The 288,358-nt window shown below is 43.3% G+C and overlaps 1 protein-coding gene across 3 annotated transcripts; it reads right to left on the bottom strand.

The window, feature by feature from the left end:
• Positions 1-26,586: 26,586 nt before the first annotated feature.
• DGKG (diacylglycerol kinase gamma) lies at positions 26,587-175,175 on the bottom strand. Of its 3 annotated transcripts, XM_063092350.1 has the most exons (24): positions 175,109-175,175; positions 160,374-160,450; positions 152,537-152,702; positions 151,900-151,962; positions 143,550-143,720; positions 139,994-140,043; positions 136,909-136,983; positions 136,102-136,224; positions 132,375-132,492; positions 131,810-131,898; positions 128,676-128,792; positions 127,522-127,614; positions 126,087-126,146; positions 123,512-123,591; positions 122,307-122,381; positions 119,817-119,902; positions 115,446-115,535; positions 114,159-114,319; positions 106,726-106,790; positions 80,102-80,192; positions 59,684-59,861; positions 38,785-38,905; positions 36,508-36,568; positions 26,587-26,685 (listed from the first exon to the last, which is right to left on the bottom strand). In XM_063092350.1, the coding sequence occupies exons 1-24, from the start codon at positions 175,173-175,175 to the stop codon at positions 26,587-26,589; spliced, it is 2,376 nt and encodes a 791-aa protein (XP_062948420.1). The 3 variants fall into 3 exon arrangements, with proteins under 3 accessions (XP_062948420.1, XP_062948422.1, XP_062948421.1); XM_063092352.1 differs by lacking the exon at positions 128,676-128,792; XM_063092351.1 differs by lacking the exon at positions 122,307-122,381.
• Between the last annotated feature and the right edge of the window lie 113,183 nt (positions 175,176-288,358).

Here is a 288,358-nt window from a genome sequence, read left to right on the forward strand (position 1 = left end):
AGGCATCTCAATTTTAGCCTATTTTGTGTTTTTTTTTTTTTTAACTTTTTATTGACGTTCAACACAGATACAGGGAAGTACACAAATCATTAGTGTAGAACTCGATGAGTTTTCACAAAGTAAGCACCTCTATGCACTCAGTACCCAGATTAAGAAATAGCACATTACCAGCTCCCTTCCTCATCCCACCAAAAGCCCCCTCCTTCCCCCACCAGACACTAATCCCTCTCCCAAGGTTAGCCACCATCTTAGCTTCTAATATCATAGATCAGTTTTGCCTGCTTTTGTACTTTATATAAATGGAGTTACACAGTACATACTGTTATGTCTGCCTTCTTTTCTTCAATGTTTGGGAGAATTATACATTTTATAGTGTATACTTGTCTTTTGTTCTTTGTCTTTGCTGTATAGTATTCCACTGTATGAAAAAGTACATGTATATATATATATATGTATATATATGTATATATATACACACACACATATATATACATACACACACACATATATATATATATATACGCACACACACACATACACTCACACAGCTGATTTATCCATTTTGCTGTTAATGGACATTTGGGCAGTTTCCAGTTTTAGCTATTACTAATGATGCTGCTACAAATGTTCTAGTGAGACTCTAGCACATGCCTTTTGGTTAACATCATCCAGATTTTATTAAAGATGTAGTCACAAGATTCATTTTAATGTCATTTCTTTGAAAAGTGACAGGGACTCATTACAAAAATTTCAACATTACAGAAAGATGTAGAATGAAAAAATCAAAGCCCCCATATTGCCTCCTAACCTGTGCCCCCATTCTCTAGAATTATGCATTATTAATATTTTCTTACGTATAGTTCTAACCATTTTTCTATGCCTAGACAATTATATCTAAGTATATGCACTCCAGCCTTTAAGAAACACAGATTGGATTTTACTACACTGTATTTCTGTGATGGAGTTTGGATGAGTTGTTCCCTCCAAAACTCATGTGGAAATTTGATCTCCAATGTGGCAGTGTTGGAAACTGATTGAGTCATGGGGGCAGATCCCTCATGAATGGATTAATGCTCTCCCTGGGGGAGGGGGGATTAATGAGTGAGTTCTCCCTCTATTAGTTCCTGCGAGAGCTTGTTGCTTAAAAAGACCCTGGCACTTTCTCTCTCTCTCTTGCTTACTCTCTCGCCATGTGATCTGCTTGTACCCGCCAGCTGCCTGCCACTTTTCCACCATGAGTAGAAGCAGCCTGAGGCCCATGCCAGATGCAGCTGTCCCAGAATCGTAAGCCAAATAAACCTCTTTCCTTTATAAATTACCCAGTCTCAGGTATTTCTGTTATAGCAACACAAAATGGACTAAAAGATTCTGTCCCCTGGCTGCCCCACTATAACACTGTAGAGTCTCAGCAATAAATGAATGAGAGTATTTGGCCATGGGGGATGAATGGTTTTTCTTTCTATCAGATGAGGCTGGCTATCACTTACTAAAGGCCCTTATTAAGGTAAGACACATGGGAGTTTACACAGCAGTAAGTTTTATTTCCACTTCCATAAACACTTGTTGAATTGCTGGTATTCTCAGCTTGGGGCTTGTCTGAGAAGGGCTCACAGTCTTGTGGGAGGTGGGAGAAGGGCACAGGAACAAATAGCTATTATACAATGTTTACAGGTGTCGTAATAGAGGCCTGTAAATGGGTTCTGGGAGTACAAATGAAGGAGCAATGAGTACTTCCTGTGAGGGTCAAGGAAGGATCCTGAGAGAGTTGACATTTGGGCCAGGCTTTGAATGATTGGTTACTAGAACTTTGCTGAGCAGAGCAAAGAGGGAAGGGCACTCACAGACACATGGAGACTTGGCAATAGCTGGCCTGTCCAGAGACTGTCAATTGCTCATGTGTGGCTAAACCGTAGGGTGGTAAGTCCAGGAGGAGACATGACTAAGACGGAACTAGAGTGGGTATTTTGGGGACAGGACATCAAGGGCTCTATACAATCATAAGAGGGGTAGTCATTCACATTCTGAGATCATGGGATACATTACATAGATACTTAAAAACAATCATCCAAAAGATAAAGAAAGACTGCTTCCAACATCATATCGTCCAGGATACCCTCAATTAAAGCATGCATGACATTGTTCATGCATCTGTGTTGACCACAGGACAAATTCCTCTAACAGGGACCCTCTCAGATTTTTGTCTGAATCCCCCAACCCCAAACACAGAACCTAGTACTTTGTAGGTGGTCACCAAAAGATGAATGAATGCATGAACGAACAAGTGATTTCTACTACACAGCAGAACACTGTGCCTGAGAAAAGGGGTGGCTGGGTCACCTCCTCTTTGTGGATTTAGCCTCTGCCTTGCCCACATGGTGGGAGAGGAATGAGGAGTTTGTTAACTTGCATCTGCAATAGCTCAGGGTGTGTACTGAGGAAGTGCTTCATTTCCTTAGCAGCAGAACCTGGGCCCTGGGACATTGCATTTCATCCTGGCCAGATTTGGAATGGCATGGAGCTTGGTGGGACTCTAGAGCCTCATCTCAGCCTTTAGGCACCCAAATGAATTCATACTGTGCCAAAATGCTCAAATCTCCCATTTCCATGTATGAAATCCAAGCCTTGTTCAGAATAGTTTCTGCCTCCTCAGTGGCTCATTCCACCTAGGTCCCCTGCCCTCCTCCCCACAAAGGTGCCTCCTTACGCCCTGGGGCTGGGCAATATTGAACAGCTTGGAAGAACTACTTTCCATTTCTCCTCCACCTGGGAAGATTGGAAGTCTTCAGGTTCAAAAGGAGAATGTCTTCCTCATACCTGGCTTGCCTGGTCCTCATCAGTGTTGCCAGTTTCCCTGGGATAGACCATGGTGCACTGGAGGGTCTTCTCTAGGCAGCCAAGAAAGATCCATGTTCTGAGGCTTTCCTTTCAGCTTGACTATAGAGGATTTTTCTTCATCAGGTAGCATTCTGGGTGGGAAAACTTCACATGACCTTTAACTTGAATCACCTTTGAAATTTTTCCTTACTCTTGTTGTTCCCTGCTCCATCACCTAATTGCTTTGTTTGTTTATCTGGGTTTTCATCTGGACCTTCCCACTAAGGAATGCTCATCTTGAACCTGGAAGCTGACCTCAGGGCCTGCTCTGGCATGGTCTGTCTCCTCACAGTAGAATATAAAAGCTAAATATGGTCTTCCCCTTCCTCGTATGTTAAACTGCCTTCAATGACAAGATGTAATTTTTCATTACAGGATCCATACTTGACCCATTCCAACCCACACATTCCTGACTGGAATTCAGGTAGCATTCATTTACAACTATGTGTACACCTTGTAAATGTAAATGGTAGCTAGGTAATCCATATGACAATATGGTAATAGCTCTATAGACTCATATCTGGAAGATGCTCTTTGTTTATTCAAAGATCTTCAGTGGGTTAAGCTACCTCCCTCAGCTCCCCAGATTTACTGCCTTCTGTCAGAGCTTTTAAATTATACCTGTGCTTCCTTGAGGCACGTGGAGAATGGTGAAGAGAGCATGAACTTGGAGCCAAAGCCTCATCTCATATCTAACTCCATCTTTACTAACTAGGTGACTGTTGCAGGCCATTCTATTTCTCTGCACATCCATCTCCCAACCAAAAGGTGAGCATAATAAGAACTGCCTCACAGAGCTGTTCAGATATTCAGTGGGATAGTGTAGCAGGCGTGGGCAGTGGAACTGGGTTTCCACCATGGCTCTGCAACTTGCTAAGTGGATGAATGTGAGCAAATAATTTAATCTCCGTCAGCCTCAGTTTTATTATTTGTTAAACGGGGATAATAATGCAAACCTTAAGGTTTCCAGGAGGAATAAATAGAATATTTGAAAAGCATCTAGCAGAGAGTCTGGCATAGAGTAGAAATATAATTACATCCTGTTCTCTCCCCTCTTGTCTGTATGAATCCAGCCACGAGGTGCTAACCTTTCATGACCACCACTGACCTTTTCAGTAAGATCTACAATAATATTCTCAGGGATAAATTAAAGAGTTCCCACACTTTCCTTCTCCATGTGATATTTCCTCCATTGTAGTTTTCACTTAAGTGTTTTCTTCTTAACTACTTTTCTCTGATGTCTAGTGTTTCCGTCTTCACTGATTTCTGAAGAAACTAATGGAGTTCTATCAGATCTCAGGACAGACGGGCAGGAAACTTTCATGGAGGATGGGATCTTGCAGAATGCCCAAGTATTCTTTGGCAGAGAAGGGGGTGTGGAGATCATAGGCACAATGGGGTGATAAAGATGCAAATGTGTGTGGGTGCGTAATATATTGGGGGAAGAGAGATGTAAGATATCTGAAGCAATAGCTTGCAAAGTCACTGAGGTGTCCTGGCTCACATCAATCATAATTTTCTTAGTGGAACACCACAATTTAAAAAAAAAAGATGATCACAAAAGAGTGTGGTATATAATTCTATCGCATGAACCAAGAACAATTTTATTAGCAGAAAATGGGAATTTATTTTATGTGTACATATAAAACTGCAACCACGAGCACATGTCTGTGAAATAAACAACCTGTTGAAGGACACGTGATGGGCTTTCCTGAGGCTCTTCCATGATTATTCACCTGAGACTTGTTCCCGTGCTTTGCCATCTGTGGGCTTTCATTGGAGATAGGCAGAGTGCTGGTGCCAAAGGTTTAACAAAAATTGATGGGAAAGACATTGAGAAAATTGTATCTCTGAGCATAATTTGGACAAGGTTCCATTTACTCTATTTTAGTAAAGGAACATTTCTTTCCAACTGATGGAACTTCTGAGGGCCACTGAAGTAGAGCCTGCAGAACAGGAAGGGCTGGGCTGGAAGCTGGGGGTGGGGGTTGGTGGGATGGGGGAGTGACAAGTGGAAGAGGGAAATTTGGGAAAGACAAATCTGAGGGGTGTGAAGAGTGGGTTGAAGAACATCAGAGCAGAGAGGTGAAAGATAACATAGAACCTGGATGAAGAGATGGGGGGATCAGAAAAAGCATTCTTCAGACGTCTTCTTGTCCTGATCCAGGACACTCCCAAGTGCAGAGGAACAGAACTAGGTCCATAGGAAGAATGGGGAAGGCTGTCTGTGGGCTACTGGCACTCTGAGTGCCTCTGAATGATTGGAATCCACCCAGCATGTCCTTCTGCTTCTGCTTTCTGCTGCTGCTAGCTTGGATAGAGGAGGGAGAACAGTTTTAAATTCCTTCAGTGAGTAATTGACTAAGTGCCACACTAGGGGTGGGGGTGACTCTTATATGCTCTTCCCCCTACCCATCTCCCAACCCCAGGATTTCTTCCAGTCCTTCCTGAGGGCTGATCATGAATGGTAGAGATCCATTCAGGCCATGTTGAGCCCAAGTCCATGGTCAACAAGTAACAGAATCCTGCAGGCTGTCACATTTGTTATTTTAAAAGACTTGGTACATCACTTGTACCAGAGTGGGACTGGAAGTAAAAATTGTACTTTCAACTGGCAGGCATGCCTATCTATCATGATACTTAAAATTTTTAAAAAAATTTATGGCCTAATTCCAATCAAAGATGTTTCAGATATTTAATAATCTTACTTTTTTTTTTTTTTTCAGTTTCTCCAAAAATTGTTTGGTTTTGTTAATTTTCTAAATTCAATCTTCTTAATTCACCTAAGCTAGGAGTTTGGTCTTTCAAAAGTTTTAAAAACATTTCAAATTACAAAATTATTATATACCTATTGTGTGTAATTAGGAAAATACAAAAAATGATTAAAAATAAACTAACAAGCATCCCTCATTTTAGAATTAAGTACCATTAACATTTAAACATATTTCTTCCCTGTCTTTTTCTTTGCTGTTCTACATAGTGGAGATTTAAAAAATATATACTTTTGTGTTTTGCCTAGCATTATATCACAGGCACGCCTCCAGGACATTAAACACTTCAGAAACTCCATTTTTAAGTTTTGCCTAATATGCCTTCTGGCTACTACATCATTTAGTTAATTATTAGCCTAATGTTGAATATAGGCTTTTTCCAATTTTTTGAGGTTAAAAACAGCACTTCCATGAACATCTTTGTGTACATCTATTTTACTATAGGTATGACTGTAGGAGATCTGGCCAGACCCTGAAGCCTATTTCAGATGAGGGTTAGAAGTGTCCCCCTGCCCTTGTGAGTGACAGTTGTCAGCCAAAGGGAGGGCTGCACTAGAGACTCTCTGGCTCCTGGCAGAGAGGATAACACAGCACAGGAATGTCGTAAACACATCAGAGAGGTCTTGTGATTCCACTTCGTAAGGGAGGAACCTAAAAGACAGTCCATTTTCAAAGGAAACAGGTTTTCAAAAGGCCTTTTGAGTTGACCAGGTTAGAATTGTGTGGTTTTAAAATTCAATTACACATGTTAAAAAATAGGGGATCAAGTGAGATAGAGAATAGCAGTTACTCTGAGTAATAAACTAGTGGGAATATTATTTGTGACGTTCGTGCAGGATGGCTTTCTCTGTGAAGCAGTACCCTGGGGTCACAGAAGGAACTTTGGGTTCAGCAAAGCAGAATTTTGAGCCTGGCTGGGTCATCCTGGGCAAGTTGATTTGAGAGGCTCAGAGGAATCTCAGAGTCTCCATTTACAAAATGAGGGGGATGATGACACACATATTTCTCACCTGCAGTTTGTTCAGAGCATTCAAAGACCAAGCATCGGTAAATGGCAGCTAAGACTGTACCCTATGGGATGGCTCAGGCTTGTTCTTAATCCAGAATTCCAAATAGCTGTGCCTGACCCCCGAACAGCTCAAGGCAGAAGTCTCGCACTTGCAGACATGGAAAGGAAGGGGAGTCCCGAGTTATACTTTCGAATCCACTGCGGGGATCTTAAGCCATCTCTCTTCCGGCATTTGATAAATGGTTTAATTTGCACACATTGGTTTTCCATAACTGATAGTTCAACACTGTGGGTTTTTTTTGCCCCAGGCTTTAAAAAGGGACAGGGCTGGGCTAAGGGAACCTGAAACATTGCATTCCTGTCGGAAGCTTAAAAACCCTGCAATCAAACCGCAGGCCGTATTCGGAAACAAGTGTATCCAATGACAGCTTATTATGGAAGGTTCTGAACTTCTAAGAATTCCTTAGTAGGAAACAAAATACAAAGATCTCTTTCTAATTTTCTGCAACTAGGATTTTTTTTTTCTTCCTGATTGCTCCAACCTTCTGCCTGTTTGTTAAAGTGTACGCACACGGGATGCCCAGCATGTGAAGCTTAAGTGGGAAGAGGCTAGTTTCAGTGGGCCTGGAAGGTGTTCTGCTTACACATGTCTGGAAGCTGGGCTTCTCCCCATTAGTTAAACATGGACATGGAGTAAAGATTTCTGGTGTGAGTGTTTGTCTGTGTATTTTAAAATCATGCAGATTTGACGCTTCTGAGTCTGTAGAATGGTAGGAGAGAAGTCTGTGATCACCTGTCGGGTCTGGGGTCCTGACAGGCCTACAGCAGGTTTTATTTACAAATGTTGAAGGGGAAACTTGTCATTCAGTCTTCCTTTGCCCCTCTCTCTGGGATAGAAAGAACTACATTTTTCCTACCCCGCCATGGGTATTTTTGCAGTTCTTTGAAGTGCCCTCAGAGATCTAAGCATCAGGCTGAAAGCAGCTCTGTGTATCTTGCAACAGATTAGAACATATTCACATTTTATTTGCTCACAGAACAAATATTTCTCTTGGAATGAGACCGAGGCAGCGGAGCAGGACCAGGCAGGACTAGCCACTAAAAATGGCCCCCAGCCCCCAGGCCAGGTGGCATAGCACCTACATGATTGATTACACATGATTGGTTCTCCTCAGTCACTTCATTGAGGCCCTATAGATACATATGGATTGACTGATGAGTCATTTATTCATTCAGAAATATTTATGAAGCCCCAACCAAGTACCAAGCACTATGCAGATTACAAAAATGAAAAGAGATTCTGTCCTTGGTCAAGTAGGGGAGATAAGAGATGTTTGTATTGTAATGACTCTAATCAACGTGACAAAGATAAGAGTCTTCAGAACTCAAGAGGTAAAGTGTTCTGAAGAGTAGTAATTATTCTGAATGTTGGGTGTATGGGGGCAAGTGTTGAGTGTGTAGTGTGGTTGTGGTGTGTATGTTCCTCTTTGTGTGTACGATGTGTGTGTGGTGTGGGGAGTATGTATGTATATGGGAGTGAATGTGTGTGTATGTAGTAGATGGTGGTTGTGGTGAATATGTGTATGAGGGGGTGGCAGTGATGGTGGTGGGTGGTGTGTGCTTGTGTATATTGGTCATGGTGGTGGTAGAAACAAGGTAGGAAAATCTTGTCAATGAAGATGAGAAGAATAAGACTGGTGGAGTATATGTGTGTGTGTGTGTGGAGGTCTTGGGTGGGGGGTGTGTATGTGTGTGTGTGTGTGTGTTTGTGCACGCATGTGCATTGGTCACAGTGGAGGAGTAGAGGTCACAGAGTAGGAGGAGGGCCCCACAGGCAGAGGAGCTCTGCCAACAAAGGCATGGAAATGGGAAAACTCTAGAGGGTGCAAAGGGAGGAGGTGAGTGGTGGGAAATAAGCTAGGAAGGAGTTTTTAATTTTGACAAATACTTTTCCTATTAAGACAATGGCAATTTTGCACACTTCAGCTGTCCCTCTTCCTAAGGTCATGTGAGGAACTTAGGTTAAAAGAGCATTTTCCTTTTCTGAAGACCAAAGTCCAGGTAGGATGGGGGCCTCCACTCTGGGAAGGGCCATATAACTGAATCTCTGAGTGTTTACTGAGCCCCTTCTTACCTGGGCTGCTGCACTAGGAATGGTACTCAGAGTTTCCAGCCTTCTGAGCTTTCAGAATAGGATAGGTAGATACTACTGGACTTGGGGCAGAGGAGGTTTAAATGCTGTAATCCCCGAGGCAAATGTTAGAATAAAGTGCGATGTGCCTCTACTTAATGGCAACACAAGGGGCTCTCTAGCTTTCTCACAATGCATGGCTGCCCTGGCTAGGTCTGCATCTTGTGGAGCTTTTTAAAGAACAAATAAGGAGGCAGATGGTAGGAGCTGGCTTCCTTTCTCAAATTTTGGTTTGCTTTTCATTTCTTTCCATTTCTAGGTAGGGTCAGAGTTGCCTCATGATTAAACCTTGGCCAGATAAGAATGATTTATTTTCATTTTATTACACAGGGAAAGGAAACCAACATTTACAGGAAGTTTAATGTTTGCAAGATACTGTACTAGTCACATCATCTTCCTGGTTACCTGTGAGGTAAATATTATCATCACTATTCTACAAATAAGGAACTGAGGGCTAAGAGAGGTAGAGCAGCCAGCACAAAACCACGCTAATAACCTCTGGAAGTGAGTCCCCATCGCTGGTCACCCAGCTGAAATTTAAACTCAAGTCTGTTTGGCACCAAAGACCATGCCCTTTTCATAATGCTTCCTGAAGTTTAGGAGGCAGCATGGTATAGAAATGATGGTGGGTTTATCATCGGGTAGGCATAGGTTCAAACCCAAGCTCTCCCTTGTTCTGGTTATGTATGTGTCCTTGTATTCCTTTCTTCCTTGCTCCCTTGTCAAATGTTCATCAAAGTCTTCTTCTATCCATATCAACCACTGAGCTGGGGATCGAGAACATACCTGTTAACTCCACAGTCCCTGCCCTCCCAGGGCACCCAGTCTGGTGGATAATGCAGACCATGACATAAGCGATTACAATGCAGTTTGAGAAGTGCTATGATGGGGAAGCACCAGATGCTGCGGGATCACCTCTAGGTCACCTCTGTCCAGTACGGTAGCCACTAACCACAGGCCACCCTTGTAAGTGTAAAATAAATGCTGAACTTTGAAGACCCAGTACAAAAAAATAATGTTAAGTACCTCACTAATAATTTTTTGTATTGATTGCATGTTGAAATGATAATTTTGGAATATGTTGAATTTAAAACAATTTTATTAAAATTAATTACACCTGTTCCTTTTTACCCTTGCAAGTGGCTACCAGAAAATTGAACTTACACGTGTGGCTCACATTATATTTCTACTAGACAGCACTGCTCCAGAACAATAAAACAAGATGACATCTTAGTGCAATGATCAAAGAACATTTATCCTGTGACCTCCTTAGGAAGGCACACAAGAGATGCTTAACAAGTGGGAGTTTCTCTCCCTCTACACATCATTTAAGTGGCCACTGAAGGGAGGGTTGTTCATTGTGGAACCCTCAGTCCTCTGATACTGTGGAGAAACTATCAGTTGACATGGCTTCAGGGCTTCTTGTTCAGCCCCCTTAAAGATTTCTTAGTCTTTGGGTTCTACATCTTGAGAGGTAGCTTTTGTAATCCTTCTCTGCACGCACCCCTTAAAAAAAACAAAACAAAAAAAACCAAAACAGGGCTGGCAATCAGATGAAATAAATGTTGCTTGTTGCCATGGCTCCTAGCCATTTTTGCTTTTCCTTATTTTAGCAAAAGAAAGTCATATTAAATATCTGAATGAAGTCTGATTTTCAATACCTTCATTGGATTTAAAGGGACAAGAGTCCACTGGAATAATGATAAGGCCTTTTCCACCCACAAAATTCATAGAACTGGGAAGAGTCTTGGGAATTGATTAGTCCCACTCAGATGCCCCCTCCTCAGAAAGTGAGGTGCAGTGAGGCTTAAGGGGCTTGGCTAGGGTAACAGAGCCCACCAAGGTGGGTGTCTCTGATCCCCCCCATTCCACATGCACCTGCCACGCCACACTGCCTGTTCTTTCCTGACATGCTCCTCCCTCCCAAAGCCTTCTCCTGTTCGTACCTCATCCTCTCTGCTGCCTTCTATCTCTGACCTGGTGTCTTCCCTTTCTTGTAACAGGCAACAGAAACAAGAGTCAAAAAGATATAAATAGGTTAAAGGATGGACAGAAATAAGCAAGACCAAGTGGAACAGAAAAAAACAAAACAAAACCCAATTTCAAATAGACACCATTAAATGAAGCCAGAGAGACCTTTCTTAGCTTTAAAAGTGGTTCAAGTAAAAAGGTAACAAGGGTGTGTTCGGAGGAGCATGAATGTGGAATCACAGGTACAGGGCTTGAGGACTGGCTGTTGGCCTTGGGAAAACTTTAGTTTCCTTGTCTTTAATCAACCTCAGTTGTGAGAAGCAAATAAGAGCATGTTTCTGAAAGGACATTGTCACTTTTGAATCATCATACCAATGGTTGTTATTATCATTCATAAGAGGCCAGGAGGTTTTGGTGGCTGTGAGAGCAAGATGTAGAAACAGGGTGATATGGGTGCAAAGAGAGCTAATGTGGTATCCAGAGCAAGGGATGCGGCTCTGCACTTGCCCATCATTTCTGGGGCACTGCACTGTGTTTAGTTCTGGAAATTGCATTTTAACAGGGACTTTGTCAAACAGTTATTGTTCCAGAGAAAGATGCAAGACTAGCTTAGGGTTTGAGAGTCATGACATATAAGGGATGATTTAAGGATCTGGAATATGTTTAGTTTGGAGGAAAAAAACAAAAAAGACAGCTAGAACAAGGTAGCTCTTTCCAAATATCTGAAAGCTGTTCTGCAGAAGAGGGAAGATTTATTCTGTGTGGCTAGTGGCGAAGCCAGGGACCAATGATGGGAGTTAATGGCAGGCAGATTTGGGTGTAATAGGAGCCTATCTAAAGCTCAGAGAGCTGGCCCCAAATAGACTTCCTGGGACGGCAGTGAGCTGGCCATCAGGAGAAGTCTTTAAGCAAAAGTGGCTGTATATGGGACAAGATGCTATATAGGGGAGTCCTGCTCTGGATGAGAGGTTGAACCAGCTCTTCTCTGTGATCCCTCCAATTCTGAGACCACAACTCTCTCCTCTTTTGATCTCTCTGATCTGCTTCCCTCACCATTTCCAGTGCCTTTGTTGATTTTCTACTCCCTCTATGAATGGCTTTCGGGTTTCAGATTCAGAAATATTGCTGTAATAATTGATAGTTTGGTTTAATGGAAAGTTGGAGGGAGGAACGTTTAAAAACAAAGGCAGTTTTGTTACTTCGAAGGGCACACTATAACCTGTTAAATGGGGGAAGAAGCAGGAACATGGTCATATGTCTTAGAGAATCTTGTAAATACTGAGCAAATGAATGGACATTGCTTATTCTTAGCGATTGTTTAAAATGCAAACACAACTGCTAAAGCCTTTTGTTCTTGAACAGGTCAGCATTTTCCTTGTTTACACAATTCTTTTGTTAGCTACAGAGATTCAAGAAAATTCTCACTATAAGAATTCTGTATCACAAACTACTTTCGAGATTCATAATTTAAGTGCTTTGCTGATTTAATTATAGCAAATCCTACACAGAAGATGTTTTCTTGATTTTTTGACTCCAGAAAAGCCATTTTCTTGAGGAAAATATTGTTCATGCATAGTTAGTGTTGCAGTTGAGGGAGTGAGAGGCTGGCGGAATCTCTGCAGTTGAGTGGGCAGCTGAGCTATTTCCAGGATCTTGTTCTGCCCCCAAGTAGTAATTATGCATCTGTCTTACTGTGTCCCACCTCAAACATCCCAACCATCATTTCGGAAACTTCCACCTAGACTCTGAGGCATAAAATAGAACTCAGCAGATCCAGGTGGAAGGAGGAAGGAATGGGTAGGAATGAGTAACATTTTGGTCAGGTTCCCTGAGGTCAGAGAACAACAGCAGGGACATGGAGAAGACTGAGGATTCTGGCATGAGTTTCAGGGTTTTTGGAGCCTGTTGGTCAATTGTGGCAGGAAGAGCCTGCAGAGACAATAGTAATGGTTCTTCAAAGGGCTCTTCAAATCCAGGGGACTGGCCAGTCAGGCCAGCCTGGGCAGGGAGGTGGGAGGCTGAAAAGGCAGCAGAAGCCCGAAGGCAGCTGCAAAGACCCACGGCCATCCTCTGAGCCGCTGTCCCATTGCAGGCCCAGTGCCGAGGCTGCTGTGCTGAGCTCACACCTTCTTGCCTAGCCCCACTTAGGTGACCTTGAACTCTTGGCTCAGGACAGCCTCAGCCTGGAGACCAGGGGTTGGATTTGTTCTCTGGGGGGAAGGATCAGCTAACTTTGGTGTGGAGTCCGTGACACAGAGAAGCACAAAAGGTTTCCCATTCGATCTTTCATTCCATACCTGCTCCTCACCAGGTCTCTTCTGTCTCAGAGTGCTCTTCTATAGGCTCTGGTTTCTGAGTTATTCTGAAGCCCTGACTTATCTCTGTCCTCCTAATGTGGTCCTGCCCTCCCAGCAGAGTATAGTGCAGTGGTTCTCAAACTTCTCTGGGCCCAAAGGTCCATCTATGGCCCCAGCTTAGGAAACATTAGATTTCAGAGGCCCGCCCTCAGAGATCATGATTCAGGAGGCCTGGAGGGATCCAAGAATCTGGAGCCCAGGTGTTTCTTATGTAAGCAGTCCATGGTCATACTTGGAGAAATACTACTTTAGAGCAAAGAACACGATTTTGGGGGTATGAGGGAAACAGGACTGGGTTACTTATTGTGTTACTTGTTGAGCAAATTAATTACCATTTTGGGGCCTTCTGTCTCATAATCTATAAAATGCTCACCAGTTCACAGGGGAGTTTTCAGGTGTACATGAGATGATATACATAAAGTGTTTAGCTGGGGTATGTTCAATAGGGTTTTGACTTCCTCTCCTCTTTCAACACCAGGAAAGTGGCCACAGAGAGTTTCAATGCCTCCCAATCCTGGCATATCAGTGGCACCTTCTGGGCAGTGGGCAATGTGGAAAGGTTATAGAAGAGTCTGGAGGAGCACGCACATCCCCAATACTCCGTGACTTATCAGGCAATTCTGATTTTTCAAACAATGGCATGAAAAGAAACCACCAAGAGGTCAGAGACTGGCCATCTGCTGTCATTTTTATTTGCAGTAAACCACAGAGTCAAGACATACACGTACACAGTGAGTTACAGAACAAGTCCATGGCACCCTATGCAGGCAGACAGGCAGGCTTGAGTGCACCCACTATTACAGAAGGACATACCTACGGGTGGGGGAGGCAGTGGAGGTGGAAGAGTGAGGAGGAAAGGGTCTGGACGCTGGCACCGTACCTCAGTCTTGGCTGGTAAGTCTGGACTTATGGGCCGCAGTTGAGGTGTGTTAGGACCTTTAGCTTCTTCCTTTTTTTCTTTTTTTTTTTGTGACCGGTAAGGGGATCGATCGCAACCCTTGGCTTGGTGTTGCCCGCACCACGCTCAGCCAGTGAGCGCACTGGCCATCCCTATATAGGATCCGAACCCGCTGCGGGAGCGCCGCTGCGCTCCCAGCGCCGCACTCTCCCGAGTGAGCCACGGGGTCGGCCCAGGACCTTTAGCTTCAACCTGTGCCCAGGGTCACCCCCAAACACTGAAGTTTAGCTGAATTCCCTATGTGGGAGCAATGCTTTTCCATCATGGGATGGAATTCTCTCCCAACACACTGGCAATTACAGGTAAGAGAGATTTGAAACACAGAAGTGAAAGTGCTTACGTTTCAGGGTTTGGGTATGTGTGTGCGTGCGTGCACATGTGTACAAGTGGAGGGCTTACTGAAGAGTTTCTTTGTAGTGTTTTCTTTCATGTTGGCTCCCCAATTCAGCTGATTTCTGAGCATGATCAGTTCTCAAGAGGGAAGGAAAGTAGATTCTTGGCTGAAGGGCTAGGAGTAGACCTCCTGGGTCAGCAGGGCTGAGGGAAGCCTTGGGCCTGGTGGGAGACCCATGAGAACAAGGACCCTGCCTCCTCCTAAGGCTGCAGCATTTACCCCAGATGAAGGCAAGATTGCTGAAGTGAGAAGGTCTTTAGAGCCTCCTTGTTTGACAAATAGAGAAAAAGAGCTCCCAGCAGGCTATAGGACATGTCCAAGACCACATGGCTGAGACAGGGCTGTAGCCCACTTCCCATGTTGCTCTTGTTTTCCTAGGCAGGGTTTCATCCTCATCCCATTATGGGACATGGAAGGACCTCTTCCACAGCAGCGTCTATGGAGCATTTGCCAGACTTTCCCAAGGTAGAAGGGTCTTACTTGTTTCTGCAGAGAGATAAAAGCATCCATCAGGGCCACCTCAGTACGTGGATCCTTGGGATTATAATCACTTGACAGCAATGACTCTTTCTCTGAGATACCCACCGAGTGTGGAGGTCAATGGCACAGAGAAGCACAAAAGGTTACTTCTTCCCATTTTATGGAAGAGGACAGCTGGGCTGTAAGCTGGGTCAGCAACTTGCTGTGAAGCCTCTTCTCTCTAGTTGGGTTGCCTGCCTTTTACCATCTGGAGAAGAAAGAAAGAAAATGCTGAAGGTTTTGAAATCTACTTCCTTTTCAGGTGACCTGCACAGCACACTAGACTGCACTGTCTCTATCAAGACTATAGACCACCTTGGCAGGTTAGCACAGATCAAAAGGGTCAACATCTGGAGCATCGGGCCTTGTCCAGGTGTACCCTTGGCTTGCCTCCTACCCAGGAGCCTGGGAAAATGGCTTTAGAGAGGAACTTTGTATATGCTGATGGAGGAACCAATGCAGAATGACTGCCATTCGTATTTCAACTACAATCAACCATGATTTGTTATTCAGCTACAAGCACAGACATTGTGCTATGCTGGCTACCAATTTGGTGTGAAATGTTGGACTCTGTGACATCTTAGGAAGAGACTTTCCAACCTAGGGGGCTATGATTACAGAACTCCCTGCTCAATGGACTTTTCATGTTAATTGAGATAGTCTATTAGAAATTGTGACTCCAGGAGGGTTACACTTGTGGTCTTTTGCTTATTTGTTTTGTTTTTGTTGATTTTATGGAAGCCAAACCCATTTAACTGCCATGGCCTCTAGTCCCTTCTTGTTCCTAATTCTGTTGTTTTTACACGGAAACTAATATACTCCTCCTTGCTGTAAAATGACTGATGAGCACTGGTAGAAGCAGGCCTAGGACATTCAACTAGGTCTTTATGGGTTAAACTTCCTCATAGCTCTATACCCACAAAGGTGCTTTATGTCCATGATGTGACTCAAGAGGCAAGGAGAAAAAGGAGAGTAGTATTGAACAGAGGTGTTTAAGTTAGACACTGAGGTCAATTTTTTATAGGAGAAGTTGTGAGACACTGGAGCACACCCTGAAATTGGGCTCTGGAGTACGTGCTCTGATCTTTCCTGTGCCTTTTAAGCACAGGTTTGCCTGCAGGTAACAGAGAGGGCAGATGTCCCCTTATGACCCCATCTGATCCTCTGATCTGATGTACAAACATTCTAAATATAGAATCATGGTGGGGGGTGGAGTAACGAGAAAACTCATGAGAAAAAAAGAAAGAAGAAAAAGTGGAAGCAGCAGACTCTGGGATGGGTAGAGGTTGAGAAAAGCAGACGTGGTGGGAAAAGATGGAGAAAAAGTAAGAGAACTGCATTAAACATATTAAGAGATTAGGGAACAGTGCCTGGCAAATAGACACTGTTTAAAAGCAAAATATTTATTGGTGAATCAATGAGTTAAATGCACGAATAACCCCATCTATCCCCATTTTACATGTGGGAAAAGTGAGATGTAATATGACTTGTCCAAGACCCCACTGCTAGTCGGTGTCAGGGTAGAAACTGGAGTTGGCCCTGCGAAAGGAGAAGTCCACTGTTGAGCACAGGAACAAGAACTAATTTCCCGTGTGGGTAGGAAGGGCCTCAGGGCACAGCTGTGATGCTCAGGAAGGAGCAGGAGCAGGAGCAGGGGCACAGGCTGATTCTGTCTTCCCTGGCATTGCCTGGGAGCTGCCAGGCCTGGGGTAGCTGAGGCAGCAGAGGGGAGCACTCACTGCAGAGGGCCCCGGGGTCTGCTTGCTCCTGTTCCTTTCCTCAGTGGCAGGAGAAAAATGAAATCCTGACATAAATTGTCCCTTCTCTTCTTGGGACCCATGTAAAATATCTACTGAATTAGGAGGTTGGGCTCATCACCTTTGCTCGCTTCTCTCTCTCCTCACTTCTCTGAGTTTCCTCAGTGCAGTTTCCAAAAGCTTTTCTCCTCCTTCAAGAAGATGGAGTCTGGAAATGGATGGGACTTCCCACCCAGTCAATTGGACACAGGATCAATTTCTTGCAGATGACCTTCCTTTGAGACCATCTGACAGATTTCCATAAATGTCCTCCCATCTATTTTGTCTCTTCCTCTGTCCTAGACCCTGATTGCAAACATCTTAGAATGGACACTTGCACTGGAGTCCTCCGAGACGCCACGGAGGCTTGACCATCAGATCCCATGTGATTTCTCTTGATGCTCCTCTGCGGTGACCCAGCACAGCATGGCCCCACCAGGGACAGCAGGCCAGCGAAGGGGCGGTACCGACCTGAAGGGGCTCAACACGTTCAAGTGAACTTTGTCTTTTGAATTCCTATTTCCCCACGTTTTAATCACTGGGAAGGAGGAGGAAAAAATGTGCTTTCTCCTCCCTACTATAAAATGACTGATGAACAGTGGTACAAGCGGGCCTCTCTGTTCTGAGGAGAGAAAGAAGAGAAAAATCACATTGCCTAGACAGGGCAGACGCAAGTGTGCAGGACCCAGCCCGCCGCCCACCCTCCGTCTCTGGGAAGGCCTGCCAAGAGCTCTTATGTAAGCTCCAGGGAGCTCATGTGTTTTCACACCCATCAGCAGATCCTGCGCTTTGGGGCCAGGGGTTAGGCTGGAGGAGGGAACTTTGAAGAGACTGTGTTCTTCAAAAGAAGAGGGGCTCTGGGAAGAGAACACGTTCCTACGGTGGGGATAATGAAAGCGATTTTCATCTTTGTGCCAGTCAACATAGACTTGCACTCCTTGTGGTATCAATGTCAGGAGATGAAAATGTGCTTGGTCTTAAGAACCCCATGGTATGTGGGAAGGGGTGGTTGGAGGCGGGGGTGTTTAATGAGGCAAAGGTATGTAGACATGCACTTGGGGTAAGGATAAGAAAGCTTTTCCTCCTGATGTGTGGGAAGTCAGATGGTGCCCAGTTAGGTCCACCCTTCACAGGCTGGGATCAGGCCTTGGTTGAGGATCGGGTCTCGGTTTCTAATTGTTGCCACTGCCTATGCTGTGCTTAAATGGGAAGTTCCTTTCATTCATTGACTGAGACAGGGCAGAATATTCTGGAGCCTGTTGTCATTCGTTTTATCTGCTTCCCTTTCATTTTGCAAAATCACTGAGCTGGTAGACTTTTGCAAGCAAACTAACCAACCACCTTGCCCACCATCTTGTCCAGAACATCTGCAGTCAGCCCATCCTGATCCCAGCAGCCAAGCACAGAGCAAGTGGAATGATACCTGCTTTCCTTACACTTTGCCTATTGAAAATTATCTCACCCTGCGTAAGTGAGCCAACGCTTTTCAACCAGGCTTCTCAGATGTTCTCTCGGGGGTTGACACACTTCCCGTTCAGTTCTGCCCTAGCGGAGGGGGACGATCTGTCTCTACGTCTTAGCAGCTTACCCCTCCCCCTCCCCAGCCTAGCTTCATATTCTTCCCGTGATGGGAGCAATAACTGCAACTGTTTTTTATATGAATAAATGAATCGGCAGATAAGATATTCTATTTTTTTCTTGTTTAAAATAATATTGTGCCTAGCCTCTCTGTAACTATCGAAGCTTTAAACAATTTTTATTTCAGAAATAAGAACACACTTTTTTCAGGTGAATTTCTAAACTCCTCTAAGTGTTCTGCATTTTCTCTCTGGCATCATTAGAGCTTATAACACTTCCCAATTTAGTGTCTTTTGAGAATTAAGTTAATGTGCTGTTTACTTTCCTCTTTCCAGATCAATCAGGAATGTTTTGAACACAGCTAAGACCCAAAGAACTTTTTCCCCATGAGTGATTGAGTGATGTCCTGATGAACTTGTATTTGGGCAACAGCTGGATTCAGTCAGTTGAGAAATGATGGAGCTCATATGCAGAATGCCTTGAAATCACCCTCCAGCAATGCGGATGATACACACAACCTTTAAAACTTAAGAAAGGCCCCCCATGATGATGTATGCTTAACTATTCTGGCGTGAGATGTCATGATACCTATAATTTACTGTAAAAAATTTAGCAAAAAAAGATGAAGCAGATATGGCAAAATGTTAGCAATTGTTAAATCTAAGTGATGGGTACGTGGTTGCTCATTATACTCATGGCTCTACTTTTCTGTATGTTTGAACATTTTCACAATAAAAAGAAATTACTTCCAAATGCTCTAATTCCAGGAAGTATAGTTAACTTGTGAGGGATTCAGGGGGTGACAGGGAGTGGATGGGAGCTGGGAATTGCTTAATCCTCTTAGGTTTATTATCATTACCTTAATGCCTGGTAGTAGCAGAGTATGACGACAGCAAACCTCGAAGAGCAATTCAGTGACACCCTCTATCATTAACACCCTCCATGCATGTATGGTTCTCTGAGTTGAAAGATCTAGTTCTCAATCCTTTTACCTCAAGGATGTTGGGGAGAGAGGAAATATTCACCAGGAAGACTTTTCTTGAAGATCATACCATTTTCTGGTAACCAGTTGGTACCAGTTGTCTTAAAAAAAAAATGAAAAGACAAAAAATATATATTTATTAATTACTTCAGAAGTTCTGTCATTTAGCCCCTCAACAGACTTTCTTGGAATCTTCTGGATTGCCATGTATATTGTGGGGTTTTAAAATTCATTTCCTTTTCTATCTTCTAAGGTAAAAAAATTACCATTTTTATTATCCCTCTCTTTGTAATTCTTCCTAAGATTCCATGTTAAAAAGAATTATTGGTAAGGAAAAAAAGTTCAATTTGGTATGCATCACTCTGGAGGCTGTCTTTTTTATCCCAAATTATGATTCACCCAACAGATTTTTAAAAGGACACATCTAATCTCCATTCCACCTTTATTTATCAGTTACTAAATTCTGATGTTTGATTACCTTATTTCTCTTGTCCCGATCTTTATCATGTTCTCTGTGTACCTTTTCATATGATCTTTAATACTGCATGAACACTCTGATCTGGTGTTTATTGTTGGCATTTCTTCTCCGAGAAGTGTCTTAAGAGATAGCCCAGCTGGTGCCTGGGTATGAGGACCTAGGGAGAGGGAGGGGGAGAGAGTGTCCACAGGCCTCCTGCTGCCCAGCTCTGCCCCTCTCCTCGGTGTGGCCCTCCACCCAAACACACGGATGCTGTCTTCCACTCCAGCTCTGGGAGAGGGAGGACAGGGATTTGGTGTCTAGTTTGAGAAAAAAGTAAGTCGGACACAGGGGATTGGTTTTTGTGTAGTAAATCTCAGTCACCATGCTTGAAGCTCAGGGTAATGGCACTGCAGGCACGGATGTGGGCTTTGAAGGCAGATACTGACAGATCTGCATCCTGGATCTGCCAGTATGAGATTTGCTTTGCTTTCTCAGTTGCCTCATTGGTCAACTGGGGAATGATGTAGCCCAACTAACTTCATATTGGACTAGATAATAAATGATAGTTGTTACCTAATAACGATTTCACGAATACCTGGATATTTCTGTTTTACCATTAACTCAACTTTAAGCTTTTTCTTATTTTTTAAGGATTTCTCAGTTCTTTCTTCCTTTTTTGAACTGTAGTGTTTATGCTCATCTCCCTTGCCCAAATCAATCTGCTAAACAATTCAGTTCTCTATCTTTTTTCATCTCATGAATCTGTATCTTATTACCCTGATCTCTTACTGTGTTGTAAATCCACTTCTGTGCTGCCCTTTTATTCTTTGTCAATTCTGACCCGATTTCTAAGAAGTGGATTGCAAATATTTCTGTCATTCAGTCCAAGCTGAATTTCATATTTTCTGAATCATGAAGCTGCCCTCCATGTGACCTAGAAAGCCCTTTGATGATCCATATTTAGCTGTATCCATCACTCAACAGATGTCTGTGTAAAGGCCCCATGAGCTCCCTCTACATCCTGTGGTTTCAAGTTCCTGAGTTGTTAGTTAAAAAGGTTTCATCCTCTGTCCCCCACTCATTCCAGGGTAGAAGGACAGATACCCACTTTAGCTATTCATTCATTTGTTCATTTAATAAATACTTAATCATTATCTACTACATGCTTGGTACTGGGTTAGATGTTATCTTCTTTGCCTTCAAATTGCATTTTCCTAATCTGACCATTTAGAGTAGTCCTCCCTATTTTCCAATTATTCCTATAGAATCTGCATTGAGCATCTTATTAAATGGTTTCTTCTATCTGCAGTGTTTCCTGACCCGTGTAAGACTTGGAGGCTTAGTTGCAAACTCCAATGCCTTGCTATAATGCACCTGCTATTGTATACATAGATTTTAGGACAACATACGTTCATCAGGGCTCTATCTAAGGCAGTTTCATTGGCAGATGAGGCTTCAGGACTCTACTTGTTATACTGCACCATGGACATGAAGAATGAAGCATTAGCAAGGGTAAAATGCCCAGCAAGTTAAGTAGCTAATTTCCAAAATCCCTTGGGTTTTGTGTCCCCAATTTCCCACAGAGATGCCCAGGAGGAAAGATGCTTCTCTGCTTTTTGAGCTCTCTGGATCTTCCCATTAGATAGCATCTCTTGGCATCTGAAAGGCAGCCTGCCATTCTGTTCTCCTGTGGAACACAGATGGTCCAGCCCACGCCTATCACTAATAAGGATCACATGCAGAGCCTCCTTGCTGGAGGCTCCCTTCACCAACCCCAGTGCTCCTTCCCTGTGCTGGCTGGTCACTGCTGACCATAACATTAAAATCCGAGAAGGCTGTTTGCTACTCTCCCACTCACAGAGCTGAACAAAAAACCCAGTAGGTAGGCCCTGGGAAATGAGCCCCATCCAGCTAGAGTGTGAAGACATTGAGGATTAAGGGATGGATGCCAATTTGACTGCAAGGGTGAGATTTTGGGATCCAGCTGTCCATGGATGCTGTGGAGTTTAAATATGAACAAGCACTGGGAGTTCTTCAGTAGAAACATGATTAGATGGCTATAATGAGGTAGAACAGATAGGACATCAATTTGTTAATGCCATGTAATTTCAGTTAGGATGCTAGTAGGATTAGGAACAATTAGATAAGAATGTTAAAGATGCTAAAATATAGCAGGAAAAGTATAGATTTTTATGCCAGGCAGACCTGTGTCAAGTTCTAGTCCTACCATTTGCTATCTGTTGGACAAGGTACTTCACTTTTCTGTGCACTAATTCCTTTATCTATGAAATAAGAACAATGCCCACATCCGAGGCTGTTCTGAGGATTAAAAGGGATAGCACATTAAAAAGACCTTGACATAGTGCCTTGCACCTAGTAAGCGGTGAATGGTAACTGCTTTCTTATCTCCCTTTCCTGTTTTCTCCCTACAGTAGAAAGTTGAAAGATGCACTCCAATGTAACTGTGTTTTTTAGACCTTGTTCTGTTCTCTGGAGCTACACAGATGAAATCTGACCCTTGGCAGCTATCATGTCTTCCCTTTAATTTTTCCCCCTCTTTAAGTCTCTTTCCAGTCCCTTCCCCACTCAGGGGACAGAGTCTAGATTCTTGATTCTTGCTTGAAGAAGTGTAGAGGGGAACAATAAAAATAGACCAACAATCACATAAAAGAGACAGGAAAGAGTGTCTTAAGAATGAAGACTCCTTGTCCTAGAAAAGTACTTTTTGCAATATTATTGCAGAGGATGGTTACTTGCATGTTCCCTCTCCACTGAGGAAAAAAAAAAAAAAAAAGGAAATAGTGGGCTAAAGGCAGTGTTTTCTAATCTATAGATGTTGACTGACAAATAATGGACTCCTTGGTTCTCTGCTGTGAGTTTTCAGAGCAGAGCTTCTCTGTGTACCTCCTAGAAGGTATCTAGTACTTGACCACATAATTGTTTTCTCACAGACCATTTTATGGATACTAATGTTTTGTGAGACACATTTTTAGGAGTGACACATTTTTATGGTTTCAGATATGTGGTGGCGACTGAGATTAGACATTTGAGACAATTTCCTGATAGATTACTGTTGGATCCTGGAATTGATAGACAAGGAAGACTTTGAAGTTTCCTTCCTTAGATCGTTGGTAGATTCTTCCTCCTTCTCTCTCCCTCTCTTCTCCTCCCTTCCTTTAATGTTAGCATTAGGCACCACCTGCCTGGGAGTGTTGAGGTACAAGCCTGTGATATAGGGAATTGGGGAGTCTACATCCCTCCCATCCCCATGGTTCTATTTTTATGGATCCCAGTGTGGTAGTGTTGCATGAAAGGCACAGCCTAGCTGGGACAGGAGGTAACTGAGAGCTTTGGCCAAGAGGAGAGGGGGCTAGAGATGGGAAAAGTTGATGCAATTATTTTTGGCAGGAGTTGGAACCAAAGCAGCAGGAGAGAGTAAGTTTTAAGACTCTCTGGCAAAGTAACTTCCTAATCTGTCACTGAGCATGTGTAAAAAAGTGATTAGTGGGTCTCTATATTTATCATGATTACTCACAAATATGTAATTTACATAATATATACAGCACATTAAGTACTATGTCACCTTATATAATGTGCATATGTATAATGTATATGCATGTTATGTAACGCCAGTCTGGAGGCTCTTCTAGGTTCTGCCAAGTATTTCCTAATTTATTTGGCAATTTTAACGTATCTTTTCCATCTGTGGAAAGAATTCTCTTGAGAGAAGCTGTCTCTGACCTGAATATAATCATCGTACTAAGTCTATCTCCACTCTCAATTCACTGGGGAAATCCCACAAAGACCAAACTATAATGAGATGCATCTCTTAGCCTATCATCCCAGGGACAACACAATGTACTGAAGATTTCCTGTTTTATTGTTTTTATTGTTAGTGGGGTATAAGCATGTAGGCAAGTGGGAACCTGTCTGTAGCATGGTCAGAAACAGAATAAGACAAGAAATAAAGGACTGGGTTCTGCCCTGACTACCTAACTGTGTGGCTTTGAGAAGTCATTCGACCTCATTAAGACTTGTCCTCCTTATTAGGATTGGGATAATATTACTTTCTTTGCTAACCTCAGAAGTTGCTGTGAGGTTCACTATGATGAGGTACTATAATAAGAAACCACAGTCACAGTGTTTAAAGGATGATTTGCAAGGTTAGGTGAAACAACACACAAGACTTACTAAGGTTACCAAATCAGAAATGCAATTCCACTGAAGTTTGTTACACTCTGTGCCCCCAAGGAGGACTTGGGGTATGTCTCTCAAGCAACATTGCAAGTCCTATGCATTCAGGTAGAGTGGGTAGGGGCCAGTCTCTGCACAGCTCTTTTCTGAGACTTGTGAGTCTCTGAGAATCATTTTCACCTGTTGATGGTGCCGCATCTCAACGACCTCAATCTTGGGGATCGGGGCTGAAACACATGCAAGACCTTCTTTAAATGTCTTAGAAACAGTGACCCCAAACCTGAACCTGCCTCAGTTTTAGAATCAAGTGGCTTCCAAGATAGTACCTGTAGTCATTCTGGAGCTTGTTGGTCCTATCACCAAGGATCCCATCATCAAGGATATTCTTCAGGTGGCCTGTTTTTCCCCTTGCCCAGCATGCTGCACTGTTAGGTCGAGCAGGGTAGTCCCAGATCTCAGTCTTAGATGGTCCCACATGACTGCTTCCTTCAGAGTTAGGCTCAATTTGTACACAAAATCTTAACAGCTCATGGCCCCATGCAAGGAAATTAGAGGCAGCTCAGTGGAGCGATGTCAAGTGGGTCCAGGTTTGCTTTTGAGAAATCTCAAGGTGGGGTGGGGGGTGGCCCAAGTGAGCAAAGTGGCCGAGGCAAACGTTGCTTTCTACCAATGAAGCTCTGCACAGACTCGCCCTTCGGAAGGGAGGGGAATGCTGGTACCAGCTGAATGAAGCCCACTGAGCTCTGCTGAACCCCTCTGTCCTGGCTCACAGCACCTTGCAGAAGGTGCTTCACTGTGACTCTCCACTGAGGTCATTCCTGCAGCCATGAGTGTTTCCAAACTATGAGACTCTAATGACCATGCTGAGGTGATATGTGGAGAGTTCAATTTGATGATCTGTCTAGTGTCTTCAACTTTGACCAATTTCTCTCCAGTTCAGGACAGAGAGGACCTCTGGGAACCCTCACAAGGCCTTCATTTTCTCCTGCGGGCTTGTCCATGCTCGTGCTGCACATTCATTCCTCCCTTGCAATGGGGATCCAGGTAGAATCACTTCTCAGTGACCAGAAATTACCGCATTCCAAGATGTGTGAGTTCTTTTCTATTAAATGTCTTCTTAGTTGCACTTACTTTCAAACCACATTAGCCAAGATACCATGGAAAAATCTCTTAAATTCTCTGAGACTCAGTTTCCTTATTGACAAATGGGAGAGTAAATCCTGCCCAGCATATTTTTCATGATTGTTTTAAGATTCAGAAGAGGTGTTTTCAGTCTCTTCATGATAAGGAGCTACTTTCATTTCCCTTAAACCTTATGATCAACACAGGGACATGTATTTTGACAATAAAATGGTGGAGTGGGGGAGTAGGAACCTTCTTTTTCTTTCTACTTTCTGTTCCCATACTACCTATGTTTTTTTCCGATCAGGAAAAGCCCATCAGTAAATAAATATTTATACATATATATAAATATGTATGCTACATATATACACACATGTGTAAGACCATCAGAAGGTCCTTCAGGTCATACTCCAGAAGTGGTAAGTACAAAGAAGCAATAGGGACCAGCCTGAAGGTGTGTCTCGTGGTTTCCCAGCAAAGTCCCTTCCCTCCCATACTCTCTGCCTTTGGGAATAGTCTGTCACCAGGGCTTGGAACTCGAACAGGAAACACACTTTGGCTTGAAAAAGAGAGAAGCTGGGGGTGGTTTTTTCTTCCCTTTTTACACAATATTATGACACCAATTTGAAAAATAAATCCCAGTTTCTCCACTTTCCCTCCCAGGTGTTCACAGAACTAAGAAAATAAATACCACATCTAAGGTGTGCTGCGCAGGCAGCTCTGGGGGCTCTTGGAGCCGTCTCTAAACAAACACAGCCACCAGAAGAAGGCTTTGGGGAAAATCGCAAGTGCCCACTGACAGCGCAGAGAAATGAGTGTGGAAACACAGCTTTCCACAGCCTTTCTGCCTCCTCAGCAAGTTCAGAGAAAAGTTGTCGCTCAAAGGACAACCAAGAAACCAACGTGCGCTTGCGGAGCCCTGCCAAGGATTTTGCTCTGAGAGCTGGAGGCGGTTTTGTCTCTGTACAGAGGGACCTTTGTGCGAGTTCTCTGGAACCAGAGTTCTTTCCTTGGCCACATCCGATCTCACCATAGGCAGGAAACCTGCTCGTTGTGAGTGTCCATAAGGAAACTTGCAGGCCTGGTGGAAAGAAAGGTGGATTTCTCCTTTAGTCTCAGAGAGGTCTACTCCGGGCCTATGGGAACGTGGGGCTTGCTGCATGAGCCAACCACACCCTGGTGGGCCCTAAGTCTATTCAAAATGTTTTATTGGCACTGGCTCTGTTAGGGGCATATTCACTATTGAAATAGATTGTATGGCACGGTAAAGTTTTCTTCCTGAAGGGTAGCTTTACTTCCACTGGTTAGAGAAGAGTGTGTGTGTATGTGTGTGTAAATGTGTGTGTGTGTGAGTGTGTAGTTACAGTTTCTTGTTTTCTTTCTTGTTTTAGTTGGTGTTTGGCACACTGTTTAGTCTTTTGAACGGCTCTTCCTCCTCAGCGAAAAGAAGCTGCCCTTCTGGGGAGGTCCCATCATCATGGGTGCTTGGTTCTTGTGAGTAATTTTAATCTAAAAGCAAACAGGCAGAAATGAATTAGTGGCATGCAAATCTTGGTGGCCTAAGGGAGAGTGAGTTGCAGAGAGAGGAAAGAAAGCCAGCTTTGGGTTGGAAGGAGCCCCATGCAGAAGGACAACTGTCCTTGAACAGCTTAAAAATTGGCATCTTGACCCTGACTGGGCCTGGAGTTTGGCACTGCTGGAAGTGAGGGGCGGAAACACTGGGGAGAGACAGGTGTGAGCTTCCCACGTGGTGATCAGCTGGCACTTGTCCTGTGTCCTTGCTATTCATAGACTCTCAGAATGTCACTGCCAGAGGAGACCTCGGGACCTTCTCATTCAACCCCTCTGTAGGACAGATGAAGGAATGGGAGCCCAAGGCGCCACTAGGCCTTAGATTACCCTAAGATCACACAGAGAGGGCAGAACTGCTAGAGCCCAATTCTTCAGGTTTCTGGCCTCCCTTACTCCTGACCATTCCTGTCCAGGCAGTGCAGAGATGTCAACCAGTTGACCCAGAGGCTTCAGTCTGACATCTGACCAAGCAACATCATGTGGAGAGTTCCCAAGTGAGTCCCTTAGATGTTTCCTCTTTTCTTAGCCTTCCAGGGAAGATCTTACTTTCTTTTAAAATCATTTTTTTTTTTTTTGAATTTTAGGGTTTATAAGTATTTTCTCCTGTAAACTTTAAGTCAATTGGAAGTGAAGGATATGGATGAATTCTCATTTTTGTCTTTCTTCCCAAACTTATTCTCAGGGCATGGCTTCAAAATGCTTAATCCCTATTCGAATGTGGTCTTGTGACACTGCCACTTTAATAACCTACATTATCAGTCTATCGACAATATTTATCAAGTATAACACATTCACAGTAGGAAGATGGTGTGGAAACAGGAAGCACTTAGGATTCAAAGACCTGGGTTTGGGTCCCAGGACTTCTGCTTCTTTGCTGTGAAACTTTGGAAAAATTCATTTAACTTTTAGAGCCAGGGCTTGCTGAACTGTAAAATGAGGATAATAACATTTGTCCTATTTTTCTCACAAAGATCAAAAAATACGTCAGTGAAAGCCCATTGTAAACTATAAAATGGAAAGTAATGATTAGTTAGATACATGTCTTATATTGGAGGAGAAAAAGAAAGATGGACGTCAAAAGAAACAGAATCTATGAGCCCATTCTCATGGTCTTTACCACATTATTGAAAAACGACAGTGTGACCACAGAAGAACTCTAAAAGGGAGAGACCCATCGACAAGTTAAAATTAATGTAGGATCAACCAAAGTGGTGCCAAAAGAAGTTATGTAAGGAATGAGAAGAGAATCATGAAGCAATTAGGGAAGAATTTCAAGATTTGAAGGATAGAAAGGAAATGTGTTGCTGAAAAGAGAAGGAGAAGGCACCGGGTAGAGGAGCCACTTATGAGCAGGCTGAGTGTGGGGTGAAGGATGAGAAATGTGGGCAGGGATGCAGGTGGGGCAGTTGGTGTAGAGCTTTAAAGGGGAGGTGGCAAGACTGCGTTTATGTGAGATAATAAGGAACCATGAGAGATGACCTTTCCAGCTGGAGAATAACGTGATGAAAAAAGAGTCTGAGGGAAATTATTCAACAGCTGCTGTCACGGTGAGCTGGAGTGGAAGCTTCTGGCTAAGAGGGCACTACAGTAAGCCAGCTTTTATATTTATAAGGCTCTAGGAAATGGAAAGAAAAAGATGAAAGCAAAATACATTGTGGATAATTAGCATAGCCTGGTGATGGAAGCTGAAAAGGACCCTTATATTGGCTTTGGTCAGCCTGGAGATCTAGAAGGGGAAAGGTAGTTACCAGAAGAGCAACCTGAGAATACATCAAGTAACATCTTGTGTTGTGTGTCTCATTGTAGGTGTCATGTTTATTCCAGAATTCATGGAAGTGAAGCATAGACTGGAGACTCTGACAGCGCTTATCTGTGGCATGCAATTTAGCATTCTCTGATGATAGTGATTTGTGGCACATTCCCTTGTGGTAAACCTTCCCTCACTCCTGAGCTCATGTGTCCGTTGAGGGGAAGGACTGTAGCTTATTCACCATAGTATTCCCTGAGCCAGTGTGGTGCCCATTCAGAGTACATGTACCGACTAATGAGCACAACCAAGAAGAAAGAGAACACATTCTGGCAGTGGAGAGGGCTATGTTTGGGGCACAGGGTGGCAGCTGGTGCACTACCTACATTTCTCGCTGATGGAGCCCATTTTTTTAGACATAGAAGACCTTAGCTTCTCTTTTTTCTCCCTCTAGCTGAGCAATTTATTTGCTTTTTAGCACCTCCAGGGAAAAGAAGAGGAAGTGAAACTCAAATCCCTTCCCATTTGGTTTTTCAGCAGTTTTGACAAAGGTCTTGATAGGGTAGGAGTTTGGAGCTCCTGGGTAACATGATATTTTGGTCATCTCTGTGAATTCTATTACTACAGATAACTGAGAGAAGTATGAGTTCATATCCTCACTTTGAGTCAAAGAGATGTCAGTCCCTTACCTCCATATTAGGAGGGGCTAGTGGGTAAAATAAAAATCCCATTTTAGGAGATAGTAGGATGTGGCTAAACTATCCTTTCAACCCCTGATAGAAAGAGAGCATCCCACGTGCCTGTAGTTAAAACCCAAACTTCCCTGGTAATTGAGCAGGTCAGGCATTTAACCAAAGTCTCCATGATTTTCTTAAAAACCATTCTTTACACTCACAAAACCTGGCAAGCACTAAGGACAGCAGCCCCATGTTGTCAGTTTTCTGCGCTCATTACAGACAGAATTGGTACAGTAGACTCTTGTGTAATAGTTCAAAATTCACGAAACTACTGCAGCACATAATTTTCTCTTTGATATGTAATAAAATTTTAAACTTCATGAGTACTGGGGCTTGACTTTGTTTGGGGGGCCATTTTCTGGGAATCAACACATTTTTATTACTTCAAGAGAAGCAATATACTGAAAGACTTCTTCCTGAACGTTGTCGTCTCAGGACGAATGATTCAGATCATGCCTACTAAAGTGGTCAATAACTGTAAGTGTGAACCCTCCCCGAATCACTTGGGAAGTGTCCAAGGTCTGCTCTAATTTTACCTGGAGATAAGTATAAAGGTACAAACATGAAAGATCTCAAATAGTCTTAAAAAGTTAAGGAAATATTCCTTAAAAAATATCTTAAAAAGTTAAGGAAACATTCCTGCTTAAAGTGAGGCTAAGGGAGGAGGAGAGGATTTGCATAATCTTTCAGGTCTTAGCTATTTCTGGGTTCTCCAAGATTTTAGCATGTCCTGCTTCATGGGAATGTTTTCTGCTTTCAGAGGTCTTCAAATGTAGTTGGACAATCAGGATTTGCAAGGGGTGGAAAAGTGCGGGATTTATTGGTAAGTCAGAAAATTCGACTATAGTATTGGTTCTCAGTGTGTGGTACCTAGACGAGCAGTTTCAGCATCACCTTGGAACTTGTTAGAAATGAAGATTCGAAGGTATCCAGATCCACTGAATCAGCAAATCGGGGATATGGCCCAGCAATTTGTGTTCTAAAACCCCTCCAGGTTATTCGGATGCATACCCTTGGGACTCACTAGGCTAGATAACTAGGATCACTTTCAACCTTGAGATTCTACTATCTAACTCTGGGAGAAGATTCTGAATTTTGAGGCTCAAATTATGCCATCTAACTGTGATAGTGAAGTATGAGAGATCATCTTATATACATATGTTTCTATGTATAAACAAATAATGCTTGTTTTTAAGAATTTAGAAAACATGGAAAAAAATTAAAAATCACATAGAGGTAATAACTGCTAACTTTTTGGCATATTGCTTTCCATTTGTTTCTATGCTCATATATTAGTAATAAAATTGAAATCAGCTTCTTACTCTGCTGTTTTCATTTAACATTATTTCACAAGCATTTCTGGTGTCATTAAATATTTGTTAGATATGATTTTCAATGGCTGGAAATGATTCCATTTGATGAATCCCACTTAGCTGATTGAATCCCTTCCTTAAATGTTGGGCTTTTAGGTAATTTCCAATTTATTGCCATGAAGGGTAATGTAGAAACTTATATATTCTTATATATCAGTCTCTGTCTGTATTCGAGAATCTGTATTTTACATAGAATAAATTCCTAGAAGTATATAAACAATTTTTAAGGGTGAAAGTAAATGAACTGCATCAATTTATATTAATATTTGTAATGTTTCTTCCTGATACATGGCTCCAGATGCTTTCCAGACTGGCTGTACCAGATTATACTTTTGCCTCACTGCATGAGTGTGCTGGCCGCACCACACCCTTGACAGCAATGAATATTATCTTTAAACAAAGAAATAAAGAAACAAACAAAACTGTGCTAATTGGTAAGTAAAACATGGCATAGCATTCATTTACTGTTGTAACTTAAAAACCTTTCCTTCCTTTTTTTAAACTTGTGATATTATTTCATAGGTTTATTAGTGCATGGCATTTCTTCTATGAACTGCCTGTTCACGATTACATTGATAGTATTTTTTTCCTGCTGTATTCTAAAAGCTGGTTTCTTCATACCTCATAGGAATTAACCTGCTGTTTGAGATAGCTATTGCAAACACCTTGTCCTTGGCCTTTTACATATCTATATTGATTCTTGACTTGTAGAATCTAAAATTGGTTATTAGTCAAATATGTGACTTTTTGTTTAGGAACCCCTGTCCACAGTGTAATTATAATCATCTATGTTTTCCCGTAGCTAGTAACATTTAATTCTTTGAATTGAAGTTGTTTTTTTTGTTTTTTTGTTTTTTGTTTTTGGAATATAGTTTGAGGTAAGAGAGGAAGGTACGTAATGACATACAGACAATTTCTTGGATAGCATATGTTGAACAGTCCATCTCCTTCTAATTAGTTCGTAGTCTTTCTTTTTCTTTCATTAGTTTTTATGTATACTAGGGTTTCTTAGGGCTCTCTTCTGTACTATTGATTTATCTATACAATATTGTGCCAATAACATATTATTCAAATTATTGTGGCTTTATAATTATTTTAATATCTTGTGAGAAGTCCTTTCTTGTAGTTGTTTTATAAAATGCCCTAGAATTATTTTATTTTGTTAAGTTAACAAAGCAAGTGCTTTGGGATTTGGGGATCCTTATTTAGGAACATGGGGTATTTTTGTGTTCAGATCTTTTTTTTATATATTTTTAAGTCTTATATTCATCTTCATCCATTTTCCATAATTCATTGCAGTCTTTTATGTCTTTTGTTGCTGCTATTATGATATTTTAAGTTTTTTCTTTTATATTCTTTGGATTGGTTATTGCTGGTAAATAAGAAAGCTATTAATTTTTGTCTATCTTTTTATAGGGCTTCACTGAAATAATTTATCCAATGAGGGTTCAGTTGATTCTATTAGCTTTTTATATATATAATCATATCATCTGAAAATAATGACAGTTTTTACTCTTTTCCAAATTATTGTTTCTTTTCTGCTTCATGTATATTGCATTGGCTAGAACTTTCAAACAATGTCAGTATACATATCTTGTCCATGATTTGAATGAGAATTCCTCTAGTGTTTTACTATTAAGTAAAATATTAATTACAGGTTTAACATAGATATTTTAAAATATTTTAAAGGAGTAACTTTCTGGTCTTACTTTTCTAGTTTTTATCTTTAAAAATCAGAAATATTGAATGTAATTGAATACTTTTGGGTCATCTATTATATTATTGTGTAATTTTTCTACCTAAACTGATATTAGAAGACTTCATTTTATTCCTCTGATATGCTCTGAGGGATGAATAGTTCTTTTAACATATTGATCAATTATGCCTACTAATACTTTAACTAGAATTTTTATAACATATGCATATTTAAGATTGGTCAGTAGTTTTCTGTTTTCATGTGTAATTTTGGTTAGGTTATAGTATCTGTCTTCATTTTATAAAATGGATTAGGTGGCTTTCTATGTTTGTCTATACTATGCAACAGTTTACCTAAATATTTATTTCCTAATTGTATGGAAGAACTTACCAGCAAGACTATCTGTTTTAAGATAATTTTATATGTAATTTTTTGAAAGCATTTTCCATTTCATTAATGATTACCAGGATTTTCATTCATTTTCTTAAGATGGTCAAGTTTATTAGAATCAAGATGATTATGTATATTGTCTTATAATTAAATAAAGTCTTTGCCACATTCATATTTATATTTTATATTACATTTATTACATATTTTTTAACAGTCTAATACCTGATTTCTGTTTTTCTCTTTAAAAAATTAAGTTTTCAAACATTTGACATGTTTGAAGAATTAGTTCTAGGTTTTCCTGTTTTTTAATTATTTAATTTCTACTTTTATCTTTATTATTTTCTTCCTTCTGCTTCTCCTTTTTTGTATTGTTCTTCTAATCTTGGAATTATTCATTACATTTTTTTCCTTTTTATATGATGGTAGTATATAAAACTTTGAATTTACTCCCAAGTACAGTTTAGACTCTATCTCACAAGTTTTGAACTAGAGCTTTCTATTTAAAGATTTTTTTAGTAGTCAATAATGGTGATTTTGATCACTTTTTGAGTGTACTGTTCTTTAGGATTTTAAAGTTTCCAAGCGACTGGATTTTGTTTGTTTATTCATTTAATCTTCCATTAGTAATTTCTAGTTTTAGTGTGCTTTTTTTTTTTTTTTTTTTTTTTTTTTTGGTGGTTGGCCAGTATGGGGATATGAACCCTTGACCTTGGTGTTATTAACTCTGCACTCTAACCAACTAAACTAACCAGCCAGCCCCTTTTCATTGTTTTTTTGGTCAAAGAAAATGACCTTTATCTTTTATCCTTTTGAGTTTTATAGAGTTTTTTTTTTTTGAAACTAGTTTATGATCTATTTTAGTAAGTTATGAATCCTTGAAAAAATAGGATATTTAATTTTTTATAGGTTATTGAGTTATTTCTTCTAAGCTTTAGTGCATTTATTTTTTGCTACATGACTTCAAAGGTGAAACAAATATTTTAAAGTCTCTCAACAACTGTCCTTCTGTTAACTTCTTATATATCTGTTTTTTCTCAGAATATATATTAATATTGTTTTTCAGTTTTCTACTATTTTTGATTTGGTTATTAAATGTCTAAAATTTTATGACCACTACATCTCATAATTAAGTGTACTTTCATCAAATAAAAAATGACTTTCCTTATCCTGCTTTAAGCTTTTGACATGTTGGAAGGTTAGTTTGCCTAAAATTAATATAATTAATGTTACCATTTCTTACTTTTCATTTCTCTATGCTTGATAAAAAATAAAATAAAAAGATACACATATGCAAACATAGATATGTATGTATCCTTTTGTTTTAGGTGTATCTTCTGTAAGAAGCATATATTTGGATTTTAATTTTTAACCCAATATAAGAGTATTGGTCTTTTAATAGGGGACTTTAACCCATCTGTTTTTAAATCAGTATTGATATATTTATTCTTAACTTCTTTCATCTTACTTCAAAAAAATTTTAAATGTTGGCTTGTTATTTGCTTTCTCTCTCATACTACGTTGATAGGGCTTGTATATTTTCATTTCTCCTGGATTTGAAAGGTGTGATCCTTGTTTTCACTTTCGCTAGTGATTATCTAGCTATTACTGTTTTCTTCTGATTTATATTTTTTAATCATCAAAATAGAGACAATGAGAAAATTAGCATATTTTTATCAATCCTTCAGAAGTGTCTCCCACATGCTTTCAGCCTTTGTTAATATAACCTTAGGTTTGAGATCCAGGTTACTAATGTTTACATTCTATATCTTCTCTTCCGAAGAATGATATTGGCCCTTTGCATTCTGTTGCATAACCATATTTAATGGATTTCTTTTTTCAAAAATTTCATTCTAATTTAACTAGTTTTATTTTTTGCTGAAAGTTCTTTTGTGCTGTGATATCCCATTTTTAAATCTTTAACTTTGAAATGTTTCTTGGTTGGTGTGCATCTTCAAGAAAATATTTCAAGGGGGACATTTGTTTTAAACCTTGCAAGTTTAGTTCTGTCATGAGCTGAATTGTGTCCCCCCAATTCATATGTTGAAGCCTTAACACCAATGTGACTGTATTTGTATAAAAGGCCTTTAAGGAGGTGATTAAGGTTAAATGAGGTCACAATGGTGGGGCCTGATCCTTGAGGACTGGTGTCCTTATAAGAAGAGGAAGAGATAACAGGAGTGAACACACACAGAAGAAAGGCCATGTGAGGACACAGTGAGAAGGTGGCCATCTGCAAGTCAGAAAGAGAGGCCTCACTAGAAACCAACCCTGTCAGTACCTTGATCTTGGGCTTCCAGCCTCCAGAACTGTGAGAAAATAGATTTCTGGTATTTGAGCTACCAGTTTGTGGTATTCTGTTATGGCAGCCCAAGCAGACTAATATATCTTTACATATGGATTTCTGGACTTCATACCATAAAATTATTGGGTCACACATTTTTTCATAGTGAGTTGTAATCTCTGAAGGGTGCCAGGGAGGAGAGGGTGAGAGTGGGAGGAGAGGAAACTATGTGGCTATTTCAAAAACCAGTGCTTGGATTTAGAGGAATGGCAACCTACTTTGCAGATATCACTGAATCAGGTGAAAGAGGGTTTGATTTCTTCCAGCCTTTTTTTTTTTTTTAATAGATAGGAGGCACATGGATAGATTTTTCTCAGCTTAGCTCCTTAAAAATGATAAGCAGTAGGAATTCCCTCCATCATTCCTAATTCCAGCAAGGTGGAAAGCCATTATTAGTTTTTGCTGTAGTGTGTTTTCATCTTTTTCTTAGTCTTCATAAGATTGATGTCAGATCTTGCAGAGAAATTTCTGTCTTTGATAACCTTATAGAAGATGCCATCTCTTCTCAGCAGGCTTGTGAAAACCCTCTCTCTAGTAGAAAACAACCTGATGTTATGAAGGGGTCAAAATAGCAGGTATCTGAATACTCCACTAGAATGAGGAAGCTTAGAAACTCAACTTTTGTCTTTTGAGATTCACATATTTGCAATCGTATTGATGGTATTACTCATATAATATCCCACTAGAGCCCTTGAAAGCCAGGACAATGGTTTCTTTGCACCATGGAATTTCTAGCTGGGTTCCTAACCAAAAACAACCTAAGAGAGAAGGATGCATGGCTCCTATTGTGGTGATTAAATGGAGAGCTAACATAGATATGTTAAGTCAGGGACTGGGGATGCTCCTTCTATTTTGTTTGTTCATTTGTTCAGTCCTTTATTCATCATTCAACACATTTTACTGTGCAACTGTTACAAACCAGGCACTGTACTACGTGCTGGGTGAGAATGCCATACACAAAACAGATAGCCCGTGTGGTGACCCTTTCAGTGGAGTTCTCAGGGCTGTGGAGCACCTGTGGGAAAGTATGTCTATGCACTTTGAGAATTCTCTCCCAGGAGCCCCAGTGGACAGGACAACTGGCTGAAAGTCCTAGCTAAGTGTGCAGATTTGGCCTCCACATAAGGAAGCACTTTCCAACCATTAGACTTGTTCTTTCTGAGGTGGTATGTTCACTGCCACTGGAATGATGCATACTGAAGCTGTCAGGGGTACTGTGGATGAAGTCTCAGAATTTACCATCTAGAACTGTGAGCTCCTTGAAGATGGGTCTAGGTCTCATTGTAACTGGTGCCTCACAGTGTCTGGCACATGGCAGGCATTCGACAAAAGTTTGGCAGGTAAGTGAGCGGATGGATGAATGTAGGAAGAGGGGCTGCACTAGATGGTTTTCCAAGGTCCCTGCAACTCTGAGATTCAGAGATTTCCTATTAAGTCAGGCTTCTCACCCCACCGCGAAGATGGGCAAAACTCACCGTGCAACGGGGCTGCCTCCAGGGCTCTCCATCCACTTGCATTGGTAGCAGCTTGTTAGTCCTGGAACCCCGAAAACCGAGAGAATAGTGAGCTTCTTGGAACTGGAGAATCAGGGTTGTTTCCTCTCAGGGAAAAAGGAGTGGGAAGACCTTATCTACCTGGGGAGCCTGTTAAAAATAGATTTCTGAACCCACTTCAGGAATTCTGATTTGGCAGGTCTGGGGCTGGGCCCAGGGCTCTGTGTTTTAATAATCACTATGGGTGATTCTGTTGCCTTGGTCCTTAGACCCCACTTTGAGAAACACTGCCATGGGTGAGCAGTGAAACACACAGAAGTCTGGGAAACAGTGGCCAACGAGCATGGCTGCACCACTGCTGAGCAGACCCTCCTCAGTCAACCAGCCAGAGGGCCTGCAGTTCATGCCAAAAACTTTACTCTGAAATGGGAAAGGGCCTGGTCTTTATGCTGAGTGAGAGGTTACATCATGTCATGAGGTAATGTCTCCAACTCATACAAGGTATGGCTCAGGTCTGAGTGTGTCTTGTCTTGCACTCAGTCCTAACCATCTCCTCTTTCATCTTGTGAACAACAGCACACTCTGGATTGCATGGACTGTGGACTAGGCTTAGCTGGGAGAGGGGGTCATCTAGGCATATTGTCTGGGGCAGGAGGAGAGGGGAAAGTGTTGCTCTCTTGCTTGGGACATGGCTTTTCTGGCATATGGATTCGTAAAAGGAGAGATATCAAGTCTTCTGACTTCTTCTGTAGAAGAGTTGTGAATTCATGCTACATTTGCTTCAGAAGGAAAAAACAGGCCCTTTGGAGGTCTCTGGTCTGGGTGAATGGGGAACAATTTCCACTGACTGGCTGAGAAGCCCCACCTGAGCTTGGCATCTGCCTTTTTTTTTGAAATTACGAAATGAAAGAGGAAAACTGTGTTTTGATGTGATGATTCTCTGACTAACCCTGAGGATATTTAATAATAAAAACAATAAATCTAATAGTAAAAAACAAATAATAAGAGGAAAGAGTGGCATTTTGGTTCCTGGGGCTGAGAAGAGTATTTGGAAAAAGCCCAGGGGGATAGGACTCCTGGCTCACCCGCTCTGTTCTACCTGGAAATAGATCTACTGAATATGAAGAAAAAGTCCTCCCCATTATGCATGGCTTTTTGATTTCTCAGGGATCAGGATGTTATGTTCTCTGGGGTCTACATAAGTTATGGCTTAGATGAGTTAACAGAATGGACCTATTCAGTATTAGAGTCCCAGAGAAGGGACAGGACTAGAGAGATTAATCTGGAAAACAGGGGCCCTAGCATAACAACAGCTCAGAAAGAAAGGGGAGCAAACCTTTGGGGAATAGAAAAGATAGAGAAGACAAAGAGAAGGAATTAAGAAAGGGGTTAGTGGAATAGAACTTCAGCTAAGAGACATCAGGGAGCCAGCTGTGGGGACCTTTCTGAGGGATGCAGTTTCGTGCCGAGAACAGAATTTCCTCCAATGTACTCTGACGACACTTGCCCAAGAGGCTCTGGGAGAAAAGGGATCTGTGGTTGAATATCTTTGGGAAGCCCTGCATATTGTGGTTCCCTCTAGGAGATCCCCAAGGCATACTAACAGATTTGATCCATAGCAATCAAATGGTAAAAGGAAAGGAATAAAGACTTCTGAAATGATCAGGTGGAGGAAGAATCTGAGACAAAACAGAGGCAACTGAAATCAGACCTCTATTAGATCCCATCTCTTCCAGGAGCCTGCAGTGGCTGACCTGTGTGGTCCATACCCGGAAGGGTTGTCATCCTCTTAGTCAATTATGACAGGTCTGCTGATGTTGATGGGTTATTGTAAAAAGGCTTATAGGAGATAGCATCTCCAAGGCCACTATCCAAGAAAAAGCAGAGTAAGCAGAAAACCTGGTTTTTATCAGAGTGTGTCCTCTGGCATATCTCTAACATTTTAATTTGAAGATATTAAAAAAGGCAAGGAGTTGGACCTCTGGTTCTCTGGATCTCATAATCTTATACTCCTGTTTAGAGAATTTCACCAGGTCATGTTAGGAGAACAGCAAACTGGTTGTGGTGGATCCTCTAGTTGATGTCCTGGACATCCTGTTTGGAAAAGGGTCTACAAAGATGTTCTTTACAAATGTTAACAATCTTCTGTGTCCCACTTTCTCTGCCCTGACATCCAAAGATGGCTTCCTATCTGTCCTCTGCAAGAAGGTTTAGGGAGGGGGGTAGTCTCAGAGGCTGCTGGGCAATGAGGACACGTACCTGATGGTGACAGAGGAGCACTGGGCCAGCCTCCTGCCTGCACTCTTCAGGCCAGTGTAGATCTGCCCCATCTCCATGGCTCCCTCCAGCCCCACCACTTCAAGGAGCTGGTCACCAAGGTCTGCAGAGTGAGACAGCAAAAGCAATGTACATGCATCTCTCTGTTCCTTGGGCTGGCTCTGGCCAGGACTGGTCCTGAGATGGCTGACCCAGATCCATCAGCATCTTTTCATTTAGCACCAAACAGCTTTTCCATACTCACTCTGAATAAGGCCTTTCCTCAAGGGTCAGTAACTACCTTTTCATGAACAGAAGCCCAGTTGTAGTGAAACAAGATTTTGATACAGAACATTAATATTCATTCAGTTAATAAGCTGACATGCTAAGAAGTCCCTTCGAAGGTAAAGTAACTTAAATGATGAACCAGCTATTTCTGAAATAATTTTCAGCCCCCTAGTGCAGCTAAAGACATATTGATTTGGTACTAGCCTAGGAAGGAATGTTGATGAAGGCCATTATCCATAGCTGGATCAAGCCTCTCTTCTCTGAATGTCTAAATAATATCTTGGCCCCACTGATGATGACTGATGGTTAATTAACCTCAAAGTTGGCTTGTGGTAAGCCACTGGTGAGCCAACCTCCCTGGACAACCTCGAGAATATCCGTGACCTCTTTCAGGACACCAGGTGCCTAATCTAAGCCAAGGAAAAGAATATTTAACCTGCACCAGATTATTGTGGGCCCACAGTAGAAAGGGAGGGGCAGAAAATATGAGTCTCAGGCTCAGAATCACACAGAATTGATGGCCCCCCACGGCGGCAGTTGCTTCCATTTCAGAACCTGGAAGAGGTCCTTTTTCTCAGAGTTCGTAAAGCTTGGATTGTGCTTTCCCAAGTTCTTGTGAAAGTAATGGCAGGATTAATGTTTGATGTTGGGCTCAAGACTCACTTTACAACACAATTTTTATTTATTCAAAACAGAATTAAAATAAAAAGGCAGATTTTAAAAAAGCTTCCATTCCTTTGCCTGCCAAGGCAAAAGTACTTTTTTCATAGGTCGTGGCTTTATCACTAACATCCTAATATCCATAAACTAGAAAATTCTGTCTATGTTAATTCCTTTGCTTGTTTAACAGATGGCTTCTGTCTTCTAAAGTGCCTCCTGGTATATTGTAACAGTGTTTGTTGAGATTGGCAAGGAGATATTTGGGTTTGTCTTTACTTTTTTGTTTAGAAGACCAACTATTATTTAAAAAAATTCTCTTGATGGATGTTTTTCTAATGAGGACAGTTAAAGAAAACCATTGGGCTGACCGCAAACGTGTCAACATTGCTAGAGTCAAAATTACTGGTCACTGGCGAACGTCAGCTGCCAACAGATACACAAACTGCCTTAGACTTTCTGTGTCGGGCACATAGTGTTTCTCGTCTACATGGATGCTCCCATTGTCCTTCTCCTGTACTCTTTTCTTCACGTCTGTGAAAAGATACTATCTCCTTAAACTCTCCATTTCATTTGGACTTGCAATAAAAAAGAACTCCAGAAAAGATAATGTTTGTTTTAGGAGAATGCTCCAGGCTCTCTGAAGGAATTTGGACCTAATAAACAGCAAATGTCTAAACCTCTAGTCACTTAATTAGTTCCCTTCTTACCAAAGAGGGTTGAAGAACGATTGGATACTCTTAGCTTACTGTGTCATTTTAATAGAGTCTGTGAAAACAACATGGGCTATGAATGGGGGAGAGAGAGAGAGAGAGAGAGAGAGTGAGAGAGAGAGAGAAAGGAGGAAAAGGAGATGGGGTGGGAGGAGGAGAAGAGAAAGAGGAAGAGGAGGAAGGAGAGAAATTACAGTGTGTCTAGGGGTGAAGAGGGTGGGGGAGTTCTGCTGAGGTAGGAGAGAGGAGGACAAAAGAGGAGCAGAACTTTTTAGAAATTTCTCTAGTGGCGGAGACAGATGTCTTGTAAAATGCTGCTCTTTGTACCAGGCTTTGGTAGCTGATAGTGCTGTGATAATTCAATGTTTTCCCTACTTGAAACATTCTCTGGTGACAAAATGTTCTAAGAAGTAGGGGACTTAATAGACTCAAGTGTTTCAGTTTTACAATGTCTTGGTCTTTTAACAAATTTTCCTGTTGAATGGCTTTAACTCTAAAGTTGTTATCACTTCCCACACATTACCTTGCAGCTTTCACTTCCCACACATTACCTTGCTTCCTGGCTCTGGAAGAGACGTAATGAAGGCTGATCTCATCAGTATGGGCGGGCGGGTGGGTGGGTGAGTTGGGGCTTACACAGATGTGGGACTGAGGAAATATATATATAAATGTAGGGAAAGGGGCTAAAATCTTGGTGTACTTTTTGCCATCGTGCCCTTCAATTTGTGCTCTGAATCTTCCATGGCTTAAAGAGGCTAGGATGACTCCTGACTCCTACCGAAGCGAGACTTCATTGCTCTTCTGCTTCTCCACAATTGCCTAAGTAATTTTTCTTTCGACTTTCTAGAATGTCTACTGAGAAGTCCTGAGGTCAAGAAATCTGTTTAACTTTGTTTCCTAAATTTATCAGACCATAAGACTTTTGTGTGACACTTACAAACAGCCCATGGTACTCTTTGGAACACACTTTGGGAAATTCTGGCATTGGTAGATCCCCTTTTTCTTCTATCATGGAAACAGCGAGACACAAATTAAATTTGGAGTTAAAAATGAAAGAAAGGGGATGGATTGTGAATCAGCATCTAAGCACACAAAATAGTTAGTATACAGAAAACAGAATTAAGGATTGGGACATCTGGTATACCAGGTATCTGTTTTACCTCAAGCACCAAATTCAGAATGGGATTTGGTAATTCATATAATCTCCATATTGTCTTTACACTCTTGAACTCCTTAGTATTTAAGATGGAATGTCTATGCACTTTTGTAAAACAGGAATTCACTCACTCATTCTTCAAGAGCTACTGAGTTACAACCAAGTGCCAGATAGTGGGTTAAGAACTGGGAATACAGAATGTTCTCTTCTTGAAGGACTCTTGGCCAAGAAGGAGAAACAGAGTTGGGTGTAGAAAATGCTGTAATTGAACTACAAGATCAAGGAAGCCCGAGTGACTGATTCTGGCTGGATAAGGTACAGAAGATGTCACAGATATTTAAGGAAGGTCTTGAAGGATGAATGCCAAGGAAATTTGCTGGATTGAGAAGAGGAAGGAGGGAGAACATTCTGGGCACAGGGATGATCTTATGTTGAGTTGAAGAGTCATAGGATGGAGGAAAAAATTAATTTAGTAATAAACCCACTTGGCAATTTCATTGGAACACATAAAAAATATTTTTCCCTAAGGAGAATTACTGTTCAGAGACTTTTTGGCCAGAGCTGGAGGAAGGAGGGTCTCTGGGCCAGGCACAAGCTTGTTGTAGCCACAGAACTCAGCCTTTTAGCACTGCTCTTATTTATTTCTCATTTATGGCAAAATGGAAAAAGGAGAATGTGGAAGCAGAGGAGGAACAGCAAAGACAACAATAGCAGTTCTAATCTTGCCCACTTGGTTCAGCCTCCAGGATGTGGTTTTATAAATGCAAATCTGATCATGTCATCCCCACACCAAAACTCCTCAGTGGCACCAATCATAACACCAAGTGCTGGGGAAGAGAAGATGAAATGTGTACAATTTTTCACACTGATGACATATGAGTCAACTTTTGGGAAAGAATTTGGCCAATTGCAATAAGAGTCTAAAACTGTCATACTGTTTGATCCACTATTCTTTTTTCTTGGTATTGATCATGAGAAATTATTCACAGAACCTAAGTTCATACAAATACGTACATTGTGGCATCATATTTATAATAGCAAAATCTCCACCACCCCCATAATTTCCACCTGTACGGGAATAAATACACGATATGGTATCCATATGATGAAATTTTTGCTTCTATTAAAATATTTACAAAGTTTCAATAACATCAAATGTGTTTACATTATAATGTTAAGTGTGAAGGCAGTGTAAATATACTTACATAGCATGCACTCATCTAGGTAAGAATATGCATAGAAGAAATGGACAAATCCCAGCAGAATCTTGATATTGGTGAGTTCCCAGTAATTAAGATAAAGGTAATCATTATTTTTTTCTTTATGCCTTTCTCGGTGTTTCCTATTTTCTATAAGTATGCATTAATTTTATAACATAAGTCATTTTTAAAAACCTATCAAATGTTTTTCATAGTTATAAAGATGATGATGCCCAAGGTCCTTTCCCCTCTGGCAGGGGGATGCTTCTGCAGGTGTATTTCCTGCCCATGCAGGCTAGGTGCCTGCTTCAGACATGCACATCATGCCGTTCCCTGGACAAACCCTACTGTTTCCCTCCTTTGTGCTCTAAATACAAGTATGCTCTATTCCTGCTTGAAACACCCTCTCCCACATTCATGTATCCATCAAAACTCAGGTCATGTCATCAACTGCAAGAAGCTTCCCTGGACTTCTGTGCCTAGACACTCCCCTTCAAATTCCCCCAGGTATTTATGGTCAAAGAAAGAACATGGGCATTAATGCTACTGGCTGTGGGCAGGAGATGACTGTGGAAATTACTATACTATAGGGTCTAGGTCGAATAGGGAAGGAGATGAGGGACATGATAAAAAGGGGGTAGGCAAGTCAGAGACTAGATAAGTTCTGAGACAGTGGGAGAGAGAGAGTTGGGAAGAGGAGCTGTGAGCAGTGATAGGAGGACAAGTTCCACCTGTGGTCCTGGTGGTAGGTGACTTACGTGGACCGTGGCGATGGGGATTAGAGTCAAGGAAAAATAAGGCTAGGTCAGTGTTTCCTAAACTTTATTGCCTATTAGAATTACCCGGGAGCCTCTAAGAACAGTGATGGCCAGGTTGCACCGTACACGAGTTAAATCAGAACGTGTGGGTGTGGGAGCTAGGCATCAGTATTTGTTTGAAAATATCCCTAGGCGATTCCAAAATGCAGCAGAGTTTGGGAACCAGCAGTCTAGGTTATTGGGCTGATCATCCCAATTAGCCCGTGGTTCCCAAAAAGTGATCTCAGACCAGCCGCCTCAGCATCACCTGGAAACTTGTTAGAAATGCAAATTCTTGGACCCCACCCCACACCTACTGAATCAGACATTCTGGGGGTTGGGCCCAGCAGTCTGTTCTAACAAGCTCTCTGGAAGATTCTGAGGCACACTTGAGTTTGAAAACTTGAGCCTTAGGCAATAAAACTGCCTAAAACATACGCAGGAATTAGAGTGAAGAAGAATGTAAACAAGTTACTTCCTGACTGCTTTGATCTAGAACTTCTTCAGTTGAAAATCAGGAATAATAATATTGACCTGAAAGTGTGGTTATGATTTAAATGGCAGAACTCTATGTGAAAGTGCCTGGCACAGTCAGAGTGGGCACTCAAAATACGTTTCACTTTCCTTTTTCTCCACATTTACCTTGAGAACTCCCAACTAACTGTCCGTCTATCTACCATCTCAGAGCTGTGTACAAGAGTTCCCAAACCATAATATTAGGGCTAAAATTTCTTAAATCATCAATGTTCCTCATATTTTATCCCTCCACGCAGAGGCTGGAAATCCAGGGGAACTTTAGATTAGATGGGCATCCCTCTCAGTCAGTTGCTTTTCCTTTACTCTCTTCCCTGACTCTGCTCTCCCTCCCACTTCTTTTATTTCAACAGCCCCATTTGTTTTTATTTCCTTGGTCCTTCTCACTGTCAGGAGAAGGGGTCAGAGCTCAACACTGACAGGTAAAGGCTAACAGAGGACTCATACCTAAAGGGCACATCTAAGGGCCACTCCTCCCTTCGGACCCTTCAGTAGCTCTGGAAGCCAAAGGAACAATGTCTAAGTTCCTTAGCCAGGTGTGCAAGTATCTCTCTGCTTGGGGAACTCCTGTTTAGTCTCCTGGGATACTTGTTCCTTCTCTTGTGCTCAGGTAATGGATCTCACCCAATGACAATTGTCTCTGTGCCTATCACTCTCCCAATTCCACTGTGAGCTGGACAGGGATGTGTTCTTGTTTTGTTTATCTTTGTATCCCTAGCAACTAACCCAGCCCTTGGCATATAGAAGGCTCCCAATAAATGTTTGCTGAATAAATTGAATAATATAGGTGCTTTAGTGCCAAAGGGTTTGATGGGTTTGGCCTGAAGAAGGAAAAAGATAATGATAAATAATAGTAATAATAATAACTACTTGCCCAGATTGAACTGGGTGACAGGCTTTCTATGAATTAACTCATTAACTTGCATATAACAGACAACGACAACCAGCCTGGTTTTCACCTCTCTCCCTTAACGCATCATTGCTCTGTCCATTCTCATCCCGGCTTCTGGTTCATATTAGTGAAAATCCAATCATTTAAGATGCAAAGGAAACTCTGGATATATGGGTATCCTGATCTGGACTCCTCTATTGCAGTGCCTTTGGGAAGCATGGGAGTTCCTTAGCCTAAAAGAAAGCCTTGCTTCGCTCATTCCCACCCTTGGTCCACCTCCCCTTCCATCAGCATATCAGGGTTCAAGTCTGGGGACTGCAATGGACCAGCCCAGGGAGCCAAGCGACCCTAAAGGAAGGTGCTGAGACCCTCACTGTGTGATGGAGCTGAGAGAGTTTTTAAACCATCCATACCACCATGGTGGCAAGGAAGCCTGCCTCATACCTTAGGGCATCTGTGTAATGTAATAAAAGCTGTGGGCACTGTCCCTTTTGCTAGGTTACAGCAGCACAGGTGAATTGAGATGTTAGGTGTTATTGCTTTGGGCTGGAATCCTATCAGTGCAGTGGGTAACACTGGTCAGCTAAGGCCAACTGTGAGCTCTTTACTGGCAGGGTTATACATTTAATTAGTTAGAAATGCGAAAAGGAATTTGTCATTAACTGTACTTAATAAATGGCCTCTGGTAAACAAATTAGAGTCACAGAGGTAAAGAAAAGAGCTGGGAAACTCTTTACTAAGTTCTTGAGTCTGGGGCTAATAACTTAATGGCTGTATTATTTAGGGCAGGCCGTTTTACCTCTCTGGATCTGTTTTCATATCTCTTTACACATCATCTGCTCGGGCTGCCATAACAAAATACCATTGGCTGGGTGGCTTAAACAGCAGAAATTTTTCTCACAGTTCTGGAGGCTTGAAGTTCATGATCAAGGTGCCAGCAGGGTTTGTTTCCTCTGAAGCCTCTCTCTTTGTCCTGTAGATGGCCTCCCTCTTGCTGCCTCTTCACATGGTCGTCCCTCTGTGCACGTGTGCCCCTGGTGTCTCTGTGTGTGTGTGTGCAAACTTACTCTTCTTTTAAGGACACCAGTCAGACTGGATTAGGGCCCACCCTAAGGGCTTCATTTTAACTTAGTTACCTCTTTAAACATCCTATCTCTAAATGCAGTCATGGTTTGAGGTACTGGGGGTACCTCTCCAACACATGGGGGGTTAGGGGGTTAGTACTTCAAACTACGAATTTTGTGTGTGGGGGATACAATTCAGCCCATAACAGGGCTGATAATAAAACACACTTCACTGAGTTATTTCGAAAACCAAAGAGTATGAAGGTGTTCTACAAACAGCAGTGTCCCTTATCATTGCGTTACCGAGAAGCTGATGTGTGCTGGGGGTATGTGGGACCCTCCTATTCTCCTCAGCAAGAAAGAACACAAGCCCGGTTCTGCTCTGTGGTGGGGCCAGGTTCATTTCCCACAGTCTAGACAGGTGAGTGGCAGCTGGCAGGCCTCTCTGCAGATTCTGTCTGTCAAGGCTATGGCAGGCATTGCCTCCGGCTCTTCTCTTGCCTCCAAATTTCCATGGAGATGGGCCATGTGCCCTTGGCGGCTCAGGCACCCAAAGCCCAACAAAGCCAGGCACTGATCGGCATGTCTAAGCTCCCTGCTGGGACCGGTCTGCGCAGATGAAACACCGCTCCCAGCTAAAGGGCTTCAAAGCCAGCTTAGAAACACCGCAGGCTGAAAATAGCTTGCGGGTGGGGAAATCGAAAGAGCCCCAAAAGACGGTTTCCTGATCTTCTTCAGGGGAGGGGACTTTGGGGTTCCCTGGACACACAAGGGTGAGTAAGGTAGGAAGGCTCCAACTGGCCAAACAGGATTCCCAACCTGGCCTCTCAAAGCACCAGGCCCTCAGGTATCCCAACCACAACCAACCTGAAGAAGAATCTATGACTAATACTTTCCCTAGATATTCTGACCGTGATACAAGGAGGTGGGGCAGAGGGCCCCTTGCTGGGAAACCAAACGGGGAGGAGGGCTCATTCCTTGGCATTCTGTAAGGTCACCACAGAGAACGTATCCCTGAGACAGGTTGTGAAGCAAAGAGCATGAGCTTTGGACAGACCTGGGTCTGAATCCTATTGTTTGGCCACGTACTTCTCACTTGGAGGAAGGCACTTGACTTCTCTGAGTCTGTCCTTTATCTGGAAAAGGTAGATATCAGAACTCACTGGCAGGGTTGTTGTGAGGTTTAGAAGGGTTGTCATCAAGTGCCCCGTACAGATTGGATGGGAGCAGCACACAGAAGGTCCTCAAGATGCAGTTGCTGTTATTGTGATTTTATGTTCCCTTAGAAAGGGACGTTCTCAGGAAGTTCTGTCTTCGCTGCATGGTAAGTGCATGGCCTTCTGTAGATGGTAATTAATGTAACTCAGAGAAAGTAACGGAGGAGGTGGAGGAATGGATGGAGAGGGAGAAGATGGGAGGAGGGAGAAGATGGGGGAGGGGAGAACAGGTAGGAAAAGAAGGAGGAGAAGGGAAGAGGGAGAAAAGCAGAGATACTGTGAAGGGCGGAGATATCGTAACCTTGAGGTTTCAGGGTGTCTGCCACTTCTTCTTTACTCTAAAACAGGGAGGAAGTGCAGCCTTTTATTGAAAGTAAGTTCCTTTCCTTTCCCTATAGCTGTGTGCATGTGTGATCTGATCCCACAACAATCCAGGTTACCTTTTCTTGTTCCTGAGCCAAGCAAGGAGGGAGCAGGCCAGGCTCTGGAGATCTTTACGGTGTGGATTTGACCCCTGCTGGTCTAGCTGGGCACCCCTCCTTTGCACTATGCCCTTTTCACACTGGTTCACAGGTTTCTTCTACTCTCAGGGTCTATAAAGCTCCATCAGGGCATAAAAGCGGCCAGAGGGCATCAAGTGGCCTAAGACTCAGGATAATCCCATTGGGAAGGGGTCAGAAGGAGAAGCAGCCAAGAGCCACCGTTTCCTGAGGAGGGAGAAGCTGAGGAAAAGGGAACGTGTTGGCCTGCAGGTAGGGGCTGGAGGTGTGGTCTCTATTGTGGCCCTGTGTGACCTTGGGCAGGTCACTTCTCTCCACAGGGCCTCAGTTTCCTCTGACTGGGGGTGCAAACTTTCTATGTTAAAGGTTTATTTGAGCTCTTCCATCCAAGATGGATTTCTGGACTGTCTGGGTCAAGAGCAGATTGGCAGCAGTCCTCACCCATCCTCATGCTGTGCAGAAGACAGAACACTGAGTGCAGCCTACATGCAGGCAAGAGAAAGTGCGAGCGGCACACAACGGCCATTGTCGGTTCCTGAAAGCCTGCTTGTGTGGTGGGGCGGGGTGGGAAAAGCATGTCCTCCATTTAGGGCAGCTTTATCTTCTGGAGTCAGCAAGGGCTCTGATGAAGGCACTGTATATTGGGGGAGGGGGCTTCTAAAACCCCTGGGTGTGAGGGTCAGGTGTTTCGCAAGGGGAGAGACAGTGTGCTGGACAGTTGTGTGGTGAGGAATTTCTCAGGAAGAAAGGATCTCCTGGAAATGGCTCTGCAGTGAGGTTCTGACATCATCATGCCACTAAGAAAAACCAAGGGTGAGTGTGTCTGGTAAGGCCTGGGAGGCAGTGGAGCTGCGGGGATCTTGCCCTGGTGGTCTCAGTGAGGACCATTGCTGGGCACAGACTCTAGGCCAGGCTTAGGGCTTTACAAAGATTTTTCTTTCAATCCTTGCGGCAACTCTGTTTGAAACTACTATCCCAACATAGAGACTACTATCTCAACAACAAAAAAAACCCTGTGAGGCTCAGAGAGGTTAAGAAACTCACCTAATATCACACAGCTGGCATGTGGTAAAGCTGGAATTCAAACCAAGGCCTGCCTGACTCAAAAATAAACTCAGATTAAAGGACTCAAGGCATAGACAAAATACCTTGGAATGACAGGGCATCTGAAGACAGGGAGGAGGTGAGCTTGGAGTGGGGTGAACCTCTTTTCAACTCCTGTCAGGGGAGAATTCTTGGCAACATGGTCTTATTAGAAGGAATGCTGAGTTCTTTGGCTTGAAGGTAAAATACTAATTGGTGTATTATCGAGCATTACTTTACCCACTGATCTCAAGAGGCTTCAATCCCAAGTACAATGTATATAATAAAATAAATAAATTAGTAGTGAGATTTTCCAGTTCAACTCAAATCTGATTCTTAAGCATGACATATAGAAGGTACATTGCAGATATCTACACAACCAAACTATTCACCGCTTAAAGGGATGCATACACTACCCATTGACCCCAAAGAAAATCAGAGGAGAGCTGCAACAATTTTTTTGGGTTGTTGGGTCAAGATTGGCCAGAAAGGGAAAGGGGGAGGGTATGGCGGTATGTGTAGAAAAAATTCTGTGTTTGGAATACTAGGACTTGGGTTCTAGTCCCAGATCCACCAAGTGGCCTTGGACAGGTCCATTAACCTCCCTGAGCTTCATTTTTCTATTCTATAAGGTATTTTTCAGGAATGCTGTAGGGGATTAGAATAAGTTGATGAATGTAAAATATTTCCAACATCTAGTGCTAGATTCAAGCAGGTGCTTAACAAATGTGGATGAATTGACCTGGAGACGGGCAGAGATGCAGGTCCCGCCTGAGGCATCCGTGCTGCTAACAGAAGCCTGGTAGTGGGGGAGGCAGGTGGAAGGCTGAGCTTGTGCATGGAAGAAGCAGGGGTCCTGTTGGGTGGTTTGTGGAAAGGGAGGAATCAGCCATGGGCAGTGTCTTCTTTGTCTATCTGCCACTTACTATTGGCTTCTGTCCACTCTTTCTTTGGGCTGCTGACTCCCGATTTGAGGCCTTAGAGTTGTAAGCCTGCATTCTGCAGTAGCCTCTTCATTGATCTCTTTGCTGCCAGTTCCTTTCCCTTTCTTCTAGTCCAAATCGCACATGACTCTCAGATTCTCTTGCTCCTGTCTTAAAAACCTTCATCTTTTTATGATTCAAAGGATTGTATACAAACTCCATGACGTTACTCGAGTCTCTATCTTTCCAGTCTTCTCTTTTGCTACTTCTGTGTGGAGTGACCCAGCCCATGCTCCTCACTCTCACTCACCATCTTTTCAAGTCCTTTCCAGCTCCAAGTACTAGCACACACACCTTCTATCTTGTTCGTTCATTCCTTCATCCATTCATTCATCCATTCATACATGGCACAGTGCTGGGCAGCTGGAATAAGTTCTGAAGGAGAGACCCTCTTTTTCTTGCCTCCCACACTCTTATGATACTCATTGTCTCTGCCACTCCAAGGTGTTTGCCTGTTATGGCAGTATTAACATGATCTACATATATTTCTTATATGTAGATAAGTAGATTGTGAACTGCTTGAGGGCTGGACCACTTCATATTCTTGTGGCATTCTCTATAGCACCTGGGGCACCTTAGGTACTTGGAGGAAGATTTGAGTCCAGGATCCATCATGTGTTATTGGTGTGATTTTGAACCTATCACTTAACCACACTGAGCCTCAGTGTCCTCAGACATAAAATAGATTAAATAATTAAATATGCATAAGTAAGTATTCAATCAATAACAGCCCAATACATATTTGTTGGTTGATTAAGAAGATTAAACACTGCTAAGGACTGAATGTTTGTGTGTCCCCACCCCCCAATTCATATGTTGAAGCCCTATTCCACAATGTGATGGTACTGGGAGGTGGGGTCTTTGGGAGGTAATTAGGTCATGAAGGTGGAGCCCTTATAAATGGGGTTAGTTCCTTTACAAGAAGAGATGTGAGAGAAATGATCTCTCCATGTGAGGATACAGCAATCGGGGTCCATCTACAAACTAAGAACAGGGCCCTCACCAGGAACCAAATCAGCTGGCACCTTGATCTTGGCCTTCCCAGCCTCCAGAACTGTAAGAAAGAAATTTCTGTTGATTAAGTCACCCCGTCTATGGTATTCTGTTATAGCATCCTGAACTAACACTAACACTAAGACAAACACTTCTTACACAAAATAGAAACAGGCCAAGAAGTACTCTAACATTCAGACTGTGTAGAGTACAAACTTTTGCTGTGCACGGGTCTCAGAAGGTGTCCAATATTAAATGGTCTAAGAGCTCCTACAGGGGCATAGGAACTGGTTTGGGAGCCAAGATAAGGCAAGCGGAAGAGGGAAAAATTAAGGCGTGTAGTCCTGCCAAAGAGCCTAGTCTAGAAGTTTCTTCTTCGTGTGAAAACTAAAAGGTTCCTTGGCTCTGTGGTTCTATTCTGAGCAGCAAACCTCCCGAGGCAGGAATTAAGTTGGAGTTCAACTCCACCTTGAACCTGTGTGAGCAAGTTTCCCCTCTGCAGATGCTGAGCAGCCTCCTGAGGCACATTTCCACCTCACCAACCCCTCCCAGGTCTTGGAGAGGGGAGTGTGGGAGAGGAGACACAGCTGGAATTAGAGTCCTAGGACTTGGGCTCTAGTCTCAGATCCACCAATTAGTGTGACCTTGGAACAAGCCAATTAATCTTCCCTCTTGAGCAGGTCAGGTGTGAGACTTGAGAGTCTGCATTTGCGACACACACCCAGGTCATGCCATTGCTCCTGGTACGCGGACCATGTGAGGTTCTAGCACAGGCATTGGCCAACCATGGCTCAAGGGCCAAATCTAGCCTGCTGTTTGTTTTGCAAATAAAGTTTTATTGGAACACAGCCATGCCTATTCATTTATACATTATCTATGGCTGCTTTTAGGCTAAGTGGACAGAGCTGCGTAGTTGCATCAGACTGTATGGTGCCCAAAGCCTAATTATTTTAATAGTTAATATGTGGCCCTTTACAGAAAAAGTTTGCTGACCCCTACTTTAGAGGACTGAGGAACTAAAAGACCTGCACTTCATTCTGGGTTGAGCCACTTCACTGTGCTGGTTCTCACTTTCTTGATCCAGAGGACAAAATGATCTCCAAGTTTCTAAGAGGCCTATGATTCTGGGATTTCAGTACTGCATAGAAAACATCATAGTTTCTATAGAAACAGGCATCTGAGAACCATGTTATGTGGCCTCCATTTGCAAGCCACACAAATATACCTGGCCTCACTCTGCAGAGTCCAACAAAGCATTTCCTGCCAGCTGCCATAAGAGGTCTGTGGAAATAGATCACAGCTACTGCCTGATGCAGACTCATCTGGGAATAGAAAGGGGCCTAAGAGAAGGGAAGAGTGAGGACTGGACGCAGATCACCTGAGTCTAATACAGGCTGCTGCTGGCAGAGGGATCCCGGAACATCACATGCCAGCTTCAGTCACACAGATTCCACTTTGCTGAGACACCAACTCAAAAACAATTCCCTAACTCACTGCTCCATGTGCCCCTGACTCTAGGTACATTTGGTCAATCAATATTAATAAGCCCTTTTGAGGTCTCAGATACTGTGCAGGAGACACAGGGATATAGAAGGGACTATGACATCTGGGGCTCCCTGGGGAGTTCACAGTGTGGCAGGAGAGATACCTTGTAAATAAATAATTATAGGAGAGTTCTCAAGCCAGCTGTGAGGAGCAATGTGTGACTTTGGGTCTCTACCTTGAGCAACAGGAGAGACATTAACAAGGCAGAGAACATGGCGGGGAGTGAGGTGGGGTGGCGCAGGACAGTGGGTTTTAGGGGAGGGGGAGAGCGTGTAAAGAAAAGTCAGGTAATAACCAGTTTGGGGCCTGTTGATTCCAATGTGGGCTGCTTGAAGGATTGAATGAGAAAGCTGTGCTTTTCTATCAAAAGCAAAGTCTCTCTTTAGGCCTGCAAATGTTTAACAGGAGTGACGTGTATGTTGCCATGGTTACTTCTCAGAGCTGAGGGGAGTCCCAGTGCACACACACCCAGCACACCCAGGGCTCTTTAGGAGTCACTCATCTTGCTCTATCTCAGCCTACAGGAGAGAACTTGGCCGGAGAGACTTCTGTTAAATGCATAATTTTGGGGAACATTTTTATTTTTTCTCAACCCAAAAGAGTAGTGTTTGTCTACTGCTCACTCACTGTGACTGTAGGATCTCCACAGAATGGGAACACTGGGAACCTACAACCCTGGACAGCTCCTGAACCCGTACAGCCACCACCAGTTATGGCTTCATGAAAGTGAAAAGAAAATCCCAAGAAACAACGAGTTCCTGTGCTCACAATTATTGCAGTGTCCCAGCTGAGCTCTAATTCCTCATCTGGGAATGCGAATCTGTGAGACGGCTGGATGGTATCCCATTCCCTTGCTTTGGGATTCAGAGCATAGTCCATATAGTTAGTGAAAATCCACACTGGCACAGTGTGCAGGCAGATTGAACCACGTGTGCTTGAGAAGTAGCAGAGCCAGCGGACTTTGCAGAGGGACAGTTTCCCCCTTCCCAGGTAAAGTCTCCACATCTGGGAGGGCAGATCTGATGTCTGTGAACACTGTCTGCTCTGCTCAGTTGGTTTGAATACCAGGCTAGGTGTGCCTGTGAGCTACACATGGGCTGACTCAAAGTGAAAAATCCACCAAGAGAGTTTGCCTGCCTGTCTTTGTTCACCAAGAATTGCAAAAAATACAGTCTTGTCCAGTGAAAGTCTGGGGAGATTTTTTCCTGTTTAGAGTCTTGTCTAGGATACCCTGTTTGCAGTTCAAATGGATTGAATGAGAAATCACTGAAAGAAATGTTGCTTTACTACCAACCAGCCACAGTGGCTCAGGATGGGTAACACAGGCTCAAGGCTGCTGCTAGCTTGAGGCTGAAGGCTGGATTGGGGAGGATGTGAGGCTCAGTGAAGAGTTTGAGAAAATATGTAGGAAGTCTCTGCATTTATATTTCAGGCTGGGACAATGGCCGAGCACCCCAGGACTTTGCTCCTCAACCTCGTGGGGACCGAGTCAGCTTTGTGCCATGCCTTAGTGCTTTGCTTGGATTCCAGACCTGGCACCCTCTACCTTCACCTTGACAGCAAGCTCAGGGGCAATCCCCACCCTGGCAGCACAGCCAAGCTCACTTAAGTACAGTGCCAATAAATAACCCTAGAATGACAGGTTGTTAGCTACAGATAATTTAAAGATAATCTAGACCAAATTCCTGAAGCAGAAGTCAAGAGAGTGAAGTTCTAAATGTCGGCCCTTTCTTGTCATCAACTAAATACCTTCTATTTATCACCTAACAATGATTCTGACCACTATCCAAGCACTCCCCTAGTTCCAGGCACTCTGCTAAGAGCTCTACATGGGTGATCTCATTTAACCCTCAGAACAATGCTGAGGGAGAGACACCATAATTGTTTCTATGTTGTGAAGACTGAAATGGAGGCTTGGAGAGTTCAGTGGCTCATCCAGTGTCACATGGTTGGTGGTGGGAGGGGCTGAGTCTTCTGAATCCTAGTGTAATGGTGAGTCTCTTCTTCTGCACTGACTCAGTTGCAAGTCCAATAAGCTATATTTGAATCACTTATTTGAAAATGGCCAGCACACCTTACTTATCAAATGAGTTTCTGATGGTTCCACAAAACTAAATTCTCAGCCTCACAAATACCCACATACAACTCTTCCTAAGACTATTTTTTTCCCCAAGATTTTTCACTAAGTACCCGTTTCTGTCCTGCTCCAGATTTTACTGCCTACTGTGCTGGCAACCTGAAGGCAAGACTCCTTCCCCTTTCTCCCTCCCTCCACAAGCATATTTATAGAACACACATGAGCCAGGCAGGTGGTAGGCTTTGAAGGGGACACAAAGATGAAGAACACATGCTCCGCATTTTCCAAGTACTGGCAGAGGAAAGGTATGATGGGAATACAGATGCCTGTGACACAGGGCAACACATAATCAGCGTGCTGGCGAGATAGAAGGCAAAATTAAGTGCTCTAGGAATTCAGAGGCTGGGCTTACTTCTGGGGGGGCCGCCAAAAACTCCAGAAAGGAGATGGCCATTGGGTAGGTCTTGCAGGAGTAGCAGAATTTCAACAGTAGATGTGGAGCCTTTTCCTTGGACTAGGTCTAAATGCTTCCTGTTTTCTGAATGCCCGGCTTGTGCAGTACATAGAGTACACTGTCTAACAAATTTTCTAGCTGGACACCAGGCACTTGGGGCTAGGCTAGGAATCATGGGCTTCAGTCTTGGTTCTGATGCTACTGCTGAACATAAATTGTATAAGTCCTGCCTCTTCTCTGGGCCTCTGATTTTCCCCATCTATGAAATAGAAATATGAAGGAGCTGGATATAACCCTGCTCATGGGTTACCAGTTAAGAACACATGTAAAATTATTTGCAAGCCAAAATGAAATATAAATACAAGAGACTATTTCTCACTATTCTTATTCTTGTTACAAAAACTAAAAATAACGAATGCCATGTGCTTCTTATTTATCCAATAGCCTTTTTTTGAGTAACTACTTGGGGCCAGGCTCTGGGGATACAAAGATGAATAACACTCAGGCTCTGTTCTTGGAATCTGAAAGGTCTAGAAAAGGAGACAGTAGGTGCAATTGATAGTATAAGTTTAATGTGCTAGGACAGAGGCTGGGCTAGAGCTTGGCAGGAGCTCTGCACTTTCTCAGTGGTACTTCATGTAGACGGTAATGCTAAAGGCAAGAACTTCAAAATCAGACATCGACTGGCATGTTCCAGGAGAAAATAGAATTAAAGGGGAGGGGAAATTTAAAAAAGAAAAGGTTTGAGTGTATACTATGTTCCAGGCACTTTCACATCCATCGTTTTCATAACAAGCTAGGTGTTATTATGCCTATTTTATAGATGAGGAAGCTGAGACTCAGGGAGGTTGAATAACTTTCCAAGGTTTATAAAACTAGAAAGCAAAAAGTCAAAATTTAAACCCAGGTTATCTAATTGCAAGTCTGGTGCTTTTCTTGGTACCCCTATTAATTTCTCATCAGTCAATGTTTTCATATAATTCATTTTATGCTAATCTTGAATGACCCTCTTACTTGGATTTTTTCTCCCCAGGAGAAAGACTGACCTGTGATATGAGAGATTTGACAGTAACACCTACCACTGACATTTCCTTTTGCACTTCCTGTGATAAACCCCTTTCCTCCTCCTACTCTCTCCTGACTTTGCCTTCTCCTCCAAGCCCAGTGAAGCTGCCAAGGAATAAAGAATCCCAGCAAATGAAGAACCTGCAAGAAAGCTCCCTGCTCTCTCAGCCACTAGCCTATAAATCCTGGGACAAAACTCACTGAAAGAAGGAAGAACTTTGTATATAATTATGTCCAAGAAGGAGTTCGTGTCAGACCAATATCTGATTATGCCTTAATTTTGTGGATCAATATATGATTGTCAGACTTGCTTATTTTACTGCTAAAGAAAACTGAGACCCAAGAAGGTGAAAGGACTTGCTCAAGGTTACACATCAGTGCAAGGCAGAGTCTGGACCAGAGCCTCGGTCTCCTGACTCCCTGGACAATGTTTTTCCACTAAAATAAATTGCCTCTTTAGCTTTTTCCACTAACAACTCAACTTCATGAGATCATAGCCCTTTCAAGAAGAAAGCTCAGTGCTGGTGTCTCTGCAAAAGCCAGAAGCCCAGGGCTCCCTCCTTGGTCTTCACTCTGATCAGCTCATGTCCTCATCTAAAGAACAGGAAGTGTCTTCATTTTTAGCTCTGAAAGTACATTGTGGGGGGTAGGAAAGGGGGATTTGGGGACGAGAGTTTCTGCCTATGATGGTCAAGAGCAATCAGCAGACACTTTACTCTTGCCTGAAGAAGGAGAAGATATAAAGTCAGACATGTAAGGGGAAGACGGAGGTTGTCCTGGAGTCCTAACCAGAACATGACCTCAGCAAGAGCTTCCCCAAGCCCCAGAGTGGGGGTTGAGGGGCAGATTCTGCTCTGCTGATTCTCTTCTCTGTTTTGATAGGGCTGGATGCCAGAGCAGGGACTGAGATGGCAGCACCAGGGCAGGAAAGTTTTCAGGAACTTTATACAACCACCGGTGCTGCCCCCACTCTCTGCTAGCACCCACAACTTCCCTGCCAAGGCAGGAAGGAGGAACACATGATTCAGTTTAATAATTTATGCAAATTGAAAAGTTTACTGTTGAAATAAATGGGACTTAAGAGGACAACAGAGAAATAAAAATTCCTAAGTCCTCTCTTAAAGAATGGGGGTTTGGAGATAATATTTCTTGATGACCTTGTCCTGGAATATAGATGGTCCTCGACTTACAATTTTTTGACTTTATGATGGTGCGAAAGCAATAGGCATCCAGTAGAAACCATACTTCGAATTTTGAGTTTTGATCTTTTCTTGGGCTATTGATACTGTCTCACGATGCTGGGCAGCGGCAGTGAGCTGCAGCTCCCAGTCAGCCACGTGATCATGAGGGTAAACAACAGATGCTGTGCAGTGTACTGTGTTTGCCAGATAATTTTGCCCAACTGTAGGTTAATGTAAGTGTTCTGAGCACGTTTAGGATAGGCTAGGCTAAGCTATGATGTTCACTAGGTTAGGTGTATTAAATACATTTTCGACTTACAGTATTTTCAACTTCCGATGGTTTATCAGGATGAAACCCTATTGTAAGTCAAGGAGCATCTGTATAACAATCTGATTATCTATTAGATGGGTGTGAAATAGGCAAATAACCCCTCCCTTGGACAGCCAGTCAAGTTTTGTCTCCTACTACTGGTGGGATCACAACCTTAGCATTAACAGCCTGGGATATCAAAGCACACAGATCCAGATCCATGGAGTGCTAGGACTGGAAGAGACTATTTGTCTATTTGATATAGACAAAGAGCATTTGTCTATATCAGTGGTTCTCAAACCTGGCTGCCCATCAGAATCATGCGGAGAGCTCATTACAAATTTAGACTCCCGGGAAGCAACCCAGAGATTGATTAGGTAGATCTGGGCTGAGGTCCAGGGATCTTCATTTTCAACAAGCAGGTCTGATTTAAGAACCAATGATCTGGTTCAACACCATCCATCCAACTATCAAAACTTTTACATGAGATGCTGGTTTTATGGCAAAGAAAAATGAAGTGGCAAAAGATAGGTTAGTAGCCCATCCATTCAGCTATCAAAACTTTTACATGAGATGCTGGTTTTAGGGCAAAGCAAACTGAGGTGGCAAAAGATAGGTTAGTAACAGCACTTGGACTAGAAGCTGGTGTCCTGCCTGCTGGTATGGTGCCTTTGCCAATGCCCTTACACATGCCTTCTTTCCCCCAGCTCACCAGCCCACTGAGAAGCTGTAGGGATCATCCAATCCACAGAAGAACCAGCTGCCAGGAGCTTTGACTGAGTCCCTATTGGGATTGCTGGTGGAAATGGCTGGTAAGGGATTGGGGGTGCAGGTAGTTTTAAGGGCACTCTCAGAAAGCTGTGTTTTATATTCTGCTGGGTTAAAATGGAAGGCACAGCTGGCCTCTAAGGCATACTACCCAGTGTTCTAGACAGAAAGGATAGCCAGTTCCTGGAAGCAGCTGCTATGGTAGAGGAACCAGAGTGGTGGAGGCAGAGTGTGTAAGGAGACAACAAGAGAAGAAGATGTCTAGAGGTAATGGGAGGCCAGACCACACGGATTCCTAGGCCATGGTATGATCTTGGGCTTTTACTCTGATCCACTGCAGAGTTTTGAGCAGAGGAGTGTCATGATCTGTCATATTTTCACAGGGGTACTCTGATGCGAGGGTGAGAACGCACTGCATATAGCAGGGTTAGAAGCAGGGAATCCAGTGAGAAGAGTTTGCAGTAATCCAGGGGACAGAGGATGGCAGCCAGACCAAGGTAGTAGCAGTGCTGGGGGTGAGAAGTGGCTGGATCCCAGATTGTTTAAAGTAGAGCTAACAGGTTTTCTGATGGGCTGGGTTTGAGAATGAGAGATAACATGAGGAGGTGAGGGTGTGTCAAATCTTTCGACTTGAGCAATGGGAAAGTTGGAGCTATCATCAACCGAGATGGAGAAGGCAGTGGATGGAGAAGGTTTAGGGCACGGACAGCAGAAGGTCAGTTTTAGACATGTTTGAGATACTGTTAAACAGCAAAGGGAAATGCAGCACAAGACTCACAGGCCTAGAGCTTGTGGGAGGCTGGAGACAGGGTTTGAGGCATCATGGACACCCACGTGGTATTTAAATAGTCTTAGGCTAGATGAGGTCATCAAGGAAGTGAGTACAGACAGGAGAGAAGAGGGTCAAGGACCCTGCCTGGAGACCCTCCAGCATTGGGAGGCCAGAGAGAAAAGACACTGAGAAGGAATGACCAGGAAGGTAGGAGGAAAACCAGGAGCCAGTGGAGTCCTAGAAGCCAAGGGGACAAAGTGTTTCCAGAAAGAGGGAGTGATCAATTGGGTCAAATGCCACTGAAAAGTGCAGCATGATGAGGGTTGAAAACTGACCCCTAGATTTCGGATATTGGAGAACACTGGTAGCCTGACAGGATCAGCGTTTGACTCCTACCTTCATGAAGCACCACAGTTTGACGACTGACTGTCATTTAGGACTCCCTTATTGTGAATTCTGTATTCTCAACTGTGTTGTAAACTTTGCAACATCAGAGATGATGAGTCAGCCTATCCCCAGTGCACCGGGTCCCCGGCAGGCTGCAGAGCCTCACCGAGCCTGCTTAGGTCCTGATACAGTTTGCTAACAGACCTACCTGAATGCCCTTACCTCTAGGACACTGACCTGGAGCAATTATCCTCATGCTTGGCTTACCTTGGACGCAGAATTTCAGTTCCTTGGGGTCAGTGATGCCCTTCCTGCTTTCCCTGATCATAGCCCGGTTCTTCTTGGTTTCTCCCCAGAGATTGGTGCCTCCGTACATGCTGGGGATGTTGAGAATGGCAATGCCTTCAAGGAAGATGTTGCTCAGGTCCACCCCAACCCCGTCGCACTGGGGGAGCAGAGAGAAAAGGCCTTCTGTAAGTGTTCTTAGTGTATCGCAACCCGAGGTGCTATGTGTGTGTTTGTGTGCGTGTGTGTGTGTGCGTGGTAGGGACTTTCTTAAAGGATGTGACATGTCCTCAGCCAGCACCCTGCTGGCCACTGTCAAAAGCTGAATCTTGGGCAGAGTTGCTCAGGCTTAATGCTTTGACCACTGTAGTGGGATGGGGAGCTCCAGTCGTGGCCAGCTCTGGGGAAGACAGTGCAAGGCACCTGGGGGATCATCGTAGGTCTAAAAGTGCATTAGGGATGGTTCTCAAGTCAATTGCAAAACTGTTCTCCAGTCTAACCTCATTATCATCAATTCTGCCCCTTCCTAACCATTGTGAAGATTTAGTGGGACATTGAATCCAGAACCTAACACAGAGCAGATTCTCAACAAATGGCAGAACACTTTCATTTTATCCCTTTTTATTTTATCCACCTTGTGAGAAGTACAAGATATTAAGATTTGTATGGCTTTTAGAATTTGCCTGCCTCCCACATCTGTATTGTAAGTGCAATTCTGGCATGTGCAATTGCTGATGTAGCAAAATTTCCTTATCCAGCCTCTACCACCGGCATCCCCTGCCAGGTACAAAAGGCCAGGAGGTTTGAATTTGCATGTCTCACATATTTATAAAGTCAGCCCTCTTTGGCATAATGCTTACCAACACAGCAAGAAATATATTAGCTCTGATCCTCATTCCCCAGGATTATAGGTAGTTTACTTCATTTACAGAAGAAAAAACTGGACCCAGAGAGGCGAGCTATGTCATCTAAGATTGCACAGCTGATAAATAACAGAGCAGGGATTCAAACTTGGGGATTTCACTACAAAGTCCAAAAATCAAAAGCACACAATAAAAATCTACTGTCCTTGAGGTTACCTACAAATCCAAACTTCCAGAGACTTCTCAACAAAGGAGAAAGAGAAAGGTAGGGCTTGTTGCCCCTCATATTGACTGACCTCCTGATTTATTTGAAGTTCATAATTTATGTTATCATCATCGCCAAACTACAAAATGTTGTTTCCCCAACTACAAATGGAATAAAGTGAGCTTCTTTGGTAACTGGGGACTTATTTCTTCACTGGGAAATTCTGATAATTTGAAAAGTCTCTCAAATGTTGATCCAGATTCTCTCTCCTTCTTGCTCCAACCCCTTGGTCCTATTCTTCCTTCTGAAGCCAGACAGAACGAGCCTTCCTTCTCCATCAGGGACCAGCCCATCAGATACATGCTGATAGTCATCATTATCACTGGGCATCTGTATTAAGCATTGCCATCTGCCACATAAGCTTTTATACACATTTCAATCACTGTCTTCATAATAATCCTATACATTAGTTACTAGGACTACCCTTCTTTACATTTGGGGCAACTGAGGCACAGAGGAGGTTAAGTAACGCACTCAGAGTCACACAATTTACAAGTGGAGGTACACAGATCTGACTGCAGGCAATCAGAGCCTAAGTCTTCACCACTCCTTAATTTCTCCTCCCTCTCACACTGCCGTTTGGTTGTGCCTCCTCTGAGCACTGTCAACTCTCTTAACCTTCTCCTATGGGACTTGGTTTTCAGACCTTTGCTCATCCTGGTTGCCCTGTTTTGCACACTCCAGTTTGTTACCTTCCTACTTGGTAAGGCCCCATCATCTGACAGGACAGGTGGCAACAACACCAGCACTTCCTGGGGCTGGAATTCTATGACAATTGTGCTCTAGAAATGAGATAATGTGCAAAGGCCATATAAGAGCTCAGAACATGTTACCCATTACCATTATCCTTACTGTTAAATACGATCAAAGTTGCACTAGCCCTTTTGTTAGCAGCTGGATGACAGCATCACATCAGTTTGAATGGCTGGTCATCTCAGTCATCCAGACTTTCACCCTATGATCTACTTCCCAGCCAGCTTTTCCCTATCCTGAACTTGTGTAGTTAAAAAAAAAAAAAACTTAGACATGGGGCTTTACATTTATGCTAATTAATTTCATGTGGCTTTCAGCACAAGCCTCCTCCAGTCTGTCAAACTTATTTCGAATCTTCCTTCTGTGATCCTTTATCACACATCTCTCCTATCATTTGGGGGTTAATTCATTAATACACGTGTATAAAGGGCAAAACAATGACCAATCCCTCCCCTTTGTCAGTTTAACACACCAGTCATCATGTATTAACAGCCCCTGGTGTGGCTGCTTTATTGGGGCTGCATTGTCTGGACTGTACTGTCTCCCAGCTAACTTTTCATTGTAAGGTGAAATCCCGGAACTCAGAAATGAGTAGGACCTAAGAGGATGTGCCTCATCTTTCATAAATGAGGCCCAGTGAGGTTGAGAAACTTTGCTGTGGTCATTCATCTTACTAACAGTGGAACTAGATCAGTATCCATGTCTCCAGACCTCAATCCTATGTTCTTTTCACTAAAGCATAAGACATTGTGCTGAGATCAAAACGCATTTCTTAAATGACCATCCTACAACCTCTATCAGAAAAGGAGTAAGAGAACTCATATTAAGTTAATGCCTGTGTGTAAAGGGCATTTACTTGGTTAATCATCTATTCTAGAATCTTGCCAGGGATCAGAATGAAGTGTGTCAGTCTGTGATTTCCAGAATATACCCTTTTCTCATTTTTTGAAAACTGGGACATTTGTCTGTTTGCCTCTCATTGGCCAATTATCCAAAAGAACCTACGCTGTTTTCTGGATTTGTCAAAATGTCCCCCGAAAGACACTATAGGTTCATCCAGCAACTTGGATTCAAATGAGTGTGTGTTTTCCAAGGCCAATTAGTCCTCTGTTGATCTACCTTGGGCTCTGTAGCCACCTTTAACATTTGTTCTTCCATTTTGAGTGTAGGACCACTCTCTCTGAAAAAGATGAAAACTCTTTCAGAATTGCAAAGTCCTACTGAGCTATGGGTTTCCATGTTCTTTTTTGCTTCAAACATCGTCCAACATTCTGCTTGGCCTTCAGTTTGCCTGTAACAGGCTTTCAGGTCTGAGCTGCTTTTGTGTCTTCACACCTGGTTGCTTGCCCGTACCTTGCCTCTGCATGTATGTGTACAGTCCCCTTGAAGCATGGGCTCAACAGACCTATGGTTACTAAAAGTGGGAAGGGGGGAGGGGGAGGGAGGCTAGGGAGAAACTGGGTAAGGGACACAAAGAATGACCATGACTTGTAAGAATGAACATGCTAATAATATTGATTTGATCACCACATATTGTATACAAATACTGATAGTCAACACTGTACCCCCAAAATACGTATAATCAATTATGTTTCAATTAAAAAAAAAGATAGAATAATTTCTGGTGCTTTAGGTCTACTATAGCTAATAGTATTGTATTGTACATTTCAAGATAGCCAGAAAAGAGGATCTTAAATGCTATAAACACATAGAAATGATAAATGTTTAGGTGATAGCCATGCTAACTATTCTGATTGGATCATTATACCATATATTCATGTACTGAAACAATAAACTGTACCCCATAAACATGTACAATAAAAAAAAAAGCATGGGCTCAACCATCTCTGTTGCTGTCACAGTTATTTTAAAACAAAACAAAACAAAACAAACAAACAAACTCCTCTCCCTTTCCTTCTAAATGTGATTAATGACTTGTTAGAAATTTATTTTGAACTGTCTCCCACCTTTCCATCCTTCATACACATATTCCTAATTAGGGATTTAGGCTAGAGTCCCACTAGGTCCAGTTTCCCTTATCCTTATCACTTTTAGATAAAATGATTACTTTCCTTCTTGGCTGCAATCACTTCCACAGCACCTCAATTCATCCATTGTTGGTCAAAACATCCTCCTCCCTTCTGAGAGGTAATAATAATAATATTAGCAGCTCATGCTTGGTGAGAGCCTTTCTGGGCACTGTGTGGGCCCTTCATCTACATCATCTCTTGGGATCCTCATGTGAACACTATGAGGGAGACACCATTGTTACCCCTGACTGATGGGGTCTCATAGGGGTTAAGGCACTTGCTCAGGGCCACATAACTTGCCACTGTACAAGGTGGCAGAGCTAGGATGCAAATCCAGACAGTCAGATGCCAGTTCCTATTCTGAGGATGACTCAGTGAGGTGAATCCGGATTTTTGCTGATGCTAGACTAATAACAAAATTAAACTTCCAGCTGTTGCTTGAATAATTGAAATCTCCCACCACTCCTCTGTCTTGTAGAGTGCCTAGAGCAGTACCTGGCACATCTACGCTGGATTTTACTGTGGGTATATCTTGCCTCTGTGCCAGGTTTGTAAAAAAAGAAAACAACCCCCCCCCCAAAAAAAACAACAAAAACAACAAAAAACCGACCAGCACAGTCACTGGCAAATAATATTCCACAAAGCCACCTACTGCAGTTTTAAGCATATTCTGTCCCACCATCTCTAGCCATAACCAGCTAGGAGTGTTAGCTACTTACTAACTTGTTAAACCGTTAACCTGTCCCTGGAAGAGCAGACAGTCCTCACTCAGCTTTCTGATAGATTGTCCCCTTCCCCCATCATCTCACTGGGTCCTTTGTAGACAGGGCAAACAGAGTAGAAGAGGTTGGAGAAACCAAGGGACTGTTTGACATCCCCACCCTTGGAAAACACCTATCTGGAAAGCGGGAGGCCATGCAATGTCTTGGAAAGATCATACCTGGGCGTGGAGACAAAGAAATATGGGTTTAGATCTTGGCTCTGTCACTTGCCACCTGTGTGATTCTGGGTTGTTTCCTTAACCTCCCTGAGCTTTAAATCGCCATCTGTAAAGTGGGGTATGGGAAAACAACATCTACCTCAAAGGTCTGATTAGTCTCTAGAAGGTAGAAGCACTCCATAATTGTCTGCATTACATTACAGTTTCCGCAACCCCTGTGCCGTGAGGCGTATTTCTTCCTGAAATCACTCCCCTACGATGTGAGGCTTTGTTGGGAGCATTTGAACGGCCTTGCCCGCCCGTGCCTGCATGCCCATTCTGGCGTCCTTGGCCTAGCTAGCCATCATACACTGACTTCCTTCAGAACCCCTGGCCCACTAGGTCTCGGGAGGGGTGGAAGGCTGCCGTGCTGAGTCCGGGAAAGTGGAGCCAAGAGTGGAACACCTTAGGCCTGAATGGAACACCGGCCCGGGGCTGCTCCCCGGCGGGGTCCAGAGAGAAATCCTCTTGCTGTTCCATGACGTCATCCGCTCCCCTCCCCCTGCTCTGGCCCGGGGCGGCTCCCGGGGTGCGGTCCCCGCGCGCACCATTGGCCGTCCCTCCCCTAGGACCGGGCTAGCAGGCTCCCCTCTGAGCCGAGGCTGCGCGGCAGCGGGAGCCAGGTGTTCACAGCCTGGCGTGGGGCTGAAACAGCGCGCACCCGCCCGAAAGCGTGCTCCCGGCGTGCGCCGGCGGCCGGGTGCCCGACGTCGGGCCGAGGGCGGGGGTCGGGGTGCAACGAGGCCAGCCCCGCTCCTGCCCTCGTGGAAGCGGTCCGGGAATGTGCCGGAGCCCGGGCCGGGAGCGCACGCCCTGCCGGCCGGCAGCTGTCCGCAACGTTCTACGTCGGTCCCCTTTACGAAGACAATACCCCCAGTTCTGAGCCCGGGATGGTTAGTTTGGTGGAGAGCCAGTGCGTAGGTAAGCAGAGGCTGGATTGGGGAACCAAAGCGTGTTCTCGTGCAAATGAAACGCACCGGGAATTCATATTCACCCCACCTCCCGCCCTTGATGTCTTGGGTCTCTGTACTCATAATTCTGGGCAGAACCAGGAGCCACCAAGTTCTCCGTCCTCGCCGAGAGAGACAGAGAGCAAAGGAGGTGAGAGAAGGAGGGACTGTCCCGGCTGCACGCCTTTCCGCGCCCCGCCTGCCTGCCTGCCTGCGGCGGTGACCTGGAAAAGGCGGCGGGCGAGGCCTCCTCCATTTCAGCCACGTTGATCCTAGTTCTGAAGGTCCTCCGAGGAGGAGATCCCACAATTTATTTGATGACCCGTTTCCGTTTTTAGCAACTAGGAAATTCTCCCTTCTTCTAACCTCGATTCTCTGTGCCACGGATTAGGTAGATTTTCTCTGGTTTGGAACGCATATTGTTTTCGTAGTCTTGCCACTGGGCTGTGTGCGCTCTCAGGAATGACCTATGCCAGGCCAGATGGGAGGTGGAACCCAGGCCTCACTGGTTTTAGAGGCACTTGTCCCCTTCAGCTTGAAATTTACTCTTTTCTTGGGTATCCTGCCACTGCGTTACCCTGATTCCTCCCTTCCGTCTTCTGTGACTCTTTCTTGGTCTCTTAGAATCTTTTTATTATGGATACTTCTAAACATATAAGAAAGTAGAGAGAATAATAAACCCCCATGCACTTCAAAACTCAGCCTCAGCAATTAGCAGCTTGCAGCTAATCTTGTTTTAACTCTACGCCAGTTCACATTTCCACTTCCATACTGAACTATTTTATAGCAAATTCCTGATATTTTATCCTTTCATCCATAAATACTTGCGTATGTATCTTTAAATAAGGACTAAAAAAAATCACCCCAATACTATTATCACTCTAAAAAAGTAACAATGATTCCTTAATATCAATAAATATCTAGTAATTGTTCAAATTTCAATAGTCTTGTTAAAAAAATAGTTGGTTTGTCTGAAAGGTCTACACATTGCATTTGGTTGATATGGCTCTCAACGTTTCTTTTGATGTATAACTTCCCTGTTCTATTTCTTCCTTGTCTTTATTTGTTAAAGAAATGTATCATTTGTCCTGTAAAGCAGTGCTTCTCAAACTTTAATGTGCGTACGGATCACTTCAGGGTCTTATTAGAATGCAGGTCGAGTGGGGCCTGAAACTGCATTTCTGACATGCTCCCTGGTGATGCTGGTGCTGCAGGTCCATGGACCACACGTTGAGTAGAAAGGCTGTAGTGTTTCCCATTTCTGAGGTGTCTTTTTAACATATTTTCAGTCTACCCTCTGTATTTTCACTAAATTACAACTTTTAGATCTAGAGGCCTGATCAGATTCAGGGTTGGCTTTTTGGCAAAAGTACTTCATTAGTGGGGCTATGTATTTCCTATTGCATCTTATTAGGAAGCACATAATTTGGTTGTCTCTTTTTTTGTGTGATGTTCAGATTGATCAGTGGGTTCAGGTGTGGTCAGCCCAAACCTTCAAATAGAGTTCCTCATCAGCCAATGATGACCTTGCCTAGACTCATTATTACAGTCTTCTAATGGTGGGATAACCTTGAGGACACTGCCTTGGGTTGAATGTCTCCCCAAAACTTAATCCCCACTGTAACTGTTGAGGGTGGGAAATCTATTATGGTAATTGAAAGGTGGGGCCTTGAAGTGGTGATTAGATTGTAGGACCATGCCATAGTGAGTGGATTAAAAATGGTGGTCATGAGCATAGTTTACAGGGCTTTTAAAAGCAAAGTAAGTGAGGAGGTTAGTCTCTCTCTACTTCTGCCGTCTTACAGTGTGATACCCTGCCATCACTTAAGTCACCACCAAAGAAAGCCTTCACCAGATGTATTCCCTGGACTTTGGACTTCCAGCCTCTGAAAGTGTAAGCAATAAATTTTGTTTTCTTTACAAATCATCCAGTTCCATGTATTTTGTTATACGCAACAGAAACGGACTAATACAGACACCTCAGCAACTTCCCTGTACATTTCTTCCAAATCTCTACAGATGTCATTTTCTCCATGAATTCTTTCCTGTCCACTCTCCAGGAAGGATCTCTCTCTCTCCCTTTCTCTCTTCTCTGCATCTGCACTCTCATGGGATCAAAGCCCTAAAGGGTCTTGAAAGGTAACCCAGTTCAATTACCTCATTTTATAGATAAGAAACTAAGGCTAAAGAGATTAAGGGAATGACCCAGTGTTACATGGCTAATTAGAGTCAGCTGATCTGGAGTTAGATCCCTGGTCATTTGGATTGACAACTGAGAAGTCAAGAGGAATTTTGGCTGCTGGATGAGGGCTAAAGCATAATCTTAGAATGGTAAAGCCATATGGAATGTTAGAGATCACTCCTAATTACAGAATGAGAGCAATGAAGCCTGAAGTTGGTAAGTGACCTTCCCAGATTACACAGCTATCTCCTGGGAGAGCCAGGGCTTAACCAGGACTCTAGGGTTAGTAGGGATGGTGGTGATGAGGGAACAGTCAGAATAGCCATGTGGTTGGTGGCACACAGGGCTAGAGAGGGAAGATGGGATCTAAAAGGGTAATAGGATTGAGGGAAAGGTTTTTCATGGATGTTTGAGGCAGAGAAAATGCTCTATGAATACTTGGATGAATGAATAGCAGAGTTAAGAGAGGAAAGAGGAAGTTGGGGATGCTTCGGATGGGAAGTAGAAGGAGTGGAAGAGAAGACGCTGAGGAGAGTGGTGGGACACTGCTCTGGGGAGGCTCCTGGGGTCCTCTCCTTTCCCAGTGAGTGAGAGAACGAGGCAGGGGGATAGCTCTTTTGAAGAGGGAATTAGGGAAAAGCTGCGGCATGTCTAGGTAGAACAATATTTCAGTTAAAGTGGGGAGGAAGAAAGAAGGCTGAGGAAGAGGTGGATGACATCCTGACACACTTGAACAGGGGTTCTGACGGGCCAAGGGGGGACACACAGGAGGTGAGGGTGGCCACCCCGGATGCCTGGGCTCCGCGTCAGAGCCTCAGATAGACACTAAAGGGTAGAGGAGTCGCTGACATACACCTGACCCAAATCCACCCCCCACCTCTTTTTTGAGGGAACAGGACACTGACAGGCATTAACCAAAGAGAAAGTACCAGTAAATCACCCTGTGCAGTCCTGTAGGCCCAGGTAAGGACGTGGGTGGTGGTGTTCATGTACAGTGAGAGGATTTCTGCTTTGCTAGGAGGGGAGGTTCTCTCTGTGAGTTGGCTTGGCAGGTTGGAAGGTAAGTTAGACTACGGGGACCTATTAGGACCCCTTAGAGTTCTCGTTGGTTTGGAAAGAGGAGAGTGGCTGATGAAGAGGGTTAGCCGGGCCCTAGTAAAGGCCAGGTATGGTAGCTGGAGTTGTTCAGTGTACAGCCCACAGAGCTGGGGCCTACTTACTTTTCTTCTGCTGTACACAGTACCTAAATTGCCCATCAGCTTTTTTGTACCTGTTAAGATCCTACCCTTCCAGCTCAAAAGCTATCTCCTCTATGAGGCTTTTCCCAATGTTCTAGCTAGAAAGGGATCTTCCCCTTCTCTGAATTTTTATCACTTTGTCCTCCCCTCTTACATGGAATGTATATTCTGCCACGTATCATGCATATTTGCCTGTCCCCCAGGAGACTTTATGCTCATAGAAGCTGGGGATCATATCTTACACAGCTCTGTGTTCTCCATAGTTCCTGGCACATCTTACCCAGTGTAACTATTTGTGGGGAAATCCTGAAATGGAAACTGAGGTGTTCCTTGAAGAAACCTGACAAGGTTTCCTTCCTTCCAGACGAATTCCCCCAATCTCTGGGTGAATATAGTGACCACATACAGTGGACTGAATGCCCAGGATAGGGAGAGATATGGAAGGTTAATCCAAGTCTGCATGAAGTGGTCTTCTGATCACATCTAAAGGAAATCCATACCCAAATACCTGGTGACAAGAACAGGACACATGAGGCATGTTTTATATGAGAGAGACATTAGGAGACAGAAGACAAAAGCACTCATGCATCCATCAAGGATGATGAGACCCTACTCACTCTGTGCTGGATCCTGGAGGAGCAGAAATGGGACACCGTCCCAGTCCTTAAGGTGCTCACAGCAGGTCAATGCTAGAGGCAGTGGTGTGCTGCTAAATGCTTAATAGCAGGCTCTCCAGGAAAAAAAAGTTGTGTTTCATGGTATAAATACTCCCACTATGGCTACTTTCAACCTACCAATGTGGCATCACCGAAAGGAGAGTTGGGAAGAGATGCACCAGCAAGCAAGCTGGCTCCAGCACACCACCGGCTGGAGGCAACAAGACAGAAAAGGAAGCAGGATCTGCATATCTGCAGGGCCTATGGCCAGAACAGAGAGATTTGGGGGAGTGAAAGAAAAACAGCCTAAAGAAACAGTTCTAGAAGAACTAGAGAGAATGATTCTAGTGTCAATAATCTGAGGTGTCTTGTGAGGGAAGAAAAGATGACAGGTTGAGTAGGCTGATGATGGTGATCAGCATTACTGGAAAGACAGTCCAGTACCATCTGCACATAGAAACTGGCCTGGCATGTAGGGAAGTCTCACAGGACAGCAGCTTCCCTGCATTCAGAGGGGCTGCTATACATTGCTTTAGGAGCTGATGGATGGCTGTGCTGGGCAGTTAGATAATAATACTAATGCACACATATGTCATATGTATACCATTTATTGAGTAACTGTCATGAACCAGGCACATATATTCTATATTTTGTGTTTAACCCTTACAATCTTGCAGTATCAGTATTTATATCCTCATTTTTACAGACGAGGAAACACTGACTCAGTGAAACTAAGGAAGAAATTTCTTTTTCAAATTTATCAATGTTTGTGTAGTCTTCACAAACCTGCAGTTTTCCTGCATGAGATGTAAGCGATGAGATTAAGGAGATCACGTACCTGATGTCTGTTAATCTTGTGCTTTCTTACTATGAGACCACATTTGGGGTATTCTAGGTACAAAGGATTCGATTCTCCATTTTAAGGAGGACGTTGAAAAAGATGGAGTCTATCAAGAGAAGATTAATCAGGAGAGCTATGGGTCTGTAAATCGAGTCATATAAGGAACTGGGGATGTCTAGCTCAGTGAAGATTAATAGGACACAACATGGAGAATACATCTTCTGCCCTGTAAAGGGCAGTCTTGTGGAGGGGTGAGGAGCGTATTCTGTGTGTGCTCAGAGGGTGAACATAGGCCCAATCATTGGGGAATTCAGTCATGCATCTCACAAACACTTATTATGCATCTATTTTGTTCCAAGCATTGTGCTAAGTGCCGACTAGGGAAGGAGATGGCAAGGAATGGGATAAACAATCCCTGTTCAACATCAGGAAGAACTTTCTGAAAGTCAGAGCTGTGTAGCAATGGAACAGGCTTCTTGAAAAGTAGTGAGCTTCCTATCCTTGGAGTATTCAGGAGGAGGCTGGATGCTCACTTAATAATAATGTGCTAGGATGAATCTTTTGTTGAGTGGTAAGTGGTATAAATCTTCTGGTTCAGAGGTTCTGAGTCTATGCTCAGCTTTCCTTTGGCCAGCTAGAGTATGCTGTATTGAAAGTGTCATCATGGCCCCCCACCCCCACCCAGCCTGTCCACACAGCTGCATGCTCTGTGTTCTCTGACAGTGAACCGTGGTGGGCCAGTTAGACTGGAAAGTGGCTGCCATCTGTGACAGGGATGATGGAGCTCTGGCGGGTTTGTGTGGGCTCAAGGAATGCGGCATTGAAGCCATGTACACACAACCTGCTTAAGAACATCCCATGGGCAGAAAATGTTTTCTTCCTCTTTAGCCCGTCTCTGTTGCTGTGCCAGTCAGGCACAATGGCGCCTTTCAGAGGGGCAGCTGGAAGGGGGTGTTGGCAGGCAGGCTGGAAGTAGAACATTGCAGCTAGGGGTGGGGGGGCCCACATTCATTTCCAGGAGTGAGCCTGCACTGGGCGCCAGTTTCCAAAACAAAACTGCTGTTTCTCAGAGCTCATGGCGGTGGGTTGCCTCAGAGTTGGACAGAGGGCAGAGCTGTTTCCTATCCGCTACTCCACCCTCCCCACGTTTTTAAAAAAACTGGTGTGTTAAGGCATCCTTGCTCTGGATGCAGATTAACAGGCTGCTGTCTGTCTGGGAAGCTGAGGCCATCCTGGGGTGGGTGGGGCTTTCTGAGGGATCAAACTTTCCTGCAGATGGGGCAGGGCTGATGGCCATAGGGACTGCAGAGCTCAGGGGCAGGTAGGCTTCTGGGCCAAGAGAGAGGGGTCAGAATGGAGACCCCTTCTTCTATCCTGCAGGGTCACTTCCCTTTACCCCACAGCCGCCCAGCAGCCTCTCTGCCACATGGGCTCTGCCCACTCACTGTCTTAACTCTGTTCGGTGGGAAAGAGGTGGGAGAACCCTGGTATTTCCTGTCCCTGTCCACAGTTGTCCCAGACCCTCTGCTACTTTCAGAGATCCCAGCAACAGCTCTGAGATGGGCGTGGGAGGTCTTCCCACTTGGTGCACAGTTAGAAGAAGGCCTGAGTGCCAGGCTGCAAGCTCTGCCATCCCCCCCTTTGTGTTACATATGGAGCAAAGTGGGTCCCTTTTATTCTGGTGGCTTCCCACACAAAGGTGTGACTTGAGGTCAAGTGGTCATTTCTATTAGTGTTCACACTAATTATGGGATTTTTCACACTTTGGTTCAATTTTACAATCAACAAGTAACTACTGAAGCATTACTTCATTGTAGGCACTGTGCTAGGCCGGGAGGTACAGAATGAATAAGATAAAGTCCTTGCTTCAGAAAGCTGACTGCCTAATAGATATGCCACATCCTGAATGGGAGTCCCTCTATCAACTAAATAGACATGTGTGTTAGGTGGGAGCTGAAGTGTAATGAGAGGCCATCTCCTGCCAGGGGTACCATGGCATTGTGGGGGGCTCGTGGGCCTGGGATCACACATCTAAGTTTGAAACTAATCTGATCTTGGAGTACTTACTTATCTTCAGGAGACTCTGTGTCCTTGTGTAAATAATAGGAATAATACATACCATGCAGAGTTGTTATGAGGATTAAATAAGACAATGGATGAAAGTGCCAGGACAGAGCTTGCCACATGGTAAGTGCTCAGTATGTGGCTGCTATTGCTACTAATATGTTGATCTTAGTGGACTTGAGATATAACATGTATATGTGCACAGTGGTATTTATTCAACACCATGTTAGATTCTGTGCCCTTTCTTAAGGAGTCAGTTCTCCTACCTTCTTAATTCCTTTTCTAGTGAAGACTAGGATCAGCAAGTTTATGACCTCACAGCCTAAGTTAGAAAAGCAAAGGCCTCTCTGGTATAGCCAAAGAGACATATTTGTATATAATATTCTCTGTTTAATAACCCAGTTGTAGAGAATGAAAAGGATTGGAATGTTTGTCTTCCCTTAGGTTCCTGAATCTCACGAATGTGGTGATGAAGATCAGGAATTTTTTTCAATATTCTAAAAAGTCTAAGAGGAATACTGTAATATGTTTTCCACGAAAGGGCTTCACAGTTGTTATTACTTAACAGATGCATTTATTTGGTAGACATTGCTTGGGGGAGATTATTCTTTTACTAAGGGACCTTGTGGTAGAAAAAGTAAGCTCTGTGGCAGAGGTTAGCCGAGAGGATCTTCTGGACACCTGTTGTGGGGAGTGTTCTAACCCAACACACCGATTCATGTGACCCCCCAACCTCAGTCTTTTGAAACTTTCTTGGGCCCCCTCTATCAAACATGCTGCATATCACCCAACTACTTTGTAAAAATGTAGGCATAAGAATTAATCTTTAAAAGTTATTCCCAAGTCTTTGGAAGACACAAAGTATGTATAGCCAGGAGTCGGAAGACAAAAGAAAATCAAAGCAATTCACAAGGAACAAAGGAAATGGAAAAGAGCAGGAAAATAAAAGCATGTGGAGGAATGGAGGCTTGAAGTGAACTTCAGGGGACACATTTGTAGGAAATAAAAAAAGAGGGTCATTTAAGAGAGAGGAAAAGCTATGTGTCAGAAGCTGCAAGCAAACAATGGGATTTTATAAGGGAAAATTGACAGAAACCATTTCTTCTTAGTAAGCTGAATGATTCTAAGCATCAATGAAGGAAAACTGTAGTCAGTGCATGGTTGAAAGAGGTAGAGAGATGGGGACAATGGAGCTGTGTTTAAAAATGGATAAAGATTTAACAAAGCCAAAGAATCACAGAAGTCTGTAGGAGGCCTGATGTTAGAGAAACAAGGGCTGAGATTACTACAGGATTGAAACGAGGCCAGCATTATAACAGTGCTGATCCCTGGTTGGTGATATTGTGGGTTAAATTTCTTTTCTTTTTTGCCCCTGTATATTTTAACATGTTCTAACATGAATTTGGATTATTACTGTAATCAGGGAAAGAGGTTAGCATGCATATTAGGAAGCAGCAGGCAGAAACCAAGGTAGGGGTATCTGGGTCAGCAGAAACCAAGGTAGGGGTATCTGGGGCAGAGAGAACTGGTGGATTGTGGAAGAAGAAACATAAGATGGCAAGAGCCGCCTTGGATGGTCTCATAGTGAGGATGATGCTGGAATAAGGGATCCTCTGGGCTGGATTGAGGAAGGGAATTGTTTAGAAGAAAGATTCTTTCTAAGGACCATTCTAGCCTTCTTTTTGACTCTAGAGTTTGATGCATGATCACGTTGTCCCTTTTATTTTTCAAGAACTCAAAATTCCTTCTAATGCTTTTCTCAAGTTTCCCTTCCGTGTGACTATGTTTCCATTTCATCCACTGTGGCTGGGTGTGTGAGCTGAGCATTTGACCACCTTCCTTATGCCAAGCTCTGAAAGGCTCTACCTGCCTAAGCTGAGAAGAAGGTTCAGATAATGCCAGAAGAGAGCAAGGCATGAAGATCTCTTCCCTTCTAATTTAAGAGTGTGCAATACTGCAGATGTATGCTGAGGCAGAATAAGAGAGTGCCCCCAGTTGGAACTTGACATCTCTGGGTTGGTTCTCTTCTGCCACATACTGGCTAGGTGAACTTGGCCAAGCTACTTAACCTGTAAAGTTCTTGATTTCTCTCTTTTGTAAAATAATGGCATTGGATTGGATTGGAGTAGTTAAAAGTATCTGCCAAATCTTAAAAGTAATGTCTCGTTACTTACGAAGCTTCTTTACACCCACATGGCTGTGCTAAGTGTTAGTTTTAGAATTTAGGATTCTCATAGGTGACACCTGTGTCATAATATGGATTAAATATTGCTAAGCACAGTGCCCAGCATGCTCTCATTTTTTAAATTAAAAAAATTTTTTGAGGTGAAATTCAAATAACATAAAATTAACCACTTTAAAGTGTACAATTCAGTGGCATTTAGTACATTCACTCACACGGTCTTTTAAAAGTGTTAGGATAACACAGTCATTGGGTTGGTTCCATTTTTTTTGTAATAAAGAAATGCTGCACAGCACCTCCATGCTCATCTCATGCCCAAGTGCAGGACATTCTCTGGGTCTAGGTTGAGAAGAACCTGCTGGGTCATACAGTCTATAAATACATTTTCAGTTTTTCATGTATTGCCAAACCACTCTCCAAAGTGGCTTACCACCTATGTTCCCACCGCACTGTCTGAGAGTCCCATTTCTGCTCCTTCTCACCAACAGTGGTGCAGTATTCATAGAGCATTATGGAGTGGTTACGAGTCACGAACCAGCTCTATCAACATTGATGTGGAGAGGTCTCAAGAATGGACTGGTGAGTTAGAAAGGCAAGTGGCAGTGCATGAAGGGATTGTGTGGGATGTCAGTTTTATCTACAATATTTTATTTCTTTGACTGAAAAATACTTGAAGGAAATACTCATAAGACAAAATATTAACGAATATCAATTTTGAGCAAGAGAGAAATGGGCGTATTTGATATAATGTTCTCAAGACTTCTCTGCATTTTTTTCTTAAAAATCCTCAATTAAAAGGGGTAACTGATGTGCAGAGATTCCCAAAATATACTGGATAACAGATTTTTTTGAGCAGCTTCCAGATTTGGACTCACTCTCCCCCATACTGAGGTTCATGTAAGTGGAGCTGGCTAGCCTTCCCTTGTGAACATTGTTTTAAAGATTAAATATCAAGGAATTTTGGAAGTTCTTATTTTTAGCCAGTGAAATGAAACATTTCCACAGAATGTAAAATAAGTGCTCTAGTTGAAGCCTGCCTGGTTTGCTCCACCTGACTATGATCAGTCGGAAAACCTTTGCAAAGCTATTCTGGGCCTGGGCTGGGGGAGGTGATGTACTGGGTACCTGCCTCACCCCACCCCCACCTGTTTTTTCAGGTGAAATCAGGTTAGAATGAACATCAAGGGCCTCTTTGGAAGGGAAGTGATATCAGAACCCCTGAGAGATCACCTTAGACCAGGGATGATGATGGTTGGTGGGGTGGGGGTGTGGGTGACATGCGGCTTCTTAATTAGAGCTGACAGCAATTTATTGCATTTGCAATGTTTTTTTATGTTCCCTTTTTGATAAACATAAAAATCTCATGTCTGCTTTTTATATTATCTGAAATGTCAAAATAAATAAAAAACTGAATAATAAGCAGATTGGATATGTCCCATACCTGGTTGAGAGCCTCTGCTCTAGACTGAGCTTTTCGAGTGCCAATACTACCCCGAAACTCCCAGGTTTCTGGCAAATCTGGATTTGAAGCCTGACCTGTCCACTCATAGGCTGTGGACCTCAGGTGAGCTTCTTACCTTCTGTCGGCTTCTGTCCCCCTTCTCTGGAAAAGTGATTATGATACGTGCCACATAGGGCTGCTTTGCAGATTCTGTGAGGCACTTAACACCATTGCCAGTTATATTTGAAAAACCAAAAAAGCCAAAAAACCAAAAAGCCCTAAAAACTTTAATGCGAAAAATAGCCTTGGAAGGTAGGCCAACCTCCTCTCCTCCCGTTTTACAGATGAGAATCCTGAGACTCAGACATGCAGTTTAGCAAGTTACTTAATCTAAGTGCAGAACAGGGCTAATCCCTGGGCCTTATGAATCTGAGTCAGGACCCTTTCACTGTGCTGGCAACCCTGGTGAAGGGTCTGCAGGTGAACAGTAGGTCTGGAGTCAACCTCTCCCCTGCCTGAGTCATTGGGCCCCCCAAAACAGGGTCCAGAGTGATCTGACACGTGGCTCCAGGACTCCTTGCATCTAGTTTCCTTAGCATTAGTTAAGTGAGCACTATATTAACCGGCTCTTGTATGTTCTGTGGACTATTCTGTCTTGTCAACTGGGCCATAAGCTTTATTTCAGGGACAGGAACAAGTCTTCTATTACTTCTCAACCAGCCACTCGCCTCAGAGAAACAGTCTGTATATCATGTGAGTGGCTTTTAATGGAGACCTTCCCTGTAAAATCTTATTTGAGCTTTAAGCTTTCCCATCTGAATTTTTACCAGAGTGACTAAACAAAGAAGCAAACAGAAGGAAGAAACTAGAGAGACTTCACTATCTGTTCTCCTGAGTTCCTGACAGTTGTGCCCTTTCTCAGGCCATTGAACCTGTCAGTCTCAGTTTTCTCATCCATAAAGTGAGGAAATTAATATTTGCCCTGCATATTCTGTGAATCAAGATAAAATGAGATGCTGTATGGGAAAATCTTTTGAAAACTTTAAGGTGGTTTTCTTCTCTGACCCTCTCTCCAACCGTCTAGCCTGAATCTATTCCTTCCTCAAGTGAGCAGGGGACTGTGTCTTCTGTCCTTTTACAAAGCATTTCTCAGCAGAGCTGCCCAACTGCCTGACCTGGGAGGGAATCAAATGGTCCAATATACGGTAAAGGAGGAAGAAACAGTGAATCCATGCTGAAGAATTTGCTGAGTTTCTAGCACTTGTTAGGTAAATCTTTACTTATTAGGTTCTGAGCTAAACTCACTCTGGAACACCTGGAATCTTCTTTTACATTTCCAGCAATGAAATCTTGATCAAGTTACTTGATGTATCTAAGCCTCATTTAAAAAACGTGATAATACTTGCCTCACTGAGTTGTCACAGCAAATGAGGACGTGTTATGGTAGGCAGACAAAGCATGTGACTTGCTCTCGTCCCTCTCTCCCTTCTGTTTACCCCTGTAAACCTCTGTGCCTCAGTTTGCTTTTCCATAAAATGGGGATAATAGTCCCTGGCCTACTTAGCTCACAGGGTTGTGTGTGACTTTGGGATGAGGGCTATGGCGCGGCTTGAAAATAGTGACATGCAGTATAAATACCTGTATGGAGTTATTCCCAGGCTCATTGACCTTGAGCTGGTGGGCTGTGTGCTGGTCCTCACAGGCCTGGGCTGTTGTGTGCAGCAGCCACACTTGTGAGGTCACTTAACACAGCTTCTCTTACCTGCTCTTCTTGAGGCCCCTGATGCGCTCACATCTACCTGCAGTGCTCTGCAGTCTCCTTATACCTGTCACTCACATGCCTTGCCCCCTGGTCTCTTGCCGTCCCCCTGTGGATCACAACGCACAGGACCATCCACCCACCCTTCTCTGGATGCAGAAATGGTGCCTGTACCAGTCCTGCCGGCTGTCAGAAGCTGCCCATCACATGACACCCTCGCCCCCACCTCTCCAGCCTACCCTCGTGAATAAATACTAAAAAGACTTATTATGGGAAGATAAGGGAGACAGGAAGTGCTTCTGAAAGCTCCCAACAACCCACAGCGTGAACAAGCCGACCCCCTCCAGCGGCCACCAGTGTTTTTAGCAGCAAAGCCACCGGCCCTTTTTATGGTTGAGGAAGATCTGCTGTGTCTTGGACCCACAGGGGACCGTCTGGCACGGCTGGGCCTGGAGCCCGGAGGGCGGCCACAGAGGCAGGGGAGCTGAGCTGCTGTACTCTGGCACAATTTCAAGGCCAGCTGCAGGGAGAACAAGCAGTCGCTGTATGCCTGCAGCTGGCGGTGGTGAGGCCAGGGCTGTGCTCACTTGTGGTGTATTTAAAGAGACCCCATCAGATGATTGTGCCAAAAGGAAAAATGCACATATATCTCTGTTAGCCACACACAGTCCCCCTGCCAAGGCCTCTCCTGCTTCCTCTGCAGCTTCCAGGCAGTGTATTTATGTATTTTCTGGCTCCTCAGCCTCTCCCAAGTAGAGGTGGTCATGGCCACGTACCACCTGGGGACGCAGGCTCCTGGCTCCTGGGCCTCTCTGCCCTCTGACAGAGATGGCCAAGAGTTCAGGGGATTAGCCAGGGACCAGCCCCCAACCCTGGTGTCAGTAACCCAGCAACCTGAGGGTGGGAGAAGCTGGCAGATGAGTCAAATACAGGCGCACAGAGCCTCTGGCTTTGTGTTTTGTCTTTGAAAACTCCCTGCGAGCGAGAGGCGGGCTCCTTCCTTCTGGCAGGCAGTGGCGGGCCTTTCCTGCACTGCTTCAGGCCAAACACTCCGCCTTGGAGGGATGTTCAGGCCCCCCTGGACTGCTGGGGGCACTTAGAGACAAAGCTGGTAGGCGGAGAGGAGCTCTTCCTGGCTAAACTTTCAGGCTGCCTCTCTCACTTGTTTCTGTCTAGCGAGAACAAGACTGCAAGCATGAATCCCATGGGAAGGTGGGGTTGGTGGCTAAGAACTCTGGGCAAGAGAACCCATGGGCCTGATGTCCCACAGAGCCGAGACAGAGTGGGTGTGCCGAGAAGTTTGGGCCTCCAGGTGGCCAGAGACGGAGGAGACGGGCTTGTAGCAGTCAATGAGAGGAGACCAGGAGAGCAGCCCAGCGGAAGTGGGGGTGGGGGTGGTAAGTGGGCAGCTTATCAACCTGGGAAGGGAAGCCGAAGGGCAAACAGTCCAAGGCAGGCTGCTACAAGTGCTGGAGGACTCAGCAAAGTGCAAGTGCACCAACAGGATCGGCTATGTAATTTGTGGGGCCCTGTTCACAATGAAAATGCAGGACTCTTTGTTAAAAAATGACCAAGAATTTCAAGACAGTTGACAAAAGAGCATTAAGCCAAGGGTGCTCTGAGCAAAGGGACCTTTGTGACTGCACAGGTTGCACACCCACAAAGCTGACCCTGGGGACCTATGAGTTGGCTCCTTGAAGCAGCTGTGAAAATTGAGGCAGGGGAGCTGGGAGCTGTCTGATCACCTCTGGCCTCAACCCCCATGCCCCCACCCCTGCTGCTCTGTGGCCACCAGTTCCCAGACTTTTACCAGGCTTGGGACATTGCCTCTACCCCAATAGCAGCCCCACTCCCTGTGCTGGTGGCAACTAATCTTTGCCTCTCTGAAAAGGGGGAATAACAAGGCCATGATGGGAGGAGGGCTAAAGGCCTGAATGCACTGTGGCTCTAGGTCTTCTGGGCTTTTGGGTCCCAGAGCCCTAAGGACTCTCTGCACAGCCCAAGAAAGGCCAGCCCAGCTACTGGAGCCCTCTGAGTGAGGTTGTGGAGGTGTTTGGGAACAAGATGGTGGTACAACATACTGACTACACTCTGTGTCACCTCTTATGGATCCAAGAGGATACATCCTGAGGGTCTGTGGGACAGTCCAGGAGCAGAACCAAGGTCCAGGAAGCCTTCTCCCCACTTTGGAACTTACCTCCAACTCTATGTGGTCGTTGAGTTTTTTGCAGGTGGCTGCAAAGGTCTCTGAGGTGCCAAATTCAAAGTACCACAGCTTGTTCTTCATCCTGGACCATGAAGCAGAGAGATGGCTCAATATTCTGCACTTGAAATGGTCATGTAAAATAGCTATCTTATTTGGACTGGGAGGTCCAAGCCTGCGGCATTCCCCAATCTTACACTTGCAGCACTTGTTAATCAAAGAAAATTTTACCAACTGTTTTTGCTAGGAACTTACAGAAAATCCATTCATTTCTTAGCCATCATGGCAACTCTGGGTGAACTGCCAGCTGTTCTCTGAACTTCCTAGTCAGAGCACGAGAAAGGCCAGCTTGCCTCTGTATTTGCATCAAGGAAAGAGTTCCATTAAAACGTCAACCAGAGGTGGCAAGTGACAGCATGCTCTGGTCACTGTCCTTTCTATTACTCATGCAGAGGGACTTTAAGCAGAGCCCTCTTTTGGGATGGTTAGGGTATGAAAGGAAGATTATCTAGCCTTTTGAGACTTGAGGGATGTGCAGTCTTAGGACAAAGGAGGGGACAGCCACACACTAACCCAAACAAAATATGTGCTGCTTTGCCTGTGCTCTGATTAGGGGAAGGAGAGGTAAGAGAATTTGAGATACAGAGTTGCAGGCAAGTTGGAAAAAAGTGAAAAAGGTGAGTCGTTTGGTAGCAATACTCCCCCTCCCTCTGCCCCAGCTGTGTTTGGTTAGGCCATGACAATCCTTCATTTAGGGGTAGACCTTGTCATGTTTGTCTTCAAAGTAAGAGCTCACCATTTTGAGCTTTAATTTTTTTCAACATTTGCCTTAGGAGGAAAAAAAAAAAAATCAATCACTAGGGTTCCCATTTAGCTGGGGGCTTTGCTAAGTCAGATGGCTGTCCTGACACTTCGTGGTTTTGATCAGATGGTCTCACCAGGAAGTGTTTCTGAAGGTATTCCATTCCTTCCATCCCAACTGTCACCCCATTATCAGGGGCTGGCTAAGAGAAGGGACACCTGTCCAGTTTATAAGCTGACAGATTTTGCTAAGGAAGGATTAACAAAATCACATTCTTCTTGGCACTCAGGAGAGAGGAAGCCACCTTGCATGTTGCTAATCCTCCACCCTCAGATTTGTGGACCAGGGGAAAGGAGCAGTCTCCAGAGGGAAGAGGGCTGGCATTTCTTCCTTGTTTTCATTAGGCCATAGCAGATGACTGTTTGGTATAACAGACACAACTCTTCTCTGCCCTTTCCCGAGTCTCTCTAGACCTTGAAAATGAGACTGTGTTCTTCCATTGTGTGAAGATTTCCAAGATCTAGTTGGTTGGGAAGTAGCCTTTCTGACTCTCAGTATGTATGGGAAAAAATGATAAATGTTGAAGGGTATAAGAGTAAGCAAGATCTAGAGAACTATGCCTCTTGAAAAAAGTCAGAAGAATTGGGTGTACTTTAAGTAGACCAGCACTTCTCACCCAGCATGCCGCGGCACACGTAAGCCTACGTATCAATTTCCTCAGCCTTCAGGGTGGCCAGGTGAGGTCTGGGGTGGGCTAAGCTCCAATGCCACAGCAAGCTTTCTCATCTGTGTTCCCAATGTGCTGAACAGATTTCTTTTTTTATGCATGCCATGTTGTAAAAAAAAAAGTTGGGAAGTTTTGTTCTAGATCACTGGTTTTCTGTATGCCCAATAATGTGCATATATAAATGAACTGGGGATTTTGTTAAAATGCAGATTCTGATTCAGTAGTTCAAGGTTGGGGCCTAAGGTTCCTCATTTTCTAACAAGTTGCTGATGCTGTTAGTCCAGGGATCAAACTTTGAGTCAAGAGGATCTGGAGACTACTCTTTTGGTTCCTAAACTTTAGTATTCGTAAGAATTACCTGGGAAATGTAAAATGTAAAAAACTGCTCCAGAGCTCCAATCTGTAGAGATTCTATGTCACAGTTGTCAGATAGGGCTCAGAATATGCACTTTTGTGTATCCAGGCCATCATTATGCAGATGGTCAGTGGGCAGGACTTTGAGAACATTGTTCTAGATCCCAGTGAAATGAAAATCATGGAAAAGGACAGAACTGGTTAAACCTGAAGAAGAGGATTCCCCAAAGAGGACAGAATAAGGGTCAGTGGCTTCCAGTAGTGAATGATGGCAAAAGACCAAGTAATGGGAAAAACACAGATTGTCATAAATGCCAAGGTTGAGCATTCCTTTCCGGAATCAAGAGCATCTCTGTAGCCAGGAGACTTGCATGGTGATCCCATTTTCAAATATCATTGCTGGTCTGAATCATAACTTTTGAAAGTTATTGCCAGGAGATTTAGAGTTTTAATAAAAATTTCCGGAAGCTACAGCTATTTTTGCCCAGTAGTGGCTCTTTTGATGATCTAATAAGGTTAAGAGGTCATGGTTAGGTCAGTATTGCAGAATGACCGAGAGGATCAAAGCAAATACTCATCCCTTGCTGGCTGTGTAACCTCTGGCAAGGTATTTAATCTTTTTAAGCCTCAGTTTCCTCATCTGTAAAATGGAGATATAATAAGATCTGCTCAAAAGGTAGTTGAGAAGATTAAATAAGATGATAGAAAAGCACTTCACATAGTGCTTCATTCATAGTAGGTTCAACACGAATGTCAACTACTAATTAGCTGTTGTTATCCCTGTGTCCTGAGTTGGCATGCTTGGATAACATTAACAGAGTAAGGCAAAAATGAAAGATCAGATTGTGTAGCTGTAGACATTATATATTTGTATTTTTATGCGCAAGAAAAATATGTGATCATATTTGTTAGATTCAGATGTCTTGACTTTTGGTTGAAAAAAATGTATTCCCCACATATCTAATTTAACAGATTTTTCCAGAGTCATAGACTACACCCTAATCTTTGGTTAATTATCTTGACTGGTCACATGATTGGCAAAGATGTGATGTTGACTGCGAATATGCTTGTGATAAAGTGCATGTTTGGTATGAGACAGAGTATTTATCAATTGAACAAACATTCATTGTGCCAGGGACTAGAGGTGGCGTGCTAGGCACAGTGCCGAACAAAGCTCAGCATTCCACAAGCCAGGCACATGAAAAGCACAGACAAGGTAGCAGACCATCGTGTGGTGGCTAAGCACTGAGCACTAGAGTGTGTAGGAGGAGGGACACTCAATTCTTAGTGGGGTCGGGGCAATTAGAGAAAGCATCCTAGGGGGGCTATGCTAGAGTTGGGTTCAGAAGGAAGTGGAAGGGAAACAGAGAAGGTGGAGGATGAGCATTCCAGGCAGAGGAAGAAGCCCAGGCAATGGGATAGGCAAGAGAGAGCATAGACCTGCTGGAGGGGCACAGAACTCAAGGTGGGGTTTGGTCAGGTAAGGCTGGAGAGGCAGATAGAAGCAAGAATGTGAAGGCTGGGATGCCATGCTTAGGTGTGTGGGCTTTATCTTAAAGTCTGTAGGGAGCCATAGACAATCCCTAAGTGGGGTGAGGGTGCGAGTGGTGGCAGTAGTGATCTGATCAGATTTGTGTTTTTTAAAGATCATTCTGTCCCAGGTGTGGAGAGTAGATTGGGAGGGGAGCTACAGACTGTAGTCTTGGAGAATAGTTTGGACTAGAGTCTTGGAGAATAGTTTCTCCAGGAGAGAATTGGGAAGAGTCTGAACAAAGATAATGACAATAGTGTTGGGGGAAAAGAGTGGCAGTGGGGGAGATTTACAAGTTAACATTTAGGAGGTGGAATTACTGGTTGGTTTAGGAGGCTGGTTGGTTGTGAGAAGTGAGAAACAGTAGTCAAAGTGACACGTGAGTTTTTGTCTTACACAGCATGATAGGTAGCAGGTGCAATTTCCTGAGAGAGGGGCACAGGACATCAATTGTCTAGTGCAGTCTTCTTTGTAACTAAAGGACAGCACTTTTGTTTTTGGCCCATCCATCCATCCATCCATCCATCCATCCATCCATCCATTGAACATTTATTGAGCTCTACTATAGGCCTGGTACTGTAAGGGCCCAGAGATAAGTGATGAGTAGGACAGGCAGGACTCCTGTTCTCATGGAGCTTACATACTTTTAATAGTTTCACCAGGACTCTAACATTCAACCTCTGACCCACAGGAGACTATGTGTTCAAAATCTAAAAGCTTCTATTTCTCCTTGTTTAGCTCAGGCACTTTTTGTTTAGAAGAATGTATTGTATTCCCACAGCCCTTAGGTTTTGCACTCTGCTAAACATTTTACATATACTCTCTCTTTCAATCCTCAGAAGAACCCTAGGAGACAGGTTCTATTGCTACAAATAAGGAAATTCACAGGTTGAAGTGAATTCTTCTCTGCTTCATCTGCCTTTTCCTCCTTTTCCTTTTCTATCACCAGCACAGCACCACCACATCACCTTTCCAAAGCCTTTGGTAAAAGCCAATAGGCACGTGATACCCTACCATTTGAAGTGGGAGAAGCAGCCCCCACTGCCCTTGCCAACCAGACAGCCTGATTGCTAGTGTTCCTCCTTTTTGAAGATGTCTGCCCAGACACTTTACTCTTAGTCCTTGTTGGAGGACTGCTGCTACTGAATGGGGCCTTGGGCTTTTGTCTGTTTCATCTTCTGCTGCACAAGAACACGGCATCTGGAAGCTGAGAGGCTAGAGTTCATGCCTGGCATTGCCACATACCAACTGGGCAAGTTGTTTAAGTTCTTTGAACCTACATATGTTTTTCTACAAAATGGGAATATTATTCTCTACCAACAAAGCTGTGAAGCTTATGTGGCAAATGCAAAGCATCAAGCAGGTGATTAGTGACCAGTAAGTGCTCAGTAACTTCTTCCTTATTGCTAGGAAACACAACCACTGGAAGACTCATTCCCCAATGGCTGCACGGGTAAGGGCAGAACTAGTGTCTGGGGGTCTATCTCAGTGTCCAGTCTTTTTTGAAGAAAATGGAATTAACAATGTTTTAATGACTGCTGGAATGCTTTTTCTGCATCTCTCTTCCTGAGTTTTCTTTGGCATACCATTTCTTTCCCTCTCATAATCACCTTTCTGCTGGAGATGACTAATCCTTAACCAGCTGTTCTGAGGCTGATTTCCAGGTCCTCGAAACTCCTAGGTTCATTGTCAGGCTCTAAACTACCCAGGGGCACCTATTTTTGAGGCAAAACATCCTCACCTGGGTTCCAAGGGGCTCTCAGCTGCATGGAGGAATGGCAAATAACAACAGTGACACCACGGATCAACTCTATTTCTGATTTTCTTAATTTCCCCCTGGTTTATAAGAAAATAACATCGATTGTACACTAGTTAGTTGAATCTTTTCATTTAACAGATGAGGGAAAAAATAAGAGTAATTAAAAAATGTTCTTTTATGTTTGTCAGTAATTTAGGGCTGGAATCAGTCATCATCCTGACAGCTATGAATAGCTTGTTTTCGAGGATGTCCATAAGTAACAGCAAGCTAGCTGCTGGGCATTCGTACCAGCAGAGGCAATGGACTTATTTAGCTCCCTCAACAACCCCGAGCTTCTGGTGGCGCTTTTCTGAGAATCAAGGAAGTTTAAAGAGCAACGGACTTTTGAAGTTGTCAGAACATGAAAACATTTCTTTGGGCTTAGAAGTCTACACAGAGAACACTACAGTTATTTTTAGAAATAGAAGCCCTTGAAGTGAAGGTATTCCGCTTTGTGGTTTGGACTTTGATAATCAGATTCCCTGAGTGGCTCATGACTCAAATAATGAATTAGGCCCTTCTGTGTCAGTGTTAAGTGAAAAAGATGCTCCCCTCACTGTGGTGTTCTGTGTCATGTTGAGGGAGCAGAACGATGTAGAGAAGGCTATGCTGGACCAGCAGGCAGCAGGCCACCTTCCAGCCCAGTCCTCAGACACACTGGCATGTGACACCACAAGAGTCACTTGGGATCTCCAGGCCTTGGTTTCCTCATCTTAAAATGAAGTGCATGGACCAACCGATTTCTAAATTTTCTCCAAGCTCCCTGAACAAGTTAAGGTAACACAATACAAGACAGGACGGGAGGATCTAAGTGCCCCACAACTGCAGCCACATATGAGTGTGGGCCCAAGTGTTGCCAGAGCTGCCATTTTTGGAAAGAGAATCCAGAAATATGTGTTTTGATGTAAAATCTCCTGATTGTTAGAGTTGGCAACTAATTCAACTTTTTAAGAGAACACTGTATAGACCAAAAACTACACACCTGGGAAAACTATACCTAGCCAACAGGCTATTTCTGTACATTAATCATAATTTTCATAAGGTTCCTCTCAATTAAAATATGAAACAAATGATTTTGCTTAATAACCTTTTGGGTTTGCTGGGTTATTGATGGTGTTATTGCTACTACTGAAGATAATAGACTAGTCCCAGGTTATTAAGGTGAATAATAATCTAGCAAATCAAACAGGTATAATAGAAGCACAAAAAGGACAAATGCAACTAGAGCTGAATTATAATTGAATGATGAATGTTAGTAATATTGAGAATACTTTGCCTGTTAACCTTTTATGTTATTTGAATCCCAGTTGCCTTTGGAAGTTTAGTAATTGTGTTAACCAAAGTTTACATCAAGAGTGTTAAAAACAAAACAGAACAAAACAAAACAGAAAAAGCCAAGGCAGAAAAAGCCAAGGCAGGTGGGTTTAGCTCTAAGGCCACAATGTCAAGTCCTATAAGGGGCCTGTGACCGTCACCTCACAGATGCTTGCAGGGGCCATCTGTGTCACCCGCACACCCAGCTGCCCTGGTCTGTCAGAGAGCTTGTCACCATATCTAATCCACCCTGCCTGCTGTCTCCTGTCCTCATTGCTCATTGGAATGGGCACTTGGTGACCCTCAGGCACGGAGCTGTGGATGGAATAATCTTTTCCAAGAGGGGGCAGTGGCCCCTTTGGTTCAAGGGAAAGTGAACACCCGACAGTCAGGAAGGAGGCTTTATAAATAGCTGTTTTTTGTACTCTGAATGTGACTCTTGTGCCTGCTGTTCCTGCCAACAGATTTATGTTGGCTCAGTGTATTTCAGCTTCAAGGGGCAAGGTATTCCCTGGCTTTTTTCCATACTTGAGACAAGACTGGTGTTCATGGCACTCAGAAAACTCTAGGGAGGTGGATGGGAGACCAGGAGGAGAATGAGAAAGAGAGGAGAGCTCAAGCAGGGGCTAAAGAAAAAATAAATAATAAATAAATAAAAGCTGAGAAAGGAGGGAGAAACTTGCGTAGGAAGGATTTTATTGTATAAATATGGAATCCTCTTAATAATCTATGAAGACACTTCTTAAGTCATTTTTATGTGTGAAAAATTACCTGTAAAATCACAGATGACAGATTGTTTGCACTTAAGGATTCCTAGGGGATCACAGGTTCCAAGGAGTCTTCCAAAGTATAAATGGAGCCCAGGAGTTGCTGTCAACATTTCTTAATGTAGAATAGTATTTGTACATTTAATTGTAATAAAGACAGTATAGGCTAACTAGTGGGTTAATTTTTTTTTTTTTTTAAATGGAATGGAATTAAAGCAATTACTTTGGTTACTGCTTGGTAACCAGAGACACTCACTGAATAGCAAATGGATGTTGAATTATAAAAAGGGGGAAATGAATTATTATTTAGAACAGCTTTATGGCTGACAAAAATCCTGTTCCATATGGCACCCGTGGTGAGGGGTGGTGGGGAATGAATAAAAATAGTGCATATTTGATAGTAAAAAGGTGCACGCAGAGCGACTATTCCCTACCAGGTCTGGATGGGGGCTGTCTTCTAAGCCATGGCAACCTTCTCATGGGACGTGTTAGGAAACTGAGATCAGGCCTTGATAATGCAGCTGGGAGGTACGGAGCTGGAATGCGAGCTCCAGCTCCCAACTTCCAGTGCGTATCCCTTGCCCTTCCACTCCCCTTGGTTCCTGTTGCCATGCTCCTGTGGTATCTGCGACAAGGGGAAAAGCCAACCAAAGTCACAAGAGCTAGTGACTGCAGAGCTGTGGGTCATTCTCATTCATGCCCGTGGGCTGGGTTTGCTCACATCTGCTACCCAGGCCACGTGCATGGCCATGAGATCCCAGCTCTGGTTGCTCGGGACCCTGTGACACTCTTTGTCAGAGAGTCAGTGGTCTGGGCCTCCCCGTTGGTCTCCGGTCTCCACTCTTGTCCCAAAGTAACAAAGGACCAAACCCACCAGCCTCATGTTCAGAGCAGCCTCTCCACCACTTCAAGGGTAAGTCTGGGATCCATGTAATCTACTGCCTCTGAACACTGGCCCTTCTCTTCCATGCAACACGGTTTGTTTCTATGGACTACAGACATATTCTCCTTTGATAGGCTCTCAGGAATTCTGTCTGGCACCCAAGAGTATCTCCTCCTAAGGGCAGGACTCCAAGCATGAAGCCTGCCAAAGTCTGAAATAGGATCCTCCTCTACTGCAGCACATGGGGACAAACGTGTGCACATGTAGGTAGGTGCACACAGGCCGCAACAGGAAGGCTTCTTGGAGACTCATGGGCCACTATCACCCAACGTGCTCACAGACACTGCCTCTCTGAGGCCATGGGTCTCTCTGAAGTTCCAGGAGCTGGACCAGAGAACTGCCACAGTGATATGAATGCCACGACTTTGGGGGTGACCCTCAGGATAGAATGCTGGGAGGCGGGAGAGGGCAGCACCATCCTGTCAGGGTTTGCCTCTCCTGAGGGCCTGAGTCTCCAGGTGTTTCTCAGTCAGTATCTATCCTTGCCAGGGGAAATAGCTGCCTTCCCTCATCAAAGAAAAAAGGAAAAGAAGAGGAAAAAAAAAATCTCACAGAGTTTGGCTGCTGCTTAGCAATCCTTTCTCCCTTTGAAGAGTTATTCAGGGAAAGAAAATCCCCCTCAGGCCAATTTGGCTGAGGCTGGAGGGCACTGAATAAGCCGGCTTTCGGCAGCTAACAGAGAGCAAAGTCAAACACTGGGCCAAACAGAAATCCCCCACTTGGAGGCGAAGGGGGCTGGGCAGGGAGGAATGTGTGTGTTCCTATGGTTCTGTAGTGATCACTTAGCTGCGCTTTACTGGCTTTACATATGCATCAGCCCAGTGGGGACAGTTAAGACACAGGTGGGAGAAGATGGCTATTAGAACATATCCCTGAAGGCGCAGAGAAGGCAGCTGCTGGCGGGAATTGAGCCTCTTGCTGAGGAAGGCCACTTCCTGGGTTCTGATCAGCCAAGGCTAAAACGTGGACCTGTCTGAGGGAGCAGAGACTAACCCAGGAAGCAGGTCCACACACCCACCCTACTGCCAGATGACAGATGGGCCCCAGAGAGAGCCAGCAGAGTTCTGCCCCATCTCCCCACCCCCAGCTGCTGGGAACCAGAGGGTCCCCGCATTGGATCCTCACATCCACCTTCTGTGGGTGGTAGTGGGGTGCTAGTTTGTAGATATGTCTGAGACTGTGTTGTTCCTTGGCAAATGCAAAGCTAGAACAGAATGAATTCACAGAGTCTGAGGGGATGCAGGCTGAATGAACCCACTCTCCTCTCTCAGTCCCACAACCAGCCTTTCTGAACATGAGGCCGTGCCTGGTTTATAATAGGTCGGGTTACAAAAGTTCCTTGGTTAAGCCAGTTGTTTGTCACTCTGAGCACATTTCCCCATAGAGACAATGTTATGTTGAAGTTGGGTTCCCAGGCTAACCCACAAAAGCCAATTAACTCATTAGAAACCTAAAATACAATGTCTTGTTTTGGAGGCAGCTTGGTGGAACTGAAGGAGCTCTGGTTAGAAGCCAGAAAGACCTGGGTTCCAGCCACAGTTCAGTCATTTATTTGCTATGTGGCCTTGGGCAGGTCATTTAGTCTGTCTCTTAGTTTCTTCATCTTTGAATTGGGAAAATAATATTATCTACCTTGTAGAGGTGGTTAGGGATATTAATTGAGAGTGTATATATATGGGTCATATGATATATACTCAAATAAAAGCACAATAGAACTCCATTGCCACGTGCAAACCTGGCTTTGTGGCCTCATGGAGTTCCAACTTGAAATACAGACAGCACATCTTTCCTGCTGAATTTGGATTGGGGATCTTTGCTTTCCTCAACTTTCTGGGAAAGATACGTGGAGACTCTTCCACCCTAAAGTCCCTGGTGGTGACCCTGAAGTCTAGGCTGGGATTCTTATTAGGACAGGACTGGAGATGCCAGAGGGAGAGTGAGAGGTAACAGAGGCAGGAAGATAGCAGAGGGCACACACTTAAGTGTGCATCATTTTTCTTTCTTTTGCTATCATAAACTCCAGGATGGTCTGGTTATTTCCTCCTGTGTCCTGCACCTTCCACACTGTCAACCAGTTAGATGCCTCCTGTACAGAGTCAAGTCCAGAGTAAGTAGATCCCTCCTTGTTTCTCTACTTTGCAAATCATGAAATTGTTAGCAAGTCAAGTCAAAAATTCATTAGATGGGGCCAATGCCTGGATAAATACCCCTTTCCCTTTCCTATTCCATCTTCTTCCTGTGCCAGTATTAAAAATCTTAAATAGGAAAGCATCAGCCAGAGCCTCACTCTGCCTGAGAAGACCGCAGTCTATACTGCCAACAAAATCCTTTCTATTTCATCGTTTTGCAAATCTCAGCCATATGCTCTCTACTTTGCTTCCCCTCTGACGTTTGTGACATCTTATACTTGTGTATACATTCCTAAACCAAATCAGCAACTGCAGTTGATGTGAACTTGCTGTCCCCACCTTGCATGGTCCTGTGGTGTGTGTCCCACACCACCGCGTCTCTGTCTGCTATCTCTAAGGCCATGCTCGTCTCCCTTAACCAACAGGACTCGTGCCATTTGCTCCTCTCACTCTGCAGTTGGCAAGCGTGCCCCAGCTGTGGGTGTGGCCCCAATGTTCCTCCCTGCCAGTTCCTCAGGAGAACTGCCTGGCACCACCTCTGCCATGCCTCTTATTTCTAGCTCACACCTGCTGCCCCTCTGTGGGCTGTGATTTTAGAGTTTCATTTGAACATTCTACTTTATCCCCCTTAAATCTCATTTTAAAGCTCTCCCGTTTGGTCTTCAAATCTCTGGCCAAAAATATTCCTCTTGGTTTATGTGACTAGCTTCTGATTCCTTGCCTGAGGCCTCTCCTTCCAGCATTGAAACCAGAATGGTCCAGAAGAACAGTCGTTCTCAGATCAGCTACAGAGCAAGTCTGTGTTCCCCATACATGCCTGTTTCTTCTAAAATGCTGACTCATGGCCTTTGCCCCATGTGCCTTAGTTTCCCACCCAAGACATCAACAGTCAGTAGAGATACTCACCAGGATTCTGTCAGATGTACCTTTGCTGCCATGCCCACAGGCAGACTGGAGAAATAGACTACGGGTTATATGAATACGTGCCCTCCTTTTTGTCTCTAATGCAGGAGTTTTCACCAATGTGAATTCAGCAAAATATTGGTCTCATAAGATGCTCTGGGGTGGGAATATTCTCTGGTCAAGTAAATTTGGGAAACTAAGTACTTTATCTTGCTTTTGTATGGCCTCAGTAGGTTAGAATCCATATTAAAGGCTTTACAATATTATACAGAAAAGAAATATGTTTAACTTGGAAATTTCCATGATTGATAACCTCCCCACCTCCTGCCCCAGTCTTCTTGTGAATTTCCTTTTGCACTTTAACCAATGGAGTGCACTTTAACTAGTGCTACTTAACTTTAATACATGCTGGAAAAAGACAACCTGGGGAGCTACCTCTGCAGGCTCATGATGAGTTGAACCTCATGAATGAGTGTTAGCTGTTCTGTTCTCCCTTCTCCAGAAGGTCCAAATCTATCCTACTTGGGCAGAGCCTCATACTTTTACTTTTTCCCCAAACAGAGATTGGGCATTTCCTCTTTATTTTTATGTTATATCTATTTATTAATCAGACTCTGACTTTGCTTTATATTCTCTTTGACCTCCTGGATACCTTTTCTTTCTGGATCATTTCTTTTATGACATATAGAAGCCCTTCATCAATGCAAACACACTGACCTCTTAAATTTTCCTTGAGCCCATTCATTCTCCTCTTTGGTAGGAGATCAGTTTGCATTTGCACCCTCTACAATAATTTGTACCAAAAATTTGTGACCAAGGTCAAGCAAGAAATATAAATAATTGGCCTCTATTGCATCCCTAAAGTTATATTTTCTGGGGATCAGCGTGACAACTTGGAGATCCAAGGAACTTATGGGGCCTGGAAATGTATTTATTTGGCTTGCACAGTGTTTTTTAAAATTGGAAAATGTTACAGACACACCTGGAGCCCAGCTTCTCTTGAGAAATCAGATCTATTAATACTAGGTTGCTTTTCAACCTGGCAACAATTGGCTGGAGCTGAGTACTGGCTGCTCCCTTTACCCCGGACACACATTCTCCAGTTTGCTAGGGTCCCCCCCCCACTCCCTAAAGCCTCAAATCTACCCACTTCTCTCATTTACATTAACTGCATGGCCTCTGCAGGCATTTGGATTTGTGACCCTTCACACAGACCTTTGTAGTTTTTACCTGGGAATTTTCCAGGAAGCTGTCTCAATAGTGTCGCCCCCACTTTCTTCCCAATCTGATCCTTCTCATCTGAGCTGCTGGTGACTTTGGTCATGAGTCCTAATATGTGTCTGATTGAAGGGCTGGCCAGCTACAGCAGAGTAAGAGCTGAAGCTGTTGGCATTTGTAAAGATCATGAGTACAGAAATAAAATATCCAAACCCACCTCTTCTGGAAAAATATTTTTACTTGCTCTGTGTTTATAAATTAGGGTACAACCTGGTAGGTATAAGAATTATTTCAGAATCATGGAACACTGAGTAATAAGCTTGTCTTCTAACTACTGGTAAAGTAACTTAAACTCATGTTCACCTTTCCCTTGAATTTTCCACTTTGCAAAATGATGATTATTATGAATTTTAACATTACACATCAAGGGACAAATTATCTAGTTAGTATATTATCCACTCTTTCAAATCTCCTCTTTTTTTCTAACCCATTGACTTACTGCTGACCATTTCATTTTTCTTCAGGACATTTATTAATGGCTGTTGGGGTGGGGGAGACCATAAATACAAATCATGAACCACACCATCAGCTCACATCAGAGGGCATCTTGTTGTGTTATCTTTACCCCAACCCTGCACATGACTGCAGAAAGCCTGGGTACGAGTAGTCTCCATCCCTGTCCCCACCCAAGATCAGGGACAAGGTCGTACAGAAGAGGAATGAGAGAACCTGACTAATTCGAATGCTCTGTGTTGACAGCTCCAATGAAAGTTTCACTAAGATTAACAATTTGGGATTTTAATTTATCCGGGACTTTCCCACTACCTCTTACCCTATGATAACCTACAGCTGGAGATGACAGACACACTTTCAGCTCATTGAGTTCAAAGGCAAGGTAGGGTACTTGGCTTGATTGGCACTTTGGAATGCTCTCCAAAAAGGCCCACTTTTAAGATTAAAGGGACTCTCCATTCAACAGAATAGAACACATCTTGTTACTAGACAGTGAGGAATTTCAATCTAAGTGTAGGTTCAATAAACATGAATATTGAGTGATTACGTAAGTCCCTGATGCTTTAGTAATTTGAAGGTATAAGTACATTATTGGAATGAGGAGAGCCCCTCTTTCATTGAAGAGAATTAGACGATTGGGAAAATGCTTTCTTAGTGAAATGTGAAGTGGTAAGACCCCCACTCTCCATTTAAACACTTCTGCAATCTTCAAAGTAGAGATCTAAAGTCTTCAAAGTAGAGATGTGATGACCCCTCTCAGAGGGTTGTTTACAGAGGGGATGCTTATGCTGAGAAGGGGGTTGAAATTTAAAGTTCTGTCTAAAGCTACGATTGTATTCGTTATTATTACAGATAAGAATCATAACACCATGCATTTAACTTAGAGATTCTACAATGTACTCTCATACATGCTGCTGCAAGTGCTCCTTACAAATCCCTGTAGTAATCAATAGCATCCTACCACCACCTGAACAATTTCAAAACCATTTATCTACTCTAATTCTCGTAGCAACTTGTGAGATAGCTGTAATTTCCATTTTACATATCAGAACATTAGGAATCAGAAACATGAGTCACTTTCCCAATGGCACACAGTAAGTCAGAGGCAGGGTCAGGGCTGAAATTCAGCTCTTCTGACGCTGAATGCAGTGAAACCCAGGGATTTGAACCTACAGTTCACATCAGGATGACCTGACAAAACAGAGTTGTAAAGCCATTTGCCCACTTTCTTGAGAGACAATTTGCGTATTTTAATAAAGAGAGTAACTGCATTTCTTGATAAGTACAGGTGAAAGACTGCTTTCAAAATTTTCTTTGGCCAAATAATAAATGCATCAAAACTCTCTTTAGTAAATGTTGATTTAAATAAGGAATTAAAATTAATCACGTGTATCTTTCTTGAGAACATCTATTATCCTTTCACCTGGTCTGTCAATTTCTTCTTAATAAAATGTGTACAAAAGTAAACAGTTTGAAGAAAGTATGTCACAATGAATATCCCCAAATATAAAGATGGATTCAATTGTATCACAAAGATACCCTGTGCAAAAGGACAATAATTCTCCAAAGTTCTAATTAGTAAAAGACAATAGAAGGCTAATAAACTCTGACATTCTTTTTTCTAGAGCTAAAGACAAGCAAGAAAACATGCTAAACTAAATTTAAAAGCCACCCAAGTTGAGCTCTACATAAGCAAATCTGAAATTGTGGTGATGAGAAAAAGAGAATGACACGTGGATTTTTTTCCCCCCAAAATGGATTCCTACTTCTACAATGAAATAGCTTACTTTAAAGTTCAGGGTTTCTAAGAAAACCCTCTGGTTGGTTTCCACAGTTTTTCTAGCTCTAATACATAACAGCTCCCCTAAGTCAGCAGAGCTGGTTCCTCTCATCTCTCTCCTGATACCCCTCTTAACTGCTTGTCCTGTCCTACCTAACACCCTATATTATTGGGACACTTCAGCAAGGCTCAATATTGCAAGGCCCCTGTGTTTCTAGGAGCCCTGAAGTTTTTGGTCTGGAAATACTTTGAAAGGTAAGTCATTCCTTTATTGATCCATTCAGAAACCCCCTACTGACTGAGTACCCTTGCCATTCACTCACCACTTGTAGGATAAAGTGCAAACTCCTGTGCAGACCACCGAGATCTTGCCACAGCTGCCCCACCTGCCTTTCTAGCTCATCTTGGAACCTCTCGCCTCTTCCTAGGAAGTCCCAGGTTCCTTCTCTGCTTGGTGAATTTCTATTTCTCTCTCAAGCTCTCACCCAAGTGTTACCTTCTTTCTGAAGGCTAATCTCTCTTTCTCAGTTGGGTGTCCCCACCACACACTCATTAGTCTAGTCCCCTCATTAAACCAAATCTCACCATATTATATTGTATTTACTGCTTTTCTGAGGGTTTGGGGTTGAATTGTGTCCCCCCCATAACAAAGACATGTTGAAGTCCTAGTTCTCTGCACCTGTCAATGTGCCCTCATTTGGAAATAGCGTCTTTGCCGGTGTAATTCAGATGAGGTTATACTGGATTAGTGTGGGTCCATTCCAGTGACTGGTGTCCTTATACAAAGAGAGAAATTTGGACAGAAAGACACAGAGATGCACAGGGAGAATGCCATCTGATGACGGAAGCAAAGACTCGAGTGACACATCTACAAGCCAAGGAGTGCCAAGGATTGCTGGCAACTGCTAGAAGCAAGGAGAGAGGCGTGGAATACATTCTCTCTCAGAGCCTAGGGAAGGAACAATCCCTGCTGACACCTCGATTTCAGACTTCTAGCCTCCAGAACTGTGAGAGAACAAATTTCTGTTGTTTTAAGCCACCTGGTTGTGGTAATTTGTTCCAGCAGTGCTAGGACACAGGTACAGTTGGTCATAGCTTCGGTATGAGTTTGTGTTCATCTTCCCAGCTAGAAGTAGGGGCTGTGGCAATCCATCGTATCTCTCAGCCCTAGCATGATGCTAACAAGATGCTCAACACATTTTGGCTGGATGAAGAAACACACCCAGCACCACCCTTCTGGTTTTAGTTCCGTGGATCCCGCAGAGGGCCAGACCCTTCTCTGAGTGAGAAAGCTAATGAATGAGCTGGAGAGAGAACAGTTTAGCATCCAAACAATGAAGCCCAGAAGACAAAGAGGACAAATCAGAGTGGGAAAAAATCTGACAGAACTTTGTAGATGGGGGTGCTGGCTGGTGGCTCACTTGGTAGAGCGCAGTGCTGATAATACCAAGGTCAAGATTCCTCTTCCAGCCAGTTGCTAAAAAACAACTTTGTAGAAGGGTGCTAGGAAGAAGTGGAGTGCAGAAGTGCAGGCTGGTCAGGGAGGAAGTGCTCACAATATTTGGGGCTGCATTTTGAAACAGTAGGTGACAATTAGGCCACAGGAGGAACTGTCCTACTAGACTGAGGGTTAAGGACATGAGGGCAGGTGTGTAGGGAAGGGGAGAGGATTGGAGCAAGCAGTGAGAATGTGACTGGTGTTAGAGGAGCAGAATTTTATAAAGGGCCCTGAATGCAATGCAAAGGAGCTTAAATTCTACAAAACGGGATATCAGTGTGGCAGTAGATTCCTGTGTGACAGCAATAGGACAAAAATCATATCTCAGGGAGGCTAATGGGCAGCTCTAGGTAGAGAGGCCTGAGTGGGAAGAGCATCGAGATGGGCCGGGGGAGCTGAGGAAATCCTGAGGATGGGACACCTTGGGCACCAGGTGGGAACTGAGGAGCACAGAAGGTAAGAGGCCTTGCAGGGACACTCCAGTCAGTTGTGTTGTGCGAGGCGGAGGGCTCCTATTTGGTGCCTGGGACCTGGCAGGTGCGATGACCAACCCTGGACTCAGAAAAGATGAAGTGTTTGTCATCCCAAATGAGTGAAACATTCTGTTTTTGGAAACCTTTGCAAGAGATTTCATAACTTCTCCCAATAACTCATTTCAGCCTTTAATATGTCTCCAGGCCAGAGATTCCTCCTCCCATCAAAACAGTGCTTCCTCTAAAAGCACATTTTTTCCCCTCTCATTCTTTGATGAAGAGTAAGGAGGTGTGGCCACTGTATCCTGTTGTGAATCCTTTATAAACTTGAGGCCCATTCCCAATACGTTTTCTGTATCTCTCCAGGAAAAATGGTTTTGGTTTATTTGCAGTTTTCTCATGGATTCTTACTCATCTCTGTGACTCTTCTCAAGTCTCCTTCTTGGGTACTTCTTTGGTCATGGGGCACCAAACGGGCACACAGAGAGGCAAGGAAGTGTAGTGGGGTAAGTAGAGGCTGTGGAGTCCAATAGATCTTGGTTTGAACAGCAGCTCCCCTATTAACTAGCTGCATGGCCTTGAGCAAGTTGCATAATCTCTCTGAGCCCCAATTTTCTCATCTGCAAAATGGATCAATACTACTTATCTTATATTTGGTGAGTTGTGCCAATTAAAAATAATGCATATGAAATTCTTGAAAGCTCTCAAGAAATATTGGATACTATTGTTAGCATGGGTTGGAGCAAGACTGATTATATTGGGAATACCACCTTTCTAAACACTTTAATAAACACCCTCACAGTAATTCGTGCTTAAAAAACTATACCACTGCATAGTTCAGATGGCAACCCTGGCCATCTCTGCTGGTCAGATAAAACACAAACTGGTCCTATCGAGATATAGCAAAACTATGTACAGGCTCTGGAACTGTGATGAGAGAATGAAATCTTTTTTATTTACCCTCCACAAAAGAGGAGCTGCGTAATGTATCCAATAGTTATTTCCATTGCAAAGGGACTTGAGTAATGATATATTTAAAATTCTCATATTGACTGAACAAAATCATTGGGATATTTTTAATTGAAAAAGAATAATAAAACTCCCACTGCAGATAAACTCACTCCAATCAGCTCCTTTCTATCATCTTCCTTTCATAGCCTATAAATGCTGCTGTGTTACTAATGTTTGAAACCAGTGTGTGCAGTGTGATCTCAATTAAATAAATTTGTGCAATGGAAGTACTGAAAGAAAATATGCCATAATGCTGACAGTGTTGATTTCTTGGGGGAGGGGGTGCAATGTGAGTTATTTTTCTCTAACGATTCTGAATAATTTGTATAAAGAAAAAATTACTTCAAAATAGTACATGTAACTTTATAAAAACATATTATCACAAATGTTTTAAGATATGTATATTAAATAAACTGCTGTAAGGCACCAAAGTGGCAATATTGTGTTTCTGAGTGATGGGACTATGAGTGATTGGGTTTTTTCTTACTTTAACTTTTCTGAACTTTCTAAATTATTCATAATGATATTGTAATATACTATGTAATAATACTATACAATGTATTATTAAATTATATAATAATAAATGTATTAATATTTCATTGAGAAAACGTTTTTTATCAAGATAAATAAGAGAAAAAAAATACCATCTCTTTCTACATTGACGACTCATAACCTATGACCAATAGATATACATATGTCCGTGTTAGAGAATCACCAAATCTCAGAGTTTTAAGGGCTTCTGAGTCATCTAACAGGACTATGTAGAATCTGCCTTTATAATAATAAGAATGTTGATGACAATAATCATAGCTACTGTTAACATGCCAGACTCTGCAATAAGTACTTTAACATCATTTCACCAGATCCTCAAAATAATCCCATGAGGTAAGGTACTTGTGGTAGGCAGAATAATATCCTGAAGATGTTCACATTCTAGTCTCTGGAACCTGTGGCTATGTTAGGTTACATGGCGACGGGGAATTCGGGTTGCAGATGAAATTTAAGTTGCCGGTCACTGCCCTTAAAATGTGGAGATAGTCCTGGATGACCTGGGTGGGTCTAATGTAATCACAGGGTCTGTGTAAATGGAAGAGGGAGGCAGAAGAAGGACTGTCAGAGGGAGGAAGACTTGACTGACCATCGCGGGCCTTAAAGATGGAAGGGGGCCAGGGGTCAAGGAACAGGGACAGCTTCCTTTGGAAAAGGCAAGGAAACAGATTCTCCTCTACAGCCTCCAAAAAAGGAATGCAGCCCTGATGACACCTTGATTTGATGCAGCCCAGTGACACCTATTTCAAACTTCTGACCTCCAGAAATTTAATAAATTAGTGTTGTTTTAAGCCATTATGTTTGTGGTAGTTTGTGAGCAACCACAGGAAACTCATAGAGTATCATACCCCAATTTTACAGGTGAGAAGACTGACATTTAGACAGAGCAGTTTGGTCAAGGGCACATATGTGGTTAGTGAGAACTGCTGAATCCAGGTTGTCTGGTAAAAGAACCTGTACTCTCGGACATTTGGCTTCAAAATGATTGTCCAGCACTTGCTTGAACATAAAATGTGAAAACTCACTATCACCAACTTAGGATGGTGGCTCACTGCACTTAGGATGGCTCTAACCGGTAGAATGATGTGCTTTTCTGCGACTCAAATTGGTCTTTCCAGTCACTTTTCCCATTGATTTATCATGTGAAATAACCCAGTTCCTTCTTTGTAAGAAAATTCTTTCAAATCTTTGAGGTTGATAATCACTTCTCCTTCAGTCTTCTTTGGGCGAAACAATCCTGGATTCAGCCTTTCTTTATAGGACATGGTTGAAAGTTCCAGCACCTCTCAACCTGTCCCTCCTGGAGAGCATCCAGACTGTCAACACGCACTTAAGGACCCAGCCAGTTCCTTATTTGAATTTGTGTACTTTGATTTTCTTCCATGAGGTCATCATGCTAACCTTAACCCTTCTGAACTTGATTATATCCTACATCTGGAGCTCTTTGATGGAAACATTTCTAGAAATCAATCAATCAATAAATACTGATAACTTTTAGATTATCTGGCCTAGAGTCTTAAAAACATCGCTGCTTTCAAGTTCCTTCTGATATTATCACAAACTGATTCCACTCTTTGTTGACATGAATAATACTTTTCCTATTCTAGCCTGGCAGGGGTTAGAAGAAAAGGCCTGTTAAGCTACAGGGAGAAAGAGTTCTGGCCAACTGGCAACTTTATAGGGAGCCTTGAGGCCCCATAGGCTGGTCCTGTGTAAGCAGTCTGAGAGGTTGTGCTATCCGTTCCCACACAGACTGGGGAACCAGGAGGAAAACGAAGGAAATGTTAAGAGTCAATGTGACTTCATCATATTATTTAAAATATTGTGAATGTTAGGGCAGAGAGAACCGTGCACAAATATTAATAACTGCCTCCTAAAATCTTTGATCATCCACGCCTTTAGATGATCCATGTGGCTACTTTCTTGTTTCTGCAAATTATCAAGGGCCAACTGTAAACAAATAATCCAGCCAAAAACCCCCTGGACTTCTGCAGTTGCATAATGATGAGTGCCTGGTGAAAAAAACATGAACTCATATTTCGTTTATTTTACTGTCTGTGTCTTTCCCAAGGAGGTGTGGGGAGAGTGGGGGACTAGAACATTTTTGCGGGTTAGTATATAAACATTCAAGTAATTAAGCAAATTGCTCTGTCAGAACTGACTTGAAGAGTCAAAAGTACTTGAACACGAAGCATAAGGTTTGCATTTGCTTTATAAATATCTAGAGGAATAAGAATAAAAATAGAAAATGCCACAGCAACTTCATTTGAAAAATAGTCTTGATATGTTGAGGGAAACAGGTGCAGACAGTATGGGCCTCTGGGTACCTAGAGCAGGTCTCTCTTGCAGTGCTGAGTATTAGATGAGAAGAGCAAAGCCCAATTAGGGGCACAGAACCAAGACCCCATTGGCGAGGACTTTTAACTCTGCTATATTTACTGCTGTTGTACCTTTATGCTTGGGACAAAGATCTGGGCTGTAATCCTGGGCTACCTCACAGCACTCCTGGAAAAAATAACTTAGAGTGGTTTCATTTTGGGATAAAAAAAGAGAAAGCCTTATGCAAATGATGGTGCATTTTATGCCTGTGGCTGCAGAGCCTACCGCAAGTGTTCAAGAGAGGAGGCTCTTTGATTTTCAGACTTGCATGACTTGAACTCCGCTGGTTTCTATCTGGCCTTCCATAGAACATCTCTGTGTTCATCTAAGGTCAGGGGTGGGGGGTGGGGAGTGGGTGGGTGAGGGGAGAGGAGCACCAGTGAGGGAAGTGTGGTCACATATCCCACATCTGACCACCGGGGCTATCCGCCTATCCACCAGTGGTGCACCCCATGGCCCTGGTTGGTGAGCCTAAGCACCCACGGAGCATGGGGCACCTGTCCTGCACCTTTCCCTTACTCACTCATGTCCCATTCCTCCTGGTACCATTTCAGCTAGGTTCTGTGACCCCCTACCTTCACCCTGCCTCTAGCCCGAACTTGGCATTTGGACGTAGAATCTCTACTATTCAGACCCCCAACTTCTCCCTCGTGGATCCTAATGGAGCCAGTGGCAGGAATTTCCTCTATAGCTCTAGTCTTGTAGACTCCAACCCAACCTAATGGTACCGTCCTCCCACTTCTAGGAGAGAGATTTGGACAGACTCGATGTATTACTGCTAGTGTCCTCCAACTTTTAACTGTCCTCCAGCTTTTCAGTTTAAGGGCTATGTCATTGGAGCAAAGATCCTGTGATAGTTGAACCCCACTTGCCGCTCCGTCAAAAAGCCTTTTATTAAGCAATGCTATCCTCATGCTTGTCATTCTACAACATTTAGCAACAAATGTTTACAGAGAACCTACTATGTTCTATGAATTTACCTATTACCTCATTAAATACTTACAGAAACCTCGCAAGATTTTCAAGGGAGGAAGCAAAAGATTAAAAGATTAACTTGCCTAAGGTCACATAGCTAGTAAGTGGCAGAGCCAAGTTTTGATGCCAACTTGGTCTATACCCTGCTGCCTCCTATAAATATCTACTAAGTGCTTAGTTATTTGCAAGATATATTTCCAACCTCTTAAGGACTCAAGCTACATTAGGGCTTCTGGGGAACCCCTCATCAGCTACTCCATGGGCCTGGCTCCAAGAAGGCTAACACTCCAGAGCCTGTTAATTACACAGGGCTTTTGGGAAAGGTGGCCAGCTTCTGGTAGGAATGAAGTGCTGTGGCGGTCTCTTTGAAGGGCCTAACAGGAAATAACTTGCTTCAGCCTCAACTGCTGAGGGACATATTCAAGTGGGTGACACTCTACAGGTTTGGAACAACACATTCCTCAAGTGCTCTGGGTTTCTGACAAACAAAAAAAAAATCCCACAGTTACACTTCTCTTTCTAGACACTCACTGACAGTGACATTGGAATTAGGTAACTTTTATGTATAGATTCCATATATACAAAACCTTTCACAGAGACTTAATCTGGAAACTTCACAGAGGGCTGGTTCTTAGATCTCTGGAAGACTTCAGTGGCAACTTGGCTCCCCCGTTAGTCCTGACTGCTGCCTGTTTAAGGGACTGACGTTCCCTCTCCCTCTCCCCTGGTTGCAGACTCCCCACTCTGTGAGCCCTTGCCAATGTGTCTTCTTTTTATTAATTCCTCTCCCCTTGCCAGGCCCTGCTCATGGCTGTGAGATCTGTGTAACCACACAGTGCTCCACATTTAGGAGGGCTCTGAGCTTAGTTTAGTGCTCTGCTATCACCAATTTGATATTTTTGATAATTTTTGAACAAGGGACCCCCATGTTTTAATCTTGCACTAGGCCACATAAATCATAAAACTAGTCCTGATCCTTGCTGTGGATGTTGAAATTGGGAGAAGACTCACACCATGCAAGATGTGAGGGGGTGGTGTAATTGTGATCCCCTCCTTTGGAACTAAGCAGGCACTTTCCCACAGAGACACTTCATAAGCTGATGACAGCTCCATCCTCCTTAGCCTCAGTTTCTCCGCCTCTCAAATGGGGACAATAGTACTTACCCTTGCATGTTATTGTAAGCATTGAGTGAGATCATGTATAAAGTACATATCAGAGTGTCTGGCATATACCAGGTGTTTGCTAAATGAAATCCATGGGAGATGGCAGGTGCAGCAAACAGAGCTAGGTCAGAAATTGAATCAGCTCTACTGTTTTTTTTTAAAAAAGTATGACCTCAGTTAGATGGCTTAGTTTTTCCCAGCCTCAGTTTCTTTACCTGTAAGATGGGAATGCTAATATTTGTCATATTTTACACAAATACTGATAGCCAACTCTGTACACTACAAATATGTATAATCAATTGTTTCAATAAAAAATAAATTTCTGTATACTATACAACTTCCTGTGTACTATATGACCCATTAAATAAATGTTACCACCTTGTATATTACAATAATTTTATAAAAAGTATTTGAGGATTATTTTTCCTTCTTTGCTAGACCATGAGTTCCTTGAAGGCAGGGACCATGTCTTATTTACCCTTTATCCTAGAGCACTTTTTAACACATTAGAATCTCAGTTGAATTAAATCTCTCTTCTATTCGTTAGGCCAATAAGGAGATGAAAATTTTCATAACATTCCTAAATTAGCAATTAATAATTACCCTAGCAATGAATAGGAAGTATGAGGTGCCAAGAATAGCCCCATCTCTGCCTTTCAAAGCCTGTTTTTACTTGCCCATCACACAGGGCTCATATTCCTGCCTCCTTGGGTCTGGTTCTTGCTCCACTAACAAAGCTATTCCATCAGGGAACATAACTTAGTTTTGTGCAACCAGCCACGTTCCCTGCAACAATGTGTGTAGAGAGGCCCTGGGGGAAGAATTTCCTGAAGCCTCAACAGTTGAGTCATAATTTGATGCCCGGTAGGATTCAAAGAGGCCTCAGAACTTTTAACCATTGGGGGTTATGGGTCCCTTTAAGAACCTTCCGACAGTTATGAACATTCTCTCCAGAAAAATACATTCAATATCCTACCTACAAATTCAAGGTGTTCTCAGAACCCCTGAAGTCCGTGGACCCCAGGTTAAAAATTCTTGTTAGAATAGCTGTGAAAACTGAATCAGCAGTGTGAAAGATTCGAGTTTCCTGATAAGTTCTAGCTCTGACTAGTCACACTCCCTTGTTGAAAACGAAACAATTCTGCTCCTTAGATTTCACCTCCAGGGTATCCCTGGGCAGTAATGGTAAAAGGCTTCCAGCCAAGCAGTGACTAGTCTTTGGAGAACCTAAGTTCAGCCAAGCAAAATGAAGGCTTGTTTGATAATATCGTTTACATTTTCAAATCCTGGGTATCAAGCTTTCTTCCTATCACTTGTGGCCCTTCCTAAGTTTACCGGCTGGTGTAATGGGGTAACCATGGCAACAACCACCTGCCTATTTAAAACCATCTCCAATGCTAAATAAAGACGCCTGAAGAAAATGGCTGCCTGCCTGCTCTCAGTGGACAAATTGGGCACTCCTGGGTATTTTGAACATGGGCAAGCAGGCAGGGTAGAAGTGGCAAGGATCCTAAGTTCTTAATAGTAAGTGTTTGATGACCTTGTGAAAGAGGTATTGTCCCCTATCCCTCTATGTCTTTACTTATTAGGCAAGCACAGGAATTTACTTGCAAATCCATGTGCCTGTCACCCCAGGCGACAGCACTACCTTGACCTCAACCAGGTGAAGGGTGAGGCATGAATCTAACCTTAAAGAGTAGTTAATGAGATCTGGGAAGTGGGAAGGAAAAAGAGTTATATAGATCACAAGGAATTTGTTCATACTTTGCATGGAAATTGTACACTGCAATTTTTTCTGACAGATGTATTTTTCTAATTGCACTTAGCCACATGGGTGATTGGTGATTGCTCTATTTGTGTCATATGTTGACCTGTCTATTGACTTTTTGCAATATGGAGAAATTTCTCCCTCCCTCTGCTTCCTTGATCTCTACAAACTACAGAGGTTTTGCTTCTTTCCCATAAAACCAGCCACATTAAATGGCTCGCTGTTCCCCAAACATGCTGCACTCTCTCACTCCTTTGTATCTTTTCGTACATTTGGTTCCTTTTCTGTGAGTTGCCCTTCTCTTTTTATCAACCTGGAAAATAGTACTTGTTTTCTGTGTCTTGATTCAGGCATCTTTGTTGTTGGAAAACCCTCGATGCCAAGTTCTATGCCTTTACTGTGTGTTCCCATAGGTCACCTCTATTTACATAACACAAATCATTCAGCACATCTGCCTTCAAGGCTGTTTCCACCACTGAGCTGCAATTCCCCTACACAGGTCTATATCCAAGACACCTACAGAACAGTGTCTGGTATGTAAAATATTTTCAAAAGATACTGTTGAATGAATGAATGACCCCCATGGATGTCACAAGCAATATGGCATCTTAGGCACATGTGAATGAGTATGTAATAGGGTGTACTTTTGTAAAAAGAGGACCTTAAAAGTCTGTGGAATGGGTGGAAAAGGAATACATTTTTTTCAAGTTATTGTGTATGTATGCTGGAGTAAAAAAGACTGTGAGAGGATAATCAATTGAATTGTACATTTGTGACTATAGTAGTAAGGGCTGGCAGTACACGTTAATAGCACGTAGCAAGTGTGTATGTTGTGTGTGCAGGACAGCCAGAAGGAATATGCTGTGACAGAACACACATCCTAATAAGGTTAGTTCAGTTGCTATTAGATCTCACAGATCACTCTACCTGAAGCTTAAATAACTTAGTGATGTTCAATTTCTGATCCCTAAAGAGACTTTCTTCTTGGTTAACCTTCCAGGCTGTGGGGTCAGGGCAAAAGGTAGGAAATGAAAACGGCAAGCTCTTTGGGGGTGCTGGGCTCTAAATGAATGTCTTCAGGCAACACTCTAACCTCTGCTTTGAAGAGAATTCTGTGGACTAAATAAAAGTCAATTCCTTCAGGTTCAAAGATCAAGTCCAAGTTATTATCGACCCTCCTCCCCACCTGCCTGAACTTGAGGGTGGGATCCAGTGGTCATGTTGAAATAGTACAACAAAGAGGAAAGAGAAAAAGTGGAAATTAACTAGTGAGAAGAAAAAGAGAAAGAAGGAAGAAGGGAGAAAGGTAATTTAACAATCTTCAGGGGTAGCTATATGCCAGTCACAACTCAGTTCTGGCAAACTCCCTCCTGCAAACAAGTAGGGTTTGGTTTTGTTTGCAAATGACCTGGTTTGCTCTTTGCTTTCATTTGTGAACCTCATATCCAGACTTCACACAGGGTGCCCAGGCTGAGGCTGGGACTTGTTGGGCTCCAGGTCTCCTGCATTTGAGGGGCACTCTACTGCTGCCCTCTGCTGTTCAGGAGGCAGAGGTGACACCCTCTCAGTCTAAGCATCGGAGCTGCCACCTCTTCCCATCCCAGACAGAGAGAAAATGCCCCTTCCAGCCTTCCTGCCCCTCCCCAGCAAAATTTGGAGGGTGGGGTTGGGGATGAAGGAGCTGTACATTTGGAGAAAGCGGCCAAGCCACAGGATGGGATTCTAGTTAGCCAAGAGCAGACATTTCTCCCCCCTACCCCCAAGGGCAGGCACTCCACACCCCGCTTCCTGCTGCCCCCAATCCCTCCCTCTGCAGAGATCCTCTGGGAGCAGACAGTCTACCAGGCTGCAGCAGGTTTCTGACATTTTTTTTTCCTTGGAAATGGAAACCCTCCTTCTGGCAATGTGGCAGGAAAGCTAAGACCCTGGGTGGCCTGGGCCAAGAACATTTCCATGAGAGAGCAGGTGGGAGGCCTCCATCTGGCTGGCCACGCAGAGCAGCCAGGTCTGTAGCCCTCTTACCTGCTGTTGAATTTTTCAGGGTGTTTCTCTCTCATCATGTGGAATCTGTGTGCAATGGAGGCATCCTGAAAGCAAAAGAGATGAAAGCAGATCCCTGGTGAGTGGTCATGACTGTGCAATATGGCAGAGAGGGACACACACAGTCCCACCCTATATCCCCCAACCCTGAGACTCCATGTCACAGCCAAGGACCTGACAGCGGCTCAACACCACATCCGAGGGTAGGAGCTGGTGCCACCAGTATACTTCGAGCCTACACCAGTGGACTCTGGAGCTCTTCCAATTTTCACTCTATCCCTGACTCAGTGAGAAGCAGATAATTTGGGGGTGAAGGGGGAAGCCAGTGCCCTTTGAGGAGAGAGAGGGTGTCTGGGTCTGTGAGTAGTTAGAGAGCTGAAGCCTGTGTGTGGAATTGAGTGTTAAGTCTCTGGAAATGCCTTTCCATATTAACTTTTTTTTTTTTTTAAATACTTTTTATTTTGGAATATTTTCACTCCCGAGAAATTACAAAAATAGTCCAGAGTTTCTATGTCCCTTTCATCCAGCTTCCCCCCATGATAACATCTTACGTAACTGTAGTACATTGTCAAAACCAGGAACCCGACGCTGGTAGATGCTATTTTATATTAACTCTTTTTTTTTTTTGACTGGTAAGGGGGTTGTAACCCTTAGCTTGGTGTTGTTGGCACCACTCTCAGCCAGTGAGTGCACCGGCCATCCCCATATAGGATCCAAACCCTTGGCCTCGGTGCTACCAGCGCTGCACTCTCCCAAGTGAGCCATGGGGCCGGCCCTATATTAACTCTTAATCATCCATATCAGTAGAAATAATTAGTGGAATTGGGTGACATGCTTAGCAGATAACAACAACAACAACAAAAATATTAAACTTCTGACTTCTACTTCTTGATCACTCCACCCAAAGGACTCTCTCCAAGGTGGATAACAATCTCATCACCACATGTTATGGACACTTTGCTGTCCTATTAGCATGTCCTTTTGCTGTACTGTTGGCCACCTATACTTCAGAACTCATGTGTCATGGGTGGCTCCCATGACACGTTCTCCCAGGCTCTCCATCCTTTGACCAGAACTTCTTGGCCCTGAGTCCCCTCTGCATCCTGCACCCCGCACCATGGGCCATCTCATGGGTTATGACGGTTGCTACTAGCATCTAGTTGCTGATGGCTCCACAGTGTGTATCTCTACAACCAACCCTGAGCTTCAAACCTACTGAACTCATCTTTCCTTCTCAAACTTGATCTTCCACCCTGTTAACTGTCTCATTTTCCAGCAGAAGAATGTGTAACGTCCCTTTACTGCTCAGGTCTCATGCCAGCACTTTGGGTGTAGGTACTGGCCTTCAGAAATAAACAGGCTAATTGGGCTGGAGATGCAGGTGACAGAGAAACAAGGGAGTTGATTCAGATTTGTTAACAACAACAACGACAACAACAACAACAACCAAAAAACCGGAAACTCATTTACTGGAATATGTGGCTAAAAGACACCTGAATTCCATACAGTGAATTTTCAGCTAGTGCATATTAATTCCATTTCCTATATGGAAATTTATGAGTGTTGATTTTTTTTTAACATCAGGAGGTATAGTTCAGGGTAGGAGCTTTCTGAGCATGTCTATGTGTGGTGAGCTGCACTTGGCGAAGGAGTAACCCCAGCCAAACACCTGCATTTGAAAAGTGGGATGGCAAGTGAAGAAGACGGGCTTCTTTTGTGATTGGCAAACATTTGTTGCTGAAATAATGCTTGGGAGTTCAGCAGTTAAACTTTAGCTCTTGATATATTTTTTAGTTTAAGACACATCAAGAGTTTGAAGGTCTTCGTGAGGCTCCCTATGATGCACGGTGGGAGTTGTGCAAACCCCAGCGAGGCCTCTGCCTCTGGGCACTATGCAGGCTGCACAGCTTCTCTGAGCTGCAGTGCTTTGTGCTCCTAGACTGCACCACCTCCCTCTGAGAAGGTTTTAGTGAACACTCTCAATAAGCTTCATTGACATTTGTCAAATGCCTCTCTAGAATTCAAGAAAACATTCCATCTCCTTGTGCTCCTTTGAAGCACTGAATTTCTTCTGCCAGAGAAAAAATAAGTAAAAGAAAAAAACAAATCACATGTTGCCTGGCATGGTTTGTCCCTCACCACCCCCTATCCCCAATACTGCTGCTACCATTCCTGGTGCTCGTATTCTATGGGATATGTGTATGTGCCTCTTCTTTCTGTTCACTTCTGATCGTCCTTGGTTTTTCCATAACTAGGTTTTACAAAGCTTCTTTTCACAAAGGCCAGCCTTAATATTATTAGTTAAGCATGTGTTTCCTTATTTGACAATGTAATTCCTTGGTAAGTACACAAAGCAGCAAGGGAGAGATGAGCAGCTCCTTTGCTGTTAGTTCTTGAAAAGGCAATAATAGTAAAGGCTCTGACCATGCTTCTCTACTTGAGGATTAAAAAGAGAGTCAAAATTCACCTTCACTCCCTGAGCTTCTCTGTATTCGGCACTGACCTGGACACATTTACAATCAGTAGTGATTTTATTTAAATTTTAGAAACTAGGGCTACAATAGTCCAAACCTTTCTTGGTGATACTTACAGTAAAATGTGACTTCTGTTCTGAAGGGGTGAGATGGGAATTCCAAAGCCATGGGTGCTATGTTGGCATTTCTGATGGCCTCACTATCCGGGGTCTTTTCTATGAGGTATGGGGTGAAGAGGAGATGACGGGAGGTAGGGTTATGGGGCTACTCTTTCTTGAACTAAGACTCATAGCACATGATTGGACAAAGAATTTTGGGTCCTTTTCAAATATAAGCAGCAGTAATTTGAACTCTGAGATATTGGAATGTCTAGTCCAGTGCTGTCCAATAGAAATATAATGTAAGCCACATATATAATTTAAAATTTTCTAGTAGCCAGATAAAAAAGTAAAAACAAGGAGATAAAATTAATTTTAATAATATATTTTAATTAACCCAATGTGCCCCCAAATTATCATTATAACATGTAACCAATATAAAAATTGCTGAAATATTAAAATTTTTTTTTCATATCACATATTTTTGAAATTTAATGTGTATGTTACACTTACAGCACATCTCAATTTAGATCAGGCCCCATTTCAAGTGCACAATATCCACATCTGGCTAATGGCTACCATATTGGATAATTCAGGTCTAAATCACCTTGGCAACTTATGGAGATAAAAAGACAGAAAGGAGAAAAAAAGACAAATTACTTGAAAAGACAAATTATTTTTCATAACGAAAAATTATGAAAAATTCTGGCAGATTGGGGAATAGAAAAGATTGCAGACCCCTTGTCCAAGTCACTCCTTAGTGGGTCCCATGGTCTTAGTACCTTCATGGCTCTCACAGGTGACAAACAAGAATCTGATGCTCAGGGAATCCAAAAGTTTGCAGGGAAAATGATGCATTATTGACAAATTCCCTAATGGGTAGGAGGCTTATTATTGTGGAAACTGTGGCTGGTGAAATCTAATAACAATCTGTAAGGTGGAAAATGGTGGGTGAACTAGTGTGACGACCGCGGCCTCTCCTTGGCCCCTGGGATCCCCTAGCAACAGAAATAGATTTCATTGAATCAAGGGATTAACTGTTCACCCATCCTGTTAAGGCTCAGTGAAAGCAGAGCCTGTGAGGACTTCAGAGTTGCACATTCCCCAGGAATTATTTTGTTGTCCAAACTTCCTGTCACTGATACCTGGCTATCCTCACATTTCTGCTATTCCAAAAATAAAGAGCAGGGAGGAGGAGGCCAGAGAGTGAGAGAAAACGGCATCCTGAAAGACTATGTCTAAAATCTCTTGCCAGTGGATGTTATCAGATAGAAAGACAGAGGAGGCCAGCTACTTTAACGCTTCATGAGTGGGAAGCTGGCAGAGGGATGATGGGGATGTGGTGGTGATGAGGCCATGTCACTTCCTGGATATGTCAGCGGAGTCTGCCTTATTTATCCCTCCATCTATTAAATGGGTTCTATTGGCACCCGGGGGGCCAAGTACCGTCATCAGGGAAAATTCTGATCCACAGCACCAAGGGGCATAATAGCAGTGGTGACTGTCATCATCTTTATAAATGCAAGGCAGCAGACATTTGATATCAATAAGACATTCCAGGTCCTTCAGTGCCCCATAAGCACGTACAATTACAATGTGCCAATTAACATTAAAAAAAAAAGAGGCAAAGACTCAGCAGCGCTCTCTTTGCCAGAGTCCGACTCTATTTAATCATCATAAGGAAGTAAAGCTGGGTTGGTTTACATACCTACTTCTCCTCTTACAAAGTCTGGGAAGTCAAATAGGGAGCAAGACCTTCTGCAAATGTCAGTCCCAGACTCTGTTAGGATTGTGTGTTGGTTACTTGTTTTCTCAAGAATTTCTCTTTCCAAATTTTAAAGAGCGAGCACACAATCCCTGCAAACATTTTATTGAGAAGAGGCTAAGGGTGCACCAATGAGATAAAAACAGTCCTGGTTCCTCACTCTTCTGCAATATAATATTAAATGTGCGCAAGCTAAAGGTATATGGAAAAAATCATGGGCAAGATATTTTGATGTTCTTCATAATTTAAAAGGTGCATAGATTGGATTATTGTAAGTCAGCCTTGGGCCGATAAATATCTTGACCACTGAGGATGATGGAGAATCTGTTTATATGTGTTTCCTGGGGGAAAATTACCTGGCCTTCCTCCCTCTCTCCCTCCCTTCCTACTTATTTGCAAGAGTAGAGTAAAACCATGATTACTGATCAGTCTTAGCTCTTGGGTTTAGGGCCCACCTCTCTAGTGGAGGGGAGGTGATCTATTCCTGTTTGGGGCATCCATCCACCTGGTCAGCAAATACTAATACCATCTCACATGGGGCGTTGAGTAGAGAGAGACAGGGAGATGTCAGGAACCCGGTTGTTTTTGTCGGCCAGAGCTGTGTGTACTAAGAAAGGGAAGATTTGGGGCTGAAGATTCTGCAGACAGCCGTGGCTGTAACCTGCCATCTAGAAGCTCCCAGGCACTCAGCCAGTCCTGCGTCTCTGCTCTCTCTTCTGGCTGGCGGCTCACAGAAACTGGTTCTCTCCTCCTGCCAACCTCTCCTCTGCTTCACATACTCCAGCTCTGGTTTCTGAGCCTGTGATGAACCACTTCCTCTGACAATTCTACTCTGCTCTAATGGATTGCCTTCACTCACTAGGCCTTGGTCAGGACCATCTGCCTCAGAATTATCTCTGTTAAAAATGCAAATTCCCAAGACCTGGCCCAGACCTACTGAGTCGGAATATGAATCAGAATCTGTTATGGGGATGGAATTTGTATTTCTGATAAGGGGTGCTGGTGATCCATCGCATTCTAAATTTTGAGATCCCTTCCTCAAATGGTGTTGCATGTGGCAGCATGAAGATGGAGGGGCTATAAGAGGCCACATTGCTCAGGGGTCCACGGCTCAGTCAGCTCTAGAGCTCAACACTCTTGATTCTGGGCTCCACCACTCACCAGCTTTGACTTGTTTCTGTGTCGCTTTAAGCTATAGTTCCTTCTTACAAAACACAAATGAATGATGACTATCTCAACCAATAGGGAAACTGGGTCTGGTGTGCAGTAGATATTCAACAAATGTTAGAAAGTTATACTCTGGTTACTATCGGAAAAAGAAACAAGGTTTGCATAGCTGTAATGGTGGGAAGCTCATGCTCCAGGAGTCCCCTGAATCCCAGACCTGTCAGTCCCATCTGATTTGCAGGAGTTCAAGGCTGCACATGCTCCTGTAGAGGAGGTGGAGCCTGAGCAGCTGGTCCAAAAAGGAGAGGGGCCTCTAGCCAGAAGAGGAGGGAGGTGTGTGCATAGGTCACTGGAGGGGGCACCCATAAGAGGTGTAGGGAAGGATGTCCCCCCTGAGGCAGGGGGGCCTCGGGGGATGAACCAGATCAGGGCAAGGAACACCTAAACTTGCCCCCAGTCCACCACCTCCATTCTCTCAGTACCTGATCATGAGTCCAGCAATGCCTCTCTTGTCTCAGTAATAGAAAAAGAGGAGTCAGAAAATGAAGGTGAATCACTTCAACCGAGTCTCTGTTTCCTCACTCATAAAATAGAGATAAAACTCTTCAGTGTAGTAATAAGAATCAAGAAAATATCTATAAATATGGTAAATTTTAAATCCTTCTGTGAATAAAAAGTATTATTATCTTTAATCCTTCCCTCTTTCATGGTTCTCCTTTTAGCTTTCTCATTAAAAAATAAAACCCTTTCCTTAAACTTGCTATCCCCCCAAGCTACCTATCATTTCCCTTCTCTTTCCTTTTTTCTTGTTAAATCATCAAAATTTTCAAAAGAGGCACAGGTAATAGGAATGATGGGGACAAGATACCTGCAGGGTTGCTAAGAGGACTAGGATATATAAAGCCTAGCACAGTGGAGAGTATACAGTAGGTGCTCAATAAATGCTGTGTCTTTGCCGCATCCCCTCCCAAACCCCAGCTCTATTCATAAAAAATGATTGATTCCCCCCGCCCCTCCATCCTGTTCCAAATAGCCTGGGAAGCAGTGCTCACCTCAGTCCTCTGGATCAGAAGCTGAGTTCAGTGAAACAAACTAACTGAGCCACACTAGATGTGCTGGGGCTGAAAGAGGAACGTCACTGTCCTTGCGCCGTGTGTGTGTGTGTGTGTGTGTGTGCGTGTGTGTGAGTGTGCGTGCGTGTGTGTGTGAGTGTGTGTGCGTGTGTGTGCGTGTGTGTGTGTGTGCGCGTGCGTGTGTGTGTGTGTGTGAGTGTGTGTGCGTGTGTGTGTTTGGGGAGGGGGAGACAACCAATCCCTTCAATCTAATGCAGAGAGTGCACTGATGAGTTGGGCATAAAGAGCTGTGGGAGCAACAGAGAGGAGCATGTGCTCAGCCTGAGGGATCAGATGGGAGGAGATGCCCCCAAAGGTTCCTGAAGCACTTGGACTGTGTGGAATGGGGCTGAGAGGAGGGAAGAGACTAGGAGAGAAGGATTTCTGAGTCCTAAGCCTACCAAGCCAGCTTGGGACCCCATGAGCCTCACGTGAGGATCAGAATTCCCATTTCCTGAAGCTCACATGAACATCTCCTCACCTTGCCCCTTGGTTATTTCTTGGTGTTACTTTAACTGCTTCATACTACCCAAAGGGTAAATATGTCCTTTGAAAATTTCCAGTCTTTTCTTGTGTTAGGTAAAATTATAGGTGAAAGAATTTCCTCCATAATCGAGGATGGGAGAAAGCGCAACCAAAGTGTCCACATCTGGGTCACATTCCAGGATGCTGGGCTCAAGTCAGGGCTGGGGGCAGGTAAGACAGGTAAAGAGTAGGGACACAGAGGGGACAATGGAAAACTGGAACACTTCCTGGGCACGTCTCTTCCATGCAGAAGGGCAGTCCCTGACCAACTCACCACACCAATGGAGAAATAGTTGTTCATGATGCTGTACGGGACCTGGTCCCCATTCTCCACCTCCTCTCGGGGGATGACTTCCAGATGCCAGCGGTCCAGCATTACCAACGGGCTCTGCTCGATTTCCTTCAGGATTTTCGTCAAGCTGCCCCCTTCATAACCTGTCGAGGATGGCATTGCATTTGCCACCAGCACAGAAAGGCTAAGTTGTTGCTGATGCACAGGTAGCTGTCAGGACAGGTAACCCCATGGGTATCTGTGACCAGGAGACTCCCCATGTGTTTCCTGAGCCATGGACAAGGTGAGGACAGTAGGGAGTAATTAGAAAGAGGCTAGGGTGACTTGAAAGCTCAAGTAGTGGGGGGTGAGGGTAGGTGCTGACTAAAGGTGGACAGGTGTGGCTGAAGCAAACCCTAGAGAACTGGAGGGCTGGATAGTGGAATGCTGTGCATGGGAGAACAACAGACCCATTCCAGGACTGTGTCATGGGGGAGAATTTTAAGATGGCCCTAGGGTTGCTCCTGCTTGCTCTGTCCCTGCTCACTAACCATGAACCTGTCTCTGAGCCTTGAGCACTGCCCTGACTGGTCTTGAATCACTCTCTGAATTGATCAGCCATCTGGAGTCCCTGCCCCTCTTTTGCCTGCAGACTGATCTGTTCACTCCATGTGCTGAGCTGAACTTCTCCACAATCTGGAGCATGCCCAGCTCCATGGGGACTGCTGCAGTTTGCAAGGTTCTCCTTAGCTCCTGCCCCTTGCTCTGTAAGCTGTTTACTAGTCTGTATTCCCCTTAGAGGAATTTCAAAATAAGGGCCCATGGCCATGAAGGCCTAGTATAATCTGGATGTCCCTAGTGGCTGTAAGTAATTGGTTAGGTGGCAATTCAGTCTGTATTGAGTCCTAATTCAGAAAGCCAGTAATTTGGGGAAAGGGGAATTTTGTACAGGAAACAAATAAGTGAGCCCTGACTGGGATGAATACTGGGGAAGAGACAAATAAATAATGGGTTTTATCCTAAAGCTGACTATGCTCCACTGGGCAGGCTCTAAACTGATGGTTTCAGGAGGCATGAACACAGGGTTTCCAGAGCCTAGAAGAGGAGCTCCTGTTCCACACTGGTGTGAAATGGAGGGCAGGGAAAGGGTCACGGATTAGATACCACTGCAGAGTTTATTACTTAGTGCAATGTGACACATAAAAGGATAAGTTCATCCTCATTTTGTAAAGCATCCCTGTAATCTGGAACATTTGTCTCCAGGCTAGTGCCACAAGCACGCAGACTCACCTCCTCCCCAGCGGAGACAACGTGCAAGGTCATTTCCTGTTCCAAGAGGCAGGACAGCCACTGGTGGATGCTTTGTGAAGCAGGCCTTATCTGCAACCCAGACAGAGGAAGGAAAACCATATGCCATGGGATTACACAATGTTTGAGTTATTTTGTTATCCCTGATCTGATACTTGAACCCCTCCCTAACATTTTTTGTTGGAATACCTCCCATGATGGGTCAGGCACTACTTCCTAAAGCCATTTATTCCATCTGAAGTGTGTGAGCCACTACAAATTGAGCTGAATATGTTAATTTGTTTTTCATATTGAGATAAATTAACCTGTAACTGAAGGCAGGTGCATAGATCAATAAAACAGGTAGGCCGAGGATATTTGGGAATGGTCGGCATTTAGAAAACTGGAGATGCTCACCTGAAGTCATTCAGGTGTAAAAGTTCAAAAGATAACATTGTGTTAAACAAGCAAGACCTCCAGGTGTTATTGGGTACCCACATACCAGTTTGGAGCTTCACCATCTCCCAGAATTGCAAATACACAGGTTCCTAATCTTTTCTCCCCTGATGGTTGTGAAGGAGCATCAGACAGAACCGTCAGAGAAAGCACAGCAGAACATGTTTTCATCTGGCCACAGATCTACAGCAGTGTGTTGGCTGGGCTGGGAAAGCTGAAGAGGGAGGCACAGGTACCCACTGGGCTCTGGGAGGTGTGGTTTTGCATAGACTGTGGTGTGCACGGTGTCGCTAGATATGAGTAGTGCGATTGGGAGAGGGGGAGATGCAGGAATCAGAGGGTGAGGCTCAAGCTGGCTACCCAGGCAAAGCAGGAGCTCACAGATCCCCCAGGTTGTCTGACCTGTGCCCTAAGTGGCTGAGCTCAGGCAAGACCCAGGGCTGTGATTAACACCAAAAGGGCTCAAGTGGAGAACAGAACAATGTAATGGACCTTCTCATTGTCCCCATAGCACGTGGTTCGAGTTTGTGCCTCCCTGCCTTTGCACATGCAGTTCCCTCTTGTCTTGTTATGCTTGCTCCTTCTTCTGTGGTCCCACCTCAGCAGGCCAACCATCCTCACAGTGCTGAGGCTAGAAACCAGAATGTCATCCTAGGTTTCTCCCTCCCCCCTACCCACATCTGTTCACACATCATTTTCTACATGCTCCCTCCTTAATCTCCAAGCAATCTCGTCTCTCCATTCCCATGGTGACACCTGAGTGCAGGTATAATTCCTCTCCACTGGTATTGCTGCCACGACCTCCTCTCTGCACTCTTGGCCTCAGTCTGACCCTCCTAATGCATTCTCCACACTTCCACCAAGGGGGGCCATCCCTGAGCCACAGCCCCACCACCCTGGTCCACTACTGTCACTTCTGTGTGGCTCCCCTTTGCTCCTTAGCCTGCCACATGAAGCCTCAGGATCCAGGCTCTGCCTCTCTCCCTGGCCTCATCCTTCTGTTCATCCTACTTCCCACGCAACACATCAACCATCCTGAAGTGTTTTCAGCTCCTTAAATCACAGAGCTCTCTATCATTCAACTCAGAAGCCGCTGCTGGGAACCCGTCCCTGGTTGCCTCAGCCTGGACCTGATGATGCCTCTTCTGAGTGTTTCTTTAGCACCAGGGATGACCTCACCACAGTCTCTTATGATTGTCTATTTAATTGTTCCCTGAATGTACTGTAATCTCCCCGGGGGGACTGTGTCCCACTCAGCAAAGCATCTGCACACATAGTCACTGGAGCCTACCACATGTCACATGGTGTGTTAGATGCGGCAGCTCAAATAGCAGGCAGAAAGCCATGGCTTGGGCCCTCATTGTTCTTATAGCCGAGCAGGAGGGGCAGGTACCAATGAGGTCTTTATGTAAAGAATGTGTAATTTCACATTCATGCTGGAAAGGAAAGGAGCATGGGCCTGTAATAAGGTGACTGGGGCTGACAGTGTGTCAGGGGAGACTCCCCTGAGGCAGCCACGCAATAGCTGAGATCTGAAGCAGAAGCTGACCAAGTAAAGGCTGGGGGAGCATTGCAGACAGGCAAAACAGCTTATGCAAAGGTCCTGTGGTAGACGGGAGGCTGGTACATTCAAGGGTCTGAGACGGGGCTGGGTGCTGGAGTGCAGAGGGAGGGAGAGGGATGGAGCTATGAAATAAGGCTGGAAAGGTGGGCAGCGGCTGGACCTCCCAGGGCCCTGTAGATCACCTGAAAGGTTTTTGTCTTTATCTTAAGAATAATGGGAAGCCACTTATGAGTTTTATGCAAGCCACGAATCCACTGATATTCTGGAAAGATCTCTCTGGCCATAGGGGAAGGACAGATCAGAGAGGGGACCACAGTGGGGTTGTGGAGAGCACTGAACAAGTGCTTAAATATTTGTTGAATGAATGAATGAACACATGCAGTTATTCCTTTTACATGTGTTTTTTCTCTTTGGGCTACTAACCTGTGAAAAAACCTAACATTTCTTGCATCTCACACGATCTTCTTTCTTTCTTTCTATTTTGGGCAGCTTCTATCACCTGTGTCCTGTGCAGATGAATTTGATAAAACTTCACCAAAGCCTACTGTCTCTTGTGATGGAGAGGGAACCATGCAAATAGCCCAATACCACAGCCACCCACCCCCTGCAGATCAGTTTTTCCTTCCTTGGCTCCCAGAGGACTCCTCCCACCTCCCACAAACAACTCCAGAGCCTGAGGTGACAGGAGAACGTGGGCGGCTGCTTGGCAGGGCTGTGTCCATGGAAACCAGAGCACTGGTGGGAGCAGCAGACAGCAGGTGTGCGGTCCTGAGCCTTCTCACCCCTCTAGGTGGTCTACTTAGGACCCCTGCAGGCCCAGCCTTCCCCGCCTGGCTCAGGGTCTAGTCCTGGTCCATCCTTGACTCCTCCCTTCCTCTCATCTCCCACATCTAGTCTGTCAGCAGATCCTGTTGCCTCCACCTTCCAAAGATATCCAGAATCTGCCCACTTCTCACCGCCTGCAGTTTCCACTGTGGTCCAAGCCCCGGTCATCTCCCACTTGGATTACTGCAACTGCTCCTCACTAGTCTCCCTGCTTCTGCCCTTTTCTCTTAATCTGCCATGTCTCTCCTTTGCTCAAAACCATCTGATGTCTTGGGACTCTCCAGTATAAAAGCCATATTCTGCATAAAGTCCCACATGCCCTAGTGACCTGGCCCCCTTCTACCTCTGCTTCATCCTCTGTGGCTCTCTGCTGGCACTCTGCTCAGTCACATTGGCCTGCCTTCAGCAGCCCAGCCTGCTCCCACCTTGGGGCCTTTGCACTTGCTGGTTCTGCCTGGGCTGCTCTCCGTCGGGTATCCACGTGGCTCACCCCTCCTCCAGGTCTTCATGCAGACTTCCTCTTCTCTGGGAGGTCTTCCCTGACCACTGGGTTTTAGACTGCAACCCCACCCCACCCCTGCACTCCCTTTGCCCTGTCCCTCCTATATTTTTATCACCTTCTGACATACTATGTGTTTCACTTATTTCTTTGTTTATTGCCCATTTCTTCTCTACAGAAGGTAAGCTCCACGAGGGCAGGAGTTTTGTGTTTGTTTGTTGTTGTACCTCTGGTGCCTGGAGAGCAGCCTGGCACACAGAAATGCATGGGCAGCATTTCATTTGTGGAATGAGAGATGGAAAGACGAGAGGCAGCCAGGGCTCATCACTCTGGGCCTTCCCAGTGCTTCCCTTGGCTGCCTTCTGTCCTTGTGTTCCACATTGCAGGGTTTATCTGGGTTCTCTAGGGTTAGATCTGGAATATGCCCCCATCTCAGAATCTCAGAGTCAGTCTCCATCACTTATTGGGACTGACATGTTCAAGGACCTACAGATCCAGGCAGAGCTGGGGTAGAACTCAGGCCTCCAGATCCCCGGCCTGGGTCCTCCCCACTGCCCTGTTGATCTAGGCGTATTGGACACAGCCCAACGTAGCCATGTCTTTGCTCGCACTGATCTGCACTTTCCAGATGTGCTCTCTGGACTCAGGCTCCAGGTGTTCATCCCAAGGTGATTTTCCCTGGGCTATGCACCTCTGCGTAGTTCCCTGGTCTTTATCTACCACCATGGGTCTATTTGGAGTTCCAGTTCTGCCCCAAACCTGGTCTGTCCTGCCACTTGGTATGACAGATATGTTTTGAAGAAAGGGTTGAAATTAAACTGTTATCTCTGCATCTATGGGAATCCTTCCATCGTCTTATTTCTTTATTTTATTCCACTCAAATTAGATATGTAATCAAGCATTAGTCAGAGGGTGGATACAAGGACAAACAAGATATGGCCCCATTTTGCTTTCTTTTTTATTGCTGTCTGCTGACTTTAAATATACTTACTATAAATAAACAGTAAAGGCCCTCCCAGCTCATACTTACCGATGCAATCCAAAATCCAGCCAACTGTACCATCTCCTCCGCAGGCCAAAACACGGAAGTCCGGGGTATCACGGAAGAAGTTCAATCTAGGAAGGAGAAGAAAGGCCAAAATGGTCTTGTTTATTGGGTTGTGGCTGACACTTGATACCTGTTGAGTCAGAGTCTCCCTGTTCCCTGAGAGTATGTTAAGACCTTGATTCCTTTTGGGGTTGAAAAGGTCACTTAATGTTCTGAATCCAGAGCTTACTATGCAGTGCCGCTGGGTATGGAAAAAAATCCCAGGGAGCCATCCTTTTATAAGGAGAATCTGATTCAACATTCAACACAAACAGAAAATGGCTTTCTAGAAATGCTCCACTGTATGTGTAGAGGAATCCATACTTTCTGCATTTTGGCACCAATAGAAATAAGCTTCAATGAATTGAGTGGATCAAGCACCCTTCTCTTCTCAGGAGCCTTAACCCTTTATAGCAGGGCTGTTAACCTGCTCAACCATCAACCTCCAAGGGGTCTTCAGAATGCAGAGGGTCATGAACCTGAAGGAGAAAATATCACGTTCTTATCTTCCCTAAGCACTAATTGAAATTTAGCATTCCCTTCAATGATGATTATAGGCAACACATCACATCACAGAGATTAACAGTACCTGTGACTTTGCCAGCAGTCGCAATCATAGATATCATAATGTTTTGTTACAGCTGTGGCAGATATCTCATACTATTGTTTATGCTCATCACTGCTTTGAATATACAGTAGTTATTAGACTCACCTCTGGATCTTGCTATTTAGTGTTGGCAAAGCACATATATTCCTGTTATGAACTTGTTTTTTAATGTTTTCATAACTGTTTTTCAATATAACTAGTTTCCGTGATAATTCTACATTATTTCATTTTATGCATCAAGAAATATTATTCTGAGAAGGGGTCTATAGACTTTACTAGACTGCCAAAGGGGTTCCTGGCACAGAAATGTCAAGAACCTCTTCTTTAGAATAAGTGTGACCTGTGGGCACCTTGGGGTGGACTTGGGAAGCTGAAGGTCAGTACTTCCTCTCCGCCCAGCCTGGTGGTCTGAGAAACCCCTGAGGCTTTCGGAGTCACTGTGCATGTGTAGACAAATTAACATTTCCTGTCTTACACCTCTCTTGCAGACCTCTGCTCTCCTACAGGAAGTGAATTCTCAGTGGAGGCTCCCTACAGCTAGACAGCCCGTCTGATTACAGACTGACACGCACATCAGCTCTGGAAGTAGCCACCTGGCTCGCCCTCCAGAGTGAAAACAATTTCGCACAGATGAGGTCAAGCTAGAGGACTGTATTAAATTATTAAAATACCCTGGAAGAGAGTGGGCTGGTAAAGGTATTTGTAGGCTGCCTCTCAATCACGAGGCTGTGCTATACAGCAGTCATGGGCAATCCCGGGGGCTGATGGCAACCGCAGCGATATATATAGGTGAGCTCTGTTTTAAAATTAGTTGTACAGGTAAATCATGGTAGGAATGATTCCTTTCTTCTTTTAATTGGGTCTTGTACTACCACTGCCATAAATAACAGCTTTGTGTCAGACAACCGAAAACAACGTCAGATTCCCTTTCTAGAGTCCTTCCTCCAAGCCCCTCTGAGGGGTCTTGCTGAACGCAGAGCAGAAAGCCGGGTTAGGTGGTTGGGCAAAGCGGCTGCGCGCTGGGAAAACGCAGCCCAGGGCGCAGCGAGACAGCCCCGGGTCCGGGACTGGCCAGCAGATGGCGCGAGTGCACCGGGACGAAGCCCGGCCTCGCGCCTTCCCGCCCCGATGCTGGTGGGGCCTCCGGTTACAGGGACCGGCCGCTCATCACGTCCGCCGCTGCTAACACAGGCGCCAGCTCCTGCCACCGACCTTCAGTCCTGTTACAAAGGGGCTGCCTTGTCTCCTCTCACTGCTCTGCCTCTTTTCACCCCTCTGCTAATGAGCAGTGAAATAGCCAATGGGCAAGTGGCAGGGCCAGGAGAAGCATAACAACCTCAAAATTAGATAGTTCAGAAAAAAAAAGTGATTTCCCTGACTAAGCAATTGTCCTGATCCTAAAATGCCCCCACAGCAGAACACATGAGTCACCGAAGAGATTTCCAAGTTGCTGACTGGCAGCAATAAGAAAACACTTTCTCCCGCCTTAGGTTTCAGCATGAAAATCCCAGCTAACAAAGCCTTGCGAATAAGTGAAAACACTCTGCCTGCCCTTCCTGCTGTCCCTCTCTTACAGAATCAACAGCTTTTCCTGGGACAGGGTACAGGAGGCCACTCCTCAAGCAAAGTTAGCCATAAGGGTGTTCCCGGGTATCTCCAGGAGGGGAGAGAGTGGCATGTGAGAAAAACAAGAGAAAGCGAATAAAATGGCAGGAAGGACAAGTGGAGAGATGAAAGACATTTTACAAAGGTGATAAAAAAGGGTGTCTTCTTCAGGGATTAAAGGGGAGACAAGAAACAAGAGGTAAGGATTGTTATCTCCATACCCTGGAGTAGGCCCCCCATTGTCCAGGTTGAAAACTTGTTTGGGGTTGAGCAGATAGTGGAATTTCCGAAGAATTCTATGGAAAAAAAAAAAAAAAGAAATGGGGTAGAGAGAGACAGAGAAGGAAAATGTCATCGTGAGAAGTCACATTAGGGCAAACACCTCTGGAGCCCATCAATGGCAGGGATGACAGTCCATTTAAACTCGAGAGGGGAGAACATTGCATGCAGACCCTGATGTCCAAGATCCACCTGGCAACATCCCCTGGTTCAAGGCCAGCCCACCACCCAAGACTGTAGTCCCTAATCCTGGGAGCATCGCCCCTTACAGAGAGGACAGGGCAGAGAAACCCAGAGAACAGAATTTTCATTCTAAAGCTTTTTCCTCCACAGACAACTTCTCTCAAATATTCTGTGTGTTCTAGGTAGTATGAGTCTGCCCTTTGCAAAAAGGCATCAAAGGCCTCCCCTGAGAGAGAGGCACCCTGAAGTCCTGGGATCAGGGGGAAATGCAGGAGGTAGGTTTGGGGTACGGGAGGGCTGAGAGACAGTGACCACACCTGGCCTTGGCTTCAGGGCTCCAGCTTGAGACTAATCAGGTCAGTTCAGGAGGGGTGTCCAGCCCCTTGGACTGGGGTAGGGGTCCTTGTGTTCTTGCTTTAACTTTACTTGTTATTTTTTAAATCTGGGTTTCAGATCATGGTGTTATCCATTCATTACCAAAGAACTGAACAGGTCTGGTAGGCAGAAGCTGCTTTGCCCATTCTCGTTTCTCGTCCCATTCTGCTTAGCAGTCTCCAGCTACCAGCAAACTGGCATTTCCTTCACTGGTGAGGTGGATGCCCTGCCTTCTCAGGGGCGGGAAGGCCAGAAAAGACTTGGGAGGCTAGGAAGGAACAGGCATCTCAGAACTCGGGCGCCTAATAATGGCTCATGTGACAGGCCCTAGGCTAAGTACCATGTCTACTCTAATATTCAAAAGAACCCTATGAGAGGGCAAATCATTATCATCTCCATTTACAGAGGAGGAAACCGAGGCAGAGGGACGTTAGGTCACTTGGGCCAGGTCATAGGTGGTATGTGGTAGTGCTGGGGTTTGAGCCTGGGTCTGCCAGTCTCCACAGTCCACTCTGTAATGGCCGAGGGGAAGAAGAGACCCAAGACAGGCTGTCCTAGCCTCTCCACTTTGAAAAAGAAGAGAACATACCTTTCTCCTTGTCTCCCTCCACTCTTGGGGTTCACCAAGACCAGCAGGGGATGGGTACCCGGTGTGGGGATGATCTTATACTTAAAAGGTAAAAGAAAAAGAAATTAGGTCTGCTTTGCCCAATAGGGGGGCGAGAGGAGAGTTGCTGCTAAGGCAGTTTCAGGGAGATGGGTGGGAAGCAGTCCAGGCATGAAGCGAGGGGGTCGGGGAAGTAGGTCTTTGTCCACTGGCTGAGTTTTCTGAGGGTCAGCTAAGTGTCTCCAGCTCGAGTGGCCTGTAAATGGTGTTAATGGCAATGAGGGTTTGCGGTTGGGATCAGAGATGGGGCAATGGCACTGTAGCTTCAAATCATTCAACAAGGGTGTGGCATTGTGCTCACAGCACAGTAGATTTTGTGAGAAACATAACTGAGCACGATCTTAGAAGTTATGGCCATCTGCTCAAACACATCAATTAAATAACACTCATGGAGTGAAACATCACTTCCACCCCAGCATCTTCCAAATCCACATTTCCAGCCCCGATTTTCCTCCTGAGCTGTGGTCTCACATTTCTCACTGTCCATTGGGTACCTTCACCTGGATGTCTCACCATTAGTCCAAACTCAGCATTCCCAAACCTGATTCATCTTCTCTCCCCATGAAACTGTCCCCTGTCCTGGTTCCCTGATTCTCTGAAAGGTACTATTATTCATCCAGTCATCCAGGGAAGATTCTGTCCTGCTGAGTCTTTCCCTGGCATATCCCTTTATCTCTGGCAGTCATCCCCACTCTGTTCAGGCCTTTCCCGCCGCAGGTAAGTCCTATATGCTGTCCCCATGCACTTCCTTCCCAGAATGCCATGTCAGTCATGCCATTTCTGCTCAAGACCTTTAATGATGCCTTGTTGCCCGGAGAATAAATTCCAAATCTCCTAACCTGGCATCCAAAGCCTTTTCAATCTAGCTCCATTCTACTGTTATCCCCTAATTCCTCCTAACCTTCAGCTGCAGTTCCAGCCAAGCCTAGCTCTTTCTCCTTTCATGAGTGTGTCTCCCGCACTCCCAGCCAAGTGTCTGCTTGCACTGGCTTCTCCTGCTCCATGCCCTGAAATGCCCACTTTCTTCTTTGCAACCTCTTAAAACACTGCTCATTCTCAGGGCCCAATTTAGGAACCTCCTCCTCTATGACATTTCCCTTGATTATTGCAACTAAAACTATTGCATTTGACACATGTAGCATCCTCTGGAGTGTCTATTTTTTATTTGTATTTGTTTTGTGTTTTACTTTCATAGTAAGTGTCTCAAAACAACTGGATCTTAAATGCATCAGGAATAGGGGGTGTGTGTGTGTAGTCCTCCTTCCAAGGATCTCATAGCACCAGACACAGGAGTGAGTGCTCAGTAAATACTGGTGGATTCAGCTGAAGGACACACTGATACAGAGCTGATGCTCTGCTCCATATTCAGTGTCTAATGCTTGCTTTTCTAGATCTCATGCTAAAAATCCAGCAAACACAGTGCCATGTTGTTCGAAAATGGCAGCAGCATTCTTTATGATTTTTAAGAATTCTTTTATCTGCCTAGTGTGACTGGTCTTTGTGACACCCAGAAGCATCTTGAAGCTGGAGGAGCAATCCCTTACTCTGGGGGTGATATTCAAAGTATTTAACAATCCATACAGCATGGGCACTGCCCAGTGAGAACACATGCAGAACAACCAGATGGATGCCTGGTGTAAACAACTGGCATGCCTACATCAGTGCGTGTGTGCGCATGTGTGCGTGTGTGTGCATGTGTTTGGGTGCCACCTGACTTGCTGCCCTTCTATGTGTCTAGAGCTTTCTCACATATTAAGTTTCTCTCCTCATTATGTCTTATGTTTTGATTTTCAAAACACACTAATCTGCATGTTCTCATTTAATGTTATAGCACCTCTGGGAGGTGGGCAGTGCAGGGATGCTTTCCCCCTTTTCAGACAAGGAAACTTAAGGCTCATAGGCAGAGGAGGAGGGCCTAGTTTTCTATTCCCTTCTCTAGTACCTTCTCTAGGGCCTAGTTTTCTATTCCCTTCTCTTTGTACCTCACCAGGCCACCTTCCCTGCATTCCTTGGAACTTGTGGAAGGCACAAAGAAAAGATGTTCACTGATGAAGCCAAGTAAAAAATGAGTTCTTAAATATACATTTAAGGATTAAGGAGAATTTTTGGATCTGATTCGCTTCATTTTGGCCGATCATGTTCTGGAGACAGCTTGGCAAATCTTGGAAAACCCATTGTCTATTTTTAGGCCATATTTTTGTCATCATTTAGGAGGCTTGCATATTGAAGTTTTATGTAACTTGTTCTTAAAAAGATGATAAAGGCAATGAGACCAGCAATGAGACCAGCCAACCTCCCTCCTCACCACTTGCCTACAGTGTGGTGGTCAAAGGTTAACTCCAGAGGCCGGGAATAAAGTGTCCTCCTGTGTGATATAATTGGTCAGATGAGCAAGCGAATGTCGAGATACACTTCTTTAGAACCCAAGCACCATCCTCCACCCACAGCCTTGGACCCACTTGGAGTGAGCCACCAAGCTCAGAGCTCACTGAGGTACCTGCATCACAAGTTCGCCCTTGGCTGACGTGCTGACATCAGGTGTTCCACTTTGCCTGTCCTATGAGAAGAGAGGAAAGACATACATCTTTTGGGGGGAAAAAAGCCCAACATAAAGAAAGAGATCCGAGGAAAAACAAATGGCTAACATGAAGAAAGAGAATAGGAAGCCAGTACGGCATGCGGAGGAGTTTTTCTAAGTGGGGCTTTGGACCTAAAAACAGGAATGCACCCCTATGCGTTTTTCTAGGATTCTCCAGGCCTCAGTCATCACTTGCTCTAACTTTAACCTCGAGACACGGGCAAGGGACATGGGGGTCACTGAAATGGGCAGAAATCTAGTTTGTTGATTTAGAAACTTGAACCCTGAGAAGCAAGGTCTTAGACTTGGCTTCTCTGCTCAGCATATACAGTATTAAGTCATTTTTGTCAGTTTTGTTTGTCCTGTTTTTTTCAATATTTATTATCTATTTTATTGAAGTTTATCTCACATATAGTAAAATTCTCAAATCTAATTGTACAGTTCAGTGAATTTTTGCATTCATATATGCCCTTGTATGCAATCCAGTACAAGTACAATCCTTGGTGGCTCCTAATACCATACTGTTTTTGCCTGGCTTTTGAATTTCATATGAATGGACTCATAGAGCATGTCTTCTTATGAATCTAGCTTCTTTTGTTTAGCATTATATTTTTGAGATTCTCCATATTTTTGCATCTAAGAATAGCTCATTATTTTCCACTGAATTGTAATATTCTGTTATATGAATACAACGTATCTATATGCCTCAATTTATTTATCTATTTTCTTTGTAATGGTCATTTAGCTTGTTTCTGGCTTTTGACTGTTATAAAGTTGCTGTGAACTTTCTTGTACATGTCTTTTGGTGGAGTAAATACTTGTATTTCTCAGGTAGATACATAAATGGGGAATTGTTGGGTTATAGAGTTTCTGTATCTCCAATTTAGTAGATCCTGCCAAATTGTTTCCCAAAGTGGTGGTTTTTATTAGGTTTTTAATGAGAAAGAAGTACCTGGCCAAGTCAAGGGTGGGATGTGAGGTATCAGTGGGACTTAGCAACATTTTTAAGATGGGAAGAGGAGAAAGTTAAAGTATTTGGTGGTTGGTTTGAGAGAGGTGTCTTCAACACAGGAGACAGAGAAAGTTTCAGATGGGGATAAAAGAAGTTTAATTGTGTTGTTTTCATTTCCAAATAGAGCTGAGACACTCAAGTGGAAACCCTCAAGGTAGACGGAGACCCATGTTTGGACATAGGAGAGAGGTTGAGAGGGACTACTTTCAAAGTCATACTGAAAACACAAACCCTATGAGCTGCCGGGGAAGCCCTCTGAGTGATGTGAATGTCTAAATGCTGCCTAAATCTGAAATGTGAACCCGGAGAAGCCAGAGCCCTGGTGGGGGCAAGGGCACTTACCTGGGTGACAGGGCATATCGATGTGGGCAGCAAAATATGGTCTCTGAGTTCCCCACCATCACATAACGTTGATAATTCACATTTGCGGTGAAACTGGAGGAAAAAATGAAGATAAATGAGTGAAAGTGATTAAAGAAACATCATGTTTGAAGGTTTAGAGGCCTGCTAGGGAGGCAAGCTGTCTAGTGCTTCCCCGAATCCTGATGCCCTGCTGGCTTTGGAAGTATCGCCGCCGAGTGTGTGTGTGTGTGTGTGTGTGTGTGTGTGTGTGTTTGTGTGTGTGTATGTGTGTGCAGGCATGTGCGCCAAGGGGTGCCAAGTCTACCGTGGGCAGAGAAAGGAGACCAAGACCTGCCCATGGCTGGAGCTGTCATGAGCAGGCCAGTGGCCCTTCAGCATGGCATCCCCTTGTGGATTCCAGAGCCCCTCTGGGATATTTGCTCCCCGGGCTTTGAGGTTCTGGAAGGAAAGATATCTCAACGCACAAACTCATGGAAGGCTGGAAGTAAAGCCCATGACTTAGCCTTTGCATTTTGGGAGTTCTGCAGTCTGGTTTGGAGAAACCTCCTCTTTGAGGCTGATACCATGCTCAGTGGGACAAGACATGGCTCTGAGTTTGCTTTGGCCACAGGTTAAGCAGCTCAGTGGCTGCTAGTGGCACTCCAGTATCCAGAGGGGCCATGTACTCTAAGCCTGGGCTGTGGTGATAGCAGGCCCAGGCCTCTGGCAGGTATTGGGGCCACTGTGAAGAAAGCACCTTCGGGGCAGGTGCTCCTTCCTCTGGTGCCCCAACGAGCAGGCATTCTGGTGTCTGATTCTTTTCCTACTCTGTCAGTGCCCCCGGACCCAGATGATGGGAGTTCCTGGTCCGGCCTGCTGTTGCCAGCTGTCCGGCCACATAGACATGGCCTGGCCACCTTCTTCTGAAGCAGCCCTCACTCCACTGCTGCTGGGGTGCCCTCTTTCTGGGCAGCTCGGCAAGTCATTGAAGTGCTGCTGGACTGAGGGCATTGAACGGGTACTCTGGGGCTCTCCCAACCTTGCTCCCCTGGCTTTGCTCATGCCCTCTGGTGGGATGTTCACTGCTCCCATGCTGCAGCTTGAGCAGAAAACCACACTGAAAAGAAGCAGGGCCATCCTGGGCACCAACCCACCGTCATCCGGCACCACACGCAGTGTCGGGCGGTGACACTCTGGTAGCACTTGATACTTTTGTGGCACCGGTCACACTTGGCGGAGGAGTTCCCTTCCACCCACGCGTGCTGCATCACCTGCGGGAGGGAAGCGAAGGATACCAGGGAAGGTGGTAGAACCACACCCCTGGGCCCTGGGCCGGAGAAGAGTCTGGAGGAGCACAGGGAGTGTAGAGGCCAGGGAGGTGTTTCCTGTTTCGTAGATGCTTATTGGGTACTGGTTGCTTTGCCAAATGACACAGCAAGGTCCCTCCCTGCCTAACCATCATCATGCTAATCAAGGTAGATGGAAAACCGCTTGGCCCACATTTTGAACAGCTCGTTCACCCTGGAAGGCAAGCCTCTGAGCAGCATCTTGTCTGGCAGTCCATCTGCCCGTCTTGCAGAACTCCTTGCAGAGTAATGTGCTTGTGTGCGCTCTCTTCTGGAAGGGGAAGGCAGCGTGGTGCAGGGGAACTCAGGGGGGCTTGGGCATCAGATAAAACTGCTGGAGTCACTGATTGCTGATCTTCCACTTTGCAGCTGGGTGACCTTTGGCCAGTCCCTGGACCTCTCTGAGTCTCAGGTCCCTCATCTGTAGAAATTGGCAGAATAAGTCTTGCCTCTGAGATTGTGGGAAGGATGCACTGAGACAGAACATTTGGAAGGGCCTCTCCAGCAAAGTCCTGTCCCTTTGGAGATGCCCACTGTTGGGTAACTTCCCTCCTCCTCCTCAGCCTTAGCTGCCCATTATAGCCACCTGGGGAGCTAATGCTCAGATGTCCTAGTGCCCAGCCCACACTCCAGACCAAATAAATCAGAGACTCTGGAGGTGAGACCTGCCATTAGTATGTTTTAAAGCACTCTGGGTGATTATGATATGCAGCCAAGGTTGAGAAGTTGAGAAGCAGTCTAGAAGGAAGTTAGACAAAAAGTCCAAATAAATTAGGGAAGGTCCACTGGTGCCTTTCATACCTGTTTTCTGTAGAGCTGGTTGTATCTGTCCCCAGCCCGGAAATACCACCAGGACAGGCTAGGAACTTGGGAAGCTGATGGGAACGTTTGTGTGTGTGTAAGTGCAGCTATAGTGACAGCAACTGACCCATGATACCACTATCTGGGTGCTGAGCTCTCCATTCTCTCCCCCTGGAATTCTACAGAACTTCTAAAAACTTTCCACCAAGGCACCCCAAATAGCAGAAGGAAGTAGATACGGTGGATTCTGGGGGAGAATGGGGCACGGCCTGCAGTGCCCAACTATAAGCACAATAATAAAAACATACAAATTTGCCTGATACTATTCATGTCTGTATTAAATAAGAATAAATGTTTTAAATTACTTAGCAATAAAGTTGCTTAAACACCTCCTCCCAGAATGTTTTTGGTAAAATTATTGCTCCAGAAGATGTGCCATGTTTGGTTTGTGGCTTCTCACCTTCTGCCGGCTTTCCTGAGGGTTTAAAGAACTCAGTTTGTTGATTGTCATCTACATGGTCACATTGAATTTGCTCTGGGATTATTATTGTTATTTGCATTTTGCAGAGAGAAAAAAATTGAGGTTACAGAGAGGTTGAGTGACTGGCTCTGGGTTCTCAGGCTGGTAAGTGGCTGTACAGGGACTCACAGTCAGGTCTTCTGACTCCAAGTCCAGGGCTGTCTCCCTAACACCACATGGCCTTCTCCATCCTCCCTGGGATCTGAAGAGATGGTGAAGGACTTGGGCTGCCCCTGCAGGCTCGGAAGATTGTGAATGTGCCCTGCTGGTCCCTCAGTGGTCTCATTCTTTTCTCTGTGTGGCAGGTGGCCAGACTGCAGGCTCAGGGCCTCAGCGCAGGAGGCACAGTGTGTCCTGGTGAAAGGCATGAACATGGAAGGGGGTGTGCATGGGTTGGTGCAGGAGGAGCAGATGAGAGGCCATGCAGTGTCTATGGGGCATGCACACGTGTCCTCACAGGCACCCTTCTCTCTCAGGAGTCCTTCGGGATGGCTGGGTACCACTCCCATCTGCTAACCATCTCCTGATCGGATTCCTCCCTAGACTCTTTCCTCTGCAGCAATGCAGAGTGCCCTTCCCCTGCTAATTTTGCTAAGGGTCTATTTCCAGACTTGGTGAACAGCACCACCCAATGGCCAAGCTAGAAACCTGGGAGCCACTCCTTCCCTCTGCTCCTCTCCCATCCTCTGCATCCCCATCACCAGATCCAGTTCCTCCAAATGACCTCTCAAACTCTCCCTTCATCTTCTCTACCCTCTCTTGTGTGACAGTTAAAACACTCAATAGCCAGCATGGCCTGGGGGTCACTCAGCACAGACTCAGCCATGACCATGCTACAGCGGGTGAGTGTAGACCCCAAACCAGTTGGGTCCTCAGTATTGGAAGAGAGTTCCCCTCTGATTTCTCTACTATACCACACTCCCTAATTAACAAACCCAATCATCTCTTCTTGTGCTTGAAACTCTTCAGTGGCTCCTTAGCTGCACAGGAAACTCCTTTCTAACTGCTCAGATGGCCTTACAAGACCTTTCTCACTCTGGATCTCACCACTGTCTGAGCGCATCTTCTTCCCTTCCCTTTCAGCATCCTCTGTCACAGCCACACCAAACTAAGTATAGATCCCAGAGTAAGCCACGTCTCCCTGCCTTTACACACAAGGCTTCTGCTGCTTGGAGTGTCTTGTCCTCCTTGATGCCTCATGAAGTCCTCCTGATTTGGGTTTGAGACACAATTACAATGCCATCTCCTTTGTGAAGCTATCCCTGGTTTCTCCTTCATGCCTCAACTGTACGTTCCACACAGCTCTATCACTATTGCACAGATCTCACTACTTTGCACTTTGCTTACATGTCTATCTCTCCCTTAGACTACACAGCTCTTGAGCAGGCTGGGGGCCATCTCTCCTAACCTGTGTACCCCCAGCACAGTGCCTGGCACACGGTGGACACCAGGAGATGCCAAATGCATTGATGGATGGACGGGATGGCTTAAGGGTGGTCCTTGAAGCAGAGAAGGGACTGGATAAAGCTCCCAAAGCCCTTTCCTGCCCAGAAATCCATGGTGACAGACATGTCGTCCTGGATATGGCATGCAGGAGAACAAGACAATCCATGTCACCAACCTCGTTGCCCTTTTTGGTTTTTGAGTACGTTTTGACACACCCAGGAATGTTTTTGGACACGCAGCGCTCATGGACAGTGTATTTACAGTCTGAAAAGAAAAAAAAAAAAAAATAAGGAAGGTGCTTGTGAGCGACCAACTAGGAAAGGCCCAGCCATCCCCCAGCCCCACCCTGCCAAGGCCTGTACCTCCCTCTGGATGGACAGGGAGGGGTAGGGGACAAATGGAGCTGGCCTCGCCTGGTGAAAATTCAAAACAGTCTCCTGTTGTTCCTTGAGAAGAGAGTCCCTAGCTATCGCCCAGTGTGCCTCTGCACCTCCACCCACCACTCCACCTCTGTGGGCAGCTAGTGCAGCAGGAAAACGCCACAGCAGGCGCTTGTCACTCAAGGGGAGTGTGCAGCGTCATCCTCGCTGTGCCAGTATCTGGTGAATGGACAGAAAGGCCAGGGTCTTAGGGTAGGGCCGGTCCAGGCCTGATCTCTGGCTCTGCCATTTGTAACAAGCCAACCATGTGCAGAGTAAGCTAGAACCTGGGGAAAAAGGCTTCGAAGGGAGTTCACTCACAAATGCAGCACAGGCCTTGCTTCCGAACACCCATCAGCATGATGTGGCAGAAGTTGCAGTAGGTTGGTTTCTTGAAGTGCTTCAGGGTCCAGGCGTGCCTCCCATCCCCCATGGAGCCCTGTGGGGTCAGAGGAGGTGAGACTGTAGCTAGAGTCTCTTCCTCTAGCTAGAGGAAGCCAGGAGCCATCTCCTGCAAGTTCTTCTTTTCCCTAAATAAGATGCTCCTCTCATATTTGGAAGATAAGTTACTCTCTTTCTTTTTTAAAATTGTTTTACATACAAACCGACACAAAGTTCTTTGTGTGTGTTTTCTAAAATTAGCAAGTATTAAAAGCAAGGAACACCTGAATGGGGGTTGGGGGATAAAATAAGCCCTCTCCTGCATGGCTGGCAGAAGTATAAATCAGAACAACAATTCTGTCTGTCTGTCTATCTATCTATCTATCTATCTATCTATCTATCTATCTATCTATCTATCTATCTGTCTGTCTTCTATCTAGCTACACATTCCTTAAATGTTTACTGCCTTTGACTCACAAATTAGGCTCTATCCTAAAGAGATAATGTTTGAAAGATAGATGAATATCTCTGTGCTCTGTTTAATCCAATCCTATTTAAAATAATGAAAAACTGGAAATATAAGGCCTCAAAATTACCAACAGGTTAATTGTGGTACATCCATATGATTTAATGTTAGGTGATAATCAGAAAGATACTTATAAAAATATCGAATGATATGGGAATGTGCTCATGATATAATGCTAAGTGAAAAAAGCAGAATGCAAATTGGATGATAGATTATGATCTCAGTCTTATATAATAAGAACTTTGATGGGAAGAAAGTTCACACCTGTTAGCAGAGGTTAGCTATAGCTGGCCCCACTACAGATTTATTTTATTCTCTAACTTCTACTTTATTCTGTATTTTCCAAATTTTCTACAGTGAGCACGTACTAGTGTTATAAACAGGAAAATCAAAAGATTGATTGATTGATTCATTTGGCAGACATCTACCTCAAGGGATTTTTGTAAGAATTAAATGAAATAATGTAAGTAAAGCTCCTAATCCAGTGCCTGACATATTGTAAATTAAAACTTTTATCAAGTTCCTACTCTGCCAGATATTGGGAGACACAAAAATAAAGTGTTTATTTATGTGTAAGGAGGTGGATTTATTCCTATTCTAGAAGTGAGAAATAGAGACTCAGAAATATCTAAGTAGCCCAAGACCACACAGATCATAAGTGACTGAGTCAGTCGTCAAGGTGGGGGCTCTTGCTGGCTCGAGAGCCCACACTCCTCCTATTCCTCTCCCCTACCTCCACTAAAAGCGTTTCCTCTCTGGGCAGAAGGGAATCCCAGCACTCTTCAGCACATTCAGCTTCGTCATTGTAGCCCAAAGGACGGCTGTTTGTTTTATCTGACAATACCTTTATTAGTCACGTCAGTTAGCTGACTCCCCCCTTTCTCAGCTACTGTTTTTATAGGTACAAGATAAGAAGCAAATGGACCATGCCTTGGGAGAAAGTAACATTTCTGCTTGGGTTATAGCACCATCATGTGGCTCTTTCATGTCTGCACCGTGGTGAATGTGGGAGTAACCGTCCTTATGCACGCCAGGTTTTACACTGCCACAATTTCACGAGGAGGCAGATTATTTTGGGTATACTCCATTTGGAGATACCTGGACTTTTCAACGGTCTGATGTGGGTTTTGAAAATGCCAAACAAGCAATAGGACTTTTAAGACACTGATGAGGGCTTTTCAAAACTGCAAATATTAAATGTTAAAAAAAGTAATTTAGCACATATTTAAAAGTAAGTGCATAACACTTTTGATTAATAAAAACTAAATTTGCATTTGCTTTTTGTTCGCCCGTTTCTTGATGTAAATTTTAGTTTTCTACAAGGCTGATTTGGCATTTGGGGGAGACACTGGGGAGAATGTGGAAGAAATAGTTGGCTCTCCCTCCTCTAGCCATAAAATGGTGGTTCATTTCCATACAAAGAGCTGGTGGCACTTTGAACCTTGGCAAGTCCAAAATAGAACAGAAAACAGAAATTGGATCTTTATGATTAAAATGTCTCATCTCTATTACCAAAATGAGAAAAAAACGGTGTATAGGAACAACACCCAAGCAGAACTTTCATTTTGATCTCAGTAAAATCTGGAGTGAGTATTGATAGCAGAAAGTATATCTTACTTATCTGAGCGTACGTCTTACTTAGTTCACGTGGGTTCTTGTACATACAGCTTCTTGGCAATGGATCATTGAATGCAGGGTCAGATGTTGCTGAATATGGGGATGGCCTCTGGTACTAATTTGGTGTGTGCCATTGGGCAGTTCCTTTTACCTTTCTGGGCTTAAGTTTGTAAAATGAGGGGTAAAGATCAGGAATCACAAAGGTCTTTTCCAGCTCTGATTGTCTAGGGTTCTAAGGAATAAGGAGGGAGTTGTATAGATCCTGGCTCATTGATTTCTACTTAGCACTTGGGAAAAACTGGACATGCCATGAGGTGACTGCAGGATTCTTAGTTCTTGAGTGTTGGAAATGAAGGCTTAGCTTTAGTCTTGAATGCAGAACTATCAGATGGAGATATTACAGGCCACCACAGTCAGGTAGTGGCTGACTCAGATGTACTTCCCGCTCTGTTCCTCTCCATGACATTTCAGTAATCTCAGAGAGGTGTGTCACACAACCTGTGTGACTGTCCTGGTAAATGCTTAATGTCACCATTTGTATTTCTCCTAGTTCTCATCTTCCCTACCTCATGTGTGGGAGTTAGTTTACTTAGTAAGCAAGCAGAAAATGCATTAACTGGCTGGGTCACATGCAGGCATATATAACCACTGATTGGACATTAAGCCTTTACATGTATTCCTGCTCTGATCAAACTGGAAGATTTCCGTAGCACATCCTGAACTTTCCTTCATTTGGGTCTTTGATCAAGCTGTTCTTCCAGCTGCAAACTCTCTCTCCTACCATCTTCTACCATCCAAATCATACCCATACTTGAGAGCAAGATAAAACATCCTCTTAGGTCTTTCCACCTGATTTTTATCCTCAAGAATGGGATCTCAAAATCTCACGCATTCTTCAGGGACAGGTTCAAGGTTTCTTCCCACCGATCTCACTTTCCTGTGTGGGATGTTAGAAAGTGCAGGATCTTTGGAGTCAGGTATGAATCCTGGCTCCCCCCCTTTTGCTCCTTAGGCTCAGAACCTTAGTTTTCCATCTGTATAATATGGGATAAAAATGCCTACCTTATTTGCTTGTTTTGGTTGTTAAGTAAGATACCATGCATGAAAGTACCCCCCACAACAGATCAGTAGTTATTCCTTCCTTCCCTCCCTCCCCAATTCTCTTAGCATTTTAAAATCTAATTTGTGGAAAATATGGAATTTTTCCTTGAAGTTTTTTTGCCCTTTGCCTGGTTGAGTATAAGTTTCTTGAAGGCAATGTTGTATCTGTGTCCCCTCACAGCATGCAGAAAATAGTTTTTATTTATAATAATTTTTAAATGTCTGTCAAATGAATGAATATATTTCAGGCACTGATAAGTAAAATGGAGTGAGAGTAGAGAGGACTTATAGGCTGGCCTAGAGTGCATGGCATGTCCATTGGGAAGTCAAGCAGCAGCCAAGGCAATGTGTAGATATTAACATGGAGCCCGATGAATGCTCCCGAATGGCGAGAGATCTTTGAACTCTAGCTTGTTAACTTACAGAGTCGTCCATCCCCAGGAGAACCAGCAATGGGATGGTGGTCATCCCTCCGTGCACCCATTCCTGTAGAGACACAAAGCCATCCCGGTCGTAGTCCATCCCTTGCAACATCTCCTTCAATATCTGTGGGATCCAAAGAGCGGCAACTGTCCATCGCCATCCTTGACTTTTCTACCTCTCTCTGCCCCCTGCTTCCTCTTCTGTCCTGTTTTGCCCCTTTCTCCTCTAATTCAGAGTGAGGGGAGCAGTGAGAGAGCAGCCTGGGAGCAAAGAGGTCGGGTTCTACACCTGGCTCTGCCCTCACCTGACTGTGTGGCCTTGGGCCAGTCACCCTCACTCTCTGGCTTCTGGTTTGCTCATCTGTGAAAATGGAAACAATATTACTGTGTTTTCAGCACTGTAATGAGGATTAGAGAAAACGTATATAAAATGTCTAATATAATTCCTGACACATAGGAGTCCCCCAATGTAATTATTATTAACAATATTATCTGGTGATTGAGAAAAAGCTGTGAAATTCTTATTAGCTCTAAGATCTTTGATCTATTAATTCCTCTTATAAATTTTTTTCTGGGGATGAAAACGTCAGGGGGAGTTATTATTTCAGATATATCTACACTTTTTCCCACTGCCTACATTTTTCCTATAAGAGAAGTGGGAGGTCAAGGTGTAGGATGCCGAAGAAGCTGCCTGTGAGATGAGTCTGGGAGCACCTGCACAATAAAAGTCCACATCCAAGTCCCGAGTGTGTCCACCCCTCATCTTGGAAACTCACTCAGAGGTCACCCCATGCTTATGGAAACTCACAGGCCTTAGCTCCGTGGGATCCCACTCCAGGTACTGGGCAATATGTAGCATTTGGTTGACAATTCGATCCATCTCCTAGAAAATATCAAAGGGAGACAACCGAAGACGTGTTTTCAAGAGCAAAACTCAAGACGGACAGGGCAGAGCGTGGGAAGAAGGTGGTGCTGGCATGTCTTGCTTTGTTTCTGCCTCGACCACACAGCCCAGTGGACAGCAGATGCTCACAAGAAGCACAAGCACGCATAAGCCAGAGGCAGCAGAAGGCCACTGAACCTGACCTCCTCCTGGACCCACCTGGACCCACCTTCTTTCCCCTATTCTGTCCTTTACCTTGGAAAAGCACTGCTGCTTCCTTCCTCTTTGTGATTGTAGCTCCTACAAGTACGTACACACCAAGGCAGCTGTCTCCTCCTTCTTATCACTCCTCATCCCCAATTTTAGCAACCTGGGATTCATCTACCCACGTCAGGGGTCAATTTCACTTGGATGGATGGTGACTGTGTTGATCCTAGATCAGGCACTACGATTTAGATTCCCTTTGGCATCTCCTCCGTTTCCTCTGAGCGATGGCCCAACCCTGAGCCCAGGACTTCGTGATCAGGAAATTCATGACGGATATACTTGCCTGATGAGTGAGACTTTTGGTACCAAGGCCAGGCCTCATCTAAAACTTCACAGAATTATTGGATGCTAAAGTGTCAGTGCACGGAGAGCCCCACCGAAACATGTTGGACTGAAGAGGCATTTGGTGTCAAGGGCACCGTCTATATGTTCTTAGTAAGATTGCTTTGGAAGGACATGTTGGTGGACTGAACAAGGTTCAAAAGTGTTTTCTCCACCAGGTAAGACAAGCAAGCCAAAACCCAACAGGAATTTTAATAATTGAGCTGCATTTAAATTAAACAATAATCCATTGCAAAACTACAGGGTGGGGCTGTAGATGAGGGTAGGGAAGTAGACAGAAAGGTGAGGACAGGGCTTGGCAGAAGTTCTAATGGAAAAGAGCTTATGAATCTAGTTGGGGCCAAGATTCAGTGAGAAAATGTGATTCAGGAACTGAGAATTAGACTCAGTCTTGGGCTGTGTGAATAGAAGCAGAGTGAGCAGACTTTGGGAAGAACTAGTTTTCCTGATGTCTACCCCGGTCAGGCCACATTTCGATACTTAAAGAGTGGAGGGGTAGGTTCTGTTCTGTGCCATATTTTAAGAATGGCATTTACAAACCAGAGCTTGTCCAGAGTGGATATTTAAGCCCATCTTATGAGAAACTGTGTAAGAATTGGGAAATTTTAGCTTGGAGAAGATTTTAGGGGAGATGGGAGAGCACCTGCAAATACTTGAAGGCCTATTGTGTAGAATCAGTTTTCTACGCATCCTGGTCAGCTACAGAGGGTAGAAGGAAGCAGAGGGATGTAGGAAGTGGGGAATTGAGGGTTGGCCTATTTTGGCCTCCCTGCTGGTTGTGGGAGAGGGAGGGGAGCAGTAGGTTTTGTGTTGAAAACCATTCCCTGGCAGACAGACAGGAGCCTCGTGTGCAGAAGGAAGCCCTCTCTAGCAGTCATCCCTGCAGTGGAGTAGCTGTCCTAAGGTCGTGGGTGACCTCCTCTTACTGGGAGTGTCCAGAAGGAGGCTGGGAGTACACTGTCAGGGATTCCATGCGGGGAGTTGGTAACTCTTTTGAGACTTGCTTCAGTCCGCCGACGTTACCTTTACAATATATCCAGAATTAAACCATTTCTTACCACCTACGATGCTTCTACCCTGTGCAAGGTTACCATCATTTCATGACTTGACTATTTCAGTAGCTTCCTAATTTGTATCTCTGCTTGCACCCCTACAGTCTATACTCAACACAGCAGCTAGAGTGATCCTGTTAAGGCATAAGTCAATCATGTCACGCCTCTGCTCAAGATCTTAATGGTTCTCATTTCTCCAGAGTAAAAGACAAACCCTTTCAATAACCTATAAGGCTTGATATGCTTTGCAAACTCCCCACCCTCACCCCATCCCATGACTTACTCGCTTATCTCCTTCAGGTCTCTGTCCAGGCGCCCCCTCCTCAGGGAGGCCTTCCTTGGCCACCTTTGCTAACCCTGCAGCTCCCACCAACACTCCCTGTCCTTCCCTTATTTTTCATCTCAGCATACATCTCTGCCTAACACATAGTTTACTGTGCTGCTTAGAGTCTATGCTTGGACTAGAATGAAGGCTTCCTGAGGCCATCATACTAATGTATGTATCCCCAGTACTTAGTATATTGTGCGACACATGACAGATGCTTAGTCAATATGTGTTGACGAGATGATTGAATCTGTGATTCTCTGGTTGTTCCCTCAAATGACAACCATGAAAGCACCCTGGGGTTTAAAGGAAAGGGGGATGACTCAGTTGGTCTAGTGGGCTTGTTCCCTTCCTTCTTGCCTCTGGTCTGACTTGGCTCATGTGACTCAACCTCAGTGGCTTCCCGATAATGAGCCCTGTCCCCAACATTGCCAGGTATGAGCGCAGGGCCTGTCTGACTTCATTTGCCTTCTGCCCTCTCTGCCTCCTTCCTTTCCCGTTCTTCCTCTCACTCCACCATCCCTGACCTATCTATCCCTGCCTCTCCCTGAAGGGTTGGGGGCGAGTCTCAAGCTTTCCCAGGTGAAGTGGGATGGGATTGTGTGCTCGGAGCAGACGGAAAAGACCCACGGGCTACCAGCTGTGCCCTCCTTCTCTTGCTTCCTTGCCCTGGACTTGTTGCCTCCCTGCCCCTCCTCTTAGCCCCTGGGCTTCAGCAGGAAATTTCAGCAGGGATTTGTGAGCCAGTTGGGAAGTTAAACTAGCTGAGAGTCTAAAGCATCTCCCATTCTGAGATCTTATGATCCTGTGCTTCTGGAATGAAAGGGCAAATTGGAGTTTACTCTCTACAAGGCTTGCTCTTTGGAAGTAGAAGATGGGGGTCCACTCAGATTTCTGTAGCTCTTACTGAGACATTGCTATTCCTAGACAGATGAACTGAGAGTTTCAGGCTCTTTCTCCACCTGTCCTCCTGCCCCCACAGCCTTTCTCAGATCTAGGAGGGATATTTGGAGCGAGGGCTTACCGCTTGGTCCAGGAGTCCATTCTCATCCGCATCATAGAGACGAAACATGACTGCAAGAAACACAGAGGTGAGGCTCAAGGTGCCTTCCAGGAACCAGGGACAGGCTGAGCTTCTGATGCCACCAAGGTTTTGATCAGTTCTGGCCATCACTGGGGTGGAGGCTGTTGCAGCCAACTAACCCACCCTCCAAGGTGCAGATCTGACTTCCACACGAAGAGGGTGGGGACAAGGCAGGAGAATCAAGCTATCTGGCTTCTGGACCTGTCCAAGCAAGAACTCTGTGGCAGATGAGACCTAGGTCACGAGTGTGACTCCCTGGCGAGCACACCCCTCAATATCCCTGGAACACATTTCAAAGCAAATGCCAGCTGCTAGTGAGGCAGAGGCATCAGAATTACAGCTGGGCCTTAGCTTCTATTGCACACAGAGAGAGAGTGTGGAGTTACGTAGGTTCAAATCCCAGCTGTGCCCTACCACTTCTGGGATGTCAAACAAGTTATCTCACTTTTTAAAGCTCAGGTCTTTTTTCATCTGTAAAATAATTAAAATAGTTCCTTTCTCCTAGGGTTATTATGAGGATTAACATGTAAATGTTAAGCCAAATCGACAGTGCTTGGAATACAGAAAGCACTCAACAGGTGTTATTTATTTTTATTTTCTTTTGTTAATGAACATTTATATATAACATTTCATGTGTACAAGGTACTGTTCTGTGCTCTTTATTGTTATTAGTTAATCTTCAATAATGCTTGAGGTAGATAATACCATGGAAGCTAATTTATCTTTTTTCCTAAAATGTCAGTGTGCTACTCAGAAACATCCTCAGTCATGTTCTAGCTGCAGGGAGGTGATGTAGGACAGGAAGATCTGGGAGAGAAATGTGGACAAAGGACAAAATGTTCATTTATGGGATCTGGAGACCTGTATTTCATTCATCCAGAAGGTAGAGATCCTGTCTGTGGTTTCAGAAGTCAGCGGAGCAGGAGGCAGAGCTAAACATTTCTTCATTTTCCTCTCAGTCTTTACTTTTCCTTATTTTTTTATTTTTATTTTTGGCAGCCGGACAGCACGGGGATCCAAACCCTCGACCTTGGTGTTACCAGAACCACGCTCTAATCAACTGAGCTAAATGGCCAGCCCCTATTTTCCTCTCATTCTTTAAAACCCTTCATCATGCTGCTTCCTCGGGGGAGGCTCCCCCAACTGACCCTTCCCTGATGCATCCCTCCTGGTCACATTATTCCTGCTAAGCCGCCCTTGTGTCATTTCCTTCCAGGTGTTTTAATGTCTCTGCATCCTGTATTTCTTTTCAGTGGTATGTCTCTGGTTGAGTCTAAGTTCCTTAAATTAGGGTCATGGGCTTCTGATTCTTTGGGGGTCCTGGGCAGAGGCAAGCACATGCTGATGACTCACTGAGCAGGTGACTGAACGATGTCAAGGACAGACCTCGTGTTGTTCCAGGACCCTGGGCCTAGACAACTCTCTCACACTGGCCCCTCCCTGGTCCTACTGTGCATGAGGAGTAGAACTAGAAAGGCCTGAGTGAGCATCTTATTCAGCAATGTGGCCTTGGCCAGTCTTTTCACCTTCCTGTGCTTTCTTACATGTAAAATGGGAATAATAATACACCTTTCTAGGGTTATTGTGAGGTTAAAAGGAGACAATGCATTTTACGTGCTCAGCAAATATAAGGTGTTCAACGGTGGGAATTATTACTGTTACTACTGCGTTGGCAAAGGGTGGGAATTCAGGCTATTATTTCCAAAAAGATATATGCTTGGTTTTTAAAAAGAAAAGCTTATCTTTTCTTTTTAATCAGTTCTAATCATTAAAACTAGGGAAGGATTTGAATTGATTTTGTTTAGTAAAAAAAAAAAAAGCCAAAATGAAAACTCCACAGGACAAATTACCGAATTCTGCAACAAAAACCCAGTTTTTGATAGAGAGGGAACCAAAAGATTAAAAGAATCTGAAGAGACATAATAACCAATGGCAATGTATGAACTTTCCTTGGATCCTGATTTAAACAGTTAAAAACAACATAAGACAACTGGTAAAACTGGAACATTGAATATTTGATCACAGTTAAGGAATCATTTTCTTTAGATGTGATAATGGTGTTGTGGTTATGTTTAAGAAAATGAATCTGTGATTTTAGAGGTACATACTGAACTATTCACAGATGAAATTATAGCCTGGAATTTGCTTCAAAATACTCTAAGGTGTAGCGAGTGGGTGGGAGGTATAAACCAAACAAGACTAACCATGAGTTGATAACCGTTGAAGCTGGGTGATGGGTACATGGAAGTTCATTATATACTCTACTTTTATTTATCTTTGAAATTTCCAATAATAAAATGTTTTAAAATTTCTTTTCATTGCTATTACAAGACTGTCTGAGAGTAACTAATATGAATAATCTGCCACATTTTCTTTGGTGGTTATTAACAAATATAATGCCTAAAACTCAAAATCCAGTAAAATATTGGAAATAATTTGACATTTCACTTTTAACATTAGCCAGAAGAAAACATAAATCTGCTACATTTGCTGCCAAATTAGCACTTATGACTTGCAATTGTTAACACCTCAAACCTATGGGGGAGATTTCAAGCTCAGCTAATGAGCAAAGTGTTTCATTTTGGTTTTGGTGAGTGTTAACCCTTGGCAGACTTCCCTTGCTAATGTTCGAGTTTTACCGACTAGTCTTATTAACAAATGGAATTTTGACTTTTGCTATAACATGGATTTTTTTCCCCCTTACTGTCTACCTTAAGTTCTCAAGAGAAGCAAAGACGATACATATTTTTGAACAAGGTCCTATCATCTCCTGTTTGAAAAAGCATTCCTGCAGGCTCACAGAGGCCAGCAAAAACATCCCAGAATTGAGTCATCGGCAAGACTGCAGGCTGTTTCAGCCAGTGTGGACTTTCCTTTTTGCCACCAGCTCTTACTCTCCTGCAGATATGCTTTTGAAACCAATTTAAGGAGCACCCGAAATCCAAGTTCAATTCCTCCAATTAACTAGCCCTCTTTCTCCAGAGGCCGAAGAGTCTGGGGGTGGAATGGAGAAATGGAAATAAGCCCCAATGAGACATAGGTTGGTTAGATACCAAGAAAAAAAGAGGATTCCTCATAGTTAAAGAGTTGCTTGGGATAGGAATAGAAGGAGGACCGATGTTGAACACCTTTCCTTGAAAAATCTGTTAAGAGGGGGCAGTCGCTTTTTGATTGGAGGCTTTCAGGAAGTCCTGCTAGCAAAGCAAGGGAGTCTTGACCCCTCGATGAGACCATTTCCCTGTCCAAATTTTGGTTCTCAATGCCAAGGTCTCAGATGCCCTTCCCACTCTCTATATAACTGGTACTGTGTCCTAGGGTGGATTCTAGGAAACATTGTATCACTGCTGGTGAGTGGACATAGAGGAACCTGGACCAAGGAGGCAGTACCCATACCTAAGGTCCCAGTTCCATCTCCAGCATGGTTAGGAAGGACGGACAGGACCCCACATCTTCCTCTAGGAAAAAGCTGAAGCTCCTTGACAGGACAAGCACTTACACTCTAGCTTGTCCTGAGGTCTCCCTGTCTCCAGCAGGGACAGGTAACACACGACGTCCTTCAGGTACACTGTGGGGGATTCTGAGCTTGAAGTCTGAGCAGCAGGGGCTCCCAGGGGGGTCACAGCCACTTGGTCTTTAGCTGGTGCTCGCTTCTTGGCCATCTTTGATTCTGTGATAGGTAAAAAGAAAGCATTCAAGGATATTTTGTGTTTAGTAAATATTAAACCCCTTTGTTGCTTCATTCTTTTTATGGTGGAGGCAACCATTTTATATAGCTTTGGTTACATAGATATGATCAAATCAGTGCCTCTAGAAATCCAGTCTGTGGAGTTCATATTCTATGCATGGACCCCATTCTGACTTTTTAATAGAGTCTATTTTCTTGTAGGAAATTAATCTATACTCTGTGAGTTTTCAGAAAAGATGATAGTGATTTTTGGTAATATCAATAGTCAACAGGTAAATGTCATGTGGCCTACTTGTCTGGAACACAACCAACTTGTAGAAGTAACTTTGGCTGGGATTTCAAAATGGTAAATGACTAATATACCATTTAAAAAATATATTGGTAAATTTGTCATTTACAATATACCGTCTTGCAATTTTCTTCTCAAATACATTTAAAGACAAAAAAGAAATAAATACTCAAAAGAGAAAGCTGTAATTTCCAGAAACTAAACAGAACTTCAACTCACTGCAAGCCTAATCAGTTGTATTAAGAAAAGTAGAAAGTGATTTATTGTACCACAGCAATAGAGTAAATTTTTCCTCTGAAATTTTTCCTTTCTTACATAGGAAAACCCATCGTTTCTTCCACACTCTGTCCTCTGGTTCAGAAATATAAGGTCAATTACTAACAAGAAAACCAGACACCTAAATTGTACTGCACGAATTTTTTTTTCTTTTTTTGAGGCCCATTGAGTGCTATCTCTTCTCCCTCAGCCTCTCTACATGCCCATCACAAATGATCTCTTCATGTACAATGCACAGAAAACAACTAATCAGGGAATAAATGGAAGACTGGCAGTGGAAAACTCAACTTAGGTCTTGTAATCCTACTAAGCAATAAAGGGCTGGAGACATAGGCAGAGGTAGAGACAGCCCTGCTAGTAATGCCTGCTGGGGAAGGCAATGTCACCCATGCACTCTTAATTCAGAGAACCAATGAGCCAAGCAATGGGAGAAAACAGTCCATCTCAACAGAGCTGTGCTGGATGAAAGCATGCCAGGTCCTGGGGTTAGGCTGTGGGTCTGAGAAGAATTAACCGTCATCTAGATGGACAGTAGAAGAGACCAAAGGTCACTGACACACTTTGTGTGTTACAAAGGGCCCCATGAAGAAACCAAGATGGATCCTATGAAACAGCTGCAAAACAAGGAAAGGAAGCTTCACCCTGAAGTCTCAGAAGACCAGATCTTTGAAAGTAATTTCCTCCTGGACAAGACCCTCAGTAGGCTGCAAGAAGGTATAACCTCTATTAAGCCAGAGCAGAGAGTTTCAGGGGTGAACAAGTACAGATGAAAATACAAAAGGATGAGATAAAGACAGGGATAGTGAGATACAGGAGGAGTGTAATGAAAATACATATGCAAGAGAAGTTTTAAAATCATCACTAGAGGAAAATTCATAGAAAAACATAACTTTATGTAGAAGACAAAAGGGAAAAGTCCTTTGTACTAAGTAGTCCATTATATCCCAAGTTATTACTGTATACTCAGATTATTCATCCATTAAAACACTATCAATGACATCCACTTCGACTAAAATGGAGTAACAGGGACCAGATTTACCCTTCCACTGGAAACAACTAAACTGGGCAAAAGATATGTAGCAACAGTTTATAGGATGCTGAATATCAGGCAGCACCAAATGGTGATCCCTGAGAAGATGGGAAACAAACAAGATGACCCCTGCAAAGGCCACATCTTACTGTTGGGAAAGAGTGTCTAGGCTGCAGTGCAGGGAGTGGAGCCAGGAAGATTCGGGCAGTCTCTCTGAGTTGAGATGGAGCTGGGAGTCTGGGGAGCCCAATAGAGTCCACAGAGCATAGCACTGGAAAGGAGGGAGCTGCACAGAGAAAGAACTCTTGAGATATGCAGAAGGTTCCCTTTGAATAATAGTTCCCTTCAATCATTCAGCTGAGAAGGGATTAGCACACTGCCAAGAGAACCGAAATAATGCCTATTCCCACCAACCTTCTATGGGTTGAAACCCTCTATGATTAGAATCCCTCTATGATTCACAAATCATCAGTAGAGTCCTCAGAAGAGTTTTGCCTCAGTAGTGAAGCAAAATTAACCCTTGAGTAAATGTCTTTCTGGTCCTGTTCAACAAAGCTTAAAAGCTAGACCCCAAAAGGTCAAATTTCCAGGTAACATAATTGTACTCAAAAACGAAGCTCAAGAATATTTGTAGAAATGCAAAAATATGCAGCATACAACATTTAAGGATGAGATAAAATGAACTATACACAAATTCTTCCAGAAAATTTAAGAGAAGGGAATCTTGCCCAACCCATTTTAGAACACTGTTAATCTAAAGCCAAAACCAGACAAAGACATTACAAGAAATAAATACACATTTCACTATCTCTCATGAACATAGGTGCAAAAGTTCTTAAAATTTTAGCAAATTGAACCCTATAATATACAAAAAGAAATTAAATAAGACCTAAATAAATAAGGAGATGTTCTGTGTTCAAGGACTGGAAGACCCAATATGTTAAGATGTCAGTTCTTTGTGATCTTGAGTTAAGCAAAGATTTCTAAGACACAATACCAAAAGCTCAATCCATAAAAGAAAAAAAAATGATATATTGGACTTCATAAAAATTAAGAATTTTGCTCTTCAAAAGACACTGTTAGTGAATGAGAAGACAAGTCACAGATGGGGAGAAGATATTTGCAAATCACATATCTGTATCCACAATATATAAAGAACTCTCAAAACTCAAAAAGAAAGCAAAATAACCCAATTTCAAAATGGGCAAAAGATTTGAATACTCTACTAAGGAAGATATACAGATGGCAATCATGCATATGAAAAGATACTCAACATCATTAAAGCACATGTAAAGATAAGCAGCAGCACTAGTCATTAGGGAAATGTGAACTAAAACTACAGGGAGATCAATTACATACCTATTAGAACGGCTAAAAATAAGATTGTCATACCAAGTGTTGCTGAGGATATGGAGCACCAGAAGCTCTCATCACTGCTGGTAGGTATGTAAAATTAACTACTTTTGAAAAGAGTTTGGTAGTTCTTATAAAGTTAAATGTATACCTGCTATAGTACGCCCAGTCATTCCACTCTTAGGTGTTTACCCAAGAGAAATGAAAGTTGTCCATCCAAAGACTTGTACAAGAATATTTACACAGGTTTTATTTGTAATAACCAAAAACTGGAAACAACCCAAATGTCTATCAATAGGTGAATGGATAAACAAATTGTGGAATATCTATATACGAGGATACTTCAAAAAGTTCATGGAAAAATAGAATCAGAAGATAATACAAATCTTTTCATGAACTTTTTGAAGTACCCTCGTATGTATTAGAATACTAATCAGCAACTAAAATATGTGAACTATTGATACACACATGGATAAATCTCAAAATTATTATGCTGAGTGAAAGAAGCCAGACCCAAAAGAGTACATACTGTATGATTCCATTTATGTAAAATCCAGACAAAGTGCAGCCTAGTATATAGAGACAGACAGCAGGTCAGTGGTTGTATGGAATGGGGATAGGTGGGTAGGGAGGGTGGGAGAAATAGATTACAAAGAAGACTTTTGGAGATGATGGATATGCTCATTATATTAATTGTGGTGCTGGTTTCACAGGTGTATACATATGTCAAAACTTAATAATTACCCACTTTAAATACTGCAATTTATTTTATGCCAATTATACCTCCAAAGAGCTATTTTAAAAATGCTATTAGAGTCTTTTCTGAAGATCCTTAGATTGCTAGAGCTATGGTTGGATCTTGAGCCACTCACTGGTTTTCATTAGGTCTACTGTTCACTCCTGTCATGGAGATGCTGGGGTCCAGAGGGACTGAGTGGCACTGACCCAGCTCCACTAGTGTCCTTCCTCCTCATACTGCCTTGCATGAAATACCCCTAACCTATAGCCATCTGAATACATCCCTCAGGTGCCCATCACACTAGTAAAAAAAGACTAACACCCTCTCCCAGACCGCAGAGGTTCTGTCCTGGTGCCATGTCACAAACCCTTCTATGGTCTTGGCAGACCTGATTTGTTTCACTTTCTCTCTTAGTCTCTCTATTACTTGTTGCCTTCCAGTCAGGCAGTGTTGCATACTGGAAAGGGTACCAGGCTAGAGACAGGAGAATGAGATTCTAGCTCTGGGTTTGTGCTAAATGGTGTCCACAAGTAGGCTTATTCCCCCACAACCAACCTCAGTTTTCTCATCTGTTAAAAGAGGAGATTGCATTAAAACTGATATTTACCCAAAGCCTTGAATGACAGAAATGTTTGTGAATATAATGTTAAGTGAAAAACACAGCTGGATCCAAAATTATATGTATGCAGTGTGATCCCAATTCTGTAAAAAAAAAATTTGTAGAAAAAACCTATAAGGAGAGTATACACACACATACACACATACACACACAACACACACACAATACAATTGCATTGGTGGGATTATGGGTGATTTTGTTGTTTCCTTTTTCTGAACACAATTTTTTTTTAGAGCAATTTTAGGTTCACAGCAAAGCTAGAGGAGGGTTCAGAGATTTTCCACAGAACCCCTGCCCCCACACAGGCACAGCCTCCCTCAATATCAACATCCCCCACCAGAGTGGTACATATGTTATAATTGATGAACCTACATTGACACAGCATTATCGCCCAAAGTCCATAGTTTACATTAGGGTTCACTCTTGGTGCTGTACATTCTATGGGTTTGGATAAATGTATAATAATGACATGTATCCACCATTATAGTATCATACAGTGTAGTTTCACTGCCCTAAAAATCCTCTGTGCTCTACCATTAATCCCTTCCTCCCCAGCTCCTGACAAACACCGTTGTTGTTGACCTTTGCTGTTCGTTGTTTCTTTCTCTATTATTTTTTGTACTCTTCAAATTTTCTGCAATGTGTCTATACAAGGGTACTTCAAAAAGTTCACGGAAAAATGGAATTAAATGATAACGTGAATCTTTCCATGAACTTTTTGAAGTATCCTTTTATAATTGGGACAAATTAAGAAAAAAATTGGGGACTTCCCTTGAGACTCCAATGTTCTGGATTGCTGAAACATCTCAACAGCCTGAAAAACCAAATAAAAACCAGGAGACTCAAGTTCTCTTTGTTCATTCCATTTAGCTCTGGAACTTTGTGAAAGGAAGGTGGCTTCAGCCTTTCCTGAGTTGACATTGTGACAATGACAGACGCTCAGGGCTCTGAGCCCCCTCTCTACTGTTCATATGGACACAGCATGGGCCCACCTGGCTCTGGGGATGAATCACGTGAAATGAGTTGTGTTAGATCTGAGTTTGGAGACTCATCTGCTGGCCCTAGACAGACCGTATCAAATAAAAATTTAATTTCTTCCTCTGGCTTCTGCCTGGGCAACAGGAAAATGTCAGAATTTTCAACAGATGGCCTGATCCAAGGTGACTCCAGGACTCAGCTCTTCCTTGCTGGCAGAGGCCCCTCTCCATGCTGCCTGTCTGGCCCAACATCCCTGTTTCTGGTGAATAGGGGCATCTAATTAAGACATCTGTGGAAGGGGGCCTAGCAGGGAAAGAATTTTCTCCTTTTAATCTCAAGTCTGAAGCGAAGATGAAAAAGTGCTATACATCTCTCAGGCCAAGAGTCAGATAATTCCCCTTTCATGAGGTGACCACGGCAGTATGATTTTTCCTACACACAAGGAAAATGGTGCATTGCAAATCTCTTCTCTGGGAGAAAATCTCTGGAAGTTCCTCTTTTAGACCCAGAATGATATAGCTATTGCAAATAAGCATGGTGGTCAAATAAGTCAGCCAACTTCCATCACGGTCATCGATCATCTTTTCTCAAATATCATGTAATGACTTATCCCCAATACGTTCTTCCCTGATACTTCAGAAACCACTAAAACAAATCTTGCCCAGACCGTTTGGAATCTCCGGGAATGAAACGTAGTTCTCCCAAGTTCCTCTTGAAGTTCCAGATTCTTGGACTAAGAAAGTCTCTAGGTAAAGAATTTGAGTCAGGATGTTTTTCACCATTGTCTTTCTTGCTGGGAGTTTAATATCTCAAAATTTTCAGTTTCTCCTTTTCCTTCCTACTATGGGAATGATTTATGTCAGAATATGCCTCCTCTGTTCCATTTAAGATGTAAGACTTATTTATGCCTTGAATCCATTTCACCAGGGGGCCATGGACTAGCATGGCTGGGTGGGGTGTGGGGCAGGGATGGATGAGTCTACACTTTTGCAGAGTCTTGCCTTGCTGCTGTCCCTGAAGGTGTTGGGAAGTAGTGACACTCTTAGTTCTTGCTTGTTGGAGCTCCTTGAGCAGCCTGGGATTTGCTGAGCTTATCATCCAAAGGTAACTCTCCTTTCCCGACCATGCTGTGCTTTCCATCTGTAGTGAATTTTTGATCTCACCAGTTTGTCAGTTAAACACTAAAACTCTGTAATCCTTCTAGTTTCCCTTATTGCTGGGCCAGGAAAAAGAGATTAGAGCTACATCTAGTGTCCAGTTGAAAACTCTCTCATTCTAGGCTCACATTATAATTAATCCCCCTTCTCCTTCAGAGATCTATCTATCTTGTTGTTTATGTATTTGAAAAAATATAATAAAACTGAATTCTTTATCCCCTGGGTATATCCCAAGAACTGGAATTCACCTTTGAGTATATATAAATTTTTTCAATAGAATGATAATGCACAGTACATAAGGTCTGACTCTCAAGTCTTTGTATTTTAAGCTTCAGGAGCAACCCAGGTGAAAGAGCACATGAGAGATTGTTCATGAGAATAGGATGCCTAGCTGACACACCTGGAGACGGAAGGTGTAGACTGAAGGAGATCACGGCAGACCATGACAAGTTACAATACAGTGTACTTCTAGAGGGAGGCCTGAATAATAATTGCTCATATTTGTTATTAGCAATTATTGAACATTTATTATGTGCCAGGCACTGTTCTAAGCATTTACATATACAACTCACTTAACCTTCATAACAACACTTATTATTGCCTCATTTTACAGATGAGGATATCAAAGCACAGAGACATTGTTCAAACATTCCCACGGTTACAGAGCTAGGTAGTGTCCGAGCTGGGAATCGAACCCAGGCAGTCTGGCTCTGAAGTCCAGATTCTCAACCAGTATGTTCTATTGCCTGACCCAACTTAGGTTGACAGTGCCCAGGAAACTTGTGTTGGACATAAGAACAGAAGTCAGGGATGGTAACCTTTGCTCCTTCCCATTTTCTTATGAGCTTCTGGTCTTGGGTCTAGGCCTGTCAACAGCACAGAGGAAAGGCTTCCTATTGACAACACTCCAGGAAAGATTCCACATCTGTCATGGTCCTAAGGGCAGCAGACACCACTATAGCAGCCCCCTTGAGCATGCAGCTTTGGTGCCTCTCCATGGAAGCAAACCACCAGGCATCGCAAGAGAGACCACTGCTTCTTCCCTTGGCATAGGAAGGAGAGCAGAAGCTTTGAGGTTGGACAATTCTGGACTGAATCCCTGGCTCCACAGGTGACGCCAGTGGTATATAATCTCTTAAAGCCTCAGTTTCTCATGTGTAAAGTGGTATGATTGTGAAGGTTAAATAAAATATGTAATGAATAAGTGTCTGGAAAATAGATCTTTGGAAAAATTTTACCTGGCTTCCCCTTGCTAACTTATTAGCAACTCCCTAACTTATTCAAAATGGCATATGTTGTTGGAAGCACAGTCTTATCCTCTTGTCCCACCCTCTCCAGCCATCCACTGGTAGAGTCATCTGTACCTTAGCCTTGGAGCTCCCCCCCCCCCCCGCCAACACATGCACACTTTTTTTTCTCCTGAGAAGGCTCACCCCGCTCTGTGCAGGCACACCTGTCATAGATAAACATCTAGCAAGCTGTTCCAAGTCCTGACCTGCCCTGTTCCAGGGCAAGTGAAGCAACAACATTTACCCAGCCTTGGAATCCCAGAACATTCAAATAGCCCCAGAGATGGAAGTTCCGAAGGCCACAGAAGGGTAAGATCTGTTTAAGGATGCACAATTACATGGAGACAAACCACTGGGTAGGTATTCCCACTCCTCCCCAAGGATGAGATATTCCCCACTGCTCCCCCAAATCTTACATTCCGAAGACTTACTGGTGTCAGGGGCACAGGCCTCATCTGCTTTGGCAGTGTTATCCATGTTCTGTGTATTAGAATCTGGGAAACAAAAGGAAGATTTAAAGACCATCCCATGCCCTCCAGCTTCTCAGAGGGGCAGGTAGGGGACCTTCCCATGTGATCTGTTTCACTTAAGTTGTGTCTGCGTCTCTGGGTTCCTTTCAGCTGTTTTCACTTATTGGGGTTGACTGTGTCTCCCCCATGATAGCCCAAGCTCCAGGATGACAGCAGCCACACCTTCCCTTTCCCCTGACACTCCCAGGCTCATCCCAGCCTGGACACACAGGTGAATGTGCTCCATCCTCAGACCAGAAGGCTTTGCTGAAGACCCTCTTCCTCCTGCCCTAGGGTAGTCTGTGTCCCTTCTTCCCTGCATTCTACTCTCTATCTCAAGTGGCAGGATTTATGCCCCTCTTTATTCTTCTCACTGAGAGATTCATCAGATGAGGCTTCCCATAAGGCCCTATGAAGAAAATAGTCCCAGGTCTTTGGTCCCCATTCCCACCCCAGTTACTATGCTCAGGGGACCCTCTAGGAATGCAGCCTGAGCCTGTGGCAAGGAAGTCAGAGCTGCACAATGTCCTCCCTTCTCGGGCAAAGCTGGTCTATGTACCTGGGCTGTTGGCCTCGCTGCTGCTGGACCCTTCCTTCGGGTGGTCAGGGGTCTCTTGTCTGGGCTTCTGGCTGAAGGCCAGGAAGAGGTGTGTGCTCAGTGGCTGAGGAAGGTCCACGTCCAGGTACGTCCTCATGAACAGCTTGAAGACATCGTAGCTAATCGGCTGAGAAGGGGCAAAGACAGAAAAGTCAGCGGAGAGAAGCAAAGGACAGAGAGGAGGGAGAAAAGGAAAAGGAGTCAGGGAGACGGAAGCTGGAAGAAATGGACAGGGGAGCAGGAGGAAGCGGAAGAGCTGGTGGGCGCAGGAAAAAGGCCGGGGAGGTGGAAGAGAATGACAGGTACAGGGAGCTGGTGACAGACATAAGAAGGAGAAAAGGCTACTGGCAGCCTATTGGGGCTTGAAGGGTCACAGAACCAGGGCAGGCTTTTGTACCAGACCTGACATGGTCTAAATTTAGGTGAAAAGGGGCATGACAGAGAGTGAGCACTGAGAATGGAGGCCACGGTGGAGGGCTCGGCCTTTGTCCAAGCCACGTGAGGGATGTGGTTCTAATGAGCAGGGACAGGCCAGTGCCCTGGAATCCTAGTTAAGATGAAGAAGGATGCAGGTGAAAACATGATGGAAAAACATGGTTCTTCTGTCGTATCTTGATTTTCCTCTTGTGCCATGGGGGATGTGATTCCTGAGTATTCAGGTCTCAGAAAACAGGAAAGACCTGGAAGAGACAAGGACAGTCTCCATCCTTCATTACTTTCATAATTCTGATCTTTCCTGGACAAACCCCAAGATAACAGGGGAGTGTGCATCTGGCTCGGCTGCTTCTCAAAATATGCCCTTGTGAAGGTTTTAGGCACCAGGAGAAGAGCAGGGAGCCAAGGACAGAGGGCAGAACCAAGAGACATGCCAAAAACTCGACCCTCATCCTACTGTGTCTCTCCCAGTGCTGCCTGGCTTTGGGTCCCAGGCTGGGGACACCCATGCCAGAAAGTCTCTGAGCTCAGCAAACACTCAGCAACAACAGTTTGCAGGGAGTCATTGCTGGCTCATGCTTTGATGGCATCAGTTTCTTCATCAAATCGGCAGATGCTCCTGGAAATCACTTGAGGAAGCACTTAGCTGTGCAGGCTTTTGTGAATAATAACAGCCACAAGAATAAAATCCCTTTTGGAAGTCTAATTGGTGCTCCTATCAAAATGCTGATAGCTTTTAACCCCTTGTCTATTTTGGGAGATCTGGGGGCCTTCCCAGAACCAGGAGCTGGCTTGCATGTTTATAATCAGGTTTGAGTTCAAAGGCTTGGCCCTAAAAGCAGGCAATGCCCTTCCAATCTCATTGGGAGCTCAGAAAGCAATTTCTGTTTAGCTTCAGGCTGAGATGGGTGTTCTACACATCTCCTTTGCAGAGTGGAGGAAGCCTGATTCAGTTGGACAGAGGCACTTACCAGACTGAGGGAACTCTGAGCAAATGGTGGACTCACATTTCTTGTGAGAGCTGTCCATCTCTCTCTGTCCCTTTCCTGTCCCTGAGTCACTGTGTTTATTTCCCACTCCTGTCCCTCTCTCTCCACAGCCTCACCACCTCACACATCCTCCTCCCCTTTTCCAATACAAAGGAATAAGATCTTTTCCTCCCGCTTTCCAAGTGTAACTCACCCACCTGACCCTTGATTCCCCCCTCGCTGTCTCTGATTGCACCTCCAGCACTTGCTTCTCTTCTACTTGCAAGCATGGAGAGTGTCCACTGTTCCAGAGACACTGCTGTCACTAGAGCTACTAGCCCATCCCTCTTGCCTTCCTCTTCAAATTTCTCCAAACAGACCAGACCATCCTCCTCACTTCCTTAATCCCATTTGGTCTGGATTCTAGCCCATTACCTCTGAACCTGCTCTCTTGAAGCTCACAAACTCAATCAACTTTCTTTAGACTTTCTCATCTTTGGCTTCTCTGTAGCATTTCATCCTCTCTTCTTCACAAAACTCGCTCTTTTCCATGGAGTTCTATTTAGGCTCTCTTCATTCTTTACTTTGATTGACTGAATATTTGCTGATTTCACTGTTATTCATTAATGTATTTCAAAAGTCTTATTGCATTGTTTTTTGCATTATTTAATGGACCAGTACTGTTTTTAAAAGTAGTTTTGAGTTCCAAAATATACTGTTAATCTCTATGGTTAGCATCAAATTAAAAGCCATCAGAACAAAATATTTCTGGAAAACAGACTGTATTAAATGATTTGATAAAAAGAAATCTTAGCTAAACAAAGGCTAAACATAATGCTGTTTAAAAAAGAACAAAGTGAAAAGGTCATCAAGCAAGACCAGTGTGAGACTCAGGAGACCTCGTGACTGGTCTCAGATCTGCCACAGTTTTTGAACCTCAGTTTCTTCTTCAGCAAATTGTGAGTGCTGGACTAGAAGATCTCAAGTTCTAAACTTCTGCTAGCTTCCTCTTTAAACTAGTTCCTCTTTCCTACTCTGCAATTTCTGTTCATGCCAATGACAACATTATTTTTCCAGCATTCCAGACTCAGCTTTGAACTCTTAGTGTCTGAGACCGTTCCACTGCAATGTCTGTCACATCCAGACTTTTTCTTTGTCCATTGCCCCTGCTGCCATCACCAGAGTTGCTGGTTTCAGACTTCTGCTTCATGCATCTCACCTGAACAATTGCAACACCTCTCCAAGGCTTCCTTGCCCCTGCCTCCATCTGCCATCTAGTTCACTCATCCTTGCCAGGTTGATCTTCCCAAAGCATAACTCTGATAAGATTGCCTCCTTACTCACAAACTTCATGGCTCTAATTGCCAGTGGGAGAGTTGAGACCAGTTGATATACTACTGTGCTCCTATACTATAATTATGAAATATGTTCAAAAAATAAATTAGAAAATGGAAATTAGATGAGATAAAATGAATATAACTAGAAGATCTAATATGTAGTGTTCTCACAGTTCAATGAATCATCCTGTGTACTCTGTGAGACCTTTGGGATTCACAGCCTTCCATAATTTTCCTCCATCCTAGATTTGTAGCTGCTTCAAGCTCCAAGGCCATCTGGTATTCTTTCCTGTTATTCCCTATGTACACCTATACACTCTGTCCATGCTGATCTCTGTGTTCATTCCCGACCAAGCCTCTGTGCATTTTACTTGGAATGAACCGCTTTCTTTTCTACCTGTTAAAATTCCAGCCATGATTTAAAGTGCAACCCAGATACCATCTCCTCCAGGAAGCTTGATATGATCTCCTGCACCTGAATTTCTATACTTTGTACCTTGATTCCTATCTTGTGACACTCATATCTGCTACTCCAGGTTAATATATAGTTGTTTGTGGCACACCTTGGTTCTTCTACTGGATCCATAGCTCCTGGAAGATAGTGAGAATATCTTACTCTACCTTTGTATCTCCCAAACCACCTATCTTAATAGGTGTTTCTTGATAGGTATGGATGATGTTAATTGGTGCATTTCAGGAATAGCCTGGTGCCTGGCTCTTGGCTGTCATCTTTTATTGTGAGGTCCATTCAGTTAAAAAAAAATTATATGTGTGTGTGTGTGTGTGTGTGTGTGTGTGTGTGTGTGTATTCTGCACCTTCTAAGTACAACCTCTTAAGTACAAGGCATGGTACTAGGCACCAATGGAGAACACACCAATGAATGAGGCATGGGTCCATACCTTCAAGAGACTCGGTGTTATATATAAGAGGTAAAGGTATTAAAATAATTACAGTACATGGTTAGCAGTGGTGAGTGCCATAGGAAAAGAGCTGACAAACTGTTATGAGAACTTAGAAAATAATGATGGAGCTCATGTTCAACCATTCATGTCCCTATCCTGGAGAATAGGATGGCATAGAATAAACTTAGAAACACAGAGCATTTAAACCAGAAGAGCCTCAGAGGGAACTGGGTCTCCTCATGCCACTGAGGCTAGGGAGATTCAGTGATTTGCCCCAGGTAGGTCGTGGCAGAGTAAAACCAGAAGCCAGATTTTCTGATTCCTAGTCCATTCCTCCTTGTACTGTATCTGACACAGGTCCCAGAGCTGGCATAGTGCTCCCTGACATTCCCTCCAAGCACCCTAATTTCAGCAGGCAAAGAAATATGACTGTGTGCCACTCTCAAGTGATATCTGGGTTATGAGAAAGTTCTTTATGAGCACAGGCCAGGAGCAGAGTAGCTGCTTAGGAAATGTGTGATGGGTGACTGGGTAGGGAGTGGCTGGGTATCATGCCCAAAATAGATAACCAACCACTACAAGGCATGCCAGCAATTCTCTGAGCCCTGGAGTAACAGCATAGGCACACTCATCATTCAGGCTGAAGGAACCCTGTCTTCTCCCAGCAGCTGTGACTCTCATGCAGGAACTAGCTGGCCAATTGCTGCTGTTGCAACCCACTTCAAGGGAGTATGTTAATTCTTGCACAGGTCAGGAAGGAAGGAAAACTAGAGAACTTATCATGCATCCATCAGGCATGTTAATTCTCAAGACAACAGTGTGAGGGGAGACCATCACTGTCATTTTTTGGATAAAACAAATTCTAACATAAATAACTTGCTCAAGGTGATAAAGCACATGACAGAGCTGGGATTTGTGCTCAGGTGTGTCTGAGTCCAGGCTCACGGTACCACCCAGCCACCTGCCTCTTTTGCTCTGCTGGGTTTTGTCTGCTCTCTAGCTCTCTTCCACTGCTCTGTTCTACAGAGAATCACCTGATACTGATGGGCATGTTCACCACAGCCAAATGCAGCCCCACTGCTCTGCAAACTTTCCTTCCCATCTTAGCTTTCTTAGCAATCTGCCCCTTCCCATAGCTAACCTCTTTCTCGTTGAGACATTTTCCCAGCAGTAAGCCATCAAGCTCAAGAGAAATGAAACCTTTGTTGTTTCCCTAACCCTGTGCCATGAAACTACACCTACTAGAAGTCAGCTGCACTGTGTGAGAGAATGGAATCAGAGTGGCAGTGCTCCCCTGGGACGTGGCAGTGCCACGCGTACAAAGAGTGGGGGCAGCTCTGCCAGAGGCGAGGGCGGCCACGTGCTCATAACAGCCACGCTGCTGCCTGCTTCTGAAAGCTCCCCTGGCCTTCAAGCCTGTCTGCGTGGCCCTGACCAAATTGTTCCCCTCCCACTCATCAGCCCCAGGGCGGACAGGCTGATTATTGGCCCCCACCAGGTTTTGTTCCCATGTCGTAGGAGCTGGGGGTGGGGATGGGGGGCAGCGAGTTCTTTGCTGGCTCTGCTGTCTTCTTTGCAAGGCTTCTTCTCAGGAATGTTCTTTGAAATGTGCATTTGCAATCTCGCCCCTATTCTGGCAACCTCCCTCCTGTTTCATTCTCCTGCTGATTGGTGCATTTTATCCAAGGCCCCTCTCAGGTGTACTGCCAGCGTCCAGCAGAAAAGGCATTGATTCAGGTTTGTTGAGTGGATGACAACATGAATAAGTGAGTGGCCAGCCTCTCCCAATGTTAGCCCTGCTGATCAGTCACTTTTCTGGAATTAGCCCTCATAAAAGGACCCAGGAGCAGGGAAAAGGGAGTTGAGTTTAAAACATTCTGGGGAAAGGGGACAGAAGAGAAATAATAATGGGTACCATTTTTATAGTGTCTTGTAAAGTGTTTGACACTTTGCAGAAATTATCTCATTTAATTTACTCATCCACAAACTTCAAGGTTTTTAGTTTTTGTTACCTTTAGCTTGTTATTTTTAGATAAGGAGAGTGAGGCTTGAAAAGATGAAATATTATCCAAGGCCACATTGCTGGTTGATGGTAAAGATTGAAGGCTAACCTAAGACTATGTGACCGGGGTCATTACTCTTGAACTTGACGCTGCCAGTAGGAAATAAATTCCAAGGGGCAGGAACTCTGCTTTTTCATCTTTATATTTCCTACCATGCCCAGCACAGAGCCTGGATGTCCAAGAAATATGAAAGTAGGGGGAGGTCTTGCATTCATTTGTTCATTCAACATTTGTTGAATGCCTGCTATGAGTCAGATACTCTTCTGGGCACCAGAGACACAGCATGGAACAAAAATATTCTAGTGGGAAAGACAAACAATTAATTAAGTAAATTTTATAGCATGACAGATGGTGAGAAGTACTAAGGAGGAAAATAAAGCAAAGCATGGGGATAGGAAGTGTCAGGAAAGAGGGATTCAAATTTTAGATAAAGAAGGTGACAATCACTGGGCATGTGATTTAAGCAAGGACTTGAAGGCAGAGAGGAAATGAACAATGTGGGTATGTTGGGGAGCAATGGTCCTAGGAGAGGCAACAGCAAGTGCAGTGTGCTGAGGTTACAGCAACATTGGCTACCTCAACAGCATCAAGGAAGCCACTACATCTGGAATGAAATGAGGAGGGGGAGGGCAGCAAGAGATGAGATCAGAGAGTAGGGAGAGGTGCAGGTTGTAAAGATGTTGACTTTTACTCTGAGCAGGGTTTGGGGGAAACCATGGGGGATTGTGGAGTAGAGTAGTGACAAGCTCTGACATAAGTTTTAACAGATTGCTCAGGATGTGTGTAAAGGATAGACTTTCAAGGGCAAGGGCAGAAGCAGGGAGCCCAGTTAGGGGTCTCTTGCAATAATCTGGGCAAAATATGGTGATCACTCACATCAGGATGGTAGCAGTGTAGGCAGTGAGATGTGGACAGATTTTGGGTATATTTTGAAAGTAGGGGTGACAGAGCTTGCTGATGAACTGGATGTGGGTTGGGAGAGGAAGAGAAAAGTCAATGATGACTCCATAGTTTTAGGCTAAATAACTTGAAGAGTGGGTTTGTCCTGGGAAAGACTGCTGGAAAAGCAGGTGTTTTCCAGATCAAGGACATCAGTTTACCTCGTGTTAACTTTGAGATACCTATGTGATTTTTAAGTGGAAACATCAAGTGGAGGGATAAGAGGAAAACCAAGAGAGTGTAGTGTCCTGAAACCAAGTGAAGAAGATGGAGGAGGATTTGGCCAACCATGTCCAATGCTGTTGAGTAGAATGGCTATTGTGGTTAGCCACAGGGAGGTCCTTGGCTATCTTGAGTAGTGGTCATAGTGGACGAGGGGGGTTATACACTGATTCACAGGCTTTCAGGAAAGTGAGAAGAAGAGAACTTAGAGGCAATGAGTATAGACAAATCTTTTGCACAGTTTTGCTATAAAGGATAGGAGAGGAATGAGGTCTTAGCTGGAGGGGGAAATAGAGTCTGGAGAACATTTTTTAGTATAGGAGAAATAACACAACAATATGTTTATATGTTGATGGGAAAAATCTAATATAAAAAAGGAAAGCTTTTTTATATTAGAAATAAATAGAGAGAGAGAGAGAGAAGAGGGAGGAAGAGGAAGGGGGGGGAGATGTGTTGCTGAAGCAATGCCTGTCAATAGCCCCAAAGAGGATGGGATCAAGTGCACGAGTGGAGGAGTTGGACTTAGAAAAGAGCATGGAGCTTCATCCCTAGTTACAGGAGAAAAGGAACAGGAAGGTGGGCACATGGGGTGAGGGAGTTTGTGGAAGACCTTTTCTGATTGTTTCTATTTTCTCAGTGGATGGAGAAACACAATTGTTAACTGAGAATGAGGGGAAGAGGAGTGAGAGATGTGAGCAGAAGAGAAGGTATGATGTAGTCTTCTAGGAGAGCAGTGGGGGGGATGACTGGATTTGGGAAATGTACAATACCAGGTAGCTCTAATGGCACACTGAGACTTAGGAGAACACATGTCGAAGAGCAAGTTCTTCAAAGCAAGCCATGCCTCCCAAGAGGGGAACAAATAAAGGAAAGGCTGGAACACAGGTCTTTTGGGGTTTTTTAAAAAGTCTTGAAATGCAAATGTTCTTACCTCATGTGGGTCACATTGTTTGAGGCTCCCACCCTCATTAAATTCAGTCAAAACATCCTTTATCTTCTTGGAGGAGTCTGGAGAGACACAATCCACATGAGAAACACTGGTGAACAGCCAGTGAGATCTGGTCCAAATACATTCTCCCGATCTAACCATGGTTGTGATGGAGCAGCCTCTCCTTCCCGGGACTGTATGGAGAAATGTCACCCTTATCTGTCCTTCTGCCCTCTGATATTTTTGGTCTATTCTACCTCCTGCTGTCTGAATTACCTTTCTAAAACACGCATCTGATCAGATCATGTCCTTGCTAAAAAACTTTCAATGGCTTTCTGTTTTCCCAAGATAAAGCCTAACCCCCTTAGTTAGGGATACAAGTGTCTGGTGATTTGACCTAGCCTATTTCCTATTTTCCCACTTTTCAGCCACATCAAATCACATTTCCAGAAATTCCTGCGCACACTGTGTACTCTTCCATGGCATTTCTTCTCTGTCTTGCAAACCTCACTCAATCTTCAATATCCAGCTCAAATGTCAACTCTTTTGTAAAGTCTTTCTTTGCACCCATCAGAGTTAATCACTTCCTCCCCTGACTCAAACATGTACACACTGTAATAGCACTTGTCATATATTGTTATAATTATTTGTTAACTTGCCTATCTTGCTCATCTCCTGCCTGTTTTACTTTGAGAGCTGTAACTGGATGGAGAGTCTTTGTATATCATTCCAAGGTCTGACACTTAACTAGTGTTCACAAAACCAATGTGTGTATAAGATGAGTGCATACATATCTGAGTGGAACATTTTAAACATTTATAAATTCATTAATTATGAAGGATGGGTGGGCGTTAAGCCCCAGTGTGGCTCTGTCCTTGGTGCTGAAGCTTTATTGTACACTAGGGCAGGGTGGCTCCTTCTAAATCTGTGATCCTGACAACTTTGCCGCCTTTTTCTTGATTTTTATTTTCTATGTTGATGGGAAAAATTGAGCTAGTCATCCTGACACAAAAACATAACCTTGGTAATCTCTCATAAATAGCATGGCTGATCTTATGTTCCTATGGTATTCTATCATATTTCTGACAGCCAGAACTTTTTCCTTTAGAAGTTGAGCCCTCCCCACCCCCCATGCTTTCCTCTCAGTGTTCCCTATGTAATACATTTGTATTGAAAGGAAACCCCTTCCAAAAAACACTCAAAGAATTCTTAAAGCATGGTAGTTTAGAAAATCCTGCTTTTTGCAGGAAAAAACTCAGAAACTGTTGGAGACAATAGTGGCTGCTTTTCTGTAGAATTTTATAAAGGAATTAGGATTCAAGAAAAGGGACTCAATTGTCATTAGAAACACATTATGAGTGCATTCTATGTAGTTATCAGCACTCTAGACATCAAAGAAAACCAGGGTTTCCATGATCTGTATTCTCCCTGTCTAGCAGGATAATTAAGAGGTTCCTAAGCTACATTATTGCTGTTATTTAAACATTTGAGCAAAGGGCAATGTCATTAAAAGCTCACACAGTGTTCCTTGTTGTTCAGGCACTTTGTACAGAGGGTTATAGTCTGTTAGGCCTAGGTAAAGTAGTTGTACTCGTGGGCTAAGCTATTCATCACTGCTTTGCTGACTTGGATTCAGTCAAGCAGAAGTTATAATCATTTCAGGATTGAGACATGTTGAAACGCCAGAGCAAAATGATGATGTTGCCTAAAAATGGAAATTTCTTTCTGAAATTCAAAACAGATGTTAAAAGACTAACAGCACAGTAAGATCCAGGCAGCAGCAGATGCCACCAATTTGGGCTGTTTCCATTCGATTCAGGAAAACTCTGTGGAGGGTAAGATGCTACGAGGTGCTGCTAATGAGCTAGTGGGGAAGATGATCTGAATAACTGCAGTAATAATAGCTACCTCTTATTGAGGACATTTACCTGCATATTCTCATAAACCATCCCCTACCAATCTGTGCAAATTTGGTAATATTTTCTTCAGTTTACAGGTGAAGAAGCTGAAATTCAGAAAAATTAAGTGACTTGCCCAACAGCCAGGGTTTTAACTCAGGTTTATTCTGGCTCAAAAGTCTATATTCTTTTCCCTTAAGTGTTATTCAATATTGCTTCCTGAACATTTGCTCACATAAGGAAAAGTGTAACTAATGCTGTAGCAACCATATCAAGCTCTATGAAACACTGAGTAAGGAAGAAGTAAAATTAGGAGGTGGGTATGAGGCCTGGGGATGTCCCATGAAGGAGGTAGCATTTGAGCTGGGGTGTAAAGAATGGGTGAGGTTTTGAAAGGCAAACAAAGTGAAAAGGGTATTCTCAGAAGAGACAGAGTAAGGAAAGACATAGAGATGGGCACCACGAACATTTAGGATAAGTTAGAACCAAAGAGTAGCTTAGGGCCAGATTTGTAGGGGTCTTGAATGCTGAGTCAGAATTTAAGGAGAGTTTACAATTGGGCCAGAGCTCCGTTAATGTCATACATATATTCAAATTAGTCCATAGAAGCAGCTTAATTATTCAGAAAAAATCATATATTTAAAATCTATTTTAATGGGAGGTTTTCAGCTCAGCCAAAGTGGCCAAATTTAAATAGTACAAATGTGAGAACATGGGTACCTTCGGTATGGCTTCTGTGAGAGTAACGTAGAATCAGTGCATTGATTGAGAACCAAGGGAGTGATTTTGAGTAAATTTATACCCTTTTGATGTTACCATTGCATTTTAGAGATCCACAGTTCATGCCAGCAGAAAACTTTTGGTTCTAAAGTGCTATTGCTGTACTTGCAATATCCCACTTTATATTTAAATGTATGATGCATATACACACACACACATATTCACCATACGTTTAAAAAGAAGTTTTAAAGAGAAAGAAGAGGGAAAACATTTATTTTAAGATATCTGATTAATAGCCTAAAATCAAGCATAAAGAAATTCCAAGAGATTTCTGAATAGCTTCTGTGAGGGGTATTCCTCATCATACATTTACTTTAGTTTGTTTTATGGGTTTTATAGGCTCCTAGCATCAACACCTTTTTACAAAAGAGAAACAATGTAATTCTCAAATTTGAGGCATATTACTTTCTCTTTGGGTGTTCTTTGATGCTTTATGACAATTCTCTTCTCAACAGATTTCCAGGCTGGGTTTCTTTTTGCACGATGAGTACTAGCATGAGGAAGCGGGAATTACACATGACTAAGTCACTTCGATGATCACTGTTTCATTCTATTTTTTCTTAAGACAGTTAAGAAGAATGAGGGGCTTCTTTGGAGCATTCTCTGGTCTTATTTCAGGTGCCATCTGTGGGCCCAACAGCATAACCTCAGCAGTGAACTCCTTCATCAAAACTTGTGGCATAACACCACCACCAGACTCAGGACAAGTTCCATGTCTGAGTGTACAAATAAGGCCATGTCCACAGCTGTTTGTAAGAACTCCCACTTTGTTGAGTGCTTATTATATGCTAGGTACCATCCCAGTCACCTTATATATCTTATTCAAATCTCCATAACTATCCTCTAATGTAATAATTATCACTTATTTTAGAGAAGAGATAACTCAGACTTATGGAATTTAAGTGATTCTTTCAAGAGCACATAGTTTTATGAGTGAGTCACTCTTATTTTTAACATATCTAAATAATGTGACACAACTATTAGATTCATTGGATACATGAACACTAGTAAGTCAGAAGACAAGACCCTTCCTCTGTGACAGTGGCTCTCAAACCTGGTTGCATGTTAGAATCACCTGGGGAGCCCTGTACACACTGAAACCCAGGCCACACCCCAGACCAATTAAGTCAGCATCTCTTGGGGAACCCAGGAAAGAGTTTATTTTAAAGCTTCCTGGGGGATCAAATGTACAAAGTTGAGGATTGCTGTTCTGTGACTTGACTTTATTGTTATAAGTAGACTCTCACAGGAAGCAGGTGAACTTGTGGAATAGTTATTGAAAAGAAAAAAGCTTATAATTGCTAAATCTAAAATTGCAGTGCTCAGCAGACATTCTCCATTGTTTAAGGGGTCAACACCAAAGAACTCCACCCAGCGGGTCAACTTATTCTGGTGCTTGGCCAGGTAGGGGTATGCTTTGCATTAATTCAGACTGGCAGGATGATCAGCATGCAGTTCCACCCCAAATCAGTATTTAAAAGGCTTTTCCCTGTTGTCAAGCTTACTAGTGGTAACAACTGCCCTAAGAACTTTTTAATCCAAAATCATCTCTTTATGCTTTATGTGCCAAGAACTCTGGGACCTAAATCAAGCACTTGCTCCTAGTGTTTGAGCAAATTCAAAACTTTTAAAGAAAAAAATTGGCCCTATTCACATATACCTTTGCTGCCATCTTGGTGTCGAACAGGGATGCCTTCAGTGTGAGCAAGCAGACAAATCAGAGAGTGTTTGCAGCAGAACACTAGCTGTGCTGCCTGTACCAGAGCCCAAAGGTTCTAGACCATCTCCTCATTAAGAACACTGAGTATTTGTTTTTATTGAAACATAATTGATTGTACACATTTGTGGGGCACAGAGTTGAACATCAATACCTGTGCATAATATGAAAAACACCAAGTATTTGAACACTAGACCATTAAAATGCTAAACTTTGAAATCACTGTAAATCAACATTTCAAAAGCAAATCTAAAAACCCACATATGAGAGTGAAATTCTAAGGTGCATGATAATTCTTTATTCCTCAAAGTTCTCTAGCAGCTTCTCAAATTGTAACATGCATATGAATCACCCAGGGATCTGGTAAAAATGCAGATTCTCAGGTCTGGGTCAAGGCCTGAGATTCTGCATTTTGAATAAGATCCTAGGTGACATCAATTATGGAAGTCCCTGGCCCTCACTTGTGGTGAGCAGGCCCTGAGCAACACTCCTGTAGCTCTGTGGCTGACTGTGGTGCCTCACCTGCCACAATCCAGAAAACACCGTGATGCTGAGGCTACAGGAACATAGCCCACAGGCTGAAAAGCCCATAAGTGACTCTCAACCCAGGGGGAGGGGCTGGAGGACACACAAAGAGAAGGGAAAAGGAAATTGGGCACATGAGGAAAAAAATAAAATCTAGAGTTCCTTTCTTCTGATGAAGGCTGAAGACCTATGAGTAAAATTTCTAATTACTGCAGGGAGTCAAGAACACAGTGAGGTGCACAAGAACAAGAGCAGGGTCTTCTGAGGATCCCAAAGGATGGAGGATGATGTCAAAACAGAGGTGCCAGGGCCAGGAGCACTGCGTGTAAAGGCCAGCCTCTTCAGCCAGGAGGAATCGGGCCCCAGAACAGGATGCGGGAAGCACCCATGAGAAGCCCAGCTTCAGAAGCATTGACTCTTGTTACACAATCCCCCCAGCTGAACTTCTTTTCCTGTTCACTCTGTATCCCCAGCATATAACCCATTGCCTGGCATAGAATAGATGTTCAATAAAGATTTATTGAATAAATGAGGGCTAGGAAAGCGATAGGGCTGGTCATGCTTGTCCCATGTGTCCCGTATTCCTAGTGGTGTAGGGAGAAAAGGCATAGGAAGACCAGTGGTTCTCAAACTTGGCTGCATATTGGAATCACCTGGGGAGCTTTAAAAACTACTAATGCCTGGGTCCCTTGCCTACTGATGATGATTAAATGGTTTGGGGGGTTTGACTGGGGCATTGGAAGGGTTCAAAGCCTTCCATGTGATTTGAATGTGCAGCTAAGGCTGAGGACCCCTGAGGCAGACCAAGCGAAATACTTGCGGGGAACCTGTGGAAGTGACGACTCCACCACAGATGTAACATATAGAATACGAGGAAAAGACTTAATGTCAAAGCAGAAGGAATTTTGACTGATATCAGAAAATCCTTTTTAGGATACTAAAACTTTCTAATCCATCATAAATGATCTGAATGACTGGTATGGCTTATTTATGTTAGTAAAATTTTTATTGCTAGCAAAATTTACCACCTTTTTCTCCAAATAATTTGATTTCATTAGTCATATTTCAAGTGAAGGTGGAGGAATGAATCAGATGACCTGCACTATCTTGCAACTGAAATTGTGGTCCCTGGACCTGCAACATCAGCATTGCGTGGGAGCTTCTAAGAAATGCAGAGTCGCAGCACTACCCCAGACCTACTGATTCAGAATCCGCATTTTAACAAGCTCTCCAGGAGATTTCTACATTAAACTTTGAGAGCCATTGTTCCATAGAAATTTCTCCCTATCCATATGACTCCTTATGAGCAGAGTCCTGGTCATCATTAAGAAAAAAGAAGGCCAGTTGTGCTAAAAGAGATGTGGGTGATAAATAGTCGGGGTTATTCCTTTCAAGACAGAAGCAATTAGATAAGGTCCTTCGTGGGCCCAGGACTGCACGAGCATTTGATTAGGTATTATTCTCCTAGCCAATTCTACTGGCAAAGTTTCAATGATGCTTACTTACAGCCTTACATTGTTCTACAAATCAGATCTAAATGTTCTCTCTGACTCCCCTATTAAATCTGACAGGTTTAAATTTTGAACTGTACCTACATTTTAAATTCAGAAGCTTTGCTGTGATTTGATTCTAACAAAATATACTTCCAAATAGCACTATTTACTGATTCATTCTTTTAAAGTGCACTTTAAAATTTTGTTCTATTGTAATTTACTTGACATATATATGTATATATATTTACCAATATATGGTTGAAGGTTGAGCTCCAGTGGGCACTTTTGTTTAATTTGTTGGAACTGAATTGAAACAAATTGAATTTGCACTGGAATCGAGGGACTTTGGCTCTAATTCCTACTCTACTGTTGACCTTCTGTGTGACCTTGGGAAATCTTCTGGATGCAGTGTTCTCATTTGTAAAATGGGTAGGAGTTGGAATTGATGATGGTTAAATCTGTCCCAGCTTTAAAAATTCTACACAGTCTAAGCAACTACTGGCTGATGTAGGAAATGTTTAATTTCTTAGAGAACCAAAAGTCTAATTGATGTGTCATCAATTTTTGTCCTTTTTCCCCTTTTGAATAAACTAATAGTTTCTGTCCTTGATAAATCATGGAACTTTAAAGAAATTATCAACAATAACAACAACAACAAAAAACTAGATAAAACTGCTCCCACCTCTAGCAAGTATCAGGATTATCAGGATGAGAATCAGTAGGGGGCATCCCCACATACACATGCTCTCTGGAGTAGAAAAGAAACCTGCTTAAACACGGAATCTAAGTTTTAGAAGGGCTAATGAAGATCATTTAACCAACCACACAACTAATGCTCTGACCTCCCCTATAGGGTCTCAGCCAACTCTTTGCCCAGACAGTTCCAGGAGCACTCAGCCATTTTTAAGACAATTCTATTCTGTATTGGACAGTTTTGACCATTAGGAATTAACGTATTTTGTACTTTAACGTCTTCCTTTGATTTCCCACCATTATTCCTAGGACTACCTCTTGAAGCCATTCAAAATTAATTTAACACCTCTTTCCTACAACAGCACTGAGGTATTTTAATATAACACATTCTCCCTCAACTTTCCCTTCCCTTTCCCAGTAAATATGCACAGTATCTTCATTTCTCCATACTAAGGCTTTGAGTTCCCTCACCACGCCAGTGGCATTTCTCAAACAAGTTCTGGTTTGTCCATATCCATTGCAAAAACTGTGGTGTCCAGAAATAAATTTAGTTCTCTAGAAAGGTCTGATCAGGGTAGAATAGAATGTGGATATCAGTTTGCCTTACTACTCTGAATCTATTAAACATGCTAAGATTGCAATCATTGGTTTGGTTAAATGAAATGGTGTAGCTGTATTCAAAAGAAATCTCTGCAACCACTGAACATCCCACTTCCGAAGAGTGCTGAATGATATGGAAACAGTTTATGATACACTGAGCACTAGCTAGTCTCCAAAGATGGCTGCCCTCAGTCCTTCCCCTCCCTGGGTGAGCCACTCCTCCACGGGATGCGGAGTCCTTTCCTCCACCCCACTGAATCTGGGCCAGGCTATGACTGTTTTGACCAATGGAATGTTCAGGGAGTTCCATTCTAGGACCTCTGAGCCCAGTTGTTAAAATGGCCTGACAGCTGCTGCTTTTATGCTTTTGGAGCCTCGAGCTACTGTGTTAGAAGTCCAGGCCACCTTGCTGGGAAGAAAGGCCATGTGGAGAGGCTCTGGAAGATGAGAAAGTGCTGGAGAAAGAGGTTCCATGAAGGAACACTGAGGTACCACCATGTGAGTGAATAAGCCATGCTGGACGGTCTAATTAGTCATCAATCATTTGAGGCATCCCAACTGGAGCCCCAAACACTGGAGCAGAGGCTAGTCATGCTGCTGTGTCCTGTGCAGATTCCTGACCCACAGAATCATGGGAGAAGATGCAATGGTACTTGTCTTAACCCACAAGTTTTGAAATAGCAATAGATAACTGAAACATATTGTTAGGGTGAAAAAAAGCATACAAATTAGCATAGCAGGTGTATTCCCAAGTTTGTTTTACAAATATACATACATACAATGGTGTGTATATATGTATATGTGCATTTTAGTATTTATATTTATACTTACATTTACGCACAAATATGCCAGTAGTGATTACAACCAGGAAATAGGGTCATGGGTATTTTTCTGTTTTTCAAAATGTTTACTTTGTTATTATTTTATAATAAAAATTTCTTAGTATCACATTAGCTTTTTTACAAGCACTTTACACTGTTGATCACATGAAGCTTATTGTCAACGATGTGTGTGTGTGCGTATGTGTATGTATGTATGTGTATTTATAAAATGAATACGTGTATATGTCTCCAAGAGCTATTTAAAGATGGCTTCTTCTCCCATAGAACGCCATCAGAGAAGGTGCAGGTTTTATGCTATATGAATGGAACACACCAAGAGCCTCTCCCCCCGGTAACCCCATTGGAGAAAGTTCTCAGTTCCCAGGCTGTACACGTCAGTATGTTGCTATTGGAAAGCTCCTGCATATGTGGTTATAGATGAGGGGTTGCTATGGCAATGCGATCCAACTGAATACTGGAATGCATCTAAAATTGGTGGAAGTGACTTTTTAAGGGTGTCCTCTGAGGATTAATCATTTTCTAAGAATTTTATTTATTTTTTTCTCTCCTGTTAGAACAACAGTACCAGAGCACCGTGTCCGGTCCTGGGACATGGACGACATGAGGAAGGGTCAGAGAGGACAAAGATGATTGGTAAAGAAAAGGCCCAAACCACAAAACTACTAAGTACTCTGGCTTCTTTTCATCCCTCTGCCTCTGCAACTGCTTTGCCTCGTTTGGAACCCGCCTTCCCTTAGTTCCCTCTACTCTGTACTCTTCTCTATCTCGTTGGCTTTCTGGTTCTTCTCTCCGCACCTTCTTCTGACTCCTTTTCCTTCCCGGACCCACGACTGAGGCCTGCCCTAAGCCCCATTCTCCATTCTCTTCTTTTCTCTCCTGACATTCTTGCTCTCTGATGTGGCTTCATTCTTTTATTTTTTTCTTTCCTTGTTGTCTCCACACACGATTCCCAAGTCAGAACTGTAGCCTCCCACTCACTCCCACCACATGCCCTCACAGGACATCGCTCTTAGGAAGCAGGATCTTCCAGGGTAGGGTTCTAATTACCTTCCCAGGTCTTCCCCAGCTCCCCCCCGACACCCGCCATGCCACCCCACAACATGCGCTCTGGGTTCCCAGACTGTTAACTGCCTGCAGTTCTCGGAAGCTACCGTGATGTCTTTCTCACCTCCCTGCCCTTGCCCAGGCTCCTTCCTCTGCCTGGAACGTCCTTCCCCCTCCACTCCCTACTCATGTTTCTAAAGTCTGGAAACAACATCTGCCTCAGGAAGCCTCCCACTAGGCTGGACTAGGCTCCTCCCCTGTGCTCCCCACTTCTTAGCAGCTGCCATACTGTGACATCCTTGTCTGACTTCCTGCAGGAGGCTGTGAGCATCTGGGGGCAGGAACTGTGTCTCACTCACTGCTGGTTCCCTGGAGCCTGGCACATATGAATGCGTAAGCTGACGTGTCATCACCATCTCCAAAGCAACATTCCCAGACTGTCCCCTCCAGCCTGCAGCCTAATGTTGCCATTTTCTACAGATATCTTTGATGGCTTCCTTTTGTTCTGTAAGTTTTGATGATACCTCCACCACAGTTTTCCACACATCAGCATTTGATCATTGCCAAGCTCACCATCCGTTCATTGCCAAGCTCACCATCCTAGCCTTGTTCCTCAGCTCAGACTAGATTTCATCCAAAGGACCCTGCCTGACTCTCTGGCCCGGCAACTCCCTGACCCAAGCCACCCTGCACACAGCCTCCAGAATCACGGCTGTAAATTTTGCTGCCACCTTGGTCCAAGGCCCACACCTGACCGGCAGGACCCAAGACCTCCTGCAATCCCCTTCCCTCCTATGTTCTGCTCTTGTCCTCCTGCTCCTCCTCTCCATCCATCCCAGAAGCTTCCTTTACCAGCCCCATGACACATCCTCTCCCATTAAACCCCACTCCCTTTGCTTCCATTATTCCCCCCATCTACTACCCACATTTTAAATCTCTTTCCTGCACAGAGTTCACCTAGCTTTAAATCCTCTGTTATAGGTTCAATTGTGTACCCCCCAAATTCATAGGTTAAAGTACTAACCCTCACTACCTTATTTGGAGATAGGGTGGTTGCAGATGTAATTAGTTAAGATAAGGTAATACTGTGATCATTTCAATAGATGCAGAAAAAGCAATGAATAAAATCCAAGACTTTATGATAAAAACTCTCAACAAATTAGGTATAGAAGCAAAGTACCTCAATACGATAAAGGCCATATATGACAAACTGACAGCTAATATCATATTGAATGGACAAAAATTGTAGATTTTTCCTCTAAGATATGGAAGAAGACAAGGATGTCCACTTTCCACACTCTTATTCAACATAGTACTGGAAGTTCTAGCCAGAGCAATAAGGCAAGAGAAAGAAATAAAGGGCATCCAAGTTGGAAATGAGGAAGCCAAACTATCCCTATTTACAGATGACATGATCATAAACATAGAAAACCCTAAATACTCCACCAAAATTTATTAGAACTAATAAATGAATTTAGTATAATGACAGGATACAAAATCAACACACACAAATCAATAGCCTTCCTATATGCCAATTAGGAAATAGCTGACGAAGAAATCAGGAAAGTAATCCCATTAACAATAGCTACCAAAACAATAAAATACTTAGAAGTTAATTTAACCAAGGAGGTGAAAGACCTCTACAATGAAAACTATAAAACATTGGTGAAAAAATTGAAGAGGACATAAATAAATGGAAAGATCCCATGTTCAGGGTTGGAAGAATTAACGTAATCAAAATGTCCATATTACCCAAAGAAATCTACACATTCAATGCAATCCCCTATCAAAATACCCATGATGTTCTTCACAGAAATGGAAAGAAAAAGGTCTAAAAATTTGTATGGATCCACAAAAGATCCTGTATAGCCAAAGCAATCTTGAACAAAAGGAACAAAGTTGGAGGCATCACACTTTCTGATTTCAACATATACTGCAGACTTATGGTAACTAAAACAACATGGTACTGGCATAAAAATAGACTAATAGACCAATAAAACAGAATAGACAGCCCAGAAATAAACTTATAGCCAACTGATTTTTGTCAAAGGAGCCAAGAATATACAGTGGGGAATGGACAGCCCCTTCAATAAATGGTGCTGGGAAAACTGGACATTGACATGCAGAAGATTGAAACTAGACCCCTATCTCTCACCATACACAAAAATCAACTCTAAATGGATTAAAGTCCTAAATTTAAGACCCCAAACTATGAAACTACTAGAAGAAAACACAGGGGAACACTACACAAAATGGGAGCGGGCAGTGCTTTTTTGAGCAAGACTACAAAGGCACAGGCAATGAAAGCAAAAATACATAAATGGGACTACATCAAATTGAGGACCTTTTGCACAGCAAGGGGAACTATCAACAAAGTGAAAAAACAACCTACAGAACAGGAGAAAGGGTTTTCAAAATACGCATCAGACAAGGGGCTAATACAGAATATATAAAGAGCTTAAACAACTCAACAGCAGAAAATCAAATAACACAATTAAAAATGAGCAAAGGACCTGAACAGACATTTCTGAAAAGAAGACATAGAAATGGTCAATAAGCACAGGAAAAAATGGTCAAAATCACTAATCATCAGGGAAGTGCAAATAAAAACTGCAATGAAATATCATCTCCAGTTAGAATGACTATTATCGACATGACAAAAAATAACAAATGCCGGCGAGGATGCAGAGAAGAGGGAACCCTCCTACACTGTTGGTGGGACTGTAAATTGGTACAACCATCATGGAAAACACTATGGAAGTTCCTCAGAGAACTAAAAATAGATCTACCTTATGAGCCAGCTATCCCACTACTGGGTATATACCCGAAGGAAATTAAATCAAAAAGACATCTGCATTCCTATGTTCACCGCATCACTATTCACAGTAGCCAAGAGATGGGATCAGCCTAAATGCCCATCAGCAGATGAAAGGATAAAAAAAACTGTGGTATATAGATGCAATAGAATAGTATTCAGCTATAAAAAGAAGTGATATCCTATCATTTGCCACAGCATGTATGGAACTGGAAACCATCATGTTAAGAGAATTAAGTCAGGCACAGAAAGACAAATACTACATGATATCGCTCATATGTGGAATCTAAAAAAAGAAAATGGTTCTCATAGAAGTAGCGAGTAGAATAATGATTACCAGAGGCCAGGAGGGGAGGAAGGTAGGGGGGAGAAGTGGTAGACTAATGGGTACAAAACTATACTATCTACCCTAAGTGAATCATTGTACAGTATACACATGTATAGGAACAATACACTGTACCCCACAAATATATACAAAGAAATGTTAAAATAAATAAGTAAAAGATAACGTTATACTGGAGGAAGGTGGGTCCAATCCAATAAAACTACGTCCTTATGAAAAGAGGAAATTTGGACACAGAGACATGCACACAGGGTGAAGGCCACGTGAAGAGACACAAGGAGAATATGGTCATCCACAAGCCAAGGAGACAGGCCTGGAGCAGATCCTTCCCTCACTGCCCTCAGAAGGAACCCACCTGGCTGACTTCTTGATTTGGACTACTATCCTCCAGAACTTAAAGACAATAATCTTGTGTTGTTCCATCCACCCACGTTATGGTACTTTGCTAGCAGCCTAGCAAAGTAATACACCGTGTGTGCCACTTTCCTCTGGCTTTCAATTTCCTCTCGTTTATGTGCCCAGTTTAGCCAGCTCTTCCAGAGCTGCTGGCCTGCTGCCTTGACGCTGTTCTCTGCTTGTGTCATACAAGCACATTCTGGACTCCCTAACGAGATTCTCATTCCTCAAGGGTAGGCCTTTTCTTCGTGCTTCTTTTTCATCCCTGAGAGGGCCTGGTACTTTGGTGACCTACAGAGCAGGCTGAATTAAATTGAATTTACCCCAGAGGGTGATTCCTTACTCCTCGTCAACACTGTACATTACAGAGTTTCTCTAAACCCACTGAGGTCAGGCAAGAGGCCACAGCTCCAGAGTACCAGGCGGGAGACGGACTAGTAACCCTGTGGGGCTCCTGTTGACCTTGAGAGCATATGGAGTCATGGGGTGTTGGGCCTGGAAGGGACTATAGGGAGAAAACACCTAGTCCAACCCTCCCTTTGTACAGAAGAGAACACTGAGGCTCAGGAGTTTTCAGGGCTGTCACATCACAGAGCTGGCACTTGAGCCAAATCCCTTTGCTCCCAGACCAGTGCTATGAACAAGGGCTGGCTGCCTTGTGGGAGGGGGGAGTGGCTGCTGAAAGGGCAACTGGAGGGGCCTGTGCCATCTATGTGGGGCAGGTCTGCATGCCACAGGCCTGGTGATTTACAGAAGCACCAGTACGATTAACGTTCAGGGAGAGGCAATTAGGAAAAAGGGGTGGGATAGGCAGCATGACTGAGAGCTATGCAAAACAAAGGGCTCTGTAGAGTCGGTGCCACAGGCTGATAAACGGTCACTCCATGTGTGCAGAGTGCAGTGGTCAGGTGCTTGTTCTGCCACAGCCCAATTAGGAGTGACCTGTAGGGGGCACAGCTGTGTGAACATGGACCTCACCACCACTGCGTTTTGGTGCACTACAATGGTTCCTGGACACAACTTATAGGAAACCAAGAGCCCCAAGCAAAAGCCCAAGCCTTTCCAGAGCAAAGTCAAGAAAGAGACACATAAGAATTCCGTATCTTACTGAAAAAAGACTCTGAGTCCAAACACAAGAGTATATTAAAGTAAATGACTGAGTACCATTGTAACTATGCACCCTTCAAAATTATGCTATATAGAGGTTTAATTGACATGATATTATGTTAGGTGGAAAAGGCAGGCTTTTGGAAAGAGGTACATACAGTGTGAATGCAACCACATAAAGCAATATGCACAGGAGGGGAGTGCTCCAAAATGTTCACAGAGTTTATTAGTGATTTTCAACCCACTCTGTTTCTTTCATGTGTACTCCAAATTTCTATGGTGAGCATATATTTTTTATGGAGCCTCAAGATCATTGTGGCTTTATGTTAAAGACACCAATTCTGTGTTTATAAGGAAATATAAGCTGTCAGGCCCAACCTCGTTCTCTCTGTGGCTTTGTGGTGATTATACCACTCTGCTCTCCAGAAATGATCTCTCTAACCAAGAGGAAATCCCATCTCATGTCTGTCAATCTGCTTACTCACATTCTGAATATTTCTGGAGTTGGTCAAATTCTTCAGGAGTGAGGGAGACCCACCGTTCTTCACTCATCTTTAAACTGGTTATGAGTGCCTTGAGGCCTGGATGGAGTTTTGTTCACCAGGGGGAAGCCAAGGCCCAGCCCAAGGACTGGCTCATTGCAGGTGTGCAATGGATAAGCCCTTCAGAAGACTTCTTGGAGCACTCAAGTTTTTATGGCAGCAGTAGGCACCTCTCGGCAGATGAGAAAAGACCTCTACTATTCCTCAGGTAACATCCTCCTGCCCGTAGTCAAGGTAAATTCAGAAATCCTGGCTCTTCCTAGGTAGAAGCAGAAAAGACATTGCAAAAAGACATTAGAATAATAATAAAGAAATTCCCAAATGTTATTTGCTGAAAGATCTACTAGGGCAATTGTTCTGTGGTTCTCAGGAGAGGGGACTCCCTGAAGGAAGGTCTGGAGAGGGCACAGAGCCCAGGCCAGCACAGCTCCAGTCACTTGTCTGGATGGGGTGAAGTTGGGTGGCAAACTGGACTGAATGAATAGTGGGCCACACTCCTAAACTCAGGGCAATTTCCAGTGTCTCCCATGAGAGGTGATATTAGGGCTAGCTAAGGGCAATCTCATGGCATGAAAATGCCTCAGTTTGTCAGATCCTCATGAGTAATTACAGGCCAGTAGCCACATGGAGTGATTTGGAAGGTGAGCCATTCTTATCTCCACTGATTTCTAAATTCCACCATCAAAACTGCATACTTTCCTCTGATGAGCCACTTTTGAAATTCAACTACTGCCCCAACTGGCTAACATCTAGTGAATGAAGCAGCTCTCTGGGCACCCAGAGCCATAGAAAGGAAGGTTAGAGGGAAGACCTGCTGGTCTCAGTGGGGAGAGACTGAGGGATGGGAACGGGGATGGACTTGAACAAAAATTTAGTATCTTTTCCATTGAGCCTCTCCTAGCATGGTGTATTTTATATTGTCAATCATTAAATCAGTTTTGTGGATTGTGAAATTAATATAGTGGGTCAGGACTGTTAAGTTTGGCGAGACAGAGAAAAGAGAGAGAGACCCAAATCAGGAGCCGTTTTAGACAAAAGCTTTATTCCACTAATGTGGAGGGGAGACTGAACCAGATCAGTTCCCACAAACTAAGGAAAGCACAGAGTTTATATGACTTTTAGGGAGGGTTCAGAAAGAGTAACGGGCAATTTCAAAATCAATGGTATGCAAGGTGACATGGCCTGTGTGGTCTGATGACATCTGGTTGGTTAGGGCATAGGCCCTTGATTAGCCACTATCTCAGTACAAAGCATTCCAGCCCGAAGCCTGCTAAATGCAGCCCACAAGACATTCCCTTGATGATAACGGCAGTGTTTACCCCTTCCCAGGAGAAAAATCTCAGTTCCCTGAGCAGAAAAGGGAAAAGGGCAAGGGAAAAGGGGGAAAGTTGCTTAACATGGCTGTGCTGCTGTTAAGCTAGCCATGAGGCCTAATAAGGACCAGTATTTAAAAACATTAAATAGAATAGGATAGAATGTAATACAGTTAAAAATATTAGAGTGTACCCACCATAGTGAGGGTTAGCATTGTTCCATGAGACTTTTCTTTCAGTTACACATATATGGGAAATATATTCTTATTCTAGGTTGAGGTTAAAACAAGGTTGGAAAGCCACTGTCCTAATAGGAGGAGAAATAAAGACCATTTGACACATAGGTTCCAATGTCACCAAAGAACAGGCCCAGTTTTAACAAAACAGGATCCATCCTGGGGACTGATTTTGAGGCAGGTCTGGGGAGCCTGGAGCCTGTGATCAATGCTGGCTGAGATGACCTTGTGGGGAACAGTATTTGAATAGTTCTCTGGAGCAGTGTCTAGACCCGGTTGGTGTGGACCTGGAGGGCCAAAGGAGCTGAGGGAAGATGCTGGAGGGGGATTCCAGCTCTGTAAGGAAGATCTGCCACCAGCTGGAGCGCTCCATGAGCTAGGGAGTTAGATACCTGCACCTGTAGGAGCATTCAAGTTCTAGTTTCTCTCTTCAAAAGTCCAATTCACTCCTTAATCCACTGGCCAACAGTACTCTGCTCCTCGGCATCTGTTTTCGCCAGGGTCACCAGCGGTCACGTTGTCAAGTCCCTTCCCTGTTTTCTCTGCAGCCTTTGCCATGGCAGACAACTCTCACCTTGAAACTGACCTTCCCAAGTGCTCCTCCTCAGTCTCCTTCAGCCTTTTCTTTTGCCATCTTTAAATACTATGTTTCCGCAATCCTGTCCTCAGCCTTCTCTTCACTCTGTATCTTCCTGAGGGACCTCACCCACCTCACAGCCTAAGTGACTCCCAAGCATGCTGCTCCAGCTCTGAGCCCTCCCTGTGATCTGAATCTGAATATTCAGATATTCGGAATCCTCAGTCCGGATCTGAATATCCAGCTATCTACTGTGACTCCCTTCTATGTCCCAAACCAGCACAAAATCAGCACCTTCCAGTGCTCCCAACCTGCTCCTCTTCTGCATTCTGGTCAAGCCCCAAGAGAAGCCAATACCCAGGCCAGAGGCTGCCCCTTTCCCTCCTGCCAAACCCAGGCACCAGTCCAGGAGTTTGATTGCCCACTGTGTGTCCCCTGCTCTCCATCACACCAGCCCTTTCTTTAACTGAGACCCTTATTATCTCTTGCCTGCTCTTTGACAACAGCCTGCTGCTGGTTTCCTTGCACTGGGTTTTGCCCTCCTCCCCTCGGCCTGCTCTCTAAATTGCCAACCAGATCACATCTCTCCTGGTAATAAAATTCTTCAGTGGTTTCTACTGCCTATAGAATAAGATGTAGTCTTCTTTTCCTGATACACAAAACTCTTCATGATCTGACTCTTGATTATCAATTCAGTCCAAAAGCAAGGGTGTCTTTTAAAACATTTGCCATTATACCAGGGAATTCAACATTGCAGCTACTATTACTACTGTTGCTGCTATCATTTAATGGACACTTACTTTACACTGTGCTATATGCTTTATATATAATATCTAATTTAGTCCTCACAACAACCATGTAAGTTAACTATTGCCATCCCTATTTTGCAGGTGAGGAAAATAAAGCTAAGTGTTTAGTAAATATGGTAAAGAGAAACCACCTAGTAAGTCTTTTGTTTAAGAATGTCTCTGTGCCCTAATCGTTCTGCACACGTGCAGAAGCACAGAATTCTAAGAGGACCCAGGGACACACTGTATGAGAGAACAGCACCGAACTGAAAACCAGAAGGCAGGGAATTTGAATCTGGGCTCTGCCTCTCATTAGCTATTTGATCCTAGACAAATTTTTCTTTCTTGAACTTTGGTTTCTTCCTCTTAAAAATGAAAATACTAATGAAAAAAGCTCACTGGGTTGGTGTTAGGATTGAATTAATACAAGCAAGAAACAAAAAACCCCAAATCCCCACCTACCACAACTCATGTCACACCGTGAACACTTAATGAACAATTATTATCACACTATTGCAGATACAACCCTTAGCCACGTGGCTTAGACAGTCAGCTGACGGCAGCTGGGCGAAGTCTCCAGGGTTGTGCCACAGGTTTCCAAACCTGATCTTATCCTGCTCCAGGTCGTTGTAGTTCTGTAGCTACTCATCAAACTTTTATCCATTAGTTTTAGCGTCCGCTGATGATTCTTGCCTGGATTAACTATTACTATGATAGCGACTTTCTAATTCCATCATTCCTTCTGTGTTAGTTGGGAGCCTACTGCTTTTCCTTCTCCTTTATTTATTCATATATGATTATACACACACACACCCCCCATAAATACTATATAAGCTGTAAATACTATATATACTATAAGTAAATATAAATGTATATCACATTTATATATAATATACTTAATTATTTTCACAGATTCTTATTTTGTTCAGTGGGTTATGATCCATTCCCACCTTTATTTATTTTGATTCTTAAATTGTTCCAGATTTGACCAGTGGAAGCTCATTCAAGGTGGTTCCTTGTGCTTTAGACACATTCCCTGCATTCTTTGAATACATCCTTATTTTTGTCACGATAAAATGTTTCAGGCTCATCTTGTACTTCCTCAGACCTAGTCCTGAAATCAGTCCAAGAAGCCCAGATTCTGCTTAGTGGAGAACAGTATTTGAAACCAGCATTTGAAACCAAGGTTTGGACACTAAGTATGCTCATTGCTACTGGGATGCCATTGCTTCCAGGCCCTATAAGGACAGAGCTAGGAAATATTTGCCTGTATACACACATCTCATCTCTGTCTGTCTGTCATCTATCTATCTATCTATCTATCTATCTATCTATCTATCTATCTATCTATCTATCTATCTATCATCTATCTATCTATCTATCTATCTATCTATCTATCTATCTATCTATCTATCTATCTATCATCATGTTAAAAACCCCAAGTTTATACTCATACCTCCAACTCTAGTCCAACACTACAGTGTCAATTGTAGCCTTCCCTCATTCCATATTTTAAACTCTTCTCCAGCAAACTTTGTTTCCATTATCTACTATATACTTATTTGCTTAGTATTAAAATACACAGAAAGTAGGTTCGGAACTGCTAGTCCACACTTCTGTGAAAGAAAAAAAGAGTTCACGATTTGTTTACAGTTCTTTTGTTTTCAGCCAACAGAATATCTTCAAAATACTACTTTCAAGAGTTACTTAGATGAGTTCTTTCCCACTCCCATTGGTTTCTGTTCGTGTTTCACTTTCGAATGTTTTCCCCATTCCCATGGATTCTTTCCTAGAATGGTTCAAAACCTCGGAAGTATATAAAAAGAGGCACTCAGATAAGCATTGCTTATGCCATTACTTTTACTCTGTTCCCACCCCTCTTTCCCATCTCATTCACACTCACCCTTTACAGTTTCTAGTTCATCCTTCCTGTGTGTTTTATTTTATTTTTTTGCACAAGTGAGCAGGCACATGGATATCTTATTTCCTCTTCTTTGTTACACAAAAGGCAGCACATTATAGATTGTCTCTTGCACATTGCTTTTTCACTTAGCAGTATACCCTGTGAATCACTCCATGTCTATTCATAGAGATCTTCCTCATTTAGAACCAAATTTGACTCAAACACTAACTGCTTAAATCCTTCACAGGCCTCTCTTGGCTTCCAGGATGAAGGGCTGACTCCTTAGCCAGTTCCAGAAAGCCCTTTACCTGTGGTAAGAGCTCACCTCCGCATTCTCACCACAATTACCTTCTGCCCCACGTGCTCCACGTTCCAGCTCAATCCACCTGCTGTCTGCTCTTAGAACTAGCAAAGTGCCCGGCCCATGGTGGGACCTCATAAACATCAGTTAAGGGGCTGATAAGTACACATGCCTTTAATCTACCTGGAATGCCCTTCACTCCTGCCCTCCCATAACAAACCACTACTCATCTGTTTGGTTCCAGATAGAAAGGTCACTTCTTTTCCATAGCCTTTCTCAACTCTTTCAGCAAATTTACCTGTTCTTCCTGCTGTGTTCCACAGAACTCTATAAATGTCTGTACTGTGGTAGTTGATGGTCCCATGTGGGAGACAGACACCTAAACAGCCACACACAAGATGGCAAGATGAAGGTACAGATATGCACAGAGATTTATGAGGCCATCTAATGTGTCTGAAGCAGACGTAGGGGATCAGGCAAAGTTTCCTGAAGGAGCTCGTGCCCCTGCTGAGGCGAAGAGGCATATGTGCTCCTAACTCAGCAAACATTCATGGTATGGCCATCGTTGTTCCACTGGAGCTCGATGTCTGGCTTTACAGGGGAGAAGCTGCAATATTCTCTCTTTCCATCAGGAAAAGTCAGGCCTGAAACACCGCCTGACTCTCCAGGTGGTGTCCCACAAGACAGCCCCCTCTGGTCTCTGCCCTGTGACAGAGATGACAACTCACACACATGGGGGCTCACAGACCGCTCACTGCACTCGGTGCTTTCCTTTCAGTGGCCTGCCCCAGCATGCCCCCCTCAGAGGCTCTCTGCAGTATGAGCAATCTTCTTCCTAACTCCCGAGCATCCTTCCTGACAGGAAAACATTTCATAAGGTTTTCTAAATAAAGCTCGGATTGGATATTGTCTGACTTGGATGGGAGAAGATTTTATGTCACGACAGCTATGCCTCTCTGAGCAATTGCTTCAGCTCCCTGGGTCTCAGTTTCCTTGTCTATAAAATGAGGGGGTGGAAATAATGGTTTCCAACACATTTTCTAGCTCTGCAATTTCATATACTGGATCAAACTATTTGTTCTGCACAGATGTCAGCATGGAAATCGCAAGTCAGAAGGAAGACGGCAAATTCAATGAGTATTGAATTGCACCCCAGGTTTCTCTATTCATTCGAATGAATCAGCCATACCCAATTATCCAGGAACAAACACCTCTTCATCTCCTCTTTGCTCTTCTAAAAACGTTAATTCATGAATATGACATCAGATTGTGGGATCTTATTTACATGCATCTGAAGATTTATAACAAACCCATAATGAGTACCTATTTCTAAGGGAGGGATGACTAGCAACTAGAAAGAAGAACCCTTATCTCTTCCCAGACTTGTGGCAAGTCACGTCGTGACAACTGCCCCATCTCTGGCTTTTAATCCTTTTGTTTCTTCCTCAATCCTGTAACTGCTATGTGGCCTTTGGAGTTCAGTTCTGGAATCACCTACTCTAAGAAGCTCTCTTTAATTGCCCAGACTGGGTTGGGCATGTCTTTTCTGCTCTCTGACAGCACTTTGGGCTTTTCTCCTTGTGGCATTCATCAAACTGCATGTGTTAGCCGGTTCTCTTCCCTACAAACTCTGAACTCCCTCAAGGCAGAAACAGTGTCCTGTCCACTTTGTAGCTCTAGCTACTGCAAGATTTCTAAGGATTCATTTCTTAACCACTAGAAAAGTGGTTCCCAACCTTTTATGACTGAGACCATTTGCACGGAGCAAAAGATCCTCCCACATCTGTTTGCACATCCCTGTAGAAAAAGAACTGGGTGATAACAAAGAATTGGAGAGAAATAAAAGACACAAGTTGAAGTAAAATTGTTGATAATATCATTTATAAATTGCTTACTTTATAATACAAAATATGCATCAATATACACATTTTAATTTTAAAATAATGACATAGCCTTATAGGCTATCAGGTTGATAAACTATAACCTATAAATTTGTAACCTAGTTACTTTATTATGCCTAACCTGATAGTACATTGCAAGTTATTTAAGTTGCTTGAATTCATCACTGCATTGCCACTATTGTGGTAGTCTGTTACTGTGGTGGTCCTTCCTGACATTCATGCCCTTTGTCACACCTTCCCCTTGAGTCAGGGCTGCACTTTTGCACTGCGCTTGGGATCTGCCTTAACCAAGAGGATGCAGTAGAGGCACCCCTGTGTCATTGTCAGGCCTAAGTCTTGAGAAGGCTTGGCAGCTTCCACTTTTGTGTTCTTGGGAGCACTGAACTGCCTTGTGAGGAGTTCAGGCACTTTGCTGAAGGGATCACATAGAGACCACCTGGACAGGCCACACGGACAGAGGGAGGCTTAAGATTACATGCAGGAGAACCAAACAACAACTGATGTTAAGTACTGATGCCCCAGAGGTAAGACCCCAGTGAAGCCATTCTAGCCAGCACTTAGTCTCTTAAGCCATTCTCACTGTGGTGCTGACATGAGAGACAAGAAGCCATTTTGGATTTTATAGCCTTAGTAGACATCATGTGGAGTCGAGATAACCTGTCCCTGTTGAGCCTTGTCTGGATTCCCAATGCACAGAATCATGCAGAACAATGAAATGGTTGTTGAGCCACTAAGTTTTGAGGTAGCTAGTTATGCAGGCATAGAGAACCAAAACAACTATATAATCACTTTTAGGCTCAGGTTACATGTGTATCTGTTAAGCAACAGGATATGCATGATTCATGCTTGAATGGTAACTTGCTCATGTCTTAAATCTAGTAATTGGAAAATTATAGGCTAAAAATGCCCTTGATGCAAATATGTATCACTGCATGCTATAGGGTAAACTGAATATCCTCTACAAACTAATATGATAGTGATGAAGTCAAATGAACTATAATTTCTGATTTAAAAAGCAAGAATAGCAGTAGCTGAAAACCACAACCAACTCAAAACAAGACTGACACTGCAATGTTAAGAAGGTGGCCTTCCCCCAGGTCACAGGATTCTAGCCATCTGCTTGAGTGCGGGGGCAGTAGCTGCTGAGCATGTAGAAGCAGCCTGACATGACAGATAACCGAATTAGAGCCCTCGGGGAACTTAGTAATGAGCCAATTTGAGTTTATGAATAGCAAATATGAGTAATGCCTAATAACTCATTTAATAGATTACCAGCGTAGAGTCCTTAGACAAACATAAAAATAAAAGTCTTGGAATTGTATGTTGCCCATAAGAATTCAGAGAGGACTTTCATTTGAGGAGCACTACACACCCCATTAATGACCCCAAAGTGAATGTGAGAATCTCTGCTCTGGGGAGTCATGAAAATGTCAGGCTAAACCGAGCTGCACAGGGGCGGGGTAGCAGGATGGGGGCTCTGGGTACCCAGAACAGGCTTTTGGGTTCTTGGAAGAAGTTGAGATCTGCTACCCCAGGGGGCTGCCTTTGGCACAGGCAGACAGTGTTGGTCTGGGGGGTGTTTATAGACCAAGGGCATCTCAGCTTGAGGATGGGTCATCAATTCATTTATTTGTTCATTTGTTCAACAAATCATTGTAATAACAAGCAATATCAGCAAACTCCATCTGTAGGTCACGACACATCTGGGGCTTTGCATACCCCATCTGTAATATTCAATAAGTCCTGTAAGGAAGATGCTTTTTATATCCATTTTACAGCTGTAGAAACAGGCCCACAGTGATTCTCCCTCTAGTAAGTGATAGGACTGGTATTTGAACCCACATCTGTTTAGTTCCAAAGCCCAAGGTTTTTCCTTTCACCATAACACCTCTGGATGCATAAGTATTGAGTACCGAGGCACCAGGCCCTGTGCAAGGTGCTGATACCATTGATAAGCCAACTGTGGCGATCCTACACCCTCATTTTCAAACTGGAAGATAAACTAGAAGTCAGAGGAAAAGCCATGGCACCCTTCTGGAAAGCAAATATTATTTAAGGAGGAAAAGTCTATATTGTATTAAACATGAACACAGAATGGAATAGAATGCAAAATATGCAGGAGGTTTGGAGGCAAAATATGAGATGTCAGGAAAAAAACCCTTGCTCTTGCCCTGGGGCTAGGTTTGTGAAACCTAGGAGGACGGTCACTCAGTTTTGCCACTAAGGGAGCTACAGTGGAAATGTAAACAGCAACCGGAAGGTCTGATTCTGGACTCCAGAGCTAAGGGGCTGACACGGGAAAGGTTCGTGAGTGGAGGCCTCCTTCATGAAATTATTTCCTGGGGAAAATGTCTTCCCTAGACTCACACCCAGTGTCAGGGAGACTTCTGTCCAAAGCATCAAGCACACCTTAGCCTTGGAATTAAAGAGACCAGAATTCAAATGTCAGCTCTACTACATACAATGGTGTGACATTATACAAGTTGCTCTTCATCTCTAAATGGGAATAATAATAATATTAATACATGCTTCACAAGGTTGTTATGAGGATTATTTGTATAATGTTTATGAGTCATAGCAGTAAAATATTTTATCAGTGTTCTTTTTTCTTTTTTTTACATGTTAAAACAAGAAAACATACCTTTTAGTTTAATGATAAATTAGGAGGAGAGTCTATTTCATTTTATTTTAAAAAATGTATTTATTTATATTAGTTTATACATTGGAATTGCACATACTTATGGGGTACAATCTGCTGTTTTGATATATGTATGTGCTGTGCAATGTATATCAGTGGTTCTTAAAGTGTGCTCTCCATACCAGCAGCACTGGCATCACCTGCAACCATATCAGAAAAGCAAATTCTTGGACCCCACCCCAGATCTAGAGAAACTCAGTATGGCCCAGCAATACGCCCATGTTTTGTCACCACTGCTTTGTATTCATGTAAAGGATAGCACTAGGAGGAGAAACTTGGAGGGCCTGGAGCTATTCTTTCTCCTTAAGGGGCCCCCAAGCAAACAGATTCTGGATCTCTCAAGTTAGTTCCACTTTCCTGAGGCAGGAAAACACTGCAGGGAAGCCAGGGCCTCACGACTGCCAGAAATTGTCATCCTGCCACACTCCTCAAATTCTAATGCTATGACTTATATTCCCTGCAGAATTTTCCCTTCTCTTCAATCTGGATCTGTTTTTCATACTCCTCCTATGACATATTGTGCCATATATGTCATCTAGAGAGGGCACGGGACAAATAACAAGTTTCCTACCATAAAGCAACAGGACAAAAAACAAAAACCAAACACCTGAGAAGGAGAGAAAATGACAGCTCCATTACTGCCAGCAGCTCATCCCTATGTCAGAAACAGAACTGCCAGGGAAGGGACGCCACAGGCTTCTGGTCCTAACGTGTGAGTATGGCACTTGGGCAGGTCTAGAAAAAGATATCACTGTAAAAATACCAAGTATCATGGTGGTAGCAGTGTGGGGTGTGCTTATGTGTGTGTTTGAACAAAAACCACAATAAAACCACACCAGACGGACAACATACAAATTTAGAACATGAAACCTCATATAGCTTGGTAAGTTCCTGTGGATGGGGAGGAACTTGTGGTTAGCTGGTCCATCATGATTCTCTACTTCAGGGACCTCTGTGTTCTCCTTTCCCTCTCTCTTCTGCCACCCTAATCTCTTATTCTCTAATTCTCCTTTCCTTTTTCATCCTCCCCTTCCTGCTTCCCATAACAATATAAGCAATAACAACTGTTCACTGAAAGTCTACTACCTATTCCACATTAATGTAATCCTCAAAATAATCTTTCAAGGTAAGTATGATTACACCACTTTACCTAGGTCCAGACTTCTTGCAGGCAACTGAGTCATCATTCAAACCCATGTCTTCCTGAATGTAAAGCCCATATCCTCCCAGCATCTGAACTGGTTCTTAGACCTAGGAAGGTTAATAATACCCTCATTTTCAATCTCTAGATTGTAAACTGCCTGAGGATGGATTTTAGAGTTTACAATCTCTAGATTGTAAACTGCCTGAGGATGGATTTTCTGGCTCATTTTAGATGCCTAAATTTTAGTTTACAGAAGGATCTGGGTAGTCAGGTGCCTCTTCCTCCACCAGCTCCATAGAGCCAACAGCATCCTAATGGGCAATCGTGCAACAAAGAGTCAGCACCATGGACAACAGCACCCAGGGGCACTTACACCTCACTCCTACCCCAGAAGATATGTCCCTGGATGGACCACTCCACCCTAGAAGTGCCTAGGGCATAGTTTGGAAAAACAACAACAACAACAACAACAACAAAACCACCTCATTAATAACAGATATTCTTGACAATGTGCCAGGCTGTCCTAAACAATTTACATAAGTTATCTGTTTGACTTCTCATAACAACCCTCTGAGGTAGACACAAATATTATGCTCATTGTAAAGATGAAGAAACTGAAGCACAGAGGTCAAGGAACCTGTCCTAGATCATGTAGCTATTAACTGATAGATCCAGGATTTAAAAGCAGGTGATCTGATGCTGGAGGCTGTCTTTACCATTATGCCATGTGATATAAAGATAATAGGGGCATTGAAATCACATGGCAGTACTTGGCATAAGATAGTTACCAGAAAATATAAATATATTTATAATCATTTTAGATACTGTCATTTGAATAGAGCACAAAAATAACAAATATTTCACAGGGGTTCATGAATCCCAGTTCCAGAAACGCCACAGCTTGATGGGGTTTGGAAACTGGCAAGGAAGAACAAATTTATTGCCCACACAAATCAGAGAGGGTGTTGTAGTTCTGTCTGGAGCCCTCGGATCTAATCCTGGTTCTGACATACAGTAACCAGGTGACTTTGAGCAGTCATTTCCATTCTATAGACCTCAAGTTCCTCATCTGATAATTGTGGAGTATGGAGTAAATCATATTTAAAGTTCCTTCTAGCAGTAATTCCATTTTCTTTCCAGAAATGTTAGACACGTGCTCTTTGCCCTTGCCACATGCTATCTGGTGTCATCATTTTAGGCTGCAGAATGCCATTTGTTTTTATGTTCATTTAAACCATACTTCATTGGATAGAAACAACAGTAAGGTACTACTGCCACATATCAAATTGTTAACAGTTGAAAAATAGGTAATATCCTTGTTGGCAAGAAAGCAGGGTATCAGAAACTCTCCAATGCTGCTGGTGTGGAAGTAAATTAGCCAAAATAGCACTATATATCAATGGCTTTAAAATGTATATTTCCATGAAATTTCCCTTTTTATAGGTTTATCTTAAGAAAATAACTAGGGACAATAACAACAGCAACTACTATTACTCCTTCTACAATAGTTCAACCCCAAGGATATTTGTGGCAGCATTGTTTATAACAGGGAAATATCCAAACAATTTAAATGTCACACAATATGGGATTGTTAAATACATTTTAGTATGTACATACAAATAAAATACTTTAAAATTACTAAAACTCATGCTATAAAAAATTATTTGAAGCCATGGGGAAATGCCTTATACAGATTAAAGTCAACAACCCGGAAGTGAGTTAAAATGTTGAACTATAAATATTTGTAGTAGGTTCTGAACAGTGTCAACCAGATCCCCCTTTGGAAAGAAGGATTTGTTCCCTCAGCTGCTTTGGAGTGCTGCTGGCGGAAAACTCTCAGCTGTCGACCCTTTTCAGGAATTGCCTTAGCTAAAAAGAGCTGCCTTGCCTAAGGTGATGCCCCCTTCCTGGGCAGCCAATATCCACATGCTGAATGATACAAAGGGGTGGGGTGTGAAAGCCTGGCCCTCTCACCCCAGCTAGGAACAACTCTGTATCAACATCTCAGTCCAGCTTCTCCCTTTGTCAACTCCTGCTTCTGTCCCTTCCATTCCACAAGTGGTGATCCATAAGAGCACTCCCTAACCACACTTCTGCAGGGTAATCTCCATCTCAGAATCTGTGTCCCAGGAAATCTGATCTCCAGCAATATGCAAATGAAGAAAAAGCCCCACACATTCTTAAGTAACCTGTTACTTAAAAAGAAAATGAAAATATGGAAACACTGCCTATCCAATCAGTAGAGGTATGATTTGGTTACAGCAGTGCTTAAAGGACATTTCATAGAAATGAATAGATATTTTAGAAAACAAGGTAGATTAAAAAAAAAGAAGAAGAACCAAGCCTCCAATTCAAAAAGCTAGAAAAAGGGGAAGGCCATGGGTTCGGATCCCATATAGGGATGGCCGGTTAGGTCACTTGGGAGAGCGTAGTGCTGACACCAAGTCAAGGGTTAAGATCCAGTCATCTTTAAAAAAAAAGCTAGAAAAAGGAACACAAAAAAAATTTAAATCAAGCCAAGGAGGGCAGTAATAAAGATACAGGCAAGAATGAATGAACTAGCACCCAAAACAACACAAAACAACAGAACTGGACTATTTTGGTTAAAACCAAAATCTCTTTTAGCTGTTGATATGGTTGAAAAAAAACAATAAAATAGGCAATCTTTTGGCAGAGTATGAGAGAGAGAAGGAGAGGAAGAGGAGGAAGAGAGGAAGAAGAACCAATATTAGAAATGAAAAAGGGGACATCACTATAAATATAAGAGATTTGTATTAAATTATGATGGGGTACTATATACAACTTTATCACTATATTTGAAAACCTAGATGAAATGGGAAAATTTTGAGAAAATGTAAATTTTCAAAAGTGACTCAAGCAGTGGACAAGCCTGATTAGTTCACTAATAACAGATGAAGTCGAATCGACATTCAGAGGCCTACTTGCCTCACCCTCCTGGTCCAGACAACATCATAGGCCTGTCTTAGGAATCATCACAGAGCAGATAATTCCCTTACATAAACTGTTCCAGAGCAAAGAAGATGATAAATTACGATTTATTTTATGAGGCCAGCATCACCTGGTTACAAAAACTGAACAATGAGAGCACGAACAAATTATCGACCAACCTCACCCACTAAGTAAAACCCCAAATAAAATAGTGGAATCCAGTATAGTAGTAACAGAACAATACATAGAGTTTATTCCAGGAAAGCAAGGATGGGTCCATATTATAAAACCTATCAATATACTATATTAACAGAATAAAAGTGAAATTCACATGACCATATCCATAAATTAAGAAAAACCGACAAAATTCACCACTCAAGTATGATGAAAAACAAAAAACAAACAGAAACCCCTAAACACATTAGAAGGCAAATGGAACATCCTTTATTTCATAATGATTAGCCACCAAAACTCCACAGCAAACTTCATACTTTCATGGTTTTCATACTTTTTGAAAATATTTCATATTTTTCAAAATTGCAAAGTATTAAAAACATTACCACTAAAATCAAGAACAAGATAGGATGTATGTTACGACCTTCCTGCTTAGCAATCTACTAGAGGTTCTAGCCAATGCAACTAAATAAGAAGAAATGAGAGGTATACAAATTGTAATAGAAAAGACGAAGCTGTCAAAATTTTTAAATGATAAAATAGTATATCTAGAAAAATGAAGAGATAGAATAAATCAAGAGATCTCAGCAAAGTGACTGATATGAAATCAATATTAAAAAATTAAAGGCTTTCTTTTACATGCCAGCAATAACAAGTTAGATTTGCTTCTTTTCCATTTTTTCTGGCACAACTCAAATCAATCCTCTCAAAGTTTAACTACGTTGGTTAGAGATTGAGCCTTATAGAACAGTGGCTTGAAGGCAGACACCAAAGCAGTTATTGTATGGAGCATATCTATGTGTACTACACATAAACATACATATTGTATATGGGCTTATAGCATGAACATTTGTACTTTGAGTATTATTTGTGTATACATGAATTTTAGTATTTGTGAACTATGCATGAATGCATATCATAGTTAATGAAATAAATTACCTGTACCTAAAATTCTCTACACTAGAATTGCTATTTTGTGCATCACAGAGGACTTTTTCTAACTTGAAATCCTGTATTCTATTTATCCTATCCTTTCCCATAAAATTTGGTTAAAACAATGATGTTCAAAAGGCAATTGTGCTTGTACGTTAACCAGGCTCTTAGGATGTTTAAAATACTTTGCTAACACTGATGCGGGATGCAAAGATGAATTAATTGTGATTGATCTTCTCCCTCAGTGAACTGAAAGTATTAGGAATACCACAGAGTTCCCATAAATGCTGTAGTACTGGGCTGTGAGTTCTAAGGACCGTGGAACTCAGAGAGAGAAGAGCTCAGCATGTAGTGATGTTGCCATAGTTGATTGAAAAGAGATTCCTGTTTACTGACTGTATCCTACATGCTTGCACTGAGAGAGGAACTGCTAAAACCGAAACTTGAAGACTTCTAAATTGGGTTTATTTTAAAAAGAATTTCTTCATGTTATGAGACTATTTCTTGTATTTTCAATTACAATAAAAAATATAGCTAAAGGATTCCTCAATTCAAACGAATTAGGAGTGTGCTACTTAATTTCTCCAAATTTTCCAAACTAATGAGTCCAGTTTACTCAAGTGTGTGTGTGGGCTGGGGGACTGCTGACAGCTCAAGAGGCCTGTGAGATGTAAAAAGCTTCTTTTCCACTGCTCCTTTGTAGCACTGGTTTCTGATATGGACAGCAATGTGCCTACAGTGCCCTACATCTGGAAATCTATATCTGTTAGGAAACAGAAGAGTATAACCCCAGGGTCCAACAAACCCGAGTCAGCATCTCATCCATAAAATCTCCTAGATTTGTGGTCTTGAGCATGCTACTTATTCTTACTTAATCTCTTGAGCCCAATTTACTCATCTGGAAAATGGGAACAGTGGTACCATCTTACAGAGTAGGAGAAACAATAATCACTATGGATTTCCTAGCACAGTGCCTGGCACACAGGGCTCGGTAGATGTTAATTGCCTTTCCTTCTTTATCAGACACAGGTGAATGTGCCAACATTCCCCAATACCTTGAATACCTTCATATAATGGAGAAGGGGTTTAAAATGAGAGAAGGTACGCATTTAGAAATGAAAAATCTTAGACTTCAGCTTAAGAAAGAGGATGGGAAAAGATGCTTTTCTATACTAGCTGTAAGAGAAGGAACAGCATAAATTTTCACCTTCACCCCTAAAAGCACTTAATGAATAAAGCAGAAAATGATGATCTTTGTGGCAACATTTGCTTGCAGGGACTAGGAGTGGCTGGTGGGTGGGCTAGATTAGGACACTGGAGGGTTTGGGAGATGAGCACAGAGTTAGTCACTGGGCTGAATGTATTTAATAAATTATAACCCAATTGCAACTGGCCTATGCTGGTGAATCACTTTGAACTAGGCAAAAATAGCCAACAGAAACCAGCCCCTACTAAAGAAGAAAAAAAAAAAATTTATTTGACTGACTGACATTGTTTTGATCAGAGCGTGAAATCACATGCTGAGTTTAGTTTGGTCAGAAAGGCACCCTGTTGCTTATGGAATCACATGCATTTATTCATTCCTCCAACCGTTTACTAGGTGTGACTTTTAAATATATAAATAGATCTACTCTCAAAATAAATAGATTTTCCTCCAATCTCCACCTCCAAAACTAAATAGCTAACTTTTTCAATGGAAGCATCATTCTTCACATTCACTGGGTGTGATAGACTTGGTCTATCGAATCCTTCCTCCAGAAATCTCAATTCCAAACCAGATACCAGTTCACCAAGTTTCATTTCATATTATCTCTCGGCTCTGTCCCTTTCTCTCCATTTCATTCCTTGCAACAGCACCTCCAATTTCTGGGTAACAGCTTCCTAATTGGCCCCAGCATCTGCCTCTAGTCTTCATAACTGTCTCGCTTCATTTCAGTCTGCTCTGCACATGAGCTCTTTACAAAAACCACTAGTTTCAATTATTTTCTAGCTCAAAAACCAAACTGACTATCGGTTTGTACCCAGTTCCTTTTCCAGGCATTCAAGGTTCTTTATCATCTACGCTGAGCTGATCTTCCACCAGTTTTGAGCAAGACAGTGAAGGACTTGGGAATGGGGATCATGTGGTTATCCATTCTTTCTGCTGACAGTTGGGATTCCAGGATAAAAAAGAGGCAAATATCAATAGCAATGTCAAATATCAATAACTGGTTGTAGATTTCTGGGCCAGATTTGACATATGCTGGAAGGGTGAGTTCATGTCTAGTCATGAAGGACTTGTATGTTATGAGTGTGGGGGACATGCATTTACCTAGAAGCTGATGAGGAAGAGTATGAAGAGATGGAATAATATTATGAATCTATCCATCATGTAGAATTTGTAGTAAACAAAGACAAACATGAGAGGAAAGATGCCTGGTGACACACACACTTAATGTATACATTAATTACAAAGAGTACTTAACTATATTTGTGGGCTGATGTGTCTACATGGCAGCATGGCTTTGGACCAAAAATTGGCATATAACGGCAATTCATGACCCTGAGGGTAGAGCACCTAGAATATCTCATGAATGAGCAGAAAGGGGTAAGGAACACGTGTGATATTGTATGCGTTTTCTACAGGCAACTTGGCCACAGCAAGGAAATGGAGGTTGCATCTCTAGCTACTACCTGCTGGCACAAGAGAAGTTAGAGCAGTGAAAGTGGACTTCTGCTGGCTAACCTTTTGTAGAAAGCCTCTGTCAGCTAAAAGTAGAGCATTACACAAGTCTTTGCATTTCTCTTATTGACATGGAGTAAAGAAGCTTAACTGCATGAACTCTTCTGGCCCTCATTCTGACCAACAGAAAAACCCTGCTTGGTGAAACAGGCAGAAGAGACATCTTAGGTGGAAGGAGCCACTCCAACTCAGAGGTCATGACTGTCAAGAAAGAGAAGCCTGGCTGTAATAAATAACCAAAAACTCTAGATTTAGACATATGTATTTCCAAAGAGTCAAAAAAAAAAAAAAAAAAAAGGAAAAAAGAAAAGAAAAAGAAAAAGAAGAAAGATGGTTATGATTGTATAAGATCATGGAATGGAAGCAGACAGAAGTTCTCCAAAATGGGGAGGCATTCAAAAGTAATTCCAATAAAGAGGAAAAGGGAATGATTCTTTAAAAAAAAAAAAAAAGTACCTGCAGGACTAAACCATGGGTTCATATTTGAAAAGGACATTTAGTAAAAAGTAAGGGAAAAGTGTACAACCAAGGAATACATAGGAAGAGGCCACAAACATATGTGAAAATGATATCAGATATGAAAAAAATAATCTGAGAATATTAAATGGTAATGGGAAGGGAGCTGGATAATTTTAGCAAAAGCAGAGAACAGCTTGGCCTACTGTTTAGAAATAAAGATGACCAGAACTTCCAGCAGAGGCTGTTGGTCCACTTTCACTGATCTTTGCAGAATTTTGGAGAACAATAACAACAAAAAGTCAGAGGACTAGAAACAAGCAAATCTAATCTTATTTTCATTATCAAAAAAATGAAAGAAGATAGATTCCACAAACTATCAACAATGTAAGCCTGATATTAATTTTAGCCAAGAATCCAAATCATATTTTTAAATGATTTTAAAATAAAAATCACTTATAATCTTACCACCCATCTAGAACCACAATTAACATTTTGCTATGAATTCTTTCTAGAACTTTTCTATGTACATATGTATACATTTCTCTTTTTTTAAACTTTCACCTTTGTTTAGCTCTGTTTTACTTTTTTTACTTAGCAGTATATGATGACCATTAGTTGGTGTTATTAAACATTCTTCTGTATACAATACTATTTTCAATGGCTATGTCATATTTTATTGTATAAACAAATCATAACTCATTACCAGTCTTCTATATTGTTATTTATTTTTAAAAATTCATCTCTAATGGGTTACAGACCCATGACCTTCACTATTTTTGCTTTGAGGAACTTGCTAAAGTTTTATTTGTAACTTAATATAGAATTAATTTTTATAAATGTTCCATGAGCCCTGGAAAAGAAATTTCATTGTTTGTATTTTGGGTATTATGTAGCATATGTCTTTTCAATAGTATTCATTGTTTTAAACAATTCTTGTATTTATATGTTTTGTTTGTTCACTTGATATGTGACAGCCTGAGAGTAGCATTATGAAATCTCCCACCAATATTGTGTTTCTATCAGTTTTGGGTGCGCGCAATATTAATTGAAGTATATACTTCCATGACACTCACATCTTTGCTGTGAATTGGACTCTTCACTTACATAAAATAATCCTCATTGTATTATTTAGTGCTATTTATCTTGAATTGCATTCTGTCATATTAATATTGTGACTTCTGTTTTAGTTTTTGTTGCATCTCCCTGCTATACCTTTTCTCAGCATTTTACTTTAAAATTTTTGAACATCACTTTGTTTTAGGGATGTCTATGATAAACAACATATAGCTGAATTCTAGTTTTTGACCCAATATGAAGACCTTTATTAAAAATGGGTGGTTTAGTTCATTTATGTTATAATTGAGGTGCTTTGTGTCATTATTTTCATGCTCCTTATTATTATTATTATTATTATTATTTTAATGCTTCCTTGCCAAAATCTTTTGTTGTCTTTAGTTTGCTATATAGAGTATGTCTTTTTAGACTCCCTAGGTTTGGAAGATGTATTAGTGGAAAAAGAAATTCTATAATTGTTATTTTCTAAATTGAAGTGTCAGGAATGAAATGACTCTTTCATAATTAAACCAAGGAATTGGTCAACATTTTATTTCCACTGTCCCATCCTTCCTGTTGACCTAGACAAACACCATCTGAGGTTTTAGGCCCAGAATTGTTGTTTCATAGTTTTTGGTAACAATGAATATCTGCTCTTTAATATATTTTACTTTTCCATACAGCTTTAAAACTGGATTTACAATTATTATTGAGACATCTCTTTTTTAATTGGCATCAGTACTAATTGCCTATCCTTTATACTATTACTTCCTCCAAATACTTGATTTGATTTTTGATAGAACACACTGCTAATTAATTCCAGTGAGTGGATTTCAATTCTGCTGTTGTGCTGTAGCTTCCTTTCAGTCCTTGCATACTGCATTCACATCGTTGAATGCCATGTTTCATTATCATCCCAGCCTTATTCTCATTCCCTTCTGAAGGCCATGCTTTCTTGCCCTCTTATGAGGATTCCAGTCTCCTAAAATGTTCTTTTAGGCTCAGCTGGAGAAGCTCATTTTCATTCTGTATGCTATTCTTTACTCCCTCATTTTGCATTTTCCTCAGTTCCTATATGTTTTTCTTTTTACTCATTCTCAAAGAAGGAAGTTTTCTAAAGACTTGGTGCTTGTCAGGTAACAGGGCGTTGTTCTTATTCTCACTGAACGCCGAATCGATAGTGATGACTGGATGTGCACAGATCCCAGCCCTACATCAGGTTTGAAGAATATATCATCCTAGAGTAACTATACTTCAGTTTTATTTTTCTCTTACTGCCAGAACAATTTTTATTTTCTGGAATGTATTATGATTTTTCCCCCCAATGGGATAGAAATATCTAAATATTTCACAAGCAATTTAATAGATACATTTTATTTCATTTTTTAATGTAAAATCCCATCTATATCCATTTCATTCCATTTCTTATATCCTTAAAATTCTTTATATACTAATTTGTTTTTGTCACTCAGTGTGTTGAAGATTGATGCGAGTATGTTAAATTCTCCCTCTGTGATTGTGTTGTGTCAGTTTTATTTTACATGTTTTGATATTTGTTATTCAAAATAAAAATATTCCTGAATGTTATGCCTTCTAATGGATTGTATATTCTAGCCACATTTAATGTTTTCTGTTTTAAATTCTACTTTATTTAATATTGATATTGCCTTCCCTTCTTTCGTATGCATTTTCCTCATTTATCTATGCCCTTTACTTTCCCCCCCCCTTTCTGTCCCATTTTGTTTAGAACAGCATATATTTAGGATTGTTTTTTACCCAATCCATGACTCTTTGCTTTTAATAGAAATGATTAAACCATTCACACTTAATGTGATAACTAATATGTTTGATCTCACTTCTATCATCTTATTTTGTACTTTCTATTTTTATGTTTCTTTCCTATTACCATTCTTCATTTTTAATTTTGGCTATAAGTTTCAAAATCTTTCTCCTAATTTTGAAGTTAAACATGACATTTCTAGTTTTATATTAATATGCTCTCTTTCTTATTTAAAAATGTATTTAAACCTATATTTCTCTATCTATGTCAACTATGAAACAACATTCAATGTTTCAGTACAAAATGAGAAATTTAGCACTTCAAGCGTTTTTTTCTTGAGTAATCTGAGTTTTTAAATCCAGATTATCATTAAGTTTCTTATTTGTCTTCTTTATTGGAATTCTCTTTGACAGGTGCATTGTTTCATGTCCATATTAATAACATTTAAGCGTTAAGTCTGTGTTTGAGTGGTTTCACTCTTTATCCTATATTTTTTATATCACATCTTTTCCATTCCCAAATTGTAATGTTCAATAATTTTCCCGTTGATCAGAATACTTTAAGTAAATACTTTTTTCAGCACAGAATTTCAGTAGTCTATTTTCTGGCTACTTTTTTGTCTGAGAATATTTTTCCTTTTTTTTTTTTTTTTTTTTTTTTACATATTACTGAATACAGAATTCTGGCTCATAATCTTATTACCTCAAAATTCTATAGCCATATCTCAACTTCCTTCTGATATTTAGTGTTGCACAATGCCTGACACTTATTTTTTTCTTTGAAGATAAAATATTACTTTTCTGATTTTATACTGATAGATTTTTTATTTGTATAATTAATAACTTGCACCAGAATGTACTGTTAATTTTCCCTGGTACACATGAACTATTTTGAACTAAGGAAAATATTTTCCTATATTTTTTATTCTAAATTTTCCATTTCTTCTTTTTCTGAAAAATTCTGTATTTATATATTTAATGGGTTAAATTGAAGTCTCCATTTTTTCACTCATTATTTCATTTCTTTATGTGTTTTTTGTCGGTACTGAGAATTTATATTCATTTTTAGTTTTCTGCATTGTCTCAATGCTCATGCTTTCATTGCATGATTTTAATTCTGCAAATGGTTTTTTATTTTAAAGTGGTCAAGGTTTCCTAATCTCAGATTGCTCCCTTTCGATAGTTCCTGCTATATCCTCTTGAATCACTATACATATAACTGGGAGGTTTTTTTTTCCTAGGTCTTCTCCTTTTTAAAAAAAGTATCTATTTTATAGGGAGACATTAGCTATGCATCCTTAGATGTCCCCTTTCTTTTGAAATGCTAAATATTGTCTTCATGAGCTTCCGATGTGTGTTGACAGAGTGAGTGCCATGGCTCTCCTACGGGGCACACCCCAGGAAGTACTTGGTGTGTTTGATTGAGGTGTGTTTCCCATCACCTGCCTACCTACTACTCCTACAGCTCCTGCCACTTTTTAAAAAGTATTTTTTAAGTGGTGGTAAAAAATATATAACGTAAAAGTTACCATTTTAACCATTTTAAGTGTACCGCTCAGTGGCATTAAGCACATTGACACTGTTGTGCAGCCATCACCGCCGTCCACCTACAGAACTTTTCTCATCTTGTGAAACTGAAACTCTAACATTAAATGATAACTTCTCAATCTCACCCACTCCCCATACACCCTGGTAACCACCATTCGACTCTCTGTCTCTTTGAATTTGACTACTTTGTGTACCTCATGTGAGTGGAATCATACATTCATGTTGCAGCATGTGTCAGGATTCCATTCATTTTTAAGGTTGAATAATAATCCATTGCATGCATCTTCCACAGTTTGTTTATTCAGTAACCCATTGACAGACACGTAGGTTGCTTTCACCTTTTGGCTATGGTGTGTAAGTGCTGCCATGCCCATGGATGTACAAATATGTCTTCATGTCTTTGCTTTCAGTTCTTTTGGGTATATACCCAGGGGTGGAATTATGGGATCATACAGTAATTCTATTTCTAATTTTTTGAGGAGCCACCATACTGTTCTCCATAGTGGCTGCACCGCTTCACATTGCCACTAGTGGTGCACAAGGGTTCCAGTTTCCCTACATCCTTGCCAACACTTATTATTATTATATTTTTTTATAATAGCTATCCTAAAATGTGTGAGCTGGTATCACACTGTGGTATTGATTCATATTTCCCTAATGATTAGTGATGATGAGCATCTTTTCATGTGCTTATTGGCTATTTGCATATCTTCTTTGGAGAAAGTGTCTTTCAAGTTCTTTGCCCCTTTTTGAGCCGTGTTGTTTGTTTTTTTGTGGTTGAGTTTTAGGAGTTCTGTATATATTCTGGACCTTAATTCTTTATCAGATATGTGATTTGCAAATACTTTCTCCCATTCTGTGTAGCCCCTGCCACTTTAACTTTGCAGATGCTAGTGGAATTCTTCTAGGAATCCCTTCCATTTAACTCACAGGCCAGCTTTTGCTTCCCCTCGGTTGGCCTTTCCCTCAATTCACTATTGTGTACACTATTATGGAATGTTGTCAAAATTTCTGACATGTGAAATATCCCCAACTATGTATATATTAATTTGGGTATTTCAGAAAAATTGGCGGTGGTAGTGATTATGAATTAAATGTGTATGCTTCATTTCCCATTTTTAAGGCTCTATTTCTCAAAGGTGGTATACCTACAACAGAATCACTCTGGGTGCTGCTTAAAAATACTGATTCTGGTACCCCTCCCATACTTCTGAATCAGAATCTCTGAGCAGAGAGCCTGAGAATTCATTTTTCATTATGAAAAGTCTCCAGGCAGTTCTAACACAAATGAAAATTTGAGAACCACTGGGCTCAGTGGTGACTGTGAGTACCTAGAAGAGAAAGCAATGATCCCTATCCTTTGGAAGTAACCCAGGTTCACTAAGAACAAGTCATAGCAGGTGATTCTTATGTCTTCTTGGCAGGTACATTAGTTATGTAACTCAGAGAAACGTGGTAGACAGTGGTTGTAAGTGCAGGATATTTGACAAAGTTTCCCATGAGCCTTGCAGGCATGAGGGAGAAATACTTGTTGAATGCAAAGACAGAGATAATGTGCAAGCAAGGTGATGGCTGGCATGGAGGTTCAGTTTAGGTTCTGACACCTTAAAGTGGTTTTTAGATAAATTGTAATGTACACACAAGAGATTTGCAGGAGGAGCTAAGGAATTAAAGTCCTATAGTCTGAGGGAATCACTGAAGTAATTCCTTGTTTAGCAATGGTTCTTAACTCTTCTGAACATTGGTGTCACTCACAGACCTTTAAAAAAAGTACTGAGGCGAGGCCCTGACCCCAAATCAATTAAATTAGCATCTACAGGAGTGGGACTCAAAACTGGTATTTTTTTCAAAGCTCCTCATATGATTTTAATGTTTAGCCAGAGTTGAAAACCACTGGCCTACAAAGAAGGACTATGTTTACAAATTTGTGAAGCTCTGTTTGGAAGGGGAATACAAGTGTTTCTGTAAAAACCCCGTGCTTGACTGTTCACCTGGCAGAAGTGGACATTGATCTAGTTGAGCCAGGGAATGGCCACTAACACAGCTCAGCTGTCGAGCTCAGACTCTCGATGCTGTGAGAAGTTTCCTCCCTTTAGTAAAGAGGCATGGATCTCCTTGACATGGGTCTTGCAGATACTGGCAAACCATTTATCAAGATAAATGAAAATCAACTCTCCCATGATCTCATGGGCTTTCATGGTTTCATCTACCACTTACACTGATGAGTCCCTACTCTGGGCCTCTAGCCACGTAGCTCATCTATCCAGCTGTATCTCCATCTGGATCTCTCATTGAAATCTCAGATTTAACATGCCCTGAGCTGAACTCATTATCTAACCCCACTCCTAATCTTCTTTCTTGATGCTCTTGGTCAGTGAAACCACTATCCTCCTAGACACATCGAGTAGAAGCCTGGTGGTTACCTTCATTCCTCTGCCTCCCTCTCTCCCTTATATCCACTCAATTACAAGTTCTTTCCTGGTTCTGTCCCTCCCTCCATCTGTACTACTGTTTGCTCAGCTCTCACATGACCCGAATGCCCACAAAAATCTTCCATCAGGCACCTCCTTCTGGTCTGCTCTCCTCTCTACACTGCACCCTAAGGCATTGGTCTAATGTAAAAATCTGACCACGTCAGTCCCCATTTAGAACTTCTCAGTGCCCCCCACCCCACTGTCTACAAGAAAACATCCTCATTGTGACTTGACAGACAAGACCCACCATGATCCAACTCTAGCCCACATTCCAGACTCATCTCCCATCACTTCCTGACTCACAGGTTTTGCTCCAGCAATGCTGAACTGTAGACCGCAAGAACCGCCTCTGAGCCTTTGCTTAAAATGGTTCCCTCTATCTAGAATGTATTACCCATACTTCCTCACTAACTTCTACTCATCCTTTAACCTGACCTCCCCGGTCCAATACCTTCCCAGACTGAAGACATGACCCTCTCCTGACTCTCATCTAAAGATTAATTCTGCATCATATCTATATCTGACTCTGTTCTAGCCAGTTCCTGGCAGCCTGGTTGGTCCTATCCCCAGAAGCTATTCCTATGCCTAGCACAGAATCGGTACTCAATATATTTTTGCTGATTCAATATTGATCAGACGATTGAGTGAATTTCCTTAGGAGTGCATTTGCCATGATTTGCATGATTTAGGGATTAGAAATAGTGTCAGCTTTTGAGCAAAGCAGAACCTTCCCCAGCTATAGAAACAAGTGGCTTCTGGCTTCCTAATAGTTGGGAAAGATTGCTTTATGATCATCCAATGCCTGCTGGACATGCTGGCATGAGAAAAAGGAAGAGACTGACTTCCACCAGCGTGTGTCCTGGGGTCAGGTTCTGGGATCACGAACATCCTTGTTGATGAGAGCCTAAGATGGAGAGGGTAGGAGACTGGATGAGGGAGCCCATTCTGTGTGGCTATTGAGAGTTCTGGAAGGACACCTTGGCCCTCTGGGAGATGGAGAGAGCTTTCTTTACTTTAACTGAAAGGCGGTGCACTGAGGCAGCTGGTGAAGTGCCGTGGGCCGCTGTCCCAGAGCAAGGGGTGGAGAAATAAGGCAGGGAAAAAAAACATGTAGGCCAAAACACCTCAAGCATTTCAGTATCTAAGGATCAGAGTGGCCTTGCTGACCTCTGGCTACTTGGACCTTTCACACCAGATCAGCCATCAGGAAAGTGAAAACTTGGTTCCTGGGTAGATGACACTATTTATGCCAAAAGAAGAGGAAACTCCCCATGCAGACCACACAGAGAGGAGTGATGGTCCAAATGGTTTGCCTTGGAGTCCTTTTGGCTCCATTGCCCACTTGGAAAATGAGAGTCCTAAAGCTCCCTCCTCCTTTTCCCTTTCAAATCATGATCCCAGGAAAGAGTTTTTAATTTTCACTGAGGCATTAATGACTTGAGACTAATTCCAGGAGGAGAAATGGATATTTTTGCAGGAAACAAAGCCTTAAGCTGCTTCAGAAAAGAAGGTGAAAATGAGTTAAACACTGGAGAAACCACTGGTCAGTGAGTGGCGGGACCCTGGTTCCTGTCCTGGCTGTGTAACCCTACCCAGGGCACTTCTCCTTTTGGATGGGGTCGGGTTTCCTCATTTTTAAGATGAAAGCCTGGGACCAGATGCTCTCTTAGCTTCTTCCCTGATCTCATTTTCTATGATGCTAGAAACTGTTAGATCTGCCTCTCCTAGCAGTTTTGTGACCACAAGCAAGTAACTCAAATTTTTGAGACTCACTTTCCTTGTCTGCAAGTGGGGTTAACACTAGTCTTGTAGTGATGTGAATATTAAGTGAGACAATGCATGTACAAAATATAGCACAATATGGGACACAGAGTAGATGCCCCCAAAATGCTTTAACTAGTATTACTACGACATTTACTACAACCATCCCTCCTCTTTCTTCCTCCCCCTCATCTCCTCTGGGCCAGGCACTGTGCTAATACAGAGGATATGGTGGAAAACAAGACAGCCATAGATATATCCCTTGCCACTCTGACCAGCATGGTCCAGTTGAACTTTTTGCAGTGATGGAAATGTTCTATATGTGTATTCTCTGATATGGTAGCCACAAGCCACATGTGGTATTTAAGCACTAGAACTATGACTAGTGTGACTGAGGAACTGAAATTTAAATTTTATTTAATTTTAATGATTTAAATGAACATGGAAATAGTCACATGTGAATATAGACAGCACAGTTCTAGACAACTTTCAGGTACATTTCAGAGCTTGACAGCCTGAGCAGGATAAAGACGTACTGAAAGAGAAATGCACATCTGTTTATTCATCATATTTAATTGTCGACTATGCACTGGTACTATTTCAGCCACTGAGGATACAGGGAAAAATTAGGCATAGTCTTTACATTCAGGGAGCTCACACTTTAGTGGCGGGTATGCAGATAAGCGATTTCACCATAGTGAGGTAAGTGTACGCTCAGGTGCTGCAGGTGAAGCCAAGAAATTTCTAACCCAGATGAGCAGTCCAGGAGGGTTTCCCAGATATTTTAGGACCTGTTCTGAGTCATGCTTAAGTAGATCTCATAGTGGGGGCTCAAATGATACTCATCCCATTTACAACAGACTATATTCCAGGGCTACTCAGCCCACTGCTAGTGACAGAGGTGGCCATGAGGTGAACACAGCTCTAGGGAAAACTCACAGGTAGGACCAATATGTTTTCTTCTAAGAATGCTCTTTTGTGTGTTTTTGTATTGCCTAATTTGATCTCTCTTTTATCAGCCACATTTTCTTCCACCTGAGGAAATTTTTTGATTATGTATGTAACCTTATTTTTAAAGTTGTTTTATTAGTAGTTACTAACCTTAGTATTTTTTTTTTGGTCAGATGAACTCTGTTGCTTACATAGTGATATCAACTTCCACTATGGTTTGGTTGTGAAATTCTGATACTTGATGTAAACAAAGAGTTTGGTGAATATGGCCAGTATGTGAAGTGCCATTACTGATTGGTTGGGCTTGTTGCATCTGGCTGTGATAGTGATGCACATTTATAGGAGTGAGGGTTGTTATAATTAATCATGTGAAGAAGCAGGATGTTATGCACCTTTATATAATTTACACAATAGTTTAATTCGCTCAAAGTTAATATGTGACTTCTAGCCAGAGAATTCTACCGCTGACACTTGCTCACATAAAAATAAGTATAGCTTTACACTGTATGATTTCCATAATCACACCTGAGTGTAGAAATCAGGGTGGTGTGTGTGGTTCCTTCTGCCATGAGGCTGGAAGATGCTCATGTGGTCTGGCTTGTTTGTGTGAGGCTTTGGCCTATTTGAGTCCCAAGGGGTCACCTGCTTCAACTATGGCAGAGTTGTTTCTGGTGAATGGAAGTGTAAATTGGTGTAGTCTTTTGAAAAGTTGGCTTCTTATATATCAGGAGCCTTAAGACATTCATTCCCTTTGGCCCAGTGATTCTACTTCTGGGAATCTATCTGAAGAAAGTAATCAGAAACGTGTGCAGTAAAGATTTTGCCCAGAGATATTTGTAGTTGCTAAAGACAGGAAACAAATGACTACTAGTGCAGTAATATGCAGTCATTAAAATGATGTTCATGAAGGACTTCTGCTACAACACTAATTTAAAAAAGCAGAGGATCATAGCTACAGAAGCTAAGCAACCACAGTTGAGAGTCAGCCTGGGTTTGAATCCTAGCTCTGCCACTTATTGGCTGTGTGACTTGGCCAAGTCACCTGGGCTCTATGCAACCCCAGAAAAATGGGGTTGAAAATAATAACTCTTACCTCAGAGGGACTTTTATGGTTAAATGACATAATGAATATAAAATACTTAACACCATGCAAAGTACATTTATTAGGTACACAATAAATGCTGGCTTTCTATGGATTGCATGATTTCAAGGCATAAAAATAGATGGAAAGGAAGTATGCCGATCTGTTAACAGTGTAAGATCTCCATGGTGGAATTGTAGGCTATCTGATTCTTTGCACATTTGTCAACTTCCCAAATTTTCTGCAATGAACATAAATTACTTTTATACTCAAAGAGTATATGAGGTAGTACAATAAGATATTTTTAACAAAGAGTTTTACCACAATGAAACAGGACTTCCCTTCCCTTTCCCGCTTCCTTTCTGGGGAGGTTCTGGGGGCCAGCCTCCCCCACTCCCATCAGCAGGAGAGGGGAGGGCTGCTGCTTTCTGGGTTCTTCCCCTGGCAGCGCCTTGCACCTGCATAGCCTGGGCTTCTGGGAGTGTCAAGGTTGGAGGGATCCTCGCCACCTGTTGAGTTGGGAAGAAGCTGGAACAGATGATCTTAGTAGATTCTCCCATCTCTTAGAGTCTAGAGTCCGAGACGCTCTGATGTTTGTCATTCTCCTCATGACTTGGTTGATCTAAACCAAACCCTAGGTAAAATTGTAAGGTGGGAAAGCCTCATCTACTCGCTTCCCACCCCCAGGCCCTTCCCAGAAAAATAACTGTAATAAGGCCTACAGTGCTGGACAGAAACGTCAAGGGCAATTCGCAAAAAAAAAAAAAAAAAAAAAAAAGACAGATCAGGAGTACAATAGGAAAGTTAGCATAGTTGCAGCCGCTTTATTTAATGAGTATAATTTATATTCAAAGTGGAGTCTCTGGCAAGTAGAGCCCTTTTTAACATGACAAACGGTGGAGTACCTTCCCACGTTAGGACACGTCCCTGGAATAAGAGCGGCATACGGTATAATGGGGTGAGTGGGTGTGCGCGTGCACACGTTCATGACCAAACCTTGACATTTGCCCCCTATGATCTAATGTCCTTCATAAACAACGAGGGTGCCTCCAGCAAGTGGCTCTGCGACCTGTAGTTTATAAATAACGAATCCCAGGCACCGAAATATCGAAGTCGATCCCCCTCCGGACCAGAGGGGCAGTTTCCAGTCCTCTGTTCTGACCACTGTCCCGCATCATGACTTCCCTGGTGTACACCCCCAGATCCAAGAAGCATTCCCCAAGCCCGCGAAATGAAAGAACGACAGACAGCCCTCCCAGCCCCTCCTCCCCGCAGCGAGGGCCTCGTATGCTAATACAGTCGGGGGAGACAACCGCGCGGCGCCTGCGAGCCAGCCCTCGGGTTCGCAGCGCTCAAGCGCGCCACTGCGGCGCGGCCACAAGTCACCTCGCGCTGCAGCAGACCCTCCTGCCGCGGGGGCGACTGGGGGAGGGGTCGCAGGTTAGGGGCCACCCTGAGTTCCGCGGCTGGATGGTTCACCTCTGGGAGATGTCTCCTCGCTCCTGTCCCACGCTTTCCACTGCAGTGATGGCGGGGATGGGGGCGGCACATCAGAATCACCTGTAGGGCTTTTTAGAACTCTACAGCCCCCTCCCCAAATTCTAGTCCACTCTCTCGGAGAAAGAAAGTCTCAGAATATTCAGGGTGAGGTGGACCAGTGGAGTTTGGGAAAGCCCCACAGGTGATTCTGGATGCGCACCCCTCGAGACACAAATACACACACTCGGACACATCTTGTGACTCCGAGGCTAAACAGGCCAGCCTTAGATTCTCTTCCGGAGTGCCCCAAAGTCCTAGAGCCTCGCGGGACGGTCGGAGGCTTTGGCGGCCAGACGTTAGGAAAAGCATCTCCCGCTCCTCGCTGCCCTCCTTATGCACCCTGAAGCGCGAACTGGATATCAACCAGCCAAGGTAAGTCCAGAAGGGAAGAAACCCGACCAGTTGCTTCAGCAAACTGCCTGGAGCAAGGCCGCCTCCCGCCCGCACACTTTCAGGTTTGGTGGACCTCGCAATCGCAGAGGGACGCGGCGCCCTACCCCGTACCTCTCCCACCCCGTGCCCGCATCCGTCCAGTGGGGCATCCCCTCCTGCAGGGCTTTGCGGCAGGTGGCACCGTAAGAGTGGGCGCGGTGGCTTCGGCTGCAGCCCCTTCCCTGGCCACAGAACCGGGTCCCGCTTTGCCCTCCTTTTCCAAGTTGCTGCACCGCGCGCCCCGGAGCCGGAGACCCCTTCTTACCTCACCATGCAACACTTGGTTGCGCGGCTGCCCGGGACGCTCCTTCCTCGCGGCTTATTCCCTTACTTGGGAGGAAAGAGGAACCGAGAGACAGAAAGGGGACCGAAGCTGGCGTCTGCGCGTCCTCCCGCCCGCGCGGCCGTCTCGGGGGAGGGAGACGGCAGCCCGGGTGGGCTCCGCGGAGATCGGGCGGCCGGGCTGCGGTTGGGCAGAGCCAGGGTCTTCTGGCTCTGCTCGGGGATCCGCAGCTCGAAAGCAGTGTATCTGAGCTGCCCGCTACTACGGCACTGCGGCTCTGCGCCCTGCCCTCGCAGCCTGGCAAGTCCAGCTGCCACTCTCACTGCGGAGCCCTGCCCCCGGGCGCAGAGCCCGCCCCCGCCACACACGCGCGCGCGCGCACTCACACGCGCCACACACAAACACGCGCGCACACCCGTGAATGTGGATCTGCTCAGTGAGAACCAGCGTCCCTTGGATGCAACTTGGGCGCGGGCATCGTTATGGTGCTGCTTCTCACTGCCAAGGCTTCGGTTCAGGAGGCTTAGGGGTGCGGAGAGGATGCGGCAGGCTGGGCGGCAGGCTGGGCGCCAGAGGCCAGCTGACCCAGGACGTGGTGGACAACTGTTTGACAAATAACATACCCTTTGGGCGTTTCCTTATCTCAGCCGGGTTCTAGGCCACCTTAATTTCTCGACCAAATCAGAGAAAAAATAAAAATAAAAAGGCACGTTTTCTCCATTTCCTAGGAACTCACTGTCTCTAGTCTCCAAATCACTGGCTCTGACCCCAGTGGCAGTGTATGGGTGGCCATTTAACCTGAAAAGATTTCTCCCTCTGCACACATATTGGGAGCCGATGCACCCTGCCAGAGCTCCGCTCTGATCCGTGGGTCAGGTCTGAGAAGCGAAGGTTGTTAATTTCCTTTGTCCTTTGATTTTGGGTGACCATGGTTGTTTTTGTGCAGAACAAACAGACCACTTCTTTAAAATTATAGAAAAGCACAGAAAAGGGGCTGGGGTGAGGGTTAGAGGAACAGCACTAGCCAAGGCACTGTGACTTGCTTCTCTTTCCATGACGGCATGTCCACATGAGAGGTAATGGTGGTGACACTATTTCAGGCATGTCACACCAGCAGGATGACTTCTATCCATTTCACATTACATTTAGAATCATTAGGAGTTCAGACTCTCAACTGTAAAATATGTGGGGTTTACCAGTTTCCACAACCAAGAATTATTTTCCACCAGCAGGCAGTGAAGGTCCTGGGACAGGACTACAGCCAAGAAAAGCTTTCTGCAGAGTGCAGAGGCGCCAAGGGGCCCTGGGTGTCTGGGCCTTTGGGGAAGAAGCCTGAAACACGAATGTCAGGCAGCCCTGAGGACTCCGATGGTCACTGGCCATGCCAAACCATCTGCAGGCAGTCTGATGGGCAGATGAAGAACTGAGGCTCAGAGATCTCCCCAAGATTACACATATGGTGATGAAGTCAGGGACGATACCAGATCCTGTGTTCAAACTTCATCCTGTCATTCACTCTTCATATTTCATTCTATCACCCTGGGTCGGTTCTCAAAGTTCCCTTCAGCCAGACTGAAATAATCTTGGTGAGGCCACTCTCAAAGTTCTTTTATCTTTTCTTATTTCCCTTTCACTCACTGACTCATTCATTTCACAACTAATTATTAAGGTTTTATTATGTCTTCAGGCACTTTTCCCCTGACTCTAGTCCTGGGCCTTACTTGGGAGGAAAGAGGAACCAAGAGACAGAAAGGGCTTAGAACCATTCTCTCTGGTAGAAGAGAACCTTGGACATGGGCTTGCTGTATGTATTTTCCCTGTGCTAGGTTGAGTGGATGTGGAACACACAACCCTCAACTTCTGGGTTGTACCCTCTATGCAGGAAAGTACAGTCATGTACATGTCACAGGAAAAGCATTCTGGCTCTATCTCTTCCTGGTTTCTTTTTAAAAAGGCTAAACTGAAAGAGAGCCTGCATTTGGCTAAGCAGGGTGATGGATTTGGAGATACACATTTGCAGGTAGGAGTTGGGGCAACATTGAGCTGTTCTTCCTATTAGAATGGGAAGGAAATAAGTTGGATGGAACAAATAGGGAAGACACGCAGAGACAGAGTGTGGAGCTTCACCTTGGCTGGGAGCACACTGGGGAAGGGTAATGAGAGGGAAACTCACAGTACAAGGCTGTCAAATAAGGATTTGGAGAATGGCAATGCTTGCGAAGATTGGTAAATAGTTTGCTGTGGGGTGGGCTATGAAAGTCCCTGCTCCTATGAAGTAAATCATTTGTTAAGTCAATATTGTTCACCAATTTGTTTATAAGTGGATTCCTTTGGGGAACTCGGGGTGGTACTGAGTTAAGCATCTGGGTTGATGCAGGGTGAATACAGAGAAGCTCATGTGGACAGACAGCTGAAAGAGGGCTGACCACTGGGCTATCTGCTAATAATGCATAGGAAAAGGGTTGTAATAGAGGTCAAAGCAATGTGGAAGGCAAAGAGGGGTGGGGGCTGGAGCACCAAGAACAGGCAGTGCTGATGGAGGCATCTTGGAGGAGGTAAGAGTTGGGCTGGGATTTGAAAGAGGAATAGGGATCTGACACAAAGATCAGCAAGAAAAGGGCACTCTAGGTGATGCAGGTGGCTCACTGCACAGGGCACCCAGCCAAGGGACTGAAATCTAGCCCACGCTTCACTTGCCCAGCCATGCAACCTGGCAGGGCTGAGTCTGCCCAGAGGGAGGGGCGCCTTTTCTCCAATTTGCATAGAAGCTTAACATGGGCTGGCAGAGGCCCTGGCCGCTGAGCTGTTTCTGTGAAAAAGCCAAACCCACAGTGAAACAAGTGAAGATTTATTGAGCATTTACTGTGTGTGCAAACACAAGGTAAAGCAGAAAGAGTCTTGAAGTAGGGACTATCTGTAAGTCTGAGTATGTCTCTGCTCTTTGATGACACTCTGAAATGCACTGTAGGGTACAGAGGAGGAAGCTTAGTTCCTCTCCTCACAGCATTCGCAATCTGTGTCAGCTGTAAAACAAACACTCAAAATGATTAAGAAGCAATAAAAGACAGCAGAGAATGAAGTGCCAAATCGTATAGAGCAGATTTTCAGGGTATGAGAAGGGAGGCATCTTCCAGGCTGGAAGAGTCAAGGCAGGCTTCAGGGAGGAGGAAGGTTGGATTTGGGAGTGGAGCATGTATTGTTCTAGGTTGGAGAAAAGGGCTGCGAGCAAAGGGCCAGAGAAAGGGAAGCTGGGGCTTCTGAGCGTGGGTTTTTAGCCACTGTGGCCACCCTAATGCCATTCCCAGTCATAGCCCAGGCGCTCTGATGAGTCACTCTTGTTTCTGAGAGACAGGGCATTTTTGGATGTTTAACTGGCTCAACACTTTACATTCCCTGAGTCTTCAGTGTTGGCGGCTCACACTCACCATGTTGCTCTGGGAACACATCATCCAAGCCAGCAACTGATGCCGGAGTCCCATTGCCCAGGCAAAGGGAGGGATGAGTCAGGTACCTGTGTCTGAAGATTTTTGAGTCCGATTGTCTCTGACAAGCTTGGTGAACAGCACTTGGCGCTCTGCGCAGAGGAGCTCAGGATTAGCAAGCATAGGGTGGGCTCAGTTACTGGGACCACGAGACCTGGGTTCAGGCTCTGGGGGCTCCGCTTTCCTTTCTCAGCCTCACTTTTCTCACATACAAGAAACAAAAGATTATATGAGATTATCTGCAAGCTCCCTTCCACCCAATGTACCATGATTTCATAATAGGATCTTTCCATTTTATCAAACAATGACAGGATGAGAACTGATATTAGCCAAGTCCTAACCTTAACTTTCCTCTTGGCTTTGCTTGTGAAGGCTGCGCTTAAGAGGGATTGTGAGATTGTGGGTGGGGACAGGAGAACCAGGAGGCTCCACTTCTGGTCACAATTTTGCCATGAATGGGATTCATGGATCCAGCACTAAGAATGGAGGCAGGTCATGCCCCTTGGGACTTCAGTTTTCTATTGGTAAAATAAGGAGGCTGGAAATGTCACCAGAGTTGTTCACAGTGGATTTCTCAGGAACTTTGATTGGGCTTACTTGAAAATGAAGGAGACACCCACCCATCCAAGATCCTGCTTTGCTCATTGCCTTTCAGGAGATGGATGGTGGAAAGAAGGGAAGGAAGGTGCGAGAAAGTAGGGAGGAAAAGAGAGAGAAAAGCCTTTCTTTTTCCTGTTATATTTGGGGCAATGGATGCTAAACTTTATGCTTTAATGAGCTTATTAAAGAGGGTACTTTTGGTTCACTACATTACTCTGGGTCTTTTTTCTGCTATGCTTGGTCAGGAGGTGCTGCTGAGAAATTCCTCACTGTTGTCCCCGGAGGGGAAGCTTTTCATGGGCAACGCCGGGAAGAACCATGGGGAGGAAAAGGATTAAATTCCATAAATGACCATATGCTTCAAAGCCTGCTCAACCCACAAAACTTTGGAGGGGCCAGTCCATTTTTAGAAATACTCATCACTTATTTATCCCTTATTAACCAATTTGGGGGGACAAAAATACGTTAGAAATTGGGGGAGCCCTAAAGTGCCCATACTTCTCTCATTCAATCTTCCCATTTGCTGCTGCCAGAGTTACTTTCTGAAAGTACAGACCCCAAAGCCCTCCCTTTGTCCAAAAACCTTCAAAGCCTCAGATTTCTCATCCATAAAATGGACATAATAATACTTACACATAGGCTTTTGCAGGACTTAGAAGATATATTTATAAACAGCCCAGCACAGCATCAGTTACATATTAGGTACTTGATACATGGAATTATTGTTGTTACTGCTTTACAATAAAGTTAATATTCCTTAAAATGGTGTTCCATGAAGAGGTTCCAGTTTAGTCAACCACTTACATTTCTGGCAAGCCCTGCAAGGACTCCATACACACGCTGACGGTATTCATCTTCCAAACGCACCTTGTACCCTCCCCAATCCCTGCCCTACTCAGGCTGCTTCCACGGCTGGGAGGAGCCTTTTTTTCCCCTCTGTTGCTCTTTCTGTAGTGCCACCTCTTAAAAACATCCAGTTGAAGTTAATTATTCTCTCTTTTATACTCCCACTGAAATTTGTTTATAATTTATTCTAGTACTTAACGACAAGCTGCCTTCTATTATGGTTACTTGTATATGCTCCATACCCACTGCCCTGCAATGGACAGCAATTTATCTTCCTTAGACTACATCTTAATCATTTCCCTATCACTCACGGAGTATTGCACGTAGTAGGAAATCAATAATATCAAATCGAATTTAAAGAAGACAACTAGGCATACCTGTTGGTCCTGAGATTATATAATTGAGGGAAGATTTATTCCCACTTTCAAATCTTGCTAAAGAGCTCTCACCAAGCACCTACCATGTGCAGGCACTGTGCAGACTTGCGTGCTAGCCCTCCTGAGAGCCCTGTGAGGAGAGTAGCATCGTCCTCACTTGACACAGAGGCTGATTGCTCAAGGTCTCCCAGCTAGTAAGTGGTAGAGCCGGTATTAGAAACCAGAAGCCTCAGTGTGCAGTTGCTACCTCCTCTAAGAGAGCTTTGTCCACACTGAGCTTACCTTAATTTTCATTCTACAGCACTTGTGAACAAATTGAACTGTATTATATAAAACTGGCTTATTGTCGCCTGGCTATACTATTTGATGTCTTTGTCTTGATTCTCCAAGTAGATTTTTTTTTTTTTTTACAGATGACCGGTAAGGGGGTCTTAACCCTTGACTTGGTGTTGTCAGCACCACGCTCTCCCAAGTGAGCTACAGGCCGACTCCCTCCAAGTAGATTTTAATATAGTCATAGAGCAATATAATAATAGAAATAGCCATTTATTAACTATATGATGTATTTAACACTTTACACACACACACTCATGCACACACACACAAATTCTACAAAGAAGATGTTATTAGTCCCGTTCTACAGATGGCTTAACTGGGGTAGCTACTGGTAGGGGAGTACTACTGGGGGAAGGGGTACTCAGGACAGAGACTGTTTTTCAACCCTACACAAGTTTTTGTTATTTTAATCACCAGCATAGGAGCTGAATCTCATCCTCAATGTTTGTTGAATGAGTGGTGGGTTCTCCTTCATCTCTGCCCTATGCTCTTAGCCCTCAATCTCTGATCCATACATATTCTGTGAAGTGACAGGTAGTTACTTGCTTTCTTCTTCCACTGGAGAAGGAAAAAGGAGGAGAAAAGGGGAGGCATGGCTCTATACCAGACAAACAGAGGAGGCCTCAGCTGATGAGCCTTAGTCCAGGTGGAGAAGATGTGACTTCCCTTCTTAGCTAGCAGTTCTCCAGGTAAAGTCCTCACTTCACCTGGGTCAGACTCTCCAGGGAACCTGTTAAAATGCATATCCCTGGGCTCTACCCCGACTCACCAAATCCACCTCCCTGGAGGGAAAGACCAGAAATCTGCATTTAGAACAAGTCCCGCAGATGACTTATCCAGACCCTGAAGTCTGAGCACCACAGCCTGGCCTAAGCATCTCCTCAGGTATTCCTTTTAGCCTCTGTAACTGCTCCACATGAAACTTGCTTTTCCTCAAGTATTAGCATGCATTATAAATCAAAAGAAACCATTTAAGATTTCACTTTATTGTTTCTCAGTATTGCCTTTTGTTCAGAGGCGACTGTGTAGTTTGACACATCCTACATGTCTATTTCATAATGTTTAAAAGAAAAAGTTGGCTCCATGGTATAGCTTTATTGCTTCCTATTATTTTTCTTTACAGATGTCTCCGGTTAGAGCTATGTTGTCGGTTACTCTTCTGAGTATGCTTCTATGAGAATGTGTATTCTGAATTTGAAACAACAATTTCATAAATAGACTTTCAGAACACAACATGTTCCTAAGTAGGGAACTGTATGTATTTTGAAGTTTTTGTAGTTATTTGTATCTGAGAAAAAGACTTTTACAATTGGCCCTAGAAGGATGTAAATTAGGGGGCTCTGAGTTTTCCCAAATCCCCTTCTCATAGATGTCTGGCTAGCTTCATAGCTTGTTTTATTCTACAGATTGTTTCTAGGTGTTTCCAGGAGTTTTGCCAATTTGGGATAGATAAATTAGAGATGTAGAAAGTGGACTCATTTTTTTCATTTGTGAATTTGTTCATTTAACAAATGCTTCTTGGGCACTTCCAGTGACCAGATGCTGTGCCAGGCACTGAGATTCAGACAGGGGTGTTGCTTTCTGTCCCCGAGGGCCTCACAGTCTAGTAGGTGGAGCAAAAGTTACAGACCATGCAGGAGAATGGGTGGTGACAAGGATGCTGTGGGGTGAAGGTCTAAAGAGGAGAGAGTGAAGCAGACCGTGGGAGAAAGATGAAAGAGAAATCTCCAGCACCCACCAGGCATTCTTTTTGTGCGTTTATATGCTGACAGGAGATACTCAGGACTGGGACCTTGGCTGCTTCAAATGGTTCCAACCTCTGCTGGGCTAGAGATGCACACCAGCCCATGTTCCTTCACTCTTTGTGGCAATAGCAAAAACTCCTTTCCCTTTGCCAGGGTGTGGAAGCAAGGCTGGAGGCAGGGGAAATAGACTAGAACCATTTTTCGAGGGGGTAAGGGGTAGAAGATGCTAACTAAAAGGTGGAAGACAGGGAGAACCCTGCACTCTAGAGATTTGTAGGAGCTAGGAGCTCGGTTTACTTTTTCAGAGAGACCCTAAACCCTCTTCCCTGCCACTTCTTCCTCTTGTCGGTCCTAGTTTTGTCCACTGATATCCATAAGAATAAATCACATAAGACATTTCTGTAGATGCTTGATGGCCCCTTCTGTGTTTCTTCCCGTCCTATCCTCCTCTGTACCCCCTCCCCCCCACCCCCAGAACATTCACTCATTCATTCCGGGATCCATTCAATAAACATTTATTTAGCAAACATTCTCCATGTGCCTACTTTCCCCAGGTACTCTGCTAGGTGCTGGGGGAATGGAAATGCGTTTACGTGGGAGAAGTGGCATGTGGACAGATAATGACACCATGGTCTCACAAGGGATCTGGGAAAGAGAGGCACAGGGGTTCAGCCGGGGTAGGTGGGGGAGCTTCTCAAAAGCAGGTGCGATGCCTTCTCTGTGTCCTGGAGGCTAGTCAGGACCTTCCATATGCCTTTCTGTGACAAGGTGGGACCCAGTGACAAATGCAGGCAGTGGTGGTCCCAGGACCCTACCCAGTGGCCTCCTGGAGGTGATGGTGCTCATCTCTTCCCAAGTCTGCTCTCAGTGACATCTGTTGGTAGTTTCAAACCAGCATGGAGGGAGTATTTACACCACAGCAATCTGCAAGTAAATCAGACCTCCCCCACCCATCCCCGCCAGAGCTGGTTGTCAAATATTTACTAGCACAACATTGGCCCTGCCATACCATTCTACCCTCATGCCATGGTAGACACTAACACAGGGATGAGAGTGGGATGCAACTTAGCTTCTAACATGTGAACTGTCTGCCTACTGTTCCCACTTCTGTCTCCACCAAGTGCTCCTGGGGAAACACTCCCTGGGGACCCTGAGAGTGACCCCTGTCCTTCACTGGGTCCCTCAGCGGAAGCCCTACTGAGTCATGAGCCATGAAGTGTTGTGGCACTATGGTGAGAATCAGAGTGAGCTGCATTCTGACGGTGGGCTCTGCTAAGGGTAATGAGGGTGCAGAAGGTAGAGACTACTGACCCCTCAGTGCTTCTCAAGCGTCTCCCTGAGAAATGCCATAGCTGTGGAGAGTGAACGTGTGTCTCCCTCCTCGGGTCTTAAGGCAAAGCCTGAAGCACATCTCTGCCAGCTTTTGATTTCTCTACTGCCCCATGTTTGACCACTCAAGTGTATGGATCATTTCATGATTGTTTCGTATAGGAAGAGCAGCAATATGCTGTGTATCCTCTTGCTTTAGGGTGGTGAATGGAAATGGAGAGGAGTCCCCACATTGAACTCCCAAAGCTGAGTTGCTGGTAAGCACAAAGACTCCTTGGGCTACTTTGTTCTAGATGAACGTCTACTTTTTGTATTGGAAAAGGATTAAACTCAAAACATGAATATATTGAGACATTTTCTTCTGCGGCCTGGGTGTTGGTGTTACTTCACCTCTGTAGCATTAATAAAAATGTGGAAGGGGAACTTGACCAACCTGACATCCATCTACAAAGTCAAAATCAGCTTATTTTGTTGGATTCTAGATGCTTGCTTTTCTGTTCTCTTCTGCTGACAATTACATTTAATAGTAATTTAAGAGATTGATTGACACCATTGAGCTCGACACAGTTTTATACTCAGTTTCTAATCTTCTCTGGAATCCCGGATGCTGAGAAGACAGAAAGGGAAAGAAGGAAGACACCCATCACGTGCCTACTGCGCACCAGGCACTTTCTCACAGGCTGTGCCATTTCATTCATACAACAGTCCTTTAAGGGAGAAACAAGACTCTGAAGCTCGGGAAAGTTCGGTGAGCTGCCCAAGGCCACACATCTGGGATGGCAGTGGCGGGAGGCAGACCCACTTCTGTCAGACACAAAGACCCAGCTCCTTCTACCTCACTGATTCCCCTCATAATCGCAGACATTTTCAAAATCCAGAGAAGCTGATGCCAAGCCCCATTTGTTTACAAACCAAGAGGGGAGGGGATCCCAGAGTTCGTTGGGCGGGAAGATATGTCCAGGTAATGTCCTGCAGTTAGTGTCCTACGAGAGCTGTGGAAATCTGGCCAGAGAGTATCCCCCAGGGATGCAGGATTGTGCCTGTGGTTGTGAGGCAGGGACAAACAGCCCAAGGAAAGCTGGAGGAAGGAAAAATGGAGGCAATAAGAGAAGTAACTATTACTAAAATTCACCTGTCACCTCCTCAGCACTGGTCACATCGCTGGGCTGATTCCCACCCTGAATCCTCAAGGAAAGTATTAGTATAAACATTTTAGAGATGAAGAAGGTGAACCTCAGAGAGCTGACACAACATGGATGAGATCACACACCAGGCTTTCTCCTGGGCTTCAACCAAAGACTACCAGGATCTAAAACCTGTGCTCTTTCCAGTATGCCGGGCCAGCCTCTGCAGCGAATTCTGAGATCCATTCTCTTTTTCTCTACCATCACAGGCCACTTTTGGGATTCTTTGTATATAGGTGGTTTGTTATGCTTTCTTTTTCTTTTTTAAATATTCCTGCTTATCATTTATCTTTTTGCTTTTCCCTGACATTGTCCCCATCCAATTTCCCCTCTAAGTAGCAACAATCATCTGGGGTCGTCTTTGACTTCTCTCTGCAGGTGCACAAGCCCACTGCTGTGCCCTCCTGTTGGATCTGCTGCTCTCCCCCTTCCACACCTGGAAGCGGCAGAAAAAATGAATATTTGCAAGAGACATACCTGGAGACTGAAGACAAAATAAAAACAATGGTAAGTTTTGGTGTTCTGCACAGTGAGAGAGATTTCTTGGTAGAAAACTTAGATGCATTTCTAAACCCAGCCATAGCTGCTACAGCCACCAAAAGGACTTCCCAGGACAACTTTCAAACTGGAAGGGTAAACAAAGATTAGTCTTGGCTAGTTTGGCTGCTCCTCTTCCCTAGAAGGGGGTGACCTCTTCATATAATGTCTAATTGTCTCCTAAGATTGTATTCTATTTCATTAAATGGAAAATTTGAAAATAGCTCTAAACTCAACATGTCCCAGACTCAACTCGTCTCCTCATGTCCCACACATTTGCTTCTTTATTTGTATTCCATTCTTTAGAAAATGGCTCTGGCTCTCTGCATGCCACTGAAGCTGAAAACCTCAGGGTCAGCTGAGACTTCTCCTCTCCTGGGCCCCCTTTGACTTTCAGTCCCTCAGCAATGACAATTTGTTTTGCTTTGTTGCTGATTCCCAAATCTGCTGCAGAAGAAGCGGATTCTCATTGCTCCACTTCATTCCCCCCATCATTTAGACTTCTCTGGATGGCTGTGCTGGCCTCCTGGTCATTCTCCCTGCCACCAGTCTAGTGCTGGCCAGTCCATATCTTCTGCCCTGCAGCAAAGTGAGCTTTCCAAAATACAGATCTGATCATATCACTCTCCTGTGATTCTGGCTTTTCGCAATCTCCCCAATACTTTCAATATAAACTCTTTTGCTCATCCTATAAGACCTTTTGTGATTTGGCCCCTACTTACCTTGTTCTGACTCATTTCTTACTTCTCTACACCTCTGCCTATACTCCACACATTCTGAATCACTGCATTTGGAACTTTAGTTATCAGTCCTTGTGACTCCCCTAAAAATATGTATTTTTATCCCCTCTTTTAGATGAAGAATCTGAGCCTCAAGTCACACAGCTGGTTAGTGGCAAAATCATATTTTAAGGACAAGTCTCACTGACTCTGAAGACCAGGGTCTTTCCAACAGACCAGGGGAGGTTGGCAACCTTTGTGGAGTCCACCAGGCTTGCAATGAGGGAGAGAGGGGAGACTAAACCACTTTGACTCAGAAAGCCCTGATGTCATCATGCTGTAGCCCTGTCCTTTCTCTCTGACCCACATGATTTTGCAGATGTGAGGGGTGACTGAGCCCCAAGATTAATAATCACTGCACAACTCACTGTGGCCAAGGAGAAGGCACACCATTCATCATGTGAACTGTGCCCAGATCCCATTGCTTGAGTGTAATCAGACTAATGAACCAGCTGGCTTCCTTTCTAAAATGATTTCTGCTGTTTCCCTTACTGAATAACAGCACAGCAGGATTTGAAAGGAAGAGAGAAGAAAATCCGGATGGGGAGAGAGGACATCCTCCAATTTAGCCAGCTAACAAGTTGGCTGTGCTGGTGGGTGTGGGGCAGAGTGGCAGGGCTATGGAGAAGGAGCTGTGTGGGACCTCGGTGGTGTCCATTCCAGGCTGGTTAACCTCCAGGCAAATGTTCCTAGGGAAGGGAGGAGGTTTTTAAAGTGCAGATAAAGACAGCTCCAGGTGACTTACAGGCCAGTGTCTTCAGAGGAGGACAACCAGGGTGTTGAGGGAACTTGAATCCAATAATGTATTCATACACCTAACATTTATCAGTGCCGCTGTGTGCCATGGGCCTATTCTAAACACTGATGAACCCACCATGGGCTCTGCCTCCAATAATTTAAAATCAAAGGCAATTGTTTTCAAATATTTTTTAATGACAAAATTCTTTGTTCAAAGTAAGCCCAATAGAAAAACAAAGGCAAAACTCTATGTGGCCTCTGGGGAGGCTCCTCAGAACTCTACAGCTACACAGAGGTGAGTGGACCTTGCTGAGGAGCAGGAGTGACTCAGGGCAGAGCACCTGAGAGCTGTCTTTAAATATTTGTGAGGTCCTGGGGAAAAAGGGTCTGACCCATCCATTGGGGTCCCATGTTAGTAAAGACTCTGTTTAGAAACAGCAGAAAGCTAACCCAAACCTCTGAATTACCAAACTGCAGAAAGAATAGGGAAATGGATGGACTTCACGATCAACTGTAACCAGAGATTAGATGCTACCAGGTCTTGGTGTCTTCTTTTCTCCTCTCTCCCCTCCCCTCCCCTCCCTTTTCCTTCCCTTCCCTCCTTTCCGTTGCCCTCCCCTCCCTTCCCTTCCTTTCTCCCTCTCTCTATGTCTGTCTGTCTGTCTCTCACCTCCCAAATCCAATCTTGTCCCTGCTTTCTTTTGAACTTCAGCCTTGTCCTCTCACATTCCAGACTGACTTTCTCTACATGGCAGAAAACAATGCTTTGCCTTCATTCTACTTTTTAAAATCCCAGGGAAGGATTTTGATTGGCCTGATTTGAGATCAAGTGCCTACTCTTGGACCAATCAGGTGTGGCCTGGGTGGAGGATAAGATCATAACAGATCCTGCTGGATCCATGGGAGTGGACTACCAGGACAAGTTCCCTAGAACTCCCTTAAAGGACCAAGGGGTAGAGCCAGAGATGACAGGCCCAAAGTCAGAGGAAAATACATTTTGGCTCAACATAAGGAAAAAAACATCCTAATGTCTAAGAAAGTAGTGAATCCCTAGTTAGTGGAGAGGCTGGACTGCCCTCTGGTGCTGTAGGGGAAATTCAAGCAACAAAAGTACAAATGGAGTTTGAACTAGATGTGATCCTTACAATTTGGCTATTCTATGATTCTGTTTCTAACATCATGTTGTTCAATATGAACATGCTTCTCTGCCTGCTTCTAGCAGAATTTAATACATTTGTCATGTGATTCCCTCATGAGTTTTATTCAGAGCAAGCCAGGCTTCCCATCTGTTTGGGGGAAAGCTTTTTGTGGGTTTTGTTTTGGGGTGCATGGGAGGCATGATGTATATAGGCCCTTGGGAAATGCCTAGTTTTGTCATAACCTCATGTTGGGATGAACCTCTTCTTGTTTAGTAGTAATAATAATAATGATGGCTAGTGATGTCATAGGATTAATTTCACACTTTATCTTATTTATCCTCTGCATAAACCCCTTAGGATAAGTCTCATTGCATTTTATATATGAGAAAACCAAGAGTGAGAGAAGTTAGGTAACTTGTTCAAGGTTACTCAGTTAAGTGGCAGAGATGGGATTTGAACCTGCAAAGCCTTGCTATTAACCACTGCCCTTTATTGCCTCCCAGATTTGTCCTCCAAGGCCAACCCTGTGTCTTCTTTTTTGGCCAGGGGTAGTGACTGCTTGACATTCTGTTAGTTCTGGGGCTTTTCAAATTCTGCTCTTAGCATGGAAAATTTTAGTACTGAGGGAGAACAAGCGACCAAGGAGAGATGTTGGGGTGGGGGTGATAGTCTGGGAGTGGAAGACTAAAATTTAGTCATCTACATATTTCACAAATGTTTGCTGAATTCCTAATACTTCAGAGATATTTCAGGGTACCTGCTTGTCTACCCCTCCTTCTAAGGGCGTCCCCAACCACAAGCCTTGCTTTAGTGAGTGGCCATGTACTATACCATGGGGCGCCCACACACACTGACATCCCTGATTGGCCCATCCTGGCCGCTATGGATTGAATGACCATACATCCTAGTCTGCCCTGTTTATCTAACTAGTTTATCTAACTAGTTTATTTAACTAGTTTAACGTGTTTATTTAACTGGTACCCAGTTTATCCAGCATAATCGTGACTAGGGCCTCCTTTCATTCTCATAAGTATCCTGGTTTGGATGAAAAAATATTTAATCACCCCAATTATGAATGATAATGGGATGTGGGGTGGTAGAAGAGAAGGGAGGAGAGAGAAGACTGGGGTTGCACCCTGAACAGTCTTGTGGATTAGCCTAAGACGTGTTGATTTTTATGCTGAAGGCAGTGGGGATTTTAAGCACAGAAAGTACGAGATTCGATTTTTTGCTTTCAGAAAGATCACTCTGATAAAGTGTGGACAGCAGATCAGAGATGGACTGAAGTGAAGGCAAGGGGATCAGCTGGGAGGCTGATTGAACAATCCAGACAAGAGACAAGGTGGCCTGAATTAAACCAAGTGACTGTAGGGATGAGAAAAGCAGATATGTTCAAAGAAAAACCTGGAGGAAGATTTAGAAGGATTTTAGAGACTGATTAAATTTGAGGGATGAAGAAAAGAAAGGTGTTAAGGAAGAGCTCAAGTTTCTTGTTTGGGCAAGTAGTGAACAAAGCCTGTTCTCACCTAGAAGGTGTTCTTGGTGGCAGGAAGATGAGGAGTGCAGCTTGGAACACTTGGATTTGACGATCAGTGTATTAGTCAGGGTTCTCCAGAGAAACGAAGCGATACAACGGGCCAGTGGTCAATGGATGACACGTTTAACTACAGATCCAACAGGATAGATAGACAGATAGATGGACGGACGGACGGATGGACAGACAGACAGACAGTTAGATAGATAGATAGATAGATAGATAGATAGATAGATAGATAGATAGATACACAGATAGATAGATGATAGATAGATAGATAGATAGATAGATAGATAGATAGATAGATAGATGGATAGATAGATAGACAGACAGACAGACAGACTGTAGGAATTGGCTCACGCTGTTCCAGAGGCTAAGTTCCATGATCTGCCATGTGCAAGCTGGAGAACCAGGAGCTGGTGGTATAATTCAGTCCAAGTCCAAAGGCCCCAGAACTAGGAGCTCCGATGTCAAGGGCAGGAGAAGATGGATGTAGCAGCTCAAAACCAGAGAATTCTCCCTTCCTCTGCCCTTTTGCTCTATTCAGGCTGTCAACTGTCAGTGGATTAGATGGTGCCCACACATGGTGAGGGTGCTCTTCTTTACTCAATCCACTGATTCAAATGCTAATTTCTTCTGGAGACACACTCACAGACACACCCAGAAACAATCTTTTACCACCTATGAGGCATTCCTTAGCCCAGCCATGTTGACACATACAATTAATCATTGCAGCCATCAGAGAGGCAACTAAACGGTGAGGGCTTGATGAGAGGGACGGGCCTGGGCTGAAGATGCTGAAAGGGAGGGATTGTCAGGGAGGCAGCGTCATTTCTGGGAACGGGAAGATCACACAGAAAAGATGGGGAGAGTGAGGAGAAGGAGGAGGGAGGTGAGAGGAGAAGGAGGAAACACACAGTTGTTTTGTGCTTCTGTCTCACTCTGCCTTGCATTCACCTCACATTTCTTCTTGCCATTCCCCACCACAGCCTGTGATCTGTGTCAGGCCTTACACCCTGGTGCTGCTTGAATCACCTGCCGTGGTGCATCCACATAGCAGACTGCTCGTATACATTTGGTACCAAATAATGAAAGTGTTTTAAAGACCCATGAGATTGACCACCAGGAGATCATTGATGACCTTGGAAGAGCATTTTTCCATGGTGTGTTGTACCAGGCTGCAATGGTACATGGAACAGAGGATGAAAGTAAAACAAATCAGTAAGTCAAGCTACAATCTGGGCTGCCTCACTTTTCACTACCCCTTCCTCTCCCTCCTCACCCCTATTTTGAAGAAGTTATTTTTTATTTTATTTTTTTGCAGCTGGCCAGTAGGGAATCTGAACCCTTGACCTTGGTGTTACAACACTGAGGTATCATTTTTAATTATTCTTCAAAGAAGTGATTGAGATACTTATCATTTGGGAGGGGCAAGAGCAAATGGGGGAGTCAGATTGTCTGTTGACCTGTTTTATTTTTCCCCCTTAAGTCCAATGACCCTACAAAAACAACAGCACTATGACGTAACAGGAAGTGTTGTACTGTGTTTGAATCCCAGCTCCGCACTTGGGAAGGACAGTGTTTAGATAGCTCAGAATAATAGGAAGAGCTTTGGAATTCAAAATCAGATCAACCTGGGGCCAGTATCTGGCTCTATGAGTTATTTATCTAATAGTTTTGTAAACTTCGTAAAGTTTCAACATCTCTGAACTCAATTTACTCATCAGAAAAATGGGGAAAATAATGACTGCTTTTCAATTTGCATAGCTAATCTGAGGGTGGTGGAAACTGAAGCTCCCAGAGGTTTTATATTACATACCCATGTCACTTGGCTAGGAAGTGATGGAGCTGGGATTCCAATTGAGGTCTCCCCAATTCTTTTGACTTTGTACTTTCCAGGACACTCTGCTACCTGGCTCATGGATAAGTTGCAGGTGCCCTTTGGAATGCAGCAACTCCTCTTTGGAATGCAGCAAGATAGAAATAACTAAAGAAATACCTAGATCAAAAGTATATAAAGTTCTCTTTTTTATCCCCATTTTCTCTGGGCCTTAGAAAACCCCGTTGTGATCACTGAGGTTTTTCATCTCTAAAAGGGTGGGAAGTTATATGACCTACTGCACAAGCTAATTGTGAGGGTCAGGAGAGTTACCATCAGCAAAGGGACCCAGCAGTGTTCACATAGTGGGTGCTAACTAAATGGTAACTAAGCTGATTCTAACTTTGGGGTTTGAGGTCAAGCTTTGCTGATAATGACAATGATTGCTGTAGGGGTGCAGGTAGTTGTAGTAAGAGCAGCATTATCTAGCATTTGTAGAACACTGGGAAATCAGTAACTGTTATTTAAATAATCTCATTTAAATTCACAACAACCCTCTTAAACAGATGTCATTATTTATTCCTGGCTTACAGATTGAGATAGCAAGGCGTAAAGAAAGATGATAGTAACTTGCCCAGAGTCATCTAGCTAGTAAGTGGTAGAAAAGGGATCAAATCCAGGGCTCAGGGTGTTAATGAAGTTTCTACCTCCAGTGGATACAAACCCATGAATCCCAGGGTTTTGTCATAATTTATTCCCTCTGCAGGGTCTTGTGAGCTCAAAAGGAAATAGGAAGGCACCATTGCTGACCCAGTTGGCCCTGACTCTGATTCTGGGAGCTGAGCCTGGGCTTTTGAGGACAGTGCTAGCAGCTGGGACAGAGGGGAGGTCATTGTCATGAAGCCATTGTCCCTAAATGGCTCCCCAGCCCCAGCCTGCACCTTTCATAGCCCCCTAGCCAGCCAGTGCTCACAGGGAGGCCCTGCCAGCCTTGCTGAGGCCAGTGGGATGGAGAGAGAAAGACGTGGGCTAAAGGCTAGAGAGACCCTCACACAGGGTGAGTAGGGAGAGAAGCAGAGCAAGGCAACCTGCTGAAGGGTAGCTTCAGGGAGGCCCCCTGCCTGCTCATCTGTGTGCTCCAGGGGTGAGGGCTGCAGCAAAGCCACTGTCGGGGCAGTCATTTGGCACCATTTTGGGCTTCTGGAGGCTCTGATCCCATTCCCTGCTTGTCCTTGTCCTCTGCCCCAACAATCGGATTGGCCTGTGTGTGTGGTGTGTACATCCCAATACCAGAGAAGCAGAAAAGATAAGAGTCCTGGGATCCATCACCCATCTAGAGCTCAGTCCTAGGACTGTGTCCTCTCACTCTCCCTGGGAGGCTGCTCTGGAGTCTTTTCCCCCAGATTGTTGGCAAAGCTGCAGAGCTTCTGATTCAGTGACATTTTATGGGATCACTGTGTTCTTTCTTCACAGCCATTTCAGATAGAATTGGGAACAGAAAGCCCACTGTCTCAGAGGACTGGATTAAGAAAGGTGCTCCCCAAGCAACTGAAGCCTGTGGGGTCTTAGAGCAGTGGGGGAGACCAGGGGAAGAACCAACACCCTTTGTGTTCCAGTCCTGGCGTCAGATATTTTCACATGTTCTCTTAATCCCCTCAGTGATACTGGAAAATGAGCAAAATTGTTCCTGTAGGAAACTGAGACTAAGAAGATAAAAGTGACTTGCCTGAGGTCATTCAAAAAGTAAGCTGCCTAGCGGCCTAACAGACCTTTAACGTGAGTCATCTGTAATTCTCAGTGGTGACTCTTCCTTTATGTCATGCAGCCCCCAAGCTTTGCCACAAGCCAGAGTTCCTTGGACACATCTCTGGTTTATAAGGGATGCTGAATGATATGAGCTTGGAGGGGCTTACCCATGTTCAGTGGGTCATTGTGCCACGTTTCCTTCTACAGACCTCAAGCCTATGTTCTGTCAGAAATTCTCGTGGAAAGACAGACAGACACCATGCACGTGGGCAGGCACCTGCGTACTCACATACTCAGATGCACACACACACCTACCAAAGAATGTTAGAGCTGGAAGACAATTTGTAGTCATTTAATCCAGATCCCTGATTCATGGATTAAAGCTGCAGTACCAGAAGTAAAAAGTTTGTTAGTCTGTGCTTGGAGATTTATAAATTGTAAGGACATTTACAAGTGGAGGCATTGTTATAAGAAACAGTAGCAAGTGAGGATTGACCCCAACAATGCACAGGCTTACACTGTAAACATGTAGAAATATATGGCAGTAGTTGTCATGATGGAGTTGGTGTGGTGTTGGTAATAGCAGTGGTGGTGGCAGTGGTGATGGAGGTGGGGTGGTGATGGGGATGATAATGACAATAGTAGTGGGGGGAGGTGGTAGCCATGATGATAACAAAGGAGGTGGTAGTAACGGTGGGGCTGGGGGTGGTGGGAGAGGACGGCAGTGGTGCTGGTGGTGCTAGTGGAGGTGGAGGTGATGGTGGCAGTGGAGGCTGTAAGGGTGGGGGAAGCCACATTGGCAGAGGAGGTGATAGTGGCCAATGCTGGTGGAAGTGGTGGTAATGATGGCTGGCGATGGGGTGGGAGGAGATGCTAGAGGAGGAGGTGGGGATAAAGGCCGAAGTGGTGGTGGCAGCAGTCTTGGAGGGGTGGTGTTTTACCTTCTAAGTTTTGGCGCAAGTTGGACAACCCCAGCCTGAGGAACCTGTACACACTGAAAAGCCCTAGGCCCAATATTGGCAGAGGGTAAGTTCCTTCCCAGGACACCAAGCAATTGCCCATGTTGTCCTGGGGTAGCTCATCCCTGTGAAGAGAATGAACAAAGACCCCTTCCTGGCCTGTCCAGCTCAGGGTGTTGCTTGGCTCTGGGGGCTGCTCAGGTTGGAATCCTGCCTGACACAGACAGTGTCTTCCATTCCCAAGTGGCCAGATGACAGAGCCCTGAGGCCTGGCAGTGTTTTCTAAGCTTCTATGGAAATGCTTATGATGGAAACATATTCAGGTCCACGCACTCTAACACGTTACCTCTGATGGACACATACACGATCTCACGCACCTCACACACACGGACACACCTACACACCCACACAGAGTTTCGGCAGAAGCTCATGCTATCTGTCTTTAAAGCTAGTAGACAGAAGATGGAGTGTGTACTCAGCATGCCCCACGCCCACCTCCACCATCCTGATCCAGTGGTGACACAGTGCTGCAGCTCTGCCACTGACTCAGCCACTGAGATACCACCAGTGAAGAAAACCATGTTGTTTGCCTCTTGATGTGAGAACAGGTGGATGAAGAGTCACTAGGGGGGGCCTTGACAGCAGCTATCAGTGGTCCCCCAATTGACTCCAGGCATGCCTTCTGTGTAGTTTTTGCAGCCTTCTCACCTGTCAGGAGTGATATACAGGATATTTGATGAAGGCCACTCCCACTGTGTGTTATCTACATTGATGGGTGTGACTGGCTTCCCTTGGCCAGTGGCTATCTGCAAGGCTGGCACGGGATAGCCTTTGGCCATAATGGCTCCTGCTTTTTATTACGTTCCACAGTATCCCTTCACCACGAAAGTGTCTGTGGTTCATGCTCCACGCACCCATTCATCACCCCAGATGCTCAAATCACAGTACCACTCAAATCACAGTTTCACTGAAGTTTCTGCCTTTAAGATGATCCCTTACTTCCTCCCATGAGAAGAGTAATAATCTCTAGGGCAAGAAGGTGGAAGAATCAAAATTTCATTCCTTCTCTGGTGCCTGGTGCTTGGGGGTGCTTAGAAAATGTGTGCTCAGTGAAGGCAATGAGGGCTGGGGGATACAGAGGTGGAAGCTCTTCAGTTTTTTCAAGACCATATTAACCACAGTGCAGGGAGAGTCAGCTCACTGCTTGGACAGCCTCCAGGAACAGAGGGCACACTCAGCATTGCCAGGCCACACTTGCAGCTTCTGAGGACAACAGGCTATGAAGATAGCCACCAGGCAAAGTTCCCACCTGGACAGGCTTGCACAAGACAGTAGCACAATTTGGTACCTGACGGTTCTCCAGAGACTCAATTTTAAAGGTTTGTTTTATATCCTGGTTGCCTCCATGAGGACAGGATCAATCCATGGCAGCTGCGACCCTTGAAATTCCAGAGAGTGGCTCAGAGATTAGCCATAAACAACACCAAATCAGCTGTGGGCACATGGTTTAGGCACTGTGTGTACCTGGCAACAATGTCTCTGACACCCTGCCCGGATCCTAACCTAGACAGAAGGCAAGGCCCCTAAATTCCAGCCAACCACAGAAGCAAAGGCCAGTTTTAAGGAAATTGCCATTTTACTTGATAAAATAATACCCAGATGCTCTGAAACAGATTATGTTTGTAGCCAACGAACTTCCCAACTGAGTCCTGACTATGCACATGCCTGCCCTTTACCAACTTGGGGCATTCCACTGGCATCTCTTACTGGCCCAAGTGTGGGAAGGTAGAAAGTGCTTCATTCAGACCAAGGAACTACAGTCCATTCTTGAGGAAGCATCATACTTCCTGATATTCATGAGACACATGTAGCCCTGACCGCCATCAGCAGCCATCTCGAAACTGCAAGGAGGACCAGCTTTGAGGTGAAGCTGCTATGAAGGGAAGCTAAGTGGAACGTTACAAAGGACCTGTTTATCTGATGCCCTCATTGATACACAGATCGCATCATGACCAGGCCTCCAGTCCTGTTAGAGAATATATTTCCTTATTGTTTAAGGCAGTTTGATTCAACATGTTCTGTTCCTTACAACCAAAAGGACTCCAAGTGAGATGCTCTGCAAGGTTAGCCAAGGAGAAAGACTTCCAGTGTCGAGAGAGGCAGAAGAGAGCACAGCCCAGCTCTCTCCTTTCCAGAGATTCACCTTCCATGGTGACCTCAGAAGGTGCTACTTTTGAATGCCCTAACCAGTACTTCTTCCAAAATCTCCCCTGTAGAGTTTAGGGCAGCCTGGGGTATCTAAACAACGCTTCACTCAATGTTCAGGGATAGCCATGGGAAAATAAACGTAGGGAGTAATTTGCATCTAGATAATCTGGTTCTCACAGCTTGGTCTTCTTCAGATTGTGGCTCTGGTTCGCATTCAGTCTTTCCATTACGGACTCCATCTAGCATCCAAGAGTCGTGCCTCAGAAATCTATGCCTTAGAAATCTAGTCAGGGTGTGAGTGAGGGAAAGACTGTGAATCCTCTCTTCTGCTTTCTCAGTTTCCTGTCTCGGGTCCTGCCTCTTACAATGATTGAGTCAGGAAAGGCCACATTTCCCAGTTACAAGAAGAGACCTACTTAAGGCCACATTAGCTGTAGTGGATATTTGTTGAATAAAGAATGAGAAAGAAACTCCATCCCAGTACAATGTAATGACATTAGCACTGATACAAGAACCAGAAGTGGGCCGGAAGGGGGAAAAGAGGATTATTTCTTCACAAGACATGGAGTGGGCCATGCCTCTCCACCTAGCCCATGAGGCCAGCCCTTGGAAATATTAAAGAGGTACACAGCTCTCACTTGAGCCTTCACCATCTCAACAATAGGGCTGCATTGAATGGCAAACCATGCCAGTGTGGGGAGGGAAGCAAGTCCAGGCACTGGCAGCATAATAAACGACTTGATCTCTTCTAATCAGGCCCGTCTGCCTGGGGTGGACCAGAGCTGACAGAATCTCCTGGGGGTTCTACAGCCATATGCTTTCAACAGGTTTTGCCATTGATCTTCATAAATACAAGAAGGCAGAACCTGGCATGATAAATCAAAATCAATCCTGGCCTGAAAGGCTTATGTTCAGAAGCCCTCAACATTTCAAATCATTTCGACCAGTGTTTACAGGGCATCTCCCACCAGTCAGTCGCTGTACCAGGCTCTGGGATTACAAAGACGAGTGAGGTACGCTTCTGCCCTGGAGAGGCTCAGAGCCTGGGGAGAGAGGTGAGGGTGCGGGCAGAGTGGGGAAGAGTAGGGTAATAATGGATTATAGGTCTGAGACAGGGGCAAGATAGGGTGCAAGGCGGGCACTAAGGAAAGAGGGGTCGGTTCTCCTGGGAGTAGGAGGTCAGAAGTCTTCACAGAGGAAGTGACCCAGGTATCAATTCTGTGAATACTTATTGAACGTCAACTGGCACTGATTTCTGTGCTAGAGGATTTCACAGGCATTATCTCATTTATGCTTCACAAAAGCCCTGTGAAGGAGATGTTATTATCCCTGTGATTATCAAAGATAAGGAAAAGTGAGCCCAAAGGTCACATGGCTAGTAAATGATGTTGGAGCTTTGGTAGAATCATAACTCAGTCTGACCATCCAAGGAATGAATGCCCTAACTTTGGGGGCCTATTTTACTCATGCACACAAGCTTCAATTATATAAGTGGATGCCTAGATGTCCACTCTTTTTTTTCTGGTGACAGGAATACTTGTGCAAATGAAACCCACAAAAACACAAAAATGAGATAAGCCTCCCTCTTTCTTTTGCATCCCCATATCTCTCTCAGTTTTGGAGAAATTAAACTTCACACACACACACACACACACACACACACACACACACACACACACACACACACGTTCTTTGCCTCCAGAAGCCACTGTGTTTCTGTATTTCACCACATTGGCCTCGACTTTGACAAAGAGCCTATTGCCAAGGAAGCCAGTGTAGGTTGGGCTGAGAAGGGAGGGGTAGCAGGAAGGAGGGAGGGCGAGTGGGAGAGGAGGGAGTCCTGCCTGGCTGTGAGGACTGGGGGCTAGGGGAAGCGAGGAGAGGGCGGTGTGGAGGCATGATCAAATGGGGAGAAAAAGATATGGGAGAGGAAAAGAATAGCCTGGTGACTCAGAGGGAATGAGCGGGAAGAAGCATAGCCCAGCTCAAAAAGGCATCAAAGGAGGGAACGCATGGCTGTGTTCTCTCTCCTAAGATGATCTCCACGTATTCAGTCAATCCTGGTTACTTCTGCTTTGATCTTTGTGAGGATCCTTGTGACCTGCAGGCCTCTTTGGGGAACACTGTGCTGGATCTTTAAAAAATAGGCTCAAGTACTGGAAGTGCTAGTTTCTGGGAGAAGGGGGACCTGGTTGCACTATGCTTCAGCCTCTCCATCCATAAAGAAGGGGATTAGCTGAGTTAATCTCTAGGGATGTTTCCAACTCTGACATTTGGAGAGGGAGGAGGCTCAGAGCCTGGGAACTTGAGCCAATTCTGCAGGCACGTGAGAAGAAGTGGCAGATTTAAGACAGAATCAATACGCTGCCTTGAGCTATAATTACCAAACATGCTATTTTTAAGGAAGGCTATCTTAGTCCTATTCTCATTCACGTAGTTTTCTCAAAATTATTTTGTCACCATATCATATTTCCTTTTTTGTGTGTATATTCAGCTTTAACTGAGCATTTACTTACCCAGAGGCAGAAGAGGTCATTAACAACGTGCAAGCCCCAAGCTCAGCATAGTAGGCTGAGTAATGTCCCTCACAGACGTCATGACCAAATCCCTGGAGCCTGTTAAGGTTACCTTATTTAGAAAAAGAGTCTTTGCAGATGTGATTAAGTTAAAGATTTTGAGATGAGGAGATTATCCTGGATTATCCAAGTGGGCCCTAAGTGTAATCACATCTGACCTTATAAGTGGGAGACAGAGGGAGATTTGACACAGAGGAGAAAGCCATTCAAAGCTGCTGGCCTTGAAAACTGGAGTGAGTGATGTAGCCTGAAGCCAAGGAATTCCAGCAGCCACCAGATGCTGGAAGAGACAAGGAACAGATTCTCCCCTAGAGCCTCAGGAGGGAGTGTGGCATGTGGACACTGTGATTTCTGCCCAGTGATACTGATTTTGGACTTCTGACCTCCCAAACTGTGAGAGAATAAAATTACGTTGTTTTTAAGGCACTAAATTTATTGTAATTTGTTACAGCAGCCATAGGAAACTAATACACTCAGCACATTCTGCCCCCAATACCAGCACTTTCTGCGCACATACACTGTATTCTGAGCATGCCTCGGACCTGCCGTTTCCCTTGGAAGGATGGGGACCACCTTGACTCTCTGGATGAGTTGTAATGAAAAAGCCATGGACCTAGAGGTAGGAAGACGATCTGAATTGGAGATCCAGTTTCTTACTCATCTGTGATGGTCAGATGACTTGACCTCGCTGAGCCTGTTTTCTCATCTGTAAAATGGGAATGATAATTACTGACTAGCTCACTGCTGTTATGTTAGGACTGCATGATATAATGAACTTAAATGCCATTTGTCACCTTTAAATCTCTGTGCACATGTCAGGGACCATTTATTACTTTTTATTAAATTGTGCTTCCTGGGAAGATCCCTACTGATATCAACACACAAGAGTCAGGTTGGGAGAAACTTTTGTGTCCCTTGCTAACTCTGACATTCCCAAGGTTTGTTTTCTCTGATTCTGAGTGACAGGAAGCTGTGAGACAGGTATGAATGATCTAAAGGAGGGTTTATGGATGTAAACCCTTTCCCAGCTTTCCTAAACTGGAGTCATTGACATACTTTATCCACAGACATGGTCAAGACCATAAAAATCCTCAGTGTATTCATGACCTTAGCACCGCCAAGGTGAAAGAAATTTCACCTTCAACTTCAGCATGATGACCTTGTGTCTGCAGTACCTAGCATGGAAGACCAATAAATGTTTGTTGGATGAATGAAGGAATGGATGGATATATGAATAAGCAAATGAAATAATCAATCAATGAGAAGAAATGAACACTGAACATCCACATAACCAACAAATCACAACCTTTGCATATCCTCCAATACTTTCTGTAATATGCAATTATGTTTTAGCCTCTCTTCCCATCTAACACTGTCTCCCTGGATCTGTATTCTAAGATTGGGTAGGACTAATTTTCCCAAGTCTCCATCAGTCACTTCCAATACCAATAAGCACTGTCCATGGTCCTCCTCTGCATCTACTGGTTACCTGTAATCACCATCCATTTGGGTTTCCCGCCGTTCACTGCACTGTGCCCTGTGGGTGTACAGCAAGCCCTGGCTATCTGAAGACAGCACCCTCTCTCTCCTTTACACGGAGACAGTCCATCTGCACCTCAGGAGCAGCAGCTTCAGCCAAATTAGGGTTTCCCAACATCTGTCTCACCAGGTCCCACCTTTTCTTTCACACAGTATGGTTCCCCCAGATTCCATTAGAGACATAGTTGGGAAAGGGAGTAGGACCCAAAATTTTTATAGATCAAGTGGAATTTTTTTAGAAATATGATTTTCAAGTAACACATGTTTATTGTATGGAGCTTGAAAAGTAACTGAAAGCATAAAGTATTAGAAAAAAACCATCATAATTCCACCATCTCGAGTCAATCATTGTTAACATTCTGGTACATTTCCTTCCTGTCATTTTTCCATCATTTTTCCATAGTTGAGATTATAAAGTACATACAATTTAAACCTTGCTCTCTAAATTTAACATTTAGCATAAATCATTTCTCATATCGTCAAAAATTCTCGATAAACACAATTTTTAATGGCTGCATAAAATCCTTCAGTCTAATATTGATAATGATTTACAGGTGCAATCCATATATTGGCTTTTCCTTAGTCCTCCAGCTATGTTCTATTTTCTTTGTTTCCTATACAATACATTTGTAGAACTCTGCAACACTTTGAGTTCTCTAGGAATAATTATCCCATTCCAAAGCAACAATGAGCAATGTGGACTTTTACTGAAGATTTCACAGGGAAGATGGAAGAAAGACTTTACATTGTATATACTACAGCAAACAACTTTAATAAACACATCTCTTAATCACTTATGATTTATATTGTCAGAAGCACCTATGCTGCTGGAGTTCCAGCAGGAGGGTCTCCCCTCCCTGGGTTCTCCTCTCCTTATTCCTAGATAAGCCCATCCCCATCATGTTTTTTAACTACTCTGATAAAATCTCCAAACTTCATAGACTTACACTTATCCTGGGACTAAGGAAAATTAAGGGTCTCTGACCACTTAGATCCATCTATCTTCCTTAAAAGGCAGTAGAGGGACAATCATTTGATACTTGATTAGGCCTTTTAAAAAAATCCATCTCCCCACCCCCACTGACCTCACTTATCATCATCAAAGTATTTCTTTCAGACACATAAAATGCTTTCCTAAGAGTAATTGACTTTCTCAATTTCATTAAACTGGTGTATAATAAAATCTCTTTGATTTGTTTTTCATGGGATCAATTCTTTTTTATTTAGGTCTGAATAGGAAAAATTTGTTTTGAGAAGGAAATGGAAAGCCTTTCATGCAAATATGGGATCTGTATAGGTTAGTTCCATAGATACCTAGAACATGTCATATTCATCAATTCTAATCAGGGGACATTTGACTGGGGAAAGGGAGAACAGAGATCATTTACATAAAACAACTTTAGTCCATAGATATTTGGTTAAAGAGGGAGTTGGACAGGTGAGGAAGCCTAACACCAAGGGCCAAGGAGTGGTATTTTGTCTTCTAGGAGGCCCCCTGTCACTGTTAACAGTAGGCCTGTCTGTGTAGGCCTGGAGGCCCCCTCCCCAATGGTCCTACCTGGAATGCTGGGTCCAGTAGTGCACACGGCTTATTGCCGAAAAACCACAGCAAGGAGTTCCAGTCAAGATGGCGGAATAGATGGTTCCCAGCATCACTCTCTCCCACAAATCAACCAATTTACAACTATAAAAATGTAACATCAGCCAAGCTGGGGCCCTGGAGCTCAGGGGAAGAGGAGGAGAGATCTATGGAACTCATGAAGGTTAGAGAAACCACGATGAGAGAAAGAAAAAACCGCCCTAAGTGTTTCGGGCTGCTGCTGCTTTAATGTGGAAGCTGCTGAGTACATGGAGCAGGAGCCAGCAGAAGCCACAGCTGTGCCCTTCAGATGGACTTGCTTGGAGGCGGCAGGGGAGAAGAGGGCCTTGGTGGCCCACAGAACAGCAATACCACTAATAGGGCTCCTGTGGACCCACGCAGGAGCAAGGAGTCAGAACAGCTGAAAAAGGGGAGCCATTCAGAGACTGGTGAGTCATTGCAAGGGACCTGTGCAGGGCCCATCTCATGGGAAATGTTTGGAGCATGGGCGGTGGGGGAGACAGGCTCACCGGGAGAACACTGGGGCACAGCAAGGACAGCCAACCCGACCCGCAATCAACGCAGGGCCACTCAGAGGAGACTGGTTGGGAATGCAGAATTGCAAGGGGTGAAGTTTGATGAAAAAACTCAGGCCCAGATCAGAGCTTCTACACAACCCAGATCCACCAGGTCTCTGGAGAGCCGGAAGTACCTATAAGGTCAACCATTAAACACTGAGCTGCACAAAAAGGCTTCCCTAGGGAAATAGCAGCAGAGCAACAATTTACCTCAACCACACAGCTCAAGTACTGGTTCCCACAGGAAGTTCTCCCATGTTAGAAGTAAGCAAAGGACAAATAATTAGTTTTGGCCCAGGCACACCACCAGCTCCTTGGGGCCCACCAGGGGACATGAGGCATGGAGAAGGGGACCAGACCCCTGCCCACAACCACTCACGCTGCCAGCACCTCGGGGCCCACTCTGGAACCTGAGGCTTGGAGCTGGAGACCAGACCCCTCTCTCACATCCAGGCACACTGCCAGCAACTTGGGGCCCACCCAAGGACCCAGGGCATGCAGCCAGGGACTGGACCCCCCCTCCCACAGCCAGGTACATGGTGCCAGTACCTTGGGGCCTGCCTGGGGACCTAAGGTATGGAGCCAGGGACCAGACATTCCCTACAACCAGGCACACTGCCAGCACCAAGGAGTATGCCAAAAACATCACCTCCATGTGGGTGGCCCACCACAGCCACCACAATAACCATAGCTGCTGCGAAAGTGGATAGATGCCACAACCATCACAGAGATGGTCCATCAGCCACTGGAGTACATTGACACAAGGAGAGTCACCACCAGAGATAAAGAAGAGGATGTCTCTCTCCACAAAGTCCATTTCAGAGTGACAGAAGAAGCATCTGCTTTATGATAATATTGGGGGATCTGATCACATTTCTCAGCATTGGACAGATCATCTAGGCAACAAATCAACAGAGTAACCATTACTCTTTCAGAGGGAGAGAAGAAATCTAGGGTAATTAGAGGGGGGATAGGGGAGGGAGAGGTGGATGGGGAGAGACTGAACAAGGAGCATAAAGAATAATTACGATTTGCAACAATATATATGGTAGTAATATTGATTTGATCAACATATCTCAATGTTGAACCCCAAAAATACGTATAATCAATTTTGATTCAATAAAAAATAAATAAATAAATAAATAAAGCTTTTTATCCAATCTAAAAAAGAAAAAGAAAAAGAAAAACCACAGCAAGTTGGAGTGTGTTCAAAGGGAAGCTACAATAACTAACCACTTGGAGGATTATAAGAAAAGCCTGAAAGAAGGGACAGGAGCTCTATGTTAAGCAGCTGGAGGAGCAGAAGATGGCTGGGAGGTGGGAGGAATAGAAGGCAGTGATACCCACTTGCAGCCAGGGAAAGAAGGGCCTCACTTGAAGAATCCTGAGGGCTCTAATAATAGGAGAGGCAGGAGGTCCGGAGAAGAAATGCTCCCAGGCAGGAGATGGAAGCAACTCCCCCTGCTCTGAGAGTTGAGCAAAAGCACTGCCTCCTCCCAGCTTATATTTGTTTGTGAACAGGAAAATGGAACAGTCTACTAGGAGTGGTGTAACTAAAAGAGTGGCACTGAGAAGCTCCCCTCCCCAGCGGGTGATGGCTCAGAGCGTGAGAGAGGAACTGCCCGGGGCAACCCAGCCGCCCCTTCCTGAGTCTGGGGACTCCACAGAGCCCAGAGATAGGTCCTTGCCCTTCACCGTGCTCTCTGCTAAGTGTCCTCTCCATTATTTGAGCCTCCCAGAGTGAAGGGCTGGGGGTGAGGGTGGGTGATTAGCACACACATGCACAAAACAAACCCCCCAAAACAAAATCAAAAACAGCAATAACAAAAAAACAAGATGCCCAGTTAAATTTGAATTTCAGATAATACAAGTGTACTTCAAAAAGTTCATGGAAAGGTTCATATTATCTTTTAATTCTAATATTCCATGAGCTTTTTGAAGTACTCTTGTAATATTTTTGGTGTAAAATCCCCTTGTGGTGAACTTTCAGACACAGATGGTCTTCTCCATCAACATTTCAGCCAGAGCTCGTCTGCTGCAGGCCCCAAGGCCTGGATTATCTTCAGAAGTATATAGAAGGGTTGCTTCCTGGGTCACATCTGAGGTTTGGGGTATGGTGAGCCCACCCCCAGGACCACTCCAGCTAAATTCAAGAACCATGGATGAGGGTGTTGCTAATTGAAATAGCAAAAATGGTTTTTCATAATAAATATTATTGTAGCAAGCATACCACTTTCAGCCCAAAATGAGATCCAAATTTCTCTGAGCATGTCTGGTTAACTTGTGGCCAGTCTATGAGAGAGTTAATTTTTGTGAAATTCTCTCTGCCGAGGTGTTTTGGTTTTGGCTCAGTGAGAAGGGAGGTTTGTGCTGAAGGCCCTGGTTCAGAGAAAGAAGTGATGAACAGGGAAGATGAACATCTGTCCCTTGCCTGGCCTGGGGAATGGCATTTAAGCCCTAGGGAGAAAGGGACTACAGGAGCTGTTCCTATGCAGGGCTCTGTTAGCACCCAGAGGACAATATGTGACATGGGGTGTGTGCAGAAGGGAGGGTGTGGCACTGTTCTAACACCAAGGAGGCCCTTGGGCATTGGCAGCATGCCCAGAGAGGCAGCCCCAGAGCAGGAGAGGAAGAAGGTGTGTCCAGGAGAACACAGGTGCAGAATGAGGTGCAGAACTTGTGCCTGTGGAGTCAGATTGTGCAGCGTGCCTGCTGGATGTCCCCAGGGAGTGTGAGAAGTCCTTAAGGGGCTTTTTACAGGTGCCAAGGCCCAAGTCCCAGCTTGAGCCACGAAGGTAGCAGTCAGTGAAATATGGATAGTAACAGCTAATGGTACCTGACCAGCTGGTAGGTCTAGAAAAATTCAGGTTATGTTAAGCAAGCACAACCATATTACAAAATATCATGTTTGGAGAGCATATTACACAAAGTACTTTCAAATTACTTTTCAAAAACTCTACAAGGCGGGCAGGGAAGGAACAGGATCTCTACTTTTCAGAAAGTGAAGGTTGAGGTGAGAGGGAGGTAGGCAGGAAACAGCATGGCCAGTGTCACATGGCCAGAAAACAGCAGAGCTGGGATTCAAACCCAAGTCTTCAGACCTCTTGTTTCTGTTCTTTCCACCATACAGGTTGTTCCCATGGCAACCTTATTAACGTGCCCAAGCACAGTGGTGAGCAGGAGGCAAAGAAAACCAGGATAGAGAAAGGCGGGCGTCAACCCCTGCAACCCTCTCCTGCCCCCAAGTGCCTCCTGGTCCCCAGGCAGTGAGTCATCAAGCAGCGCACTCCCTCCTTTGATGCCCTTGCTCAGTGCCCTGCGATTGCTCTTCAAAATGGACTGAAAAGCCAGACCTGATGGGTTTTCCCCCCCGGGGGATGGGGGAGTAGATGCAGGAGGCTGCTGCAGACAGCTCCTGGTGGCTGTCCTGCCTTGTCACAACTCCCAGGACCACCAACCCACCCAGCAGTCAACTGTAGGCTCTAGATCTCCCCGAATGCAAGTCACCAAGGGCAGCTTTGGTGTGTCTGCTTCCTTTAGGGGGCTGATGGCACCCAAGAAAAGCTGCTCTCAGGCTGTTGGAGAGAATAATGGTAAAAGCTGCCATGTGTTGAGCACCTGCTCTGTGCTAGGCCTTGTGTTTGGCACTTCACATGTGTGATCATATTTGATTCTGATACTATTTCTACTATGCAAGCATGACCACCCCAGTTTACAGATGAGGAAGTTCACTTGCCCACTGCCACACAGGTGGTAACAAGCAAAGCCCAGATCGGGACGAGAGGTCCTGCCTCCACTTCTGGACACCTTTCAACCACACCGTAGTACTTTGGGGGCTCATTTTGCTCACCTTGGATGGAAAGGGCAATGATAACTGCTGAGAACAATTCTTGCAGATGAACAAGAATGCCCACCTGGCATGCAGCAGATACACACTGTAAGGCTGAGCTGGCTGCTAAAATGTTGTCTGGCTGGTAACTTGCCACCCAAGTGCCTTCTGAACACCCCAGCCACCCTGGCCAGTCCCCCAGGGCAGGGCAACCTCACAATCCAGCAATTAAGAAGCTATCACCTGGACATCAGGGGCTGCAGGACCCTGCCCCAGTGCTATGGTCATTGTCCACTCTGACTGGTCTCTGCCCATGCAGCTGTTACATATTTTGACATCATTCTTGCTTGACCCAGTGAAAGCTGTGGAATGGGGACTCTTGGAAGCTGAGCAATACCTAAGTGCTTAGTTGGATTCTGGCATTAGAAAACTCCTGCTTTCAGAGCTAACTTGTAGGTAGTGAGGTATCTTCCCAAACGGAAGGGTAGTTTGCTCAAGGATCCCTGATGACACAGAAAGAGTGTGTGCAAAAGGAGCCATATGATGATAGTCTTCAATGAGCCCTACTGTCTCACTGATTCTCTTGATAAAAATCAGAATTACACTTGATTAGTTCATTACGGATGGACAGAGGGACACTTTTCTGCTCAGATAGGGCTTGCAACGGGCTGTGCCTGGAGCATGCTGGCTTTTGCACTACAGGATTGCTTTTACTGAACTTTAATCCTTGCTCAGAACTTCTGGAACTGGGCTCTCTTCCCTCAATTTCTGCTGACAAATAATCATATCTCTTATTCAATGAACAATTCTGATATGCCAGGAACTGGGCGAAGTGGTTAACATATTTTATCTCACTCTTCACTGCAATTTTATTATGTCTATTTTATAGACAGGGACACTGAAGCTTGGATACATTTAAAAAAGTTATCCATGTTAACCCAGCTGGTAAGTAAGAGAGCCAATTATCAAACTCACGTCTGTGGACTTCAAATCCCACATTCCCTCCACTCTGGTACACTGCTTGAGAGTCCATGTGGTCAGGGCACCTGACTGGGCTCTGAGGCCCTTATGTGGTCTGGTTGTGGCCTCCCCTGTGACCTCATCCTGTGCTCTGCTCTCCCCTCACTAAGCACCAGCCACACAGGCCTTCCTTCTGTTCCTCAAATGTATCCAGCTTGTTTCTGCCACTGTGCTTTTGCTCTTGTAGCCTGCTGTGCCTGGAATCTAGGAGCTTTTCAAGTTCTGGGGGTATAAAGATGTATAAGACAAAGTCTCTGACTTTAATAAATTTACAATAAAGTGATGGGAGGCAGGTCCACAGATCAATAATTGTAATACAACCTACTAAATTGAAGAATAGAGCTTGCTAAAGACATAACAGAATAGTGAGAAGTGAAACTGAGTGCGTGCGTGTGTGCGTGTGCATGTGCGTGTGCGTGTGCGTGCCTGCATGTGTGCATGGAGGAGGACAGTCAGGAAACAGTTTGTGGAAGAGTGATGTGGAGCTGAGTCTTAAAGGATGAGATGGAATGTGTAGGAGAGGGGAGGCCCTGACATACTGCAGGCAGAGGAGGCAATAGGAAAAGCCCAAAGACGAGAAACAGTGGTACATATGAGATCTGCAGTTCGGCATCACTGGAACACAAAGTGGTAGGAGATGAAGCTGAAGAATCAGGTTGTGGAAGACGCTAGGGTCAGGGATACCAAATAATTGACTGTCCAAACCAGGACACTTAGAGAATGAGAGAGGGCGCTAGCCAGCTGGGACCTCAAGACAATAGGAATAAACTGGAACTGTCCTGGGGACATGGGATGTATCCTCCCTCTCACCAAGGGCCCACACTAAGGAACTTGAACCTCAGCCTATGCACTGTGGGGACGTATTAAGAGGTTTCAATAGAAAGGTGGCAAAATTAGACTTACCTTTTAAGAGAGTCATCCAGATGCCAACGTGAAGGATGGATTGGAGAGATGGATGGGATAGGCCGGAGGGAGAAAGACCACTTAGGAGGCTGTTACACAAGGGAGAGGTAGAAAGAGGAAGAAGGGAATTGATCAAGATGTGAAGGAGTACTGAGGAGGTAAAATCTTTGAAATTTTAATGATTGGTGGAGAGAAAGTAGAGGGAAGAATAAATAACCCCTCTTCAGTTTCCTAATTAGGGAACTGGGTAGGTGCCAGTACCACCCACAGTAATGTGGAGTAGGCTTTGCAGATGACTATTGAGTTTAGCTTTGGACAGGTTGGGTTTGAGGGGCCTGTGAGATTTCTGTGGGGAGAGGTCCAGCTGGCCATTGTGAGTCTGAGACATGGAGAAAGGGCTGGAGACTTACCTGGGGCTCATGAGAATGTAGAAGGATACCAAGAGGGCAAAAAAAATTCTTGCAGAGTACTTTCAGTGAGAATAGTGGACTACCACTATTTCTTTTAAGCAATTTTCCTTCAAAAAATAAACTTTATTTCAATAACAGGGTATTTAATTAACACTCTCATAACTTGTGAAAATTAATGAGCTTATAATTTTCCCTTGCATAAACCTGCCTCAGGCTTTCCGAAATTTTAATTATGTTATTATTTTCTGCAAACTTAATTTATTTCTGTTAGTTATGCAAGGTATGGTTCGGTGCCCGCTGTTCTAGAGGTCAGTATTTTCACTTACTAAGCTGCCACTGGAGACTGGCAATGATGACTGAGTCACAAGAATAAATGTGGACTGGGACTTTGTTCCTTTTAACTTCTTGATTTACTTCTTGTTTCATTCTATTTTTGAATATGTGAATGGTTTATACATTTAAAATATGTAAATGTATATAGCAAAAAATCTCTCTCCCACCCCTAGCCCACATCTGCAGCCTTGTCCCTGCTCAAGATAACCACTGCCATCAGTTTCTTGCATCATATTCCAAAGTTTCCTCAGCACACGTGAGCAAATACAAATATATATTCTATTCTCTCCTCCCCTCATTTTTACACAAAAGGTTGTAGAGTATGATTACAGTTTTGACCTTGTTTTCACCTAACATATCCTGACTATTTTTCCATATCAGGACATAGATTCATCATTCTCCTTAAACCTCAATTTATTTAGCTAGTCCTCTATGGATGGACATTTGGATTATCTCCATATATTTGCTATTACAAATACTAATGCCATAAATAACATTGTGCATGTATAATTTTACACTTATGTAAAAATATCCATAAGGTACATTCCTAGATGTGGAATTGCTGGCTTCAATATTTTATTTTGGTAGATATTACCAAATTGTCCTCCATAGTGGTTACGCCAACTTCCATTTCTGTCATCAATGAATGAGAGTTACTCTTCCTCCACAGCCTTACTCACAGTGTATAATACCAAACTGATTGTGTGAAAAATGGTATCCCATGGTAGTTTTAATTTGCATTTCTCTTAGTTTGAGTAAAAGTTTTGTTCCTTTTATGTAGATTATTTGTCGATAACTGCTATATAGTCTGAATGTTTGTGCCCCCTCCCAAATTCATATATTGAAACTTAATCACCAATACCATGGTATTAGGAGGTGGAGCTTTTGGGAGGTGATTAGATTCTGAGGGTAGAACCTTCATGAATGGGATTAGTGCCCTCATACAAGGGATTCCAGATAGATCCCTCACCCCTTCCACAATGTGAGGACACAGAGAAAAGGAGCCATCTCCAGAACAGGAGGAGGCCCTTACCAGACACCAGTCAGCTGGTGCCTTGACCTTGGACTTCCCAGCTTCTAGAACTGTGAGAAACAAATTTAAATACATTTCTGTTTATAAGCTACCCACTCTATGGTACTTTGCTTTAGCAGTCCAAATAAACTAAGACAATAACCTATGTTTATTTTTTATTGAATGTTTGGTTTTTTTACTGATTTGTAAAAGTATTAAATCTTTGCCTAGGATGATTATAAAATAAACAAAGGTTATTGTCTTATATGAAAAAGCAAGGTGTAGAAAATAATGTTCCATTCAGGCCCTCTATGGTTGGGATGATGCCCAACCACACCGAGAAGGGCAGTCTACTGAATCCACCAATTCAAATGGGAATCTCATCCTGAAATACCCTCACAGACACACCCAGAAACAATGTTTAGTTTGGGCGTCACTTGGCTTCCTTAAGTTGACACATAAATTTAGCTATCACAAACCATACTGTCTGTCACTGCTGAGGCAGCCACAATAACACAGTGATTAACACAGTGGGGTCAGGTGCATGTGGACTTGGAGTTACATCTACCCCAGCTGTGTGACTTTGGGTAAAGCACTTAACCTCTCTGGGCCTCAGTTTCTTAGCTGTAAAGTGAGGATAATACAACCTTATAGGGTTTTTGTGAGCACTAAATGAGATACTGTAGATGAAGTAAGTGGTCAACAAGTGTTAACTATTACCATTATTGGATGACCCCAGGGTCAGAGGATGGCTCAGAGAAACAAACACCAGGTCCTTGAGGGAGCACAGGGTTCTGGCCACACCCCCTCCCACTATACTACTAGGTCCACTAGAGTAAGCAGTAAACAGGCCCTTTAGATCATGGCTGTTCCCAATCTCCAGGTTCATTAGCTCTGAAGCCGTTGGCCTGTCTGGGTCAGTTCCAGGTGGCGTGCCTCTTGTGTTGTAGCATCTGAGTAAGGGAGGGGTTCCTAGCTACCACTGAGAAAGGTTAAATGAAAGCCTTCCCACCCATCCAGCTAAAGAGCAGGGTCTCATCTGAGACAGAACTGAGGGAGGGCCTGAGCTGGGATCGATGTGTTTCCAAAGCATAGTAGCTCCCTCTAGATAAACAGGCTAGTTTCCCCATGACTGCTCTGTGGTAGATAATGTCACGAAAAACAAACTTGTCCCCCTGCCTCTCACTGGTAACCTAGGCTGGCAACCTGCCTTATTTAGTCAAAAGCAGATAACTAGATCTCCCACAGTCAAAACACAGCCATCCCTAAAGAATTCTATGAACCTGTTTAGGTACAGTTGTACACGTGTGTATCTAAGCACACGCCTGGATGTTACTTCTGGAAATGGTAACATGATTATTTCTGGGGGTGGGGTTTGGAATGATTTTCACTCTCTTGCAATGCACAGAAATTATTTTTATACTCAAAGTAAAAAGCCACTTCCATTCGGGAAAAGAAAAATAAACTGTCTATGTATCCCAAGAAATATTGTCCTTTTTGGCCAATACTCATCATTTCTGATTACCTGCTGCCCCTCACATCTGATGAGAGGAATCTGATCTGATTCTCAGAACTATCAAACTCCATCAGCTGCTGACTAGAAACTGGCAACCAGGACTTCATCATTCTTGATGGCCCTTTCTGGGAGTAAGTGAGACTACCAGATATCAGACCTCTCCATGGTCCATTTTGTTGGGACACTGTATTATGCCTGACTGCTCCCCAACATGGAATCTCATGCCTGACAATTGTAGGCTTCCCTCACCTGGATGTCAGCTCCTAGGTCTGGTCCCTGGTCAGAATTTCAATCCCATTTGTTTATGTTTGTTCTTTTCCCCAATTTTCATGGTGACCTATCTCAAAACCAAAGTAGCTTCTTCTACTTGAATTAAAAGTGAACATGACTTTCTGGTTTGTATTTAGGAGCAAGGATCTCTCAGATCAGGCAGCATTTCACCTGAAGTTAGTTCTTAGTTTAATAGGGATTCTTAGGCTAGCAAATAATGAATGATTCTTCATAACAACATGTGACCTGAATACCAAAGCATTAATTTGCTAAAAGTTGCTCTGTTCCGGTGTTCCTGAAACCTGGAGAGGTGGTCCTAACAGCAAAGTACTTTGCAGAGTGTTAAAGATGCTGAGCTGCTGGAGGCCTTGAGTATGAAAGCCAGACAGAGGTTAGGCTGTCACTGACTAACTACTCTCCATAAAAACAATGACAAGGACCAGGAGCCTTTGCCACACGCCAGGGGATTACTCTGTGAAAAAGCACAAGGTTGGCTGCCCACCAAGACACAAGGTTCCCAAATAGAGTCTGAGTTCTGGAGGGAGAGGAGATCCGGCTAAAAATAGCTGTGACGTCCCAACATTGATTTTCTTCTCTCCTCGCCGCCCCCCCCCCCCAGCTTTTTTTTTCAGTGATTTTAACTAAAATAGCCTGGCAATAGATTTTTTGCCCTTTAGGTAGAAAAGAAAACAGTCAGAGAGGTCAAGAGCTGAAGCTAAGCTTCTACAAAGCCTGAAGCTCTTGCCCAAGCAGCTGGGGTATCAGTCTGGGGCGATGGCTGTGCCCACTCCCAGTGAAGGCTGCTCTCCGAAGAGAAAGGCCAAGGCCTGGGGTTTTTCAGGGAAGAGCAGGGCTCCCCTGCCCTGTGGGCATGTACAGGAGGTGACCAGAGGCTGGACAGGCATCCAGGGCACTGGAGGGTGAACTGGCCTGCAGCTTGGGCGGAGGTGCTGGGCTCTGGGATTTAGCCCTGAGCCTTATATTTCAGGAAACCTAAGGATGGTTTGAACATTTGGGAAGCAACATTTCAGACCTTCTAATTCAGCCATAACCCCAGCAAGTCGGAATCAGGATGTTCCACTATCGCCAGCAGAAAGAGCTTTAGCACAGGGAAGTGGGATTTACCTGGAGATAGGTCAGATGAGGGAGAGGCCCCCTGGAGACACTCAATGACTTGGACGTACTTAGGATGTTCCCTCCTCTCGGAGGGTTTGCAATTTCTCCACGCTTGCCTCAGGAGGTGGACAGTTCTTTCCTCCGTGCCTCCCTATCTCTGGCCTCCCGTGGTCCTGACCTTCCTGGGGCAGCCTGACTCAGACCCTTCCTGGAGTCCTCATGAGACAGTCTGGAGACTCCTTTGAAAGACAAATCCTGAGTCAGGGCTCAGAACAGGAAGAAAAAGAGGCAGCATGCTTCCCTTAGAACCAAAGCAATCACGACTTGAGGATGTAAAATCATAATCCCTTGAATACAAACTATGTTTGTATTGTAGATGTTGCCATCTACACTATTTAATTTCTTTAACAACTGCAAAGGGGGTGAAGTGGAGAATTCATTTTTTCCTCCTGAGCAAATATTGCTACATCTATTTTTACAATTGAATAAAAGGAGGCTCAGAGAAGCTGAGTGACTTGTTGCTCAAAGCTATACAGTCATCAAATTTTAGAAAGAAAGGATAAGTCCAGGTCCCTGTCTCCCAGTCCAATCCTTCTTCACTACCTTGCAAAAATTTTAAGGGGGCCCCATTCTGCAGGGTGTCCCTGGGTGGAATTCATTACAAATAGTGACAAGAAACATGACTGATGTTTGAATGTGTGAGTCTGTGTCCTGCTGCCAGCGTTCAAGTGTTGCCACTTACTAGCGTGTGAACTTGAGCAAGAACTTCACCTTTCTGATGGGGTCATCATTGGACACACTTCACACAACAGTCAGGATTAAATCAGATAATGTATGTTACAATGCCTTGCATAGAATACTCAATACTTTTAGCTGTTTTATTGCCATTATTTTTATAATGTTCCTGGTCCAGAGCCTAGTATCAATCTAACAGACTCAGAAGTCTAGTTTTGCCAAAATATTGAGAATGAATCTGTCTCCAAGACTGATATTTAAAGTAAGAAGAGAGATGTTCACTTTCCGAGGCGCCATGTGACTGTCTGTGCAGAGTGGAATCCGTGTTCTGCGTGATGCAGGCTTCTCTCCCTGAGACAGGTGGATCTGAAGGGTCTTGGGAGCTCAGCAGGTTCTCCTTGTAGGAATCCAGGGGTTAATGCTATTAGGCTAAGTGTGACTGAGCCATCTTTACCATACAGATAACTGCCGCCTTTCACCCACTCACTCAGACACTCATCCACTCAAGTGTCCTCTGAACTCCTACTATGTGCTAGGTGCTGCTCTGGAACAGGGGAATGGTGGGAAGTGAGACAGGTTCCTGCCTTCATGGACACACTTTCAAGCATCAAACAGGGCAAGTCCTTCCCTCATCCCCATCCACGATGCTGGGAGTGGGCAAGGCTGGCATTTGCTCCATTTGCCCTCCCTCACAGGGGACAGATGTGTATTCCTGGGATATGTTGGTGCAGTATTTTCCTGAGGATGAAATGCAGATGCCAACACATCCTGTCTCTCCCTGGCTGCTGGTAGCACCAGCTTGCTCCAGTCCAGTCCCAGGAAGACAGGCCCTGCGGCCCAGTATTGGGGGCTACACGTCCTGTACCTGCTTCCTGACTGTTTCACCTGCCCACCTCACCCTACTGTGGCCCTCCTCAGTTCTCTCATCTCTGTATCTCCCACTTCAACCTCCCTTAACACCTCTGCCAAAATCTCATACTGGGCCTCAACTTCCCCCCTTACTACATTTTATCCCCTCTCCTGAAACCCCAAGCCTGTGGAAATCTCAGCTCCAGCCTGTGCCTCCTCTGGCCTTGGCTGTCCCATTGCTCCTCCCCTCCCCGCCCCCTGTTCCTGCAGCCCCATGCTCTCCCAGTCCCCAGGGTGCCTTCTCCAGGTGCAGCCTTGCTGAAACCCATCTGTCTTCCTCCGTGACCTCCCAGCAATCTTCCCCTCTGTGGGAGTTCCCGCTTTCTCTCCTGGCTGCCCCATCCCCACCCACCTGTTCTCCCTCCTCCATCTGCTGCAGGCCCTCATTGCTCCTGGTCTTTACGATTCCTGCCCTTTCACTCTGGGGCATCACTTTGTTTCTGGGTGTAGGATCCTTCCTGATTTTCATACACATATTTTCCCCCTTATACAAGATTTTCCTTTTCAATATTTTAAATTTTTTTTAAAAAGTATATGTGTGTGTGGGGGGGGGGCTGTCAACCTAAAGGGAAATATTAAGTAAATAATGGTATGGGAGGTAGGCAGATATTTCAAGAATTGAGAAGATGGGATAAGGATGGAAGCCTGGGGAACAGTGAACTAATACACCCTGTTGGGTTCCAGTCAAATCTGACAGACCCAAGTGCTGGGCTGTCTTTTGAAGGTGGATTTTCCTGCTGCCCATCAGATCATCTATCATGAGCAGATTTTAGGGTGACCATTCAGTGGACTCTCTTATTTGCCTTATTTCAGGTTTTTGAGGGGACTTCACATGGGGCCCAGGTACCAACAACCATACCATCTCCACTTGTGTGGACAGTTTCTCCTTAAAAGTGGTTTTATTTTCAAAGTTAGCTTAGAATTAGACTGGAGCTAATTTTCCCACAGAAACACGTAAATACATCATAATTAAATTCCATACCAGTACATAGAATGCCATATCACTCATAAGATAGTTGAGGAGAATCCAAATGGTAGTCTAAGGGCCCTGGGCCCCATGATTACCACCCAGGCTTGCAGGAAGGATACAGAGAACTGGTGCTCAGAGGTGGCATTAGAGAAGTATTTGTCCAAGTATCTGATCTGTGTGTGAGCCACTTGCCTCAAGACCATGGGGAAGGATGATTAAAAATGTAGATGTCTGAACCCCACATGCAACTTGATCAATTGAAATTTGGAGAAAAGGAGCCTCAGGAATATGTTATACTCATACAACAAGATACTCAGGTAATTTTTATGCATCCTAGAATTTGAAGTCCCCAGAGTAGCTGGGTGATGCATATGAGAGTGCGGCCAGATTATTTTTGGCAAAGGCCACTAAGCCATCAACAAGCCAAATGTTTGTAGTGTAAATATCCGATCCACTTATAAACTTTACTCCCTTCTTCTCTTTCCACATATACCCTGGGATCTGCCTTTTGTAATTTTTCCCTTCAAAACGGCCCTTGGTATTCAATGGAACTAAATTTGATTCATTCCTGTGTGTATGCTGGGGATGGGAGAGTATCTTACAGAGTTGATGAATATGTAAATCAACCATTATGAAGTGTTTGGATGAAAGAAAGCCTGAAAGGAAGCTATATTAGTTAAGGTGACACCAGCTCCAGCAAGAAATAAACAGAGGAGAGTGGAGCAAGAGGGCCAACTGGAGTTGTCTTGTGCTCATGCCCCCCAACCCCCCAAAAAGAAACCAAAACAACAAACAAACTATATTTTGACTGAAATGACTGAAGAAATACATTAGGGAGAACTAGGAGACTGGCAAAATTCTTGTGGAGGACAGAAGACTGGGATAGCTCCATAGAGAGCACAGCCAGACATCCTGCCTCTGCCTCACTGTGTCCCCACAGGGTCTAGCTCAGAGTCACATGGAGAGAAGGTAAGGTGGAAAAGCCCCAGCTGTTTCCACTGCCACTGCAAACTCCAGCAATCCCTGCCACAGGAGATTCCCCCAGTTCTCGCAGGCCCCGAACCCAGTTTGAAGAGTAGCTGGGAGTTTGTGCAGCTGAACAGCCTCATAGTAGAAGCCCAGGGAGAGCAACCACCAACCTCCCAACCTAAGTGGCTATGGCACAGCACCACCTTGAAACCAAGCCCGCTGCCAGAGAGTTTCTTGCTCTGGGGACTGGTGAAAACTGAGTTCCTCCATTATAAGGCCCTGCCTTTATTCTACCACATTCACATGGGCACCAATAGGACTATGACCCTGGCTGCCTGGAGCCTAGGCCAGACAGAAAGACTGAGACCCCAGCATCTAAACCCATGTGTTTCCCATGCCTCCCTGCTTAGCAGGGAAGCTGCTAATAAGTGGCAGTCCATTGCCGTCACATGCACCCACCCTGCACAACCTTCTGGCCTGCTGAGCCCACAGGTGACTGTGCCGGCCTGACAGCCAGTCCAGTGGTAGCTCCACTTCCCCCTATTGGTCCTCCATGGAGCTGTCAGGCTCTGCTGCACTACTGTGTACCTGCTCCCTGATGACAGCAATCGGGCAGTGGCTTTGCCTCCTCATGGCAGGCCTCTACAGAGCTGTGCCAGGCCTGGCTGCACCCTTGAAGGCTTGCTCCAGGCTCAACAGCTGATCTGGCAGCCCTCCACAAAGCTGCTGGGTCTTCTTGCACAAGTGCCCTCCTACACCTTACCTGACAGTGGAAAAGGCAGCAGCTTGCATTCACCCAGCAATCTTCCACTGAGCTTGTGGGACCTGCTGCACCCTTACACACCTGCTCCAGGTTAGACAGCTGATCTGGCAGCCCTCCATGGAGCTGCCAGGCCCTGCTGTACCAGTGCACACCTGCTCTCTGCTGGATGGTGGATCAGGCGGTGGTTCCACCTCCACCTGGTGGCCCTCCACAGAGTTGCCGGGCTCACCTGCACCTGTGCAAATCTGTCTGCTTGACAGTGGATCAGTCTGTGGCTTAGCCTTCTCCAGCAGACCTCCATACAGCTACCTGGCCCTGCTGTGCCCATGTATACCAGCTCTGAGCCAGGAAGTGGCATCCACCCCTCTAATAGGCTTTCACAGAGCTGTTTGACCTCCCCAAGCTGCACTAAGGCATACCTGTTTCTAGCCCTAAAGCTGGTCAGGTACTGCACCACCTCCTAGGAGAGACAAACTCAGAGCTGCATGCCCACCGCTGCTGTAATAGCTGGTCAGGCAGTGACTCTGCACCTCAGAGAGACTAGCAAGCAACCAGCTGGGCTTCTGTACCCACACAAGCCTGGTCCAACAACCAGCCTAGAGTCTCTGACCCACAAAAGCAGAGCCAATGTTGGTGCAAACTCCTGCAGTCTAGGGCACTGAGGCATTTGCAGACATCACTGAAGAGAATTACAACCAAAGAAACTGCACAAAGATTATGCTACTGGGTCCACCCAAAATTAAAGCCAATGCAATAAATCCAACAGACAGCTTAAGGCCCATATACAGAAAAAAAGTCATTTCTACATAATCTACTTCATAAAGTTGGGAAAAGCAACAACTCCATTAGATGTGCAGGTATCAATGCAGGGACAAAAGAGGCACAAAAAAGCAAGGAAACATGACACCCCCAAAGGAATACAGTAAGTCTCCAGTAATGGATGCCAAGGAAAAGAACAGTTACAAAATCGCTCTAAAAAACTATCAAATAACAATCTTAAGGAAATTATATGAGATACAAAAGAACACAGACAAAAATGAATAAAATTAGGAAAACAATTCATGATCTGAATGAGAAATTTAACAAAAAGATAGATATCATTTAAAAAACTGAACAAAAATCTTGTAGGTGAAGAATTCAATAAATGAAATAAAAAATACAATTGAGAGCTTCAACAACAAACTAGATCAAGCAGAAGAGAAAATTTTTGAACTTGAAGATGGATCTTTTGAAATTGCCCCATTAGAAGAAAATAAAAGAAGAAATAATAATAAAAAAGAAGAAAGCCTCTGAGACTTATGGTATACCATTAAGCAAACAAATGTTCAAATAATAGGTGTTCCAGAGGGAAAATGGGAGAAAGGCACAGAAACCCTATTTAATGAAATAATAGCTGAAAACTTCCCATATATTGGGAGAGATATGGATATTCAGATTCAGGAAGCTCAAAGGTCCCCAGTTAGACTCAACCCGAAAAGATTCTCTTCAAGGCACATTATAGTCAAACTGTCAAAAGTCAAAGACAAAGGAAAAATGCTAAAAGTTGCAAGAGAAAAGCATCAAGTCACATCTGAGGGAATTCCTGTTAGAATATCAGCAAATTTCTCAACAGAAACCTTGCAGACCTGGAGAGAATAGACTAATATATTCAAGGTGTTAAAAGAAAAAAAACAGTCAGCCAATAATACTTTATTCAGCAAAGCTTTATTTCTTCAGAAATGAAGGAGAAATAAAGACCTTCTCAGACAAGCAAAAAACTGAGGGAATTTATCATTAGTAGACCAGCCTTACAAGAAATGCTTAAAGGACTGCTACAACTGGAAATGAAAAGATAATTACTATCATAAAAACATGAAAAAGTACAAAACTCACCCATAGAAGTAAATTCATAAGTAAAGCTCAGAACACCCCAGTGAGGTAATAGTGCTATGTAAATTCTTCAGTCCTCTAATATGGAGATTTAAAGTCAAAATGGTCAAAAAACAACAACAGCTACAATCAGTGACTAAGGAGCATACCATGGATACATGTGTAAACTAAAGCTAAAAAAAACCCCAACCAAAACCAATAAACAAACTAGGTGGGAGGTAGGGGGTTCTAGAATGTTTTCATGTGACCAAAGTTAAGTTGCTATCAGCTTAAAATAGTTTATTATAACTACAAGATTTTTCATGTTAGTCCCGAGGTAAACATGAAAAAGAAATTATAGCAGACACACAAATGAGAAGCAAAAAGAAAACTGAGCACAACAGAAAACCACTCATCCACAAAAGTGAATAACAAAAGAGACAAACAAACAAAAAAGAACTAAGGATCTACAAAACAACCAAAGAATAATTAACAAAATGGCAGGAATAAGTTCTCACATATCAGTAATAACCTTGAATGTAAATGGATTGAACTCTTCAATTAAAAGATACAGAGTGGGGCCGGCCCCGTGGCTCACTCAGGAGAGTACGGTGCTGGTAGCACCAATGCCGAAGGTTCAGATCCTATTTAGGGATGGCCGGTGCGCTCACTGGCTGAGCGTGGTGCGGATGACACCAAGCTGAGGGTTACCATCCCCTTACCAGTCAAAAAAAAAAAAAAGATACAGAGTGGTTGAATAGATTAAAACAGTGAGATCCAATGATATGCTTCCTACAATGGGATCTTCTCACTATTAAGGACAAAAGTGGCTGAAAATGAAGGATTAGAAAAAGATATTCCATGAAAATGGAAATCAAAAGTGAGCAGTAGTAGCCATACTTATATCAGATGAAATAAACTTTAAGTCAAAAACTGTAAAAACAGACAAAGAAAGTCATTATATAATGATAAAGGGATCAATTCAATAAGAGGATATAACAATTGTTAATATATATGTATCTAACACCAAAGCACCCAGAGGTATGAAGCAAACATTATTAGACCTAAAGGGAGAGACAGATTGCAATTCAGTTATAGCAGGGAACTTTGACACTCTGCTTTCTACAATGGACAGATCATCTAGACAGAAAATAAACAAATAAACATCTGACTTAAACTGCACCAGAGATCAAATAGACTTTACAGACATTTACAGAACATTCTATTCGACAGCCACAGAATACACATTCTTCTCACTGCACATGGTATATTCTCTAGGATTGATCATAAATTAGGCCACAAAAAAAGTCTACACAAATTTAAAAAGATAAATATCATATCAGGTATCTTTTTTGACCACAGTGGTATAAAACTAGAAATCAACAACAAGAAAAACAATGGAAACTTCAAAAATACATGAAAATTAAATAACATGCTCCTAAACACCAATGGGATAATGAAGAAATTAAAAGGGAAATTTAAAAAATTCCTTGAGACGAACAAGAATGGAAACACATTATACCAAGACCTATGAGATATGGCAAAAGCAGTTCTAAGATGAAAGTGTATAGCAATAAATGCCTATATCAAAAAAGAAGAAAGTGTTCTGATAAACAACCTAACGATGTACCTAAAGGAATGAGAAAAACAACAACAAACTATACCCAAAGTTGGCAGAAGGAAAGAAATAATAAAGCTCAGAGAAGAAATAAATGAAACAGAAACTTAAAAAAAATGAAGATTTGGTTTTTTTGAAAGATAAACAAAATTGACACATTTTTAGCTAGACTAATAAAAAAAAGAGAAGACTCAAATAAATAAAATCAGAAATGAAAAGGAGACATTACAACTGATACCATAGAAATATAAAGGATCATAAGAGACTATTATGAAAACCTATATACCAACAAATTTGATAACACAGAAGAAATAGATAAATTCCTGGACAAATATAATCTATCAAAATTAAATTATACAGAAGTAGAAAATCTGAACAGACCAATAACAAATGAGGAAACTGAATCAGTAATACAAAGTCTTCCATTAAAGAAAAGCCTAGGAACTGATGGTTTGAGGCTGAATACTGCTAAACATTTAAAGAAGAACTAATACCAATTCTCTTCAGATTATTCCAAGAAATTGAGGAGGAAGGAATACTTTCCAACTCATTTTACAAGGCCAGCATTACTCTGGCCAGCAAAACTGGATGAGGAGACAATAACAACAAAAGAAAAAAGTTACATGCCAATAACCCTGATATAGGTACAAAAATTCTCAACAAGATATTAGCAAACAGAACTCAACAGCACATAAAAAAGATCATTCACTATGATCAAGTGGGATTTATCCCAGGAATGCAAGGATGGTTTAACATATGCAAATCAATAAATGTGATATACCACATTAATGGAAAGAAAGACAAAAACAATAGAATCATTCCAATTGAGGCAAAAAAAATTTGACAAAATTCAACATTCCTTCATGATAAAAACTCCTAACAAACTAAGTGTAGAAGGTATGTACCTCAATAAAATAAAGGCAATATATATGATAAGCCCACATCATACTGAATGGTGAAATGCTGAAATCTTCTATCTTAGATCAGGAGCAACACAAGGATGCCCACTTTCACCACTTCTATTCAATGTAGTACTGGAAGTCCTAGCCAGAGTAATTAGATAAGAGAAAGGAAAGAAGTAAAAGGCATCCAAATTGGAAAGGAGGAAGTCAAACTGTCCCTGTTTGCAGATGACATGATCTCATATATTAAAAACTCTAAAGGCTCCACCAGAAAACTGTTAGAACTAATAAACAAATTCAGTAAAGTTGCAGGATACAAAACCAACATACAAAAGTCAGTAGCATTTCTATATACTAATAGTGAACTATTTGGAAAAGAAATCAAGAAAACAATTCCTCTTACAGTAACTACAATAAATAAATAAATAAGATACCTAGAAATAAACTGAATCAAGGAGGTGAAAGACCTCTACAATGAAAACTATAAAACTTTGAAGAAAGAAGTTGAAGAGGACATAATTAAATGGAAAGATATCCTATGCTCATGGATTAGAAGAATCACTATAATTAAAATGGTTATTCTACCCAAAATGTTCTACAGATTTAATGCAATCCCTATCAAAACACCAATGACACTCTTCACTGAAATAGAAAAAACAATCCTAAAATTCATATTGAACCAAAAAAGATCCTAAATAGCCAAAGCAATCCTGATAAAAATGAGCAAAGCTGGAGGCATCACACTACCTAACTTCAAATTATACTACAAAGCTATAATAACCCAAATTGCATGGTACTGGCATAAAAACAGACACATAGATCAATGGAACAGAACAGAGAGCTCAGAAATAAATTTATGTATTTACAGCCAACTGACCTTTGACAAAGGTGTCAAGAATACATGTTGGGGAAAAGAAAGTCTCTTTAGTAAATGTTCTGGGAAAACTGGATATCCACATATGCAGAAAAATGAGACTAGACCCCTAACTCTCACCATGTACAAAAATCAACCCAAAATGGGTTAAAGATTTAAATATAAAACCCAATACTATGAAACTACTAGAAGAAAACATAGAGGAAATGATCCATGACTTGGGGCTGGACAAGGATTTTTAAAATAAGACTTTAAAAGCACAAGCAATAAAAGCAAAAGTTGACAAGTAGGATTACATTAAGCTAAAAAGCTTTTGCACATCAAAGGAAACTGTTAACAGAGTGAAGAGACAACCTAAAGAATGAGAGAAAATATTTGCAAACCATATGTCTGACAAAGGGTTAATATCAAGAATATATAAAGAATTTAAACAACTCAACAGCAAAAAAACAAATAACCCAATTGAGAAATGGGCAAAGGATCTTAACAGACATTTCCCAAAAGAAGACATAAATATGGACAACAGGCATATGAAAAAATGCTCAACATCACTCAGCATCCGGGAAATGCAAATCAAAACCACACTGAGATACCATCTCACCCCAGTTAGGATGGCTAAAATCCAAAAGACTCTGAATGATAAATGCTGGCGAGGTTGTGCAGAAAAAGAAACTCTCATACATTGTTGGTGGGACTGCAAAATGGTGCAGCCTCTATGGAAAATCGTATGGAGGTTCCTCAAACAATTGCAGATAGATCTACCATACGACCCAGCTATCCCACTGCTGGGAATATACCCAGAGGAATGGAAATCATCAAGTCGAAGGTATATCTGTTCCCCAATGTTCATCGCAGCACTCTTTACAATAGCCAAGAGTTGGAACCAGCCCAAATGTCCATCATCAGATGAGTGGATATGGAAAATGTGGTACATCTACACAATGGAATACTACTCAGCTATAAAAACGAATGAAATACTGCCATTTGCAACAACATGGATGGACCTTGAGAGAATTATATTAAGTGAAACAAGTCAGGCACAGAAAGAGAAATACCACATGTTCTCACTTATTGGTGGGAGCTAAAAATTAATATATAAATTCACACACGCACACACACACACACACAAAAAAAAAAACCAGGGGGGGGGAAGAAGATATAACAACAACAATTACTTGAAGTTGATATGACAAGCAAACAGAGGGGACATTGGTGGGGGGGACGGGGGGAGGGAGGAGGGAGGGAGGTTTTGGTGATGGGCAACAATAATCAGCCACAATGTATATCGACAAAATAAAATTAAAAATAAATAAATAAATAAAAGCATCAACTGTTCAAAAAAAAAAAAACCAACAGTGAGTTACCACCTCATTTCAGTTAGAACAGCTATTATCAAAAAGACAAAAGAAAACAAGTGTTGGCGAGGATGTGGAGATAAGGAAACACTTGCACACTGCTGGGGGGAGTGTAAACGAGTATGGCCATTATGGAAAACAGTATGGAGGCTCCTCAAAAAATTAAAAATAGAACTGCCATGGATCCAGCAATCCAGTTCTAGGTATATGCCCAAGGGAAATGAGTCAGTATGTCGAAGAGATATTTGCACTCCCATGTTTATTGCAGCACAACTTACAATAGCCAAAATATAGAATCAACCTAAGTGTCCAAAAATGGATGAATGGATTTTTTAAAATGTGGTGTTCACACACAATGGAATACTATTCAGCTATAAAAAAAAAAAAAAAGAAATCCTATCATTTGCAGCAATATGGATGGAACCGGACACCATCATGTTAAGTGATGTAAGCCAGGCACAGAAAGACAAACACCACATGATACCACTCGTGGAATCTAAACAAAGCATTATGAAACAAAGGTTGCTGTTATAGAGACAGAGAGTAGAACAGTGCTTACCAGAGACTGGGGAGGGGAGGTGGGAAGGGTTGACAGGGAGAGTTGGCCAGCAGGTACAAATTACAATTAGATAGGAGGAATAAGTTCTGGTGTTCTATGTGCAGTAGGGTGACTAAAGTTAACAGTTAAGTTTTGTAGATTGCATAATAGCTAGAGGAAAGGCTTTTGAATGTTTTTGCTACGAAGAAGTGATAAATGCATGAGGTGATGGATACATTAACTACACTGACCTCATCATTATGCAACATACATATGTATCAAAACATCAGATTGTACCCCTTAAGTAAAATACAATTACAATGTGCCAGTTAAAATAAATAGAAATCAAAGATTAAAAAGAAGAGACAAAAACAGATAAATGCAGCAGCTTAACCCAATACAAGTTTATTTTTCTCTCACATTACAGTTCAAACTGGGGTGGCGACAAGGGGTGGAGGGATTTGTTCCACACAGTCATCTGTGATTCAGGGTTCCAGGGACTTTGCCACCTTCAGCATGTGGCCTCGAGGTTGCTCTGGGAAAGAGGCAGCCTGCCATCAGAAGTGAGAAGAGTGAACATGGGTGGTTTCTATTAGCCATGGGAGTGACCCTTACCACTTGCACTAACATTCTAATATTCCGTTATCTACAACCCAGTCATCTGACCACAGCTAACTGCAAGGGAGGCTGGGAAGCGCTGTTTGGCTGTGTGCACAGGTAAAAGAGGAAACAATTTCCATAGTCTCTTAGCTCAAACTTGGGGTTGAGAGGTGGGAAATGTGAGGAGGCTTCCCGGAAGAGGCAGCATTGGCATGAGACAATCTGGCTTGCTTGTTCAAAACAGCAGCTTTTTGGGCAGATAGAGCTGGGTTTTGTTAGCTATACGACTGTGAATAAATTACTTACCCTCTTAGAGCTTTGTTTTTCTCATCTGTAAAATGAGTATCAATAAGATTACCTATTTTATAGGGTTGTTGTGAGAATTAATAGATGCAATGAGGTGAAGTGATTCACACAGACACTCTGGCTCACCCAAGTTTCTCAATAAATTTTAGGTAAATGTGAATGCAAGTTAGGTGGACAAAGAAGAGAGAAAAGTGAGTCCAGAAAAAGAAAATAGCAAGGAGGACTAAAGTCTCATCACCCACCCAGAGAAGCAAAAGAGGTTGGGGATAGCTAGAATGAGTTGTGGCTCTGGGAACTGTTGAGGAACAGGAAGCCAAAAAGGTAGGGCCAGACCATGTGGGTGGAGTGGGGTAGGGGCTCTGGAGTTGAACTGATACTCACACCTATGCTCTGCCTTTGAGGAGCTTCTATCAGTCAGTTGCCTGCGTTTCCCTGGCCCCGAAGGAAGGATTGTGTAGTGCACCTGGGAGGCTCCTGCCTTCTGCAATATCCCCTGTGCTCATTTGGCACAGAAATAGCCACTGGACTTCCTGGGCCTGGACAGTGGGTATCTCAGCAGGAACCACTGAGGTTTGAAGGCCGGGGAAGCTTATCAGAATGCTTTGCTCTGCTGGAGAATCTAGAGCCCTTTGCTGTGTACCCTGGAGGTGGCCTTTGAACAGTGAGAGGAGAGCCCTAATAGAAACTGAGAGGGAATTACTGCAACCCATCAGAATCAAGTCTCTAAGTCAGATTTAATTTAATTTAGAAGAAAAGTAACCTGACTTTTCCAATTTTGTGGACTAAACTTCATACTCTGTGGATATGTATAGAAAAATACGAGATGCCTTGCTGACTCTGGAGTGACTGCTCCTCCCATGGTTACTAAGTTCCTAGAGACAGCAAATAACTTATCCGTGAGTATGCCTTATAAAGATGTGACAGTTAATTCTAGGTGTCAACTTGATTAGATTAAGTAATACTGAGAAAGCTGGTAAAGCTATCTTTTAGGTGCGTCCATGAGGGTATTTCCAGAAGAGATTAGCACGAGAGCCTGAGTGGACTGTGTGGGAAAGGTCTATCCTCAGTATGGGTGGGAACCATACAATCAGCTGGGGGCCCAGAGAGAATAAAACAGAGGAAGAAGGCAAATTTGTCTATCTGCTGGAGATGGGATATATTCTGCTCTCCTGTTCTTGGACATCAGAACTTGAAACTCTTCAGCTTTTTGGTTCCAGGACTTATACCAACAGCACCATTGGCTTCCCTAGTTCTGAGGCTTTTGGACTTGGACTGAGCCACACTACTGGCGTCCAGTTTGCGGACAGCCTATCATGGGGCTCCTATTCACAATCACGTGAGCCAATTCCCCTAATTAATACCCTCTCATATATTTATAAACATATCCTATTGGTTTTGTCTCTCTGGAGAGCCCTGACTAATTCTGAATATGTACCCTATGTTTGTCCCACCATTGTATCTCAGAAGCAGATAACTTGTTCTGATTTCACAGATGGGACTTTGAACTTTTGAGTTGAAACAAGTTAGTCTTTGGTGAGGAAATGAATGTATTCTTATGTGAAAAGGACATGAGTGCTGGGGGACCAGGGGTGGAATGCTGTGGATTGGTTTTCTTCCCAAACTCATCGAAGCTTGGTCCCCACTGTGACAGTGTTAAGAGAGTGGGAGATCCTATTATGGTAATTGAAAGTTGGGGCTTTGAAAAGGTGATTAAATTGTGAAGATCATGCCCTAGTAAATGGATTAATAAGTTGATGGTTTAGTGGTGGTCATGGGCATGGTTCTGAGGGCTTTAAAAGGAGAGAAGGTGAGGAGCTCTCTCTCTTCTTCTGCCATTCACAGCATGACACCCTGCTTTACTGTGAAGAGTCACTACCCACCAACAAGACTCTCACCATATGTGTTCCCTGGACTTTGGACTTCCCAGCCTCCGAAACTGGGAGCGATAAGTTTTGTTTTCTTACAAATTACCCAGTTTCAGGTATTTTGTTATAAGCAAAAGGAACAGACTAATACAAAAGGCAAACCAACCAATCCAGGGCCTATCTATTTAATGGCAATCATCTCCTGATCTGTTTGCTTTACTGTACCTCAAACTTTCTGTTAATACATCGTATTTTAAAATAATACCATTTATTGCTTATTTATTCTATGCCAGGCAGGGGAATAACTGATTTAGACCCATTGTCTTGTTCAATCTTCACAACCACCTTATGAGAAAGATCTGTCATTAACCCTGTGTTACAGATGAAGAAAGGCAGGTCTAGAGAAGTTAGGTAACCTGCAAGATCTGAACCCGGGTCTATTTGATTCCAAAAGCTCACACTCTTAACCACTATCCTCTATAACCATGTGTTGAATGCCTACTAGGTGCTGAAATGTAGCATAAGACAGAAGTAGCCAAGGCCATCCCTAGGGGCTTTGGACCCCCACCCCAAGCCCCTGGGGATGGTCTTGGCTCCCTGCTCACTGTGCTCTTTTCCCCTCTACTCTCCCGACTCCTCACTGTGCTCTTGACCTTACCTACTCTTCCTCTTACCTGAAAGACTGTGGGAACACCCTCCCCCTGCTCTGCATTTCTAAGGGCAAATGAGGAATCACAAATAAACTGCATTTATTCATCTGAGAATTCTGAGTATCTGGCATAGTACCCAGAAATATTTTACATAGCATATAATATACCTAATAGGCATTTGAAAATATTAGAGAATAGATGTGTGGGTACTGTTACCACACCAGGCAGGAAGTGTTCTCAGGGAGAAGAACTGGAGCTGTGGGGAATGGGACTCATCCTGATGGTGTGAGATCACTAATCAGAGCACAGCAGTGTGACATTACATTTCTTTTGAAATGCAACTCAAAATCCACTCCCTCTAGGAGGAATGCCAAGTGGCGTCCCAGAACAGGACAAGTTGTACCTTCCTGGGAGACCGGGAAGTTAGAGGGTGGAAATGCCATCATTAATCCATCGAGCTGCAGGGGGTGGGGATGCTGGCCTGCAGCAGGCGTGGCTGGAAAAATAAACAGCGCTGGAGTGTGCACCTCCTGTGTCCCTGCACGCCCGCAAAGGACTAAGGACACAGCAGAAACCGTTCCAGTTCCCTTACAAGCCTGGGCTATTTTTAGCTCATTGATCCCGGGGGGCGCTTGCAGGGCTCTAGTTTGAAGTGAAAGCTGGGGAAAGCTTCTGAACTTTTTTCCTAGAACAGGTACTCCATTCACCACGCACCAGCTGGTAACCAGTAACTGCGTTTCTTGGTTTCTGGGGGCAGGAGTAAGAGAAGCAGAGTCAGGGGAGGGAGGGGATTGAAATGACAAAGGAAACAAGGCAAGAGGCAGTGAAGCCCTGGTGCCAAGGGACAAACTGGGTCAGAAAAAACAACCTTTTGAATGCAAGTCAGAAAATGTATTCACATTTTGCTCAGCATGGCCAGGAGCTGGCCTGATGGGCACCTTCCCAGCTGAGCAGGGAATGTGGTGACTGTACCCACTGCCAATCTGTAGAATCAGCAATGACCATCTAGAAGCCCCCTGGCCTTTCTTTCTCTCCCTGTGCTCCGTGGCCAGTTAGTTTCTTATTATCAATCCTTGCTAAAAGAGGAAAGGGAAAAGAAAGGAGGAGAAGCTCAAATTAAAGCAGCTTTTTTCTCATCGTCTCTAATTTAATGACAAATTTACGTGGTGAAAGAGATGAAAACCATTGCCTAAAATGAGATTGGGTGTGGATTTTGTGAATTGTTGATGGATTCAATTGTCCCTACCCTGTCCGTTTCTGATTGACATAGATAATAAAATAATGGCTTTTTTTTTTTTTTTTTTTACCTCTACATCCCTGGAAGTCAGGAAGATTATTATCTGACTTTTCCCTCTCTAAGTAGTATAGGCTGCTTAACTTAAGACATTTTGCAAAAATGCCTTTGTTCCAATAATTTCTAAGCAGAAAGGTGAGTTATGGTAGTAACTCAATACTGGTTGAGTTGACTTACGTTACCAAGAAGTTGTGGGTAAATTGAACTTTTGTGTTTTGTGAATTGAATCCTATTTTCAGTATCCTGTATAGCTCAACAGTTACAGGACTCCTGTAGTGAATCCTGTGGAGAAACTTCCTCTTACTTGAATCCCTCAGCGTTCAGTGCAGCTGCCTGTGGTGTCCTTCTTGAAACAGGTGTGATTCCTTGACGCACACACTCACCCGTCTTGCCTTCTAGATGGCTGGCTGTGCCTTCTCAGCCTTCTCTGCTGTCCATCCTGCCTCTACCAAACCTCCATGTACCAGAGGGATCCACGGCTCCACCTTTGGTCCTCCTGACTTCATTTCCTTCTTACTAGGTAAATCTAGACGATGCCCATCCCTGCACTCTGATGACTCCCAAATTTTACCTCTAGCTAGATCTCTCTCTGAGTCCTAGATATGCCAACAGTGTGTCCACTGCCTGCTGGACATCCCCATCTGCATGTCTAATATATTTCAAAATTGATATATTGCTTTTTTTCCTCCAAAATGTACTTCTTCCCTAGTGTTTCCCACCTCAGTATATGTAGCATCAATGACCCACTTGCTAAAGCCAAATCCCAAGGAATCATCTTTGATTCCTCTCTTTCCTTTATCGCCTACATCAATTCATTTGTAATCTTGTTGGTTCTAATCCAATATATGATCAGGATCTTGTCACTTCTCAACACCTCTGCTGCTCTGACTTTGCACTGCTGTCATCTCTCTCCAGACTCTTTCAACAGCCTCCTTCCCAGGTCTCTGCTCCCACTCTTGTCTCTCCAGTCCATCTGCCATAGAGCAGCGCAATCTTTTAAATGTGTCAATCAGATTTTATCACTCCTCTGCTTAAAACCCACACTGAGAATAAAATATGGGTTCCTCATCTAGGACTACAAAACTCCAAATCAAGGGCTGACAAACTACAGCCTTTGGACCAAGTATGCCCCCCTTCCCTTGCCTGTTTTGTAAATAAAAATTTTGGAACAGCCCACACCCATTCATGTATGAATTATCTATGGCACTTTGGCACTGAAAGGGCAGAGTTGAGGAGTTGTGACAGAGACTGTGTAACCCACAAAGCCTAAAATACTTAATATCTGGCCCTTTACAGAAAATGTTTGCTATCCTCTGCTCCAAATGATCTAGCTCTTGCTGCCTGTCCAGTCATGTCTCTCTTTATTCCCCGCCTCGTTCACAATGTTCAAGTCACACCACCTGCTTTCACTTCCTTGCCTATGCTGAGCTTGGTCCAGCAACAGCATCTTTGCAATTGTACTGCTTGCTTGGTTTGTCCCCCTCCCAGATCTTCAACTGGCTGCTTCCTCACCATTTAGGTCTCTGCTCAAATGCCACCTCCTCAGAGGTTACTGTTTTAGCCAAAGCATCCCCATGCCAGTTATCCTCTACCAGAGTGCCCTATTGTATCTCCTTCATAGTACCCGTCACCAGGGGGGATAATCTCCATGTCTATGTCTATATCTATGTCTAGGTCTTTATCTATATGTCAGCATCTGTGACCAAGTATGAAAGTATGACTTAATTATCTGTCTTCCCTACTTACATGTAAGGAGCTTGAGAGCAGAGACTGACATGGACCACTGTATGCCCAAGACCTAGTATTGTGCCTGGCACATAGTAGACACCCAATAAATATTTGTTGACTAATTGAGTGGATCTTTGCAAAGTGAATTATTCTGTATGGTATAACCAATCAGACCTTACTTTGTTATGCAAGTTCAGATGTTCATATATCAAATTTTCTTTTTTGAAAAATATTTTATTTTATTTTTTCATTGCACATGTTTATGTGGTACAATTTGTTTCAATACATGAATTTATTGTATAATGATCTAATCAGGATAGTTAGCATATCTATCACCTAAACATTTATCATTTCTTTGTGGTTATAACATTTAAGATCCTCTTTTCTGGCTGTCTTGAAATATACGATACAATATTTTTAGCTATTGTCACCCTAGGGCACCAGAAGTTACTCTTCCTCTCTAACTGTAACTTTGTAACTTTGTACCAGTCTACCAACCTTTCCCTGGCCCCCCTCCCATCTCCCTTTTCTTGCCTCTGGTAATCACTATTCTACTCTATTTCTCTCTTTTTTTCTCTTTTCACTTTTCTTGATTGACCCATGATAATTGTATGTATTTATGGAGTACAATATAAGTGGGTACATTCATACTGGGTGCTATGATCATATCAGGGAGCTTAGTATATCCATCACCTCAAACACTTGTCACTTCTTTGTGTTAGGAACATTCAACATCGTCTTGACTATTCAAAGATACACAGTACTTTGTTGTTGGCTATAGTCTCCCTGTATTACTATAGAACACTAGATCCCATTCTTCCTATCTCTGTAATATTTTGTATCCACTGACCACTCTCTCCACATCTCTCATTCCCCTTCCCCCATCAGTCTTTAGTAACCGCTATTCTACTGTCTGCTTCTATGAGATCAACTTTTTTTAGCTTCCACATATGAGTGAGTCTATGTGGTATCTCTGTGTGCCTCGCTTATTTCACATAACATAATTTTCTCCACGCTTATTCATATGCTGAAAATAGAAGAATTTCACTCTCTTTTATGGCTGAGAAGTATTCCATTGTGTATGTATACCACATTTTCTTTATCCAATTATCTGTTGAAGGACATTTAGGTTTGTTCCAACTCTTGGCTATTGTGAATAGAGCCATGATAAACATGGGAGTGCAGGTGTCCCTTCAACCTGAAGATTTCCATTCCTTTGGATGTATACCTAGTAGTGGGATTGCTGAATTGTATGTTCGTTCTATCTGTAGTTATTTGAGAAATCTCCATACTGTTTTCCATAGCACTAATTTACATTCCCACCAACAATGTATAAGAGTTCCCCTTTCCCCACATCCTCATGGCATTTGTTATTTTCTTTTTGACAACAGCTATTCTAACTGAGGTGAGATGATATCTCACTGTGGTTTTGATTTGTATTTCTCTGATGATTAGTTATGCTGAGCATTTTTTCATATGACTATTGGACATTTGTGTGTTTTCTTTTGAAGAATGTCTATCCAGTTCCTTTGCCCATTTTTTAATCGGATTATTTGTTTTTTTAAGATTGAGTTGTTTCAGTTCTTTGTATATTCTGGACATTAATCCCTTCTAGGATGCATAGTTTGCAAATATTTTCTCCCATTCTTCAGGTTCTCTTTTCACTCCGTTGATTGTTTCCTTAGCTGTGCAGAAGGTGTTTAGTTTGATATAATCCCATTTGTTAATTTTTGCTTTTGTTTCCTGTGCTTCTGAAGTATTATTCATAAAGTCTTTGTCCATACCTATGCCCTGAAATGTTTCCCCTATGTTTTCGTCTAGAATTTTCATAGTTTCAGGTCTTACATTTGTCTTTAATCCATTTTGAGTTGATTTTTGACATATGGTGAGAGATAGGGGACTAGTTTCATTCTTCTGCATATGGATCTCCGATTTTCCTAGCACCATTTATTGAAGAGACTGTCTTTTCCCCAGTGTATGTCCTTGGCTCCTTTGTTAAAAATCAGTTGGTTGTAGGTGTGTAAATTTATTTCTGAATTCTCCATTCTGTTTCATTGACATATGTGTCTATTTTTGTGCCAGTACCAAATTGTTTTGATTACTGTTACCTTGTAGTATATTTTGAAGTCAGGGAGTGTGACACCCCCCTCTTTGTTTTTCTAGGATTGCTTTAGCTATTCAGGGTCTCTTGTTGTTCCATGTAAATTTTTGAATTGTTTTTTTCTGTTTCTGTGAAGTATGTCATTGATAGTTTGGTGGGGATTGCATTGAATCTATAGATCACATTGGGTAGTATGGTCATTTTGACAATATTGATTATTCCAATCCAAGAGCACAGAATGTCTTTCCATTTTTTGTGTGTCTTTAATTTCTTTAATCAGTGTTTTATAATTTTCATTGTAGCCATCTTTCATCTCCTTGGTTAAATTTATTCCTAGATGTTTTTGTTGTTGTTTCTATTGTAAATGGATAGCTTTCTCATTTTTTTCCTGCTAGTTTGTTGTTTGTGTACTTAAATGCTACTGATTTTTGTATGTTCATTTTGTATCCTACAACTTTATGAATTTGTTTATCAGGCCTAAGAGTTTTTTTGTTAGAATCTTTGGGTTTCTTTCTATATAAAATCATGTCATCTGCAAACAGGGACAACTTGACTTACTCCTTTCCAATTTAGATGCCGTTTTGTAGTGGATTGAATTATGTCCCCCCAAAATTCACTGAAGCTTGAATTGTGTCCCCCAAGTTTTATATGTTAGAAACTTAGCCCCCAGTAGGACTATTAAGAGAGGGGGAAATCCTATTATGGTAATTGAAAGGTGGAGCTTTGAAGGGGCGATTGGATTGTAGGATCATGCAGTAGCAAATGGAGTAAAAATGGTGGTTAAGGACATGGTTCTGAGGGCTTTAAAAGAAGAGGAGAGTCTCTCTTTTTCTCTCTCTGCTCTCTCTGCTCCACCATTTTCATAATGTGATACCCTGCCATCACTATCACCACCACCAGATGTGTTCCTTGGACTTTGTACTTCCCAGCCTCAGAAACTGTAAGCAATAAATTTCATTTTCTTTTTAAATCACCCAGTTTTGAGTATTTTGTTATAGGCAACAGAAATGGACTAATAATACATCTTTATTTTTTCTCTCTTGCCTAATTGTTCTGGCTAAGACTTCTAGTACCATGTTGAATAGAAGTGGTGAGAGAGGGCATGCTTGCCTTGTTCCAGTTCTTAGGGGGAAGATTTCAGCTTTTCCCTGTTTAGTATTATGTTACTATGTGTTTGTCATAGGTAGCTTTTATTGTATTAAGATACTTTCCTTCTATGCCTAATTTGTTGAGAGTCTTTTATCATGAAGGGATGTTCAATTTTATCAAATGCTTTTTCTGCATCTACCAAGATGATCATATGGTCTTTTTCTTTCATTCTGTTGATGTGATGTATTACATTTATTGATTTGCATATGTTGAACCATCATTGCATCCCTGGGATAAATCCCACTTGATCATGTTGTATAATCTTTTTGATGTGCTGTTGAATTCTGTTTGCTGGTATTCTATTGATAATGTTTGCTTCTGTGTTCATTAGGGATATTGACCTGTAGTTTTTTTTGTCTTTTTTTGTTGTGTCCTTGCCTGTTTTTGGTAGCAAGGTAATGCTGGCCTCATGATATGAGTTTGGAAGAATTCCATCCACTTCAAGTTTTTGAAATAGTTTAAGAAGTATTAGTATTAGTTCTTTTTTAAGTGTTTGGTAGAATTCAGCAGTAAGGCCATCTGGTCCTGGGTTTTTCTTTGTTGGGATACTTTTTATCACTGATTCTATCTCATTATTTGTTATTGTTCTATTTAGGTTTTGTATTTCTTCTTTGTTCAGTCTTGGTAGGGCATTTGTGCCCAGGAATTTATCCATTTCCTCTAGGTTTTCATATTTATTGGCATATAGTTATTCATAATAGTCTGATGAGCCTTTGTATTTTGGTGCTATCTGTTGTAATGTCTCCATTTGTATTTACAATTTTATTTATTTGGGTCTTTTCTTGGTTAGTCTGGCTGATTTTGCTTATCTTTTCAAAGAATCATCTTGTGGTATGATTGATCTTTTTGCATTGTATTTTTAGTCTCAATTTCATTTATTTCTGTTGTCATATTTATTATTTCTCTTTTTCAACTTATTTTGGGATAAGTTTGTTCTTGCTTTTGTAGTTCCTTGAAGTGCATTGTTAGGCTGTTTATCTGAAATCTTTCTTTTTCTTTTTTTTTTTTTTTTGATGTAGGTGTTTATTGCTATAAACGTTCCTCTTAAGACTGCCTTGGCTATATCCCATAGGTTTTGGTATGTTGTGTTTCTATCTTCATTAGTTTCAAGAAATTTTTTAATTTCCTTCTTAATCTCTTCTTTGAACCATTGGTTGTTCAAGAGCATGTTGTTTAATTTCAAATTTTCTTGATGTGGTTTGTACCTATATACTTCACTGCTGATCAAAATCTTTTCAAAAGCTGTACATTGTTACTTTTGTTGTTTTATAATTAATATTTACCATTTACTCAGTGCTCAGCACCTACTAAATACTTTACATGTATTACCTATTTTAATTCTTATAATGCCCTATGAGGAAGGTGTTGCTATCTCCCTTTACAGGGGAGGAAACTGGGCCACAGATTTGTTAAGCTAGCTTTCCCTGGTCACACAGCTACAAATTTACAGAATTTTAACCCATGGCTGTGTGACTCTAAATCCTATATTGTTACTGTTAACCCAAGCTGTGAGTGAGTCCTTCCTCAATGTTTCTCCCCCTTTAGCAACAAATCTTAATGCATTAGTAGATTATACCATCCTGTGAGGCTCTACCAGAAATTCAGACATCTCTGTGTCATTCATCAAAGGCACAGGTTGTTCCCATTATCTTCAGATTTCTTCTCAACCAGAGAGCTGACAGAGTAGACAGTTTTGAGAGACCTCAACTGTCTCCCCATCCTGATATTCTGCTATTAGTGACTAATTTGGGTTGTGTAAAGATTATATGTTCTTAAGAGATTCTTGTAAAAGGCAATCAGCCTTGGGAAGGGTAGCGCCTCATCAGAGATGAGTTGACAGCTGTCTGAGTATGGGACACTGGGGAGGAGGACCCAGACAGACAGAATAGAGAGGAGATATGCTGAAGACCTGAAGGCAACACTTGTCCATTTTGTCCATCTTCAGCAAGGTAGAACATTTAATGACAGAGAAAGATGCTCTCTCTATAATTAGGTAAATAAAATCAGGTTATAACATGGTGTGTACAATATGATTCATTTTTCCACATATATAGGAAGAAGATCAGAAGACTTCATGGCTATTAAAAATGCCTAAGTCTGAGTAGTGAAGTTATAGTGATTTTCTTTTCCATTTTTGCTTTTACGTATTTTCTATATTTTCTTCAGTGAACACATTTTATGTTTTTAATAACGAAAAAGCAATAAAGGTAATTTCTAAACTTTTGTCCTTCTTGTCCACTGAAAAAGAAATCTCTCCCTATGACCCCTTCCTCTCCTTCCCCAGGCCACCACTGTGGTAATTCCATAACTGGACTATTCTGGTGGATGCCGAAGAGTCCCCTTCCTCAAAGCCTTCTTGGCTCCAATGTGTCCTGCATGTGACTGCCAGGTTAAAACATAGCTCAGACCATGCAACTACTCAAACTAGCCCCTGTCCATGCAGTTACTCTCCTGAGCCACAATTCTGGGTACACTGCTCATGTGGGAGAGGTCAAGAATCCTGAAGGGCAGGTGTGTGAATGCTGTGTGATTTCTATAGTCACTGATTTTGCAGCTGGGAGGACCAAAGAGCTCTGTAGCCTGGGTTATCCTTATGGGGTGACAGCTTTATGAATAGCTCCCTTTGGCCTGCAGTCAACAGAACCAAACACATCACCTCAGGGCTCCAGAAGTGAGTTATGGGTCTAGGCGAGAATAGCCCTCCTAGCATTTAATGACAGTGAGCTTCCCCAGGTGGTTCCCAAATGCCTTGAATGTTTTCAGCTCTGGGGTTTCCACAAGAGGAAAAGCAGTAATAGCAGGGGCTGCCTGGAGGAAAGAACCTCTTCCCTCCCCCACCCCATGCTTACAAACATGCCTCTGGGCGGGTGGGAACTCTCTGGGAAAACATGGGGGGGGGCATTTATCTCAATTATACATTTTTCCTGCGTTAGCCTAGAAAACTTCCACCAGAAAAAGACAGTCTACTCAGTGTGCAGGATGATTATTGGATCAGGCTACAGCAGTAAACATTAGTCTCCTGCAGTCAGAGTGAGAGCAGACTGGGATAATGAAATATCATTAAGTTCAGAGAGCTTTTTGCAAAGTAGGATGAGTTCGTGTTTGTAAAAGAATGTGAAAAATATTTATACACATGCTTTTAAAAGAGTGGAACTCATTGCAAAAAATACTTACAGTGGTGATATTTAATTATTTGTATATATGTGTGTCCACGTGTACTTTTCAGTATTTTCAAATATTTATTACAACCAGTGTTTATTGTTTTGAAAATACTTAAGAACATTTATGCTTTTAGAAATCAAAAGTAATAAAAGGCACCATAACAAAAGCTGCGATCTTGTAGTTTTAGCAGGCTCGTTATACAATTTTCTCTTATGTATTGTTTAAAGTTTTATAAGTAAAAAAACTATAATTCTGCCACTTTGACATAAACATTATTAACAGTTTAAATGTTGCTTATATTATTTTTCCCACCCCTGTATTAACATAAATTTGTACTATATTCTAAAAGCTTAGGGGACATCCATATCTTTGCTACACTTTTTGTTCACAACAGTAGCAGATAGTAGCTTGGAGACAACTCATTTGGTGGCTTTAGTCAAGTCACTTTAGCATTCTGGGCTTCAGTTTCCACATTTATAAAGTGAGAAATTTGGACCAGGTACTCTATGTTCCTTTCAGAAAAAAAAATGCAAAAATTTGGAAGTTTGGTGTACTGAGACATAGAAGGTTATAGTCATATTAGATGAGTTGATAGATGCTAGACTGAAAGATACATTATTGCACTCTTAGGCAAACACCATCTGTGTGTGGTAAAGGAATAAAAGAATATTTCTCCTAAGTTAAAATTAACCTAGACTTATATACCATATTTTTTGAGGGGTACAGAGCATTCATGAGAAAATGAATTACTGGGCATTATTCATATTTTCAAAACCCTGTAACAGAATTTGTGAAAAGTTTATTATAGTATTTCCCCCACATCAATGATAACTCAGTTTCCCCCCACTATGTCCAGGAACATGCCTAAGAGACAGGAAGTAAAAGGCATGAAAAAAAAAAGAACATTTTTCTGGATGATCATCTAGAAAATGCAGAGATTCAATTAAGGCATTGGCCTTAGTTAACACTTTTATGCGTCACTTGGAAAAGAATGAAATTGATGTTAAACATCTCTGGTTTGTGAATGTCAATCCAATGGCAACAAACTCTTATGTTATAAAGCTGGGTGTTTTAGGTAAGCTAAACTATATTTATAAGGGCAACCAAAGGACCAGCTAAGACAAAGATAGTATCCATCAAAAGATAGTAGCCTCTAGACTATAAGAACTTGTATTGCCAAAAAGTAAAACAGACCAGGCAACATCAGTTCTGCCTAATGGGACGTGGGTTTCTTCTGAAAGGAATATGAATCAGAAACATTATCCTCTTGTTATAAAAACCATGGGGACCTCCAGGCTAGGAAACCCAATCAAATCCTGGTTGCTGAATGTTAAGGAAGATGTAATTGAGCTGAAGTATTAATGGGGGGGGGAGGGTAGAAATGCTGCTACATGATACCAGATACCCTTTTTAAAGGGGCTCAATTTAAAAACCAAAAAGCTTGACATGGAATATGAACAGCTATAAAAGTATCAACCTTCTGAAGAGAAACTGATGTTTGCAAAATGCCAGAAAGTAGAGGAAGACCCAGTGAAGCTTAAAAGTACATACACAATAGATCCTAGAGCTATGAATCTCATTAACCCAAGAAGAGATCAAGACTGATAATTTGCACTATTTCATGTAAGAATTAGCTAATAAGCTTTTGGGCTCAATCATCTGTAGACTTAAAGTAATCAAATGTTTTCAGGATGATGTCATTGAAGAGCTGTTTGCCATCTTGGACTCAGGAAGTCAATAACCAAACAAATTTCCTTTCACATTCTACCAGATCATAAAAAGTAGTAACTTTTATGTTGAGTTCTGAGGAATCTCATACTGTTGGAGCAGCCACAGTTTATCAAGTCTAAAATTTACATTTGGAAGAAACAGCTTTTTGCAGATACTTTTCCCACGCCAACGTCCTAATGGAATGAACAGTCAGCTCCCAAGGTGGTACCCTTCCCTTGCAGCAGGGACTCTGGCTGTCTAACCAGAGAAAGGAAATCTTAAATATCCTGTTCATTAGCTGGACATTCCTGTGCTAATCACCCTCTTGACCCCACTGAAATATTTAGATAGTTATAACAAGCACCCAAGTGAATTATTATAGACTCACTCAGAATCTAAAATAATATCATACTTCAGACAACTAACAATAAAAGTAAGATCAAAATGAAGGGGATACATAAAAAAATAAAAGACACCAAATGCAAACAATTTGGTGGTATAATCACTTGAAATTTACAATGAAGGTAACCCAATGCACATTTAGGCTACTGTGAGGTAACTGTGTTTAGTATAATTACAGTAACAATGAGTAGTCAAAAATGAAGAGTTAAAATAAGTTCATTTTGGAATCCCAGTAAGAAAGCTCTGATGGTCCCAACGGGCTTCAGGAAGAGGTACGTGGACCGTGCTAGGTCTGTGGGGGCAGTGGCTGCACAAAAGGAGGCAGAACTCGGTCTTAGGTGGGTCACATCCCCATGGCTCTGCTTAGTTGGTTTTTTGTAGTGCTATAGCTGAACACTCGGCTGTCCTGAGAGCTGTCACAAGACAATTTCTTCCTCTAAAAAATGAACTTTCTGAAAGCAAAGTGTGTTTCTTGAATATGTCTTCATCCTTGACCAGTGCTAAGGGGATGGGGTACATACACAATAACAGATTCAGGTCTGTTATTATATTCTAAGTAATTCTAAGCCTCACTAGGCTACTTGTGGTCCCAGAAAAGAGAAGGAAAAGACAGGAGGACATGATACAACCTGAACTCAACTAAAGGAGACACAGAGAGGGTTAGAGTAACTTTTGGGGCCAGCCACAGCTGTTCTGAATCTCTTTGAAGGGAAATGTATATAAGACTCCTAACTTGCTCATAATCTGCATAAGTGAACTACCTTCATTCTCACTCAAGGGATATCTCATAAGAATTCCAAGCTTTATTCTTCGGTAGGGCGACACACACAGCCAACACACACAAGCAAAGCTATTGTTTAAAATATTGAAATCTTTCTGTAACCTTAGGAAAAGAGCTGGTGCCTGAAACACCCGGAGTGCCACCAGCTACCCCATTTGCTCCAGCTCCTCTAGTGGGAACGCCCAGACCTCTGCCCACTGCAGGAACCTAAGGGTAAATGCCTGGTTCTGAGGGACCTTGCTGCAACCCTGCAGTGTTCATTCTGACTGATCCGTGCCTGTGCTGTACTGATCGCTAAATATTGCGATTATCCTATCTGCTTTCAGGCAATAGTCATAAGTGACACTGGTGACTAAACCAGAGAGTTATAAAACTAACCTAGTATATGATGACAAGAAAGATAGATAGAGATGGAAGGAGAGACTAACTAGTCCAAGATCCTCTTAATTCTGAAGGATCTTGGGCTCACTGTATGAAGGATTCTCCTTGGTCCTGAGTGGTGTAGCAATACCCGTTATACCTCTAGGAGAAGCTGGGAAGAACACATCACAGCTGAGAAGCAATAGGAACCCCAGAGGAGTCCCATATAAATATGCAAGAGGATTAAAAATAGTAAAAGAGAAAATTAATCCAAACCGCAAGTGTATTTTCGGACTTCCAAGGTCCTGAACTCATGCGTCTTACGCACGGAGATGTGAATGGGTCTCTTACCAAAGTAAGAGGGAATTTAGCTCAATTGAGGGACATATAAGGGAGGTTAAGGGAACTGTTCCAGATGGGTAGTATAAAAATGCAGAAAGAACACATAATTCCTTTAAAGAGCAAATGCCACCAAAGGCCCCGATTTAGCACATGCATGTCTGCCATCAGAGCTTGCTGAACTCACAAAACGTCCCTTCGGGGTATGACATGAAATTTGGCCATGCAATAGGATTTCATTCATTTAGCATATATTTATCATGTTGACAAATTTGGTCTCAGAACCAAGATACGCAGAGGTAAGCCCCTGGCCAAATTTTCAAGCGAATGAAATTTATTGTGACCACTTCTTCCAACCCCCTTTCCACTTCTCTTTGCTCTCCTGTGGTCAATCTACCCCCCTGTGAGGGACAAGTGGGTTTTGCTCAGGTGGTACTACTTTTCACAGAGGAATTATGAAGTTCGCATTCCATTTAGGACCCAGAAGAATGAACCTCTATCAGCAAGCTTTTGGGTACTATCCTGTGGGGTGGGAGAGGAGGGACTTATGGCAGTTTGGCTCCCTGTAATTCATTTTTCCTGGGCTTGGAGGAAAGGGTTCGTCAGAGAGTGGACATTTCACATTTCAGGGGCATGGTTGTGGTTGTCCATGCAGCCAGGAGGTCTCTGTTTCTCATAGCCACGCACCAGCACAAGGGACTTGATAGAATTTGAGCTGAGGCATGTCTTAGCTTCCCAGGCATCAGCATTGGGTGACAAGTCACCATGCAGAGTGAGTTAAGCAGGAGCCCCAGCAGAAGGGGAGCCACCAAAGCAGTAGGTACACAAGGGAGTACCCACTAGGAGCCACCTGGGAGTGTTTTTATCTCTGACAAAAGAACTGCTGTGCCGTGATGGTAGGAAAAGCAGATCAGCTTTAAGTCAGTTTCATTGTTGATTTTAAATTCTCTACAGACAACGTATGCTTTTATTTCTTCACTTGGGGTGAGGAGGCACTCCCACCTCCAGCCCTGCCTAACCCTTGCCCAGCACACATCTGTACCAGAGGGTGTTTCTGAGCACCTACCTCAGTTTTTCCTGGAAGCTAAAGTCTGAGAGGTTTTCTCAGAATAAACTGACAATGGCCATGTGAGGAACAAAGGCAGAGGTGAGGCAGGGAACTTGGGTCTTTATGTACCATGAGGATGTCTTTATGACAGAAGCAGAGAGAGACAGGCGGCAGCTCCTGGCAGGGCAGCCACGGTCTCCCAGCGCTCTCCTGCTCAGTCTCCGGTGACTGTGGCATCACAGGAGGCCCAGCTGTGTCCTCCAGTTGCTAGGGAGATTTAAAAATAGCTTCTGCAGCCAGAGAAGGGGGGCAGGGAAAGGATGGAAGATAAGTGGCCTTTTGCAGGAAAACCAAAGACAATTAATCCGCCTTGGCATGATGTGGGTGGGAGGGTATCTTGTGTTTACTGTGCTTCTTACTGGAAGGACAACCTTTTTGTACTGGGTTTGCCGTGAGCTCTTTCTGGGAAGGACCCAGCTGCCTCTGGAAAGGTCTTGTTTACTCCATGGGCCGGTAGCCAGGAGGACTCCAGCAGTCTCTGCATAGGGGGAAGAAACACTCCATGCTCAGGTTCAGAATGACTGTTGTGCCAGTGCAGAGGATGGGGCTTTGCAAATCAGGCCTGTCAACACAGCGGTCCCATCAGGAGGGGTTATGTGCAAGGAAAGAGCCTTGGGACTCTACTGGGCTTGGGCCAGTGACATCCTTTTCAACCTTTTGCATCAGGAATTCCCATTTTGGCTGTCAATGTAAATAGGGTGGTGCCCTGTGTGGTAACACAAGCCAGAGTCCCAGGCAGAGGCCACCCTGATTTTAGAACATTTTCTTGGTTCCCGGTGAGTGTTTGAGGTCAAGTGACCCAAAAAGGTGACCAGCTGATTTTGGAAACTGCTTGGTGGGGGTCCCAGGAAGCTACTGTGGTCTAAATCTTTTTCCATCTCCATGTCTCTACTTAAGACTACTTCACCATTACCAGGCCTTGGGAGAAATCAAATGCAGTTCTTTTTTTCCAGAAAAAGATTCAAGACTCTTGCAAACTGTGTGAGAAACTTCCTTGTTAAGCAGTTTTTGACCTCCTCAAAGAAACCTCCAAAACAAATTATGATATTCCATATTATGGGATAATATAAAGCCATAAAAAATATGTGTACAAGAATAAAAAAAAATGTTCACAGTAAAGTGAAAAACAGTTTACCAAAGAATATGCATATAACTTCAATTTTTAGAATTATGAAATATATGTATAGAAATATATGTTATTACACATTATACATATGTAATCCTATATAATTATATATGTATATTAAACATACATATATCAGATTGTTTCTGGATAGTTCAATTATGTATTGTTTTCCTCGTATATTCTTTTCTTTATATTTCACATTTTCTAGAAGGGGTTATCTTATTGCTTTATAACTTCTTAATGCAATTTTTAAAAAATCCATGGTACCAAGGTGAAAGTTGTGTGTTCTTTCCTTAGACACGTCCATGCGAAGGCGAATCGTGGTCTGGTGGCAGAAGTGACCTTCTCTTGCCTTCAGAAACTCCCAGAGAAGGTAAAGCAAAGACAAGCCTCCTTGGAGGCAGAGGGATGGACGAGACGACCTTCCTAGCTCTGAAATTCAAGTCACCGCTGAGTCCTAACTTTCCCAAAAACCTTCTGGAGGGAGCTTTTCAGAACCTTCGTAACCCTCTCCATGGTCTTGTCCTGTCATCAGTCAGAATGTCTTCCTCACATTTAACCCAAACGCCTCCACACTGGTCTGTATGACATCCCTAGTGGACTCAGCCATGAACACGGGCCCCGAGCCAGGGCCTTCACCCAGAAACAGCCCAGCCCAGAGGCTGAGTGCAGCCAGAAGAAGGATGTCCATCTGCGTGCCTTCACTGCCTCATGTGTTTTCCAGTCATGTGTGGTGACTCTAACCAGGCTGACAGAATCTCACCCTGGACACGGCTTTAGTTGCCTTCTTTCTGCATTGGACTTTAGCTTCCTCTTCTGTGAAATGAGGAAATTAGACTTGAAGAACTCAAAGTTTCTTTCCAGCTCTATGATTTGACAAGAGTTGTCTAGAGGTTAACAGTTGCTTCTACAATTTTGGATGTGCCATTTCATTTGCCCTCTGAAATCTTTGAAGTGGTGTGAAATACATGGATCTAGGATCCAGGCACACACTGGAGGCCCAAGGACTGAATCCAGCCCACAGAGATGTTTTAAAGGCATGGAATTAAAAAAGAAAAAAATAATAATTCACATACCAATCTCTAAAAATAGGGATATTTTAGGGCCGAACCTGTGGCTCACTCGGGAGAGTGTGGCACTGGTAGCGCCGAGGCCGCGGGTTCGGATCCTATATAGGGGTGGCCGTGCGCTCACTGGCTGAGCGCGGTGCGGACGACACCAAGCCGAGGGTTGTGATCACCTTGCCGGTCACACACACACACACACACAAATAGGGATTTTTAAATAAAAACCTGTATATCTGGATTACTTGGAAAAACATAAAATTTGGCAGCTCTGGACCTTCATGGAAATAACTTGCTGGATCTGAGTGTGGCTGCCCCTTTTGAAAGACCCATGGTATCCTCAGTCTCTATCGCTCCCTACTCTCTCTTAGACTCTGAGACTGAACGGCAGTTGCCGTTTTCATTTTTCTTATACCAGGTCTTTTTCATTCATTCATGTTACCTGTCTGGCCCTTGTAAGTATGTGAGTTTGCAATTTCTGATTTCTTGATGGCAGAGATCACCTTTGGATTCTGCAGAAAGCTTAGCTCCATAAGAACCCATGGAGGTCCTCAAAAAATATCAAATGTAGTTATTATACTGTTTCTGGTTGCCTAAAATGAAAGGTTTGATAGACAAAGTCAATTGACCCTTGTGTTCCAGTTTTACTGTGTTTTCCTAGGTGAATCTCTCTCCTTCCCCATGAAGGCAAACAGATTTGCTCCTAAAAGTAAGCCCCTGGCCACCACGGGCCCTCTTCTCAGGCAGCCTGGTCCTGACAATTCCTCAGACTGTGTCTAAAGAGGTTTACTGAGTCCAGCTTCTCACTTAGGAGAGGAGTTAGCAGATACCTCCACAGTGACCGAAAAGAGATTCCGAGCTCCCTTCATCTATCACTTTTGACACTCAGTTTAAAACACAGGAGCATATTTTTCATGTGCCAGCCATTCAAAGGCAAAGTCCTCACCCTGTTTATTGACATGACGGGCTTGGATAAGTTGCCAGCAAATGCAGAGATGGCACTTTCTAGAGGTATGCTGGGGAGTAAGAAGTCTGTGTCCACCCATCTCCTTATGTCTCCTCTCAGCAGTGCCTGTTTGTCATCCAGACTCTACTCCTTTAATATTTCTATTCCATCCAAAGATTTCGTCTTTGGTCAAGGAAAAAACATGCTATGGAATAAGATAGGTGGTTCAAAGAGTGAGTGAAGAACAGCCAATTAACTTAAAGTAAATAACTTGTGGAAGATAATATGCATATTTTATTTAGAAATTGAGTGGCCATATAACTTATTATTCAAACCAGGCCCTTTGGAGCATAAGAGGGGGTGCTAACTGAACAGGACCCTGGGACTACAGGCATAATTTGGAACTGTCCCAGGAAAATTGATATTTATGGTCATCGTATTTAAAAATCAGATGTCAATATCTTTAAAAAGTTTAGGGCAATGGTTTTCATTCATGGTAAGGTAGGATGTTTCATAGCAAAAATACTTTGGGCTACTTACAAAAACCATTGTAGTGGGGAGGAAGAGGTTACAGACTATCAGGAGAAATTTCTAAGAGACTACAGGAAGTTCCCAACTTTTACTGTTATACATTTATATGTTTATTTGAGGCTTTGTAAAAATCATCTCTATTTTAGCTCTCACCTCCTTTACTCCCTCATTTTAAGCTTTGTTTCTAAGTGATGTCAGGCACTACGTGATGAAACAGGCTTAAGCATGAGAGGTACTTGGCAGTATCTTGGGCAGGCAGCAGCAGGTTGCGGGGGAGGAGGAAACTGCAATCATACTCACATGAGCACCTACTATGTGCTAGACCTTATTCAGAGGCAGAGGAAACAGATCCACAAGAGAGATACACCATAAACAGCCTAACTCTAGCCTGCAAGGCAAGTTCATTGTTATGTTAACTGCTGTAACAAACCCAAAGTCTCAGTGACTCCACACAATTAAGATTTAATTCTTGCTCATGTCATGGTCCACAGTAGGTCAAGAGGCTCTCCTAAGCAGCCTTCCTCCCCAAGGTAACTCAGGGATCCAGGCTCCTCATCATGTAGCTCTATCATCTCAGAAGCCTTCACTTCTAGCCATAGGATCAGGGGGAGAAAGAACAAACTGGGGCTTTACGGCCAACTCAGAAATTAGTATACATCACATCCACCTGGTTATATTGGTCAGAACTAGTCATATGGCCCCAACCTACCTACAAGGGAAACTGTGAAATACAGTTTTCCTTGATGCCAGGAAGAAATTAGTAAGCCCCTGTGCATAATCTCTGCCAACATTAAGATTAAACTATTACTCTCTGCCAACTTTACCAACAAAAAAATTGAGGCTCAGAGGTTAATAACTCACCCAAGGGTCAAGCAGCTGAAGTGGCAGCAGTTGAGATTTAAGTTAGGTGTGCTTAACTCCAAAGCCATGTTCTTTCTGTTGTATATCAACCTGTATGATCAGCTCATAAGCACATCCCCCATAACCAGCAATGCAAAAGGGAGGATCATATCAGCCTAAGCTCGCTGCCACAGCCTTTGTCTACATACTTCCCTTGGTTTAGGATAGACTGACTTTATTTTGTTTTAAGCAAGGACCCTGGAGGCCAGGACACACTCTAGCAGTAGAGCCAGGCTCTTCCTCTTCTCATTTATGTAGATCTTCTTTAATTTCTCCCAATAATGTTTTCTGGTTTTCTGTGCATATGTCTTACGTATCTTTTGTCAGATTTATTCCTAAGTATTTTATATATTTTGATGCTGTCATAAATGGTATTTAAAAATTTTCAATTTCTGATTTTTATTGCTAGAATATATAAATAAAATTGATTTCTGTATATTAGTTTTATATCCTGCAACATTGGTAAACTCACTATTAGTTTTAGCAGCTTTTTTGTAGATCCCATCATTTCTACAAAGATGATCATATCATCTGCAAATAAAAGCAGTGTTTCTTCTCCTTTACCAATCTGGATACCTTCACCTGTATTTCTCTTTCTTGCCTGATTGACCTGGCTAGAACCTCCATTATGATGTTCAATAAAAGTGGAGACCGCCAACATCCTTGTTTTTTCCTGATATTAGGGGGAAAACATTCAACATGTTAGCTGTAGGGGTTTTGTACACATTTTATATAAGGTTGAGAAAGTTCCCTTCTATTCCTAGTTTTCTAAGAGCTTTTTTTTAAAAATCAGAAATGAATGTTGGACTTGGATTTTGCTAAATGGCTCTTCTGCATCTATTGAGGCAATCATGGTGTAACTGTTGTTAATTTGATAATATGGCAAATTACATTACTTGATTTTTGAATGTTAAACCAACCTAACATCCAAGTGGATAAATCCTACTTGGTCATGCTGTATTGTCCTTTTCATATATTGTTAGTGATTTGATAAACTTTTGTTTCAAAATTTTGTATCCATTTTCATGAAGGCTTATTGGTCTGTAGTTTTTTCTTCTTTTAATGTCCTGGTTTTGAAATCGGGGCAATGCTGGCTTTGTAGAATGAGTTGGGAACTATTTACCCCTCTTCAATATTGCAGAAGGATTTATGTAGAACTGGTGTTATTTCTATCTTAGATGCTTAGCAGAGTTCCAGCTCGAATGCCCTTGTGTATTCTGTGGGCTCTGGAAATTGGAGCAAGAGACCTCTTCTTCTCAGCCTTGTACTGAACCTCGGCTTGTGTGACCAGGCTTTGTTGGACACCCTGCTGGGCTTTGCTTGCATCTCCCTGAAGGCAGAAGCTATGTCCTTCTCTCAGCCTCGAAAGGAAAAAGGAAGTGTGTGGGGGGGTGAGAGTTGAGGGATAAAAGTGGGCACATGATATCTCAATGCATATGTTAAAAAAAATTGGGGTGAAATTCACATAACATAAAAGTAACCATTTTAAAGTATTTAATTTAGTGACATTTATACATTCACAATGTTGTGCAACTACCACCTCTACCTAGTTTCAAATATTTTCATTATCCCCAAAGAAAATTTCATACCCATTAAGCAGTCACTCCCTATTATCCCCTCTCCCTAGCCCCTGGCAACACCCAATCTACTTTCTGTCTCTATGTATTTACCTATTGGGGATATTTCATATAAGTGGAATCATAGATATGTGACCTTTTTTTATCTGGCATCTTTTGCTTAGCATACATAATATTTTCAAGTTTTATCTACAATGTACTTCATTCCTTTCTATAGCTGAGTAATATTCCATTGTTTGTATATACCCTATTTTGCTTATTCATTCTTCAGTTGATGAACATTTGGGTTGTTTCCACCTTTTGGCTATTATGAATACTGCTGCTATGAACATTCCTGTATAGTATTTGTTTGAATACCTGTTTTCAATTTTTAGGGGGTACATATCTAGAAATAGAATTGCTGGATCCCAGAGGCCGGGGCCACACTGAAGGCGGCCAGCTGCCCTATTCAGGATTCGAGGTTTCAGGCCAGCATAAAAGAAGATTCCTGGGAGTGCCCGAGCCGTGCTGCGGGACTGAGTGAGCAGCCTGAGGCAGTGGCGGCTGAGAACGGGGATGGTGACGACGCAGAGGCAGAGAGGGAGCCGCTCTACCTGGCACAGCCCTATGAGTGACCCCCGGCCCGGCCCGGCTCGGGGGGCAGACGCCCGCCTGGCTTCTCACCAGCCACTCACCGGGCCACTGCCTCAGTGGGCCACTCACCGGCCTTGGGGCTGCCTCCATTTTCTCAGGTGGTGGCGGCTCCGGCCTAGCTTGGCCAAGCCTGTCCTCCTCGCCCGGCTTGGCTCCTCACTGAGCTTTCCCACTTGCATGCCCTGGCATGGGGCTTCCCGGGGCCTGCGGGCCGGCCTCCCCTCCCACTCCCTCCACGGTTCTCTGGCAGGGCTGGTGGCGTGGGGTGTCCCCGGCCAGCATCGGGAGGGCAAGGAAGTACTGGCTGGGCCGACTGTCACTCCACCACACTCTGGGCTCGGGCTCGGGTAAACTTCCAGTTACTGGGAGGCAGATACCATCTCTGCAGCCACCAGTTCGGAAAAATGCCTAACCGATTTCTGGTTAGGAATAGTGTGGTCGGATTTCCCAAGTTCGCTATAACCTGCCGGAGAGCTGATTGCGGGTGGGCACCGGACTCAGTCCGCCCTGGGGAATTCAAAGGTGAACCGTGTGCTGTGGGCTCCTACCCTGAGGAGCTCACACTCTGGTGTGGGAGATAAGACAAGTACACAAATAACCGTGATACCAGGAGGAAGGTGATAAGTCCCGAGAAAGATCTACACAATGCTACAAAGGCACCCAGAGCGACAGGTCTTCTGCACCTACCAGAAACCTGGTAGACTTCCTGGGTGAGGCAGTGCCGAGCAGGGTCTTGAAGGCCCAGCTGATAGACGAGGGGTGCAGAAGACACGTCCCAGCCCAGCCCAGTGTGCACAGAATGGGGAGACGTCTGGCTAGGGAGGCGGAGACTCGACAGAAACCCACAACCTGTGGGGTCGCCACTGTGTGATCCAACAGCCTGGGCCAGAGCGCACGGAACAGGGAGAAGTACTGCACGGGAAGTGGAAGCTCAGCAGAGACCACACACCCTGTGGTACTGCCCTGTGATCCAGCAGCCCAGCAGAGTCCAAGCTGACCAGAGAGGTGGCCCCCCGGAGAGGCCCAAGACCCGAGGCAACCACACACATAAGGCACTAGAGGCCAACTGAGCAGTCACGGAGGTAGCCATACCAAATTGGCAACCACAGCAACATCTTAGTTAGTCAATAATCTCAAACCGGTGGACTGTGAAACCCCCTGCCACAATGAATAAACATCAAAAAAAAGATACCAGAAATACAAAAAATCAAGAAAGTACACCACCAAAAGTTAATAAATCTCAAACTCTAGATCCTATAGATCAAGAAGCCCTTGAAATGACTGCCAAGGAATTTCGAGTGATAATTCTAAAGAAACTGAATGAGATACAAGAAAACTCAGCTAGATATCATGATGCAACGAGGAAAAGTATACAGGGCCTGAAAGAGGAAATGTACAAGGAAATCAATGTCCTGAAAAAAAATGTAGCAGAATTGCTGAACTGAAGAAGTTATTCGGCGAAATAAAAAACACAACGGAGAGTTTAACTAGCAGGCTTGTCAAAGTTGAAAGGGGAACCTCTGAACTTGAAGATGGGCTGTTTGAAATAACACAAGCAGACAAAAAAAAAAAAGAAAGAAAAAAAGAATCAAAGACATTGAAGAAAATCTGAGAGAGATATCAGACAACCTTAAGCGCTCAAATATCCGAGTCATGGGTATCCCAGAAGGGGAGGAAAATGGAGATTCCATTGAAAACATATTCAACAAAATAGTGGCAGAAAACTTCCCAGGTATAGGAAAAATCATAGATCTTCAGATCCAGGAAGCTCAACGATCTCCAAACGTATTCAACCCAAAAAGGCCCTCTCCAAGACATGTTATAGTCAAATTGGCAAAACTCAGAGACAAAGAGAGAATCTTAAAAGCTGCAAGAGAGAAGCATCAAATCATGTATAAGGGAGCCCCAATCAGGCTAACATCAGACTTTTCATCACAAACCCTAAAAGCTAGAAAGGAATGGGATGATATATTCAAAATACTAAAAGACAAAGATTGCCAGCCAAGAATACTCTACCCTGCAAGGCTATCCTTCCGAAATGAAGGGCAAATAGTATATTTCTCAAACAAACAAAAACTGCGGGAGTTCACTACCACACGACCACCCTTACAAGAAATCCTCAAGGGAGTACTGGGTTTGGTTCCTGAAAAATAAATACCACTGCCATAAAAACCCAAGAAAAATCAAAACCCACTAGTATAATAAAAGTGGCATTCATGAAGAGAAAACAAACAAACAAAAAGGCTATCTACAACCTAAGGAACCAACAAACACAGAAACCAAACAGTAAATCAGAAAGCAAGGAACAAAAGACACCTAAGACAACCAAACAACCAATAAAATACTAGGAATAAATCAACGCCTTTCAATAACAACTCTTAATGTAAAAGGCTTAAATTCCCCAATCAAACGACACAGACTGGCTGACTGGATTAAAAAGGAGGACCCAACTATATGCTGCCTACAAGAGACCTACCTCACCCATAAAGATTCACATAGACTAAGAGTGAAAGGATGGAAAAAGATTTACCATGCAAACAGAAAAGAAAAACGAGCTGGAGTAGCTATTCTTATATTTGACAAAATAGACTTTAAACTAAAAACCATAAAAAGAGACAATGAGGGACACTACTTAATGATAAAAGGACTGATCCATCAAGAAGACATAACAATCATAAATATGTACGCACCCAATGTTGGAGCAGCCAGATTTATCAAACAAACTCTATTAGACCTAAAGAAGGAAATAGACACTAATACCATAATAGCAGGGGACCTGAACACCCCACTGTCAATATTAGACAGATCATCTAGGCAAAGAATCAGGAGAGAAACACAAGATCTAAACAACACTCTAGACCAATTGGAATTGGCAGATATCTACAGAACATTCCATCCAACAACCTCAGAATATTCATTCTTCTCATCAGCACATGGATCATTCTCCAGGATAGATCACATATTAGGTCACAAATCAAGTCTCAATAAATTCAAAAAAATTGGAATTATCCCATGTATTTTCTCAGACCACAATGGATTACAACTAGAAATTAATAACAAATGAAACTCTGGAAACTATACAAACACATGGAAATTAAACAGCATTCTACTTAATGACATATGGGTCCAAGAAGAAATCAAGCAGGAAATCAAAAAATTTATTGAAACTAATGAAAATAATGATACATCATACCAAAACCTGTGGGATACTGCAAAAGCAGTATTAAGGGGGAAATTTATTGTATTAAATGCTCACCTCAGAAGAATGGAAAGATGGCAAGTGAACAACCTCACACTTCACCTTAAAGAACTAGAAAAACAAGAACAATCCAAACATAAAGTTAGCAGACAGAAAGAAATCATTAAGATCAGAGCAGAACTGAATGACATTGAAACCCAAAAAACAATACAAAAGATCAATGAATCAAAAAGTTGGTTTTTTGAAAAGATAAATAAAATTGACAAACCATTAGCATTGCTAACAAAAAAAAGAGAGAAGATTCAAATAACAAAAATTAGAAATGAAAAAGGCGATATTACAACTGATTCATCTGAAATACAAGGAATCATTCGAGACTACTATAAACAACTATACGCCAACAAGTTTGAAAATCTGGAGGAAATGGATAAATTTCTGGACACACACAAGCTCCCAAAACTGAACCATGAAGACGTAGAAAATTTGAACAGACCAATAACAATAAAGGAGATTGAAGCTGTTATCAGAAGGCTCCCAACAAAGAAAAGCCCAGGACCAGATGGATTCACAGCAGAATTTTACCAAACATTCAAAGAGAAATTGACACCAATTCTTTACAAACTATTCCAAAAGATTGAAACAGATGCAAATCTCCCAAACTCATTCTATGAAGCAAACATCATCCTGATTCCAAAACCAGGTAAAGATATAACCAAAAAAGAAAACTACAGGCCGATATCCTTGATGAATATAGATGCAAAAATCCTCAATAAAATACTAGCAAACAGAATACAGCAAGACATACGTAAAATTATTCACCACGATCAAGTGGGATTCATCCCAGGGATGCAAGGTTGGTTCAACATACGCAAATCAATAAATGTGATACACCATATTAATAAACTCAAACACAAGGACCATATGATCATCTCTATAGATGCTGAAAAAGCATTTGATAAAATTCAGCACTCATTCATGACAAAGACCCTCTATAAGTTAGGTATAGAGGGAAAGTATCTCAACATGATTAAAGCCATATATGCCAAACCCACTGCCAATATCATCCTGAATGGGGAAAAGCTGAAAGCTTTTCCTTTAAGAAAAGGAACTAGACAAGGATGCCTACTCTCACCACTCCTATTCAACATAGTGTTGGAAGTACTAGCCAGAACAATCAGAGAAGAGAAGGAAATAAAGGGCATCCAGATTGGAAAAGATGAAGTCAAACTGTCCCTGTTTGCAGATGACATGGTCCTATATATCGAACAGCCTAAAACCTCTACAAAAAAAACTCTTGGAGTTGATAAATGATTTCAGCACAGTAGCAGGATACAAAATCAACACACAAAAATCAGTAGCATTTTTTTTCTCCAATAGTGAACATGCAGAATGAGAAACAAGAAAGCCTGCCCATTTACAATAGCCACCAAAAAAATAAAATACTTAGGAATTGAGTTAACCAAGGAGGTGAAAAATCTCTATAATGAGAACTACAAACCACTGCTGAGAGAAATTAGAGAGGATACAAGAAGATGGAAAGATATCCCATGCTCTTGGATTGGAAGAATCAGCATAGTGAAAATGTCCATACTACCCAAAGTGATATACAAATTCAATGCAATCCCCATCAAAATTCCAAAGACATTTTTCTCAGAAATGGAAAGAACTATCCACACATTTATATGGAATAATAAAAGACCACACATAGCCAAAGCAATGCTGAGCAAAAAAAATAAAGCTGGAGGCATGACACTACCCGACTGTAAGCTATACTACAAAGCTATAATAACCAAAACAGTATGGTACTGGCATAAAAACTGGCACACTGATCAATGGAATAGAATAGAGAATCCAGAAATCAACCCACACACTTACTGCCATCTGATCTTTGACAAAGGCACCAAACCTATTCACTGGGGAAGGGACTGCCTCTTCAGCAAATGGTGCTGGAATAACTGGATATCCATATGCAGGAAAATGAAACTAGACCCATACCTCTCACCATATACTAAAATCAACTCAAAATGGATTAAGGATTTAAATATACACCCTGAAACAATAAAACTTCTTAAAGAAAACATAGGAGAAACACTTCAGGAAATAGGACTGGACACAGACTTCATGAATACAACCCCAAAAGCATGGGCAACCAAAGGAAAAATAAACAAATGGGATTATATCAAACTAAAAAGCTTCTGCGCAGCAAAAGAAACAATTTACAGAGTTAAAAGACAACCAACAGAGTGGGAGAAAATATTTGCAAAATATACATCTGACAAAGGATTAATATCCAAAATATATAAGGAACTCAAACAACTTTACAAGAAAAAAACAAGCAACCCAATTAAAATATGGGCAAAAGAGCTAAGTAGGCATTTCTCTAAGGAAGATATCCAAATGGCCAACAGACATATGAAAAAATGCTCAATATCACTCAGCATCCGGGAAATGCAAATCAAAACCACACTGAGATACCACCTAACCCCAGTTAGGATGGCTAAAATCCAAAAGACCCTGAATGATAAATGCTGGCGAGGTTGTGGAGAAAAAGGAACTCTCATACATTGTTGGTGGGACTGCAAAATGGTGCAGCCTCTATGGAAAATGGTATGGAGGTTCCTCAAACAATTGCAGATAGATCTACCATACGACCCAGCTATCCCACTGTTGGGAATATACCCAGAGGAATGGAAATCATCAAGTCGAAGGTATACCTGTTCCCCAATGTTCATCGCAGCACTCTTTACAATAGCCAAGAGTTGGAACCAGCCCAAATGTCCATCATCAGATGAGTGGATACGGAAAATGTGGTACATCTACACAATGGAATACTACTCAGCCATAAAAACGAATGAAATACTGCCATTTGCAACAACATGGATGGACCTTGAGAGAATTATATTAAGTGAAATGAGTCAGGCACAGAAAGAGAAATACCACATGTTCTCACTTATTGGTGGGAGCTAAAAATTAATATATAAATTCACACACACACACACACACACACACACACAAAACCGGGGGGGGGGAGGAAGATATAACAACCACAATTACTTGAAGTTGATATGACAAGCAAACAGAAAGGACATTGTTGCGGGGGAGGGAGGAGAGGGAGGAGGGAGGGAAGTTTTGGTAAGGGGCAACAATAATCAACCACAATGTATATTGACAAAATAAAATTAAAAAAAAAAAAAAAAGATGTAAGTGCCCAAGAGCATCTGATAAACCTTCATTATGGATGTGATTTTAATTAAGGGCTTAAGAGTACTTGATTAAATATGCTCATAACTGATAAAAAGAAAAAAAGAATTCGAATTCTAAAAAAAAAAAAAAAGCAGATGGGCTCATGAGATTGCTAACTCAAGATCCTAGGGAATGGTAATTAATTTATATTGGACTGAATAAACTGATAAGAAAAATATTACTGCAGTTATTGGTTTAGAATCCTGTTGACATATTCTGATCAAGATGGTGGAATAGACAGTCCCCAGTGTCACCATCTCCCACAATCAACAAATTTACAGCTATCAAAAAACAACAACTGCCAAGCTGAGGCCACTAAAGCTCAGGGGAAGAGGAGGAGAGACCTACAGAGTTCACGAAGGTGGGAGAAGCCACGATGAGAGAATAAAAGGACAGCTCTGACTATTTCGAGCCTTGACAACTTTAAAGCTGACCCTGGTGAACACATAAAGCAAGAGCTGGCAAAAGCCAAAGCTCTGCCCTTCATATGAAGTTGCTTAGAAGCTGCAGGGGAGAAGAGGGCCTTGGTGGCCCCCCGACCAGCAAGACCACTAACAGGGTTCCCATGGACCCACATAGGAGTGACAGGCCACAGATAACTGAAAAAAGGAACCACTCAGAGGCTGGTGAATCACTGCCAGAGACTGGTATATGGCCCATCCCTTGGGAAGTGTTTGGAGTGCAGGGTGTAGGGAAGATGGGCCCACTGGGGGAACACTGGGGCACAGCATGGACAGCTGATCTGCCCTCCCATCAGCACAGGACCACTTAGTGGAGACTGGTCAGGAATATAGAACTGCAGGGGGTGCAGTTTTCTGAAAAAACTCAGGCCCAGACCAGAGTTTCCACACAACCCAGGTGTACCAGACCTCACAAGACCCGGAAGTGCTTCCAAGGTCAACAATTAAAACCCGAGCCGCACAAGAAGCCTTCCCCAGAGACTAAGCAGCAAAGCAGCAATTTAGCTCAACCACAGAGCTCAAGTGCTGGTTCCCATAAGAAGTTTCCCCATTTTAGAAGTAACCAAAGGACAACAAATTAGTTCTAGTGCAGAGTTTAAGTGGTAGGAATAGTAAATAATCCAACACGGAACTGAAAGAAAACACAAAACACCCACAGATCAGAGACAAACTTCTGATATTAACCGGTGAATGTCTAACACCACCAAAGAACACTTATAAAATCTAGAAGGACCAGAAGCCCCCCAGACTCCCAAGCCAGGGTGAGCGAGGGCCAAGGGCCTCAGCCACACCCCACTGACATCTGCATCCAGCCCAGCAATGACAACTGAGCTGCTGCCAGAAGTGCCCTGGGCTCCTGAGCTGGGGTGGTAGGTGGCCAAAGGCCTCAGCCACACCCCCCGACATCCACAGTGATGGCCATCAAGCCAACACCAGAAGTGCCCCAGGCTCCTGAGCCAGGGTGGAGGGTTGCTTAGGGCCTCAGCCATAACCTCCCCCACAAAGTCTGCATCCAGCCCAGCCATGACCAAGCCACCACTGCCAGAAGCCCACTTGGCTCCCCTGCCAGAATGAGGGGGGGGCGTGCCACAGGCCTCGACCATGCTCCTCCTCTCTCCTTCCTTCTCCTCCCACCTTATCCCCTGTTCCTTCCCCTCTCCTTCTTCCCCCAACTGCTCCACAACATCTTAGAATGTAAAAAACAAAATAATAATAATAATTAATTAATTAATTAAAAAATAAAAAAGAATACTGTTGGTGTTTAAATGTTCTATTTTCCAGATATAAAGCAAGTAAGCACTTTCATTTTCTTCTTCAACTCTCTGTAATCCATAACAATTTAGTAGACTTTGCTTTTAAAAATACCTGATTATCACTGATGCCCCTGAAATCGGAAACTCTTATTAAGTCTCCTTATTTTTCATGGCAATGTAATTATT

Source organism: Cynocephalus volans, chromosome 1, assembly GCF_027409185.1.
Source record: "Cynocephalus volans isolate mCynVol1 chromosome 1, mCynVol1.pri, whole genome shotgun sequence".
NCBI classification, from domain to species: Eukaryota; Metazoa; Chordata; class Mammalia; order Dermoptera; family Cynocephalidae; genus Cynocephalus; species Cynocephalus volans.

What these genes read in the sequence shown, in the direction of transcription:
- DGKG (XM_063092350.1), bottom strand. Translation starts at nt 175,175, where the DNA reads ATGAGTGAAGAACGGTGGGTCTCCCTCACTCCTGAAGAATTTGACCAA. An exon ending in TCCTGGGGATGGACGACTCT is followed by an intron (nt 132,493 to 136,101) that starts GTAAGTTAACAA and finishes CTGACCCCACAG; the next exon opens with GGCTCCATGGGGGATGGGAG. An exon ending in GGAGGCAGCCCCGTTGCACG is followed by an intron (nt 26,686 to 36,507) that starts GTGAGTTTTGCC and finishes GTTTGCTTTTAG; the next exon opens with ATTAAAATTACTCACAAGAA.